The sequence below is a fragment of the Molossus molossus genome, unplaced genomic scaffold (genome assembly GCF_014108415.1).
Source record: "Molossus molossus isolate mMolMol1 unplaced genomic scaffold, mMolMol1.p scaffold_m16_p_11, whole genome shotgun sequence".
Taxonomy (NCBI): Eukaryota; Metazoa; Chordata; class Mammalia; order Chiroptera; family Molossidae; genus Molossus; species Molossus molossus.
This window is the reverse complement of record NW_023425346.1, coordinates 41904211-42192568: the sequence shown is the minus strand read 5'-3', so window position 1 is coordinate 42192568 and position 288358 is coordinate 41904211. Positions and strand designations below refer to the sequence as shown.

The 288358-nt window shown below is 41.7% G+C and overlaps 2 protein-coding genes and 2 pseudogenes across 4 annotated transcripts; 2 read left to right on the top strand and 2 right to left on the bottom strand.

Annotated features, from left to right (window-relative positions):
• Positions 1–2807: 2807 nt before the first annotated feature.
• RBMS1 (RNA binding motif single stranded interacting protein 1) lies at positions 2808–92533 on the top strand. Of its 2 annotated transcripts, XM_036254550.1 has the most exons (14): positions 2812–2978; positions 50265–50323; positions 56124–56215; positions 65420–65577; positions 67584–67663; positions 81175–81281; positions 82140–82189; positions 82316–82409; positions 84846–84893; positions 85807–85857; positions 88733–88843; positions 90197–90277; positions 91491–91575; positions 92367–92533. In XM_036254550.1, exons 1-13 carry the CDS (start codon positions 2827–2829, stop codon positions 91566–91568), a joined length of 1161 nt encoding a protein of 386 aa, XP_036110443.1. In that variant the 5' UTR covers positions 2812–2826; the 3' UTR covers positions 91569–91575; positions 92367–92533. The 2 variants fall into 2 exon arrangements, with proteins under 2 accessions (XP_036110444.1, XP_036110443.1); XM_036254551.1 differs by lacking the exon at positions 84846–84893 and having other exon boundaries at positions 2808–2978.
• Positions 92534–104432: 11899 nt separating this feature from the next.
• LOC118624982 lies at positions 104433–105024 on the bottom strand (annotated as a pseudogene).
• An 11328-nt stretch (positions 105025–116352) lies between these two features.
• ITGB6 (integrin subunit beta 6) lies at positions 116353–271195 on the top strand. Of its 2 annotated transcripts, none has more exons than XM_036253895.1 (16): positions 116353–116396; positions 197174–197249; positions 197970–198049; positions 200962–201166; positions 201770–202016; positions 212016–212181; positions 213411–213572; positions 217334–217429; positions 235653–235742; positions 243211–243345; positions 243562–243979; positions 249629–249851; positions 252579–252676; positions 257919–258038; positions 263136–263302; positions 269075–271195. In XM_036253895.1, the coding sequence occupies exons 2-16, from the start codon at positions 197189–197191 to the stop codon at positions 269171–269173; spliced, it is 2367 nt and encodes a 788-aa protein (XP_036109788.1). In that variant the 5' UTR covers positions 116353–116396; positions 197174–197188; the 3' UTR covers positions 269174–271195. The 2 variants fall into 2 exon arrangements, with proteins under 2 accessions (XP_036109788.1, XP_036109786.1); XM_036253893.1 differs by lacking the exon at positions 116353–116396 and adding an exon at positions 196957–197069.
• Positions 271196–273898: 2703 nt separating this feature from the next.
• Positions 273899–274748, bottom strand: LOC118624981 (annotated as a pseudogene).
• Between the last annotated feature and the right edge of the window lie 13610 nt (positions 274749–288358).

The following is a 288358-nucleotide window of genomic DNA, read 5'->3' as shown; positions in this document are numbered from 1 at the left end:
AGATATATTAAATCAGCTGTGCAAACTCTGAGATGTAAATCATGCTTCTACTTCTGCCAAAAATAAATACATGAATAAAAACCCACTACCTTTATGTCCAAATAATCTCCATATAAATCATACCCTTGAATATTTGTTTTAATCATGGAATCCCCACCTGGCTCTCCACTTTGTATCCCAGAGCAAAGCAGAGGTTAGGGCTGATCTGGACCAGGAACGCCACCTTTCACACGTGTGATGGTTCATTTGCCGTGTGTTGGTACAATTCCTCTGAGAGGTTGGGGTGGACCTGATCCACAGCGTCTTTCAGAATTCTCCAGGTCTTATCAGGTGACCACATTTCATCCTTTACCAGCTGCACAAAACATACCGGACCCTGCCATGAAGAACAGTATGATTTGTGGCAAGGACAGGTTCTTAGACATGGATCAAAGATGATTTAAGAAAAAAATTCAGCCCTGACCAGCATAGCTGAGTGGTTAAGAGTATCAGACCTCGCACCACAGGGTCTCAGGCTCGATTTCTGGTCAAGGGTATGTACCTGGGTGGTAGGTTCCATCTCTGGCCCCTGTCGGGGCACGTGGGAGGTAACCAATTGATGTGTCTCCCACACTGATGTGTGTCTCTCTCTTCTCCCCCTCCCTCGCCCCTCCACTCACTCTAAAAAGATGAATGGGAAAAAATATCCTCTAGTGAAGATTAACAAAAAATAAAAATAAATAACAAATAAAAAAAATTAAAATTCAGTCTCACCTAGCTTGTCTGTAGTTACAAGTTCTTGTGTAAAACACAGGCTCGGGGCAGTGGCGAGGCACCTGTCTTCACTGAGGTGGGAAATAGGGCATGCCTGGCTAATTCCAGGTGGCGGCTAGCAGATGTATTGAGGGACTTTGGAGAAGAAACAGGCCTGTGTGTGGCATGGCTGGGTGCTGGGGGGCTGAGGTGCCCTGTGGCAGAGCAAGGGACAGGGCCTATTCTTAGATTTTACATCTAGAAAACCAGATTCCTTATCCCTTAGAGAAAAACCAGGGATGAGAGGAAAGGATGTGAGTTCACCTACTTATTAAGGGCATAAATCAAAGACATGATAGGATATGATCTCAGGCAGGTTTTGTCTTGGATTAAGCGATACTGATGTTCCCAGTTCAAGTCCATCCTTTATGTTTACACTGACTGTAGTTAACCCTTCTTGCTACTTTCTTTTCAAGAGAATCCCGTGAGGGAAATGGTATTTGGACTCAGTGATCTTAGCAAGGGTCCTGGGCAGTGAGAAGTAGTGTGGGACATAAAGAAATGGTTACATGTCAGGTTAATGAGGATCCCAGTGCGCTGAGATGCCAGGGAGCTGGGCGGTCCTGGTGGAAGCTGGGTGCTGAGCCACTGTCCACCATGGGTAGTTGCGACGACTGACTAGGTACGCAGGGTGACGTTGATTGCAGGGGGTCTGCTTTTTGAACTTTCCAAACTGAATTGTGTCTTAGAGATGCCTCATTTTCTAGTTTGTGGTAGTGAACATCAATTTAGAATTAAGATTAAGAAACTTAGATGAAGATACACAGACTTAATCTAAGGGCTGTGCTTGGGTTAGTAGGCGTGTTACGTAGAAGGGGTGAGGTGGAAACATTTCTGTCCTGCTGTGAGGACACTTTGGGGTGTGCTCCCCTCCATCTCAAACTGAACCATTTAACTTCCTCAGAAGGCATGTGTGTGGCCTAGGGACAGAGGCTGTGGTTGCTCTCGATTGGTTAACAGAGAATTATCTGGTGGGAGCACAGTTTCAGACTTTCTTCCTAGGTGGCTGCTCACTGTGAAACCACACTGAGCCCTGGGTTGCAAGCTTTACAAAAGATGTTGCTTGCTGCAAGGCCTGAGAGGTTTCCAAAGACTTCACCATGCTCACAGGGTGGCTTAAATTTCACAAGGCGAGCCAGAGCAGGCCAGCCAGCCAGTAAACCTTACCCGGCCGTCTCCATGAAGCTGTACGCCTGTCCCAGAACCAGGTGACGTGTTCATTTGAGCATCTTGACTGAGCTTTCTTACACTCGGAGAGTAATGGTTTTCTTCCCCAATCTTTTAGTAAAAGTATCAGCAACTTTCAGTCAAATGTTCTTCAGAGTTTGAAAACCTTTCCAGAAGTCTAGTGATTTCTAAATTACTGTGTATTAAAATATCACTATATAACTTCATGCAGGTTCATTTTTAGTCTCAGATATGTTCTTTAAATTGTGTGAATAAGTTAATCTTTCGTAAATTTAGTTATACTTACGGTGTATATATACACAGAATAGTCTACTAAGTAAAATCCTATTATTAATTTCCTATTGAAGGGGAGACGATTGTTGTGTTTGTTTGTTTGTTTTGTAGAACGTACCGATATTTCTTTCTTTTTTTTTTTTTTATCCTCACCTGAGGAAATTTTTTCATTTTTTCTTTAGATAGAGTGGGAGGGAGAGAGAGGAAGAGAGAGAGAAACATCAACGTGAAAGGGACACATCGAGTTGCCTCCTGCACTACCCAGCCAGGGCCGGGGACAAACTGCAACCGAGCTACGTGCCCTTAATGGGAACCAAACCCGGGTCTCTCTGGACCGCAGGCCGACGGTCTAACCGCTGAGCCAAACTGGCCAGGGCACATATAGATCTTTCTTAAGGTGTAAATTAAAATTTATATATTAAAGTAGCTTATGAAAGTCTGTATTTATGTCTTGGAGACCTCATTTTATTTTGCAGATCAAACAGCTTCTGAATGATGCGAAATGCCTTCCATCTGAGGGGTTTTCTAATGCTCATCTTTGTTTTCCAGCAGTCTCTGGTCCCAGCCCACCCCATGGCCCCTCCCAGCCCCAGCACCACCAGCAGTAATAACAACAGTAGCAGCAGTAGCAACTCAGGATGGGATCAGCTAAGCAAAACGAATCTCTATATCCGAGGACTGCCTCCCAACACCACAGACCAGGACCTGGTGAAACTGTGTCAGCCGTAAGTAGAGTGGTTCTTACTGTCTTTAACTGCTGAGTATTTCCTTGATCACGTTGTAGAGTGATAACAATTGTGGTATAAGAGAGGTTCAATCCAAGACGAATCTAAATCCTCATTATCGACACGGACAGAGTTTTAAGTCCTTGGGCACATATTCAGTCAGCATTAACATCACCACAATGCCCAATGTAACAAAATAAATTGGAGCATTTTCTCAGTAGGATTTGACTTTGTTGGCATAGGAGAAGTACTTTATGAATTATTTAAAAACGTATGGCTAGATCCTTTTGAAGAGTGCTCTTTTTTTCGTGGAAGCACATCTAGGGGGCCAATCGGTGCCATAATAATAGAAACTGTAGTTGTCACTGTTTGTCAGAAAGGTAGTTAGCGTCAACCCTTATCCTAAATGTGTGTAAAACTCTTAATTCCAGCCAGGAAATGGCAGTCTGTCTTCATTGGGCACCTGGACTTTTGTGGTGGGGTCGTTCCCGCTCATCTCTTTGGGAATTGTTATTCCCCACATTCCTGGATCCATTTCCACTGCCACCCTGTTTGAGTCTTCTGAAGAGACATGCACGTGTGTGTAACGTTCCGAAGTAAATTTGCATTTTGTGCTGATGTTATCGATAGAATATAAAGACGCTACTTGGCTACTTGGCGGCAATTACATGAACACACTGAGTAAGAAAGCACTAGTTTAAACCAAGAAGCTGGAAGCACTGTGCGTGCAAGGGTTGTGGTAGGAGGACTTGAAAGCCTCTTGTCACTCTGAGCTGTAAAAGCCTACACATATAACAGCATCGTTGATTTATCCAAAGACAAGAGCGGTCCATGACAAAAGGGATTTTACAAAACTAGAGAAGACGACATCCACTAATGAATGTTTCCTGTTTCTTGAAAATATATTCCCAGTTCTAAACATCTGATCGATAGCATTACATGTCTGTTGTCCTGGGTAAAATAATTAGACTTATTACTTCTTATTTTAAGGGGAAAAAAATGGTTTCAAAACTTACTTGGGCAGTATTTCCAAGCCGGAACTAAAGTAACTTCTGGCCTTCCATCAGGGGGCGGTGGTGGTGGGTTTGCTCACTTTGATTTTAGAGAGGAGGGGGGGACGGACAGTGGCTGATGGTTCTTTAGGATCTGAAGAGCTTTGCACACGTCACCCTGAGCACCCTCCCTGTGCTTTGCTTCTGTTACTCTTTTGATCATCCCTCTTGGACTTTGACTGCCACCCTTTGCTTCTAGGACAGTGAAATAATGTCCTGTGCTAGGGACTGTTCTGAAAGCAAGTCTGGCTCTTAGGGTTTGTCATGCCTGGCCCCAGAGTCAGAGGGAGCTTTGCCAGGCACGCCCTTCGCTACTGCAGCTGTTCAAGACCACAAATAGGCCTTCTGCTATCTTGTCTGCTGCTGGCCTTTACTGGCGTCGCCTTCTGCTTTTGCAGCATAATTACAGGTAGATAGAGCGCCACAGAGTCTAAGGAGCTAAAAATATAACTTTGTTGGAAACAGAGGAACGAAGCTGCCCCTCCAATCCTTGAGGTGTAAGAGAAGGAAAAAGAATTTCACATGACAAATTACTCCTCACCTAGTTTTGAATCATGTAAGGTGAATGTTAACATCAAGGAGAATAGAGTTCAATAACCATAAAATGATAGCGTAACGTCATGGTTTATATACAGTGCGTATGTATTTGAAAATTGAACCAGCAAGTTTTTTATTGAATCAAATCGTACTCCAAATGCAGTAGAAGAGCATTTTATCATTCCTCTTAGGAAATGCATTTCTTATTAGTTGTTGGTCTCTTTGATGTACGTGGATTTTCTTAATGTGGATAAACATCACTCTTTGCTGTTAGCAGTGGCTGTCTCACTCTCTCCGATCATTTGCAAAACCCCAGGCTTGATGTTTAACTCCAGTGAGAGCTTCCCTCGTATGTGTTACTAGAGTCCAGACGTACAGAAGAGAGGACTCTGTCAATACCTGCTGAAACATCATTCCGTTTAACACAGCATCGCATAAGTACCAGATGTGACTTGCTGACAGTTTTGTGTCTTAGAATGGAGAGAGAGCAAAAACAATGGCATTCTCGTTTCGGACTTAATTGTTTTCAGTAAAGAATAGCGAGTTGGTGGCATGGAAATGACAAGGACCTTATGGGAAAGTGACTAATTCTAGAGCTTTAAAACACCCAGTGGACATAATTAGAGATTTTAGAAAAGTGAGTATCAGAAACTTCTCAGAAAAGATCGGTATAAATTCAGAGCTCTAAAAAGGAAAAAAAAATGTTTTAGAAATAAAATTAAGCAATTACAAATTAACCTGAGTGGGGGTATGGATTGCTGGTCAACAGTTGGAATAAGTAATTGGGGTCTCTAGGGGGTTTGGATATTTTAGAGGCTTGTCTAACAGAGAGATGGCACTAGATACCTAAGAATGTGTATGCTAGTGACCTGATTCCATACCAACAATACATGAAGTCTAAAAGGCAAGAATGGCATAAAGACTGAAAACTGGAGAGGAAAACAAAACATATTTTAAAAATATATTTTCTTTATTGATTATTTTAGAGAGAGAGGAAGGGAGAGGGAGAGATAGAAACATCGATGATAGAGAACATCAATTGCCGCCTCCTGCATGCCCCCCAACTGGGTATTTGGCCCACAACCTGGGCCTGTGCTCTGACCAGGAATCGAACCGGTGACCTCTTGGTGCATGGGTCAATACTCAACCACTGGGCCACACTAGCCGGGCAACAAAAAATATTTTTAAAAAGCAGGTGAATACCATGTTTGGAGAGATGGCAGTGAAGAAGCTGATGTGGAAATGACAAGTTAAAACGCGATGACAGTAGGAAAGCACCCTCACCCCATGTCAGAGAGACTTGTGACACTGGGAAGTGTTTTTCTGCTTCGTTAAGTTAGAAGAGGGTGGGACTTCAGTTTTAGGAAATGGAAGGAGGTAGCAGCAAGGATCAGACAGGGACCTGACAGTGGTTATGGTAAGGTGATATGGGTTGAAAGGAGATACCTTTTTTTTTTAAGTATACTTTTCTTTAAATCCTCATCTGAGGATATGTTTTTTTTGTTTTTTTAATTGATTTTAGAGAAGAAGGGGGAGAAGAGAGAGAGAGAAAGATCAAGATTGATAGGTTTTCTCCCATACAAACCCTCACTAGGAATTGAACTCAAAACCTAGGTATGTGCCCTGATCAGGGATTGAACCTGCAGCCTGGGTATGTGCCCTGATGGGCCCACGACCTTTTGTTGCATGGGACGATGTTCTACCGACTAAGCTACCACGGCCAGGGTGAAAGAGATACATTTTCTAGCCGCATTTATGGAAAAAAAGCTGACCAGCTCTAGTTAACTTCTCAATTGTGAAATGTGTATGAGAAATCTTGTTGGGACCTCATGACTACTCTGGGCTGCTGCAACTTCGCTTCCTGTTTCTAAAAAGTTTTCTGCTCAAAAAGAGGACATCAGTGCAGTTCAGCACGTTCAGGAAAAGGAATCATCTGGGCAACACAAAGGATTGGATTGCTCTGTTGCCCCTTGACCTTCAGACATTTTTAACTCTCTCCCTTCTATAAAATCAAAGAAATATTTACTTGAGTCTGTTACCATCTTATTTCTCTCACTTAAACTTCTCAGGTGAATTTTCTGGAGAAACGAGTTGAGGGCTCATTGCTTCCATTTTCTTGCCACTTTACCCTTTGCCTTCACGTTCTCAATGGAAACTGTGGGGCATCTTCCGGCTCCCTTATTTGCTCTAGCTGTTTAGTCATCCACTTTTCCTCCTCAGCTCTTGGCTCTTTTATTATTATTATTTTTATTTTTTATAATTTTTATATGTTTTTATTGATTTATTTATTTTTAGAGAGAGAGGAAGGGAGAGAGAAACATCAATGTGAAAAAGAAACATCGATTGGCCGCCTTTGGGGATCGAGCCCACAACCCAGGCATGTGCCCCGACGGGGATCAAACCAGGACGGCTCAGTCCATGGGACGGCTCAGTCCACTGAGCCACACTGGCTGGGCCAGCTCTCGGCTCTGTGGAGATCAGTTTGCTCGGCCTGTTCCTCTGCAGCCTCATCCTGTCAGGCTTATTCTCTCTCCTGCTGCCACTTCAAATTCAACATTACCTTCTTCCTCTCTGAGCTGTCAATTTCCCGGATTCACTTTACTCAGCTTGAAACTGTGGAGTAGTCGTTGACTATTTCCGGTTGTCCTCTTAGTCACCAAATTCTGTAGCTTCCTCTTAGGCCTTCCTTCTCCCTTCTCAGTGCCAGAAGAATTGGGTGGTTCCTCCCTCCTTCCCTGCCTCCCTCCAGCGTGACAGGTGGGCACCCTTTCCCCCTGCTGCTGCCCCACCTCAGGTGCTGCTCCATGACCCTCTCTTGACTCTTCAAGGCCAAGTCCGAGCTCACCCGGCCTCCTTCATGCTTGGACCACACTCAGCTCTGCTTATTTCTTACGTGTCGCAGCGAGCATCTTATTTCCAATGAACTCTGGTCTCCTGGTGCCCGCGCGTTGTTTCGCAGCCTGTCTGGGATGCTGACTGTAAAATCATGCTGGTCAGCATGGCAGGTGTTTGATACCCCAGAGTTACCTCCCACATTGCTAGGCACATACCTAATTCTCAGTCAAGAGCCTATAAAATGGGTAAAATAATGCTTATATCATAAGGTTGTGAGTAGGATTAAATCAAGTTATGTAAAAAAAGGAAATTTGTCCGCTGCCTAGAATAGTCAACACTGACCACATATTAGTTTCCTCGTGCCTGTGCCTTTGCTCTTCAAAATCCTGGCTACTCGATTAAGTTAAATTGTACATAATCCCCCATGTAAAACTAAGGACAAAAACATCTAACCTGTTCTGCTCTTGAAAGCCAGGAAAGCTAGGGACGTAGGTTATGTTAACATAACCGCCAGTCTTCTCTTTCGGGCTTTCTTTTGGCTCCTTGCAAAAGATTAATTTCAGCCTCCCGAGGCCCATCCCTAATCTATTTCTTGTCATAACAATGACGACTCCATGTAAAATCTTTCATTGTATCCAAACTCTTTTCTGAAGATTCAAAACCATATCTGTGTGCAAGGTTTGGTTCCTAGTTCTTCTTGTGTACAGTGGGGAGAGATGTGGTGGTCTCTGTGGTCTTGGTCAGGAAGCTCAGCAGTTACTGTTCCGTTGACATCACACTGTTCCATTGACATCACATGAAAGGTCTAAATAACTCAGTGTATCAACAACTTATTTTAAAAGAAAAACAATCTATTGACAGTAAAACAAAATGAGGTAGTTCTGCTCCTCCCACTTTATACAGCCTCTCTCTCATTTCCACACCATCCTAGGTTACCCATTTCCCCCCGTCATTCAGTAGCTATCTCATTTATTTCTAAGTGCAATAAGTTCAATATAACTTACCATATTATAGCCTGTTATTAATTAAAAGAAAATATTTTTGAAATGTATGCTCTGGTTGTATATCCAATACATTTTTGTTTTCTATCCCTTTGTTTCCTGTTCTCTGCAAGTTTCTTTATTCGTTTGAATACAGTACCGCTCTTAAAAAGACAAAACAGGAATGCAAGACAGGTCAGCAGAGGTAGACCTAAAAAAACCAACCATAAATTAGGACAGAATAAAGGAAATGTTATAATCAGTGAGAGGTCAGAGGAAGGCTTTGTTAATCTTGATGCCAGGGGTTGGGGAGCTTTCGGTGAGGAGATGGCATCTTGACCTTAAAGAACAGAGAAAATTTCGTGCAGGGTGGAAATAATTATGTCCTCCAGGCCTCAGAAAGAGCCCAAGAGACGCGAGAGAGCTGGGGTGTCTACGAAGCACAAAGAACATTTCTTGCTCCAGTAGCTGTCCTTCAGCAGTTGTTAGTTGGCCAGGGCTCCTGCTGGCCAGAGTGGAGAGGATGGGTTTAAGGGAAATGTGGCTGCAGGTTGGGGTACAGCTTGGGGCCATATCGTTAGCACCTTGAGTAACAAGCTAAAAAGTTTGGAGTTTTTCCTTCATTTACAGAGCAATTAGCTCTTGGAATGGAAGAGAAGCATTTTTCTCTTTCTCTCTTTTAGAATGATAATTCTGACAAAAGTAGGAATGTTGGCTTGAAGAAGGAGACTCATAACAAGAAATGATGTGACCCTGACCCAGGGCAGTGATGGAAATGGGAAGGGGAAAGAGCCCTGGGGACATGGGGGGAGGGGGTCATGGAGATAGAAACATCCAGACTTGAGCATGATTAAAAATGACTAAGGCTTTAGCTCTGAATGAAGGAAAAACTTGAGTTGCAGTAACTGAGAGAGTACAGGAATAAAATTAAGGCAACTATCAGAAAAATGGATAACTTGAAATGATTATATTCCTTCTCTGTACATCTCCATTTATCTCTGTAACTTTACCATTTCTTAAGCAGTCTATCTGTTGAAAGTCGTTTTCCTCTGCCCTGGAATTAAATGATCATCCATTCTATTCCAGAATGATTAGGCTACTTTTAGGGTAAAATTCGAAAGTGAAGGCATTCTAGTAAGAAGAATATTAATCAACTTTTAACCAAGCAAGAAGTTAACCTCAGTATTTATTCTGAGAAATAACATTACATTCAAAACAAAACAGTGATCCTGTGATGAAGTAGGAAAAAAACACCCAAAAGAGATTTGCTTCTCACTTTCAAATTGGAGAGAGAATTTAATTTAGAACCAGGCGACTCAAGCTTATCTAAGTATTCCCGAGTGACTCAGTCCAAGAAGCCTGAATGTACCCAGAGTTACTACATTTATTTTAGAAAAGAAACACACACATACATACATACCCAACATGGACTCTACCCTGGGTTACTCAGGTAGCTGCAGAGACATGAAAGATCAGACCAAAGATTTTATTGCCTACATTCAGCATCCTTCTAAAGTCAGTCTGTGAGTCTTACAAGCTGAAATCTCTTGATGTAGGGTTGAATTAAACGCTGATAAAAGGAGAGGATCTCTCCTAAAGGTATAATTTACCCTTCAGGTACTGTCTTCCAGGCAAGTTGAAGTGTAGTGTCTTAGTGTGATGGTGGTGGTGTGTTTAACTCAATGAAAGAAGGATCATTTCTACTTTAGTATTGACTGCATTTCAGATCATTGAGATTTGGCCTTATTGAACTGTATTGTATTCCAAAGCCATCTAAGATTTTAGGATTAAAAAAAATATTTTTAATTGATTTTAGAGAGAGGAGGGGAGAGGGAGAGAAAGAAACATCATCCTACTGTGAATCGAATCCTCCACTTTTGGTGTATGGGATGACGCTCCCACCAACTGAGCCACACCGGCCAGGGCAAGAATTTAGGATTTTTTAAATTGTATTTTATAAGAGTACCGAAAACTGTATCTGTTGAATTTTTCTCAGATTCCTTTGAAAGACAGGGAAAGAAAAAGAAAGGTTATCAGAAATATAGAATAGTGGAAAATATTTCTTCTCTTATTTAAAAAAAAAAAAATATATATATATATTGACTGGCATACTTTTTTTAATCCTCCCAAAAAGTGAAACTGAGTTAAGATGGTGCATTTTCCACTATTAATCGTAGAAAATGAATACCATTTTTGTTTCTTTAACTATTATATAGCTTCTTGCCCATATACAGATTTTATTTATATTACCAGTTACAGGATTTCTTTTTAAGTTCCACGTGTTTTTCTTCTGTAAAATAGCTAATGTTTTATCCTTTAGGAGTTCTTTCTTCATTGATCTAGAAGATTCACAAAATACTGGTAGCAACAGTTTCTGGGACTTAGCTTTTCCTGATATTGCTGACATAATAGAATGACACATAATAAATAACTCAATGAGAACTTAGACAAAGGACCTTGGGCATTTTGCTGAAAAGTGTGATATAAGATGTGAAAATTTCCAGACGTTTATAAAGGCATGCCAATCTAGGAAGTCCGAATGTTGAGTGCCTCTTTGTGATTTCTCTCCCTTCCTGTGCAGTATTCCGGTGAGGTTCGAATCAGTCAAAGGGGAGAACGGGATGCACTGGAGAGAGCAAAACCCATCATCTTTGTGCTCTTTTTTCCTCATGTGCAAGTCAGAGAAAGTTTGAGAGTTTAGGAGCAACAGTGTATTTCACTACATCTTCTTCCCAGTCCTCTTTTGGATAAACCACATAGAATCATTTTCTTGATCATGCTGATTGCTCCGTTTCCCTTCTTGGTTTGAAAGAATTTGGGCATGTTAGAAAGTGGATGTACAGGAGATCGTCGACATACCAAGATATAGTCTGAAAACTTGGAAATCCCAGAATTTTACAAAAATAATTTTAGCATCAAAAAAATTCTCCACAAGTACCCAGTTTCCCATAGAGAACCACCTCTTTCTTGGACCTCTCTTTACTCTGTCTTCACGTGTATCATTAGAACTATCTGTTGGCTTTTATTTGGGCATTTATCAAAAATTACTGCAATATTTAAACCCTTCTTGAGAGTTACTGATACACATTAGAGCAAAACTTTCTTGAAATAAGGACCTCGGATGATGGGCTGAGCTTCTTTACTGGCTGCCCAACTCTCCGCCCTCTGCCTAAGAGCGCTCAGGATTGCAGTACAAGCTGCAGCAAAATTTAACATCAACTGTAGGTCGGTACTTTCAGTGTCATGAGTAGCTGAAGTCTCAAGTCCTTACTGCGGGTGTGTATTTGGTATTTTGGCGGGCAATCTCAGTTATGTCTATTTCCCAATTTCTCCTCAGGGTAACATCTGCTGGTAAGCATGGATACGGAGAGATTTCGCCAAGCCTCCTTATTGCCAGTTGCCCTTTTTCTTGAGGATGTTGTTGTTGTTGTTGTTCCTAGGCACGATTAAGAGTTCTCCTCCCCAGTGTTGCCGAAATACTGCACAAGCTGTTGGCAAACCAGTTTTAATATTCGTGTTCACAAAAGTTCATTGGGAAGTTAGCCCTGAAGATAATGGCTATAACCACAAGAATTTTTTTTTAAAGAGCATCCTCTGCTTCTCTGTGAGAGCAGATGGAATTTATTTTATGTCCACTCCATGTTCTTTCCTATGAACCTTTGATTTCTGCAGCATCAGCTTGGGGGTGCTTAACCATTATATGAAGGGGAAGGTAGTATCAGGAATAAAAGCCTCTAAAATTTTTATTTGGCAATTGTGTTTGATTTGGCTTGGAATTTCTGTATTGGGTTACTGTGACTCCTAGCATCTTACAACCTCTTTCTTTTTCCCCATCTTTATTCAGTAATCAATGTGAAAAAAATAATAACGTGTGTAAACACCTGAATAATGCTAGCAGTTAACCTTTGTCGGCTGCTTGCTATGTGCCGGTAACTGTGCCAAGTGCTTTATTATTGAATTCTAAGAACAACTTGATGAGCAGCAGTATTATCCCTGTTTTCAAAATGAAGTTGGAATTGGTTTCTTAATGCTCAGGATAATACAACTGATGATGGTGGAGCCAGGACGAGCTCAGACAGGCTGACTCCAGGGCCCGTACTCGGAACCACTGTACTTTCTGCCTCCCCAAATATACTCGGAATGCCAGTTCATTATCCTCATCCTCCCCTCATCAGCACCTCCATTTATCACAAGCTAAAAAAAAGACGCGTTTACCCAGCACCCTAAAAGAGACATTTAGACATGGTAGATTGAACAAGATTTTGTTAGAAAAATCAGCTTTCCTTCAGTCCTCTTGAATGGCCATCAGGATCGAAAGCTCCAAGTAAAGGCAGGAGGATCAAGGAGGAACTCGGCTTTCCTGACTTCTAACAGAGTAATCCCTTTTAACGTAGCTGGTTGTACAAAACTCAGCTCCTGGTTAGCTGTCTAGTGTGCAGCTCCCCAAGATTACACAGCATAGAGAAAGTGCACAATGTGTCACTTGCTTGACGCTTGAGGGGGTTAGTGCGTGTACAAAAGGGAACGTTCTTTTAGGAATCATACTCCTAACAAATCCAGACAACATTACTTTAGAAAGCAGCGGACACAAAGTAGCATTACAGTTTTACTCTGACTATAAACCAGATTAAAACATAAGACCACCTTTGCAGAGAAATTAAACAAGGAGAAGTGAGTGGCGAATTCCATTCTTTATTAAGCATCATGCCTCTGATTTTGCTAGACACTGCACCAGACACATTTCCTGACCTCAAGGGAGGTTCTTGTCCTATGTGGAAAACAAACTTCACACTTCACGTAGACCAGAATGCCATGTCATATGAGAGAACGTTCCACAGAGGTCACAAAGTAAGGAGTGATTGAGGGTGTCAGGGAAAGCTTGACATTTGAATGAGTGTTCAGGTGGGTAAGTAGCTCAAGGTCAGGTTTGAAGCCAGGATGGACCTGGCTACCTGCCCTGTCTGGTACTCAGAAGGAGCAAATCATGGGGGATTTTAACACCAGAGGAAAGTTTGTACTTCACTGGAAGGTAGGTGATACATCTACTGCCTCATGATTTGCCCTTGATGGAATGTGAAAAAGAGGGTGGATCCAAGGAGGACGATGATTCAAAGATGAGTGTAAGCTTCTGAGTCTAGGAAACTGCGAGTTTGGTACCATTAGCAGATATGGGAATTAGGAGGAAACACTTATTTTTATTCTTGCCTGGAAATTCTCACCCTCTCTCAGGAAACTTCAGATTACTGCTTGTTTGTTTTTTGAGTTTGTGTGCTTTTGGTGTGGTTATTGAAAGAAAGAAAGAATGCATCCATTTCTGATTGATCTTTAGCACAGACGAGAGACTGCTAATTAAACATGTCTGTTAGCTGGAATGCTGTGCATTAGAAACGTTCAGTTTCTAATGACAAGATCTGCATATTCCTCCAACATGCAATTATTTTCTTAAATTTTCATAGTTCAGTTTTAAACTTTTTAAAAAGTTGCTTTTTGTTTAATAGATTGCTTTGCAATTCCCTCGGTGGGATCATTTGGCTTCAGACTGGAGACTTTTGAGAAGAGATTTTGTAAGAGAGCCATGGGACTGAGTGGGAGGAGAGGAGGACAAGTTTCCCTAAATTGGGTGTCTAGAATTAGCGAGGAAGTACACTCATAACACAAACAAGCTTGACCAAGTTCATGGCTCTGCCAGGGAACATGGACTCTTTCTTCTCCTGGCCATCGGTGTACTCATTGACCTCTGGCCATATCAGGCTTAAACATGTCTAAATTGTCTATAGGATCAGGATCAATTGTCTTCCTCGTTTTCTCTTTATGGCATAGCATCTGCCTGCCTCTACGTGTCAAATGTCAATGAAGGGGGCTGCATGAAAACCAACATTTTTTGGTTTGAAAGCCCTATTTTAAAAGATGGCTTTTTATTTTTAAAAAAATGTGTTATTGATTTTTTTAGAGAGAGAGGAAGGGAGAGATAGAAACATCAATGTGAGAGAGAAACATTAATCTGCTGCCTCCTGCATGCTCCCTACTGGGGATCGAGCCCGCAACCCGGGCATGTGCTCGGATCGTGAATCGAATCAGGACCTCTCAGTCCATGGGACGGCACTCAGTCCATTGAGCTACGCCAGCCAGGCCGAGTATCAGCAATTTGAAGCATAGTTTTAGATTTCCAACTTTTACGAAGGCCGCTTTCTGAAAGCATAAGGACTGTTTCTTTAAAGATGAAACAAAGAGGCAGTCATCTGTGATTCTAGAAACAAATTAGGCTGCTAGCCCATTTGGACATGAGCATGGATTCTTTCCAAGATTCTTTCCAAAATGCTTCATCTCCACCCCTAAATCTAAGCCATAAATTATGAAACTCGTATTGCCCCTTTATAGACAAAGCTTTTGCTCCAATACTTGATCTATTTAAGTGGCCTTGTTCAGTCTTTTTACTTAGCTGGCTAGGTAACATTTTGTTTCTTACATTTTTCCTATATCTTTACTTGCTATCTTTTTTTTTTGGTTGATATCATGCCGTTGGCTGTTAAAAGCCAAACTCATTTAATTTTGACTCCGGTTTTTCAGGCAAAAGAATTTTGAGTTATTTAATTTAAAAGTTTATTGCACTTTTTTCATCCTCAGTCTGAATCCCAGAACTTGACATCCCTTCTGGTCCAGTGGTGTTAACAAGGAGTACTCACCAGAATAAAAGTTTGCGTGCCCAGGCCCTTCGGTAGATTCCGAATCAGAAGATTCAGAGAGATGCGTATGGAGAGAGGCAAAGTAACGTGACATCGCACTAAAGAGCCCACAGGCTCAGCAGCCTTCCACCTGCTCTGCTGCTTGCTCGGGCACACTTCTCAACCTCTCTGTGCCCCAGTGTGCTCGCCTATAAAATCGGAACTATACCACTACCTATGACACAGAGTTCCTTGGACGTTTCCTGGCATATGTGCATGTCACTGCCGTCGTTGTGTGTTTTTTTAAGCTTCCTGGAGGTTCTGATGTTCGATCCCAGTTAAAAACTTCTGGTTTAGTCCCTTCGTTTTATAATTGAGAAAGCTGAGGCTCAGAAGGTTAAACGATTAAACGACCTTCCTGGAGTCAAAATTAGGAGTTGGCAGGCCTGGGAATAGACCCCATTGTCTCCTGAAACACCCACCTAGCTTGATTTGCCTCTTTACTTTTCATGCACAAGTGTAAACTCTGCCCTCAATTCTGCCCTTGATCATGAGTATGAAATATCTGTTCTTCAGTTTTTTGCCAAAGAATTTAACTTTGCCCTCTCCACTGCCAGCACTTGTCAGAGCTGTTGGAAGGAATCAGATTTATGAAGAGTTGCCTGAAGGATTTATAGTGCCTTTGTTCATCAGGGAGCTCCCCACCTTGTCACGTAGAAGAGGGTGATGTTTGCCTGAGATTGCCTTGGGATTAGATTAGATTGGTATGTCATCAGTTGGCAAGGCTGCTCAGGGCTGGAAGTGACGAGGCCCACCCAGTCTCCAGGGGTTCTTGGGATCAATAACTTCACATTTGTAATAAAATGACCTTAGCAGCGGTATTTTAGAAATTTTTTAGTGGAAAAGCCCTTAGTCAAATGAAATCTTCAAAAGAAATGCATGTACAAATATTTCAGAGTAGTACTTTTAATATATATTTTATAAATACAAATGTGTAACATAGAATTCCTTGGGGAGAAGAGGGAGGCAGTTTTGATGGACATGAAAATTTGAGATTAGGACATCTGGATTTCAGTATCAATACAGCATCAACAACTAAACAGATCTAGGTATTTCTGTATTCCACTTTAGTTGTACTGTAGTAGGAAAAATACCTACTGTCATCCATAGGTCGTTGCAAAAGGTAACAATTTTTTAACACTTATTTTATCTTCTCAGTAACTTGAAATAATCTGATCCAGAAGCTAGAAAAGATTGGGAACTTTTTGTTTGAACATTGAATCTCAAATAATACAGCTGTTCACAAGATTCATGATAGATAGAAAATTCAGACCAGGAGCACCTAAAGCAGAGACTCAGTACCAGTCTTAATGTCACTTCATCCTGATTCAGCGTGGTAGGTAGCTTATTATTATACAGCTGGCTATCAGGTCACGATGAGGATGTACGCCAACTAGTTGTACCTGCTCTTGGCCTATGACTTACTTGAGTGTGATGTGTGTGTAGGTCGTTTGTACAGTTTTATATGAATGGACATGTACAGACTTGAATCTCCAGAATACCAGCATAGAGTTATAGCTTTCCTAATCAGTGACTCATTTTTAAGAAGTTAAAATGTACCTGACGGATGGCAGGGACACATTTATCCAGCGTCTGCACTTGAAGTGACTTAATCTGAAGGTGGTTACAAGCGTGTTGAAGGTGTGGTACACTGCATTTGCTCGCGTCCCCTGTGTGTTGGTTTGGTTTTGTATTTGAGCGTTGTTAAAGGACCTCTCCGGGACCTGGCTTGCTAAGCACTGTTCCAGGAAGTGTGGATTTTATCAAAGTTGCTCGCTTGGGAATGCTGGTGTTTTCCAGTATCTAATGGTATTTCCATTGCAAAGGAAAATCTGGTCCCTTCTCTTCACGGCCCCGTAAAGACATAAGTGGATATACAAATGTCCTCGATGATCAATAGACATTAAAATCAGCAAATATGCAAATTGATGATTTTCATGAACTCTTAGCCTGATCGACACCTCTGATAGATTTATTTTCCCTTCACCTTGAACTCCATATATATTTCTGTCCTCTGATGTTGCTTGTATTGTTGCCAGCAGTCTCAAACGTTTTTGGAAAGAGGTATGAACAAATGTTTCTCGTGCACTCTATTTGACCACCCCATTCCCACCTGGAATTCACTTTGGCCTTGAACTAATAATGTCCCTCTTTTTAATGTAGGAAGATGACACATTCATCAACTTGCCTGAATATCTGTTTTAACTATAAAAGTTTGTTTCACCTGTGTTTTGGTGGCTTAATAAATCACAATTTAAATATTTGGTTCTAGCTTCTAAATCTTCTGTGAGCTATACATCTGTTCTCTGTCTCCAGTGAGTTCTTGATAAATTCCCAGACTTGAACTTGAAGGAACATTCTTCTGGAAGTAGGTCATCATAGCACAGTTGTTAGTTTCTTTTTCTCCTCTGCTTTCCTCTCTTTGTGGATGTCTGTTCCAATAGCACCACCCTTGCTGGGCTTGTATAGACAGTAATGATTTATTGGTTCTGGGTTTTTCAGCATTGGCCCTACTTCTTTATAGGGTTCATTCATACCCCAGTCTTATTATTATATGGCTTTAATGGTTTTCTGGCTTCTGCTTCTGCTAGACCTTGGTTTCCTCTGTGGGTTTGCCACTAACCAGTGTCCGACAGGAAGAATTTTAATACCCCATTGGTGAGAAATGAGGGGATGACACTTCATAAGTAATCTCAGACTGCAGCAAATTTGAGTCACCCTTCATCTCTCTGTTTGTATTGCTGTTTCTTGCTGAACCTCCCCAGCAGCACAATCTTAAGGGGAGCTACAGCCACACTCACACAGGTGTCAGGATGTGTCCCAATCTGAGCAGGTCTTTTCATGTTATGGACTAATAGGAGCCATAAAGATGCACATTTCTGGGTGTGTGCCTAAAGTCTGTGCTCCCTGCTGCTCCCCCATCTACACACAATGTGCAGGCAGGCCCTGTCTCCACATCCAGGCAGACTCAGTTGTCCTGGCTCACTGACCTCAAGTGGCTCTTCATTTTACATGTCATTCTTGAATCTTAGGATGGCGGCCAGACCCTATGTAATCTGCTTCTTGTCCCCTTGGGTTTTCTGATCTATCTCCCTTCATTCTCTTCGACCACCCACTCCAGCTTGGAGGGGTCCTGTCCGGGCTGTTTCTCAAGCCCACCAGGCCTTCCAGCCCTGCAGTAATTTTTTTCCTCCTTTACCTGCATTGCCCCCCATCCTCCTGACTCAGTCCCTCACCTCGTTCAGGATAGCCCAGAGGTTGCCTTCTCAACAACTCCGACTCCGTCTGCCTCCGCGCCATCTGGGCATTCTTCATCTCACTCCCCCTTTCCTTGAGCTACTTACTTGTCATAACTGCCACCCTCTAACATACTGTGTCATTTGCTTGGTTTTGCTTATTTCTTGTAAGCAAATGTCAATAAATGTTTTTGAGTGAAATCTAAGAAGAAAGGGTAAATAACCAACCACTCCGAGGCTTCAGCTCCTCCTGGATAACATCAGCACATGGAACGGAGACGAGGAATCAACATGGAAGTAGCAGCGTCCCGCCTCATTTCCTCCCCCCTGGCAGAATTGCTGATAAATAAATGAGAGCACTCTTTCCTGCTGGGCCTGGGCCTCAGAATCCTTCCCTACACAGCACAACCACTGGCACCTCATCAGAGTTGGCATGTAACATGAAAGCTATTTGAAACCCTTGGCAGATTTCTTCCAGCTCTGTAATCTAAGGAACGGGAGAAATAAAGGGTTATTCTTCGTCTTTCTAGGGAACTGAAACCTGGCTTGTTTCAGTGTTTTGGTATTTCATGTCTCTGCATAAAGCACATTAACAAACCAGGGGTTTGTATGTCTCCAAGTAACCAATAACTGGGCTATTTTTTTCAGTTTAGAAATAGCTTATATCAATTCTGTTTTCTGATTATATAGAGTTCTGCCTTAGATGGATAGTTTATAGGCATTGCCAATTTTCAAGGCAGTAGGATACAATAGAATTCATTTTCTATCGTGTTCAGGTTACACTTAACACTTGCATTTCAGAGTCATCAGTAGGACCAGTTATCAGTCAACTGTGCTTGTGATGAAGAGCTGCTTATGTTTGATTTCTTGTCAATCAGGTGCTTGATCTCCAGGTCATTTGCTATGTTTGATCAGTGCTAGTTGATAGTCATAGACAAGCTCTTCTGGCTCAACCATCAATGAAAAGTTAGGCACTTGAAACAGGTGACCTTTGTCAGTAAAGCCATTTTGTTCCTGCCTTCTTTGCCCCTTGCCCGATCTGCCTTTGATTTTTGCCTTTATTTTGTCACTGAGGTATGCCTTTTAATAAGCTACCCTAAGTCCTTTCTAGGACAGGACAGGCCATACATATATATATCCATACATGCGTAAGTACATATATGTATAAATGTTTATATATACACATACATGCACACAAGGTTATATGCTTGAATGCATACACAGATGGATAAATATCATTTTTACTTATATGAGTAAAACAGTGAAAAAATATTCACGTGAAATCTTTTCATTTGTTTGGTAAGAGGATTTTTTAAGGGGACACCTTTTGAAATTCTTGTAGGAAAAATTTGGAGGGTCAAATGTGTACACTTTTTTAAAAAAAACAAAAAACAGAACATACCCAATTTTGATTTCGGGTAGATTTATATAATGATTTCCTTTCACATTACATTTTAAGTAGAATAGATGGCATTCTTTAATTGGATCACAATTAGGAAAACCTGTTTAAAGTAATACAATTAGAGATAATGACTGTGCGGGCTGTTGTTCTGTTCTTACGGTCAAAGCTCAGAAATGCTGCCCCTGACCATTCTCCACGCAGTGGACAGTGTCTCATTTGTTACCATTTGTGGTAGCCTTCTTTCTCAATCATGAACTCTAAATTAAAACTGAGATAATGAATGTGAAAGAACTTTGTAAAGGATAAAACAATCAATACAAACAAGATCAAAGATATCAGGGCCTCTGTTGCTGTGCTATTGGGCTAGGTTTGAGGTATTGCCCATGAAATGCAGCAAAATCACCCAGGCTGATTTGGCTCAGCGGTTAGAGCGTGGGCCCGCAGACCAGAGAATCCTGAGTTCAGTTCCCGCTAAGGGCACGTACCTCGGTTGTAGTTTGTCCCCAGCCCTGGTTGGGGTTGTGTGGGTGGCAGCCAGTCGATGTGTCTCTCACATTGATGTTTCTCTCTTCTCTTCCTCCCTCTCTCCCTTATGCTCTATCTGAAGATGCATGCAAAAATATCCTCGGATGAGGATGAGGATAAAAAAATAAATTAGCCCTGCGCTTCAGCCCGCACGCTCGCAGCTTCTCGCTCTCGCCCGCTCTCCTGCCCTTGCTTTTGCTCGCACCGTCGCCAGTCCTCGCCAAGCGAAGGGGTTCTCGCCACAGTCTGTGGCTAGGGAGGGAGACCCAGGCGGTGGCCCAAGGGACCAAGGCTGCAGTGGTGGTGGGAAGATGTTGGGCGAGGATGAGCAGCAGCAGCAAACTATCGCTGAGGACCTGGTCGTGACCAAGGCGGGGCGGGGGGGGGGGGGGGCGACATCGCTAACCGGGTACTTCGGTGTTTGGTGGAAGCATCCTGCTCAGGTGTGTCGGTACTGAGCCTGTGTGAGAAAGGTGATGCCGTGATTATGGAAGAGACAGGGAAGATTTTCAAGAAAGAAAAAGAAATGAAGACAGGTATTGCCTTTCCCACCAGTATTTCAGTAAATAACTGTGTATGTCACTTCTCCCCTTTGAAGAGCGATCAGGACTATATTCTCAAGGAAGGTGACTTGGTAAAAATTGACCTTGGGGTCCATGCGGATGGCTTCATCGCTGATGTAGCTCACACTTTTGTGGTTGATGTAGCTCAGGGGACCCAAGTAACAGGGAGAATATCAGATGTCATTAAGGTAGCCAGGCTTCCCAGCTAAGGAAGACTACTTTAACTAGAAACAAGAAATTGAATAAAATCAGGAGTCAAAAAATTAATTAATTAATTAAAAAATAAAATCAATTTAAAAAGAAATGCAGCAAAATCCCCTAGCTTAGCAATGCTGTGATTCATGTGATAATATATGTGAAAGTGTTTTTATGTATTAGAAATATAACTCTCAAAATTGCATATTCCGTGGATGAAAATGTGTACAGCCCTTCCAAGGTAGTTGTACCCCTAATATTCAGGGTTGGTCATTTATGCCAGTACTTCATGACCTCCAGTGTGAAACTGAGTAGTCTGCTACTGTCTTGTCTTCACCGCCATTCTACTCAAATAATTTTCCAGTTCCACAGTCTTGCTTGGTCTCTTGCATCAGCAAAATCCATTATTATAACTTTCCTCTTTTACCACTAGATACCACATGGATGCTATCATTGGAAATAAAAATAAGGTTTTAAAATGCTATTTAAATAAAGAAGCACAGCATGGTATTATATCCATTACATGAAAAAAGTATTGTTCGAGAATCTTATGTGTTTGCAGGGTTGTGTTCACTTTGGTGTTGATGTGATTTAAAGTGTCTGTGAGCAATATTCTGCGTTTTTCATTGAATCATTAAACCATTTGAATTATTGTGAACTACAGAGCCAACAGAATATTGCTTCAACTTTCTAAGCAATTAACTGCTGGACCTTAGACGGGAAAAGGCACGCATGGTTCCTTGTCTGCGTTCATGCTGAAAGCAGTTGTATCCTTTAGTTCAAAGTCACTCACTCTTTCTCTGCAGTCATTACTTACATGATTTAAGTTCAATGAGAACACTCTCTGACAATGGGTTTACTCTTATTTTTTCATTGGTGATAAGAAAAGACCTCTTTTTATGAATTTTCTTTTGTAATGATTCTTTTACAAAGTTTGCTTTAAAAAATAACTTCTCCCTAATAATTACATTTAGTTTAAATTGATAACAGACCTAAATGAAATATAAAAGTTCTCTGTGATGTTTTCTTTTGTTTTTGTTTTTTTGGACGGTAGCTTTAAGAAATTTTGTTCGTAACTCTGTAGTGTTAAGAGGATTTTGTTATTGGACACGAGACCACTAACTTCTGTTCTTTCCTTCTTCCATTGCCCTTGAAGTCTTTTATGAATGGCTTAAAACAAAGAAAGGTTCAGTCATAACCTTAGTCATTGAAAGAGTTAATGTGTAGCATCTCCTGCTTGCCGGCTGTTTCTAACCTAACCCCATTCCTGTGTTGGTTAACATGTCTTTAGGAGGAAGGGACAGAGAACAGAAACTCAGGCCAGTTGTACAACATGGCAATTCAGGTCAACTCAGGTTAAATTTAGGCTATAAAGGAGATGTGAATGTTTTCTGTGATTTGTCTGTATTTTAAGGATAGGCTCTGATTACTATTTCATATAATTTTGGTAAATAAAATTTGCATCTTGGGCAAACAGGAAAGCAGGTCATTACTCTGAAGGAATGATGAGGCTGGCTCAGGGCCTGCACTCAGCACCTGGGGGGGTGCTGCAGTGCATTCTGATCGCGTGGTGCCTGTCACCCTCAGTGCAGTATTCTCAGTATCCTGTCTGGGCTGGCACATCTGAATTCAAGAGTACATTCTGATGGTGAATAGTATTATAGTTCATCTCTGGTAAGGACTGTGAAGACTCACCAGAAGAGGTCAAGAGCTGAAGCTCTAATTAAATGTTTCTTTTAGAGTGAATGGGCAGGCATGGGAGGATATCCCATGATTAAGGTGACCCGGAAGGCTGGAGAAGTCTTCCCAGATATGGGAAAAAATTGTTTACCAACTAATTCTGCAAATATCTATTGAGAGTGCCTACTGTACTAGGTGCTGGTGATTCAAGGTAAAGTTAATAACAGTCCTTTACTCTGAACAACCACTGTCTGCTTAAGATACTAATTTTGATACCGTGCTTGACATAGCCTAGGCCGTTAAGGTGATGTCCGGCCTTCTTAAAGTTTTAAACAGGGCATTATGAGGGAGTATTATTGCTACCGCTTACCATCTCCTTCCAGAGTGACAGTCAAAATAGTTAACAGTCAGAACAGACTTGAACCAATCAAAATAAGCACTGGCAGACCATTTCTTCTCATTCTGCCTGCCCATGGGGGAACTCCCCTAATTTTCTAAAGGGACTTAAAGGCATGAAGTTTAGCTGGGCTGTCTTTCCAGAGCAAAAGTAAAAGATAGTGCGTACAATTGGAGTCGGTTTAGATGCAAAAGACCTGATTTCAGGCCTTGAACCTACCTACCCATTACAAGGGTTGGTTATAAGCCGCCCGTCTGGTATACACTAAGTATTTAAGTTTCAGTTTCTTCATCTTTAAAATGGAAGTGATGTTATATAGAATGTGAACTTCTGCCCCTCGGAAGTGGGCAGTCTCAGACCCCCTGAAGAACTCACTGTGCCCCCGGTAGTGGTTACCAGCCTCTCTGTGTGGGCTATTCTTAGTGTTGAATGTCGATAACTCCCTCTCCCATATTTTCCAGTGCGCTATATAAACTAATATCTGGGATGAAAATGTCTGGTATATCCTTCTCTTCTGAGCTGCTTGCTGTCTTACGTTTTTGTCTGCTAGTCTATAGGACCTAACATTCTGCAGATAACTAAGCTTAGCATTGTGGGTTTTACAATGGGCAGAGAAAGCATTCTCCTTTCTTTGTCATTCTACTCAAGTTATTGTGTAATCTTGGACAAATTTGCCTGGAACTTAGTCTCATTTTTAGTAAAATAGGAGTAGAATACTAACATTCTAAGATTTTTTTTGTTTTTTTTTTTAAGACAGAGACATATCTTAGCTGTCATTTTCACCACTAAACCCTATTGGCACTCACAGATGGATGTTTCTGTTGTCATCTTTTGTTTGTTTGTTTGTTAATTCTCACCTGAGGATATTTTTCCATTGATTTTTAGAAAGAAACACTTATGTGAGAGAAACATGATTGGTTGCCTCTCACAGAACCCCGGCCAGGGATCGAACCCGAGACCTTTTGGTCCATGGGCCAACGCCTTCACTACTGAGCCAGACTGGCAAGGGCCATTGTCATAATTTTTTCAGTGAAGGTTTAATGATGCATCACCAGTCTAGTCTGGGGAGTCATTGTATACTGGGTTCAGTGTAATAAACTTTTATTTGGTCATCTGGTATGTGTCAGACACTGTACTGAATGATGGCAGACTGAGGCGATGCTAATAAGCTGAACAAGTAGAAACCCCTGCAGCCCATCACACCTAACACGTACCCACCTGTTATATACTGTAATACCAAGTTTTCTTTGCAGTCCTCTTTAGTCTAGCATCTAGACTGAGTATTAGCACATAGTAGGCACTCAGGAAATAGTTGTGAAATGTCATAGCTGTGAAATGTTTTGCCATTCCATACATTTGCCTCTTGAAAATTAAAATCTGACCTCTTCCTTTGAGTAGCTTATTTGTATCTTAATAGAACTTAATGTTTCCATATATTGTCAGAGTCATAAATGAAAATGCTCATCAAGGCAGGTAAAACATCATAGATATGGAAAGCAATGCAAAATATAGCTATCCAGGTTTGACCTTTGAGCAAAAGCTACGCTGAAAGTATCTCAGTAAAATAAGTGTTTGATCTTAGGTTAGCATTTCTAGAGGGTTGAATTGTTGCCTTTGTAGTAATATCTGTTGTCCCACCCAGCATTGCTTCTCACAAGTTATCTATTTTACCTACTTTACTAACTGTTCAGAAGACTATGTGAGATAATTACTAATTAAAATATCAGAAATAGGTCAGTTTTATGAGTTTCATGTTGACTTTTAAGAAATAAAACTTTAGTCTGGCCAGTGTGGCTCAGCGGTTGAGCATTGACCCATGCACCAAGAGGTCGCTCGTTCGATTCCCGATCAGGACACATGCCCAGGTTGTGGGCTCGATCCCCAGTGGGGGGCATGCAGGAGGCAGCCAATCGATGTTTTCTCTCATCAATGTTTCTATCTCTCCCTTTCACTTCCTCTCTCTCTAGAATCAATAAAGGGAAAAAAAATTAAAAAAATAAATAAAACTTTAGGTTAGAAAAAGTCCATTAAATGCTAAGAACTATTCTTTTATTTCCAAGTTGTTCAGAGCACTTGGCAACAAAGGATAGGATGGGAAATAATACATAGTTTTAAAACATACATTATGTCCAGCTGGTGTGGCTCAATGGATTGAGCGTCATACCATGGACCGAGAGGTCCCAGTTTGATTCCCAGTCAGGACACATGCCCAGATTGTGGACTTGGTCCCCAGTGGGGGGCATGCAGGAGGCAGCTGATTGATGTTTCTCACATCAATGTTTCTATCTCTCCCTTCCTCTCACTCTAAAATAAATAAATAAAAACTATTTTTTAAAAAATAAAACATACGTTGCAAGTCCTGCAACATTATTTATTTATTTTTAAGTTTTTAAATTAATTTTAGAGAAAGGAAGGGAGAAACATTGCTTTGTTGCTGCACTTATTTATGAACTCATTGGTTGATTCTTATATGTGCCCTGATTAGGGCTTGAACCCGCAGCCTTGGCCTATAGGGACAATGCTCTAACCAACTGAGCTACCTGGCCAAGGTCCTACAGCACTTTTAAATGTCACTCTAATTTCAGTCAGTAAATTCAGTTTTTGGTAGCTCATTCTTGTACTATTATAAGGATACTATATAAAGGATTTGCAGAACTAATAGCGCACATGACAATGAAAACAGATACACTGTGGTCTCTCCTCAGGAATGAATTATTTGTAGGTTTTAGAAAGGGATCTAGTTGTAATTATTTTAATTTCAAAGCGAAAATTATAAAACAGTATTTTACAAGCACAGATGCCTCACGAGAAGCCATTTTATGTCATCTCTACTATTTTCTGCGGTTGATAATTAAATTTTACTCCAGGTGACTCACAGCAGAGGTCACAACTTCCAGAATGGCAGTAACGCACAATCATAACTGTGTGGTCGCCAGTAACACAGCCCTTAATTAGAACCAGTAATCCGATAGGTTTCATAATGAAACAGGAGGCCCAGTCGAAGTTGTTCAATTTCCACTTGCAGACTGAGGACCGGGTCACTGCTATGATTGGGCTACAAGGAGACAACTAGATGTGGCTCATGCCAAAATGCTCAGTAAAAATTCAGTGTGTCCTTTTCCTGTGGATTTTACCTTTTTTAGTTTTTCTTTTTTTAATCTGTGGCATTCAAAGAAAATTTCTGAAATACTGAAATAGATCATCTTGATTTTGCTTTTAGGAGTATTCACTGGAAACCAGGTTCTGTCTTGTCCAAGTTTCCACGAAAAGAGGACTTCCTAAGCCTATGAGAGCTGTGCTTTGCTCCTCCTCGGATGTTACATTTGATTGAAATGAACATTTTTAACCCAGGCAGGGGCCTTCCGGACGTGGCCTCTAATGACAAAATTGCCTGGAACTGTAGCTTAGTTTCATCACTAAGTTTCATGGTTCTTTATTCCAGTTCTTGGGAGATAATCATTTTTTCATATATCACTTGACGACCCCTAGTTTGGATTGCCGTGGGGTGATGACAGTGTAAAACTTTTCTTAAAAATATTTTTTTTCCTTCTCTACTAACTTGATACATGCCTTTTAAGGACTCTGATATGAGCGATGATGTGGACGCTTTAGAGTAGAAAGAGTACCTGACCCCGAAGAATATGTGCTATTTCTGCTATAATGCTGATTTAACAATCTTAAGAGGAGATTTTACTGTATGAACCTTCAAATAAGTAGGCAGCTGGCCCTATTAACAAATGAATGTAATGTCTATATATATTTTTTTCTCCTTTATTAATTTTAGAGAGAGAGGAAGGGAGAGGGAGAGAGAGATAGAAACATCGATGAGAGAGAACATCAGCTGGCCGCCTCGTTCATGCCCCCCACTGGGGATCGGGCCTACAACCCCGGCATGTGTCCTGGCTGGGAATCAAACCAGTGCATGGGTCGACGCTCAACCACTGAGCCACACTGCCCGTACTATAATGTCTTTAAAATATAATCTCTGGTTGGGTTCTTTGCATTACACATTTTGTATCTTTCAACAACTGCAAGAGACACTAGTGATGTCTATATGTTTAAACATATATAGGATATATCTCTAGTTGACATATAACATTATAGTTGTTTTAGGTGTACAGCATGATTTGATTTATGTATATGTTGTGAAATGATCACCGTAAGTTTAGTTAACGTTGATCACCGGCACAGTTACAAATTTTTCTTGTGATGAGAACTTCAAGTTTACTTTCTTAGCAACTTTCAAATATATAGTACAGTGGAGTTAACTGTAATCACCATGCAGTACATTACATCCCCAGGACCTATTTTATAACTGGAAGTGTGTGTCTTGTAACCACTCTAAGATGACTACCTCTCAGAGTTTCATAATACTATGCCAAGCATTAATAGAAGCCATTTTCTTCAGGGAGAAAGAATCAGATATTTAAGGCAAATTTCTGTAAATGACATTAATAAAACAGTGGCTCAGAACTCAGGGCATCTTAATTAGCCCTTTGAACAACGTGTTGCTGTCATTGGATTTCACAGGCAATTTTACCAGCTTTTAAGAGCAAACGTTAAGATTTGAAATGAAACATACCATTGCTGGATAAAAACAAATGGTTTAAGAAAGGTCTCACCAGGTTTAGTGAACTTTTGAGAGAGTACGTTTTTTATTGCGTTTTCTCAATGTTATTAGCGGACCTCAGGAAGCATTTCAATTTAGTTGTAAATGTTTGAAAACATATAGCTACCTTGGAGGTAAAAGTTCCACTTTAGATCTTGCTCACATTCATCTACTCAAATATCTATTTGAGATTTGGAATGGAAGGGAATTTGAGATGTGAGATAAAATTATTTGGACATTTTAATGTACCTTGCTGGTTCGATTTAAAACAGAAAACAGATGGTAGTATAGCTCAGCTGTCTTCTTTCTCTGTGTTTAGGGACACCTGTTTCTAGGTACCCCTAAGAACGGGAAAAATGTTCTCAAGTATCAGCTAATTAATATGTCTCTTTTTGGGGTAATGCAACTAGATTTATGGTTTGTTTCTCAGTTCTGATTTCTCCCTGGACCCTTAACTTTCCCCTCCTCATGGTGAACATGGATTCCCTCATCCCTTTTGAGGTGTCAGAGGGAGACTTTCTGTCCTTGACAAGCTTCATGTCAGCACTGGGCTCAGAGTGCAGTGCTGGGCAGAGGGAAGGTAGTCACAGGGCTGAAGATACCAGTAAAAGGATGCTTATCTCAGTACCATTGTAACATTAAACAACTGGGAACAACCTAAATGTTCAGAAGTAATTAGTGAATTTATAATGTGCCCAATAAAACATGTTATCATCATTACAGATCTTGTTTTTGAAGAATGTTTAATGCCATTCAAAAAAATTCTCAATATATTATTAAGTGAAAAAGATTCACTACTTGTATTCAGCCTTATCCCAATTTTGTTAAAAATTTTATTTGTTCACCCACTCACATACATACAGTTTTAAAACTCTAAGAAAATTAATGTATCCAATTTTATAATTTTTTAAAAAATGAATATTTCACAAAAGGGGAGAAGTAATAACAAAAATGAGAGTAAAATGTGAAACTATTCCTAATCATTGGATAAAGGGTCATTATTTAGGGTACGACATTGTAATGTTTGGGTTTTTAAGTTGGCTTGAAGGTATGCTGCGCTTCTAAGATGGACATGTGTTTTAGAGTAGCAAGTTAAAAAAAAAATCTATACCTTTACTGACATACCTGTGAATGTCCCAGTTTTCTTTTCTTTTTTTTCATCCTCGCCCAAGGACATTTTTTCATTTTTTGTTCAGATAGAGTAGGAGGGAGAAGGAAAGGGAGAGAGAGAAACATTGACATGAAAGGGACACATCGAGTGGCTGCCACTCGTACGACCAACCAGGGCCGGGGACACACTGCAACCAAGGCACGTGCCCTTAGCAGGAACCGAACCCGGGTCTCTCTGGACCACAGGCCGACACTCTAACCGCTGAGCCAAATTGGCCAGGGAAGTCCCAGTTATCTAAAAGATGAAATTGGAAGTTTCACTTGTTCATTGAGGGATGGACACATAATACTAATTTCTTTAGCTCTTACTTTAAAGTTTGGGTATTTGTTTTTTCTAGATGGTGGCAGTTTGCCTATCTTTATAACTTAGCCTATCTTTATAACTTGGGTATCAGAAAATTCTGGTTATCTACATTTCTTTATTGTTGAATTTGCACTTGCTTTAGATCTTTGCTAAATGTTGTTGATTCCTCACATTCTCGAGTCTCCTGTAATTTCTACCATTGTTTCTTTAGAGGTCTTTTCTTTCCTCTTTTCCCCTATGTGCCCAGGTCAGCTGGTGTGTTTCTGCTGTTACTAGATTACTCCTTAGGGAACCAGAAGGCGGTGTTGGGCCTCCTGGATGTACATTTTGAGAAATTCTTACTTCTGTTGTCTTCCAGAATCTCATATTCACTGTAACAACATAGCCCAAAGATGTCCCTTAAAGCTGTCAGTGGGCTTTGACAGAAATAGAGATGTTTCAGAGTTAAAGATGTTCTCATATGACTGTTTCGATATTTTGGCTACCGTTCTTTAAATAGTGTTGATTCATTCATAAATTACAGCAAAGGGAATTGTATGTTTTAATATGTTTTCTAAAAGTAATGTATGCCCATAAAAAAATATGAAAGAAAATACAGAAATTTAAAGAAGATACTAAGAATCCAAAGTAATCCCATTGCTAAAGAACCCTCTCCACAGTTTATTTGTCGATGCTTAAAATATGTCTATTCGGTTACCCTTACCTAATTCATAAGGTCAACAAAACGCAGCATCAACATTATGAGAGACAGAGACAAGAAAGAGAGAGAGTGATTGATTGAGAGATGAGCACCCAAGCAGTCCAGGATTCTGAAGGACAAGGACATGAGTGACATAGCTCTCTGAATAGTGTGAACATTTAATGAGCACTCGTGATGGTTCAAACATCACAAATCCAAAGATGAAATAAATGCCTTTGCATATAGTTCTGTGTAATAAGAAAAAACCCATAAACTAAGAACTAGTCTAACTTTTACTAACTATATATCTTACTGCAGTTTACTTTAGTCACAAAGGCTGTTAACTACACACACACATATTTTTGTTCCACACAAATATTTTTAATTGCATCGCACACATGCATACGTGTGTATAAGGATGTGTGTATACACTGGGCATATATATATTCACTTTGCTGTTTGTACACTTTACTAAGAACCTTATTTTAGAACAGTTCATAATGAGTAATAAATACACCCTTGAGTTTCAGTTCCTGGCACTTTAGGAAAATTAATTTACAACTGTTACCAGAACTTTTAGATCACCACAAATAATTTTAGATCATCAGCATAGCTTTGTCATCTGTTTCTTTCCAGCTACATCAGAAACCAGAAAAAACAATGGGTCAAAACCATTGTTACCATAAACTTCAGAGGCTTAAAATAATTTGTTTTCCTGGAATTTTATATTGAATGTTATTAAAATAACTTGGTCATCAATTTAGAGTTTATGTTCAGATTGTAATGTTACTCATAATGAAAATAAACTTGCTTCAGTAAAACAGTGAGATTTGTGACAGGTGAAGGAAAAAGAAAGATGACTATTTGAATAGTGTGTAACACAATTTTCCTCCAGGGTCTGTACAGGTGGCACCTTGGCTTTTTCCTTAACTGCTTCTACCCCGAGAGCTGAGGGCACAAGGGAGAGGGACATGATTTGTGCAGGCAGGCCTCCTTCCATTCTGCCTCCCTGGATGATCCTGGTCGCGTGGCTCTACCTTTCTGGTTCAGTGTTCTCAGTCATAAAGTGCAGGGATTACGTGATACAACGTGTGCCAAGTTCCTCCATAGGTGCTTGACCCAAGGAGGGCACGGAGCAAATACGGCTCCTCTCTTCCCTTTCCCTCGCCTTCCATCCTGTAACTCTCCGTGGTTATTGGATATTCCTCCGTGCTCACCCTCTTGTCTGTGCCTTATGGCCACCGTCTTTCCTCTTCTTTTCAGTTTAACTCTTTAAATCAATCCGTTCTGCCGCCATTTATTGAGCGCCTATTATGTAAAAGGCATTGTGGTAGAAAGTATAAGACATGGTTTCTGTCCTTAACAGGATTATATTATATATGAGAAGAAAGAAGATATAGATAGATAGATAGATAGATAGATAGATAGATAGATAGATAGATAGATAGATATAAGCAAGATAGACTGCTTTCCCATTGCAGAAGGAATATCAGATTTGGTTGGGAAGATGAATTTGGCTTGAAGTTACTGTGCACTTTCATTTAGACTCTATTTAAATGGACAGTAGAATGTCCTGGGATGTTTCCTGCAGCACACATGTAAAATTGAGTTTACTATTCTATATTCTGTTACAGTCTAGTTATTATAGCAAAGGAAGAATGAAAAAGCATGTGGTCAGTAAGCTCCAGCTTTTCCAGTTGAATCATTAGATGGACTCTGTCAGAATCATTTATTATGATCTTATAAAGATTTATAAATGTTATAAAGATGTATGGGAAGCATTTTTATTAAATTTGTCATCTGTTCATTCATACTAAGAACTGCCTTAACTTTGCAAACTTTCAGTTCCAACTTATAACAGCAGTTTTACTTTTCTGGGTTTCTGAACCTTATTTTCTGCCTCACCTGTCCCTAAGTGTGGGCTGTCACCATTTTGCAATATTTAATAAGGATCACATTCTTGGTACCTACATTTCTAGTTCATTACTCTCCAGAGCTTGTTCCCTATGTCTGCTATTGTATACCAGCTGGGAAATTGTTCCCTGGACCCCATGTACAATTGGGGACATTGTCACCCACACAAGAAATGCCTGGCCCAGGAGGTGTTTGGGGCTGACGTCCATCTCACACTCAGTCACCAAGTCCTGTGCCTGATTTCCTCCTCTCACAGAGAGAACCTTTTTCTTATCTACAAGAAACAAGCCTTAAATGCTAGTGGTGGCCCTGGTTGCTCCCCTAACATTGTGTCGTAGCATTGGATAGAATACGATGTCTGAGCCAAGCAGAGGTCTCCGATCCACAAGGCCAGCTGGCTTCAGATGTGGAAGCCAGCGAATAAATATGTACCTACCCCACCCCTATTTTTTTTGTTGACAGCGAATAAATATGTACCTACCCCACCCCTATTTTTTTTCTTGAAATGAAGCTCATCAAAGATATATCCCATACTGACATGCCATCCTGAGTCATATGTGTTATTCCTTCCACCCAAAGTAGATGATTGAAGCTCATTCAAAGCCCCAAGAATAGGATTGATGAGTGAAGAATTGTAGAATGTTCTGCTGTGTGCCACAGACTTAATGTTTACTATGAGAGTAACCATAACATCTGACCAAGTAAATGAAAGGGGAAATGCTGCTAGAACTTTTTAAGTATATCTTGCTGTTCAGATTTTCTCAAAAACTAGTCACAAAAAGAGAATTGATCATTATCTCCTTTACAGCCGAGTTTAGAATAATTACTTCAGAAGTGCAAAGTTGGGACATTGTCCTAACTTGTGCCCACTCTGCGCTGTCCGAAGTAGCAGCTTCCACCTGTGTAGCCATGATTTAAATGGTGCCAGGCTGCTGTTTCCCCTGGCAAGAGAAATGTTGAACTATGGATAAGGCAGCAGCCCATGTGTGTCCAGATCTGTGCAAACCACGTGGTGCCACCATCCATGCGTGGTAGTGGAGCGCTTCACATGTGACTGCAGTCCAAACTGAGATGTACTGGAAGTGTAGACTCCACATTGGACTTCAGGTACTTAGTAGAGGAAAATGTTCAGCGTCTCATTCTTTTTATATTGGCTCCATGTTGAGATGATACTGTTGTGCATATATCGGGTTAAAATATTAAAATCCATTTGTGTTTCCTTTTACTTTTCAATGTGGTTACTACAAAATGTAAAATTACATATGTGGGTCGCATTTGTGGTTTGCATTCTGTTTCTATTGGACAGAGCTGGTCGAGGTATTTCAAGGAAGAAGGAGGGGTTGGAATGTGTGTGTGGTTTCTGCACAGTCGGTGTCTCGTGAACTACAACAACATGTGCCCTTGATGCTGGAGACCAGCGCTGTCTCCCCACTTCACCAAGGACACACAGTGTCATTGATGACATGGTCTTTCCATTCCATGGCTGCTCTGTAGTTTACTTAGTGTTTAGATTGCTTACATTTCTACATAATCTTTGCCAATGAATCTTTGTACACAATGTGAATAATTTTCTTAGGAGAAATAGTTTTATGCTACTGCTCCAAATTGCCCCCCAACTGTGACCAGCAAACAGGGGTGTTTGCTTCTTTTGCCATTTTCTTTGCACCTGGGTTTTTTCACTTTTGTTGTTGTTATCATCTTACCCAACTGGATAGTGTGTCATCTCTATTAGAAAAGGAAAAACAACTACATTTGACACTCTGACATGAGCTGCTCAGTGTAAAATAACAGAAAAGGTGAAGGATAGCTTATTCCAACCCACTTTGTTCAGAGGTTTGAATTGACTTGTAGACTGTGCAGAAGTATGGCAGACTTAGTGACCATTCCACATTATCTTTTTAACAAACGTCTCATCCTCATTGCCAGCCATGAAGATCCTAAGGAATAAACGATTTAAAATGCATGGAATACCTGTCAGGATGGATTTTGTGGGAACCAACCCATACAGTGCCCTAGAAGTGAAAGGAAACCAAGAACGATTAACAACATTACATGTAGTCTTAGAAGCGCATAATGAAGACCCTGGGGGAAGAGTCCTCCTTGACTGGGAAGTTTTTAATTGGCATAGCTACCTGGGATACGGTTGCGTCAGAATTGCAAGGCCGGCTCGCCAGGAGTTTACGAAAATCTGTTCTGTGCCTTCTGCACTTGGAGAGAACAAATGAAAAGAAACCCCCAACACATGTTAGCTTCCCTTCTTTAATTTAGCGAGAGTTAGGAACTGGTTCGTGTCAAGAAATTGATCGTCGCTGTTGTCTCCACCACATTAACATCTCTCACACACAACAATGTGAACAGTTCCCTGGGAGGTTGCTGTCCTGTAATTGTCATGTCGCAGGTTTGCTCTGCGGTTGTAACAATGAGAGAGGCTCAGCCAGGTGATGAATTGGTTGCTCCTAGACATTTGTGCTGCCTCCTTCTTCATGCCGCTCTGTCTTCCAAGTAGGGCCTGATGGTACTGCTAATCCTTACACCTTTGCACCTTTTTATTCGTTTGATAATAAAATAAATACATTGACAAAAATGTGTTGCCCCAAAATAATGTCTTATGCATTGTCTTATCCCCTTTCCAGGTGATGGATAGGTCACGTGCCATTTCTCCAGAAAACCATTTCTTTTTGCTGAGCTTATGTGTTTAAACCATATTCTTTAGATTCTAGACATTTCTTCCTTTCTCTCCTACACGTAGGTGATAGATTTTAATCTTCATTACTTTGCTTTTCTGTTATGTGATTAGCTGAAGGGCTTTCGCCTTTACTTTCTGAGATAAATACCCCTCTCCCCATTTCAGGATAAAGTCTTAGGGGATACATTATAGCTTTTTTGTTTGGTTCAATGATTATAGTTTGGGGATTTTTTTCCCTTGATTGGTCTCGAGCCTCCACTTTTATCACTATGAACTTAAAAACCTTGTGCTTTAAACCTCACCTGAAATGGTGACTAAAGAGATGCATTTGGGGTTTAAATGTTTTAGTTTCATTTTCCTAAAGAAGTGGGTTGTGTTGCAGTATTTCCTTGGCCCAGCACACTCTTCGGGGCACAGGTCCAGCCTTGGCTCTAGTAACGATCTCTTCCCATTGTAGCCAACAGTTTCCTTAACACACACTATCACTGGAAGTGGCTCCTCAATAAACCTCGGGAGGAACCTGACTCATGCCCATTCTTCGTACTGAGCCCCCACTGGCTTGCCCTTTCTGACTCCCCTGCTGCTGCAGTGCAGAGGAAAGACGACTCACTCTTCCCCTCGGTCTTGCTTTCCTTTCTCTTTAGAACAGGACGAATGTCCTTTTTTGGGTTACCGTGGGGCTGGGAGGAGAAACCTGTGTGAAATGTCAGATGTGACAGTTCTTTAAAAAGTTTATCACAGAAACTAAACACTTGTTAGAGCTTCTCCCCTGGTTCTTACGTTAACTGCCCACATGTTCATTGTACACTCATTAGACAGACAAATTCCCCATTCGTTAGCTCATTTGTTTACTCAAAAATATTTTGTTGAGGACCTAAAGTGCATGACTACATCTTCTTGATGTCTGCAAAATCTCCTCATGTAATGTCTTGCCAGAGAAAAGGAAATCTTCAGGTACTGTCGATATATGGAGGATTCTACATTGAGAAGAAAGAAAATATTTGTGGAATGAATGCTCAAAGTGACCGTCATTGCCAAAACGGAATTTCAGTGCCAGCATCTCGTTGCACGTGGAATTAGAGTGGGTGCTGTACCTCTCAAGTTCCCACCTGTTTTAAATGAATACAGTTTATATCCCTGTTTTCCTTACTGTTCACCATCCATACTCAAGGGTTGCATGGTTTCATCTCTCTGAAATATTTGTTGATTTTAACGACACTGGTTTGTTATCATCTGCTGAACTTCCATTACAGCTTCTCTCAGCTTCTTCTGTGACCGCATATAACTTGTATTTAATGCCCAGTCACTAGAAGGAAATTTAACTTGTCATTTACTGGACCTAAAAGTGCTTATTCCTGTCCACCTCCAGCCCCCGCGTCACTTGCCCTTCATTCCTTCCCTGTCACCTGTGAGGTGCACAGCTTGGGAGGGCTTGGAGTCTGGTCTAGGGTACGAGTTGCAGCTGAGGGCCATTCCCTGCTTTCCTTCTGAGTTGAGGTGTTTGTTACAGGAAACAAGCGGGTCTGGAGTGATTAGTGTGCCCAGAGTAGGTCTGGGTATTAAGGGGACAATTATCACCTTCCCTGGATAGTTTGGAACAGACACTGGCCTGATGGGGCAGACCCAGATAAAAGCAAAACAAATATTTTGATAAGCTAATCTCTGAACGGTTAACTAGTGTCTTTTATCTACATTCTAAAATAGATATCATGTTGCACTGGCTGGTTTGACTCCGTGGTTAGAGAGTCCACCGTCTGAGGACTGAAGAGTCGCAGGTTTGATTCCCTGTCAAGGGCATGTACCTCTGTTGCAGGTTCAACCCCCAGCTCTAGTTGCTCAGGGTCTTGCAGGAGGCAACCAACTGCTATGTCTCTCTCACGTAGATGTCTCTCTCCCTCCCGCCCTCTCTCCCTCTCTCCCCCTTCCTTCCTCCCACTGTGTCTGGAAAAGATCAATGGAAAAAGTATCCTCGGGTGAGAATTAGAAAAAAAAAAAATAGATACCATGTTCCTTACAAGACAGTGGGAGTTAATTATTAGGATTGTACTATAGATTATATATCATATGTACTTAGCAAATAAGCACAGGAAAGATAACCATCCCATATTTCTACTTTCCACTCTCAACTCAAGCTCAGAGAAAGCCCACCTGTCCTCCCCCCGCCCCCACCCCAGTGCCTGGGTATCTAGGAAAAGTTCATTCACTTCCACCCAGGCTACCTTATAGTTGAATCCCATTTTAGTGCCAGAGATGTTACATTTACTCTATAAAGTACAAAGCACTTTACACTTACCTGAAAAGAATTATATATGTGTGTGTGTGTGCGTGCGCACAAAAAACTGTTGTGTAACGAAGCTTTTTACTTCCTTTGACATCATGTCTTCAGTGATCAGTGATTTTCTAGAACTTCCAGGATCTTGGCTCCCTTTTGAGGATCCTCTTTTTTCAGGTTCTACAGGGCCTTTCTAAGGGCCTATAAAATGCCACCTTTACGTTCAGTTTTAGCTTGACTGTTAACGCATGCAAGGTGAAGGGACAAAGCAGCACGTTTGGGGAGCTGAGGGTTGTATCCTGCTGATGGAACAGGACAGATGCGGGAAGTGTGAGCAGGCATCCTTGCTGATCCAGAGAGAGAGCCAGAGGGAAGAAAGCGAGTAAGAAGCCTTCTCCCTGTTCTCTTTATTTTTTTTATGTTTATTTTCATATACAATTTTATAGGGCTGTTTTTGTCTCAGTTTTTAACTTGAAATTAAGATAAATGCAGTGTTGTGAGGTATAATTTCTTTGTTTAGGCTGTTTGCACCATTAGCCTTTTACCCAGTCATTCTGTCCACGCCACCAGTATTCTTCTTGACGTTAATCCTATTGATCATCCAGTCCAGTCCTCCTGTCAAAGCAGGGATCCCAACCTGCTCCCTACGAACCCATCATGGTTTAATCATTCCCAGATTTTTGGATTCTAAGGACAAGTACACTAAACAAATAGACTTAGGGATCTAGTCTCAAGATTTTATTTTGTCAAAAAGGATACAAACTAAAACAACCATCATCTTTCATCATTATTTCATAAAAAGGCCATTTTAATAAATAGCAAACATGTGAGAAGTACATAATCTTAGAATGAACTTAACTTTTTGAAAAACGCCCTACACTCATTTTCCTGTCGACCGCTCACGGACTGGCGACCGCCTCCTTCGAAGCTAGTTTTGTGAGACGCTTCTCAGCGATGAGAGGAGCCAGCCCCAGGGGCGGCTGTGCCGAGCACCAGCGGCTCCATCAGAGCTCCCTTCCTCAGAGGGGCAGTCTCTCGTGCTCGTCCCTGGTGCTCACTCTCTTCTGGAAGCGCTCAGACTAGGCATTTAGAACCAATGCGTTCATTGTAGAAAGCACTCCACGTTAGTCATTTATTTATCCCTCCACCCTTTCTTCTGAATTTTGACAATTTATTGGTAGGCACTGTGCTGATAGGCGGAGAGGAGAGCAGTCCTAGGCTAGACACTGTGGGGACGCAGACGTGCAGTTGTTGAGGTTGCACCCGAGTCCTGGGGCGCGCTGCCCTGGGCACGGTGCAGAGGCAGCACCCAGCCCTGCCAGGGAAGATCAGGACAGGCCAGGGAAGCATCGTTCGGCTGGGTCTTGCAGCATGACCCTGAATGCCCAGGTGAAGTGACATCTGAAAGGTCAGGGCATTAAGGTGGCACAGGTACGTGGGGATGGTATGAGGACGTATGGGCAAGCTGGAGTTCTGTGTCGTCAGGCTGCAATAACACTGCCACCCGCTAGGAGGCTTAAAGCAACAGAGATGCACCATGTCACCGCTCTGGAGGCTCGGAGTCCAGAACGCAGGTGGCAGCAGAGCCATGCGTCCTCTGAAACCTGTAGGGGAGAATCCTTGCTGGCCTCTTCCAAGCATCTGGTGATTGGCCAGCAGTCCTCAACATTCTGGCTCGCATCTGAATCCTTCCGCCTCAGTCATCATGTCGTGTCTCTTGTAAGGACATCTGTCTCCATTGGATCAGGGCCTACTCTCATAGCCTCCATCCTAACTTGGTTATATGTGGAAAGACCCTATTTTATAAGATCACATTCTCGGGTACTGGATGGATCTTTTTTTTTTTTTTTTTTTTTATCATCATCCTCACCTGAGGACATTTTTCCATTTTTTTGTTCAGGTAGAGTGGGAGGGAGAGAGAGGAACAGAGAGAGAGAGAGAAACATCGATGTGAAAGGGACGCATCGAGTGGTTGCCACCCGCACAACCAACCAGGGCTGGGGACAAACTGCAACCGAGGTACATGCCCTTAGCGGGAACTGAACCCGGGTCTCTCCGGACCGCAGGCCGATGCTCTAACCGCTGAGCCAAACCGGCCAGGGCCTGGATGGATCTTTTGAGGGACGCAGGCCCATCATGGTCGATGTCGAGAATGTTGAGCAAAGACACCCAAGAGCACAATTTATTCTTCAGAGAACTTGTTCCTAATCAAAACACCAGGTATTTTCATGTGAATAAGCCAAGGCTTTCCCTAAATTTGTAGAATTGCCCCCCCCCCCATCCTTGGAAAATATATGTAAGACACGTTTTCTCTATTGTGTTGGCTCTGGCCAAGTATTCATGCTAGCCTGTTAAAATAATTTAAAAGTATTAATTCTGACATCTTACATTTGCCATCCACTATAGCTTTGGGGCATTTATATATTTAACAAGGGTGCTCTCAATGACATGATTTATGTCATTGTTTAAATATTGAAAAGTGCTGGCCAAGAACAGAGCTTTATGGTGTGTCCCTAGAGGCTTTCGTCCATGCTGACTGGGACCACGCTGACCAGCAGACCTCAGCTCAGTCACTTGTCTAACCAGTTACCTGCTCATCCAAACCAAATGTCCTCTTCCCGTGACCAAATGATGATTTTGATTGAACTCAAATCAAATCTCTTGTGCAGCATTCCCAAGCAGCCTGTCTTCCTCACCTGACTAGGTCAAGTAAATAAGAAGCGTGTTTAGCCCTGCCCTCCCTTCACGGCCACCCTATTTGCAGAAGAGAACGAGAATACCCAGAAAACAATGAATTCAAGCTTGCTTGGGAGGGAGGCACACTACTTTCCTTGGGGATATTGTAATTTTGCAAAACTGATACAAAGTAACTTCCCGCATTTGGTTGTCTTTCGTGCTGATCTTACACATAACGATAATTCCCCTCTGATTTGCTTAAGTGTTAAGATGATAAGTTTTTAGAGCTGCACTACTCTGTCTTTGAAGTGATTGCTTATCTTTATCTAAGGTCAGTCTTATTCAGAGGCAAACCAGTAGGAAGGCAACCTAGGAGCCCTATTTCTGTTCCATCAGATCCATTCTTAGAGCCGTGACCATTGTCACGAGTGACCCTTGAACAAAATATCTAAGTTTAGAAACATCAACGGCACTGGCAGGCTACCTTAGCATTCTCTTGCTTATATAGTCAATCCAAGGGTATTTTTTTAACTAGTGATGCATTTACATGATAGCCCCAGATTTCTTAGAGCTGAAGTGACTAAAATAGATATTTCCCTTTCCAATCTGTTCAGACTGGCTTTTCAAGGTCGTGGGGCCGTCAGGATTTATTACTTTAGAAAAGGGTGGACTGACTGCATTTGGAAATCAATACCCTGGTGCTGTGTTTTGGATCAAAGCCAGCATGAGTGTTCAGTCTAGGAAATGTCCAATTTGACTCCTGCCTTTTTAGCTTGTGGTAGAATCAAGAGACATTTCTAGGTAATTTGCACACTCTGTTTTAATAGTTTCAGATCACTCTGTTTTGCTTCAGAGAGCATGTTTACTTTTACCCTCTGTCACGCTGTTCTTGTTTTGAATGAAGCAGTCATTTATGGTTTTCATGGAGTTTATGCGTTCAGTTTCTACAGACTCCGACAGTCTCTGGTCGCGCGCGCACGCATGCACGCGTGTGTGTGTGTGTGTGTGTGTGTGTGTAAAAGACTTCCAGTTTTGATTTGTTTTAAAAGGAGCAACAAAATTAGAGATATTTGAAAACAATCTAGGAACAAATAGGAACAAAAATTATTTTACGTTTTTTTGCCCCCCCCCCCTTTATAGTTTTCTTATTGGTACCAATTTTAATTCCATGTTAAACTCTTAAATTACCTTGGTCCCCTCATGTGTTTTGATAACTAAATTGGGATAAAGTACAAGGCCATGTTCGTTTTCCAAGGCAACATGTGTTTCCCTTCTCCCTGTCACCTCCAGCCTCTCTTAGTCCTCCACACCAAACATGTTTAGGGGAAAAATTATTTTACATGTTTGTTTCATTCATTTGATTGCTATATATTGAGTGATTGCAATATACAAAGAACTGTGCAGAAAAGTAACCATAAAATGGTACCTCTGCCTTTTCTTAACATTTTGTAACCTATGGCCATGTCCATATTTAGGTAGAGAGGTGGTCTAGTTTAGTGCACTCATGGGGTAAGAATAAGAGGGTCCATGATTCGGAGGGGTGTGCAAAGCAGGATAACATTGATCAGTTATTGAATATCTGTTACGTGTCGAGCACTGTGCTAGCCTCTTAACAGTAGTCCTGTGAGGCAGATGTTGTCACGCTGCTTTACAGAATGGGTGACAAGGTCAGACAACTATGCCAAGGTCAAAGAGCTGGTCATTGGCCAAATGGCACTTGAGGACAGGTCTTTGGTTGCAAGTCTATCTTCTTTCCAATATACCATTGTCTCCCTTATGAACAGTAAGTGAAGTGCTATAGAAACATGAAGGTGAGATTATCAAAGCGAAGAAAATATACTACAGGTTTTGGTGGGGGAGGAAGATAATTTAAGAAATGTTCAATCATTGTCAGTTCATAAATTCAGAAATAAAAGACCACTTTCTATAATCAAATTGCTTTCATTTTAAAAGTTAGACTTTCATCAGTGTTTGAGACTTTTAGGGATTCATTTTTGTGATAGATAATCTACGTTTTTACTTGCAAACTTCTGGGTTCCACTTTCAGGGTGTTATTTTCCCCTGGCCTATGAGTACTTGGGGGCCTAGTTTGAGTCTGGCCCTCTGACTGCATCCGTAAGTGCCGCAGAAGAGTGACTTGTGGCAAAAATAGTGTCGGAAGATGATGTAAATGACCCTTTGTGCTGTGGGCTTTTAGAAGATCATAAAATAGTGTAAAGCTCCTTTACTTTGATTGCAGACCATAATAGACCCGATACTGAACTATAATAGCAAATCTGTGTAATAAATCAAACGCTTTACAGAGTGCTTTGTATTTAGAAGAGAGGTGTACGTTTTTCATAGAACATGGTAAAACTGCATCTTAGCCATTTTAATAGGGCAGTTGTCATGTACTTTCCATATGAATTATTTAGTTCAAGGCATATATGCAATAAACAGCATCAATTATTACTTTTGTGTAGCATTTATAATGGATTAGCTATGCCACCCAGAAATGTTGAGAAGGCAGATTAGCAGGAATGGTTTCTAAATTGAGTCAGAAGAGGGTTATTAATCCCAAAATCTGGGTGCAAATGACCAATTTTATTTGTATTCTGAAAGGATCTGTTTATCTTAAAATTTTAATGTTATGCAAAATCAGATAGGTAGACATAGAGATTTTCTCTCGAAAAATGTGACACTTTGTCCCAAAATGTCTGTCATCTCTTCTTCATCGGTTTACATGCAGTAAGGCAACCAGTCTCAATGAGGGTTCAACTGCTTGAGGATGGGCTGAGCTTCTGCTCAGTCAGCTCTCGTCTGCTAGCTCTAGGTCTGTAATTGGGCTGCAACTCACTGTCCTTCCCAGGACATTTCAGAAAAGTGAGCCCCAGGTGGTTCCTGTCCTGCATCTTCTCTGCACCCACGGAGACAGGCCGCTGGCTTTTCATAGCACAGACTGTTTTTTTCAGAAGTCAAGTTAAGCACGTTAGGCTACTTCAAAGAAGGCCTCTGTCTTCAAAAAAAAAAAAAAATCTGTCCTTTAGAATTTTTCCATTTATCTCCTAAGCTCTTCTCATTTCTTCTTTTTAATTTCTTAAACTTGAGTGTCACAGCTTGAGTCAAACATCAAAAAAAATACAATAACATAAAATGTGACACCTCTCTCTCTCTGCTAATCCTAGCCATGAGATTTTCATTAGTCCTACTAGAATCTTGGTTTCATCATTATACTGCAGTTGCAAAACCTCTGCCACATTCTGTTTCTCTCGTGTGTTTTTTCCCTGGAACCCAAGGTCCCATAAGGACCTTCAGACTCCACTTCCCACTGCTCCTCCCATACACCGGTGGCATTAGACAGATTCTTCTGTTTGTCATCCTCCGTAGCCCACCGGAATCTCCATTTTCCCCAGTCTTTCTTGCTGCACTTGACCTTTATCCTATGTTTTTGCCCCCTTTATTTGGCACGCACCACACAAAATCACAATATTCTTCGTTATTTTTTTAATTAAAAATGTCTTACAATCCCCCCAAAAGATTGTCCCCCTTGATGGCAGAAATGGCATCATATATATTTTTCATAGGCCTGGTGTGGTGAAGGGCATGCTGGGAACATGCTGTAAGTACTGGTGGGCTGATTCCTCGGGTTGATCTCTTTCTTGACTATACTTGTGTTTCTGCGCTTCGTTCACCTTCAGCGCCAACGTTGTCTCTGACCTTTAGGGCTGTGGCAGCCTTTCCTGCCCAACGTCTTCCTCCTGCAGACCCTGGCTGCACTTCCAGCTGCAAAAGATGTGTCCCGTTCTGTCCCAGATATCAGGCCTCACTGACTCACCGACGCACCCAGCTAGGTAACGCAGGTGCAACAGGCAGCTACCAAATGGAAGAATTAAGCCAAAACTACCGGGATGGAAAACGGAATATCTTTGTATACCTTTAATATTTAGTCTTAGAGAAACATTGGAAACCTTCAGGTTCAAAAAAGATAATAAAGCTTTTCAAAATCTGTTTGCTGTTGATTGCCTAATTTTAAAATTTACATGTCTTGTATCTCATCTTCAAATGTTTGCCACCTCCTGTACCAAGGAAGTAAAGTAAATATAACCAGCAGAATTATTCAAGCTGGTGAGGATGCAGAACAAAAGGGTAAATGACTTTTTCTAATTTTTTTTTTTGTTCTCCAACAAACTTGACTGTTAGCAAAACAAATGTACGTAATTTGTACTTTTTCTCCTTCCCAATTGAATCACTGTTAGAAGAGCTAAAGCAAATTTTAGGAAATCCTCTTTTCCTGGGAGGCCATTTAAAAAATAAAGCGGCAGAAAAAGCAAGTCAGAAAATTACATATACATTATCATCTTTATGTGCGTGTATATGTATGTGTATTTTTTTTTTCTTTTCTCCCAACAAGTCTAAAATAACAAGAGGGTTTTTGGCTTCAAGTCCCCAAATCCATTCCCAGCAAATAGGTACTTGGGTCACTCCTTTTAAGCTTGAAAGGCATCCGTGCCTCTTCCTCCCTGATTCTGTTTATATGTTCTGTTGGGGGGTTCTTATTCTGAATAGAACAGTGTTGTCTACCTAGAAAGTCAGGTAACTTCTTTCTCAGTGGTATTACCACTTGTCCTAGAGACTGTAGCAGCTCGAGTCTGCCCTCAGACTCTCACTAGTTTGGAACTGTGCAGATTCAAGATGGAAATTGCTTTGAACCTTTAGAACAATCTGTGTTTGGTGACCAAAGTTTCTGCAGCTGTCAGTCAGCAATGTTGGCCAAAGCACACTCCCTGCTTCCTGTCTTTGCTGCTTTAGTAGGTCCCACACTCACTGTGCTCCTCAGTTTCTCATCTGCAGAGTGGGAGTCCCACTGTACCTACTAGAACAATCACATAAAAGCTGTACAAATGTAAGCTGTTACTTTTATTTATTTTTTAATGTTTTTATTGATTTTTAGAAAGAGAGGAAGGGAGAGGGATAGGGAGAAACGTCGATGAGAAAGAAACATCGATCAGCTGCCTCCTGCATGCCCCCCTTCTGGGGACTGAGCCCAAAACCCGGGCATATGCCCTGATGGGGAATCGAACCAGTGACCTCCTGGTGCATGGGATGAAGCTCAACCAACTGAGCCACCCTGGCCGGGCGTAAGCTGTTACTTTTATTATTCCTCTGAATTAACTCACTCGGTCATGCATGGGCTTTCCAGTGTTGATGCTGATCCAATAGCCACATATTCAGAAGTTTGTTGGTTTCTTTTTCTCATTTCAATCCCATCTCTCCTTCTTGCTATTGTCATTTTCACCGGTACAGCATCTCTCACAGGATTGTGACTCCCTCTTTGTCCTTCAGAGACAATTCAGCTATTAAAACAAACAAAACCAATCCTCTATGCATGAGCAGGATCCTACCCTTTCCCAAACTTAAAATCTTTTTTTGTTTATATTATAAGTATACTGTTGTTTTCCACACACTTAATGCTTTTTCAGGTTGGATAATGTTCCTAAAATATTCTAACACGAACACAAATACTACAGATGACTCCATGGTGCCTTAAATGAATTTACCACTGGAATGACCAATATGAAAATAACTTGCCAACCATCATCGCCATCTATTGGTGGTGGGTGGAGTAGACGGCACTCTCCAGAGCCTTGGCTTTGTACTGGGAATGTTCAAATGCTGCAGCTTCCCTAGTAGAGGAATGTGTATGTGTGTACCCGCGCATGCACACACACATATACTCACATTGGACAAAATCAATAACAGTTTGCATCAATATGTTTAACGTTCATATCCAGGGCTTCAGGTATTTTTAATATTTCTACCTACGTGTCTGTGTCTTCTAATTGTAATAAGTATGCATTTCTTTTGTAATTAAGGTACATTAACAAAAAGGTAGAATTTAGGAGGAACTAAATGATGGGGTAGAGGAGAAAATTAAGCTTTACTTACTAAATGCAAACTAAAATATACTTAAATTTTATATTACAGCCGATGAAAGAAGAGCTATAAATGGAAAGGAAGAGATGACTTAAGCTGTAGCGCAAACAAAAGAAATTTTGGTAAATTCATAGCAAAAGGTTTTATCAGCTGAGTTCACTTGGGCCAGTAGGTTTAAAGGTGTTTTTTCACTTGTTATCCTCTCCCTTTGTAGTCACATCATCTCTGAGTTACTCTTTATCCCTTTACTGTCAGAGCTTTCTCTGGAGTGGATTATCTACTCTTAGCAAAGAATATTATGTTCTAGGTAGTCGGGGCTGTGGTCTGAGCCTCATTACTTTGAAGCTAGATAAAGCCCAAAGAATCTTTATGTTCACATCTTTCCCCATAAAATTCTACAGCTTGCTTTCTAGGATGTGCATCTCCTCGGTGTCTTAGAGTGAATTCTTCCAGCAGGAGGCCTATTTCTCTCAGGACATTGTATGTCCCTGTTACTTAAAAATCCTGTTTGGGTTGTGTGTGTGTGTGTGTGTGTGTGTGGTTTTTTTTTGTTTTTTGTTGTTGTTGTTTTTTGTACAAATTAAGCAGTGAAGAGGAGCAAGGGGAAGTGAAAATCTAGTTGCTTTATGAATTTGTACCCAGATAGCGGCTCCTCTCACAGGCATTGATGATCAAGGATAGAATTAAAGTGGGTGCTAGCCATCTGTAATGGCTCCTCCTGTCCCACATTCTTAAATCTCGGCACTGAAATTGGGGGAGGGAGATGGTGACCTCTCTGAACCCTGCCACCTCTTTTCCACCCTTGAGGTGCCCCTTGATGGGCAGCTCTTCTCTGTGTTCTAGATCTTTTCTCATGTCATCAAAACTACTTGTTCTGTACTCCATTCCCTCCGGCTGAGGAGCCAACGTAGGCAGAGTCTGAGCCGTTTCACGTTTTACGTCTTCCAGAAGTCTGTATTTTAATGAGAGCCTGTTGGACTGTGAGTGGTGTAACTGAGCGGACAGCACAAAAAAGCAGACGTTTAGAAGAGGGAGGCCTTTCAGTACCCCTTGGTAACTGCCGATAAGCATCTTCCTGGTCCATTAGATTTCAGGGAGGCCGGTGCGCGATAGTTTCACAGAGCGAAAACTGTTTTCTGACTTTCTGGGAAGTCATGGTCTTTCAGTCTTAACCCACAAATCATGATGCAAACCGCAGGAGAAAGTAAAACTGATGCATTTCAGAACTGTCTCTTCGCCTGTACTCTCCTCCACCCCTACATTTGTCCCTCTTTCAACCATGAACTGCATGTTTCTTTTTCGTACTTAAAACAAAAATAACTTGAAAAATAAATCCATTCCAGTACTGTAAGAGAAGGAGTCTTCCATTGGTGCCTCTGCTTTCATACTCTTAAGTGTCTAAAGGAGACGTTGTTTTCAGAATTACTTTAGAGATGAATTGCAGTGAGAACTTAAAACACAATTGGTTTTTTAGTTTGAGGGCTGGGTTCGGCCAGATCTTCGATTCAAAACATCCTGTTGTTTCCCTGTTTGCAAAAATGGGAATAACAGCACCTACCTCATAAGATTGTTGTGAAGTTAATGGAATAAGATCATACATGCAAAGTGCCTGGCATGGTGCCTAGAACTTGGAACTGAGTAAATGTAAGCCCTTTTCTGGTTTCCTGTAAAATAGGCAACTAAGTGGTTGAGGAGATTAGGGATGATTTCATGGAAAGGTAATGTTTGAACCGGTTCTTCAACTGTAAGCAAGGGTAGGATGAAGGACGTGTTTAAAGTAAATGAATGCAGCAGACAGGACTGGACGGACCAGAGGCTGGCTGGAGGCAAGAACAACTGTGCGCTGTGTCTAGTTCCCAGGCACAGCGGAGGGAAGGAGGGAATGTTAGACGCATGTCGGAAACAAAGCCCGGAGGAGTTATTGACTGACTGGGTTCAGGGGTGGCTGATTGATGATGTCTCCAGACCCCACACTGGTGGAAAAGATTTGGGGTGCAGCAGTACTACCCAATGAAAAAGACATGAAAGGGGGAGGGAGGAAAAGATGTGTTTGGGGTTCTTTGGGATGGGATTTAGAAAATACGGATGATATTCAAGTAGATATTTAAGTATCTTAATAAGGTAATGGGATATTTAGGTTAAAAGAGGAAGACACAAAACTAAAACTGGGATTTTTTCTTCTTTTTAAAATATGGAACGTTCACGAATATGCCTGTCATCCTTGCGCAAGGCCGTACTGATCTCTGTCGTTCCAGTTTTAGTGGGCGTGCTGCTGAAGCGGGCACAGACCTTCGGGGATGGGGGGGGCAGGAAGGAGAAGTGGGCATCATCCACAAGATGTGTTCATGACAGCCATGTCACTGGGTGAATTTGCAAGGATTGGGAAGGGTTGAGGACTGATCATTAAACGTGACGAAAGTACTTGGTTAAGGAGGGAGAAGAGGAAGCCGGATGGGCCAGAAACCACTGAAAGAGTGCCCAGAGGTGGGTGAGGTCCCAGAGAGGGCAGAGGCAGAGCGGGCTGGCCACTGAGGTGTGGCAGTGAAGAGCAATGTCAGATGTAGCGAGACATCCGAGAACCCAAACCAGAAGGGAGTGGCATGGATTGAGCCTCAGTGCTACCCAAGGGCCTTTTCTCTTTCCTGCCTCCCACCTCTCCCTCTCTCCGGGTCTTCCTCTTTCCCATCATTAACATGGAGAGCAGAACCAGAAGGTAGAAGGCCAGCCTTCTCTAAATTTCCTTTTTTCTGTTTGGTTTGCAAAAAACTATGAATTTCCGCGACCTCAGACAGTCTCTTCCTCTCTGTGACTCCCAATCGCCTTGTCCTAAATTTGAGTTAACCAACTTTCTTTCTTTCTTTTGGAAAGGTATGGGGCAAGGAAAACCATCTGAATGCATTTCAGCTAAAACTTGTACGAATGATAGAGTGTTGGTAGATATCAAGCATGTAATAACCTAGGTAGAGAAAGGGTTGCTAAAAGGTGGTCTCTAAATCATGTGGGGTTTTTTCTGGTTTGCAGATTTAAAAAAAAATTTTTTTTTCCCTGTAAATTAAGTAACCTTTGTTAATGTTGTTATTAGTATTCAGAATCTCCATGGGGAATTAACGGTGTTTGCACAGCCATTATGCCTCTGGCATGTAATTGTCATTTGAACCTTAAATTATCTTTACTGTGATGCCTACTTAGTAATCGTTTGATAACATGATTACACAGAAATTTAACTGAGGGACACAGGTGGCCCTAGCCACTTGTTTCATCTAGATAAATACGTTTCAACTTCTTCAATGAAATAGAAACCTGCAGTACTCAAAATGGTTTAAAATGCTGCACAGATACTTTTCATTTTCTAAAATGTTTATGACTCTTTTTAGTCTTCAAAATCAATCACGAAAAAGCAGTATTAGAGAAATTATGAAATTTAAAATAGATATATGTAAAATTTTGGAACGTACCCTGTATAAATGAGGGAGTAAGTCTCGGATGCATGAAGTAACATTTCCTAAAGTCCCAATAATTTTTAAGAGTAACTTGTAAGCCTCGTTGCTGTGGCTCAGTGGTTGAGTGTTGTCCCATGGACTGAGAGGTCCCTGTTTGGTTCCCGGTCTGGGCACATGCCTGGGTTGTGGGCTTGATCCCCAGTAGGGGACGTGCAGGAGGCAGCCGATCAGTGTTTTTCACATCTACGTTTCTATCTCCCTTCCTCTTTCTCTCTAAAAAATCAATCAAAACATATTTTTTAGAAAAAGAATAACTTTTTAAAGCTTTTTTCCCTCAGTTTCTAGAAGACAAACAGATAGCGATGCTTTATGTTGTGGTCTGGTCACTGAAAGAGTATGGAGCTAGTACCTATATTTAAAGAATACTGCCATTTTCAATAGCAGTGGACTGCATTTTAAGGTTCTGAAGTTTTTTCTTCTTTCCCCCAACTTCCACTGTACATTAAGGAATTTGAATACATTTGTCATAAAAACAACAACAACAACCCTTGTTAAAAAACAAACAAACAAAAAAAACCCTTGTAACATTATTGCTGAGTTGCTTGGTCATTGTCTTCTATTCTTGATTGTCCATTTCTGGCACACGTGCACACATGCACCTTAGCGACTGTACTGTTACTGCTGAGTTAAAAGAAGTGTGAATAAACATGAAAAGTTATCAAAATCTCAGGTGTAGAAAAAGCTGTTTTAAATTCATCAAATGTGTTAAACATAACACACACCACACACACACACACACCACACACACACCACACACACACACACACACCCCTTTCTCACCGTCCTGGAGCCATGCAGTGCTGTCCACAGAACCAAAATGAACGGATACAGTGTAGGCATTTTTCCCCTTCGTGGTCAGTTTTAAAGGCTGTGTTGATTGTAGTACTTTCCTTTACTAATGCTGTAGCCTTGCGTTAGGTTTGTATTTGACCACAGACATAATATTACTAGAAGAAATTATTTTTTTATCTTTTATTAATTTTATTGATTTTAGAGAGAGGGGAAGAGAGAGAAAGAAACATCAATTTGTTGCCTCCTTTACGTGCCCCAACCGAGGATCGAACTTGCAACCTGGGAATTGCCCTGACTGGGAATTGAACCTGCAACTCTTTGGTGTACTGGCTGAGTCAGCCGGCTAGGGCAGAAATTATTTTTTATAGAGCTCACCTTCTACTTTTTTTGGTCTCAGGATTGTCAAGTAAGTACCTCACTCCTCAAAGCTAAACATCAAACTATAATCCAAAGATTTCAATGGGAAGATTAGCCATTCCCTTTTTTTAACTTCCGTTTTGAGTTTAGAATTCTCATTTCCTGCCCCCTAGTAAAGAACATTTTGTACTTTAAAGTTGACAGATGTTTCAGAAAGATGTGTGTTCTCTGCACATTAATAAGGGTTCCTTGCTTATAACTTTTTTTTTTTGGTCCTTTTTGTCTTGTAGATACGGGAAAATAGTCTCCACGAAGGCAATTTTGGATAAGACAACGAACAAATGCAAAGGTATGTTTCCATGGCTGATGATTTGCTAGATCATAGCTTTAGAAAAAATGATGGAACTTTAAAGCTGATCTTTAGTTTCATAACTACTCCATTTGATTAAAAACCAAGTCTTACGTGTCACCCAGTTTCTGTCTTGCACAACGTCAGCATCTTGCTTACGTGTGTCCCTGGTCAAGTTTTGGCTGGAAATCCAGCAGCAGCTAGCAGTTTGCCAGAATCCCAGATTTGACGCCAGTGGAGTTAACTTGCAAAATACTGGTTGGCATTTAGCCCCTGCTCTTAAAAGGAGAGTAGAGTTAGAAAATAGCTTTTCTTTGCTGAGCCTGAGGAGATTAGAGCAGCTTACTGAAGCCCACTGGACTGGACTAAAGAACTGAAAAGATTACATATTGTGCAAATTGGCTCTATTAATTAGAATAGAGTAGTTTTAAGCAGTACTTAATTACATGTTTCAATACTCCCGATTGTTCTCTGCTGAATGCCTGTTGACAATATTGGCAGCAAGGAGGAGAGAACCATTTTCACTGACCAAATTGTAATAAGGAGGGGAGGTCATACACTCCTTTGAAATATGCTGCTGCATTAATTTGATGCACTGACCTTCAGTTTTCCATGTAATTAGGATGAGCTCATCCAGCCTCATGAGCTGGAAGAAGAGGCATCTACAGTAGGCAGCCCTGATGCTCCATGGGTCTGACTTTTAATGATCCAGCATCTTAACAATAGGCATGTGATTTCTAGGAAAGGGGAAGAATGGAGTCAGCTGACTTTGAGTCTAACTACTGACCCCATGAATTGAAATAAAGTTGACAGGAACAGGCAGAGAAGGCAAGGCAAATCTCCTCGTTAATTAGACCCCAGTTTTTTAAGTAGGGGTGACGGCTGTGGCTTAGCACAGTCTGCAAAAGCAAAGAACGTAAATGAACCCTATGGTAGGGCCTCGCCTTAGAAGCCAGCCATTTCCTTTAATCTGGACTTGAAGTGGTTCATTGTATTTCTATCTCTTCTTCAAAGCTCCTAAATTTAAAGGAGCTGTTGTCACAAGTATCTAAACCCATGTTTAATCAACATGGCTCATGAAGGCGGCTTTGCCCTGGGACAGTGAATAGAACAGCTTTCTGTAGAGTGGTACTCAATAAATACTTTAAAATTTAAAGTTTAAATGAATTAAACAAGAGAGTTGCATTCCAGACAGAAATGTTTATACTTGGTGGTCAAAATTAGTCTTATTTAACATATTTGTAAATGATTTGGGAGAGCAAGGATACAGAAAAAAATCTTTGGATTTTATAAAGAAAAATGGACAGTTGCAGGTAAAACAGGAAGCTGATCTGGAAAATGAGTTTCAAACCAAGAGAGCAGTCACAGTAGACAAGTGGTTTTAGAGCCTTTCATAGCCTTATCCTACCTTACCACCCCATCCAAAAAAATAAAATGGAAGAAAGAAAGAAGTCTTACTGTGTGTTAAAAGCAGAGCTGCCCTAGATAAATGAGGGAGAGGACCCAGGGGCCTCCCTGACTGAGACCTTCAGCCCTACACTAAAGACTACTACTGTACACTCTTACCAATGGGAACCTCATCCCTAGCAAACAAAATTCCCAAAATGCTCAACACAGTCTAGAAAAGGTACAACTCAAAAAATACTAGTGCTAAATCTAACATATTGTCACAGTACAAATCCGTAGCACTTGAAAAGGGTCCAAGGAAAGTGGAGAGATTTGTGGGGATTGGGTGTAAGGGTAGGGATAATTCAGAACTGATTTTCTGTACAACATAATTGAAACCTTTGAGATAATGCCTTCTTGTGGGGGAGGGGGTGATAGAAACCTTCAGGACCTTGCCCCACACAAACCTCATGAATAGATGTCAACAGATATCTGGTGGATTCATGGGTCAGTGAGTGAGGAGAGTAAGCAAAAATGGATTTATAAAATCTTGGAAGCAAGAATGAAAGAGCTCCTGAAAAAACAATTTAGAACAAATGAGAAAAAAATAACACAACATAGCCCTGGCCGGTTTGGCTCAGCGGTTGGAGCGTCGGCCTGCGGTACAGAGAGACCCGGGTTCGGTTCCCGCTAAGGGCGCATGCCTCGGTTGCAATTTGACCCGGCCCTGGTTGGTCGTGCGGGTGGCAGCCACTCGATGTGTCCTTTCACATCAATGTTTCTCTCTCTCTCTCTTCCTCACTCTCCCTCCCGCTCTATCTGAACAAAAAATGGAAAAATGTCCTCTGGTGAGGATAAAAAAATAAAATAAAAAAATAACACAACATATAGCTCGTGTTGAAGATAGAGTGATTCAGTTCTGCAATTCAGTTTTTAGCCAACAAAAAGTATTTAAAGGTTTTCAACACTGGTACAGTAAGTAGTACCCTTATCCATGGGGGATGAGTTTCAAGACCCCTAGTGGATTCCTAAAACTGAGGATAGTACTGAACTCTATATGTACTATGTTTTTCCTATACATACATACCTTTGATTAATTTATAAACGAGACCCAGTAATAGATTAACAGGAACTAATAATAAAATAAACATTTATAACAATATAATGTAATAAAAGTTATGCGAATGTGTTCTCTCTCTTTCCCTCTCTGATAATCAGTGTAATAACTGAGACCGCTAGGTAGTATATACACCACGGATACACTAGACAAAGGGATGATTTATGTCCCGGGCAGGATGGAGCAGGACAGCATGAGATTTTGTCATGCTCCTTGGAACACCTTGTGGTTTAAAACTTAACGATTGTTTATTTCTGAAGTTTTACATGTAATGTTTTTGGACCACAGTTGACTCTGTGTGACTGCAACGAAGAAAGCAAAACTTCAGATTAAGGGAGATTACTGTATATAAGACACATTCAGGACCCCCAACCCCAGAAAACCTACGAAAGATTGATTGTGACACTGACTGATGATTAATGCTTACAGAGTTGCATCTGGGGCCAGAACACACACACCCAAGTAAAAATGGCTGAAGATAAATCAGACCAAAGGGGAAGTAGGGGTAAGAGGAGGAAACTTAAAGTGACTACAGAAACGGCCCTTATATCAAAGCAAAAACAGAAAACATAGCTATTCCCGTGATTCAGTCACCGCAGTGGGGAGGAGAGTCCAGGAAGCAGGAGTTACCTCAACTGTTCCTGGTCCTGAGACCTGAAGAGAATCCTCTGGGGGACCCAGAGAGAGGGTGTTCTATTATTAGGAGAGTCCCACCTTCAAAGATATCTTTATACATATTTATTTATATAATGAAACCCATAGAACCTGTGTAAATCAAAGTTACGTACTCTTATGTGTACTTGAAAGTAATGTAAGAGAGAATGAAAGAGCACAAGGTTGCATGCTTACCTTTTATATTTGTTTTCAGCATATATTTATTGGAATGTGATTGGGAATACCAAAAAGGGATGTAAACAATGAACTAGAATGCAGCCATTATGAATTTTTCCTAATAGGAAAAATAGCAGATAAAGTAGTGCTAATAGTACCTGAGTGGATAATAACTTCAACTACAATAACATCAAACTTGAGATCTTCTGTTTATTGTAATTTATCGACAAGAGCAAAATAGGGGGAAAGCTTAAGTATCCATCAAGAGGAGTTACACATTTCAGTGGGGTGTTCATTTATGACCTGCTGAAATTGTGTTTGATAATAAAATTTATGCACGAGTTAGGGAGTGAGTGAGTGTGTGCCTCTGTGTGTCTCCAGAGAGGGTTGCACTAACAGCAGATTTCTAAAAAAACACTTAAAATATATTTAACCTAATTTCTAACTGGGCAGTTGGGTAGCATTCTGCTTTTACCTGGATCAGCCTCTTTCTTTCCAGCCTGGCTGTTTCTCCACTGTCTAAATCAAATCAAGCCTTATTTCAATCCAATTCCAAGTAATAGAAGGAGGCTGCTTGTTGTTTCAGCTTTAACACTCATCTCTCCTAAAACATTTATTTCTGTAATAGATAGTCTCCTTCCTTTCATTACAACTTATGTGGTTACCAGGCAATGTTTTTGGTACTAACATTGCATGCACACTGACCTTCGAACTATTCCTGAGCCTTCTGTCTGGGCTTGTTGCTATGTCTGTCTGTTTTGACACGAGTCCCTTACACTCTAAATTACTGTATCTTTGTAATATCTATAAATAAATGATATGGCTGGCCGTCTTCTATGCAACCTCCAAACAGTGCTTCCCCCCCCCGCCCCCAAAATATTCTTATCATTTAAAATTAATTTAAACCCTGGCCAGGTAGTTCTGTTGGTAGAGCAGTCAGGGAACATACAAGAATCAACAGGATTAGATCCCCAGTCAGGGGACATACTCATACAATGAATGTGTAAATAAGTGGAACCAAAAAATCAGTGTTTCTCTCTGTCTCTCTCTGTCTCTGTCTCTCTATGTCTCTCTCTCTCTCTCTCTCTCTCTCTCTCTCTCTCTCTCTCTCTCTCTCTCTGTTTTTTTACATCCTCACCCGAGGATATTTTTGCATTTACCTTCAGATTGAGTGGGAGGGGGGGAGAGAGAGAGAGAAAAACATCGATGTGAGAGAGACACATCGACTGGTTGCCACCCACCCAACCCCAACCGGGGCCGGGGACGAACTACAACTGAGGTACGTACCTCTAGCGGGAACGGAACCCCGGACTCCCCGGTCCTCAGGCTGACACTAACTGCTGAGCCAAACTGGCCAGGGCTCTCTCTCTTTTAAAAAAAATTATTTAATAATAGGTTTAGGTTTCTAGAAAATCTCCGTTGGTATTTTCGCCTGGTATCCTGATCTTTTAAACAGTATGCTAAATATAATTTAACCTTTTCTCAATAACTTAATAGTTATCGCAGTGAAAAATCAGTGATTTGCCTCTTTCAGTACAATGATGCTCCTGGGACCCGTTGATTCAGGAACTGTTGCTCTTAAGTAGCATCAGTCCTGTTTTTGTCTAGTTTTTCTCTTTTATTGCTTGTTACTAGTTTTCACTGATAGATCCATCCATGTGCTTATTTTATAGCAGTCCTGCCCTCCACCCAACCCTTTTTCCTTCAGTTTCCTGGTTTTGATGCGTTGTGGCCAGGGGAAGTAGCTGACCAGCTTGTTAAAGGTGTTTGTAAAGCTTTGGATAAATAAACTTTGAACCAGGGCCTTTCTTAGGAGAGTATCTGATTATTTGTTTGTTTTGTTATATTTTGTTTTGAGACTTGAGGACATGAACCACGGAAACAGCTATTTTGGGTATGTAGAGGCATTTTTTCCTCCCTTTATTTTGCAGGGAGATCACAAATGAGCTGTATTTTAGATAAATAAGTAATGATCTTTTTAACCAAGTACTAAAATTTAGATTATTTTACATTTGGGATATCTAATGGCTATACTTCATTTATTTGAAAAATAAAGCCTTAGTCTACAGAATAAACAATTTATTTCTGTCATTTGTAAGCTCCATAGGTTGGCTTCATCTTTCTTACCAAATCATTAAAAATGCCATTTCTCTGACGTTGATCTTTTTGTTTTCTTTCTTTTAACCTTGGTTGGTAACAGATGTCATTTTTGTCAGTAAATACACAACACTTGAGAAAATGATCTGGGGGGGGGGGGGAGCTGGGTCTTGACTTTGAGGGGAAGCGCAGCTAGCCCGCGACGGAGACGGGGACAGGAAGGGGCTCCCAGGCCTGAGGGCCAGAAACCCGCAGTCGGCAGGGTTTTCGGTTTTTTGACACCTGCATCAGAAACCAAATGGAGTCATTCTTTCCCCCTTTATATAATGGAGCAATCATGGCTTACAAACAGTGTGTTTTGCATTTCAGGTTATGGTTTTGTCGACTTTGACAGTCCTGCAGCTGCTCAGAAAGCTGTGTCTGCCCTGAAGGCTAGTGGGGTTCAAGCTCAGATGGCAAAGGTGAGTTGAGAACCTGGTCCCAACTTACTAAGTTCTGAAGCCTGACTTACTGCTTTTCCTCTGACCACTTCACCCCTCCATCCCAACTAGCAGAGGCTACCCCTGGACACTTATCCCTTCACTCCACACCCTCAGTAGTAGTTTCAATGTCGTGTAAGCAGTAGTTGCTATTTAAATCTGTACAAAAGTCAGACATTTTTAGACATTGGTAATTTATGACATATAAACCTACTCTTATCTATATGAGGAATATCACTGAAGTGATGTTTATTCCCCAGTCTTTATCGCCTCAATGTAAGCTTGGGTTACATCATCCCTAGCACCTATATTGCACTTATTAAGACATTCATTTAATTAAGGAGATACTGTTTTTCCATTTGTGGTCCTGGAATTGCTGTGGAAAATATTTTTAAGTCTGCAGCTCAGCAGTTTGATGTTTTGTGCATTCTTTTCTGAAGGCCAATAATTTTATATTATCTGGCTTCTTGAAGTACGGAGGGAAGGATGCCGCGCTGCCCTCTGCTGCTGCTGAGTAATGGCACGTGCTCAGTGCCCGAGGGGCCGTCCGTGGCCGTAAGCAACGAGGATTTATGGAAGTTCGGGGACTCTGGTAAAGAGATAAGTTACTGCTAAGAACTAAAGGATCCTGAAGGATATGGAGGCAGCTTCCAGGATGGAGCTTTACATTGGCTAAAGGAAGCAATATAAATAAAGATTTTAGGAATTGATGAAAGGTACCACCTTTTTTAAAGTAGTCCTTGGTGATTAATATTTTTAAAGGTTTAGATTGAGTTGGATTTATTTTGGATTTTCTTGCACTCAGGAGTAAGTAGTGGAAATAAACAGAAACTGTAAATATTAAGCACCGTGATTTTCAGATTATTTGTCCATAACACAGAGCAGTTTCGAAAGTTGGTTGTTGAAAGATGGTGATTATAAGGTTTTAAATCATTTAATTGTGAAGATGCAGTACCTGTATTGTATAATGACTTACAGAATGTTTAACTTTTACTCCATTCATTTTAGCTCACACTGGGAAGCTCCTGTTTCCTTCTCTCACAGATAAAGTCCAGGGCAGGTCCCGTTACATTTCTGGCCACTGTCATGATTTTAAAAAGTCCCTTCAGTTGTTTCATTCATTTCAGGTCTTCCTGATTATTTTATTTTATTTGGTAGAATGATTTTTGGTATTTCATATTCAAACTTCATGGAAAATGGTTATCTTTCAATACATTCTAAATACGGTTTGTAAAGTGCCAAGAACATGTGTAGATGTTTTGAAACTGCTGAGTCAGCAAAGGAGATGTTTGCTCCGGCTCTAAAAGAAATCACAGTTTACAAAGCAGTTGTCTGCCAACAACCATATTGATTATTCGCTAATCAGGAAGCAATGTTTTAAAGTTTTACATCCCAACACAACCATTTATCTTGTGTGTATACACACTCAAGAAACAGAGGTGTAACAAACGTCATTAGTTGCATTTTAGGAAATAGAAAAACAGAAAAATAAAATTTTATTTTAGGAAACTGGGGGTTGTGATTAATGTGTTATACATTATAAGTCTTTTCCTATTTGAAATAATGTGATACAGGCATATAGTTAACATTTTGACGCTGGATGTCTGATTTCCAAGAACACATTGCTGATGTTAAAGGTGTGCTGCCTGTAATTTAAATGTCCAATCCTGTTTATCTGACAAAATCTGGAGTATCATACCATGGTAAAGCATCTCCCTTCCCCTAGCTAAGGTCTGCTCTAAGGAGTAAGCCTATAGTGCGACAGGAGTGTGGTTAGTTTCTTTCCTATTTCCCAGACTTGTGTTTTTCCCAGACTTCCATTAGCTCACTAGCTGTGGTTTAATATATGGCAATGTGAATTTTCAAAACTTTATAGTGTCCTGACTAATTCGCCAGAGGGCAGTGGACAGTGACGGGTCCCTCATCCCCTCCAGGGTGGAGCCGTATTAAGGATGAGCAAGCTTCCTGACCTGACAGTGATGTAATCGGGTGTTGATTTCTCTGGCCAGAGAGCCTCCCGGAGCATCCCACCCTCACAGGATGCTTTGGGCGTTCTTCCGAGCTCTCTTACCACCGTCACCATCCCAACTGATCTCATCCCAACTGAGTCCCTTGCAGCCTCAGCTCCTGATAAGCTAAGGGTTTGCTTTAGCCTTTTTCTACTGGGACCTCCTTGCCCTTCATACAGCCTTCTTGGGAGGATCTAACACAACCCTGGGCCAACTCTGCCTGCGTGCCCACATCTGACCGACATTTTGCCAACTATCCATAGAACAGGAGTTACCTCCCAACATTTATTAGGACCCTTCAACCAACCTTTTAGCTTCCTCAGGTCAAGTGAGACATTGATTCATGCCCCACAGAACACAGGTCAAACCTCCTGAGTGGCCTGTTGAAGCCCCTCTTACTTGAATGGTGGTGACAGGGAAGCAGCCCCCATGGCGAGACGCAGACCGTCTCCGTGTTTCTCTCCACAGCCAGGTGTTCTCAGCCTCTCCAGTCTCAGAGACAGACAGGAGGTGGGTGGTCATCCGAACGTCGCAAGCCAGTACTCAGCCAGCTCCTGTGCACTCTTTTTAGGTGGTCTGTTTTCTCACCGAATGTGGGAGTGCCTGACAGTTTTGTGTCCTCTGCTGAAACAGAAAGAGGCCTGTTTGAACCAGCTACAAATATAGAGGCCTTATTGAGACTGGTGCTGTGTGTACTTGCCTAGGCATCTTGTCAGTGTCTGTGCTATGGAGCAGCATTGTTTGTTAAATATGCTCTGTTTTGAAGTCTTTATCGAGCCTTTAGTCAAAACTGGTCTGGATGCAGACTGGCGGTGGTATATGTCGTGTCCACCGTGTACTTTGAATACCAGCTTTGTCGTGAGTTGATCATGAGCACTGTTCAAAGATCTTAGGAGGCTTGGTACTGTAACTAGGCTAGAAAAAGTGTCCTTTCCTACGTCATCTGTAGGGAAGGAACAGTACACAGGGTCAGAGACGCTGGCGGCCTGCCAATGTTCTGCACCTTATGAATTTCTCCAGGTCTTTGTAGGATGACTGAGTTTCCTGGATCTGATTTTTCTGGTATTACATCATTGGAGTTACAGAAGGTATTTTAAGTGCTAGAGCCCATTGTTCTTTACCATTGAACCACGATTGGAGTATGTGGAGTTGACGTAGCCCTTCCACGTAGCCTGGGTAAAGGAACGCCTGGCATGTACTTTCTTGGAGACAATTTATTTTTTATTTTTTTAATTTATTTTAGAGAAAGAAGAAGGGAGAGGGAGAGAGAGAAACATCGATGAGAGACAACATCAGTTGGCCGCCTCCTGCATGCCCCCTACCAGGGATCAAGCCAGATATCTGGACCTCTCAGACCATGCAATGATGCTGAATCCATTGAGCCACACAGGCCGGATTGGAGACAATTTTTAAAAGAAGTTTAGGTTTGGTTCCATGGTTGGGTAATAAGGGACCCATCACCTACTGCCCACTTTCCTCTAGGGAATTTATCAGGATACTGTGAGGTTTTGAAAATTCATAGTGCCATGTACTAAAGGCTTGCTTTCTGATGTAATCAGAAAAAGAATTAAGGACCTTGCACTAGAGAAGCCCAGGGGGTGGGGAGAATACACTGCCACACTGGCTGTCTGGGCTGTGCGCGGACTATGCACACACTCCAAACTGAACTGCAAAACTGCCGGTGGAGAGCCCTGGACAACAATGATTGTTTTTATTCGTGTTTTAATTTCCAGTGCCTTGCTTGGTACCTGGCATATGGTAGCTATTGAATGTTTGTTATGTGAATAATCAAAGAAGCCAATTAAGTGAGAGAAACATTTTCTTCCCAGCATGAGCAGATACTGAGAATTAAGAATGGGACATTTGAAAATATTCTTTGAGCTCTGTCCATCAAGTACCTGATGAAACTTATCAAAAGGTTTTCCTAAAGTCTCAAGGCCAATCCTGTATATGTTACACTTGGCATTTGTTTCAGATGTGAGCATTTTTTAAATCAAAGACTCTGGCCCTGGCCAGTGCCGCTCAATTGGTTGAGCTTTGTCCTGTGTACCGAGAAGTTGCCGGTTAGATTCCCAGTCAGGGCACATGCCTGGGTTCTGGGCTAGATCCCCAGTAGGGGGCGTGCAGGGGGCAACCAACTGATGTTTCTGTCTCTCTCCCTTCCTCTCTCTCTAAAATCAGTTTTTAAAGATATTTTAAAATAAATGAAATAAAGGACTCAGAATCTATGAAAAGAAGAGAAAAAAGATAACAAGCTAAAAAGACATAAAACTCAAATCAGCGTTAGTGACGTCTGTTACTAGAGGGACGTGTGTAAGCCTTCTAGCAGTGCCTGGTAAGGCGTACTGGGGGTCAGCAGGTCATCGTATGTAATTCGGCTGGTGGTCAGCTTGCACTTTGTTTCAGTAAGTAGGCAGTTCCAGGAGCAGGAATTGAAGTCCCCTTCCTCAGAGAGGCCTACCCTGCTTCGGGCACTTGCACTCAAGCCCTGCAGCCAGCAATCTGCTGGTTGGTGAACCTATTCAGTACAAGAGAAAACAGATGTCTGCTCTTCCTGCCAAGTCCCCTTCTTGCATTTTAGGACCCATTCCACACGCACAGGGAGGTTTTTGTTAATTTCTTTCAGATGATGACTGAGTGCCTTACACCAGGCAGGACGTCCGAGACCCGCTTTTCTACTCAAATGAACATTAGCAGCCATTTATCTCTCTCACAGCCAATGTGGGATCTAGTTTTCTACTTGTTAGGAAGCCATTGAACCCTTTCCATGGATACAAAGAGGCCTCTTGCCCCCATTTTTATATTTGGCCACCCGTAATTTACAGAAGAATTGTTTTTTCAGACATAGCATTGTATGTAATAAAATAGTTATGGTTGTCACTGATTTTAAGGAAACTAATTTGCCCTCATTCAGGAACCACCCCCCACTTGCTACAAGTATGATATATTTTGTTCCTATGAATGGATGGTAATTAGAATGCATGGACACTTTGCGGGCTAGATATTTCTGTGGCCAAAGCTGCCAGCTTGGAGTTTTTCAGTTTTTGTTTTTAATTGTTGCAACTGGGTGGATGGTGTCTGCAGAGTAGGTTGACCGTTTGAAAAGAAAAATAACATGAGTTGTAGGGTCATCCCAAGAGAAGAAAACTAATTGAATTATTGTTATTGAAAACAAATGCATTAAAATCAGAGAAAATATTTACTTGTATTTAGTGTACTCTTATCTCACTATAAAAAATGCATTGGTAAACTTTCAGGTTGAATCAAGACTTTTAAAAATATATTTTTGCCTTGGCCAGTTTGGCTCAGCGGTTGGAGTGTCAAACTGCGGACCAGAGAGTCCCGGGTTTGGTTCCTGCTAGGGGCATATGCAAAAAATATATACATATATATAATATTTTTATTAATATCTTAATAATAGAAGCGACTCTAAAACAGATTTAGAAAGTAGTTGGTACCTACATTGTCAACCCTTTTAACAGTACTTCCCATATGACAAATTCTCCTATAAAATTCTTAAATTTTAGCCATTTAGATTTTTATAATTGTAACTTAAAATGAAAGCCTACAATATTTATGATATGTTGTTTACATAACATTTCTTATGCCATATCTTTGCCCAGGGAATGTTCTAATTCTCTTTAAGTATGGGGTTCCCAGCTGTATTCTGAATCTGATTAAGCATAGTTAAGAAATCTTTCTAATAGGATTTTTCTTTTTTATCCTCACCTGAGGACATTTTTCCATTTTTTGTTCAGATAGAGTGGGAGGGGGAGAGAGGGAGAAAGAGAGAGAAAGAAACATCGATGTGAAAGGGACACATCGAGTGGTTGCTTCCTGCACACACAACCCAACCAGGTCCAGGGACAAACTGCAACCGAGTTACGTGCTCTTAGCGAGAACCAAACCCAGGTCTCTCTGGACCACAGGCCCACGCTCTAACCGCTGAGCCAGACTGGCCAGGGCTAATAAGATAGATTTAACCATATTGTTCTATGTCTCCAAAAGCTCCCCGTTTTTCAGGGTGTGGCTTTCTAGCTGCAGTATGAGGACAGAGTTCCTCCTTCCTCCTACTCCCTCTCACCCTTCAGAGTACATGAAATCACAGGATGAACATGGCTTATCTCCCTGGAGTATGAGTAGTACTTGAAAGTATTAAGACAGAAATATTGTTTGTATATTAAAACAGCCCAGCCAATGTGGCTCAGTGAATTTGAGCATCATCCCATGGACTGAGAGTTCCCAGTTCAATTCCTGGTCAGGCACATGGCCTGGGTTGTGGGCTTGATCCCTAGTAGGGGGCGTGCAGGAGGCAGTTGATCAATGTTCTCTCTCACATCAATGTTTCTATCTCTCCCTCCCTCCCTCTACCTTCTTTTCTCTAAAATTAATCAAGACATATTTTTAAAAAACCAAAACCCAAACTTGAATCATTAGGGATAGATTGCAAAATGGACCACCCTCCCAACCTTCTTTTTTTTTTTTTTAAGGTGAAGCACAAGGCTTCAAGAAAATTTTGCAGTTCTTGCGAAACTACTTTGACCTTTGCCTATAGACTCCATGATACATAGTCATTCTCCCATAGTCATTGCTTCAGTGGACAAGTTTAAGTAGCAATAACTGACAAAATAAAATCAAACTCCTTAGGTAGCCTTTCACAGTCTGGTTCAGCCTTGTGACTTCTGCCTAGTTCTCAAATTTCAACTCAAAGCCATGCCCCCTGAAAAGTCTTCCGTGATCTTCCCAAGACAAGTTCCCCGGTCTGCCCACACCGTCGTTTGTACACATCGATAGCATAACATTCATGACATGTGTTCTTATGCCCCCACCTAACTGCTGGGAGACAGGACTGGAGTCATGGATCCTGAGGAGTCTGGGATGTGCTAGACGCCCTGTCGAGGTCAGTTAGCTGTATTAGGCTACAGGCGCCGAAATACCCGCCTTCAGACAAAAAGGACCCGTCCATCTGTGTTGACCAGTTAGGGAACAGACTTCCACCAGAACAAATGCCATCTTTGGCACTGCAGGAAAGTTTGGGGATTTGGGAGGTTAGCGCCCCCATGAAATGGCTAATCAGGGAGCTTTGTGATTAATTGGGTAAAGTCGGTGGAGGTAATGAGTGAAGTAGAAATAGGATTTTACCTCTCATCTCATTCATCTCAGAGGAATTTGAGAACTTTACTGCCTAAAGACCGTTTTCCTTCTCCCTATATTTTGAAATATTTTATCTATTACTCTCATGCACTTGTTAAACAAATCACTTTCAATTTTTATACATTAAAGCTACACTTGTCCAGCCGGTGTGGCTCAGTGGTCGAGCATCAACCCATGCACCAAGAGGTCGCCAGTTCGATTCCCGGTCAGGACACATGCCCAGGTTGTGGCCCAATCCCCAGTGGGGGGCATGCAGGAGGCAGCCAGTCAGTGGTCTCGCTCATCGATGTTTCTTTCTCCCTAAAATCAATAAAGGGGAAACAATTTTTTTTAAAGATACATTTTATGTTATTGTCATTAGGAGGTTTTGCTCAGCATAAGATAATGAATTTATCTAATTTCAGTTAAAAGCAAAGATGGTTGCCATTTTGTTTAGTCTGTGGAAGGGTGAACGAGGGTAACTATTCACCTTACTGTTGAGCATTTGAAAATGTTGACTGTTTCCTTGGACACAGCCCTGAGAGTGGGGCACGCACCTTTGGAACCAACCTGGTTTCTTGCTGCCTTCTGTCAGCACTAGGAAGTCAGAGGGACAGTACTTTCTGTCCATAGTTTCTCAGCCTTTCATAACTAATTCTTGGGAACACCAGGGTATCTGTCAGTTTCTAGGATACCAGATTTTTATTTTAAATCTTACCAGAAAAACTAGTGTTCACTTTTACTTGAAGATTATGGAAAAGGAGAAGTTTCACTTCAGGTTTCATTAGTGCTAGGATACCTTCGAAAGTAGAGACTTTGTACAAATTCAAATATGCATATGCTTCACAAAGATTTATAAAGCACTGTGCATTTTGGAAATCTAAAATGTAAGGTGTGTGCTATTGTGTTGCCTAAAGCTAAAACTAATAGTGCTTATTAAAGAAATATTATTAGCTTGCATAGTTCAATATGTAAAGATGCAATTGGTTAATAAGATCAACTGGTTTCAAATAAAGCCTGATTAAAAATTAAGACTATCCTAATCTCACAATTGCAAAGGTGAATTTTGACTTGGTCAGAAAATATTCCAGTAGTCATATAGGTTTTTCCCCAGATGATTTGAACACCTGTACTCTTAGTAAATGTAAATAACGGTTACTGGTTCTCAGAAAATTCTACTGTATATCTTCGGTTTTAGCTGATTCTACCTCAGCAAAGGAAAGATGAGTTGGAAATGACCTAATTATTGCTTCTTGAACTTTCATATGCAAAAGAGTCACCTCAAAATCTTGTTAAAAATGCAGCTTTTGATCCTGTAGGTCTGGGATGGGGCCTGAGATTCCGCGTTTCTAATATGCACACAGGTACTTCCATCATTGCTGACTCTGGATCACTCTTTGAGTAGCAAGAATCTAGCAAAACTCTCCTCCCCATCTGTTCTGGAGATTGACTTTACCCAGATTCTAAAATTTGTTCTGCCTAGAGTTTATCATTTTGTATGGTGTTGAGTTTTCTTGTTAATTGAGGGGCTCTCCTTTTCCCAGTGGTGATCACAACTCAAAATAGTAAGGACTGTGCCACAGAACAGAGGAGGGGACTTGGGGCAGAGCCCCACTGGGATTTAGATGACTTGGTCCAGAATCCCACACGTGTCTCTGGATTGAATTATTCGCAGTAATTGCCTTCTGCGCAATAGTGCGCCTGAAATGGACTCCTAAATATAGTAGTAGAGGAGAGGTTGGTTATTTTGGGAACACTGCAAACAGCTGAGAGTTGCGGTTCCATGAAGGGATCCTCTCCAACTCAGCGGTCCCTGCCAGCAGTTCCTCTTCCAGATCTGCTAAGAAAGGCTCGGTCGGATCATGTCTGACCTGCGCAGATTGTCCAAGCTTCAGATCCTGTTTTCAGGTGTCCAAGGTGACTTGGGTGTTCTGTAGTCCCCATGATCTTACCTGAGCCGAGAGAGGGACTAAATAGAAGTAGGTGTGTTAACATATCTCACCTTCTATTGGAAATTAATGGCCAGTTCTCTTTTCTGTTCTAGCAACAAGAACAAGATCCTACCAACCTGTATATTTCTAATTTGCCACTGTCCATGGATGAGCAAGAACTTGAAAATATGCTCAAACCATTTGGACAAGTCATCTCTACAAGGATACTACGTGATTCCAGTGGTACAAGTCGTGGTGTTGGCTTTGCTAGGTAAGCACGCTTTCCTGTCCTTACTGTGCCTACAGCACTAGTTCTGCTAAGCTTCCCGGGAAACAAATATTGAGCAAGAAGAGACTCTAAGCCAGGATCGTGGGAACTAGTTACACCATCATGAACCTACATTATGTGTAAATGTTGCTTTGCATTTTTGCAAATCCTTTGGGTGGTCATTAGTATTTTTTAACTTGAGGATACTAATATTTAGTGACCCGGGGCAAGGAAATATTACATGAAGAGTAGTTCGGAAAGTGTATGCCCTTAATATTTTTATTGATTAGATCAGGATGCCTATAACTTCTTCAAAATAACAATCTCCAACTCCTAAATTTCATACAGAAATGAGCATGATTTTTCTCATTTGATGGACATTTGATTCGTCAAAAAAGTCAATGGCATTATTAGATTTTTTAAATAAAATATTTCAAACTTTCAGAAAAGTAAGACAGTGTCATTATCTGTCTAACCACCAATTATTACACCAATGGTAACATTTTACAATTTTGCTTCAGATTATTTTCTTCGGCAGTAACACGTTACAGATAGGCCTACTTGCCATCACTCCTTTAGTCTTAATTCTGTCCCTTCCTCGCAAGGACACATCAGTATAGTGGTTAGCTGGGTTTCTAAAGGAAAAATCTTAATTAGAAGGTGCTTGGATTTGTTACGTAGTTCTAATCTGAGAGCCCATGTACAAAAATTTATTTTACATGGCGCATTATTTAGGAACCTGTTAGTGCTATGAAGGACCAGATAACGTCTCCATGTCTTACGGTACTGATTTTGATTTTGGAGGGGAAATAGCAGACCTTGTGTTTTATGTGCATTATCCTATTTGATGTCAATCACATGCTCTGCCACACACCTGTGAGATACCAGAGCAAGCATCGGTTACTATTTTACAGATAAGAAAATCGAGGCAACAGAAGGGACTTTTATGTTGTCACCAGGCTGCCAAGTCTTCAAATGACAAGGTCTTCTGGCTTGTAGTCCATTGCCCTTTCTGTTAGGCCAGATCATTTCATAATAAAACTAAAATGTCCTTCAGTCCAGAGTCACCACGGCTAGCTTCTCCGCGTGCACTTGGTTGATTAACAGAACCCCAGGGAGACAGAAAAGAGCTGGTGCACCTGAACCTGCCCCCTCTGCGCGTGCTCTTCTGAAAGCAGATCGAGTAGTTGTATTTCTGTATCCAGAGGTGGAATCCAAATCAGCTCTCCTGCTTTTTAAAATGATTGTTGTCCATTAAAACCTATGTGTAACTCTGGGTAGTCCAGGAGTGGTAGCGCATTTTGAATAGATAATTTCGTGTTTCTTCCATTAAAGAAAATAAGTCAAAATAATTTAATTCCCCAGAAATGTTTCTTAGAATGTTTTTAGCCCCCTGCCGATGACATAGAATAAGTTGTAAAGTTAGACTTCCATCCTTTAATTACTCCTCCAAAGCCAAGATTAAAAGGAAGGTACATAATTGACTTATTTAATTTTAAACTTGAAGCAAATATAAGAACCATATAAGGTATTCCATCCTCTGATTGACACTAGTTCGTATTGCAACTTTTGAGTCTTTCATTTTGTGACCATGGAAACAAAAAACCATCTTTAAAATATTCTAACAAACAATAAGTACACTAGTGTTTTAAACTACTTTTTGTGTTTCATTCACTATCATGACTAACAAAGCTATTGTGTACTAATTGTCAGTTTTCCAACAAGTATATAAAAATTATACATTTGGTATGCTTGGTCTTAAACACTCTAGATATAATTTATTTCTTTTGTGATTCAGAGTATACTCGTTAACAGTTACTTTACTATAGAAGTATACATACCACAGTAAAAGATAAAATAAACCCACTTTTTTTTACTCAAACCTAGAATTTTTGCTGGGTTTCCTTTGTATTCACTAAACCTGTAAGAATGTATTTACATGCCCAGAACAAAATGAAAACTTAAGAGATCTCTAAATATTTATGTATTTTATTTTTATATAAATACAGGATGGAATCAACAGAAAAGTGTGAAGCCGTTATTGGTCATTTTAACGGGAAATTCATTAAGACACCACCCGGAGTCTCTGGTATGTTGTCTAAAATTTTATCAGTTGCCTTTTTTGTAATACAAGTATAATTTTAACATACAATGTCTCATATCAAAGAACCAATAGAGCCCAGCTGGTGTGGCTCAGTGGTTGAATGTCAACCCATGCACCAAGAGGTCGCCTGTTCAATTCCCAGTCAGGACACGTGCCCAGGTTGTGGGCCCCATCCCCAGTAGGGGGCATGCAGGAGGCGGCCAATCAATGTTCTCTCTCATCGGCGATGTTACTGTCTCTCTCTCTCCCTCTCTTTCTAAAATCAATAAAGAAAAAAAAAGAACCAATAGAAACTTCATTTAGCTCTTCAAAGTTTATTTTTTTGGATCTACACATAGGACTTAGAAATTCAGCTCTGCAGGCATTGGTTGTTTAACTGTGGATGGAAACTGACCCAGCGATGAGGATCTGAGTGTAAAGCCTTAAGAAACCTCTCTGTCTTTTTGATGCAGAAGCCGCCCTCTGATCCACCTTATCACCACCCTCAACAAATCTGTCGTTCACTCACATCGTTGAGGACTGTGGTACTTTCCACCCCAGCTCCTGCCTTTGTTACCCCTGCCCGCTGTGTCCGGAGCTCAGCTCCTATGGCCTTCCTGGGCACTTCCTCCCAGCGCTCTGCCTCGTGTTGTCATGACCAAGAACACTCTACCTTTGTAGCCTTTCGTTCCAGCATCACATTCTGACTCCCACTAAGCTTGATCTGAAATACAAAGGGATTCTTCCATTTCCTCTTTTTGTTGGTCTTTCGTTCTCATCCCATCTGGTCTCCCTTTTTGAACACTAAAACCATTTCCTTATCGGTATCCTCCGTTTCCTTGTACTCCATCCTGCGGTCACGCTGGCTTGGCAGAATGCTGAATTAATCCTACAGCGATCCACCCTTACTGCTCCTGGTGCATCCGGGCAGGGAGAGGCTGTCTCCAGCTTGACGCCCTCAGCGTCCCTGGTCCTCACAGCTTCTTCACCCCTCCTGGAAGCAGTTTTTGTCCTGTTCAGTCCCCTCCCCACCTCACCCCATCCCACTCTAAGCAGGTGACTTCACTTCCTATTTGTTGCAGAAAATTGAAATCACCCATGAGGAACACCGTCATCTCTTTCCTGCTTCCTCCCAATAAGGAGGCCTATGCCCACACCCAGTGTGCCTTCCCCCACTCCCAAAGTCCCAAGGGCCAGGTGTCCTCGGGCCCTTCCTATCAGGACCTCGCTCTGCTAGTTCTCCTCTTCCTATCATTTCAGTCTGTCTTTTGCTATTATTCTGTTTTTTTCAACAAAACCGAAAACCTTTATTTTTAACTAATAACAGATCTCTGGCAAAACTGGTTGGTGGAGAAATGGGAGAAAGATGCACAAATAATACTAGGAACAAAAATTGTGAACATCACCACAGTAGACATTTTTCAAAGCACAAAACTGAGAACTGTTTTATGCAAATACATTTTGATAAATAATTTTCTGGAAAAATCTGTCCATTCGTGTTTGAGATTGTTCAGGTCTCCGTGCTCTTGAAACTGAATAAACTGAGCACTCTCTAGCGCCTTCTCTCATAAACCTTATAAAAATGTCTTCCTCCTCCTCGCTTCTCATGCCCACCTCAACCCTCTCCAACCTGGCTTCTTCGCCTCATGTGCAACGGAAATTCCTTGCGGTGAACGTACCGTGTTCCTCTGCCAGGGCTGCTGTGACAAAGTGCCGCAGACCGGCTGGCCTGGACAGTAGAACTGTGTGGTCTCAGAGTTCTGGAGGCTGGCAGTCCACCGTCAAGGTGTTAGCGGGGCTGGTTCCTTCTGAGAGCTGGGAGGGAAAATCTGCTCCGGCCCTGCTCCTGCGCTTGTGACGGCTGTCTCCTCCTCTGTCTCTTCACCCCGTCTCCTCTCTGTGCATGTCTGTCTCCGTCCAGATTCCCCCTTTTTATAAGGACACCAGTCATTGGATTGAGGCTCACCCTAATGACCTCATGTTAACTTTAAAGACTATGTCTAAGGTGGGTGGTGGTGTAGAAGAGGGTAAAGGGGGGGTAAAGGGTGATGGAAGGAGACTTGACTTGGGGTGGTGAACATAACATAATGTACAGATGAAGTAGAATTGTACACCTGTTAACCTGTGTAAGTTTATTGACCGGTATCAACCTAGTAAATTCAATAAACATAAATAAATACACATTAAAAAAAGATTCTGTGTCTAAATAAGGTCACATTCGGAGGTGTGGGGAGTTAGGACCCAGCTTTTTTGTGTATGTGGAGAGGGGACGCGCTCCAGTCCTAACACTTACCTCCCGGTGAGCAGATCTGGAGGCCGCCCTGTTTTGGCTGAACCCACCTGCTGTTCCCTCACTCGCCTTCAGACGTGTCCTCTGACTGCTGTTTTAGCTGTCCCTCCAGTTTCTTTCCATCTGGTAATCCCTTCTCTTTTGTGGGCTTGTTTTCTTCTGTCTGCCCCTTCATTATTACTGTTTCCCTGCATTCCATGTTTGGCTCACGAGTCTGCTAGATTTCGTCCGCTCTCAAGCTCTCCACCACTACTGCCATGCTGAGGACTCTCCGACAGCCATCCCTTGCCCTGGCTGTCCCCGGAGCTCCGGCTGCCCACCTCAGTCACCTTGCATTCATCTACTTCAAAATTCAACTCGTCCCACCTCCCATCTCATCCTGCCCCGCGTCCTGTTTTCCTTACCTCTGAGTGTCACCAGTATCCGCCCAGGCGCCCAAACCCGAAACCAGGACTGGCTGTCCTGGGCTCCCCCATGCCCTCCATTTATTATCTTTCACATACAAAATCAGTCCTTACATTTTCTCCCTGATCATTTCTAGAATCTACCATCTCTCCTCTATCCCTCCTACCACTGTCTAGTTTAACCCCTTATCTCTCGCTGAGGCCACAGGGCCCCGCTTGTCTGCCGTTTCCAGCACTGCCTCTCAGAGGCCGTCCCTGACTGTAGCCAGAGGGACTGAGATAAAATGTAGGCCTTTGGGCCACTTTAAAGCTAAAAGTCCTTCCTGCCCCCCACAAGCCGCTGGCAGGAAGACCCAGGATTCCCAGAAGGACATTGCTCATTCTTCAGCTCCGCCTCCCTGTCCCCAGCCTTACTGTCCCCCCCCCCCCAACACTGAGCTGCAGATGGTATTCCAGATAAACACCACACTGCCTCATTTCTCTTACCTGGTTTCCAGTCTCTCGGACCCCTTTGGTTCCTTTAACCAGGCTGTCCCTTCACCCTTCAAGACTGTTCAAGGCTTATATCCCCGTGGGAGGGCCTCCTCTGGGCCAGCTGGGTTACAATATGGGTTACCCTCTGTTTGCATGGCATCCCAAGGTCACCACCTGTACGATCATGATTAACATGTTTACATTAAACTGGAAGGTCTTCTAAGGCAGAGACTGTTTTCTCATCTTTCTATTTTCATGCCCAGCAGAGTACTTAGACCATACTAAGCAATAGTAGATGTCTGTTGGTTTTGTATAAATTTCACTGCACTATTCACTAAGACAGTTCTGCCTGTTTACAAGCTCGCATGCTCGTGGCTGACCACAAACCAGAAGTTTAGCTAGCGTCAGTATTTATTCTGCTATAGCTCCGAAGTTCCATCTTTAACTGACGGCTGATGATTGTGATTAGGGGTTCACTGTTATTTTCCGTATCCAGTTGAGTCTCACTTCATAGAACACCTGTCTGTAAGTACATGTGATACCAACGTGACATTCATCTCGTCGCCCTAAAGCCTAACAGCACACAGGTCGCATGGCTTTATGTGAACTTGAACTGCCTACAGGTACAAGTTTGGAGCAGAAAATATAAGACGTGGAAGTAAAGTATTCCAAGGAACTTAACCTTGTGAAAAAGATTCCCTTCTGTTTTTGTTTGCTTGTTTTAATTTTTTACATTTATTTTAGAGAGAGAGGAAGGGGTGGAGAGAGAGAGAAACATTGATTTGTTGTTACACTTATTTATGCATTCATTGGTTGATTCTTGTATGTGCCCTGACCGGGGATCAAACTCGCAACCTTGGTGTATAAAGACAATACCAAATGAGCTACCGGGTCAGGGCTCCCTTCTGCAAACCCTGCCCTATGGGGCTTCCGCATTAATCCTGCACACAGCTGACCCCTCATGCCTTCCTCACATCCGCGTCATCATTTCCTCGGTCAGGGCCACAGAGTGTCAGTTCTTTTGACCGGTTCCTTATCCACCCACCTCAGACCTCTTACGGGAAAGTTTGAGAAGAGAACCATCCCAGCCCAGGGCGGTTTTTGATGTTGTTATCAGTCTGAGATAAGATCTCAGTTCCCTGAGTGAAACAGATTTCAGTGTCCTGGGTGGAGGTTGGACAGTTTCCTTTTTTCTCAGAAGGACTGCTTGGTTGTATCATTTAACCGTTTTCTTTGAAGTGGGTTTGAAGATTAGTGGTCACACCCATTCAAAGAAAGAAAAAGACCTGGATTTCCAAACCACATGTAAATGATTGTAGGATTCTCTGTACCTTGCAACTCATAGAAAATAGTTTCTTCCAAGTTGTGCCTAGTGTCAAACGAGGCACAAAAAGCAGACAATTCCTTTCAGAGGAGAGCATCCCTGCGGGGCGGGGCGGGGCAGGGCACAATGCCGCATTTGAGCTATTCTCTCTGTTCTGGATCAGAACTTCATTTTAGTGGATTTTTTTTGTGTGTGGGGGGGTGGTACGTGCCCCTAGTGGGAACCAAACCCGGGACTCTGGTACACAGGCCGACGCTCCAACCGCTGAGCCAAACCGGCCAGGGCAACTTCATTTTAGACCATTTCCTAATGTCTAATGATCTTTCCTTGTGTTAGTCTTGGTTCCCAACTAGATGGCAAGTTCCTTGGCTGCAGGGGCTGTGTTTTATTTTTAATTCTGTGCTACACCCCTGTAGCAGTGTAGGTCACCAAGTGGGTTCTGAGCATTTTTCTCATGAAGCTCATCACAATAATTATGGCTCTTTTGAGGGCCTTTCGGGATGCCTTTCGGCATCTAAACTAAGTTGAACTACCTTTAGGCAGAGGTTTGACATGGACACTGTGGTACTTGGAAGCACACTGTCCCAATGAACTCTGTTTTCCCCTGAAACAAGTCCCCAGTGGATTTGAGAACCCACAACAGAACTGGAACGTTTCACTTTCTCGGGACCTCCCCCTCTTCTTTGTATACATAACATGAGAGCTCTCGTCGACGCCGTCTGCTGATGAGGTGCCGCTGTCCCTGTGGCATGGGCTTCTCCATGGAGGGCGTATGATTCTTTTCAGCAGAGCCAGCTGCAAACAGAAATATCATCAGGCAAGGGTACTTGAGTGAGCCTCCACTTCAGTGTTTAAATAATGCAGGCTCATTGCTGGGCAGACATAACATGTCGTAAGTACAGTCCGAGGATGGTTTATTTAGTGATGCAGGTTGTTCAGCCGGTGGAAGCAGAACTATCTGGGATGGTTTCTGTCGGAGGACCCAGAATCCTGCTCCACTTGTCATTCGCCTGTGACGTTGGCGCCAAAAACAAAAAAGAAACCCATGTTAGACACAGTCCCCAAAAGACACTTTGTGAACATTAACAAACCATGCTGCGGACTCGTCTTAACCGTGACGCTCTTTAAGAAGTGTGTAGATGGCTAAGCAGGAGGTCAACCATGTACATGAGCTGTCACATCTCATCTGCCACCCAGCCTTCTGCCGGTGCACTCTTCATGCCAGAGGGGCGCACTGGGTGCCCCGTGCCAGGCATACCCCGCCCTGGCCCGGGGCATGCTGCAGAACGTATTTCAGGCTCATCGTTCTGTAAAAATCCACGCCACAGCTTTAATGCAATCTGTATTCTGAAATTGCTTTTTTAAACTCTTGTGCTTTTGTGTCCGATGTTACCACATGTTCAAAGAGGCTTTATCTTTTTTTATAGCGAGTTCTTCTTTAAATGTACACTACAGTTTCTGTTAGGAAAAAATAATGGCTCATAAGGCCTTTTCTTCTATCCTTCCCCACCCAATCTCTCATTTTCCCCCGAACATGTGGAAGTGTCATTCTTCATTTGGATTCACCTTGGTATTGAGTGCTCTCTAGCTTCCAGGAAATCAGATTTGCTTAGAAGGTCCCAGCCAGGGTTAAATAACCAGTGACTTCTTTATGAGAAAATCTAGGTAAATTCTGTGGAGGTTTAAAATAACTAGTGAATATTTACTTGATAAAAATTCCATCATGGAGAATTAGCATGGTGGTGGTTTCCCACAGAGTGAGTGTTGGAAACAAGGGATGGGAAGTTTTAGTTGGGTAGAACTGATGTCCAAATTCGGAGACATTCCCAAGGCAAAACCACTGTCACTTGTGGCCATGATTCAGAGATATTTCTAAAAACTCCTCCCCCGGTACCTTCCTAGAAGAAAGCACAGCCTCTGAGAAGACTGATACTCATGCCGTGTTAGCTGGAGCTGTCCTGGAGCTGCCTGCCCTGTGCCTGTTGTTTTTGTCTCTGCAGGACACACACACACACGCATGCACGCGTGTGTTCGGTGCTGCAGGAGGCAGTGTGATCACCCATCTCTCTTTCTGGACCTTGTTGTGACATTAATGGAGTCTGAATAAGTTCCTGTGCACTAAGGGCACAAAGTTTTTAAAAAGTGTGTGTGTCGTCCCCGGATGTGTGAGTGCTTGTCAGTGTCAGCGCCGTCCGGGCAGCACCCAGGCTTCGTCTGCGCCCGGAGCAGCTCCGGGGAAGTGCGTGTGACGGCCCGCCGGCTCCATCCAGAGCTCCGCTGGCTTTACACCTGCTCTCTGTTCCTCTGACTTTGTGCCCAGCAGGCCTTGAAAACGGCTCTGACCGCATTTTATCACTCAGTGTATGTAGGTGATAGCATTAGGGCAGTGTCCTAGGCCAGGAGGCAGAAAAAGTGATGTTTAGAAGAAAAAGTATGGCTCTAGTAAAAAGACTGGATGTCTGTCAAGGGTTTTTATTGCCCATTTTGTTTCCTGGGTGTCGTAAGCATTGTGACCCTGTGAAAACGAGGTTTGGACAGCTGTCGGACAAAGGAAGACTGGAAGACATGCGCGATGCTGCTGGTACTTGGGGGGCAGTGTGGTCATACCTTTGGGACTGGGATCCGCCCGGTCTCCCTTGCCCCGTGTGCACAGCCGAGCAGAGTTCCCCCGCCCGCACTGGGAGACGTGCCCCCCTGCGCTGCATGCCAATGCGCCGGCACTGGCACAAAGCTGCCGTGCTGAGCCACCCTGAGCGGCCGGGGCTGAGGGCTCTGCTGCACACCTAAACCCCCACGGAGGAGAGTCTAGTTTCTAAAAAGTGTCAAGGGACCACAACTGGAACCGTACCGGTGTTTTAGCTGAAGGTGCTTTGAGTACCATGCCAGGCTTGGATGGGCTGCTGTCGGTTTGCCCTCACCATCGACCACACCCAGCCTGTGGCAGACTCCTCGAGTCAGTTTGCACTTTTTCCCCATCGGGCTCTCCTAGGGAGGAACAACAAATAGTAGAGGAAAATTTTATTAAAGCAGAAGGATCTTGGGTGGAAGTGGAGGTGTTGTCATGCCACAGTTTTCTAAAGGGCGTTTGCCAGTTACTTCGTCCTTAACTGCAGCTTGAGCATGTCTCCATTCTGCGGGAGCCGAGGCAGCAGCCCTCACTGCTTGCTCCGTCCCAGAGAATGAACTCTCCTGGAAAACAGGCCAGTTTATAGCTTCTGAGCCCAAGTGCCTCTCCTGAGAATTTATCTAAGAAATGCAAAGGCAACAGGAGGAACCGTAATTAAAATTTGAGCCTCCCCTGTCCCCCGTTACCACGGTAGTAAAAATAATAGCTAATACTCATTGAGCTGTCGAAGCACTTTATATGTTCATCGTTACAATCTTTGGAAGCAAGTACTATTTGTATTCCCATTTCACAGATTATGAAACAGGAAATATTAAGTAACTTGCCCAGAGTCATTAGCTAGTAAATGGCAAAGCCAAATTTCAGACCCAGGGAGACTAATCTAGAGCCAGTGCTCTAACCACTGTGCAGTCTGACCACCAATATGGCCGTCGGCCCTGAGCTTGGGGAGATCAATTATATACACACACAGATGTTTGCACAGTGTTACAATAACAGAGAAACTATATGTGATCCCTTTTCAAATAGAACGCTATGTAACCATTTATTAATGATTCTATGAAAAGGTAGGGAAAGGTCCACAATGTAAATGGTGGAAGAAAAGGACCTAACATTGCACGTTATGCAGACTTAGAAAAGTGGCAAACAGAGTAAGAAAATATCCATGTTAGAGTGATGGGGAAGGATTGCGTTTTTTGTTGTTTATTTAGCCTGACTTTAATATTGTTGAATCATTATTTTGCTGAGAGGTAAAGCTGAGTGGGGGGTTAAAGCACTCTGCACTGTGTAAGGAGAGATGGGAGCCTACGGAGAGGTTTGGAGGGCTGGGCACCTGGGGAGCGCTGGAGCGGAGTCACGGCTGAGTGGGACAACAGCACCTGGCTAGAACGGGGCTAAAGTAGGAAGAAATGTCACACGCCGGGAAAAAAAAAATCATTTTTATGGGCTCCTTGGGCTGAATTTTTAAAAAGAAGAGCCCCAGAGAGTTCCTTGGGTATTGTTAGCTGAGGAATTTTGAAAGTGGGCAGCATTATCAGAAAAAAAGCAAATTACAATTGATGAGTGGACCGGTTTCCCACAACCGATGCAAAGCTTCGATCACGGGCAGTTTGCGTTTTGTAGAATGTTCATGGGGATTTTTAAAATATATGTAGCTAGAAGAATGGGAGTTTGGATGTGGCCATTTCTCTGGCAGTAGGAACACAGAGAGGAAAAGGTACATTCTGTTTCAAACCACAGAGGACTCGATTAGCCACTTGATTAGACAGGTGAGATAGCGTAAGCTTAGTGCTTAGTCAAAGCGGGCGTTCTAGAAGTGGTTTTTGGTGTCAGTACCAAGGGAAAATGTTTGAGCATTAATCACTGCAGAGTTTGAACTTTAGAAGATACATAAGGAAACCACTTGGTGGAAATGTTTACTGAGTCATCATGGGGATCACCCAGGAGGCTCACAGTTTTTTAGGGGAGGCATGGTCCGTGCCACAGAGACAGGCCTTTGTAGTTCACCCCACTTACAAAGCCCTGTTGAGGGCATCTTGGAGAATCCCATAATGTAGTTACCCTCGATGGCTCTTCAGAAGTACCAGAAAAGATCAGATCGGTGCCTGCGTTTGTAGCGTTGCCTGCAAAACAGTATGTGACAGTAGTTAAGCTTTTGGGGGTCCATGTTCCTGTTGGTTCTGATGAACAAGAAAATAACGTTTCTGTCTTAGATAATAAGAAGAGAATCTTACCTGAAAGGTCACACACACACACACAGGATAATATTTTTTGGATCCTTAGGTTGGATTTTTTTAAAGGAAGAGCTCTAGTTATTGCCTTGTGTGTTGTTTGTTGGGGAATTCTGAAAGTAGTTCATGTTATCAGAAAGAAAGCTAGTACAGTTGTTGAGTGGGTTAGTTTTCCCCACTGATGGAAAAGCTGCTGTCGAGGGCAGTTTACATTTTATAGAATGTTGATTGGGGTTAAATCTGAGGCACACCCTTCACAACCCGAAAGACTCATTAATGAAGGGGAAATTCAGCTTAGAATATTCTGCATGTTTGGTAAAATAAATTGATTAGGGGTAACTTCATGTGAATTTTATACCACTTTAACACAGGAATATATCTTAAATCATAAATCACTTGTTAGAATTCCTGCAGTTGTTTTGTGCAGCAAGGTAAAGAGTTGCTAATCTAGAAAAATGACCGTATAGAAATTGTAGATTTACGGTTCGTGCTAATTTTTTCAACTGAATTGACGCAAACTTACCTGTGCATCATAGTCATGTACTAGCATTCATGGCACTTCCTTTTGTGCATGTCAGCCCCTCAGGAGTCGCCAGGGAGGCCAGCTGCAGCACTGGTCTGAAGAACCAGCTGACACTATGTAGCATGTCCCAGTCTTCAACCTGGAACCTGTGTGTTAGGCTCCAGAACAAAAACTAGAGACTCTTCTCTGGTTTGGAATAAGCCACAGAATATGCCAGTCAAATAGGAATCTCTCATTTTGTAACAAGCTTACACACTTAACAACAGGTGGGCCAGCCCCGGCTGGGTGGCTCAGTTGGTTGGAATGTTGTCCCGTACACCAAAAGGTTGCAGGTTTGATTCCCAGTCAGGGCACATACCTAGGTTGCGGGTTCGATCTCTGGTCAGGGTGCATACGGGAGGCAACCAGTCATTTCTCTCTCACATCAGTGTTTCTTTCTCTCTCTCTCTCTCTCTCTCTCTCTCTCTCTCTCTCTCTCTCTCTCTCTCCCCCCCCTCCCCTTCACCCCACTTCCTCTCTCAAAAAAAAAAAAATCAATAAACATATCTTTAGGTAAAGATTAAAAAATAATTTTAAAAAGAAAGGAAACAAGTGAACCATGATAGATCTGGGTGTTTGTTTTTCTGCTAAAATCTAGCTGAAATCACCTAACCCTTGGTCAGCTTCATGGTAACATATGTGCCTTAAACAAATTTTCACATAGTTGCTTTGCTTCCTAGAGCACATGGTAAAATCTTTGTAATGAATAAAGATATCAAGGACTTACAGGGTTAAGCTGTTTCTCATAATATCATCCAAGCGCATGGAGCAGCAGTTGATTCTGAAGTGTTTCGCTTCCGGGTGGCATTTTTATTAAAAATAAACATCTGTGAAAATAATGCTCTGTCCTAGGTGAATGGGTTTCCATAAGGTTGGGTACACTGTCGTCCCCATTAGACTATAAGCCTATTTTATCTATACCTGTATGCCTAGGTCTTAACATTGTATCCTAAACATAGTAGGCACTCAGAAAAAAATTCAGCTGCTAAATAGACCAGAGGCAAGTTCCACAGAGGAAAGAAGCTGTTAAAATTTGATTTGGTGTTGCCTCCGTGGAACGCTGGGGCACGCCTGTATGTTTTTGGCAGATTTGATTGTTGCCTGAGATTGTATTTTCTTTGACAGGGAGTAGTCTAGACGAGTGGAAATGTGTTGGGAGCGCCTTACCCTACATAGGGACACTTGGCCTTTCTACAAATGCGGCGCTTCAGCGCTCGCCAGGGTTGCTACCAACCATTCTCATTCACATCTACCTGTTTGGGTGGCCTGCAGTGGGCTTCCGGAATGAGGCCAACCTGGTCACCTTGCTTCTCTGAAAGAAAACACACTAATGAGAGAAAACGGTTCATTTGCACTGCTGTCCATGCCAGTAACCTCTTTTTTTTTTTTTTTTTTTTTAAGTTAAATTTCAGCCCAGGAGCTAGTCTTTACAATGCCTCTAGATAAAAGCATCCCCTTAAAATGAAGTCGCACAAAGTGCCAGCACCACAGAATTTATTCTCTCTCTCGCTCCACAAGGTTATGGGGAAAGCAGAATCCTAAAATGTTTCTCAGATGTCATTGGGGAAAACATTTAGTGCCTTAAGGACCTTTCTGGATCTGTGGAGAGTGAGATCTTGCTTCCTTTTGTTTGAGTTCTCAACTTGTCCTTAGAAGTCAGGGTGAGACATCTGAGGTCCCAGACCATAGACACTCTCCTTGTCCCAGCAGGGTTTGCTTTTTGTCCCTCCTGTGCTTTGAGGTCTGTATTCTCTTGGCCCAGGTAGTTTCCATCTGTCCCCAAGGGGCCCAGGTGTAGAATTAAAAGCATCCTCAGTGATCAGAAAGCTCTCTTGCTTCATTGCATCCATTTACCTGACCTTCTGTGATTGTTGGTAGGGGTAGAAATTTCCAAAAGCCAATATTTTTTTTGTTCTTGTTTGTAAAAGACAAAAGAGAGTAGCTCATCTGCTGTCTAGGACTTGGCCCTGGCTCCTTCTTCCGTCACATCGCTTTTGCCTTAAATGGTAGTTCCGTGTTCAGATAAGCCTGGAGCATGGGGTGTGGCTGGAGTCGAAAGGAACCAAAGGACCCCGTTGTGAAAGGTACGGCCAAGCCTCCCTGAATTGCCACCAGCCGCCCCTGGTTTTCCTCTCACCTCCTAGCACCCACAGCACAGTTGTCATTCAAATCCCGTGTCCCCTCTGCAGTGGGTCACCCCAGGAAGAGGAGAGTGTGCCAAACAACAGCCTAGACAGCCGCTGAGAAGGAATTACAGTTGGATTTCGTGTTGTGTTTTGTTTTTTGGCAGAGAAGTGTTGAGAGACACTATTGCTCGCACCCTGTCATTAGTGGGTGGGTAATCGTGATATAAAATAAGAGATGAATTAGGATAATAAGAGGCAAAGGAGAAAGGAGTAAATTTTCCACAAGTAATATTTTTCTCTTCATGGTTATTTAACTTTGAGACAGAACTTGAAAGTAGTAATCACAGTTCTGTAGTAGACAAAGGACAGAATGTGAGAACCAGACAGGAAGGTGTGATTGCCTTTATTGCATTAACTAGGAACATACAGAAACACGCACCATTTTCAGGAATACACTGCTGTTTCCATTATAGAGAGGCAAAGATAGGTCGCGGGTGGCCTACTCCGCCATTACCTTGGTTTTTTGTTTTGCTTTGTTTTGTTTTTTTTCTATTTCTCCCTCCCTCCCTTCCTATCTTTTTAGCTAATGTGTATGTATCCCTGTGAGAGTGTCTCTGCATTTTTGCTTTCCTGTGTTTTCTGGAGCTGTTCTTTGGATCATCTTATGATGGGGACATAGAGTAAAGCAACACTGGGTGGGATGATTAAAGGCACAGAAAAACCTTTAAATGGGGTGTGCACACGTTTCCAGCGTCCTCGCCACAGCTGTCTTCAGTGCTGTATCCCGAAAATAAGCAAAGGAGACCTATTTGACTCACTCGTTGATTGAACCAAGATGCAGTAAGCGCCTGCAGCATGCCACACCCCGAGGCACTGGGGATACAGGGATGAGCAGAACAGAGGTCACTGCCCCCTTGGAGCTCACAGGCTGCAGGGGAACAGACACCGAACAAACCAGTGCTCGCCAGTTGTTACCGAAGCAGGGAATAAAAGCGCACGTGAGGGGAATAAAGGGGAGCTCGTTGCTTCTGGGGAAGTGAAGGCCTCTCGGAGGGATTATATGGAAGCTATGGGAGCACTTTTGAGTTGGGGGGAGGAGAGGATGACATAACCATACTTACATTTGAAGATTTATAGAGGTGGAATTAGAGAGGGCTCAGAATTATTTTTAGAAAGGGTGTCTGCACTTTTTAGAAAGGGTGTCTGACATCACATGTTCACTCAGAAGTGAGTGAAAAGATTCCTCTGCGTCCTAGGAATAGCTCTTGAAATATTTCCATTGCACTCTGGTTTGAAAATAATAATTTATTTTGCACCAGTGGATAATCTTACAGGGGTCTGAGTAAACAGTTGCCTTGACGTGTTCTATGGTTCCCCTTATAGGACTGGCGTTGCTGCTGTTGAAGAAGAAATTCGTTTACGTTTTGTCATTTTGTATACACGTATAATGTTGGTTTCACATTGTTTCTTCCTGTTTATTCAGCTCCGACAGAACCTTTATTGTGTAAATTTGCGGATGGAGGACAGAAGAAGAGACAGAACCCAAACAAATACATCCCCAATGGAAGACCGTGGCATAGAGAAGGAGAGGTGAGACTTGTAAGTTCTGTCTTGAAACTTGAGTGTGGCTTATGATTGTGAAAGCCTTTGTGACACAAGTCATCTGAACTTGGCCACCACGCTTCTGGAACAGGGGCCACATGGTAGCTATAATTCAGATAATGTCCAATTAAAACTCTTCCCAGTGGATATGGCGCCGATTCACCAAATGGACAGATACATGGTGGAAACAGCTATGTTCACCAGTTAACTACACATAAAGTAAATGAGCACTTCAAGTGTCATGGATTCTTAGGTTTACATTTGTAATGATTCAGAAATTATTCTAAATAATAGTATTAAAATAAATAGTGTATCTGTCATTGAAGGTTTTGGGTTTTTTTTTTTTTTTTGCCTAATCCTTTTGAACAATATTCTTTTTTTTTTTTAACAAAATAAGAGAAAGCTCAATTTCTTAATAAAAATGTTGGACCTCCATTTCCCCATGTTTATTTTCAATGAATCATTTGTATTTTTAAAGTAACATGCTGATGCAAGACTATCTAGGGAAGTGCTATCCAGTAGAAATGTTCTGGAATATAACCAATGATAGCTACTAGCCGTATGTGGCTACTTAAACACTTGAAAGGTAGCTTGGATGCTGGAAGGACTCAAATTGTTATTTAATTTTAAATAATGATTAATAATGTGACTAATGATTACTATATGGGACAGTGCCGATCAAGAGTTTAATCCTCATGTTCAGTTTATAACTGTTTGTCTTAACAAAAACTCCTAATTGTATCAAATGCTACTAAGCCATCACTGTTTTACATTGCCATGACTCTAAGAAATGGAATTTTTTAATCGTGCCTTTGCAGATGTTTCTCTCTCTTTTCATTCCCATAGGCTGGAATGACACTTACTTATGACCCAACCACAGCTGCTATACAGAACGGGTATGTCATTAAGATAAATACATAGTAGCTTGAGGGAAAATGTGAAGGTAGAAAATGTCAGACGTTTGTTCCATGAAATATTCTCTTTAAAGGATTACTTAATAAAGGCTTTTGTGTTTATTCTAGATTTTACCCTTCACCATACAGTATTGCTACAAACCGAATGATCACTCAAACTTCTATTACACCCTATATTGCGTCTCCTGTATCTGCCTACCAGGTTTGTACCGTTAGGATTCATCGAGATACGACAACTTGCTACATTTTTATGTGTCTTAAACTTTTGAGCATTTATTAATGCAATTTAAGTCAAATGTTATGCAGCTTGGATACCCGATTTAGAATAAGCTGCTTTTTATTTGACAGAGTGAGTTTTTATGTATCAGAGAATGTAAAACAGGAGGAAATGGTTGTCAGTTGTCAGTCCTTGAAATCATAGCATTTTGGAATTGGGATGAACCTCAGTACTTCCTCCACAATGAGCCCTGCTGTTGGACATCACACGTCCCAGAAAGTGAAACTTGAACAGCATTGCCATCAGGTGAAATACAGAATAGGTGTGCACACTTGCCTTTGTTTCTTCATCAGCAGGAACTAACAGATGAGCAAGTAAATATGCCAATAAATAAAGATGTGTTTCTATTAGGTGACATTAAATGAGCAATACAGTGAGATTTTAGGCGAGAGAGAGAGAGAGATCACTCCCTATTTAAGTTACTTTTATGAGGAACCTTTATCTTAAATTCCCAACTTAGAACCTTGATCTCATTAAGCAGCTGGTATAGTGCTGATTGGGTTTGATTTCCCGTTTAGCTCCTGTTCTTCACAAACCCGTGGTGCACACGAGTTTCTCTTCCTTTAGTGGACTGCCTGGCAGGGCTGCTGCGTGGCCCAGACAGCAGCCTTATAAAGAGCTCGGTTACAGACATGTGGGAACATAGTTCTTTTTGGTTAACTTTTGAGATCCTGTGTGACTAAACTAAACATTTGTGTATTCTTATTTTTAAAACAGTTGAGTTACATGTTGTAGCCCTGATTTCTGGGGTTAGGGGTTGCAGTATCTAATAACTATTTATTTTGTTTCTATAAGTCTCACTTTCCTCATCTTTAAAATGGGGATAATAATAGTGTCTATCTCATAAGCTTGTTATGAGACTATATATAGAGCTTGACACATTATCCTGGCATATCATTAGCACTCAATAAATGCTAGCTACGATTATTATTATTACTAATGACAGGATTAGCTGACTGATGAGAATATATTTTTTTTAAATAATGGATTGGTCAACATAAGCAATATCATAAAGGTGGTTTTGTTTAAAAACCTAAAAGTAGCTTTGAATAACAAAGACTAGTGATGAAATGCACTGAAACTGAAGTTTTAAAACAGCATTCACAGCCTCCCTCAGCTTTTAGGTTCTTTTTTCTCCTCCTCCTGAATTGTCTCTTATTTTTTCTTTTATCTCTCTGGGTTGTTATGTTACTTACGCTGGTGTTTCGATCTGCTGGACATAATATTCACTCATTCAATGCCTCTAATTATTTTGGACTTAAGATTTTTTGTGTTTTCTTTGCCTGTGTAGAACTGAGGTCTGCTCACTGCATTTTCCCTAACTAACAGTTCCGATATCTGATGTTGAAAGGTAGTCTTCTTTCTTAAAGACCTGAACTGGGAACCCTTTGCCATTTATGGATATCACTAAAAATAGGTACAAGTAAGCTTATTCTCAGGCAAATTAAAAATTGTGCATATATGAACTTTAATGTATGCTGCTATAGTTATATTATAGCTATTCATGCATCTCCCCACCACCTCTTTTCTATAAAAGCAATAAACATTTTGCCCACAGAAATGCTTCATAGAATTTTAAAAAATAGGAGAATAGTGTTGGTAATAGGTTTGATATACCTAACTGGAAACATTTTATTTTAAAGGCCTAATTTTTCTCTCCTAGGCTTTCTGTGTTTCCCTAAGATACATGTGGATTGTTTTCCTTTGCCTTACACTCAGTGCCATAACCTCAAAGACTGATTCTTAACCCCATAAGTTAAGGGACCTAGTAGGGTCAGAAAATGAGCTATAAGTGGTCTTTCTGTGGTTCCCTTAAATTGTCTGCAAAATGTTGCTTATGGGAGTGCAGTTAGTTGTGCGGGAAGGTATGTTTCTTTCATCAGGTTCTCAGTGGGCTCTATGACCCAAAGGTAAAGAATCAGTGGTAAAAAAATAAAAATAAAAAATTCTAGAACATAGATTATTATTCCCATTTTATAGTTAGGGGAAAATGAGGACTAGTCATTGGCAGCAGCTGATTTGCTGCTTAAAAAAGAAAACTGGGTTAAATGTCATAGCTTCCCTAACCCCATAATGCTGTATTAGATTATTAAAACCACTAAAGCAGACACAATTAATGGGAGCATCTGGCCCAAACTGGGGTCTCTAGGGAGCTGCTCGCCTCCCCGCAATTTATTCCGCAAAGGCCTTGTACTTGTGTGAAGAGTGGGCTTTTCTCCACTGAACCACCCTATGCTTATACAATTGGATTTACGAAATTGGCACCTGCAAGGAACCACCAATACCCCAATGGGGAAAGGCTGCAGTCCAGATAACTGAAATGTTAACGAGGCAGAAGCACTTAACTTTGGTCTGCCTTAGGTGGCAAAGGAAACCAGAGAAAACAAGTATCGGGGCTCTGCTATCAAGGTAAATCACAATACATTCTTCCCCATGACTCTCCCCCATGTCCTTTCTATAGACCCTTTGAAGTTAACAGTAGGAGATAAGACACAGGAGCATTTTGTTGTTAAGAATTAGAGACGGAAACTTACTCTGAATATTCCATAGTCTCAGGAAAGCTCTGGGCATCAAGAAATGGGCTGTTTTTTGGGTTTTTGTTCTTTTTCTCTTGAATGGCAGACTGCTTTCTTTCCTGCCACAGAATCTGACTCTCACGTCTTATTTCTCAATCCAGAGGGTCTACTGTGTGGATGCCCTATTGACTGTAGACGTCAAGATCTAGTTACTGCAGTTCCATTTTCTAAATCTGAATTTCTTCAGATTTTTGTTTTCCATGCTAGCTAGAAATTGTTGACCACCAAACAAGATTTCTAAAATTAATGAATGTCCTGGGTATCAAAGAGGGATTACATTTGATTATTCTTTTAAAATAAGCACATACTTCATGAATTAGTTTCTAATAAGATGTGCTGGAACGAATTTTTGTTCATCTGTATTCCTGAGCACCTAGTTCATACCTTGATGATAACACTTTTCACTATTGATTGGGGTTGTTTACTGGTTTATCTCCCTTGCTTAGACAGTCAATTTCTTGAAGGTGGGGCCCCTGTCTTATTCACCTTTTTCTTTTTTGGTGCCTGATACTCAGTAAATACTTCGTAAGTGGGCCAAAGGAATTTTGTTTTAAATAATCATTTCATCCTATTCAGAGTGACCAGTTTGCCAAGAATGCTAACTGCCTTAATAATCTCTTTAATCATTGATAGTATTGTTTCCTCATTTTCCTTCTGTAGATTTTAACATGATTAAAAGAGTTCTAGAGCAATCGGTAGCATTCCAATGGAAATAATGTTTCTTTCTAATTCCTCCCTTTTCCCAGGTGCAAAGTCCTTCTTGGATGCAACCTCAACCATATATCCTACAGCACCCTGTAAGTTTTCATCTTAATGGCTTTGTGCTGTGCAAATAAACCATGCATATGTTAAAATTATTCTTTGGGTTAAAACCATTTGCCAAAGATGGTATAGGATTTGGGAAGTTTTAAGCATGTAGTATGAGAGTGTACAAGCTCATTATAGAACACTCACTCACCTTTGTCTTAAAGCAAATTGGTAGTTGACAATAAGTTAAATTTGCAATCTGTTGGAACTTAAAACACATCATGTTGGAGATGGACACCATTTTCTTCCTCATACCAGTTCTGTAGGAGATCATGAAATTGAGTTTTTTACTTTAAAAAATTTTTTAATTATAAGGTTTTTTCTTAATTGCTCATTTTTAACGGTACTTGGGGTGAAACCTCTTGTTTTTTACTTTATGTTTAATGCAAATATAAAGTGTTCAAAATTGATCTAGAGATTTTTATGAGGGTGACTTAGCCTCTCCACAGAAGTATTAACATTTTATTTGGTAAATAAGTGTGCTTTCTTTAGTCACGTGTGTTTTTTTAATTGAATTACACTTCACCTTGTTAGCATTTTAATGTTTTTCAAAATGCATAAAATCCTATTTGTTGAATTAAAACATGGGTTTTAAAAGTTGAAAAAATAAAGATGGAGAACAAAATCACACAAAAAAAGGCTAAGACGGTGACCTACATGCTTGCCATGAGAAGGCCACACTTTTGGCCCCAGGCTTTCTAGTAACTAATGCAAAGTAGGAACCTTAATAAGCAATACAGTTCCCAGTACTTATAAAATAAAAACAGATCAGTTGCTTGGGAAAAGCACACTATTTTTGGCCTTAAGATGAGACAGGAATTTCCCTCAGGACCCCTACAGAGGACACCGTGTAATGTAAGATCCTGTGTATGAAATGGCAGCCCAGGGACAAGTGCTGAACAGAAAGGTGTTCAGATGACTTTGAAGAAGCAAATAAAACATGTTCAGTTGGTAGCACAGACCAGAGCTCTGTGCTGTGTATCTGTATAAACACACACACACGTATTTCTGTAGGCACACGTACATCCACAAACACACATGCCTGCTCACGTATGCACGTTTACTCCCTCACGTCCACGAAGACTCATGGCTGTCTGTCCCTGGCACTTCATGCTGTCCCATTGTGAAATGCTGGAAATGCACTCTCTCTCCATTTGGGGTTTCCTCACTTGGTAGTTTCTGCAGAGGAATGAGAAAAGGGAGCAGGAAACTCCTTCCGTGTACTGTGGGCTTCTAAGTCATTTCCATGTTACTTCACACTTTTTATGATGCACATTAAACCTTTAAAAAGAAAGACTCGTGAATGAAATGTATTAGCAACCAACTTTTTCTGACACCATCTGTATTTTCTTGGTTCCTTTTAGAGACAAAACTGCCCATTTCTCAGTTTACCGTTGTAAGGAGACCATAGTGTGGGAAGGTTCCTGAGGACTCATTTCCTTCCCCACCAGCCCCAGACTCCTACAGCCAGAATCCAGTGCTTGCACATCAGTCTGTGCCCTCAGCACAGTATTTAATCCCAGTAAATAACAGTGCATTTAAGGGATAAGTCCGACACAGTGATACCGAAACCATAACATTAATTTTGTAGTGTTAGAATAATTGTATTCTCAGGTAATTGGGTGATTGCAAAAGTGAGAGGAATGGTATGATCCATAAGAATATTATATGGGATAAATTAGAGAAAATGGCCCTGGCTGGTTTTGCTCAGCGGTTAGAGCGTTGGCCTGCGGTCTGGAGAGACCCAGGTTCAGTTCTCGCTAAGGGCACATACCTCGGTTGCGTTTGTCCCCGGCCCTGGTTGGGTCGTGTGGGTGGCAACCACTCGATGTGTCTCTTTCACATCGATGTTTCTCTCTCTCTCCCTCCCACTCTATCTGAACAAAATATCAAAAAATGTCCTCGGGTAAAAAAAAAAAATTAGAGAAAATGTAAAAATCCAGAAATAGAATTAATTAAATTCTGGTTTGTGCAATTAATGTACCATTATGTAATCACTAAAAATGATGATAATGACAGTTATACAGTAGGTTAGGTAAATATTTATAATGGAATGTTAAGATAAAGCAGAAACCCCAAAAATGAAATTGTTAGTGTACCCTCGTGGCAACTCTGTACAAACATGCCAAGGCTAGGATCTGGGCAGCAGCCTGGCTGTGCTGGTAGTGATGTATTAGAGAGAGAGGCTGGGTGATGGGTGATTTTTTTTTTTTAACCTCTCCTCTGTTTTTGTTTTTGTTTTTTTAACTATATTTTACTTTTAATGACCAGGACTTTTTAAAATGAAATCAAAGAATCTGAACTTGGTTTATTCATTATATCTGAATTGGTTTCCCTGTCTTGGCCCCAAATTATAGTTGAAAGTGCTGAGAAACAATGAAGGAAGAATGTGATCTTGATCTTAACAGCCTGATCTTGAATCAAATGACTATCTATATAGAACATTTTGGGAACAAAATACTGTATTTGTAATATTCAATATATTATATTATTTTGTGGGCGCATAAAACAGCCATTGGTATTTATTTATAAAAATAATTAAGCCTTTTGTAACACCAGTCAGCCAAAAGTAGTTACAGCTCCTCCTGCAGGACTGGCTTGCTTTACCGTGAAATGACGGTAAGGCGAGCGAGGTGTTTAATATGGGGTTTCTGTCAAGCGAGTACTCCTTAAAGAGTCTCAGGACGCACCTCCAGAAGAGTTTAAGGAAGTAATCTATTATACCATTTACAAGTTTGAGGGGAGGTTATTTTTGCTTCACATTCCTCAACAAACAGGCATTACATTTGCAAAAGGTAATTACAGAATCTTAACTCTTTCCCTCTTACGTTTTATCTTTCGTTGCTCTTGTCTCCCCCTTCCCAGGGTGCCGTGTTAACTCCCTCGATGGAGCATACCATGTCACTACAGCCTGCTTCTATGATCAACCCTCTGGCCCAGCAGATGAGTCATCTGTCAATAGGCAACACCGGAACAGTAGGTGGCAAGTTAATTGCAACTGTTTAGGCAGACAGAGGGGTGAAAATGAATGCAGCCTATGCCTTCCCTTTCAGTCGCTGGCCCTGGGATGTCGACAATATGTCTGACCTGCCGACACCACCCATATTGCCTTCCTTATAGTAAACACTCAGACATTTCTTAATTGATGAACTAAGAGTTGATCCCCTGGGTATCGCTTCATTACCAGAGTATAGCACCTATATGTGACTGTAACCAGCCCCAATAACCAGTGTCATTCATTCACTCTGGCAGACCTGGTCTTGTGAATCAAAAGATGAGGGTGATGGTTGGTGGTAAAGTCAAGGGATTTTTCCTCACTTATTTCATTTGTGGAATTTGGGGCCAGTAAATCATGATCTTTGTACTGAATTATTTCCCCAGAGTCCAGGGGACATAGCTGGGTATTGAGATTGAGCTGATACCACAACCACACCAGATTAACTTCCAGGGTTGATATGGTAGCGTTCGGGTAATACAATCAAAGGCTTTTAATTCAGACCATATCTATGGTGGCTTAAAAGAACACAGGGTATGCCCAGCCAGTGTGGCTCAGTGGTTGAGCGTCAACCCATGCACTAAGAGGTCGCCAGTTCAATTCCCAGTCAGGGCACATGCCCAGGTTGTGGGCCCGATCCCCAGGGTGGGGCACGCAGGAGGCGGCCAGTCGATGTTCTCTCTCATCAATGTTTCTATCTCTTTCTCTCTCTCCCTAATCAATAAAGAAAAAAAATTTAAAAAAAAACCAAAACACAGGGTAGTATGTTTTCCCCACTTACATCGCACACTAGCAGCAGGTTCTTGTGAATGCCGAACCAGGGCCACACACATCCACTGAGATTGACTGGAAAGCTCCCCTGCCTTTGGGAAAGGGTGCCTGTCAACACCAGGGAGCAAGAGTCTACTTCCTACTCTGCAGCGGATCTGTTAAAGATCTAATAAGGAATCTACCCCTTGGGTCTCCCTTTACAACAATTCTGGATACTAGCTCAGGGGGCAGCTGGGAAATAATGAGGCCCTTTGAGGAGAGAGCTTCTAAAATAGCACATTAATGATGTTGAATTATTGAGGATGAGAAACCTTAATGATCTTCACCCTTGTGCTTCTTTGTTAGGAGATTCAAAGAAAGGTGGGATTTTTTTTCTTTGACAAATTCAAAAAGTACAAAGCATTCACTTTGCCTTTCATACGATACATTGCCGTATACTAATTAAATTTTGAGCCCATTTAAACTTCTACTTTGAGGCTTGTCAACCCATCTCAAAATTCCCCGAGTGTTCAGAATTTTGCATGGCTTGTCCTGGCCCATCCTGACCATATTCTTCTTTTCAGTACATGCCTGCAACATCAGCTATGCAAGGAGCCTACTTGCCACAGTACACACATGTGCAGACGACGGCGGTTCCTGTTGAGGTTGGTACAGACCATCTGGCAATGAACCATTTCAGAAATGGGTAAATTAGGTGGAACTCATAGAAAAAGCAATCAGAAGTCAAGCGTTAGCATCAGGATTTCAGTTGAAAGGGAGTATATACCTAGAGTTATCTTTAACTATGAATTATAATTCTCTGCATACAAATTAGTGTAGTGACATCCAGGCCACACCCCAAGACTCCCAGAAACATTTTCCAAGCTTATAACACATTTCATTACCCCTTGAAGGCCCCTTTTTGTCTCCTGTGCAATGCTGCTTACAGGCAAATTAAGATAAAGCTGAGTCTGTAGTCCTTGTACCAAAGATGATATCAATAATAATAATTACAAAAAGGAATCAGCTATAGTTAAGATACTTGAAAAAAACTGGTATTCAAAACTTTTACAGGGATGAGGAAAAAAATCATACTTGTTTTTATAGAGGCTGTTTGTATAGCTTAATAACTCCTAGTTCTTGTTATGGAAGATACTAATATAATGATATGAAAGAAGTCTAACATTTGAATAAAGATTTGAATGAAGCTTGTACAGAATAGCATTTTCCAGCATAGTACCCCTAAAAATCCAAGGAAATTCATCACCCACACAATCTCACCCTCCAAGCTGATCCCGTAGGTTCCAGTTGGGGGAAGGTAGTAAAGGGGAAGTTATTGTCTTGATTGCTTCTGGTTGATTTAAATTTGTGATTATTGACAGTCATAGTTATCAGAACCCAAAATCTCTTATCTGTAGTTCTGAAACACACAAAAAAGTAAAATAAAATGAAGATTCTCTTTGTAACTACTTTAGCAAAAAAACTTGACTCTCTGGATGTGATTGATTATGAGGTACAGCCCTAAACCAATGGGTATATTCAGTGAGATACTGTATTTGCACACCATAGTTCAAATCTGAAAATATTGAACTCCCAAGTCACATCTGGCCCCAACGGATAAGAGATTTGCTTGATCAATTGTAGCTTCGTTTGAAGAGACAGCTCATAAATGTTGGGGTGGGAAGTTTTTTGGGTCTATCAGATATTTGAACTTAGGGAAATAATTCACCTTGAAAGCTCTGTGTGGCCTTAAAAAAAATCTTTTTAAAAAATATCCCTTTTAAAAAGTACTTGCTTCGAAAGTGTTGGACTCAGTTGGAACTGAGGAGCTGAGTTTGGATCTCATTGCTTATGTGTCTCATCTGTCCTTTGTTGTAGGAGGCGAGCGGTCAGCAGCAGGCGGCTGTGGAGACGTCTAATGACCATTCTCCATATACCTTTCACCCCAATAAGTAACTGTGAGGTATGAGGGAGCGGTCTCCATAACTGTAAGGTGCAGGTCAAGAAAAGGGTATGGTTCTTTTATCACAATGGCACTTAGAATAACTCCAGCTTTCTCACTCTGCTGTAATCATGGCCAAGGAGTCCAGTGTTATTGATATGTTAAAATCAGAGATTTTGTGGATTTGTAGATTAAGTGTTCTAAAAGGGGCTGATATTGAAGTCGAATGTGTATTTACTCTCTCCCCCTCCATAACTCTGCTCAAAAATCTGTAACATTAGAAAACACCAGGTACCAAATTTGTCCTACAGTACATGTATTTTATATTGATCTTACTTTAATGTTCACAGACTCAAGGAAATATAGCATAAGAGTTTGCAGAGTCGAGCATTGCAAGGTTAGCAGTATCTTAGGAGTTTAGTGTCAGTATCCTTAGATGGAGAGGTTTCATTCCAATCCACTTGGACCACAAACCTCAAAACGTTTTTACTTTACCATGCAGACTGCAGTAAAATAGCTGTGTGGGACTGGGGTTTCTCATTACCCTGGTGAAAAGTACGTAGCAGGTCCCAGATTTTCAGGGTGGACTCGTAGCGTAGAAAGTGACCCTCAGGTCCCAGATTTCCAGGGTGGACTCGTAGCGTACAAAGTGACCCTCAGTTCCAGAGTTTGCTTTTATTGGTCTCACAGCAGTGAGGAGCACAGACTTTTTAAAATACCTTGCTCTTTAAACTGAGAAAGAGATTACAAAGCTCTGTGGTATGTATTATAGCAAATGTGCAAAAGCAGTGTCTTTTATTTTTCTCTTCCAGATGTACAGAAGGGTGTTCTTACATGAAGAAGGGTGTGAAGGCTGAACAATCATGGATTTTTCTGATCAATTGTGCTTTAGGAAATTATTGACAGTTTTGCACAGGTTCTTGAAAACGTTATTTATAATGAAATCAACTAAAACTATTTTTGCTATAAGTTCTATAAGGTGCATAAAACCCTTAAATTCATCTAGTAGCTGTTCCCCTGAACAGGTTTATTTTAGTAAAAAACAAAAACAAAAAAAAAAACAAAAACAAAAAAAAACAAACAAAAAAACAAAACAAAAGATTTTTATCAAATGTTACAATGCAAAAGAAAAAAAAAGAAAAAAAGGAAAGAAAAAAACAGGACAAAAAAAGAAAAGAAAACTTCAATTTTCTGGGTATGCACAAAGACCATGAAGACTTATCCAAGTGCATGACCGGATTTTTGTGGTTTTGTTCATTTTGTGTTTAATGTGTGTTTTCTCAGCTGTATGAAACGGGCTTTCTGACGTCTCGCTAGTCCGACGCCCCCGGTGTCCCGTGCTTGCCCTACGAGTGTCGCTGTAATTCAGTCTTGCCGTCCGTGTCTCTCTCCTTCGCTTTCCGTTTTCCTTTCAACGTAGTGTGAAGTGTCTTATCCTTTTCTATGAATTCCAATTTGCCTTAACTCTTTTGATGCTGTAGCTGTTTCAGTAAAAGTTAGTTCAAACTAATGATGTAGAATGCTTTGACCAAATGAGCTGGTCTGTTATGCCTTGTAAAACAGCAGCATAGGGCTTTTAAAAGGTAGTCAATAAAAGTTGCTGAAATTTTGGCTTTTTTTAAATATGTAGTAGGTGTTTTTAATGATTTTTCACATAATGTGTAAGGTAGTGAAATGCAAGAAGGGAAAAATGTTTTGTGTGAAACACATTTTCTGACTGGGGAACTTTTAATAGGGTAAATTGTTTGTAAGGCTGTCTGCCTACAGTTTCCTCTGATAGTTTGACTGATTTAGGGAATCTGCTGTATGATGCAATGTAAAGTCTTTTTTGCCTTTTTTCAGGAGAAAAAATAAAATAAAAACCTAACTTGATGTTCTAGATTTAGTGTAGGTAGTGTTGGGACTGGGGGTGGGGGGCGGGGGAGGGGAGTCCCTGAATGTTTTGTCCTTCCTTTATACTAATGATAGTGCTTTAGAATGCGAATTAGACCTGAGATCTGGCTAATGGAAAAATGTTGCTATTGCAACTAAATGGCAAAAGCTAAAAGTAAGGATTTATCTTCAAACATGAGCTGAGATACGGATAGAAGCAAAACGATTGGCTACTAGCTCTCTCTCTCTCTCTCTTTCTCTCTCTCTCTCTCTCTCTCTCTCTCTTACGTAAATTTGAGAAATAAAAATTACTTGGCACTTTTAAAGGTAACTTCACCAAAGACCGAAGAGCCAGTAACCAGTAGCTCCAACTTGTCTCAGCATTACATCTTCTGTGCTCTTTATTTTTTGCCGGACCAGTTTGCGGTTAGGAGAATGTGCCTTTTTTGTACCTTTGCATTTAGGTTTTATAATTTTAATTGATGTATGGACACACACAAACAAAAAAGCATGAAGGAAGATTTGGATCCAAGCAGTGCCACACTTTTCATCATCACTACAAGTGTTAAGTGTAAAGAAAAACCAATTTTGAAACTATGAAATTCCTGATTCATAAATACAGTTATTTCTACTTTAGTACATATAAGATGATTCACTGTTATTAAAGCTCTTTTATTAAGATAATTGCATACGTTTGAAAAGCAACGGTAAATTAAGTTGTCTTCCAAAACTGTGTACTTGTCTGGTCAACTGTGTGTGATCAGTTATCTACCTCAGAGTCTATTTTCTTTTGTGCTGGGACAGGTTGCTGGCCCTCCCTGTCTCCACAGACCAAATCCTCCTAGCTCAGGAGCTAGGGCTAAGCAGTTATTTCTTTCGACTATTTTTTAGTTCTTAAATTATGCTTGTATTTGATTATAGATGTCAGTGACATTTCATAGTTTCAAAAGTCCTTGCTGCTCTGAGAAGTGTAGATTCTATTGAAAATTACGTAGTCATAAGAGAAATGTGTTTTTGTTTTTGTTTTTTTTGTTTCCTTTTTTAAAGTTGTGGTATTATTGGTTCTATGCTCCCTGGAATATTACTGCTTTGTGAAAGTCCAGACCGATCGCAGCGCCCTCCATGTACCTAGTACATTTGTAAACCTGGGTCTCTCACTACTTGATATTTTTGCATTAGTTAAGACAGAAATTTGATAGTTCAGTTAGAGGGGAGGGCAAATCTGCTGCTAGAAATGTCTGAACTAAGTGCCATACTCGTCTGGGTAAGATTTGGGAAACATAACCTCTGTACATAAAAAAAAAAAAAAAAAGAAAAAAGAAAAAAAAAAAGTCAGTTAAACATCACATAGTAGACAGCCATTAAATTATAAAAAAAAATTAATTTATGAAGAAAGACCTTTTGTACAGATTGAAAAAAAAAGATTTTCATAGAGATATCTATATGATCAAGAGAGTTAATTTTTTATTTTGTTTTACTAGTGCCACAAACTTGCCAGTGGTAACTTATTTGTCCGGTTCAAGATAACTCTGTAGTTTTCTTGCTGTTAATCGCCAAAAGACATTTTTGAACTGTACATTTGATCAGATTGTTAGCTTTTTCTGTTTTATTTCTTTTGAGAACCTTTGAATAAAAAACATCTGAAATTTTATTTTTCCTGTCAATTTTTTAAGTAGATTAAATGTGTGTCACAATTTTACCTGACCTTTCCTGAGCTCAGTAGATTGGTTTGAAAGTGAGTTGAGCCCTGGTTGGTTTGGCTCGCTGGTTAGAGTGTAGGCCCTTGGATCGAAGGGTTGTGGGTTCCATTCTGGTCAAGGGCACATACCTAGGTTGCACGTTCAATCCCCAGCCTGGTGGGGATCATGCAGTAGGCAACCAATCGATGTTTCTATCTCTCTCCTCTCTCTTTCTCCCTCCCTCCCGTCCACTCTATCCAAAAAAAAAAAAAAAATCAATGGAAAAATATCCTTGGGTGAGGATTAACAAAAAAATAAAAATAAGTTGAAAGTTATTTTAGATTCCATATGTACCTGAAATACATTTTCTTCAGAAGAATTGAAAAAACCTTTCCATGCCTTTCTTTTTGCTTATTTAAATCTGTGTAAAGGGCCCTGGCCAGTGTGGCCCGGTTGGTTGTGCGTGGCCCCATGCACTAAGAGGTTGCCAGTTCAAGTCCTGGTCAGGGCACATGCCCAGATTGCAGGTTTAATCCCCAGTAGGGGGCGTGCGGGAGGCAGTCGATCAGTGTTACACTTTCAGATTGACTTTTCTCTTATTCTCTCTCTTCCCCTTCCTCACTCTCTAAGAATCAATAAAAAAAAAATTTTAAAATAATAAATCTGTGTACAGAGACCAGAGACGTCAACCATTAGCTCACTCCATTTCATCTCAGCAAAAGTAGACCTTTGGTCTGTTCTTAAAGAGCTGTCTCCCTCCTCCTTCCCACTACCCTTTGACTGTGGCACTGTTTGTCATTGCCCAGCAAGGAGGACCATAAAAACTGTGTCCCATCAAGCCAACACACAGGTAAGGATTTCAAGATGATCTTATCGATGCCTTGATGACCATGGGCCTCCTTCGTGACCTCATTTGGCCGTTCCCAGTGGGAGGCTGTGGTGCAGCATTCATGGGTGAGAGAGCTCTTTCCCATGCTCCTGTTTTATGGGAGGCAGTTGGTACAGGAAAGTGACTCCTTTTACCCAAAGCGGATGCAGTGTGTTAGCGTAGCTGTACAGTGTTCTCTTCCCTGTCCAGTGACTCAGTCATGGTGGTGAAGGCAGTGGGCAAGGGAAATATCCGTCCCTTATTTCTGTGCTTCCCTGCAATGCAGATGGTGTGGGATGTGAACTCGAGGGCTTCGCTTGCCTGAGCCAAGAAGCATGTACTCGGTGGATTGCTCGGGAAAGGACAGTCACCTGATGACAACCAGTGCTTCAGAGGGGAAGATGTGGGGGCAGAAAGGAAGTGTGGCCTCGTTTTCTGCCCCAACCTCAGGCCCAGTGCTTCTTCCTGTGACCAACAACCAAAGCACCTTTGGTCTTATTTACCTTATTTTTGTGCTCATATTTTAAGAAGGCTTTCTGTCACTGGGGTCCAGGGACATCCAGTGGCTGCCTCTCCATAGAATCTGATAAATACTTTTTTAAGATCATCTTTCTATCCAAAGAGATGAGCAAATCAAAGTGAGATGGTTCATAAAGAGCAATCACTCACATAAAAGGAGGAACTGCAGTGCTTTGGGGGATAAACACCTTGCAAAAGGCCACGGCTATTCGAGTCATCATCAGGGGCCGGGACTTCCATGTGTCTGAGATGGGCTGGGACCAGCCTCTGAGGTGGAGTCGGTTTGGAAGGGAGGGGAGAAGCTCTGGCTGTTGCTCCTTGGCACCCATGCCTCCCTCTATGGACTAGAACAAGGGGGGACAGTGGATGAATGGGGGAGCCCCATTTTCTCCCCACCATCCATGCCCTTCATGGCATTGGTGCCAGGCAAGTCCACTGGAGCCTGAATTTCACAAATACTGATTAAATGCCCACTAGGAGACAGGCGGTGCCTCCCAGGCTGAGGGCCGCTCGAAAATGTTCAGGTTTGATGGATGATGTTCTCATTGCACTAGAAGAGCCAAAAGGGAAGAGGTACAGCTCCCTTGGGGTGAGGCCATGGATCTGTCACCAGCACCACTTTTCACCACCAAAAAGCTTCAGAAGATGGAAAATAGGTGTGGAGGGAGGAAACTCCAAGCTGGGGATTTAAGAGAAGCCACGCGGTTTCTTCCCCTCAAACAGTAATGTGATGAGAGAACCACCCCTCGGTCATCAGGGAGCATGCTGGCGCCCCCACCGGCGGCCGTGCCACATGGCAGTGGGGAGTAAGGGCTGCAAGGTGAGCACCCGGTGCCCCAGCGAGGAGTTCCTGGCACAGCTAAGAGGCAGTGCCCGGTGCCCATCTCTCCGCGAGGGATAAACTCCAGGCAGTGGGATTACAATCCTGTTGAAATGGCTCCCGAGTGTCTCGAGTCTTTGCAGGGCCAGAGGGTGTTTTAGCTTGAGCCACTAGAGGGAGGATTTTGTTTTCCTCACAAACAAATGTTAGCTCTAAGGCAGGAGCTCAGGCAGCCTTGGAGGGGGCACTGCTGGTGGAGATTGTGTGCAAGCACATATACCACTGGGGAGCTCAGGGATCTTGAATTGGGTGCTAATTGTAAGAACTGATGCACAGGGAATTACCATTGTCCAATGCAGGCAGCTTTCTCATGAAGAGCATTGTTGCTCATACCGGAGAGTAACTTAAATGTGATTTTAAGGCACAAGAAAGCCAAAAGTCTTGCCAGACCTCGTGACTTGAAGGCGCAAGAAAGCATTGGCAGGTCTCTGAGTTGCTCAGAATTGAAAACAGGTGGCTTTAGATTAAACAAACTTCGATGCACATTTTTTTAAAATATGACTCTGAGAGACAGATCTGATCTAGTTATTCCATTGTTCATTTACACAAGGCACAAATGATAAACCATACTGTGCAGGTGTCTCCTACCTTCTAGTATCCCTGACGCCACTTTCTCTGCGTGAACCTCCGGTGACAGGGCACTTCCCATCCCTCCTGGCATTCTGTATCTTTTTGGAACAGCTCTCAAACTTGCTTAAGGAAGGAGTCAAAATTGTGTGCTGTGTAGCCCTGGCCGGTGTGGCTCTCAGTTGGTTGAGCGTTGTCCCCACACACGGAAAGTTTGCCGGTTCAATTCCAGGTCAAGTCACATGCCTGAGTTTCAGGCTCAATCCCCAATAGGGGGCGTGATGGAGGCAGCTGATCAATGTTTACCTTTCACATCGATGGTTCTCTTTCCCTCTAAAAAATTAATAAAAAGCATTTTTTTTTTAAAAAAAAGTATGTCTGTAATTTCTACTTAGCAGCCTTACTTCTTCCAACTGAGATGCTTCGGAGTAAGTCGGTCATTCCCATTCTTTAAGACAGGAAACGTATCAGTGACTGCCAGGAGTTAAAGGGGTGGGAGGACGTGACCATAAAGGGATAGCACAAGGGAGTTTTGGGAGTCACGAAACTATTCTATGTCCTAATTGTGATTACACAATATATGTGCTAAAATTCATGGAGCTGTGCACCAAAAAGTCTATTTTAATGTATGACCATTTATAGAATAAAAATTATTTTAATGAGACAAGTCAGTCGTTTCTCAAACGTGGAGAACTGCAAGCTCCACCTATCTCAGGGTTGAACATTCCTTGTGGCCCGAACTGCTGCACCTCAGCTCTGGCTCCACGCTCCACGCCTCCAGCTCACCCTCCGGGGGCACCGCAGGTGTCTGAGGATAAAACTCCAGGAATAGCCGAGTCTTCACCTCTCTCCCCAGCTCGGCCCATCCTTCTGTTACAGGTAAATGATTGCCTTGTTAACTTCTTGGACACGCCACAGTTCTTAAAACTTGCAGCCAATTAAAATCCCTATGTTTTCTCTCTTGTCATGATCGATGATAGTAAAGACACACAATGAAATAGGTAATGATTTTATTTATTTATTTTATTTTATTTTTTTATCCTCACCCAAAGACATTTTTCTATTTTTTTCTTCAGATAGAGTGGGAGGGAGAGAGAATAAGAGAGAGAGAGAGAGAGAGACATCGACGTGAAAGGGACACATTGAGTGGCTGCCACCTGCACGACCAACCAGGGCTGGGGACAAACTGCAACCAAGGTACGTGCCCTTAGCGGGAAACGACCCGGGTCTCTCTGGACCACAGGCCGACGCTCCAACCACTGAGCCAAACCGGCCAGGGCAAGGTAATGATTTTAAATAAAAAACATCAATGCATGAAAAATACTCAGGATATAAAGTGATTGGAAAATGCTGGGTACAGAACAGTAGGTGCAGCATGCTCATGACTATGAAATGATATTTAAATATATAGACGATGAGAAGGTTCTTTGGAATGCTTAGCTGTAACCCTGGAGCATCGTCCTGCACACCAAAAGCTAGCAGGTTTGATTCCCTGTCAGGGCACATATGGAAGGCAACCAATCAATGTTTGTCCTCTCACACTCTCTCTCTAAACCAATGAAAACATACCCTGAGGTTAACTATATAGGTGGAAGGATTGTGGGAAGTTTGTATTTTCTCATTTTATACTTTTCCATATTTTTCCCAGTTTTCTACAATGAAAACATTTTATAATCAGGAAAAACATGTTTAACAAAGTATGTTGTCAGGTCGTCCTGAAATTATGCACGTTGGTATGTTATGGTCCCATTCAGCATGTTTGACTCGTGTGTGTGTTTAAAAGATAATGCACCAGACATTGAAGACACGAAGATGACATTCTGTGGGAGACACAATATGTAAGCAGCAATGCTGTAAAGAAAAGTAACAAAAGTATGATCTAAAGAAAGAGCTTCGGGAGTTCTGTGAGGGCCGAGACAACACTGACCCTCCAGAGGGTCTTCCCCATCACCAGGCAGCTCCCTTTCACTGACCAGGAGTCTCTCCGAAGCAGACACTTTTGCTCCCTGGTTCTCTGCCTTCTGAGAAAAGATACTGTCAGGCAGACAAAGGACGTATTGCCAGGATGAGACTCGGAACAGATGTCCAAGGAGTCGATGTTCCTTTGTCATTACTGCTCTGGAAATCATGTGTATCGCCTGCTTTGTTTCACTCAAGCAGGGTGCAGGAGACTTTCCAAATGTCACTTTGACTTCTTTTACCTTCGGTCAAGTGTTCTCCACATGGCGGAGTGTGGATCTGCATACACCTGTGTAGTTTTCTGACACGCTCCACTGTATCTTAAAAACTCACAGTCACTGCTTTCTTTACAGAAGTCTCAGCAGGAATCCTGTCCTATCCGCCTTGTTACACACTGTGCTTTGACACATGCCCGAGACCATGAATATTGTTCCTGGACAATTTGTCTCTTACCTTCTCTGAAATACAGAGGGAACTTTCTTGGCATTCTTGTTATAGGCATGACTTTCTGCCTAACATTTAGATTCGTTGTATAGAGAAGGTTTTGTTTCTCTCAGCTTTCACTTTTCCAATAATCTTTATTTATTTTACAAAGTTTTGAAGCAACTTACAGGAAACACAATAAAACAAATTTTAAAAATCAGGGCTTGGGAGGTTAACAGTGAAGAGAGGTAAGGAGAGCACAGATTGTAGCTCTGTAAGCCAGAAGACCTCCCCCATCCCTATGGTCAAACCTCAATAATTGTGAGTTTCCTGGCAGCCAAGGTGAAAGGGGAGAAAAGTCCGCACATCTGTAGCTCTTATTATCAAAGGGAGCCAAGCTAACCAGATCCCCCGGAGAAGAATAGTATTTACTAGCTTTGTATAGGGACCCCTACAGGGCAGTGTTCGGCACATTACCCTGCCAATATGACGATGCTTTCCCCAGGGCGTTTCAGCTAGGGACCTTCAATGAAAGCCAAGGACAGCACACCAAAGCAGCACAGAAGTGATCTGGAAGCAGATTAATGGACATTTCCAGTTAAGTCTCTGCTCAAATGTTTCTATGCGATGTACTTGATCCCTGTCACCAAGCCCTTTGCTCTGATTCAGAAGGACAAGGTCTGTCCTGCAACATCACAAACATTTCAGATGCTCCATTCACTTCCACATTCAGCCCCTCAAATAAGATAAAAGATGCACACCGCACGTCATCCTGCCACTTCAGATGCTGCCTCAGACACTCCAGTTTCCCAGTCCACTGGCGGCGGCGTGCCGTCGAGTCGACGGGCTGGCTGATTCGGGCAGGCACTCGCTCCTCCGTGGCAAGGTCTGTGAGTTCAGAATTGGGGTCGAGGCACTACCAACCACTGCAGCTTTCTAAGGGCTCCCAGAAATAATTACCCTTCCTTCAAAGGATTCTTAAGAGCTGAGGAGAAATCAGGAACTCCAGGAATGTTGGGCGATCGCTCTGTGTGAGTCACCATAAACACAAAACGTCTTACTTCTCCTCAATGAATGGGAATGTTGTGTTTAACCTTATATCTTTCTCTTTTTTTTTCAAGGTGGTTGCCATGTTATTTATTTCTTCATTTTATACAAATGAAACACAAGTTGCAAGTACAATAGAAAGAACTTTCATACTGATTTATTTGAGAGCAAATTATCGACCCATTGCTGCATTATCCCCTTCCAGCAAGGACATTCTCCTACATGACCACAATACAACCATCAAAATCAAGAAAAGATGTCGATACATTACTGCCATCTAATCCTCAGACACCCATCGAGTTTCACCAGTTATTTCAGAAGTGTCCTTTGTCGTAAAAAGCTCCAGTTCAAAATCATGCATTGCATTTCGTTGTGTCTCATTCCCTTTGTTCTGAAATAACGCCTTAGTCTTTATTTCATTTTCATGACTCGAACACAATCGAAGATTCCAGGCCAGACATGTAGCAGCGTGTGCTCAGACGGGTGTGTGGGAAGTTTCCGTTGTTCCTGAACCTTCGGCAAGAATATCACCAAAGTGAAGCTCATTCTCCTTGCTGCATTGCATCAGGAGGTGAATGGTGGCCACGGGTCTCTCTACGATGGGGTTCCCTTTGCTGACTTCATTAAGGGGGTGCCTGCCTGGCATTCCACTATGAAGTCTCTCTTTCCCACTTTGCAGTTAAGTATTTTGTGGAGAGGTGCTTTGCGACCACATAAATACCCTGAACTTCCTCAAACTTGGAATTTATTCATTTACTTGTTTATATGAGCATGATTTCCTATGTTATTTAATGGGTTGTAATCTGTTACAATTATGATTTGCTTTATCCCCAATTTGGCCAGTGGAAGCCCCTTACAAGCCAACTTCTGTGTATTGTTTTTAATCTTCACCCGAGGATATGTTTTTATTGACTTTTAGAGAGAGAGAGAAACATCGATGTGAGTGAGATACATCGATCAGTTGCCCCCATATGCGCCGTGATCGGGAATCAAACCCACAACCTTTTGGTGTATGGGACAACGCTCCATCCAACTGAGCCACCCAGCCAGGGCACTTCTATGTATTTTTAAGACATGTTTCCATTATTCTTCAAGCACTTCCTTACTTTCTGGCACCACCAAAGTTTGCAAGCTCATCTTGAACTTTCCCTGTCCCCGTTCTGGACCCAGCCATTTCTCCGAAGGGTCTGTGTCCTCCTAATAAAGGATGGCATCTAGACGGGAAGATCTGGGCATTGGGTGTGCTTTTTGTATTGACACGTCACTGTTTCCAAGCCCTGTCCGTGAACAGGGTCAAGGAATGTGTTTATGGGTGCAGGTGTGCACACACATTTACATCGATATTTTCTACATTATCTATAAATATTGAGAAACACATTTTTGCACATCCACACCTCCGATTTCAGCCCACCACCACAGAGTCCATTATTCCTTTCCACGTGTGTCGTTATTTTTTTCTGACAGCAAGACACCCGGCTCAGATAGCCTTGATATATTTACTATTTGGTTGTCCCTGTAGTACCAACCTCCCACCTCTGACGTCACCGCCTTGGCCGTACAGGTGCCCCTGCTCAGGCTTCATGGGTGTGGGCGTCTGGGGGTGGTGAGGAAGTTGGTTCCCTCTCACTCTGCCCATGAGGAAGCGGGAACCGTGTGTCAAGGAACAGGAGTAATTCTGCCATAACAGGGCAAGGGCTCTCCAAGGGAAGGGGCCGCTGGTGATGCCACTGATTTGCCACATGGAGTCTGCTTAGCTCTCACTTTCACATGGACCATGGTCAAAGGTTTGAAGCGGAGAGCTGATGAGCAGGGATGATGTGGAAGTAGAGAATCCGGAAAGGAGATATAAAGAAAAGACGTGAGCAGCTGGAAGAAGAAGAGAGGGAACAGAGGTAGAAAAGAAGGACTTAGAAATGAAGACAAGTAGGAAAGCAAATGGAAGAACGTTCAAGTGGAGGAGAAAAAGAAGGTAACATGAACTCTGTTGACTGACATCACCCACCCAAAGCTGTCCCCTGAGTGTCTGGTGAACATGCTGATCTCTGGGCTCTCAGCCACCAACTTTGGTGTGCGTTCAATTAGGGAGCAGAGATGCTTCTGACATGTCAGCAGAGACTCCCATCTCTGAGGCCACAAATGCAGCATCCTGGAGAAAGCACATCAGCCAGCCTCCTGATAGTCCCAGGTATTTCTCCAGGACCTCGCAGAGGATGGAGATTCAGCCTCTTTTCCAGTTAAACCATATCTGTACCCACGAGTTAATGCTGAAGTCTGAGAAAAATGCCCTTGAATTTTTGAGAAGGAAAAGAGCTACAACCTTGGATGATGGGGAAATAGTGAATTCACCCATCTAACCCATCTGATTTGCCTCTTCCTCAAGTTGACCCTCTCCGACGCATTCGTTTAACCCTAAAGCGATGGTGCAATAAGCAATATATATATATTTTTTTAAATGACAACAAAGGTTAACTTCCTACAGGGCCAACAGACAAGATCTGTGCAGTGCAGCAATTAACCTTCACATACTGGGGTCTGGTTTAAAAGGCAACAAAAACTCAGATTGTTGAAGATCCGCAAATGTCACCAACAAAAGGAATGTTGATTAGACAGAGTCCGAGAACTTCCCAAGGGCTGCCTTCTCCGGAGGAAGTTCAGACTAGCACAGGCCGGCTGAGTTCAATCTCACCGATGGCTCCGTTAGAGAATGACAATGCCCTCCTCAGTGCTGATTTAAAATGGAAAACACTGAGAGGAGAAAACAATCTAATGTTTCCTAACATATAATATATGGCGTAGCACCCAGAGGAAGCGTCTGCCCCCCAAAAGAGACTTTCTACCTAGGGTTAAGGTTCATGAAATGAGGTGTAACCTTCCATTTTCGGGCTATGTCTTTTCTTGCAAGACTGCAGAAGGTCCACTGGGATTTGAACACACATCTCTGTGAGCTCAGCTTCCCCAAAACATACACCGGCCGGGTTCTAGGTTCTCCCTTGCCAGTGACCAGACTCACTACCTCACTGCCACCAGAATCGCACATACACTGCTCACATGATGACAAGCCCAGCTACTGCTGCAAGGTTGGCATCAGTGGGCCGCGGGTCCAAGCAGTCTCATTCTGGCGGTACTTCTCGGACAGACTGGACGAACTGTTAGCCCTTGAATCCAATGCTGAGCGTGCTTCTTGCCGTAACATCAGCAGTGGCCACCACCAGCTCTGCACACCCTGCAGGTCAGTGCCGAAGGGGCCGGGTTTCTCCGCGCACCACTGTGGGTGTAGAGCGTCCTGGTTTTCTGAATGGAGGTCTCAACCTCAGTAACGCCATAGGGTCTAGACACAGTGGGCGCCTTCTTTCCATCCTGTTCACCAATCTCTCAGTGTAAGTCTTCTAGGGAGGCAAAGCCAACTTCCTAGGGAAGGTAGCTTCACACAAAACCAAATTAACACTCCCCCTGCTCAGTAACGAAGTGAAAACTCGTGCTGTCAGCTTCCAAGTTCCATCTGGTAGGGAACTGTTCATTCAGCGTTTGAAAGAGCTGCTTAGCCTGACTCTGGTGCTTTTGAAGGTCCCACAAAGCCTGTTCTCCTCCTGTATCGAGGGGGCCAGAGGGAGCCTGCCCACCACTCGGACGACCATCAGGAGCAACACCACCTCCATGGGTTGCAGGAACCCCACACTGGGTGCAGGGCTGCGGGGATCCTTCTGATTTCCTCCGCGGCCACAGCAGTTAAAATATGTTCTCCTAAAACCTAGAGTTCACTTTTGCCTATATTTAAACTGTATATAAACAGAATCCTGCATTACATTTTTCGTGCTCTCTGGCTTCTTCTGCTCAGTATTTTATCTTTAATCGTGTGATTTTGTGTAGCTGTAACATTTATTTTTTATTATTGTATAGTATTTCATGGTATAAATATATCAAAATGTGTTCATTTTATTTATTATTTTTAAAATTTGTTTTCCTTTATTGATTTTAGAGAGAGAGGAAGGGAGACGGAAAGAGAGATAAAAACATCTATGAGAGAACATCAATTGGCCGCCTCCTGCATGCCCCCCACTGGGGATCGGGCCCACAACCGGGGCATGTGCCCTGACCGGGAATCGAACTGGCGACCTCTTGATGCATGGGTCAACGCTCAACCACTGAGCCACACTGACTGGACTGTTCATTTTATTGTTGATAGACATGGGAGCTCTTTCTAATTTGGGGCTATTATGAACATGCTGTGATGAAAATGCTTGTATGCATCACTTGGTGCCTAAGTGCATGTACTCCTGCAGGGTATATGCTCAGGGGGAATACAGGGTCTTGGCGTAGGCTTACCTTTAGTTTGACAAGATAATGCCAAATGTTTCCAAAGTGGTCATCACAGACCCTAAGGTTAGTTAAAATAACTGTCTGTTCTTGCAAAGAATATCTCTTCTTGAGATTTACAAAAACAAAAAACAAACCAACCCCCCCCCACACACACACACACACACACACAACAACAAATGCACAGCACTTGGAGCCCAGGGGGTGAAAAGGTGAGCAGTGAGTGCTGACAAAGATCAGTGAGAAGGAGGAACCGCAGCTGAGGGGGGCTGGCCCTCACGGGAGGGGAAGGTACCGGGCCAGAGGTGCCGTATAAGTGGCTTCCCGCTCTGAACACTGAAAAAGAGCTCCCCTCTTTCCTCCTGGCAAAGGGAACTAGCTTGTCTAATCGAGGATGCAGTTCACTGTTAGGGTCTCTGGTATTTGGGATGTTGGTGTGCTGGCTTCCATGGACACGCAGCAGCTGTGGAACAGACCAGGCTGCTCTGGGCCAGCCCTGCTTACCAGCCACCAGCCCCCCGGCTTCCATCCCTCCACTTGAGGCCTGGCAGAGGCTGTCACGGGTCTCACACAGTCCTGATCCTTCCAGCCCAAAGAATAGCCGGTAGCCTTATGTTTGTCACCGCCTGTGTGGGGTATAGAACGTCTCCTTCTGAGTCTTCTACTCCTCATTCACCAACAGAACCTGAGAGGGTGGGGCAGGTGAAGGGGGTACACCTGGGCATTATTCTGAAGCTGAGGCTGAGGGGCACCTACGTGTCCTCCTCTTCACTGGAGAGAAGTTGGGACCATGTCTTAGTCTTCACTGGGTCCTTCCCTTTCCCCAGCCTCACTCCAGTACCGAGCAGAGTTCCTCACACACATGGGTGCCTAACCTGCCACTTATCCAAAAGTCAACGTTATAGCAACTGGGGACAAAGGAGGTACCTGTTCTTACGACTCTATACTGCCATCTGCCAAGAATGTGAGAACAATGATACAGATGTGCAATGGCCAAGCAGCTGTGTGGAGCGTAGCTTTCCCACCGTGAGGTGTAATCTGTCTGATGGATAAATAACATCTGATACTTCTCCTCAAATCTCGTGTTTGCCCATAAATGAGGTTACCAGAAGTGCTAACAAGAAACAACTATCTAAATGAACATTAATTACTCCTTTTAGGTGAAGAGCCACCAAAAAAAGTTATTCAAGTTTAGGTAGCCAGCCAGTGTATCTTGATTGTTTTAATAAAAGCCGAATTGATTTTTTAAAAATAGATTTGAAGTTTGCCGTAGCTTAATGATTTTTTTCTTTGTGGAACTAGAAAGCCACCAGTTGGCAAAGGACAGCAGACCCAGCATCAAAAGGTGTCCTTCCAGCTGACCACGGTGGGGGCCGGAGAGGGCCGGTGGTGTGTGGGCTATGAATCTAGTCCCTGCTAAGGGTTCTGCAGGGTGTGTTGGCTGAGGGGAGCACCCAAAGCTAGGCCCCGAAAGGACTGCGTGCCCAGTGGAAGTCTCCTCTTTCATCTGCCCACGGGGGTATCTCTTTCCAGTTCTCACAAGGATTAGTCCTGTGCAAGGTATTCAGACTGTTTCCCCAAAGCTGAGCCTGGTAACAGCAACACTCTGAAACTAGCATCTCAAGGGAAATCCACAAAGCCCAACACCCTGCCTTGTCTGATCATGACTTCTTTCTATGTTAAATTGTTTATAGTCCTATAGGTCAATGAAACCTCTGTATTCTAAGCTCAGCACCATAACTTTATTAGCTGGCTATTTTCTGTTGGCTCCTCCAGATTGCTCTTTTTAACTCTCTGTGTTCCAGGAGACTTAACTTCAGGGGCAGCATCAAACCAGTTCCCTCAGCTCTGGTTTCCACGGAGGTGTGGCCAGTGCGAGGCACCTGCTGACCACGCAGCTGGAGGGAGGAGCAAATGGGCTTATAGGCCGTGCTCCCTCCCCGTGGGCCACAGATGGGCAGTGCCCCGGTCATGTATTGACGAGTGTGTCCCCCAATATTCATATGTTGAAGTCCTCATCCCCAGTACCTCGCAATGTGCCTGTGTTTGGAAATAGGGCCTATAAATAGCTAATTAAGTTAAAATGAGGTCATGAGGGGGAACTCTTATCAAATATGACCGGTGTCCTTATAAGAAAAGAAAACTTGGACAAAGATACAGGCATCAAAAGAAGACCACCTGAAGACACAGGGAGAAGACAGCCATTTGCAAGCCAACAAGAGCGTCTTCAGAAGAAATCAATCCTGTCTGCCCCTGGATCTCGAACTTCTAGTCTCTCAAGTTGTGAGAAAATAAATTTCTGTTATTTAAACCACCCAGTCATGGTACTTTGTTAGGGCGTTCTGAGCAAACTAACAGTCCCTCTGCCAAAAATCACCAGTGCCGACCGGCCATGCTCCCTCTCCTGGAGCTGCCCTCTCCCGGGCTTGGGTGGCTGCTCGCCCCGCCCCCTCCCGGACCCTGGACCCCGGAAAGGAAGAGAGGACCCCTGCTGTTGCTGCCCTACCACGCTGGTTTCCCTTTGCTGTAACTGCCTTTAAAACAAACCCGAATGTTCACTGGGTGAGAGGAATCCTTCTACCATCTTACTGTGTAAAAAAATTTTTTCTGGCCCTGGCCGGTTTGGCTCAGCGGTTAGAACGTCCTAATAGACCCGGGTTCGGTTCCCGCTAAGGGCATGTACCTTGGTTGCAGTTTGTCCCCGGCCCTGGTTGGTCGTGCGAGTGGCAACCACTCGATGTGTTCCTTTCACGTCGATGTTTCTCTCTCTCTCTCTCTTCCTCCCCTCTACCTGAACAAAAAATGGAAAAATGTCCTCGGATGAGGATGATAAAAAAAAAAAAAAAATTCTGAAATTCTCTGTGGTGACAAGAAGCTATTGGAATATACAACCTAATGGTGAGCCCTGCAGAAACAGACACCAAGCCCGTCCCGCCAAGGTCACGCTGACGTTGTACTAATGGGTGAGCGACTGCTTTAAAAAGAATGTCATGGCTACGGCGAGAACTCTTTGAAAATGGAAATTTGGAATTGTGTCCACCATTGTATAAATTTGTTTCCGAAAACAATGTTTTCTCTGTTAAAAATTCTGATATGTACACGGTTTAAAAACTGGGAAGTGGCATCTTTCTAAACGATTTAAAAATCTTTCAAATGCATAATTTCAGAGAACTTTGAACGTTTATCACCCATCTCTTTATCTGTCCTCCTGTATACTATCTACCTCTCTGTAAAAATGGTACATCAACCGGGCTTCCTTGCCTCTGACTTTCTCTGGGTTTGGCGAAAGGGAAACACATTTTGATTCGATTAGAAGAACAATTGATTGATTATAAGGAAGATGGAAATGTATTAGTAAACTTCGAACAAAATTTTTTCATAGCTGGTGGATGTGGCCAATAGCATGAGTCACAATAGAGATGACAGACAACAGTGCCCTTCCTGTATTATCTTTGTACCACGATAGTCACTAAAACCAGTATCAAAATAAACTATGCTGCCTGGCCATTGTGGCTCAGTGGTTGAGCGTCGGTCCATGCACCCAGAGGTCGCCGATTCGATTCCTGGTCAGGACACATGCCCAGGTTGTGGGCCCGATCCCCAGTGGGGGACATACAGGAGACGGCCTATCGATGTTCTCACTCATTGATGTTTCTATCTCTCTCTCCCTCTCCCTTCCTCTCTCTCTCTAAAATCAATAAAATAAATAAGTAAACTGTGCTGAGAATCAGACTTTAGAATCACATCAGAACGTGGTAAAGAAGGCTTTTCAAGTGAAGCGTCTTTAGTTCAGTCACATATAAATATAAAATGACCATACAACATTAGTAACATAGTAAAGGCAAAAAGGGTTGTAGTACCATTGAGAAAATAAACAACTTGATACTGTTTCACCTTTCAAATTTTTCTCTCTCTGTTTTGAACCAACATATTAGTTCAACAGCATGTATATTTATAAATCAACAAGTATTGAAAGTATCTGCTTAAAATCTTTTACTGATTTTCATGAGCCATCCAGAAAGCCAGGAGACCACCAATGATTAAAGCATAAAGGTTGCAAAAAAACCATTATATATATATATATATATATCTCCACTGTATCCAGAACCTCAGAACTTCAGTCACAGCCGGTGTTGTTCAGACTGGCTCCCGAGGCGACAGCGGGGAGCAGGAAGGGATGCTGTGGCTGAGGGACTGCGCCCCACCGCCCGCCCCACAGCCCGCCCCACGAATCAGGAGAGCATGCTCCTTCCACTGAACCGCTACATATCTCAGAAAGTTTTAGAACTATGTGGAATGTAGTGGGAGGCCCCAAGGACCACCCAGTAGTAAAAACCCAAAGGAAAACCTCCCCAAAACAACAGGGGGCAAAATGAGGGTCAACTCCTCCCCAGCTGCTCTCCTGGCCAGGCCGGGCAGGAGGGCTCAGCCATCCTATCCAACCCTGCTCGCATCTTACAGCGTTCCTGAGAGTCAGAGGACGCGAGCCTCGGAAATCATGCTAGCGCAGTGTTTGGAGGGGACAGAAAACACACTAGTTGTATCACAGAGAACAGCCGTTTAGGCCAGATCAGGAGAAAATGCCCCAGCTCAGCTCAGCAGGCCCCCTCTCCAATGCCCCCAGCAAAACAGCAGCCTGCTCCAGGCAGCTCTGGACAGTTTGCATATTTATTGCTGGGCCTTTCAGGCAAAGGCTATAAAAATACGCTGGTGCAGGGGAGACTGAATGGATTTTGAAATCAAAGCTGCTGCTTCCAATCTGTTTTCTGTTATTGTTTTTTTTTTTTTTTTTCAGGATTCCTCACTGGTTATAAAATTAAAATCTGGTCACAAAACAGGGGACCTGGAGAGACATTTGTTTCTCTACATCTCCACAGATACAACCTGCTGCTTCCAGCTTTTCTCCTTTGTCAGAAAAACAAAATTCAATGGAATAAACCTGAAGATCTAATTGGCTTTAGTACGTGATTCATGAATCGGGCAGCATCCCATCTGGCAGCTAGAAGGGCGCTCCGAGAGGTTGTGGGGAAGGGAAGGTTTCCCTAGGAGGAAGGGTGGGTGTGTGCAGGAGTGATCAGCAAAAGAAAAAAGAATTCTCTTCACACCAGGACATCTTTTGGGGTTTGGTGGGCACACGCATTGACTCTCCTTCCCATTGGTGGTGGTGGTAAGGGGGTGGACGGAGAGGGCCCCATGACATACTACCTCATCGGTGTTAACCAGAAAATTCCCCACGGGGGGATTAGATTACATTTCTGGCGATGGAGGTGGAAACTTTGATCAGGTCAAGTATTCAGTCTAGATTTGGAATGGGCCTTAGCACAAGTGACACCATTTTGAGCCTGTGGTTTTGTCTTTAACACCGTAGAGGCAGGGTAAATCTAAACCGCCTCTCAGCACTGAAGAACGCACCAAAGCAGCTTCATCTCCCCACAGAAGCCTCTAGAGATGAGCTGCATGCTGGAAGAAGCCAGCCTTCCTGGCGATTATCTAAAAGGAGTCATCAGCCCGGCTGAGCATCAACCCAGGCACCAAGAGGTCACCAGTTCGATTCCTGGTCAGGTCAGGGCACACGCGCAGGTTGTGGGCCTGATCCCCAGTGGGGGGCATGCAGGAGGCGGCCAATTGAAGTTCTCTCTCATCAATGTTTCTATCTCTCTCTCCCTCTTCCTTCCTCTCTCTCTAAAATCATTAAATAAAAAATAAAAGGAGTCATCTGCTGATGTTAACAAAACATCCTTTCTGCGACCCACATTCACAGTCATTTCTTCGTGAAATAAATACCAGTGGTTTGTTGTTGCTTTGTTTTTAATGTCCATTGAATGGTGGTCTGATTAGAGATGAAGGGGATTTTGTAATCTAGGTGAGGTAAACCCATCCCTAAATTTTGCTAAACACCATCATTCAGCCTCTGCTCAGCTCCCAGGGGACCTTCTACACCCCAAGGACCCCAGGTGAATGGAAACATGACTTCGCTGCCTGAGCCACACTCGGGGGAGCCAGGGCTGGAAGGCGCTGCCGTTTTACATGGCTGTGACCTCCAAACTGGGTTTTCCTTCTTTTCACTCCTGCAAAGAATAAGGTCACGTGCTCCCAAATCACGTGCCCAAGATGACCTTCCAAAGAGAAGATGGCATCCAAACACTCTCCAGCTGGGAGGAATTATAACTGCAGAACCAGGTCAAAATGGTCCACGGTCCTCTCCTGTTTAATGAGATATTGGGTTGTTTTTCAGAGACAACAGACCAAGACGGAAAGTTACGCAGCTGGGGCATGCACAGAGAGAACCTCGGCCTCCGGCTAGACCCAGAACCAAAGTCTCGCCACCTCCCGCCCCGCCACCACCAAGGAACCAAACCAAAGGACCAGGATGTAACTTGATTTTCAACACTGGAACCCTTCCAGAAGCCGAGGGTCCATTGTTCAAGAAGATTCAGTGTTGACGGCCCTTTACCATAAATGGCCAAGTTCCAAGGTCTTTCAGCTGAAACTTGCCCCACCAGCCCTTGCGTGTACGTGTTCCCTCTAGTCCATCAGAACCCCTGGCCTTACCCCAAGCTGACGTTGGAGTTTTGGCCTTTCAAGGCATCAGGCACACAGACTTTGGTAGCAGCACTTGTCATTTACTCCACACCACACTCCGCAAAACCAGACCTCTCGCTGTAAAAGTGAAGCACACGTTTGAATCCATTTGGCTTTTTGAAAACTGAAGGCAAGGCCTTGATTTACTGAGGTTTGCCTACCCTGCTCTACAACGCCAGCAGATCACTGGGCCAGGGCAGCCTTGTACCCCATGTTTGGCGTCGGCGCCATTCCCATCTTGGCTGGAGAGCTAAGAGCGGAATTTTGACTATGAATTTCCTTGTGTTTGATGGGCTAAGTCAAGGCCACATTCTGCATCGGATCTGCTTGAACAACTGCCACTGGAATTAGTCATGTGTATCTGAGTTCAGTTAAAATACTCCAACACCCAGGCATTATTAAATAACATTCTTAACTTTTTAAAAATATTTTATTAAAAAAAGTTTTTTTCTTTATTGATTTTAGAGAGCGAGGAAGGAAGAGGGAGCGAGAGAAACATTGATGAGAGGAAACATCAGTTGGCCGCCTCCTGCATGCCCCACACTGGGGATTGGGCCCACAACCTGGGCATGTGCCCTGACCAGGAATCAAACCAGCAATCTCTTGGTGCATGGGTCAGTGCTCAACCTCTCGAACCACACTGGCCGGGCAAATAACATCCTTTTAAAACAATCTTTTTAATGTGCATGTGGGAGGGTAAAGCAGCATGTGTAGACTAATCAAAAGTGCACTCATTTTGAGAAAATTTACGTATTTAAGGGCACAAATTTGGACAGTCTCGCTCATCAATTCCATCTTTATACATACCAACCCCCGAGCTTCTCAAAGCTTATCTTGGAGGCCTCATCAGCTTAGACCCACCTGGTTATTTGAGGGGCAGCTGTGGCGGAGTGGAGCATACAGCAGGCCCGAACCCAGAAGGAGCAAGATCAAGTTCCAGCTCTGATAATAGTTGTATCGATTTAGGCGAGTCACTTAATCTTTCCCGGTATCGATTCATCCGTAAACTGTCGACTTTGCAAGGTTATTGTGTGAATTCAATAGATAATGGGTGTTAATTTTGTATTTTGCCTGTCATTGAAGCAAAAAATGTAAACAAACAAACAAAAGCCCACTAATATTGGAGAAACTTATAGTCAAACAATGGTAGTTCGAGTGTTAATTGGTATAACTTCTTTGGAAAGCAATTGTAACTCATACTGATAACAAAGAGTATTTAAAATTGTCTTCTTTGAGCGTCGGCCTGCGGTCTGGAGAGACCCGGGTTCGGTTCCCGCTAGGGGCACGTACCTCGGTTGCAGTTTGTCCCCGGCCCTGGTTGGTCGTGCGGGTGGCAGCCACTCGATGTGTCCCTTCACGTCGATGTTTCTCTCCTCTCTCTCTGTTCCTCTCTCTCCCTCCCACTCTACCTGAACAAAAAATGGAAAAATGTCCTCGGGTGAGGATAAAAAAAAAAAAAAAAATTGTCTTCTTTGACTTAATTCCACATATGAGAACTTCTCATAGGAAATACAAAATAATAGTAAAGGAAACCTCTCTGGGTAGTGAGTTCATTCATACCATTGTTTTGTCATGGAAAAACAAGCGGGGAACAACCTAAATTTTAAGCAAATAAGGAAATGTTTAAGTACATTATTACATGCTTAGATGATGCTTAGATTATATTCTCATAATGTTAAATAAGTAAAACTTGGTTCAAATACATATTCTATATGATTGTATCTTTGTACCAAAAAAAACAAAAAACACATAAGCATCAAAAAGAATTGAAGGAATAGAACAAAATTTTCCACTTTAAAGGGTAGAAGAAAAGAGGAAGATTCTTTGGATAAAAGCACTGTATGAACTTTTGCCCCTCTTTGCATTCCTGATGCCGTATACATAAATGACAGTTAGCATACAGTAAATGAATATTTTTTAAGTGTTATACTTTAGTTCCTAATTAACTAGAACATTCTTTTCAACTAACCTTCCAACTAATTAAGGCTTTACCTTCAGTAACCCTACAAAATAGTTTTGAGATATTTTTTCCAGGGGTTTATTCTTATTGTTTCATCCGACTATCTGTAAGATCACAGACATTCAGAAACTAGCACATTTGGCATTTGGTCAAATAGCAAAAGCTTGGATTTAGCCATTGCGGGTCACAAGGCGCAACATCAAAGGAATTTTCCAACGTTGCTCCCTGAATACAGCCTGGCCCAAGTCACTTGATCCTCAAGAATGTTGAAGAGTGAGCAGCAGCGGCTGATGAATGCCCATGGCAGAAGAGCCAATGTATACATTTCCATCAACAGGAGAATGGGTGCAAGCCAAACCAGTGAGGGGTGGCACGCTTTAAGTGTAGACAGCAGTTTTGAGGGAAAACTTGCCAGCATATTGTAGTGAATTGTACATAAGAAAGGGGTTACAATGACTAAAACCTCATTAATTTACAGAAATAGAACAAAGCATCCAAAATAGGCAACTACGTGGATAGTTGATTCTCCGACCCATGAGAAGCAACTTTTATTGCCTTCAGATGAAAGCTAACTTTCGTGGTTTCCTTTTGTGCAAATATAAAATGTCATCCTGTATTTCTAGCATGTACTACAGGCCTCGCTGTAGCTCACTTATGAGCAGAGCACCACACTCAGCACACAACGGAGGGGTCCACCTGGGAAATAGAAGAGAGTCTGTGTCGTGGCAGCCCACAGAGGAAATGCACTTTTCAGAAAAGGAATAATATCTCTATGGCAGAAATGATGTCAGTTTTTGAATTCCACATAGAAGTGCTTCCTCGGGTCTGAGTTCACTTAAAGAGCAAAAGCAACCATGTATCACAATGGCAGGGCATTAAAAGCCCCTTGAGGGTTTTGAGAATTACAGGTTAGAAATGAAAGGTGGTTTAAAAATCTCCTAATACTTTACCACACACAGGACACACATTCTTTGTAGACAAGGAGACTGTTCAGAGAGGCTAGGAATGTTTCTGATGTCACACAGCCCGTAAGAGTTAGAGTCAGGATTCAGACCCAGGCCTCCTGGCTTCTTGCTCTTGCTTCCATACTATTCAAATACCACAGAGCTTGTAAGCTGCCCAACCTCCACCAGTACTGTTCGTCAGACATTCTCAAGAAGCCGTGTAGCATGACCTTGGACAAGTCAACGAATCTCTCTGAACATCAGGCTCATCTCTAAGATCATGCACCCCTCTCCGCAACGTGGTGGTAAGAATTACAGGAGACAAGCTCCTCACGTGCTATCGCACTACGTCCCTGAAAGCAGCTGAAATTCCCGATCCTTCAGACTCAGCTTGGACAGAAGAGTGTGATCCAAACACCTCATACTTCTTCACAAAAGCTGCGTGGATGTCTCTGTCCTCCACTGCGCCCAATCAAATCCAGTCGGGACCATTTAGTGCGTGGCACCATTTTTAACACTAATCTCATCAGTTTTTACTTTCATTTTCTAGTTTATTCAAACCATGTTAACAGGCTAGTGACTTTCAACCCATGCTGCCAATAAAATAGACTTATCTTGACAACACCAGGGTCCTTCTGAAGGAATGTAAATATAAACACACATGATACAGAAAAATTTGATAGGAGTTTAGTCATTGACTTGGGTGCCAGCTCAACTTTAAACTTGCCCAGTACTATTTTGGGGTTATTAAAATCTATACATGCTTAATATCCCAGCCACCCTGCCATCCATTAGGTTTGAATGTCCTTTATGGAATGAACTTGATCCTCCCGCCTTACTTTTGGTCTCTCTCCAGAGAAGCTAATGCGCTGGCATAGTTCTGCCATTTGTCAGCCAGAAGTCTGGTTACACATTTGCTCGTCAATCTAAACCCAACCTATTCTCATACGAGCACTTGGGGTTGCGTGTAAATCAACCAGACGTTCTGTCATTCACCGGCAATATCTCTCTGTAGTATTCTGCACCCATGTGCCTTCATGAAATATTTCAGTATGTTTGTGGAAGGAGCATGCAAATGAATGTGCTTTTTCAGGAATGGTGACACCAGAATGTTATAAATCTGTCCATTATCACAACAAGGATAAATGGTATTTCTGCCAAAGACTTTTGATAGCCGGTACAGTAATGAATCTCAGCACTTTCTGAAATTAAAGGTCTGCCCTGAGAGGTAAGTAGGATAATGCATGACTAACAAAACGCAAACCCAAATTTCGGATCTGAGCTTCCCTGTCAGTGTATTGATTGTTTCCGACGGACACTGCCTCAGGAAGTTCATAATGTTATTTCTACTCTCTTGATACTGACCTCCAGGTGAGGCTGACCCCGCCGCTCGTAAAAGGAGAAATGCTTATTAACTTGGCATGTTTCACTGTGATGTTTCTTACATTTGAATTCACACATGCTTATAACAGTTATACTTTAAATGTCTGCTGTGGTTTAAGGATAATATTTCATAGAATTATTAGTTCATCTTTCAGTGAAATATTTTAACATTCAGTTGGAGAGTCTCTTAAGAAGCTTTTTAATATATTTCTTTCTGATTATAGTGATTAATTGTTGAATGTTTTTTAGGTAGGCGATTTGACTCTAGCCTTCACTAGCTCTCTGGGCATTTTGAAGAGGCGTAAAGCAACTAAGGAATTGGGAATTTAAACAAGAAAACTAAATATCAGTTCTTATGGACATGTGCATGACATTGGGCCAGTTAACTTCAGGGTTTCTGGCTTGTAAATGGTATTTTCATGTAGAGCTAATTCATGACAACTGTGGAAAAGATGAAGAGGGCGGGTTTCCCACCTAACATCTACGAAGAGTACATTTTATTCTTACATGTGTCTGAAGATGCCTGGTGTCAGTACTGTTCACTTGGAGCACTGGAAGGATGACTATAAGTGCTGTAAAAAAAAAAAAAAAAATCCAATATCTGTCAAAGGTTATTAATCTAAATACTGTGTCCTCTAAAATTAAAGACTCAAAATGCCTAGAATGGACCGAATATAGATTCTGGTTAGAGAGTAATGGTTCTGAATTCTGAACAGGCTCAGCAGATCACGGTTGAAGTCTTCTGGTACTGTGTTTCAAACGCAGAGTCGCTTGGTCAGAGCAGAAAGACAGTGCTTACTTACGTAAAATTCCGTGCCTTGGTGAAAGGCAGAAATGCTTTTCTCCACTTCATTCCTGTTCGTTCTCATGGTACCCTTTTTCCTCTATCTGACTTACTCCCTCTAGTGTTTCCTGGGTGAATCACAGGAATTAAAGCTCAGTTTCCAAACAAAAAACATTACCATCTCTCAACGTTCTCCCCAGTTACCCTACGCTAAAGCAAGCTTACCACTAGATGTTTTGACAGGACCTCTGAGTGACTGCAATAATTTTTTTATCTGAGAGTCTCTAAGTTAGATTTTTGTATTCCAACTTCAAGTCCCAAAAGGGGTCATCGACTTCTACTCTGTTAGGGTTCAATTCCTTCTCTGCCTTGAATCCTTATATTCTACTTGCTTTCATTGTGATCACCAGAAGGGGCAAAGATTCTCTAAGGAACTAAAGCATGAAGGCAGACATTGCTTTGACCTGTAGTCCAGGGGTAGAACTTATACTTTGATTCTTCTAAGTTGGTGACCTGAGAGGTTCGTGATAATTTGACTCAAAAGAAAAACAATTCACTTTTTTAGTAGCCTTACAAAAACTGCTGATATTTTTCACCACAGAAGTCCTTGTCAAACCAGGAAGAACAGCTTCTTGGGACATGTATTGCTTTATGGGCACATCCTTACGAGAAAAAAATATATATACTTCCAAATTTGTCAGCTGCCATCGCTGCTGCTTTGGAAACCAGCCACAGCTGATTGTGAAAGCTAACTATAGGCCAAGGTCATCTGAGGATCCAGGCAGCCAGCTCACAAGAATGGCACCCACACCTTGGCAGAGCACAAGGACCTGCCATTCCAGCCACTCCAGCCCAGACTGCTATTTTCAGTTGGAGTCCCCACAAGAAGGCCCTTGACGGTCCTTTATGCTGCTGGCCTTCAGTTTTACACTTAACCATTCTGAACCAGAATTTTCCTTGTGCTCTGACCACCTCCTACCTTTCTGAGACCCCCCATAGGAGGCTGATAGATGTCAAATTATTATATGAAAGCGGATCTTTTACTTGACAACATAGAGCTCACCCACATGTACAGCTCTACTACCTCAAATCACTCAGTCCAGTGCCTGAGCAGGAAACCTCAGGCTTAGTTAGCTTCTTCCTCAGTACAGTCATCCCCCAACCTCCGGTCTTTGCCAGGCCTTGTCCACTCAGATGCCGGAGCACCTGGTGCTGACCCTCTCCACTTCCGTGTCCACTGTCATTGCAGTTCACCCACTTTCACCTAGATTGCTGTCATTACCTCCCAGCCAACCTCCCTACCTCCAAGTCACCAACATTCTGCCATCAGTTATCTTTCAAAGTTACAAATCAGAATGTGTCACTCTTCTGTTTCAAATCCTTCCCTGATTCCCCACCACCTCTAAGATAAATTGCAAACTCCCTATACTGGTAGTCAAGGTTCTTCAAGATCCGGAGATGCCTGCCTATTTTTCCAGGCTCATCTCTTATTATTTCCTTCAGGACATCTTTCTATCCCTCTCTTCATTTCATAAATACACACTATACTTTGGTCAAACTAAGTGTTCTTCCCCAAACGCATCATGCTCTTCTTCCATGTCTCTAGATCTGCCTAGTGATCAGTTGAAGCATCACTACCTAATGGAGCTTCTCCTGACACTCTTCCAAAGCTCCCCACACAACTTACACACACACGCACACGCACACGCACACGCGCGCGCGCGCGCGCACATACATTTTGGACTCTCCCATTAGGCTATGAGACTTTCAATGTAGGAACCTTATATTATTGATTTTGTGTTCCCAACATTGAGCCATACTTAAATTAAAGCAGTAAATAAATTTCATTGTATTAATTAATAAGAATAGAAATCTCATAAACAAAGCAGCCACTTGTACCCAAGAAAGTGTATTTTAATCCAAGTCCTGTCTTGACCTATGCCCTTTGCCAGATAGAACCTGATTTATCAGATTCCTAACTGGGTTGCTGTCTAAGAATTCATGTCTGCATTTCAGGAAAATGGATGCTTCTGCCAACAGATGAACTAGAAAAGTTTTGAGGACCAGGGAGTTCAGTCAGAGAAAGAGTCAGGAGCACAGTCCAACTTGGAGGACTTCAGAACCAAAGGCGCTGTTAAATTTGAGGCAGATGCCGTGCTCAGCTCATACATGGTGGGCCTCCCAGCTGCCTCTTCTCTCACTGGTATCGCTATACTCTCTGTTCATCTGTGCGACTCCCAGCTTGGATCCAGGCTTAACCTGGTAACCTTGACTTCCTCTCATTTATCAGCCCAGTTCCCATCTTTGCCTTTCCAGGTTAGATAGTTCCCCTGTGAAGTTTTCTCTCTAGACAAATACTTCTTTTAGAGGCTGGGGAAGTTTAACTAATCTATGCTTACCTTACGTGACATTTGGGAGCCAAAGTTCATGACCCATAGTCTTCTCTGCATTTCCTCATCACACCAAGTATCAACTCTGCTTAAGTTCTGCTCAAAGCTCAGACACATGTGGACCCTTCACCAGCAGTGACAAATTGACTCCCAGAAAAATATTTTGACTAGAAAACTCTTATCAAATCTGACTAGCCTCCATATCTAAACATCTCTTACTTTTCATCTGTACACACTCTCCATTTTTTCATTATCTCATTTTAAAAAGTAGTTGCTGAGCATTTATGTGCCACATGGGATGGAGGCATTGAACAAGACAAATGCAGTCCCCCCAAAACTGGCAGTCTAGCTGGTTTTTTTTGTTGTTGTTGTTGTCCCTTGAATCTTACCAATATATAGGAATATGTCTGTAGTGTCAAAAATACTTCCACCTGCCATTTCTCTGGGCCTTTCATAATTCATAATTCATTAAGACTTCATGTAAGTCTTCCTACTTGTGCCTGGTGGTGTCTCTCTGACAGCAGGCTGGACTATGAACTAGCTAAAGGATCATGTCTAGCCCTGGCCCATTTGGCTCAGCCATTAGAGTGTCGGCCCGTGGACCAGAGAGTCCCGGCTTTGGTTCCCATTAAGAGCACGTACCTTGGTTGCAGTTTGTCCTCGGCCCTGGTTGGGTCATGTGGATGGCAATCACTCAATGTGTTTCTCTCACATCGATGGTTCTCTCTCTCTTCTTCCCTCTCTCCTTCCTGCTCTATCTGAAGATAAATACAAAAATGTCTTTGGGTGACAATTTTAAAAAAGGATCCTATCTAAAGGTGCTGCATAGAGAACCAGAGTTGATCTTTTTTTTTTTCTTTTTTCTTTTAAAATAATATCTTTTTATAAAAATTTTAAAATTAATTAATTTATTTTTGTTACAGATGTTTCTCCTTTTACCCCCACTGATTCCCTCCTCCCCCTCCCTCCCCACCCTGTCCCCAGCTTTGTTGTTCATGTCCACTGTTCACACATACATGCATATAAGTTCTGTGGTTTATCTCCCCCCAACCCCTTCTCCTGGGGATCATCAGTCTGTACCCCACTTCCACCTCTCTGGGACTATCCCATTCCTCAGACTGTTATGTTCATTATATTACACAAATAAGTGAGATCGTGTGATATTTGTCTTTCTCTCCTTGGCTTGTTTTGCTTAGGATAATACTTTCCAGGTCCCTCCATGTCGTCGCAAAGGATAAGAGATCTTTCTTTCTTACAGCTGCATAGTACTCCATTGTGTATATATACCACTGCTTTTTTATCCATTCGTCTACTGATGGACATTTGGGCTGTTTCCAGATCTTAGCTATTGTAAATAGAGCTGCTACAAACATGGGGGTACATATATTCTTTCTGATTGGTGTTTCGGGCTTCTTAGGGTATATTCCTAGAAGTGGGATCACTGGGTCAAATGGCAGTTCAATTTTTAATTTTTAGAGGTAACACCATAGTGTTTTCCATAGTGGCTGCACCAGTCTGCATTCCCACCAGCAGTGTACTAGAGTCCCCTTTTCTCCACACCCTTGCCAACACTTGTTGTTTAATGATTTGTTGATGGCAGCCATTCTGACATTTGTATGTCTTGTTGGGACAGGTGTCTATTTAGTTCCTCTGCCCATTTTTTTTTTTTTTTAATCCTCACCCGAGGACATTCCTCCATTTTCTGTCCAGGTAGAGTGGGAGGGAGAGAGAAGAACAGAGAGAGAGAGAGAAACATCGATGTGAAAGGAACACATAGAGTGGCTGCCACCCGCACAACCAACCAGGGTTGGGGCAAACTGCAACCGAGGTACGTGCCCTTAGCGGGAACCGAACCCGGGTCTCTCAGGACCGCCGGCTGACACTCTAACCGCCGAACCAAACTGGCCAGGGCCCTCTGCCCATTTTTTAATTGGGTTCTTTGTCTTCCTTTGGTTGAGTTGTATGAGCACTTTATATATATATTGGAAATTAACTCCTTATCTGATATATCATTGACAGTTATGTTCTCTCCTGCAGTGGGTAGTCTTTCCATTTTGATGATTGTATCTTTTGCTGTGCAGAAGCTTTTGAATTTGATGTAGCCCCATGTGTTCATTTTCTCCTTTGTTTCTGTTGCCTTAGGTGATGTATCAGTGAAAATTCTGCTGCGTATAATGCCTGAAATTTTGTTGCCTACCGTTTCTTCTAGGATTTTTATGGATTCATGAGTCACATTTAAGTCTTTTATCCATTTTGAGTTTATTCTTGTGTAATAAGTTGATGGTGTAGTTTCATTTTTTTGCATGTAGCTGTCCAGTTTTCCCAACACCATTTATTAAAGAGGCTCTCTTTACTCCACTGTATGCTCTTGCCACCTTTGTCAAATATCAATTGAGCATATTGCCTTGGGTCCATTTCTGGGTTCTCTGTTCTGTTCCACTGGTCTATATGTCTGTTCTTGTGCCAGTAGCAGGCTGTTTTGATTACAGGGCTATGTAGTATAACCTGAAATCTGGTAATGTGATTCCTCCAGCTTTGTTCTTTTTTTTTTCAAGATTGCTGTGGCTATTCGAGGTCTTTTTTGGTTTTATATGAACTTTTGAAGTATTTGTTCTAGTTCTGTGAAGTATGTGTTGGTATTTTGATGGGGACTGCATTGAATCTATAGATTGCTTTGGGTAATATGGACATTTTAATGATGTTGATTCTTCCAAACCATGAACAAGGTATGTGCTTCCACTTTTTTATATCTTCCTCTATTTCTTTTTTCAATGACCTGTTGTTTTCTGCAAATAGGTCCTTTATTTCTTTGGTTAAGTTTATTTCTAAGTATCTTAATTTTTTTGCTGTGATGGTAAATGGAATTTTTTTTAGTTTCTCTTTCTGTGAATTCATCACTGGTGTATAAGAATGTCATTGATTTCTTGACATTAATTTTGTATCCTGCTACTTTGCCAAATTCATTTATTAAGTCTAGTAAATTTTTGATGGAATCTTTGGGGTTTTCTACTTATAGTATCATGTCATCTGCGAATAATGACAGTTTCACTTCCTCCTTTCCCATGAGGATCTCTTTTATTTTTACCTCCTGCTGTGACTAAGACTTCCAGTACTGTGTTAAATAATAGTGGCGAAAGTGGGCCTTGTTCCTGTTCTTAAGGGAAAAGCTTTTAGTTTTTGCCCATTGAGTATGATGTTGGCTGTAGGTCTTTCATATAAGGCCTTTATTATGTTGAGATATGATCCCTCTATTCCCACATTGCTGAGTGTTTTTATCAGAAATGGGTGCTGGATTTTGTCAAATGCTTTATCAGTGTCTATTGATATGATCATAAGATTTTTATCCTTTATTTTGTTTATGTGGTGTATCATATTTATTGATTTCAGAATATTGTACCAGCCTTGCATTTCTGGGATGAATCCCACTTGGTCATGGTGAATAATTTTTTTGATGTATTGCTGGATTTGATTTGCTAGTATTTTGTTCAGGATTTTGGCATCTATGTTCATCAGGGATATTGGTCTGTAGTTTTCTTTCTGTGTAGTGTCTTTTTCTGGTTTTGGAATTAGAATTATCCTGGCCTCATAAAATGAGTTTGGAAGTCTTCCTTCTTCTTGAATTTTTTGAAATAGTTTGAGGAGAATGGGTATTAGTTCTTCTTTGAATGTTCGGTAAAATTCCCCCGTGAAGCCGTCCGGGCCTGGGCTTTTGTTTGCCAGGAGAGTCTTGACTACATCTTCAATTTCTTTTGTTGTTATTGGTCTGTTCAAGTTTTCTATCTCTTTCCGTTTCAGTTTTGGGAGACTATGTGTTTCTAGAAATTGGTTCATTTAGTTTAGATTGTCGAATTTGTTGCCATATAATTGTTTATAACATTTGTTAACAATTCTTTGTATTTCTGTAGTGTCAGTTATTATTTCTCCTCTTTCATTTCTGATTTTGTATATTTGGGTTATCTTTCTTTGTTTCTTGGTGAGTCTAGCTAAGGGTCCATCAATCTTGTTTATCTTTTCAAAGGACCAGCTCTTTGTTTCATTGATGTCTTTGAATTGTTTTTTATGTCATTTATTTCTGCTCTGATCTTCACTATTTCCTTCCTGCTACTTGCTCTGGGGTTTTCTTTTTGTTTGCTTTCTAGTTCTTTAAGTTGTGAGGTTAGATAGCCTAATAGAAATTTTTCTTTTTTCTTGAGGTAGGCCTGTAGTGCTATGAACTTCCCTCTCAGAACTGCTTTCACTGCATCCCATAGATTTTGTGTTGTTGTGTGTTCAATTTCATGAACATTGGTTTCATGATCATTGGTTTCCAGGAAGTTTTTAATTTCTTCCTTGATCTCCATGGTAACCCATTCATTGTTCAATAACATGCTATTTAGCTTCCATGTTTTCAAATGTCTTTGCATGTTCTTGTTGCAGTTGATTTCTAGTTCCATGCCATTGTGATCTGAGAAGATGCTGATATGATTTCAATCTTCTTGAACTTGTAGAAACTTAGTTTGTGTCCTAACATGTGGTCTATCTTTGAGAATGTCCCATATGCACTTGAGAAGAATGTAAATTCTGCAGTTTTGGTGTGTAATTCTCTGTAGATATCTATTAAATCCATTTGGTCTAGTGCTTCATTTAGAGTCTCTGTTTCCTTGCTAATTTTTTGTCTAGAGGATCTATCCAGTAATGTCAGCGGGGCATTGAAGTCCTCTGCTATGATTGTATTGCTGTCAATTTCTCCTTTGAAGTCCTGCAAAAGATTTTTAATATATGTTGGTGCTCCTATATTGGGTGCATATATGCTTACCAAGGTTATATCTTCCTGTTGGATAGATCCTTTCAATATTATGTAGTGGCCTTCTTTGTCTCTAGTTATGGTGTTCATTTTGAAATCTACTTTATCAGATATGAGTATTGCTACCCCAACTTCTTTTTGCTTTTCGTTTGCTTAAAAGATTTTTTTCCATCCCTTCACTTTCAACCTATGTGAGTCTTTTGTTGTGAGGTGGGTCTCTTATAAACAACATATATGTGAGTCATGCTTTCTTATCCAGTCAGCTACTCTGTGTCTTGTTATCGGAACATTCAAACCATTCACATTTAAGGTGATAATTTATATGTACTTATTTATTGCCATATTTGTTTAGTGTGGTTCTATTTTTCTTCCTATTTCTTCTACTAATTACAGCAGTCCTTTGAGCATATCTTGCAGTGCTGGTTTGGTGTTAATATATTCCCTTAGCCTTTTTTTTTTTTTTTGTCTGGAAAGTTCTTTATTTGACCTTCTATTTTTAATGATAACCTTGCTGAATAGAGTAGTCTTGGATTCAGATCCTTGTTTTTTATGACCTGGATTACCTCATGCCACTTCTTTCTGGCCTGTAGTGTTTCTGTTGGAAGTCAGTTGAGAGCCTTATGGGGTTTCCCTTGTAGGTAACCTGTTGCTTATCTCTTACTGCCTTTAGGATTCTCTCTTTGTCTTTAATTTTTGGCATTTTAATTACTATGTGTCTTGGTGTGGGCCTGTTTGGGTTCTTCTTACTTGGGGATCTCTGTGCTTCTTGAACTTGAATGCCTTCTTCCTTCACCAAGGTAGGAAAGTTTTCTGTCATTATTTCTTCAAATATATTCTCTAACCCTTGCCCATTTTCTTCCTCTTTGGGGACTTCTATGTTGTGAATATTATTACATTTCCAGTTGTCCCATAGTTCTCTTAAGCTGTGTTCCTGTTTTTTAATCATTTTTTGGTTTTCTGATTGGTTGATTTTTTTCTACCCTGTTTTCTAATTCACTGATCCGGTCCTCAGTTTCCTCTGCTCTGCTGTTTAGACCTTCCAATGTGTTCCTAATTTCTGCTATGTCATTCTTCATTTCCACTTGGTTTGTTTTCAATGTTTCTATATCTTTACTCATGGTGCTGATGTCCTTACTCATACTGTTGAGCTTCCTCAAGATCATGGCTTTAAACTCTACCTCTGATAATTTGCTTAGCTGCATTTCATTAATCTCATCTTCAATAGAGTTCTCTTGTTCTTTCATTTGGGATTTGTTTTTTTGTTTCACCATTTTGGCTCTCTCAGTGGGTTTTGGAGCCTGCCAAATTTTCCCTGTGGGTATTGGTGTTCTGCTGTTTGTGGCTTCCTCTACTGGGTTCGAATGAGCCTAGGTGGGCCCACATTAAATACCACTGTCAAGTCTTACTTTCCTGGGTAGATTTGCAAGCCCAGGAAAGGTTCAGTTATCCTCTAGCTTTTTCCTGGTGGCTAGTAGTCTCAGTACTCAGTGCCTTGGAATGTAGCCCTGGTGTTCTGCCTAAGAGGATTTCCAGAGGGGGGGTAGATGCTGGTTGTTAATGAGCCTCAATTTTTATTTCTTTGCCTCACCTGGAAAAGTCTGAATCTCTGAGTGGGGGGCTGCTTCTTTTCCACACAGCTCGGGGAAGAAGCATACTGACCACCTTCCTTTGTGGCTGCAACTCAGCAAAAACTCTGAGTGCCCTTCAAATCCTGGGTGTCCCCACAGAGTTCCAGCCCAGTCTGCCCTCCCTCTGCCATAGCCCCCAGGTGAGTGGCTGTGGCTATTTTAGTGCTCTGTCCTGGCTCTCTGGGCTTTGGAGCGGGGTTGGTCTTTATTCCCCAAGGGCACTGCTCACATCTAAGACTGCTGTGGTCCGTGGGCTCCCAGCCTGCCACCCTCTCATGCCTCTGCAGATCCTACCAGTGTCCGTGGTTATATCGTCCTGTCCTGCTGCTTCTCTGTGGCTTTTTTCTGAGGATTTGCCTTTATTTTAGTTGTAATTCCCATTTGGTCCTGGGAGATTGTCTGCGTGGCTTCTTTTCACTCCGCCTCCTTTTTCACATCCTCTAAGCCTATCTTGTGTGCAGCTGGGTCGCACAGGCCTTTCTGGTGCCCCCGCACCCTGCAGGTCCCATGGGTAACTGGATGGCACAGTCCCTGCTGGGTCGTGCAGGCCTCTCTGGTGCTTCAGCATCCCACACACCCCTTGGATAACTAGATTGCGCAGTCCCTGCTGGGTCACACAGGCCCCTCTGGTGCTTCAGCACCCCAAAGGTCCAGAGGGTAACTGGATGGCACAGTCCCTGCTGGGTCTCACAGGCTTCTCTGGTACCCCTGCACCCTGCAGTTCCTGTGGGCAGGCAGATGGATTGCACCAGTCTCTCTGGGGCTTTGGCTTCCCACTGCACTTGTGAGCTATTGGACCCCACAGGCCTCTGTGGAGCCCCAGGTCCTGCTGCTGGTGGCTGGGGAGTGCTGTTGCCCCGTGGGGCTCAACTTCTGCTCAGCTTTTGCTGTAGATTTTTGGGGATGGGTCTCAGCTGCTGGTCTGTGCTTCTGTTGCCTGGGGATGGATGTCTGCTCCCCTGCCTCTGTTGCTGGGGGTATATTTGGACTCTGATAAGGCTGCTACTGTGGGGGATAGTGCTGGGCTCCAAGCTTCCGCAACTGGCACCTTGGGAGCTCCACTACTGTGCACTGGTCTGTGTTGACACAGAGTGTCCACTGGTCCAATGGTGCCAGGTGTGCTGGTGGGCTCAGGTCGCTGGGCCCTAGCTGCTCCCACTGCCTCCTCCCAGGGAAGACCCAGGATCTTCCAAAATGATGGGACCTCCCTGCAGCACAGGGAGAAGCGCTCTGAAGGCCCACTTACCACGGTAGCCGGCTGCTCCATCCACAGCACAGTAATCTTCTGCTCCGAGTCTCTGCACTTCAGGGGTTTGATCATCCACTTTCATGTCCACTCACTCTCTCACTCTCTTACACACTCACCCTTCCTCTAGTCCTGCCCACCGCCATCTTACGATCTTAAGAAGACTTATAGTAGTATTCCTAAGGGCTCTGTCATACCTATAATTTGTATCAATTGGAGGTTTTGATAAACACAGAAAGGGCATGCTTACTCCTCGTGTGAGCAACATGGAGCTGGATGGGTAATAAAGATACCCACAGAATCGTCATGTATTCATTATCTCTTGCTACATAGCAAATCACACCAAAACTGAGTGGTTTAAAACAATAAGCATTTATTATCTCTCTGTTTCATTGGTTCAGAAAATCAGAAGCCGCTTAGCTGGGTGTTTCTAGCTCAGTGTTTTGTGTAGATAGTTAGGATGTGGGTCAGGACTGCAGTCATCCAAAGGCTTGACTGGGGCTGGTGGATCCACTTCCAGTCTGGCTCATTCACAAGGCTGTGGGCAGGAGGGCTCAGTTCCCCACCACAGGAGCCTGTCCACAGGCTGCAAGACATGGCAGCAACTTTCCCCCAGAGAAAGCACTCCAAGATAGAGAAGAAACCACAGTGCCTCTTCTGACCTAGTCTCTGAAGTCACATACCATCACTTCTACTTTGTTCCATTTGTTTGAAGCAAGTCATTAGGTCCAGTCTATACTCAATAGAGGGAAATTAAGAGTTTCAAAATTTTTGTGAACATATTTTAATATAACCACTGAAGCCCTGGTTGATTTGGCTCAGTGGTTAAAAACATCAACCTGCAGACTGAAGTGTCACAGGTTCAATTCCCACTCAGGGGCATGTACCTGGGTTGCAGAGTCATGGTCATGTGTGAGGCAACCAATCAATGTGTCTCTTGCACATTGATGTTTCTCTCTCTCTCTCTCTCTCTCTCTCTCTCTCTCTCTCTCTTTCTCTTTCTCTGTCTCTCCCTTATTTCTACTTTATCTAAAAATCAATGGAAAAATATCCTCATGTGAGAATTAACAACAACAAAAAAATTTTTAGATATAACCATTAAAGCTGCTAAATAATTGGAAGATTGGAGCTCTGTCCTAAATCCAGGATGTCAAAGATATAATTTTACAGTAGTCTGAATAAAAATTCTTAGACGTTTTAGTCAACTGAAACGTCACCATGGACCTGCTGCAAACGTCACCATGATCCTAGGCTACAGGAAGGAGCAGGTGTCATCTGCGGTGAGGAAGTGAGTCATGTTTGTTTTTCTTTGTCAGCGTCAGACCACAGTGGAGAACTGTGTTCAGTTTGGAGCACCACATGGAGGGACCCACTGGGAAGGACACCCAAGTAGAGGACAGAAAATAGGGTGGTCAAGAAATCTGAAATATGTCCCTTGAATCTTACCAACAAAAAGTTGTTGAAGGAAAAATAGAAGTTTAGACCAAAGAAGACTTAGGGATGCTGTGGTCATTATCTTCAAGAATGGGAAGGACTTGTTCTGCTTTTCTTGTGTTGCATCCAGACCAATGGGTTGAAGTCACAGGTGGAACTCTTCGAGTCAATGTCAAGGAGACAGTTCTAGGAGTCAAAGCTGACCTAATATAAAAGCAGCTGCCTTCTCAGGCCACTTCTTGTTCTCAGAGGCATTCTGTCAGAGGGTTGACTTGGGCTGTAGGAGGAGGGAACTAGTATGGTAGCTTTGCACAGAGTTTCTGTGTTCTCATCTCATAAGCACTTTTCCCATGTAGCTCTGTAGTCACCATTACCTCCACATAGAGCAAGTTGATAGCAGTGGGCAGAATCTGGTCTTCAGTTCAACTGACTAGCATGACATGATCATATTTATTAGTTCACATTTCTGTGGTTGGAGATTTGGGCTAGGCTCAGCTGGTTGGTTCTTCTTTAAGTCTCATCTGGGCCAGATAGTTGGTCTAGGATGAGCCCCACTCACATATCTGGTGATTAACAGATTGTTTTCTGGGGCTTTGAGCTTATTTTCATGGTGGTCTCATGGATCCAGTGCACCAAGAGTTAGTATACTTCAATGCCAGTGCTTTACAAGTCTCTACTTGTATCACATTTGCTAATATTGCAATGGTCAAAACAAGTTGCGTAGTCAAACCCAGAATCAAGGAGTAAAGAAATAGACTTCTTGATGGGGAGAGTGGCAAAGGCACAAGGAAGAGAGGTATTTGTGGTCATTTTGCAAACTACCACAGACATTTTCAAACTTACCTGAATTACACCTGGATGTCACTTTGAAGGTCCTTCCAGTTTAATCAAATCTCATGCATCATGCATTACTCTACATAATTTTGACCAGACCACAGTGAGGGGATCCTCTCTGTTATGGAGAGCCCAGCAATGATGTGGAGTAATCACTGTCCAGTTACCATGTGCAAAGAGCTCAGTCTATCCCTGTGAACAATGAGGAAAACCCTCAGCCTTCACTGAGGAGCCTCCCATCCACTTGGGGGAAAGAGAAGAACAAGACAAACCTAAAGATAACTAAGAGGCTAAAATGGCAACAAATTCCATGACATGTTTGAGGAAGAATAGTGCTTCAGGAGAATTTGAAGATATATACTGGGCCCCTATTTTCACTCGGCAAAAAAGCAACAGGGCACTTAGTGAGCATCTGCTCCCTTGTGATAATTGCAAGATCTCTTACTGAACAGTCCCCACACTTCCTTGTCACACTTCCACTGTCTCTTGACACCAAACCCTGCTCTCGGTTGCCATTTGAATCAGCACTTACCCTATTGTTGTCTTATTGGAGAATTCAAGAAGATACTCTGGTCTCTATTAAAAATGTGAAAACTGCCCTGGCCGGTTTGGCTCAGTGGTTAGAGCGTCGACCTGCGGTCCTGAGAGACCCGGGTTCGGTTCCCACTAAGGGCACGTACCTCGGTTGCAGTTTGTCCCCGGCCCTGGTTGGTCGTGCGGGTGGCAGCCACTCGATGTGTTCCTTTCACATCGATGTTTCTCTCTCTCTCTCTGTTCTTCTCTCTCCCTCCCACTCTACCTGAACAAAAAAAATGGGAAATGTCCTCGGGTGAGGATAAAAAAAAATTAATTAATTAAAAAAAATAAAATAAAAATGTGAAAACTGAAGACAGACCTGTAGGGCTATGATTTTGTAGAAGAAAGAATATTCCTGTGTATTAAATATGCAGCAGGTCCTTGAATAATGTCATTTTTTTCAACATCATTCTGTTATAATGTTGATGAAACGCTGTAGCTACTTAACTCTTGTTTATATCAATTAGCCTGTGGTAAAATTGGTTTCATTTTACATTGTTTTGCCCAATTCCAAGAACCTATGGATGACATTAAGTGAGGACTTCCTGTACAAGGAAAAGGCATCTGTGTAAAAAAAAAAAAAAAATGTATCTTAAGATGTTATTATGAAATGGCTTCATTTGTTCACTCATTCATTCAAGTTGCCCACCTGGCCTATGTAGCCATTTGAGTTTTCTACTCCTCAAGTACAAATAACTCGCCTCATTTTCCAAGCTAAGTCTTTAATAAAGCTTCACTTCTCTCTGTACCCCTTGCTTCGTGCAAAATGGGTTGCAGAGTGTTGTCAATAAATATGTGATTGACTAATTGATAACATGGGTCAAATGTCTGGGAGAGAATAAATATGAGGGAAAAGGACCTCCTTCCTCATTTAGTTAATATTTTGCCAACCCCAAATGGTTGATTCACATCTAATCATTGTATTTTAAGCAAAGACAGCTGGAGCTCACTGCATGCATTCTGCCCAGTCTTTATTCCTTCAATAAAGGCAGGAAACAGCAGGGCTCTGCACACAGCAGTCACAGAACCTCATCAAAGACAAACCACTGACATGAACGTAACCAGAAAGGCTTGCAGGCCCAGCGTTGGCTTTGGGGAGCCATACGCAGGCCCACACCAAGCAGCATAGTAAGCAGCCTTCTGCCCTCATCCTTTGGGGGCGGGGGTCAAGAAACAAGGCTTCCTCAGTTTTCTAACGAATGACCTATTTCAGTGAAATAAAGAAGGGAGGGCAGCCGTGCAGTCAGTCAGTCAGTTATATGCCAAGTTGTAGCGATGTTAGTATTTCATGCCAGTAATTCTGTCTAACAGAAAGTCATCTGGCTTTTTTCCATTCCTTTTATCAAGATTGCAGTTGTAAATCAGCAGGAGTGTCCTGGAGGCAGCTTCAGGTTGGTTGTCGGGAGCAGTCTGGGGGGAAGAATCTTCGGAATAATTTAGAAGATGAGTCTGAGAGGGAAGGTCAGTTTTGCTCTTTAGAACCGGAGCACTATGCCAAATTGGGCTTTGAAGGGATGCTTGAATGTCAGCCTTGGAATTCGGGTTTAGAATATCTAAAAAACACAATAATTCATACTTCGACCCCTGAGACTTAGCTCAGGTTTTCAGCTCTGACCTCTGGCCATCCTCTAAATTGAGGAGACCACTTTAATAATAATCCATTTTGGATTGGTAAAATCCCTCATTGCTCACAAGAACAGTTCTATTTGTAGCTCCAAGAGGAAAATGGAGAGGGTGTCATTCTGATTAGAAGGGCACTGTGGACAGAAGCTGGATGTGCAGGGAAAGCTCGGGTCCTGGCCCTGTTTCTCTCTCTCTCTCTCTCTCTCTCTCTCTCTCTCTCTCTTTCTCTCTCTCTCTCTCTCTCTCCGCAATTTCTCCCTATTTCACCCACCCTCCAGCCCCTGGCAACCACTTTTTTACTCTGTGTTTATGAGTTCAACTCTTTTTTTTTTAGAATCCATATGTAGGTGATACTACGCAGTATTTATTTTTCTCTGTCTGGCTCTTTTCACTTAGTAAATGCCCTTAAGTCCCATTCATGTTGTTGCCAACAACAGGATTTCCTTATTTTTCATGGCTAAATAGTATTCCGTTGTGTGTGTGTGTGTGCGCACCACATCTTTACCATTTGTTCTTCAACAGCGGAGTGGTTGTTTCCATATTTTGCATATTGTGAATAATATCGCAATGAACATGTATATCGCTTTGATATCCTGCTTTCATTTCCTTTGGATAAATACCCCAAAGTGGGATTCCTGGATCATATAGTAGTTCTATTTTTAAGGTTTTTTTTGTCTCACCTCTTAAAAACAGTGTGACCTTGACCTCTTTGGGCCTTTCCTTCTTTATCTCTAAAATTAAGAGACAGAACTATTCAGAGGAATAAATGGGGAAGAATGTTGTAAAGTATTAAGAAGGTTGTTAGAAACTATGGTGCAGGGAGATAAATGGCCAAAGTCACTCAACCAGCAGCTGCACAATCAGGGTTAGAACCTGTTTCATGACTCAGCACCTTGCCCAGCACAGCTGGCTTGTTAACTGAAAGCATGGCTCTTTTTCTCTGAGGTCAGCACCTCTAAGGTAGAACCGCATTGATATGAGACACAAATTAAGTAGAGTGTGAAAGGTTGGTTCTATTCACTTCCCAGGGCTCTGATCTGTCTATACCACAACCTCTACCAGATTTACCTAAACCCCCAGCAAGTCACAGACACAAGCAAGACTCGGCTGGCATTCTTTGGTGGAAAGAATCTCGTGCAGGAATCTATTATGCCCCATTGTTGGGAAGCATGAGTGCGAAGGGCACAAGAGGCTTTGGACACAATCCATAGAGATGGCAGCAATCCATAGCTGTGGACTTCACTCCAATCCTTGCCTGAAGCTCTCTGCTCTGGCCCTGGCCCTGGCCCTGTAGCCTCAGCAGATTTGTCTCTTCCTTGGGTGCCTATGAATGCTTCCCCTCCGTAAGGTCACTGTTGAGTTACACCAAGGACACCTCTTCCCCAACCACGATTTCTGCTGTGCAAAATCTCTGAAGACCTCCTACACTCTGTGGACTAAAAGAGGGAAAACAGATGTGCTTGGGGATCTAAATCAACCCTCCTCATATAAAAGCATTATTTTTGGACAGTTCCACACTAGCTTCTTCTATCAGAAGCCATTGGGAAAGAAAGAAACACCTCAAGTAATATTTAACTCTGATCACACTGTTTGCTTTAATTATTAACATTTGGCAGCCAAAGGCAACAACAGTACTTCATCCAGCTACTTGAGAAAGAAAAAGGAATAGCTCATACCCCAACCTTCATAAGATGTTTGAGCAGTCACTTTGAATGGGCACACGCAGTCTTCACACATACCAGCAAACACTCCAAAGTATGATGACTGATTCATTCCTTCTACAAATATTTATTGAACTGGCACAGTTCTAAGTGTGGAAAATATACCAGTGAACAGACAAGAATCCCTGTGCCTATGGAGGTTAGATTCTAGTGGGAGGTAGAAGAGGCAAATATTAAAAAATAAACATAATAAATAAGTAAAGTATATGGTAGGTTAGTAGGTATGAGAGAAATATAGTAGGGTAAGAGGAATGGGGAGCGCTAGGGGTAGGGGCAGGTCTCATTTTACATGGTAGAGTCATTAAGAAAGTGACATTTTAGCCGAGTCCTGAAGGAAAAGAAGAAAGGAACCAAATGGATATCTGAAAAGTAGTACTACAAACAGAATAGCCAGTGCAAAGGTCCTGAGGTAGGAGCATGCTTAGAGTGCTGATTAAACATCCAGGAAGCTAGTGTGTCTGGAATGGAGTGGTGAGGAGAAAAGTAGAGGAAATGAGGTTAAAGAGGAAACAGTGCCCTGATGGGTAGGACCCTGTGGGCTGATGTATAAACTTTGCTTCTTTAAGAGGGATGGCGCCATTGGAGCAGATGAGTGACATGATCTGACTTAGCATCCTTTTAAAAGGATCACACTCTGGCTTCTATGTGGTGGTTCCACTATATGCTCAGATAAGGCCACAGGGATAGGCTGTTTGCCCACTTCCACTTATTTCCTCCAAGACGTTCAGAGTTGGCAGGCTTCCAGGCCGACACGCCAGCATCCCCAAGTGAACTGAATTCTTCTGTGGCCTCCATCATGCCTCCCTTCCCGCCTGAAGTCACATCTTCTTCCCTCCCAGCATCACATGGAGATGGGCAGAGAAAGGGAAGAATCTCTTCTTTCCCTCTGCAGACTTCCCAGTAATTCTGGCTCCACCTAGCACAATCCATTAGAGCTAATTAACGACCCTCCTTTCAGGAGGTGTCTCTTCACAATGATTAATTCTGGGTCAGAGACAGAAAGCTCGTTCCATTATGGTTCTTTTAAAAAAATTATTATTATTCAGGCTTCTAATGCTGGCATGAACGGCAGGTGAATTTCTGAAGTCATGTTACTTAGCTGTCACAACTAGTAATAGAAAAATTCAATTTATAAAGAACGAGGAGAGGCAGGAGAGGCATGCTCTCCGGTTCAGAACAAAGGAGATCAATCCTGACACAATGGCAGCATGACATTCGAGGACTTTGAAGATTCCAGGCTTCCTCTTCATTAATTAGAGAGGATCAAGAGTTCTGGTGGTTAATTATTTGCAGAAATTGTGTTCTGCAAAAGCAGCTGCCAACTCACTCCAGCCCCCTCCAGCTGCAGCTCCGCATGATAATGAAACCGTGTCCACCCTCAGCTCGATCTGGGCTGGCAAATAAACACGCCAGTGGCCACTGCCACCCACCGCCCACCCCTTGGGTGTAGGCGGGTCATGAGACTTTCTCGCACCAGGACCCCAGGAAGCCAACATTGTTCCGAAAGGATGACCCTGGGTAGGCAGTGTTTTAAAAATCCACATCAAGAAACAAAATCAAAGTCACCTACAACCTACCCTAGAAAGTGTAGGTTTGGTGGGGTTGAGAGTATTTCACGACAGGGCGGTCTCATGTTGCTGCTGTCACAGTTGTCGTTATCACAGGGTTAAGTAATCGAGTCTCTTAAAAAACCACTTTAATTATTTTTAACGTTTCTTAATGACAACAGTAAAACATAGCCTGCGTATCAATTGTAAGCGATGTAGAAGAGTAGAAATGAGGGCTCCTCGGTGCCCCTGCCAACCCGGCCCTCCAGGCTGTGGCCGCGCTTCAGGCTGTGGCCTTTGCTTTTCCGCCCAGCCAGAGCCTGGTGTCCTGACAGGACAGCTGCGCGCCCCTGCTGCTCTCGGTGCTCACGAGACCCTCTCCTGGCCTGGGTGGCAGGTGCGACACGGGCCGCCCCGCTGGGGGAGTCTTGCCGCCGCGCTGGGGTGAACGGCGGGGCTGGCGCAGGACGCAGGGTGACCGCGATTGTACAATTGTACAATCTTAGCGTTTGCGTGCAGAGACAAGAGGTCGATCCGACAACCCCGTCGTGGTGTTAGCGATGCATCTGCACGAACCGCGGTCCACCCCGTCTTTAATTTGGCTGCAGACCGGCTGGGAAGGAGACCGTGCGCGGGAGGAAAGCCGGACCGCTGCTGAGGTCCCCAGTCGCCGGTCTGTGGCACCTTCCCGGGGAAGGGGAGCAGACAGCGCCGCTCCTCCGGGAACAGGAGGGTGTCCAGGGCCCCGCTTCCCTAGGCAAGGCCACACAGGAGTCCCATGTCCAGCCTGCCCTCCCGGGGGTCGATTTCGTGGGGGGACTTATCCAGAGGACTTCAGATCTCAAGCTGAGCGAGGCCGGGGTGACTGGCTGGCCTGCAGGGAAAGCCGAGGGCAGCGAACAAGAATGGCTGCCTGGCCCAGCTTTCCCCAAATTCCCTTCTTGCCTTGGGTGTTTAGACATTTGCTGGCAGTAAGACCCTTTGGCCGTTTCACAGTCCATTTATTTCAGGTATTTCAAACTCTGTCTACCCAGCAGCTAAGGTTGTAATATTAACCTGGCTGACATCAGACCCTCTCTCCGGTTACCAAGGTCATTCTGACCACTTAGAGGTTACCCTACTCTAAACAGTAGTAAGCACGTTTTGTCCACATCTTGATAATAGCAATTTTTTTACACCCATTTGTAATTATCTGTCTATGACGCTATCTTCCCCTAGAGAGCTGTCTCCTCCAGGGCAGTGGACATGCTCGGTATCTTGGTGCCACCAGCTCCTGGCTAGAACTGGGGGACAGGTTTTAGGCTGACTCTGTTTTACTGGGCTTTTGTTAGGTAGTGTTTGCTGGTTCGGTGGCAGGTTTTTTTGGTGGTGGTTGTTTTCATGAACATAATTTGATAAGGAATGGGATGGTGAGTATGACATGTCAACGATAGTACCCAGTTCAGTTATTTAAACAAACACTGTTTCTGTGAAGGTATTTTGTAGATGTGATTGATTATTATCCAATTAGTTGAAGGCCTTAATGATAAAAACTGAGGTTTCCTGGAGAAGAAATTCTGACTTAAGACTGCAGCATCAACTCCTGCCTGTTTCCAAGCTGCCGGACAGCCCCCCAGATTTGCCAGCCCCAAAACTGTATGAGCCAATTCCTTTAAAAATCTTTGTATATATAATCTCCTATTGGTTCTGTTTCTCTGGGGAACCCCCACTGATATACTTAAATCCATGTAAAACACCATCCATTCATTCATTCTTTCATTCGGTTCACTCAACAAATATTTTGTGGGTGACTACCATGCCCCAGGCTTTGTGCTAGTGCTAGAAATAATTATGGGAGGAGGCAGTTCCTGTTCTCAAAGAGTGGCTAGTTTAAGGCAAGTCCAGGGCAGTGAATTTGCAGGAACTAGACTCAGACGGTGAGTCACCTGCAGCTGCTTTGGCCTGGAGAAGAACAGCCTGGACTGGTACAGAGCCAAGAGGGAATAAAACATATTTGCTCAAACATCCAGGACACCCAGGCTTCTTGGTGCCAAAAGGAAAAGACACACAGCTTGGGGGAGGGAGAGACAGGGTGGTTTTTTCTTTTTCCCAAAGCAGGCAACCTTGAGGGTGAAAAAACTTTCCTCCTGGCAGGAACCAACTCCCAAGAATTCCCCTTGCCGATGTGATGGAGTGACCTCGTTGTGACTTCACTTCCTTTCCAAGAGTCCTGGGGATTTCTTGTCAGCCCAGATTCTTCAGGGACGGCTGCCTTGGGCTCTGTCACTGAACCTTAAATAGTTTGGCCTGGAAAACTGGCTGATGGGAAAAGCAGGAAGAGTTTTGCTCTTTGCAGAGTCTCCAGAAGTGGCAACTTTTCAATTAAATTGTAAAGGAATATGTCATCCTGATGTTTGTAAGTCTCTGTGGAAAAATTATAAGTATACAACCCTATTTTCTGTGCCTACAACCCGTTCCCAGGAGGGGCCTTTCCCTTCAGCCCTTCCCCAGGCTTCTGGAAAGAGTTGCTGCGAAGGAGTAGCATGTGGAAGCCTAGCGGGGGCTGGGAGAGTGCTGGTGCCTCCCAGCACCGGGTTCGAGCAGCATTGCCACTGGGAAGGCAACATGAGGGGGAAGTGCCCACCAACTGGGCAGCTCGAGATGTCGACCACAATTCCTGGTTTGTAAGGTTACTGAGAACTTGAAATGATATACACAAAGGGCTTGATGCACAGTGGGTGCAGAATGAGCATTGGTTTTCTGCTCTTGGAAAAGCGTCACATAAACCGAGCTACAGAGAGGCCCACGCGGCGTGCAGCACCAGCGTGGCTGGCTGAAAGCAGACTCCTGGACAGACCCCTGGGCTTGCAGCACTCATCCACCATGTAAAATCTGTGTGAATTGAACTTCTCTGGGGCTTGTTTCCCCGCCTGTAAAATGGGCCCGATGGGCCCTGGCCGGTTTGGCTCAGCGGTTAGATCACCGGCCTGCGGTCCCGAGAGACCCCGGTTCAGTTCCCGCTAAGGGCATGTACCTCGGTTGCAGTTTGTCCCCAGCCCTGGTTGGGTTGTGTGGGTGGCAATCACTCGATGTGTCCCTTTCACATCGATGTTTCTCTCTCTCTCTCTCCCTCCCACTCTATCTGAACAAAATATCAAAAAAAAAAAAAAAAAAAATGTCCTCGGGTGAGGATAAAAAAAATAAAAAATAAAAAAAATGGGGCCGATGGTAATAGTGCGTTCCTCACAGGAGTTTTTGTGAGGATTAGGTGAATTCTAGAGCAGCACCGGGAACATACACATATGTTGGCTGTTATTATACTATGTGATTAAGCTTCTGATCATTATTTTATTTCTGCACATGCACGAGTTGCAATGTCATCCTCAATTCATTTCTTAGTTTGTTTTACAAATATTCGTGCACACCTATGTCGTCTAGAATACCATTGTACAATGATGTCATGCAAAATTAGTAGGTGCTTTATGGAAAAAAAGTAATAGTTCAGTAGTCAAAGAAATAGGAGGTCTTTGGCTTAATGGCGCTAAACTGGTATTACTGCAGGACTACAAAAACCACTTAACATGCTGAACACACTCTAGGCAGAAGCCTCTTCCCCCATAGTGCCCTCCCTTCCAGAAGTGGGGTCACCAGGACACCCTTTGGGCTGTGCTGGCCTACGATCAGATAAAAAGTAATTTTGATACAAGTCAACGAGACTGACTGATCACAGAAGCATGTGAGCACATGAAAGGATGGCGGGGGCATATGGAAGGTGCTGTATCAGAAAGCAGATGCCTCAGGAAAAGCCAAGCTGGGAAGGCCTTGACAGAATTTGCCTGGGAAGGACAAAAGTTACAATACTGTGAGATAACAGCACCAAAAGATAAACCAGACTGTAGCTGAGAACAACTAGAAAAATAAAAGTAAGGACAAGGAGGCTGTGTCGGCTATCACCCAATACATTTTTCCCCTAGCTCTGAAACCCCCTTTTTATTGAGCACATACTATACTCCACACACGATCCTAGATGTGGAATGCCCTATGTGCCAGGAGCCCCTGGCTCACAGATGGAGCCAGGCAGATAGGGAAATGGGCTCTATGGAAAGAGCAGAGAACAAACAGCTACAGGAACCGGAGTTGAAAACATGCTTCGGGTTGGGCTGGGGAAAACCTAGAAAAGAGTGTTTGCCGAGCTAGTCATGAAAAACACATATTATGTAAGGAGAGATGAAAGGAAGGGCCCTTCGGCATAAGGGCAAAAGTGGACATAAGAGAAAGAATACCGGAGATGGGGTGGGTGAACAATGGATTTGGTTAGGGTGTTTGGGGTTCGGGTAGGGACAGCCACGAGTTAGGACTGGAGACTGTTGCCCTGACACGAGTTGGAGAGCTTTGAAGGTCATGCTTATATGCTTTAATCACTTATTTATTCAACAAATATTTAGTGAGCACCTGCTGTGTGCCAGACACTATACAAAATGCTTGCGGATAGAACAGTGACAAAAGAAAGCTCCTGGTTTTATTGAGTTCATAATCCTGGTGTAGAAAGAAAAGTAAACAAATGAAAAACCATATAATGCAACATCAGGTAACAATAGATGCTATAAGACAAAATAAAGTGCGGTTGGGCAATGGAGAATAAATGGGGTACTATATTAGATGGGTGGCCAGGGGTGGCTAAAAGGAGATGATACTTAAGCAGGACCCTGACTGAATTCCTGAATGAAGTGAAGGGGACAGTCAAGCAAATCTGAGAAGAATTATGTTCCTGGCAGAAGGAACAGTCAGCACAGAAGCCTGAGCTGGTAGTGTACTGGAGGGTCCTGGAGCTAGTGGCTGGAGTGGGCTGAGTGCGGGGCACAGAGGAGGGAAGGAAGTCAGAGCGGCCCCGAGGGGCCAGACTGTGCCATGCCTTATGGGCCACTGTAAGAACTTCGCATTTCATTCGAGATGTAATGGGAGCTTGGGCTTTATTTCACAGGCAAAGGAGTGTTGAGGTTTTGGGGGCAAGAGAGTGACAGAGCAATATGATGTGAGCTGTTTTGTAGGTCAGCGGTTTTGCAATTTGGGAATCACAAAGAAGTCTTACATAGAAGCATGATACTTAATTCCGATACACAAGGGATGCTCTGGCTGATGTGGGGATGGGAGTTCAGAGCCCCAAACGTTGCCTCCTTCTCTTGGCTTCCCCAGGAGCCCGTGGGACCCTCAGAGCTCTTGGCATTAGGGAGGTGTCTGGGCCAGGTGTGCAGGATGGCTACGAGCTACAGACACTGGAGGTAGGACAAGGGCTCTCTCAAGGCTTCTCTGTAAGCCAGAGGAGAAATGCTGGAACCTTAGGCTGGGACGAGGGGAGTGAAATGGAGCACAAGTGATGAAACAAATCGAGTCTGCTCTACCTATCCTTCTGAGCTGGCCTATGCCTGTGTTGTGCACAACCAGTAAAAAGTAAAAAGTAAGAATATGCCATGAAATATGCCAAAGAGATGGTCATCTTTGGGATTTGTTTTTTTCCTGATGGGTAATCTGGAGATGAGAACAGCTATAGAGTAGTTTCTACTTGATGGGAGAATATTATCAGATGGTTGGACTAGACTTGCTTCCTCTCTCCACATAGGGCCCATATTAAATGTTACCTCTCGTTGTTGAAGGGTCTTCTTGAAGAAGAAGAGCCAAAATATGAAAAATAAAATGGCAATAAATACATATCTATCAACAATTGAATCTACAAACAAAATGAACAAGCAGGACAGAAACAGACTCATAGATACAGAGAACTTTTGGTTGGTTGCCAGATAGGAGGAGGATTGGGGGGATGGAGAAAAAGGTGAAGAGATTGAGAAGTACAAATTGGTTGTTAGGCTGATGAACCTCAAAGGGAAAGGGGGAGGAGGGAGGGAAGAGATAAACCAAAGAACTTCTATGCATATATGTATAACCACTGGACACAGACAATAGTGTGGGGAAGGCAGGAGAGGGGCAGGAGCGGGAAGGAAGGGGTCAATATGCGGGAAAGGGGTAGACATCTGTAATACATTGGACAATAAAGATAAGTTTAAAAATAAATGTTACCTCTCAGGCTTTGTAACCAACTTTTTCTCCTCACTCTGTTGGCTTCTTTGGCCTCCTCCCTTTTCCTTGACTACACTGAAATTGTTCCTGCCTCAGGCCCTTTGCACCTGTTATTCCCTCTGCCATATGGCTGATTCTTCGCTGCCTTCAGTTCTTTGCTCAAATGCTAGCTTCTAGGAAGGGCTTCTGGAGCTGTCTACCTCCTTGACAGTCCCTGGCTTCCTTCCCTGCTGTTTTCTTTTCTCCTTAGCACTTTTTATTATCTTTTGCACTATATATTATACTGTAAAAATATTGTTTATTGTCTCTCTTCTCCACTTCAGAACATAAGCTCTATGAGAGCAGAGACTTCTGCCTGCCTATCTCATATCTCCAAGGCCTGCAACAGTACTTGACATAATGGGGGTCCCATAGAGATTTATGGAATGAAGAAAGGAGTTCCCTTGTATAAGCAACTGTCACAGGGTCTAGTGCAAATTAAATAATTTATCACAGATGATTTGTTACATTTATTTTTAAAGCAGAAAAGCACATTTATGGTGGGCCATATGGTGATGTGAAAATAAGTACTGTATTCCTTGTTAAAAATATAAAAACATAGGCTAAACAAGGGGTATATTAGTCCACATGAGAATGCGAGACTTCTGTTGACAAATGTCTCTGTAGAAGCTCCCAGTAGCCTGTAACGTGCTAGGCACTGGGATGCAGTGTTGAGCGAATCAGGGAAACACTGAATTCCAATGGTCCTTCCCACTTTCTTGAAGCGATTCTAAGGTGCTTAACCTACCCCTGCAGCTCACTCCCGCAGTGCCACCGTACTTACAGAGAGCCCCCAAGTGACAAACAGGTTGCACTCCTAAGACTAATTTTTAATTTAACTGATGGAACTTGGAACACGCCGTCTTACAGAACCCTTATGATAAGTGGGTGAGAGTTTCTTAGGCAGGGCCACAAAAGCACATTTAAAAATAACGCAGTTGGCATACCATAAGTTCAAGATGAAAATCTGTAGACTATCGCTGGATTACGAATATCAAACAACAAAATATAGATCGAGTCAGAAAATGTGTTGTTAGGTTCCTTGGGTGACCATGCTTGAGAAAAAGCATTTAAATATGTTGAGAGGGTCTTTGGCTTTCTCAGGGGGAATTGGAAACCTGAGTTTAGCTTAGTGACCTCACATTTGGTGGCCCATCCTGGGACAGCGGCCTGGCCCTGCAGCCTTCCCTCTCTTTGCCGTCTCCTCTCCCTTTTGCCCCTCGTATACTTCTTCTTCTACCCCTGCCTGCCTTCCTTAATAGTTAATGTCTCCCTCACCTCTTTTTTAAGCACTATAGTCCTTGCAAAATTTTCTCCCATCTTTCCTCTTTTTTTGCTTAAACTAGAAGAGGGGACATGGGTAGAGAGTCTGTCAAGACCCCCTATTTGGCCATTACTTTTTGGAGGCGTGTGGTCTCTTGTCTGGATTTCTATAGACAGAGGGAAAACTTTTCTATGTCACTCAAGGCTCTCAGGAACTGTGGCAAATTCAATACTCTTGTATCTTTTGTTTGTTTGATTTTTAAAAAAATTATGTTGTAAATAATCTTTATGACTCAGAGGGACCAATATGAGTATGAAGGTTTATATCCATTCTTGCTTTGCTCACAGAATATCTGAAGCAATGTAGTCAAGTGCTATGTTTAATGGGTTCAACTCTTCCCAGCTAAACATGGCTTCAGTCCTTACGGTTTCAGAGCTAATTGGAAGAAACCTACATGGGACCAGGAGACACCTGGCCCTGTCATTATCTGGGTGAGTCACAGCGTCAGTCCCTCAGGACACCATTTCCTCATCTGTAAAGTATCGACAGTGAGTCTATTCTTCCAATCTCATTAGACTCTTTACAGAAACAAATAGGACAGTAGAAATAAAACTGCTCTGAGTAATTTCAACACTTCTGTCTTAATACCTGGGACTTTCCTGGGTGAGGTAAGAGGACTGAACTTTTCAAATCACCAAGGTTATGATAGGAGTACAGAGATGACCAGAGTTAACTTTCTGATAATTTTTAATGCTATAGTTTCTAGGGCTTTTAAGTCTTAAGAGCAATTTCAGTTCAAGATCCTTTCTCAAAGGCGAACTTTGGGCAGACAGAAGACACTGTCTGTTGTTTTAAGGCATCAGTGGACAGAGAATTGGGAACCTCACACTCTTATCCTCACAGTGTAACTGTGGGTGAGCCACCTAGACTCTCTGGACCTCAGTATCGCGTTTATAAAGAGAGAGACACTTCCAGCTCTACAAATGTCAAGACGCAAAACCAATGTTGTAAGCACTACCTGTCCAGTTTACCACACACTGGGTGGGCCTTTTATACAGGTAAATAAAGAGGTAAAAAAACTGAGGTCAAGTGAGCCAAATAGAGCCCTAAGGCATATTTTATTTACTTTTATAAACAATATTTTTAAAATATGTTTTTACTGATTTTAGGGAAAGGAAGGGAGAGGGAGAGAGAGAGAGAAACATTGATGAGAGAGAGAAACATGGATTGGCTGCCTCCTGCACGCCCCCTACTGAGGATCAAGCCTGAAACCCAGGCATATGTCCCGACAAGAAATCAACCAGCAACCTCCTGGTGCATGGGACGTCACTCAACCAACTGAGCCACACCGGCTGGGCCCCTAAGACAGATTTTATAGACCCTTTACAATGCTTGTTAAAAGTTTTTATTTCATTGCAAATTTGTGAAATTTGGGAGGCATCACATAAGAATCATAAGAATCTAGATTTATGGCTGTTGGATTATATTCATTCATTCTCTAGTTAGCGAGAGCGAGCAAGTGAGAGAATGAATCTTATCTTTCACTTTCTAAGACACTTTAGTGCTTTAAAGATGAATACACTGGGGCTTTGTAATTATGTCCAGGATCACACATGGCAAATTAATGGTTCTGATAATTTTAGAATTGGACAATCTCTAGAGATATCATTCTGCTTTTAGGTCAATTGACCCCTCTGAGCCAAAAGAATTCCCAATTATTGAGATTATTGTTTAACTTCAAAAATGAAGAGCTAATCCCTGTGAGGTCAGGTCTCATCAATGGAAGAAACGAATGCATAGGACTGGTAGGGAAACTTGTTACTATTTGGTGGTTTTGCACCTTCTTTGCTCAAATGACTTCAGTAAGTACTTTAGTAAGTATTAGTCCATCCCAACTCTTCCTACTTCTTGGGAAGTGAGTTCCTTTAATGAGATGATCTATTATCGACTTGTCTAGCTCCAGCCTGATTTTTGCAAATATAAGTAAGAAAAATTATTTGTGACTAAGTCCCTCCACAATTGCACATAGCTCAGTGTGACTTGAAGCATTATTGTCTCCCAAAGGATATAGTTTCTATCACAGCAAGTGACAAGATTTGTGTCAGTCTACTTTTTTTTCAACGAGTCCCCACCAAACCTTCTCACCAGGCAGACTCCCCTCTCGGCATGCACACCCGAATCCCTCCCAATGTAGCACCTTTGCACATGCTGTTCCCATTTCTCGGGGGGACCGCTCTCCCATCCAAGTCACCCCTGCCCTGCAAGGGTCATCAGCTGAGCTCAGGTGCCTGAGGATTTCAGCTGCATTGTTTCCACATCTCTGACTTCCAAACACATACTGTCTGCACCTCTCATGTTAGCCCACCTCACACTCCACCTTGTTTTGTCGATGAACTAGTTCCTGTGTGTGATATACACACAGGAATGAGATACAAGTGGCTTGAAGACAGGGCCCTGGTGTCTACAATATTCTACTTCAGCAGTGCTTAAAATATTTCATTTACTAACTGCTTGGATGGACTTATTCTGTGTAATGGGGCTGGGCTTCTAGTAGGTATGTATATCTATTGAATTAAATAAACTAGATTTGCAAATTGTCTACAGTAGTTCATCTAGAGGCCAGAAAGTGCTGCCATTGTTTTGGGGGTCTGCATTGTCTCCTCCTTTCCTCTGCCACATCTCTACACCGCAAATGTGAGCTACTAAACCTGCTGTATTTCAATTTTTTACATCTGTTTAAGAGAACTTTGATAATGCTACTCCCTACTTACAATATGTATTATTGATACCCTCGAGCAAAAGACTGAATTATCTTGCAAAGTATATGATCAGAGTAACGGGGAAAGCAATGAAATGAGTATGGATATAATAAAACCTTCCTCCAGGTGAAATTGAAAAACTAATTGAAAACTATGACTCAACCATCTACATTTTTTCTGGTTTAACAAAGCAGCACAAAATGTACGATAGCCATGGATAAAATCTTTATGCCCTTCCAGGTAATGAGTAACGGTGTGTGACTAAGACAAATCAGAATGTGTCAGACTTCAGGGAACAAATTCCCGTAACTGGCTGGTCCTGGCTACTCCCAGTCTGGGAAAGACTAGCATGGCATAGGCCTGAGTGGCATCAGTGTTTTTATTTGTAAATAAGAACCTGTAAGGAGTAGTTTTTGTCTTTAATTAAAAAATAAGTACAGCCCTAGCTGGTTTGGCTCAGCAGTAGAGTGTCGGCTGGCAGACCAATGAGGTACGGGTTTGATTCCGGCCAAAGGCACGTACCTCGGTTGTGGTTCATCCTCGGCCCTGGTCAGGCGGGAAGCAACCAGTCAATGTGTCCCTCTCACATTGGTGTTTCTCTCTCTCTCTCCCTCCCTCTCCCTCTTACTCTGTCTGAAGATAAATTGAAAAATATCCTCGGGTGAGGATTAAAAAAAATAATAAGTACAGTGATAAATTCAGAGATCTGAAAATTCCTAGAGCTCCCAGAGGGTCCTTATTTCATACATGTACCCCCGTTGCCAGGTTTTCATATTTCCATCGAGATGTGTTTGTGAAGTCGGCAATGCCGAGGCACCAGCAACGCTGGCAATGCTGAATGTTCCTTTGGGGTCTGGGTTTTCAGGTCCTTGGAGAGTACACTGGGCAAGCAGTCTTCGTGAGAACAGGCACTCAGGTTTACCTTTAAGTAGAGCAAATTAAATTCCAGCGTGAAGACTGTTATCAGGAATCGCCGAGACCAGCCCAGCTCCTGCACTGCCCCGCCCGCCGCCGCGGGTATGTCACTGAGTAAACAGAACTGCTGGCCACTGCAGGGCACTCTGCCTGCCTTGGGTTATTTTAAAGTCATTTGACTTTCTAGCCTGTGCAATTGCTTATGGTTTGCTCTCAAAGCTTTTTTTAAAAATCTGAATCCAGTCGATTCCTCTAGAGGTTTTCTGTGTTTTTCCAGTACCTGTATATGGCTGGGGGCAGGGTGGGGCAGGGCCCATTCCCCCTTTCCCCTCTTGTAGAATAAAGCACCCTCCAGACATTTTGACAACCGCCCCAGTCCAGCCACCCACATCCCGAGCTGGTGAGGGCCTTTCGGTTTCCTCCGTTGCCAGTCTAGAAACCCTTCTGGAGCCCCATTTCCTCATTCTCTGCAGCCGATCAAAGAGCAAGCCCTCTCAGCTCTGCTTCCTAAGCCCCCCGTCTGTCTCTGTGTCTCTGCTCTCCAGGTCTGTCACAGTCACCTGACCCCCATCGTCTTCCATCTGTCCTGCCATATCAGACTACTGCCTGGACTCCCTGCTGCCCCTCTGGCTCCACTGGAGTTCGCTCCTCCCACAGCAGCCAAAGTCGTCTTTCTAGCACATAAATCAGATTACACGTCTCCCCTGTTTCAAATTCTAATTGCTTCCCCTTATGCTTAAAGCAAATCACAAATGTCTCTGCTGCTTGCCCAGTCCCTGTCATCTGGGCGCTCTCCCGCCCACCGCCCCTTCCCTAGAAGCCATGCATCCTTTCCACCACTCGGGCCCATGGCGCGCGCCCCAACCCCTTGCCTTGGCTGTTCTTCGGCCAGGAACCCTCTTGTCTCTGCTCTTCGCAGGATGAGTCCTCCTTCATTTTAATCTTAACTTGCAATCACCTACTCAGGGAGGCCTTCCTTGGAGTCCCAGTCCAGAGGAGACTCCTGGTTACCTTCTACCATCTCACCCTAGATCAGTTCTCTGCAGAGCATTTGTCACAGTCTGACATTTTCTCATTATTTTTCATTAATGTACTTAGCACTCATCTTTGCCCATTAGGTTATCACTCTCTTACCCCTACATCTCCAGTGTCTGGAATAGAGCCTGTCAAGGAGTAGGTGCTTCATAATATGTTTGAATGGATGACTAGATAAATACTAATAAATGTCATGGCCAACGGCCATTCAGTAATGGTCTAACCTTTTATTACACTGACATGATTAGTTTCCATTTAAGTATAACTTTCACCACATTATCTCTTATGATCCTTGTGGGAAGCAATGGGGAAAATCGAGGAGAAGGAATCGAAGAACCTGGCTGCCAAGAAGCTATAAGCTGCTTTCTGTTTGTTGCCAGAAAAAGGAATACGCATGTGCCCTGGCCGGCGTGGCTCAGCGGTTGGAGCACCGTCCCATGCACTGAAGGGTCATAGGTTCGATTCCCGGTCAGGGCACATACCCAGGTTGTGGGTTCCATCCCCAGTCAAGGCATGTACAGGAAGCAACCTATCAATGTTCCTCTCTCACATCGATGTTCCTCTTCGTCTCCCTCTCCCTTCTCCTCTCTCTAGAATCAGTGAAAACAAACATATCCTTGGTGGATACAAAAAGAAAAAATGTGCATGTTAGAGGCTCATTGCTTTCCTTGTAGCAAGGCCAGCGGAGCCCCAGCAGAGGTCAGACCCCGGAGACCGGGACCCACCCACAGTTTCTAAGTGTTCACTAGCGTGGTTGATCTGCAGCATCTTGTTTTTCAGCTGAAAGAGCTAGGAAGAGTGTAATGAGTGTGTGTGTGTGGGGGGGGGGCACAAGGAAAAATGGAAGGAGGGATGTTGTTCAGGACCCTGAATATAGGCCCAGCAAGACTTGATCCCTTAGGGGAGTGAATCTGAGCCAGCAGCTGAGGAGCTGTGTGCACAAGGCACAAGGCCCTGGCTGGTTTGGCTCAGTGGTTAGAGTGTCAGCCCACGGACTAAGGGCTCATGGGTTCGATTCCCGGTCAAGGGCTCATACCTGAATTGCAGGTTTAATCCCCACCCTGGTCAGGCACGTGCAGGAGGCAGTCATTTGATCTCTCTGTCTCTCTAACCTCTCCCTTTTCATTCTCTCTAAAAATCAATGGAAAAAAATATCTTCGGGTGAGGATTAACCAAAAATTTAAAAAAATACATAGCATAAGGTGAGGTGAGGGTGTTTTCCTTCCTCTGCAAGAAATGTGGTGCAGCCGCAGCACAAGGAGCAATGGCCAGAGACGCGCAGCTCTGTGACACTTTGCAGGTGGTGCAGGGGCCAAGGGACAGCTTTTCGGCACCAGAAGACAGGTCCCAAATGAGCAGAGACATGGGCCGCGTGCAGAGGTGGGCTCACACGGGCACGGGCAGAGCGGCACAGGCAAACGACCAAGAACCACGACTCTCCGAGAGCTGCCCATGGTTTCTGAGCATACTTGATACATCCTATGGACTCACCCCAAATAAGTAGAGAGACTTTGAGAAAGGAGGGGGCACGGAGGGCCAGAGTTATGCAGACGGAGTAATCAGCTAGCAAAATTTTAGTGAAAATGTCATCTAATTGGCCCCCACAGGCTGGTGAGGCCTGAAGACATTTGGTTACATCCCTGCCAAGGAGACTCAGTAAACAGGTTCAGACCTACTCAACTGGGAGGCAATTAAGTACTGATGCCAAGGGGGAGCCAAAGGCAACAATGGGCAGAACAGCGGCCCTATTGTGGCACCCAGCCCTCGTGGGCTTCTGGGTGGTGTTCCAAGCCTACCGGCTGCAATGCTTCTGCACTTAAATAGGCATAATTAATTAACAGGAGCTAATTGTAATCACTTCTGCCCCAGGGCCACGTTCTGCATAAGTTTACAAAATATGGAAAAGAGTTTCCTACCTTGCAATGACACTGTAACCCCAACAGAAAGGAGCCCCAGATTATAAAAAGATCCATAGCAAAAGGGTCCCATTAAGATTGGGTCTGTGCAATGATCTTAAGAAGTTAAATATGGAAGGGGGGGAGCATGGAAGAGAGGGTTCACTGAGAGAAAATAAGGAGGGACATCTGTAATATTTCCAACAATAAAGGTCAATGTTTTAAAAAAGAAGTTGAGTATAAATATATATAATTATCTTTCATATCACTAACAGAAAAATGTATCTTTGTTTATTAAGGGCAGAGACTGTACCTTATACATTCTCACATCCTCAGAGCCTCATTAGGACTTTGCACATAGTAAGTGCTTAGCATCTGTTGCATGAGAATCATGCTCCAAAGAGTCAAACTCCAAAGAGACAACTGTCCTGTCCGACTTGGGAGCTGGTCTTCAGCGGCGACACCTGGAGTGTGGTTTGAGGAAGGCACGTTCCCAATGACACGGAGAGAATCAGGTCCGTTCCCATGAACGCTCCCAGGCACATAGAGCTGCATGCAGGGTAAAGCAAGAAGGTAACGAAGCAATTCCACCTTTTGTGGCCGTCTAGCCACTCCCGCTGGAGAAAAGATGCACACATTTGGTTTCATCCTGTTGTTTGGAAAGCTCTGTGTGTGGGTGGATGCGGACTGTGGGATGTGTGCGCCCACGTGTGTTGATGTGCTGTGTGAACAAAAGGATGGAAATCTTCTGTCGACGACAACAACCATCATAGGTGAGCACTGCCAACGCCACTGCTAAGCAGCTCAGGAACAGCTTTTCAGTGGGCGGGACGGAGACTTCAAAGCTGACCTACAAGCAGCGGGCTATTACCAGCCTTGAGTTGCCCAGGAACCTCTGAAAGGCGGTAAAAGGAAGCCCTGGGACAGTGTGGAGTCAGGGGAGGCTGGTGTTGTGGCCAGAGGATGAGAATGTGCTCAGGGCAGGCCGATGTCTGCGGCAGCAGAGTGAGGAGCTCACGGCTCTCCCTCATTTATCCCTCCTCACACCGGCCTCCCCGGGGCTGCTCAGCAGCCCGGCCGGTCCCGCTGGTCCCACGTGGAATCTGGGCAGCATCACCACCAGCTCTGGGAATCTGCCTCTCCCAGAGTTGACTTCACACATGGATCTCCATGGGGTTTCCTAGAGAGCTCAGAAGGCTTTGAGATGGTGGCCTTTGAGCTATTTGGCAACTGTCATCATTACTGTTGTATCATTACAGCTACCGTGACCAGGAATGCACTGTATCCTTTAAGAATGTGTCAGTCCTGAAATGGTACCTATTCTTTTAGAGAACGCAGGCTGCCCCAAGGCTCTGACTTCGTATGACACTTGGCAGCCACCCCTCCAGGTTTCCTAGAGTACCCTCACCCTCAGATGTCCTGGCCCCTTGTCCCATGGGGACTTCACGTGAGCCGTGGTCAGGGCTTGGTGCTTGCTTTGGGCTGGGAGTATATCACTGCCGGGGTGATAGCAAAACTGAGGTTATTTTCATCAACTGTTGCTTCTGAAATGATGGTGACGCATCTGTCCCCACCACCTTCAGAGCTACGGGTGAGCCATTACAGAGGCAAGGAATTGCTGCCCAGACCCTGAGGGCCTGGGTTTAGGAACGAAAGGACCAAGTCAGACCTGACAGGAAAGAGCCAGAAGTCCTTCACCGTTCTCCCTGAGCTGAGACATGTTAAGCTTTAAATAAATTTAATCCAGTTTTCTCCCACCGCTTTTCATTTTTATTTATTACTACCCATTGAGCCAGAAGCAGAATGGTCAAAACATTTCCAGTGAAGCTGAATTGTCAGGGTATTCACAGTCGGCCCGGAAGCAGCGGGAAGTGGGATTTATAGATTTGTATTTTACCAGGCAGCCAATCTCCCACCTCAGCATTAGGTCTTGTTTTCCATTAAATACACGTGCAGGCTTTCATGGGACGAGACCTCTGGAACCCCAAGGGTCTCCCAATAAATTGGGATAAGATCCTTAACCCGAAGTTATTTGCATCCCCTAGAGAACACCGACAGGTGGGCGTTCCGGGCGTGGGAAGGATGAAGCAGAGGGAAACCAACCCCCGGGAGGTCAGCAAGGACTTGGCAGCGCGCAAGATGCTGTCACATCTGCTAGAGGAGAAGGTTCCTGCAGCACAATGAGCTGTTTCCGCAACGGCGAGGCAGCAGCCACCAGGGGTAGGAAGCATGGCTCCTTGTGCTTGGGTTTAAACCCCAGCTCCTGATCCACACTGGCTGACCTTAGAGAGGTTTCTAGAATTCTCTGAGCGAAGCATCCCTGCTTTTAGGTCAGGGATAGCAACAGTGCCTCTGACAGAGGTCGCCGCTAGCAAACCTCAGATGGCTGCTGGTTTAACGGCCTTCTCTGTATCCATCAAACTGCAAACCCACCAATGGCTCTGTTTCGGTTAGAGGAAGACAGGAGAGCTCTCTAGGACCCTCAGGCCCTGGTTCCCTGTTAGCTCTCTCACTCCGGCGCCCCCCCCCCCCAACCCCGTGCCCTCGGCTGAGCACTGTTTCAGCTTGAGGCGTTTGAACCTGTTCCCTCCTTCCGAAATGCCCCCTTCCCCATGTCAGGCTTCCCCTTTACAGTCATTTGAAAGACAATGTCACCTCCTCAGAGAGGACCACCCTGATAACACTAGATAAAATAGCCAGTGACACTTCCCCCAAAACTCCCTGAATATTTGATGAATGAAAAACAGCAGGCTTTCAGATTCCCCCCAGAGGTCAGCCATTGCCTGGTTGTCTCCAAAGTCTGAGGTTTGCAGCTATGCCCACAAAGACAGTTAGCGTCAGTGCCTCAGGGTGCCCTCTAGTCCGGACAGGGAGCCTCGGACAGGGAGCCTCTCTGCTGCCACGCTTCTTTGGGTGGGCGGGGTCCCACGTCAAGGGTGCAGCCGCCTGCACTCAAGGCCAGCGCCTCTCAGGGGCCGGAAGAGTCCCATGCAGACATGGAGAGAGCTCCTTTCCGGGGTCTTGCCCCTGGGCCGAGGCAGCTCACTGACCATGCCTCGCCTCCCAAGACTCATTGAGCAGTTTGCATCTGCTTTCGCCATCTGCTCCACCACCAGAGCTCGGAGTCCTCCAAGCTGGATGCAGAGTGAAGTTCACACCAGTCCCCCACCTTCCCTACTTTGTTCCCTCCTCCAGCAACCTCTTCCCCGATTCCCTCTCCAAAAGGAAGGAGAAGAGCTCCGGTGCATCTAGTGTGTACAGATACCTACAGATGCAAACCGACATCAAGAGCAGGGCCGTCCATGTGAGGAAGCGGGTGGTCCGGGTGGGCTAATAGTGCCATGCGGTGCCTTTATGCAAACTGGCAAAGAAGGTGCCCCTTCCTCAGGACACTTTCCCTTCATCTCCTAGAAAGTGTCATAATAAATAGAAAACCTACAATGTCCACGACGCAAGTTGGGTTTACCCAAGTGCCCTGCCGCGCGGATGATCAGAACGAAGCGAGCACCTTCGTCCCAACGCCGCCGGCACCAGAGGCAAACTTTGGCTCGTTTAACACCGTTTGTCAACATCAGGAGCTGAAGGAGCCACCTGGCCCTTCCCACAATTCCTAGTCATTTGCAGATCATTTATCTTCCCAGCCTCTCTCTCTTAATCTGTGACGTGGGAGCAAGGCCACTGTGACAGGAGGGTCCAGCCTGACTCCCAGTCACTCCCAGTCGCCCCCACGTGAAACGGATGGTCTCACCCAGAGCCAGTTGGGGTAAAAGGGAGGGACAGGAAGCGGAGGGCCGGCTGGGGCAGGCCGGTGCGAGGACTGGCACTTTCCTTCCCCTCCAGGCTCTGCTGAGAAGCCAGCAAGGAGGGTTTAGGTCTGGCTGCCTGGCAGCCAGAGGGAGCGCTGGCCCCAAGCTCACTCTCTCTCGTTCCACGAGGCCTGCCCCGCAGCACAAGCCACTTCGGGCCTGCAGGAGACTCCAGGTGGAAACTGGTGGCCAGAGAGGACAGTCAGTCGGTTTGCATTGTTCTGTTTGTTTTGTTTAAAGAAGGGCAGTCCAGTTATGGTGCTCAGCAAAACCACATTACCCTGGGATGAGTTTTTAACGGAGGACCAAGATCTAAAGCCTTCCTTCCTTCCTTCCCAGACAAATAAGCCAAACACTGAGCCCTCCAGGCAGATCCCGCTGCCTGCTCACTCCCGCCAGGCTTGCGCCTGTCCCAGCCGCCGCTGTCCCCACCCCGGTGCTCCGTTTCTCTCCGCCTGGAGCTGCCTGGAGACGCTGAGTAGAGGGAACGTCCAGCTGAGGCTTTAAAGTGGGTCCTGGGAGACCAAGCCCTGAACTCAGGACGGCAGAGGTGGGCAGCGGCAGCGGCTGAGCCCGCGCTCTGGTCCCAGGCTTGGTTCACTGCTGATGTCTCCACCCCCCACCTCCGGGCCTTCACCCTGCACCAGAGGGCGGGAGGGAAGCAGGCTGCCAAGTGAGGCGCACACCCAGACACACAGGAGAGAAGCCCTTGAGAGTGAACGAGACATGGCGACTCAAAATGAAGCCCAGCCGAGACCAGTTGTGACCAGGGCTCTGGAGTGAACAGAGGGTCTCAATCCTGACTGAACTCCAATTATTTATTTATTCATTTTTATTGATTTTAGAGTGAGAGGAAGGGAGAGGGAGAGAGAGATGGAATCATCGCTGAGAGAGAACATCGATTGGCCGCCTCCTGCATGCCCCTCACTGGGGATCGGGCCCACAACCCGGGCATGTGCCCTGACCGAGAATTGACCCTGCGACCTCTTGGTGCATGGGTTGATGCTCAACCACTGAGCCACACCAGCCGGGCTTAACTCCAATTATTATCAGCAGGCACTGGGCTAGTTATTCAATCTCTCTTAATATGAAGCATGAGTCATCTTATTTATGAAAAGGAAAGAATAATATTTACCTCACTGTCAGGATCCCAACAGAAGACAGAAATGACACCAGTTATTTCAACAGAAAGACTTAAATATGAAGGGTTGTTGACAGAGTACAAAGCTGTCAAGTAGGCAACTGAAAGTATAAGGTTTCGCTGAGGTAGCAACTGGGGAAGGTAGTACCACCCAGGGGGCTGGGAGAAAAAAAGGGGAAGCCTTAAGATGATTAAAATTTGGAAATGCAAGGCGAGTTCACACAGGGCTGGGACTCAGACTTCTGTCCAAGGAAGCGCACTCCTGGGCTGGCACCCGAGTCTCTGAATGGGCATGATGAGGCTGGTTCTGTGAGTGTTGAAAAACAGCAAACTGGATTTGACTCTGCGACTGGAATGAGCTGGACTGGCAGGGCGAGGAGGCGCTGCTGGGAGCCGGGGGACAGGGAGCAGACAAGAAGCTGCAAGTCCCTTCTCTCTCCCCCGGCCCTGCCGCCTGCTTCGATCGCCCCTGTTGGCAGAGCCAAACACAAACCATCTGGCAAAGCAGAAATGTGATCTGCGGAGTCTCCGTTTCAGCAGCACAAAGCAGGGTACAGAGGGCTGGGTCTGGAGCTCAGAGACATTAACTTAACAAATGGCCCAGTCACAGGATTAAATGGAAAAATGTGTGCAAAATGCTTAGCACAGGGCCAGGCACATAGTAGAGTCTAAATAAATATTATTATTATTGTTATTATTATTATCTTATTACTATCATCGTCATCACTATGAGAGATGAATGGGTTTGGCAGTTAGGTGGAGGATAAGGCAGGCTCTGTAATGGGTTGATTATGAGACTGGAGATTAATTTCTCGATTCCCTTTTGGAAGCTTCAGTGATTTCTGGTATAATGTAAAGGAGGAAAATGCCATCGAATAGTAGCAAGTTGGCAAATTAGTTACAAGAATTTGACCTCTAAAACATCCATCCCTCTTCATTCCCATGGCCCTGCGGTAGGTCAGATCCCCTTGACCTCTTGTCTACATTCATTCTCCCACCTCCATTCCCCCTGGATCCCGGCTACGAGTCCAGTCGTCATTCCCACTGACTGCTGTCATCTCATTAGACTCCCATCACCTACAAATTAAAAGCCAAACTCCTGTGATCGGCATTTGATACACTCAATGATCTGGTTTGGGAGCTGCAGAAATGCCCCTTTCCATGAATCTGGCAAATTAGGGTCAAATTAGAAAAATGAGTGAGGGAGGGAGGTCAGATTAGGCTCACCACCAAAGGAATCTCACTTTGGATGCCCTAATATCAGCTTTAATTCAGAATGTCAACAATAGTATGAATGACTCCCTAGCCTCCCACCTACCTCTAAACCTTTGATACGGTCCTCCTCACTGCTGCGGTGATGTCCTGATGCCCTGAGCCTACGAGGTGCCGCTCTCCTCTTCCTCAGAAATGCACAAAAGCTCCCTTCGCCCTCTTCATTTTCTTTAACAGAGTCTTCTTTCACAGTTGTCTGTACCAGTCAGCTAAGGCTAAAATCAGCTGTGGTAACAAGTTATTCCAAAACCTCAGTGGCTTACCATGACAATTTTTATTTCTATACGTGTGAGCATGGGCTCTGGGCCAAAGGCAGCTCAGCTCCACTCCCCTCCCCCCCCAGCAGCTGGCTGGTGGAGCCGCTCCTCTGAGGAGCACTACTAGTTTCATGGCGGAGGGAAAAGAGAGTATGGTGGGACCTCCCAGTGGCTCCTAAAGCTTCAGTTTGGAGATAGCATGGTTTATTTCCACTGTATTTTATTGGTCAAGGAAAACCTCATGGTTTCTTCTGAGTTCAGAAGGATGTGATATATGATATTCATTAGATTAAGGTAATTGCAAGTCACATGACCAAGCTTGACATCAGTGGTCTTGAATGCAAAAAATGAATATTTTGATCAATTAAACAACGTACCACACCATCTTGGTCAAGGATCCTATCACCTCACACCTGGATTATTAAATCCCAGAGGATGATGACTTCTAACCTAATCTGGCCTCAAAGCAAGTGTTTCCACAGATCCTTTGGGGCATCCCTGCCTCAAGTGTCTCTATATTGCATCCACAGTGGAGTAGCAACCATGAAGTTATTTCCTAAATGCTTTTATCATCTTGTCATTATGTTGCCCAGAACCTTTAGCAGCTTCCTATTGCCAGTCGTCTCAAACCTAGATTCAGCAGCCCAGTGTTCAAGGTTTCCATCCACTGGTCCTTCCTTTCAACTCCATCTGGTTTGGGAGCTGCAGTCTTAGCCCCAGCTCCTCAGATCCAGTCGGGGTCTGATGCTTGTCTTCATAACTACTCCAAGATTTTGATTGATACTCATCATTCCTTGTGTTTTTTCTTGGCCCTGGCTGCTCTCTATTGCAACCAGTTTATGCCCTCCATCTTCTTTATTTTTTCTGTTTAGTGATTTTAGAGAAAGAGAAGTGAGAGGGAGAGAGAGAAACATCAATGACAGAGAACATCAATTGGCAGCCTCCTGCATGCCCCACACTGGGGACCGGGCCCACAGCCTGGGCATGTGTCCTGACTGGGAATTGAACCAGCGACCTCTTGGTGCATGGGTTGACTCTCAACCACTGAGCTACACTGTCAGGACAACCTTCCATCTTCTTTAAGAATGGTCTCAAATCTCATCTTCAAAAATCGTCCTTGAATAACTTGCCTTTACTCTCTACACACTACAAAATTCAAAACTACAGTTCTATGCTTTTATTTTTATTTTCTGCTTCTAGAATTATGGTGCACTGCTGCGGAAAAAGGCCTTGGGGAGTTTATGCCACGCTCACCTTCTCCTTTGAATTTAAACATGAGGAAATTGAGACCTAAGGAAAAATATAAAAAGAAAAGTCCCTAATTTATGGAGAGGCTAAGTTGGGAGGGGAATTAAGTCTTCTAGCTCCTTGTTGTTATTCTTCCCCTGTATCAGTTTGCCTCTTTTAATTTATATCTATTACTCCAGGTAGATGATAATCTGCTTTATGATGGGGATGCTTCATTATATTGTTATATAAGACCCTTGACATGTAGCATTTATAATTCTAACAACAACCTTGCAAGGTAGCAATTATTCTTATTTTGCCAATGAGAAGACCAAGGGTTATATAAGTCAAGGAAACAAGACCAAATAATCCATAAATGGCAAGCCAGGGTTTATTGAATGCTTACTGTGTGCTTGAAACTGTGCTAGTTCTCACTTCAAAGAAATACAATTTACTTAAAAAATAAATACCACAACTTCCACATAGTTCATAATAAATACATAAAGAATATTATTTTCAGGGCTATGAAAGTTAATGTAGAACAGGTATTGTAGCCAAGGTACTGGGAAAGAGGTTGAGTTTGGCAATTAAGGCTGCACAGGATATGTATACTCTAAGCAGACATGGTGGGTGTAGGCATTTCCAACAAGGTTAAGGAAGTGAGCAAAAACTGATCAAATTGATCATTAGGAAATGGGGGAAATCTCATTGGGCAGAAGCCACAGTTTTTATAGGAGAACCATACGCAATAAATTGTAAGAGTAGATTAGAGCAATGTTATAGCAAGCTTTGAAAACCAGGGTAAGATATTTGGGACTTATGTCTGTAAGTTATACAGAATCACCAAAGATGACTCACCTGTAAAAGTAGTGTTTATGTAATATGTAAGTGGAGGATAAAGAACTGGGAGAGTAGAGACCACTTAAAAGACTAAAAAAGTGGGTTAAAGCTACTTTATTCACCTGTTGAACTGAGAAGTCTGGCATGAGGTGGGCATGCTTTGGGGGTGATGGAAATATTGGTACAAGAATAATTACTGTTGTTTGTGGAGGTGGGAGCTGGACAGTGAAATGTAAAATTGTTAACATTTCTAAAGTTTAGCAATTTTAGAAAGAGAGAGGGGAAGGGAGAGAGAGAAAAACATCAATTTGTTGTCCCACATATTTATGCATTCATTGGTTGATTCTTGTATATGCCATGTCAAGGGATCAAACCCGCAACCTTGGCATCTGGGGAGGATGCTCAAACCAACTGAGCTACCTGACCATGGCAGAAATGTAAATTTTTTTTTTATTATTCTCACCAAGGACATTTTTTCTTTTTTTGTTCAGATAGAGTGGGAGGGAGAGAAGAAAAGAGAGAGAGAGAAACATCGACGTAAAAGGGACATATCAAGTGGTTACCACCTGCATGACCCAACCACAACTGGCGACAAATTGCAACCGAGGTACATGCCCTTAGCGGGAACTGAACCCAGGTCTCTCTGGACCACAGTCTGACGCTCTAACCGCTGAGCCAAACTGGCCAGGGCAGAAATGTAAAGTTTTTAAGTTGCTTGTTCAAAAGCAGACAGTCCTGTTTTCCTGAACATATGTGTGGAAATAACGGTACAAAAGCTAATCAAAATTGAGATGAGGTGGTCCAGCCAGTGTGGCTCAGTGGTTGAGTGTTGACCCATGCACCAAGAGGTCGTTGGTTCAATTCCTGGTCAGGACACATGCACAGGTTCTGGGCTACATCCCCAGTGGAGGGCATGCAGGAGGCAGCCAATTGATGTTCTCTCTCATCGATGTTTCTATGCTTCTATATTTCTCTCTCCCTCTCCCTTTCTCTCTTTAAAATCAATAAAGGGGGAAAAAATTGAGATAAGGTGAGGGAGAGTCTGTTCCCAGAGAGTTAAAAAGCTTTATTCCCCCAATTCCATCCTACCCACCACATGGTCTTCAGTGGTATACTTCTAACATATGTTGTTTAATTTTGTTCTTTGTTTCAAAAGTAAATACTATACCTTATTCTGGAAACCCCAGGTCATGTTCATTTTACCTTTCATGGGCCAACTTGTATATTTATTTAATTGAGCCAGGAACAATTATGTGGCTACATCCATATGTTTAATGTCTTGATGTTTTAACCCATTTCATGGATAAAAGTATGAAGATGATTTCAATAGGTCTTGGAAGGTCTAGAAAAGGGTCTTCAGACTGCATGACTATTGTTCTTTTCTTACTCAGAGGTTCTGACATTTTTCGGTATGGCATGGACCCCTTTGGCAGTCTAATGATCCTATGATTCCTTTTTTCAGAAAAAAAATTTTTTTTTAATTCCTCAAGTAAAATACATATAATTAGAAAGAAAATTCATTAGATTGAAACATACTTAAAAGCATATTTATGTTATAATAATACAATATATCTCTTCATTAGCACTTTATTTTTTAAATTTTATTGACTTTATTGGGATGACATTGGTTAATAAATATTAATTATACATATTTCAAATGTACAATTTTATAATATATCATCTGTAAATTTTATTGTGTTTTCACCACCCCAAATCAAGTCTCCTTCCCTCACCATTTTCCCCCCTTTACCCTCTTCTTCCTCCCCCACCCCTCTTTCCCTCTGATAGTCACCATAATGTTGTCTGTGTCTATGAGGGTTTTTTTCCTTAATCCCTTCAACTTTTTCACCCAGCCCTCTCCATTGCAGACAGCTAGTCTCTGTATCTATGAGTCTGTTTGTTAGTTTATTTGTTTGTTACTTTAATTTATTATTTTTTTCATTAGGTTCCACATACAAGTGAAATCAATGGTATTTGTCTTTCTCTGACTGGCTTATTTCATTTAGCACAATACTCTCTAGGTCCATCCATGATGTCACAAGAGGTAAGACTTCTTCCTTTTTTATGGTCAAATAGTATTCCATTGCATAAATGTACCACAGCTTTTTTTTTTTAATCTTTATCCAAGAACATTTTTTTCCATTTTTTGTTCAGATAGAGTGGGAGGGAGAGAGAGGAAGAGAGAGAGAGAGAGAAACATCGACGTGAAAGGGACACATCGAGTGGCTGCCACCCGCACAACCAACCAGGGCCCAGGTCAAACTGCAACCAAGGTACACGCCCCTAGCGGGAACCGAACCCAGGTCTCTCTGGAACGCAGGCTGACACTCTAACCGCTGAGCCAAACTGGCCAGGGATACCACAGCTATCCATTCATCTATTGATGGGCATTTGGGCTGTTTCCAAATCTTGGCTATTGTAAATAATGCTGTAATGAACATAGTGGTGCATATATTCTTTCTAATTAGTTTTTTGGGATTCTTAGGATATATTTCCAGAAGTGGAATCGCTGACTTATAAAGCAGTTCCATTTTTAATTTTTTGAGGAAACTCCATATTGTTTTCCACAATGAATGCACCGATATGCTTCCCACAAACAGTGCACAAGGGTTACCTTTTTTTTTTTTTAATATCCTTGCTAACACTTGTTGTTTGTTGATTTATTGATGATAGCCATTCTGACAAGTGTGATATCTCATTGTGGTTTTATTTTGCATTTCTCTTATTAGTGGCATTGAGCATCTTTTCATATATCTATATGTCTATCAGCCATCTGTATGTTCTCTTTAGAGAATTGTCAAATTAGGTCTTTTGTCTATTTTTTAATTGGATTGTTTTGTTTTGTCTTTTTGTTTGGTGTTGACTTATATAAGTTCTTTATAAATTTTGGATATTAACCCCTTATCAGATGTATCATTGGTGAGTATGTTTTCTGATTTAGTGGGTTGTCTTTTCATTTTGTTAATGTTTTCCTTAGCTGTGCAAAATCTTTTTATTTGATGTAGTCTCATTTGTTTATTTTTTTCTTTTTTTCCTTTGCCCAAGAAGATACATCAGAAAAAAATATTGCTATGAGAAATGTCCAAGATTTTACTGCCTATGTTTTCTTCTAGAATTTTTATGGTTTTGAGTCTTATGTGTAAGTCTTAATCCATTTTAGTTTATTCTTATGTATGGTATGAGGTGGCCTAGTTTCATTTTTTGCATGTATTTGTACAATTTTCCCAACACCACTTACTAAATAGACTATCTTTACCCCATTGTATGTTCTTGCCTACTTTGTCAAGTATTAATTGATCCTAAAGGCGTGGGTTTATTTCTGGGCTCTGTATTATGTTTTACTGATCTATACGTGTGTTTTTTGCCAGCACCATGCTGTTTTAATTACTATGGACTTGTAGTATAGTTTGATATCAGGTAGTGTGATACCTCCAACTTTGTTCTTTATCAATATTGTTGTGGCTATTTGAGGTCTTCTGTGGTTCCATATAAATTTTTGAAATATTTGTTCTATTTCTGTGAACTACACCATTGGTATCTTGATAGGAATTGTGTTGAATCTACAGATTGCTTTGGGTATATGCACATTTTAATGATGTTAATTCTTTCTATCCATGAATATAGCATATGCTTCCACTTATTTGTAATTTCTTTTATTTTTTATTTTTTTATTTTATGAGTTTTTATTTATTTTTTTGTTACAGATATTTTACCTTTTTACCCCATTGGCACCCCCACCCCACACCCCTCCACCCCGTCCCTGGCTTAGTTGTCCATGTCCACTGGTCATGCATATGCATATAAGTTCTGTGGTTTGTCTCTTTTCACCCCCCACCCCCCCATCCCCTCTTCTGAGGAATGTCAGTCTGTGCCCTACTTCCATGTGTCTGGGTCTACTGTATTCCTCAGACTGTTATGTTCATTATATTCCGTATATAAGTGAGATCATGTGATATTTGTCTTTTTCTGCTTGGCTTCTTTCACTTAGGATAATACTTTCCAGGTCCCTCCATGTCGTCTCAAAGGATAAGAGATCTTTCTTTCTTACCGCTGCATAGTACTCCATTGTGTATATGTACCACTGCTTTTTTATCCATTCGTCTACTGGTGGACACTTGGGCTGTTTCCAGATCTTAGCTATTGTAAATAGTGCTGCTATGAACATGGGGGTACATATATTCTTCCTGATTGGTGTTTCAGGCTTCTTAGGGTATATTCCCAGCAGTGGGATCACTGGGTCAAATGGAAGTTCAATTTTTAATTTCTTGAGGTAGCACCATATTGTTTTCCATAGTGGCTGCACCAGTCTGCATTCCCACCAGCAGTGTATTAGAGTCCCCTTTTCTCCACATCCTCGCCAACACTTGTTGTTTGATTATTTGTTGATGGCGGCCATTCTGACAGGTGTGAGGTGATACCTCATTGTTGTTTTAATTTGCATCTCTCTGATGATTAGTGATGTTGAGCATTTCTTCATATGTCTCTTGGCCATTTGTATGTCCTGTTTGGAGAGGTGTCTATTCAGCTCCTCTGCCCATTTTTTAATTGGGTTCTTTGTCTTCCTTTTGTGGAGTTGTATGAGCACTCTATATATATTGGAAATTAACCCCTTATCTGATACATCATTGGCAATGATGTTCACCCATACAGTGGGTTGCCTTTCCATTTTGATGATTGTTTCTTTTGCTGTGCAGAAGCTTTTTAGTTTGATGTAGTCCCCTGTGTTCATTTTCTCCTTTATTTCTGTTACCTTAGGTGATGTATCAGTGAAAACTCTGCTCCGTATGATGTCCGAAATTATGTTGCCTACATTTTCTTCTAGAATTTTTATGGATTCACGGGTCACATTTAAGTCTTTTATCCATTTTGAGTTTATTTTTGTGAAAGGTGTAAGTTGATGGTCTAGTTTCATTTTTTTGCATGTAGCTGTCCAATTTTCCCAACACCATTTGTTAAAGAGTCTGTCTTTACTCCACCGTATGTTCTTGCCACCTTTGTCAAATATTAATTGAGCGTATTGCCTTGGGTCCATTTCTGGGTTTTCAGTTCTGTTCCACTGGTCTATATGCCTATTCTTGTGCCAGTACCAGGCTGTTTTGGTTACAGTTGCTTTGTAGTATAACCTGATATCTGGTATTGTGATCCCACCTACTTTGTTCTTCTTTTTCAAGATTGCTGTGGCTATTCGGGGTCTTTTTTAGTTCCATATGAACTTTTGAAGTATTTGTTCTAGTTCTATGAAATATGTCGTTGGTATTTTGATGGGGATTGCATTGAATCTATAGATTGCTTTGGGTAGTATGGACATTTTAATGATGTTAATTCTTCCAATCCATGAACAAGGTATGTGCTTCCACTTTTTTATATCTTCCTCTATTTCGTTTTTCAATGACCTGTAGTTTTCTGCAAATAGGTCCTTTACTTCTTTGGTTAAGTTTATTCCTAGGTATCGTAATTTTTTTGGCGCGATGGTAAATGGGATTGTTTTTTCAGTTCTCTTTCTGTGAGTTCATCATTGGTGTACAAGAATGCCATCGATTTCTTGACGTTAATTTTGTATCCTGCTACTTTGCCAAATTCATGTATTAAGTCTAATAGATTTTTGATGGAGTCTTTAGGGTTTTCTATGTATAATATCATGTCATCTGCAAATAATGACAGTTTCACTTCCTCCTTTCCAATTTGGATCCCTTTTATTTTTTCTTCATGTCTGATTGCTGTGGCTAAGACTTCCAGTACAATGTTAAATAAGAGTGGCGAAAGTGGACATCCCTGTCTTGTTCCTGTTCTTAATGGAAATGTTTTTAGTTTCTGTCCATTGAGTATGATGTTGGCTGTAGGTCTTTCATATATGGCCTTTATTATGTCAAGATATGATCCCTCTATTCCTACATTGCTGAGCGTTTTTATCAGAAATGGATGCTGGATTTTGTCAAATGCTTTTTCAGCATCTATTGATATGATCACGTGGTTTTTATTCTTCATTTTGTTTATGTGGTGTATCACGTTTATTGATTTGTGAGTATTGTACCAGCCTTGCATCCCTGGAATGAATCCCACTTGGTCATGGTGAATAATTTTTTTGATGTATTTCTGGATCCGATTTGCTAATATTTTGTTCAGGATTTTGGCGTCTATGTTCATCAGGGATATTGGCCTGTAGTTTTCTTTCTTTGTAGTGTCTTTTTCTGGTTTTGGAATTAGAATTATGCTGGCCTCATAGAACATGTTTGGAAGTCTTCCTTCTTCTTGAATTTTTTGAAATAGTTTGAGGAGAATGGGTGTTAGTTCTTTTTTGAATGTTCGGTAAAACTCCCCCGTGAAGCCATCTGGGCCTGGGCTTTTGTTTGCTGGGAGAGTCTGGATTACCTCTTCAATTTCCTTAGTTGTTATTGGTCTGTTCAAGTTTTCTATCTCTTCCGGGAATAGTTTTGGGAGACTGTGTGTTTCTAGAAATTTGTCCATTTCGCTTAGATTGTTGAATTTGTTGCCATATAGTTGTTTGTAGTAGTTGTTAACGATATTTTGTATTTTCATGGTGTTGGTTGTTACTTCTCCTCTTTCATTTCTGATTTTGTGTATTTGGGTTCTCTCTCTTTGTTTCTTGGTGAGTTTAGCTAAGGGTCCATCAATCTTGTTTATCTTTTCGAAAAACCAGCTCTTTGTTTCATTGATCCTTTGAATTGTTTTTTTGGTCTCTATGTCATTTATTTCTGCTCTGATCTTTACTATTTCCTTCCTTCTATTTGCTCTGGGGTTTTCTTTTTGTTTGCTTTCTAATTCTTTAAGTTGTGAGGTTAGACAGTCAATTAGAAATTTTTCTTGTTTTTTGAGGTAGGCCTGTAGTGCTATGAACTTCCCTCTCAGAACTGCTTTCGCTGCATCCCATAGATTTTGTGTTGTTGTGTCTTCATTTTCATTGGTTTCCAGGAAGTTTTTAATTTCTTCCTTGATCTCCTCGGTGACCCATTCATTGTTTAATAACATGCTATTTAGCCTCCATGTGTTGAAATGTCTTTGCATGTTCTTGTGCAATTGATTTCTAGTTTCATGCCATTGTGATCTGAGAAGATGCTTGATATGATTTCAATCTTCTTGAACTTGTAGAGACTTAGTTTGTCTCCTATCATGTGGTCTATCTTTGAGAATGTCCCATGTGCACTTGAGAAGAATGTGTATTCTGTAGTTTTGGGGTGTAATTCTCTGTAGATATCTATTAAATCCATTTGGTCTAGTGCTTCATTTAGAGTCTCTGTTTCCTTGCTAATTTTTTGCCTAGAGGATCTATCCAGTGCTGTCAACGGGGTGTTGAAGTCCCCTGCTATGATTGTATTGTTGTCGATTTCTCCTTGGAAGTCCTCCAGAAGATTTTTAATATATTTTGGTGCTCCTATATTGGGTGCATATATGTTTATCAAGGTTATATCTTCCTGTTGGATAGATCCTTTCAATATTATGTAGTGGCCGTCTTTGTCTCTAGTTATGGTCTTCATTATGAAATCTATTTTATCAGATATGAGAATTGCTACCCCAGCTTTTTTTTGCTCTCCATTTGCTTGGAAAGTTTTTTTCCATCCCTTCACTTTCAACCTATGTGAGTCTTTTGTTGAGAGATGGGTCTCTTGTAAACAACATATAGATGAGTCATGCTTTCTTATCCAATCAGCTACTCTGTGTCTTTTTATGGGAGCATTCAATCCATTTACGTTTAAGGTGATTATTGATATGTACTTATTTATTGCCATTTTTGTTTAGTGTGGTTCTATTTTTCTTCCCATTTCTACTGCTAATTACACCAGTCCTATTAACATTTCTTGCAGTGCTGGTTTGGTGCTAATGTATTCCCTTAGCCTTTTTTTTGTCTGGGAAGCTCTTTATTTGATTTTCTATTTTGAATGATAGCCTTGCTAGGTAGAGTAGTCTTGGATTCAGATTCTTGTTTTTCACTTTGATTACTTCATGCCATTCTCTTCTGGCCTGTAGTGTTTCTTGTGAGAAGTCAGCTGAGAGCCTTATGGGGTTCCCTTTGTAGGTAACCTGTTGCTTATCTCTTGCTGCTTTTAGGATTCTCTCTTTGTCTTTAATTTGTGGCATTTTAATTACTATGTGTCTTGGTGTGGGCCTGTTTGGGTTCTTCTTACTTGGGACTCTCTGTGCTTTTTGAACTTGAATGCCTTCTTTCTTCACCAAATTAGGGAAGTTTTCTCTCACTATTTTTTTGAATATATTCTCTATCCCTTGCTCATTTTCTTCTTCTTCGGGGACTCCTATGATGCGAATATTATTACGTTTCCAGTTGTCCCATAGTTCTCTTAAGCTGTCTTCCTGTTTTTTGTTTGTTTGTTTGTTTGTTTTTGTTTGTTTTTTTTATCCTCACCCGAGGATATTTTTCCATTTTTTGTACAGATAGAGTGGGAGGGAGAGAGAGGAAGGGAGAGAGAGAGAAACATCGATGTGAAGGGACACATCGAGTGGCTGCCACCCGCACCACCAACCAGGGCCGGGGACAAACTGCAACCGAAGTACGTGCCCTTAGCGGGAACCGAACCCGGGTCTCCCCGGATCGCAGGCCGATGCTCTAACCGCTGAGCCAAACTGGCCAGGGCTGTCTTCCTGTTTTTTAATAGTTTTTTCCTTTTGTTTTTCTGATTGGTTGATTTTTTCTACCCTGTCTTCTAATTCACTGATCCGGTCCTCAGCTTCCTCTACTCTGCTTTTTAAACCTTCCAATGTGTTTTTCATTTCTGATATGTCATTTTTTATCTCTTCTTGTTGGTTTTTAATTTCCAATTGGCTTATTTTCAGTGTCTCTATGTCCTTACTCATGCTGTTCAGCTTCCTCAAGATCATGGCTCTGAATTCTAGCTCTGTTAACATGCCTAATTGCTCCACATTGACCTCATCTTCGGTGGAGGTCTCTTGCTCTTTCATTTGGCTTCTGTTTCTGTGTTTCACCATTTTGGCTATCACTGTGGGCTTTGGAGCCTGTCAAGTTCTCCCTGTGGGTGTTGGTGTTCTGCTGTTTGTGGCTCCCTCTCCTGGGTTTAGATGAGCGAGGGAGGACCCACGTTGAACACCACTGTCAAGTCTTACTTTCCTGGTTAAAGTTACCAGCCCAGGAAAGGTACTGTTATCCTCTAGCTTTTTGCCTGGAGGCTAGCAGTCTAGTTTACTTGATGAGTTTTGGGTTGTCAGTTGATTGAAAAACTCCCTCTGGTGCTCAGCCAAGGGGCTTTCACGAGGGTGGGGCAGATGCTGGTCGTTAGTGAGCCTCAATTAGTACTTCAATGGCCCACAGGGTGGGGTTGGATCTCCGAGGGAGGGGCTGCTGCCTCTCCCCAGAGCCCTGGGAAGGAGCAATGTGGCCACCGTCCTGAGTGGCTGCACTCAGCCAAAGCTCTGAGCGCCCTCCAAACCTGAGTGTCCCGACACAGCTCCAGTCCAGTCTGCCCTCCCTCTGCCGGAGCCCAAGGTGAGTGGCTGTGGCTGTTTCAGCCTCTGTCCCGGCTGCGCTGTGGGGCCGCCTGGGAGTGTGACCCGAGGGCGCTGCTCCCAGCTGAGGCCGCTGCCGAGCTGCCGACCGTGGGCTCCCAGCCCCGTCTCGCGCCTTCGCAAGCCTACCGGGATGGAGTCAGTGTCCCTCGTTATATGGTCCTCCAAGCTGCTTTTCTGTTGGTTTTTCCCATCGATTTGTCTGTGTTATAGTTGTAATTCCAGTTTGGTTCTGGGAGACGGTCTGTGTAGCTCCGTTCACTCCGCCGCCATTTTTCTTTATTTGTAATTTCTTCAGTTTCTTTCTTCAGTGTCTAATAATTTTTCAAGTACAGGTCATTAACATCCTTGGTTAAAATTATTCCTAGGCATTTTTTAATGCAATTGTAAATAGTATTTTATTAGTTTCCCTTTCTGGTAGTTCATTATTGGTGTATACAAATGCAACTGATTTCTGCATATTTATTCTGTATCCTGATATTTTACTGAATTTATTTATTAGTTCTAGTAGTTATTTAGTGAAATCTTTAGGGTTTTCTATCTACACTATCATGTCACCTGCAAATAATCAGAGTTTTACTTCTTCTTTTCTAATTTAGATGCCTTTTATTTCTTCTTCTTATCTGATTTTTGTAACTAGGACTTCTAGTACTATATTGAATAAGAATGGTGAAACCAGACATCCCTGTCTTGTTTCTGTTCTTAAGGAAAACACTTTAAGTTTTGCCCATTGGGTTTGATGTTGGCTGTGGGTTTGTTACATGTGGCCTCCATTATATTGAGATATGGTCCTTCTATTTCCACTTTACTGAGATTTTTTTTTAATCATAAATGGGTGCTACATTTTATCAAATGCTTTTTCTGCATTTATTTATATGATCATGTGATGTGTTGTTGTTGTTAATCCTCACCCAAGGATATTTTTTCCATTGATTTTTAGAGAGGGTGGGAAGGAGGGAGAGCAGGGAAGAAAGAGAGAAACACCAATGTAAGAGAGACATATCAATTGGTTTCCTCTTGCGCGGGCAATGACTGGGGCCGAGGCTTGAACTTGTAATCCAGGTACATGCCCTTGACCAGGAACCAAACCCACAACCTTTTAGTGCTCTGGCCAATGCTCTAACCACAGAGCCACACTGGCCAGGGCATAATCAGTGTGATTTTTATCCTTCATTTTGTTTATGTGGTATCATATTTATTGATTTGTGGATATTGTATCAACCTTGCATCCCAGGAATAAATCCCACTTGATCATAGTATATGAAGTTTTTAATGTATTGCTGAATCTTCTTTGCTATTATTTTGTTGAGGATTTTAGCATCTATGTTCATCAGGGTTATTGGCCTATAATTTTCTTAATTTGTAATGTCTTTATCTGATTTTAGAATTAAGACAATGCTGGCCTTGTAAAATGAGCTTGGAAGTCTTCCCTCTGTTTGAATTTTCTGGAATATTTTGAGAAAGATACTTGTTACTTCTTCTTTGAATGTTTGGTTAAACTCACCTGTGAAGTCATCTGGTTCCTTAGGAGTTTTGTTCCTTAGGAGTATTTTTATTAGTGCCTCAATTTCATTAGTTGTAATCAGTCTATTCAGATTTTCTGATTTTTCCTGATTCAGTTTTGGAAGATTCTGTTTCTAGGAATGTATCCATTTCATCCAGATTGTCCAATTTATTGGCATATAGTAAATGCACAAATGTGCCAATAGCAATCAAGACTCAATTACAACATAAGGGCCTACATAACACACACAGTGGATATTCCTGAAGCACCCAGCTCAGGTGATCAAGGAGATTGCACCACTGGGTCCCACAGGAAACCTGCTACATAAGGCCACCCTACCAAGACTGAAGGTCATAGCAGAAACAGATACAAATACAAAGAGACAGCCAAAATGGGAAAGCAAAGAAACATGCCCCAAATGACAGAACAGGAGAAATCTCCAGAAAAAAAAAAAATAGGTAAATAAAATGGAAGAAAACAATTTACCAGATAGAGAGTTCAAAAAAATGGTTATAAAAATGCTCAAGGAGCCCTGGCCAGTTTGGCTCAGCGGTTAGAGTGTCGGCCTGCAGTCCAGAGAGACCTGGGTTCAGTTCTCGCTAAGGGCGTGTACCTCGGTTGCAGTTTGTCCCCGGCCCTGGTTGGTCGTGCGGGTGGCAACCACTTGATGTGTCCCTTTCACGTCGATGTTTCTCTCTCTCTCTCTCCCTCTCTCTCCCTCCCACACTATCTGTACAAAAAATGGAAAAAATGTCCTTGGGTGAGGATAAAGAAAAAGAAAAATGCTCAAGGAACTTAGTGAGAATTTCAAGAGCCTAAAAAGGACATAAATACCATAGAAATGAAGAATATAATATCAGAAATGAAGAATGCACTAGAAAAAAAATAAACAGTAGGTTGAATGAAGCAGAGGATCGAATTAGCAATTTGAAAGACACAGTAGGAAAAAATACTGAGTCAGAGCAGAAAAGAGAATTTTTAAAAATGAAGATAGATTAAGGGACCTTTGGAACAACATGAATAACATCTGTATCATAGAACTATCAGAAGGAGAAGGAATAGAGCAAGAACCTATTTAAAGAAAGAATGGCTGGCCCTGGCCAGGTGGCTCAATTGACTGGGGCTTCATCCTATGCACAAAATGCTGTGGGTTCAATTCCTTGTCAGGGCATATATCTAGGCTGTGGGTTCAATCTCTGGTCAGGAGGCAATTGGTTGTTTCTCATCTCTCTCTCTCTCTCTCTCTCTCTCTCTCTCTCCCCCTCTCTCTCTCTCCCTCTCTTCTTTCTTCTCTCTCCAAAAATCAATAAAACATACCCTCCAGTGAGGATATTTTTAAAGCTGTTTAAAAAAAGAAAAATAAAATAAGGTTGAAAACTTTCCCAACCTGGTAAAGGAAAAAGACAGAAGTCCAGGAAACACAAAGGATTGCAAACAGGATGAATTTAAAGAGGCCCATACAAGACACATTATACTTAAAATGCCAAAGGTTAAAGACAAAGAGAGAAACTTAAATGCAGTTAGTTACCTACAAGGGAGCTCCCATAAGACTGTCAGCTGAATTTTTAACAGAAACATTTCAGAGCAGAAGGGATTAGCATGAAATATTCAAATTGATGAAAAGCAAGAACCTGTAACCAAGACTACTTTACTTAGCATGGCTATCATTTAAAATTGAAGGAGAAATAAAGAGCTTCCCAGACAAGAAAAAGCTAAAGGAGCTCATTAACACCAAATCTGTATTACAATAAATGCTAAAGGATCTTTTTCAAAAAGAAGAAGAAGTAGGATTAGAAGAAACATAGTTGTAAAAAGTAAAATGAGAATAATGCATACCTATCAATAGCCACTTGAAAAGTAAATGGCCAAAATGCTCCAATAAAAAAAATATAGGGTAGCTGAATGGATAAGAAATCAAGATTACACACACACACACACACACACACACACACACACACACACATGCTATCTACAAGATACTCACCTCAGAACAAAAGATATACACAGATTAGAAGTAAAGGAATCGAAAAAGGTATTTTATGCAAATGGAAATTTAAAAAAAAGCTAGGGTAGCAACACTTATTCAGACAAATAGACTTCAAAACAAAGGCTATAATAAGAGACAAATAAGGACACTATGTAATGATAAAGGGAGCAACCCGACAAGAGGCTATAACCCTCGTAAACATATATGCACCCAACATAAGAACACTTAAATATGTAAAGTAAATCTTTATGGACATAAAGGGAGAGATCAATAATAATAAGGTCATGGTAGGAGATCTACCCCATTGACATTAATAGATAGATCTTCCAGACAGAAAATCAATAAGAAAATGGCAGACCTTAAATGACACACTAGATCAGATGGATGTAATTGATATATCTTCAGAGCATTTCACCCCAATGCAGCAGAATATACATTTTTTTGCAAGTGCACATGGAACATTTTCTAGGATAGTCACATGTTAGAACAAAAAACAAGTGTCAATAAATTTTAAAAGATTGAAATCGTATCAAGCATCTTCTCTGACCATAATGGTATGAAACTGGAAATCACACACACCAAAAAAAAAACAACAAAACAAAACAAAACAAAAAAACTGAAAAACAAAGACATAGAAGCTAAATAACATGTTACTAAACAATAAATGGGTTAGCAATGAGTTCAAGGAAGAAATCAAAAGATATTTTGAAACAAATTAAAATAAGAACGCAACAACCCAAAATTAATGGGACACAGTAAAAGCAGTCCTAAGAGAAAAATTTATAGCATTACAGGCCTACCTCGAGAAATAAGAAAAATCTCAAAACAACAATCTAACTTTACACTTAAAATTACGAGATAAAGCCTGGCCAGTGTGGCTCAGTGGCTGAGCATCATCTCATGCACCAAGAGGTTACTGATTCGATTCCCTGTGAGGGCACATGCCCTCAAGTTGTGGGCCTGGTCCCCAGTGGGGGGCATGCAGGAGGCAGCCAGTCAATGTTCTCTCTCATGGATGTTTCTATCTCTCTCTCTCTCTCTAAAATTCAATAAAGAAAAAAAAAAAAAGTACCAGAAAAAAATAGCAAGCAAAGCCCAAAGTGAGTAGAAGGAAGAAAATAATAAAGATCAGAGCAGAAATCAACAAAATAGAGTCTTAAAAAAATACAAAAGATCAATGAAACCAAGAACTGGTTCTTTGGAAAGATAAACAACATTGACAAACCTTTAACCAGCATCTGGTAAATTGCTTTCCTCCATTTCATTTAGCTCTTTTTTCTGGAGATTTCTTCTGTTCTGTCATTTGGGGCATGTCTCTTTGCTTTTCAATTTTGGCTGCCTCTTTGTGTTTGTTTCTGTTTCTCTTTCAGTCATGGTAGAGTGGCCTTATGTAGTAGATTTCCCATGGGACCCAGTGGCGCAGTCTCCTTGATCACCTCAGCTGAGTACTACAGGAATATCCATTACATGCGTTATGTGGGCCCTTATGTTGTAGTTGAGTCTTGATTGCTATTGGCCCATTTTTCTATGAGATCAATTATCGGACTGGCTGACTGCAAGAATCAGCCCTGACCACATTGTACGAGCTGCTGTGCAGTGCTGACCACACAAAGCAGAATTCGCCTCAGCAGAATCTGGTGCCTGCCATGATCTCCCTTCAGATATGCCACTCGTGAAACTAATTGGATCCTGCTCAGATGTTGTCTGAAGCTGGTCACTGGCTATGTCTATTCTGGGCCCTTTTGGGAGAGACTCTGGTGAAGGTCAGTGTCAGATTCTGCCTGTGACTGTCCTGGGCAACCTATTTGGAGCTACGAAGTGATTCACAATTTGTGGCTGCTTCTGCTGGGCCTTAATGTGCATTGGAAGGACCAAGCAGCACACCACTCTGGCTTCTACTAGCACTGAGCCCAGGGACAGTTCACTGAAAGACCCAAATGACCTGGAGATCCACCTCTGCCTGCCTCAACCTGTTGGCTGCCTGTTAGGCTCAGTCACTTAAAGAACCTCTGATGCTACTCAAGTTGCATGACGTAGGTTCTCACTGATCCACAAGGAAGGGGCAAGTGGTGTTCATCGGATTCATACAGGCTCAAACTCAGTGCCAGTGCTGGATCTGAGGCCACTCAGCAAATATCCTAGGGTATACCAAGTCTAGCTGCCACCTGCTTGGCACCCACAGACTTTGTGGTGGGGCAGGGTTTATCAAGCTCAAATAGACCGTGATGTGGCTATGTGAAGGGAAGGTTCTGCACCAGTCAGTCATGCAAGGGAAAAATGGCCCCCATTCTGAGTCACACAACTCAGTCTGGCCCACCTTCTGCCTGGAGCCCAAGCTCAGCAGGGTGGGACTGCCGGGACTCAGGTGGGTTGAGCTAGTGTATCTCCCATGAAGAGGAGGCACCGGCCAGGTTCACAGGAAAGTGAAGGGAATAGCCCCTGACCCCGAATCACACAAATCAGTCACTGACACCCCTTGAGTCTGCCTGGACCACTACACCCTGGCCCAGGTAGTTGACTCCGCAGCAGGGCATGAGCTCCTCAGGGTGGGGTGACAGGGAGTCCAGAGAGTGGGGCTATTGCATTCCCTCAGGCTTATGTTGTAAGGAGGGGATTGTTTCACCCAAGATAGATAATCATCTGTGCTGTGGGAGACAGACTTAGGACAGGGACCTGGTGACTGTTCCTTCAGCTCTCTCCCCAGAGTGACAATTCCTAGTCTCTCTTCACATGTCTCTAGTCTGCTCTACCCTCCATCCACCAGAGCCCAGGGTGAGTGTCTACAAATGAGGTTGGGGCGTTGGCCCTCTAAGAGGGTGCCTGTGTCTCTAGCAGGCTGCTATCTTTCCCTGGTGTACAGAATCCTTGCTGATTTTCACAACCAGATGTTATGTGGGTGCCTCTTCTCGACTCTGGCACTCTGAGCTGGGGAGCCCAGTATGGGCTTGTGAGGCCATACTCCACAGGGGGAACCTTAGGAGCTGAGCTATCCTTCCAGGGTCTCAGTCACTGCCCACGGGAGCAGGGCCAGCCCTCTCTGCATCTCCGCCCTTCCTGCCAGTCTCACTGTGGCTTCTTCTGTAAATCCTTGGTTGTAAGACTTCTGCTCCTCTAGTCTTTGGATGGTTATTCAGGTTCATTTTTCTATATTTTAATTGTAATTCCAGTTTGGTTCTGGGAAGAGGTGAGTGTACCTTCCACCTAGTCTGCCGCTATCTCGGATCGCCCAGAAATAACTTTTGTTTAAAAGCAAACATCCCTGAACAGACTGGTTCCACCCAGTGACTGAAGCTGGTTCTTTTAAGCCATCTCTCTTTTTAAAAAAAATCCTCACTCAACAATATTTTTTTATTTATCTTCAGATGTGGGATGGAGGGAGAGAGAGAGAGAAATATCGACGTGAGAGAGACACATCGATTGGCTTCCTCCCAAATGACCCCAACCAGGGCCGGGGACGAACCATAACCAAAGTACATGCTGGACTTGAACCCACAACTCTTTGATCTGGGGGCCAAAACTCTAACTGCTGAGCCAAACCTGCCAGAGCAAGCTATCTCTCTTTATTAGCACTTTAAATAACAAGCTCCAGTGGCAAGTCTAATGACTACTGTGATTTTGGTACAATGATAAATGTCGACAACATTTTGAGATATCTAACAACTATAAAATGATATTAAAAATACGTGTGATTTCTCATGGTGAGAGTTACAGGCACTGCTAATGTGATAATGGTTTATTGCCTACATTTATAATGGAAGGAAATGTTTGATTTTATTCTGGTATTAGTGCAAATGATGATGCAACATTTTCCCCTTCCAAGGTGACAGGCACTCCTTTCTCCTTCAGATTCTGTGAACAGACAGACCTCAGGTTAAGAACACATATATTGCAGAATTGTTTCTAAGTAAAACATAAGCTCTCAATGCTCATCAGAGATTATACAGACACCTACTCAGGCCGTGTGGAGGTGGAGGTGACCCAGCGTCACTCTGGGAAGCTGCCCATAAGGCTTGCTCACTACTGTAACTAGCACCCAGCAGCAGGCCTAATCGAGTGGATGTTCGGTGTATATCAGTTGGTCAACTCGTATGAAGAAAGAATTGGAAAGACAATGGAGTGGGTTTGGACTTGGCTCAGTAAAGACTCTTCCTGCTTCCCTTACGTTCTGAGGCTCAGTGGCTTTCTGATAAATGCAGAAGGAATTCGCTGAAGCCATTCAGTTTTGCGACCGCAAGGAAGAGACCACAGGAGACAGTGCAGGCAGGAGATGGAGCAGCCATGCAATGCAGTGTGTGTGTGTGTGTGGGGGGGGGCGGGGGGTCAAAGCTCAGCCCTGAATTGTAACTCTGTCTCTGAGAGAAAGTCCAGATCAGAAAATGGGGATGCTGCATCTGGTGACTACGGGGGGTAACCAAGGGACAGAGAAACAGCTGAGGCTGCCAGCTGTTTTTCCTGCTGTGTGTCTATCAGCGTGGGCAACTCATAAGAAATTCATTCTTCAGGACCCTGGCTCATAACGCTCTTGATGAGGAGATAATTTGTAAGCTCAAAGTCTTTTTGTGTTTCTGACAAGTGTCATTAGCTGAAAGTGTTGACTGGGGCTGTGTGCTCACCTCCACCACCTGAAGAAGGAATGAGAGAAACTGAATTCGCACAGCCTTGTGACGTTTCTGGCAGGACTAAGTGTTAGAAACTAAGACTATATTATAAAACAATTGTTATGTGAATAACAGTTGTATAAACTAGACGCAGATAAATACCTTTATCTCAATAGAGACATTTACCAAGTTAACCCTTTTGTATGGGGCGGGGAAACTCATGTTAAACAAAAAAGTAATAACAAAAATGACTGTCCATTTTTAAAGTTGCCTACTATGCATCAGGTACCTATTAATTTTATCTCATTTAATCTTCGCAATAACCTTGGGTGCATTACTAGCTCCTATCATGGGTTGAATGGTGTCCCACCAAAAGATATGTTCACTTGGAACATGTGAATGTGATCTTATTTAGAAAAGGGTCTTTGCAGATATAATTAAGTTAAGAATCTTGAGATGATATCATCCTGCTGGGTTATATGGGTGGGCCTTAAACACAATAACAGGTGCCCTAATGAGAAGAGGAGAAGACACAGACAGAAAAGAAGAAAACACAGAGGAGAATGCCATGTGAAGACAGAGCACTGGAGCAATATGTGTACAAATCAATGCCCTTAAACATATCTGAATATCAAGGATTGGCAGCCACCAGAAGCTAGGAGGGAGACACGGAAGGGATTTTCCCTCGAATCTTCAGAAGGAACCCACCCTGCTAATACCTTCATTTCAAACTTCTGGTATCCCGAACTGTAAAAGAATAAGTTTCTATTATTTTAAACCACCCAGTTCCCTCCAGGATCTACTCAAAGCTCTGAGAATCGGGGAGCTAGTGTTCTATGATTGAAAACTACCCATGTGACTATGGCCAGTCACTGACAGGGGTGCTGGGGGTGGGGGATAGGAACCTGGATTACATAAGCTCACTATTCCTGCTATTCTGCTACCTAAACTGACAAATAAGTAATTCAGCTTGAAATAATATTATTCAGGTAACAGTAATTTAGTATGACAGTTACCATATGCCTGGGATGAGACTTCAGGCCAACTTTCCCACATAGAGACCATAGGCAAGTTATTAAATCTCTCTCTCTGCTGCTCTTTCTTTCTTTTTCTTTTTATATTGGGGAGAATTAAAGAGGAGCCCAAGAAGATGTGACAATAAATGTAATGTGGTTTCCTAGATGGGATTCTTGAACAAAGAAAGGGCTTAGGTAAAAACTAAGAAAACTGATGTCCAGTCAAGGTGTTAGTGTAGGTAAATGCAGTACTTGAATCCTCCCACAACCACATCAAAAATACAACCAAACTACAGAATAACCATCATGCAGAATCACCTGAAATCTAGCTTAACAGAAGTCCTACAACTAAGAATAGAAAGAAGAAGCCACATCAAGACTGGTAGGAGGGGCATAGACATGGAACAGGCTGATACTATGTGGCAGATAGAAACTGGGAGGGATACTTTGGCTGCGGAGGTACCCCCTGAGAAATGAGGGGTCCCAACTCCACACCAGGCCCCCCAACCCAGGGTTCCAGTGCCAGGAAGAGAAGTCCCCAAAATTTCTGGCTGTAAAAATTGCAAGGATTGTGGCTGAGCGAGACAGAGGGTTTTTGGAGTCCTAGGCAGTTCCCCTTCAAGGGCTCATGTACGGACTTACTTGGACTCACTCACTCTGACTTCCAGTGATGAGGCAGTAGCTTGAAAGGCACCAGTGACATACAGGGAGAAACTGAAGTATCTAGCATCATGACAAGAGCTGGAGGAACAGCTTTCTTTCAGATGGAAGTTCTGGCAGGTGGGCACCATATTTCAGTTTCCATCAACCTGGTATCACTGTTTGCCCCACCCTGATGATTCTCTGAGACCTCACCCTACTAACTTGTGGGCTCACCCAAGCTGTTTCCAGTGGTTTTCCATATGAATTGCCTGTCTTAGCTCATGCTTCATAGTTTTCTAAAATCTCTCAGATAAGCAGCTTCTGGCCACAGCATGCCCCATACTTCTCATTAAGTGGCCTCAGACCCAGCACTAGCAGTAACCAGCCCTGGTTTGCAGCTTGGCCTTTCCTGTGTATCTCCAAGCCCAGCACAGGTAGCAGCCATCTGCTGATTGCTTTATAGCTCATGCCAGGTGGCCCTGAGCAAAAGACAAGTGACAGCTGACCTTGGACTTCACCTCCTGGGAAGCCCAAGAGCCAGTACACCCAGTGGACAGCTTCAGACTACATCAAAGCATCACCCAACCTCCTCCACAATGGGAGGACTCAGTGGGCACCAGAGCCCCACTGAAGTAAGTCCTGCTTCATGGGGTGGGCCTCTGCATAGCTGATCCTCCATGGTGGTTTCAGTCAATCCTTGCAGCAATTGACATGAGGTTAAATTCCTCCCATTGTTGTTCCAACAGCAAACAAAGTTCCACTACAATCAGGGGGTATACATAGCCCCTATGGAGAGGGGTATGCCAGTTCGAGTGACCAAGACCCTACAGGACACCTACAACATTAGGTCACTCAACCAAGCCTGGGTGACATAGCAGCTCTACCTAATACATAGAAACAAGCACAAGGAGGCTGCCAAAGTGAGGAGACAAAGAAACATGTCTCAAACAAAAGAACAGAACAAAACTCCAGAAAAAGAACTAAATAAAATGGACACAGGCAATCTATTAGATGCAGAGTTCAAAACACTGGTTATAAAAATGCTCAATGAACCCTGGCCAGATAGCTCACTTGGTTGGAGCATCATCTTGATATGCCAAGGTTGCAGGTTTGCCCCCAGGTCGAGGCACATACAAGAATCAACCAATGGATGCATAAATAAGTGGAATAGCAGATCATCATTTCTCTCCCTTTCTCTCTCTCTCTCTCTCTCAAATCAATAAATTTAAAAAAATATTTTAGATAATGCTCAATGAATTTAGGGGAAGAGTAGATGAACTAGAGAGAACTTCAACAGCATAATAAAGGACTTGGAAATCAGAAATAAAAGATACACATCAGAAATGAAGAATAATTTACAGGGAATCAACAATAAAGTAGATGAAGCCAAGAATCAAAACAGCAATTTGGAACATAAGAAAGCAAAAAACATCAATCAGAACAACAAAAAGAAAAAAGAATAAAAAAAAAAAAAAATGAGGATAGTGTAAAGAGCCTCTGGGACAACTTCAAGTTTACTAACATTCGCATCATGGAGATGCCAGAAGGAAAAGAAAGAGAGCAACAAATTTTAAACTTATTTTTAAAAGTGATGAAAAACTTCCCTAACTTGGTAAATGAAATAGATATACAAGTCCAAGAAGTGCAGAGAGTCCCTAACACTAAGAAACAACATAATTAAAATTCCAAAGGTTAAAGACAAAGAGAGAATCTTAAAAACAACAAGAGAAAAGCAGTTAGTTACCTACATGGGGAGCTCCCATAAGACTGTCAGCTGATTTCTCTACAGAAACTTTGCAGGCCAGAGGGATTGGCAAAAAATATTCAAAGTAATGAAAAGCAAGAACCTAAAACTAAGATTACTCTACACAGTAAAGCTATCATTTAGAATGGACAGACATGAAAAATTTCCCAGACAAGAAAAAGTGAAAGGAGTTCATCACCACCAAAGCAGTATGACATGAAATGTTAAATGGTCTTCTTTAAGAAAAAGAGGAAGAAAAGAAAATATAAAATATAAAAAATATGAACAAGTAAATGGCAATAAATACATATCTATCAACAATTGAACTAAAAAGCAAAATAAATGAACAAGCAGAACAGAAATAGACTCATAGATACACAGAACATTTTTTTCTTTTTTTAAATTGAATTTATTAGAGTGACATTCGTTAATAAAATTATATAGGTTTCAGAGGTTCAATTCTATAATACATCATCTGTATATTGTATTGTGTGTTCACCACCCCAAGTCAAGTCTCCTTCCATCACCATATTGCCCCTTTACCTTCTCCTACCTCCCCTACTTCCCTTTCCCCCTGGTAATCGCCATACTATTGTCTGTCTGTGAGTTTTATGTTGTTGTTGTTGCTTAATCCCTTTGCCCTTTTTCACCCAGTCCCCTAATCTCCCTTCTGAGAGTTGTCAGTCTGTTCTCTGTATTTATGAGTTTGTTTCTATTTTGTTTGTTAGTTTATTTTGTTCACTAGATTCCACATATAAGTGAAATCCTATGGTATTTGTCTTTCGATACAGAGAACATTTTGATGGTTGTCAGATGGGAGGGGTTTGGAGGGGTTGGGTGAAAAAAATGAAGGAATTAAGAAGTGCTATTTGGGCCCTGGCCAGTTTGGCTCAGCGGTTGAGTGTTGGCCTGCAGGCCAGAGAGTCCCGGGTTCAGTTCCTGCTTGGGGCACGTACCACAAAAAAAAAAAAAAAAAGTGCTATTTGGTAGTAACAGAATAGTCATGGGGATGTAAAACACATGATAGGATATATAGTCAGTAATATTCTAATAACTATGTATGGTGTCAAATGGGTACAAGATTCATTGGGATGATCACTTAGTAAGTTATATAATGTCTAACCAATGGGGTGTACACCTGAAACTAATATAATATTGTACGTCAACTATAATTAAAAGATTTAAAATGATTTAAAAAATACCAAAATACAAAAAAAAATGAGTCTATGTTTCCAATTACTATACTATACTACATCTGTCAAATAAAACAAAACAACATAAAAAAGTGTTTGCATTTTAAATACTTTACAACCAATGCATTTAAAAAATGTGTATATATTTATACTTCAGGAAACAGATTCAATAAGTTGCTCTCTATCCAGTCTGCTCTTTTTCCTTTAGACATTAACAAGAATAATATATTTATACACACATATATATATCATTTACGTATTGGTACACTAACGTTCTCACATTAAATATTCAAAAAATTAATCATGTATTGCTCAAAATGATACACTGTACAGTTGTACCTTGCACTAGACATGTGACTGCCATTCTGAAATAACTGCTGTATGAAAACATTATAATAGAATAAATGGATACCTACACATACACAAAAAACTAAGTAAATCTGAATAAAGTATGGAATTTAGATAATAACAATCTATCAAAACTTGTTTATTAATTATAACAAACATACCACATAATGTAAGGTATTATTAATGAGGAAGAATACAGAAGACTGCGTGTGGGCATATGGGAACTCTCTGTACTAATCTAAAAGTGTTCTTAAATATTAATTTAAATATTGTGTTTTTTAATGGGGGAAATAATCAGCACTTCACTTCACAGTGAGATAAAAATTTAGACCAGTGCTTGGCACATTGTAAGAGCCATTGTTCTCTGTTATTGTTTGAGGGCTAGCTATTAGCAGGACCAAGAAATTCATATTTGCAATGTTCCATGAAGCAGGCCAAATGATTTTTTTCAAAAGTAAGATGATGCTCTATTTGTAAAGTTGTAAGACATGTAATTGTAACTGTGGTTTTGTCTCACTCCAATGCTAGGTAAACCTAAACACGGTCCCTAAATATTTATTTATACCTCAGTATTTTTGGTTTTCAGATTTTCAAACTGATTTTTTTTATATTCATTCTACTACTTGCAAATGAGTAATCTAGCTTGTTTATCTCAGAAACATAGAAAAAATCTTGCAAATATAGTTTTGAAACAAATCTCATGTTTTTTGTTTATTTGCTAGTGGGTTTAATTAAACACACACACACACACACACACACACACACACACACAAAAATCCAAAACACACAAAAATACCCACCCGTATTATATTTCACCCTTTCTTTGGAAAATCAAGTAAAATTATTTAGTGACTCTTTCTTTACTATTTTGACACCCCACAAGGTAGACAAGTGACCTGTTTTTCCATATAGTCACTTAGATTCCCATGTCAGTTAAAGAATAACACTTTTATTGTTAGAAAATGACTTAAAACGGGTCATTGTAAGAAGTGAGGTTTTCAAGAGAAGAGATCCAGATTCAAGCAGACTGCTCTCGCCTCGCCTGAACCTGTGCTTCTGAAAGGCTTCAGAACACAGGAAAGAAAAAAGTTTGGAACAAAGTGTTGCACACTTTCTCACCTGAAGATATGCCTCCCACTCAGAGAAGAAAATCTGCTGTCCTAAGGCGACTATTCTAGATCTTCTGGAAGCAAGATGGGTTGACTGATGGACAGAGAGCTTGCACCAGTAAGGAACAGGCAGAGGGCGGACCAAGCAGCAGTGGAGTGGTCTGCCCAGGGGAGAGTGTGCCCAGCAATGTAAGCAGTGCCGGGAGTCCATTTCACAAGGGAAAGCAGCCGAAGTCATTCAGTACTAGTATCTGGGCTTTTTACGTAACCAAGGTCAAGGCATGGGTCTGAGTTTAGAGATTTATAATGAGTCATCAGTACCTCCAAGTGCTTCATCTGCACTGTCATCTAACAGAGCTGTCCTCCAGACTTCCCTTAGAAAAAGTATTTTCTACAGGAAAAATCCATCTTGAAAGATTTTTTAATTGGGTAATGCATTCAAAACGCATCAGGAAACAAATGAATTCACACTTGGATTTTCTTAGGAAATCTGGTTACAATTTTGAAATTTGATTCTTGGTCTCTTGGACCGCAGGCTAGGTAAAATCTCATGAAGCTTTCAGAGTATGTATCCTCTCTTGTAGCACTTCTGAAACTGTTAGGTGGAAATGGATTCAGAGGTGTTAATAAGTACATAAAGTAAAAAGGCTTTCCCTAAGCAAATACTTGCTTGTTTAATTATTAAACAAACGTACAAAATTGTCTTCACTGTGGGGTTTCTTAAAGTGTTTAATAGGTTAATGTGCATGGTGAATTTCTGATAGAGGAGATTAATAGTCTATAACTACACCATAGGAACATTTCATTATTAGGGCAAAGATTAACAGCTCTCTTCAGAATACAGTTTGGGAAACAGTATCGGTACCTTATTATTGTACTAATGTAATACTTTATTCAGTGCTCTTTCTCCAGTGACATACATAAAAATAAAGCATTCCATTGGTGGAGATAACATTTAAATCCTGTTGTCCTAATTCTGATTGTCTAAAGTTTAAGCCTGAAACCATTTAAAAATTAATTTACAGTAGGCAACAAATGTCCAATAATCCACCAAGGTCTGGACTGAGACCAGGGCTGACAATGGCATTTTCCATGCAATTAGACATTACTCTACTGATGACCAAGGTATTATAGTTTCATCAATGTAAAAAGGAATAGTTGCCTCCCCGCCCCCTCCCCCCCAAATTGCAACTAACAACATTTTTTTTCCTATCAAAAAATCTTCATTTTATATGTTTGGGTTGGAATTGTAATACTTTGAACTCCTTCATATGAAGAAAATGATTCACGAGTTTAGTGAACGTTGAAACTACTGTGGAGCCTTTGGCGGCACTGTGCGTTGGTCAAAGAAACCCTGTTACACTCTGCTCAGCGACCTGCGCTCGGGAGGGGTCCTCGCAAGCACAGCCTCACAGGAGTAGTTCTGGCGGACAGGCTGCAGGACGGCCAGGTGGTCTTCATACTCCCTCAAACAAGTCTCTCACATCTCACAGCTCACTGGAGCCTCTTTTTGTTTGACAGATATTATGCCCAACAATATTTAGATCTATTACCTCTGTTGTCTAAAAATCAAATATACCATCTTTAATTAGATGACATCTGAATATACTTTTTAAAAAATTCTCACCCGAAGATATTTTTTCCATTAACTTTTAGAGTAGAAGGGTGGGAGGGAGGGAGAGAGAGAGAGAAACATCAGTGTCAAAGAGACACATTGATTGGTTGCCTCCCGCATGCTACCAACAAGGGTGGGAATCAAACCTGCAACCCAGGTATGTGCCCTTGACTGAGAATCTAACCCAAGACCCTTCGGCGCAGTACCTCCAAGTGTTTCATCTGCACTGTCATCTAACAGAACTGTCCTCCAGACTTCCCTTAGAAAAAGTATTTTCTACAGGAAAAATCCATCTTGAAAGATTTTTAAATTGGGTAATGCATTCAAAACGCATCAGGAAACAAATGAATTCACACTTGGATTTTTAATCCCTGAGCTACACCGGCCAGGACTGAATACGCTTTCAAAGGCTTTTCTTCTTCCTCCTGTTCCAGTTCTTGAGACATCACCATAGGAATGACATTTGGTAAGAATAATTTATTGTTTATCCTTTTTAACAATTAGGGTGTTTGTACATCACGCTCAATCCTTTTCCCTGTTTGATTTTGTGTAAACTGAGTGATAGGATTCCGTGAGTGGGCATCAGCAGCAGTAAGAAAAGTCCATAAAATGGCAGTTGAAAGTAATTAATCCTCTACATATCTTCTCAAAGGTATTCCTCAGACATAATTATTGGCCACCATTTTCCCCAGTGTTTTATAGAATAACAACCTTCCCCTGGCTAGGTAGCTCAGTAGGTTAGAGCATGTCCCAATACACCAAGGTGGTGGGTTAGATCCCAGTCAGGGCACATACAAGAATCAACCAATGAATACATAAATAAGTGGAACAACAAATCAATGTTTCTTTCTCTCTCCTCTCTCCCTTTCTCTCTCTCTCTTTCTCTTTCCCTTCCTCTGTCTCGAAAAAATAAATAAATAAATAAATAAATAAATAAATAAATAAATAAATAAATATTTAGAAAATTTTAAAAAAGAATAACAACCTTCCCTATTATTATATTTTATTTTATTTTATTAATTAATTTATTTATTTTATTTATTTTTTGTTGATTAATTTTTGTTACAGATGATTCTCCTTTTTTACCCCACTGATTCCCCCCTCCCCCTCCCCTCCCTGCCCCTTCCCCAGATTGTTGTCCATGTCCACTGTTCATGCATACATGCGTATAAGTTCTGTGGTTCATCCCTCCCCCACCTCCCCACTCCTTAGGGGACTGTCAGTCTGTACCCCGCTTCCGCATCTCTGGGACTACCCCATTCCTCAAACTGTTATGTTCATTATATTCCACAAATCAGTGAGATCATATGAAATTTGTCTTTGTCTGTTTGGCTTGTTTCACTTAGGATGATACTTTCCAGGTCCCTCCATGTAGTCTCAAAGGACAAGAGATCTTTCTTTCTTACCGCTGCGTAGTACTCCATTGTGTATATGTACCACTGCTTTTTTATCCATTCGGGCACTTGGGCTGTTTCCAGATCTTAGCGATTGTAAATAGTGCTGCTACAAACATGGGGGTACATATATTCTTTCTTATTGGTGTTTTATGCTTCTTAGGGTATATTCCTAGAAGTGGGATCACTGGGTCAAATGGAAGATCAATTTTTAATTTTTTGAGGTGACACCATATTGTTTTCCATAGTGGCTGCACCAGTCTGCATTCCCACCAACAGTGTACTAGAGTCCCCTTTTCTCCACACCCTTGCCAACACTTGTTGTTTGATGATTTGTTGATGGCGGCCATTCTGACAGGTGTGAGGTGATACCTCATTGTTGTTTTGATTTGCATCTCTCTGATGATTAGTGATGATGAGCATTTCTTCATATGCCTCTTAGCCATTTGTATGTCCTGTTTGGAGAGGTGTCTATTTAGTTCCTCTGCCCATTTTTTAATTGGATTCTTTGTCTTCCTTTTGTGGAGTTGTATGAGCACTCTATATGTATTGGAAATTAACCCCTTATCTGATATATCATTGGCAATTATGCTCTCCCATACAGTGGGTAGCCTTTCCGTTTTGATGATTGTATCTTTTGCTGTGCAGAAGCTTTTTAGTTTGATGTAGTCACATGTGTTCATTTTCTCCTTTGTTTCTATTGCCTCAGGTGATGTGTCAGTAAAAATTCTGCTGCGTATGATGTCTGAGATTTTGTTGCCCACAGTCTCCTCTAGGATTTTTATGGATTCATGAGTTACATTTAAGTCTTTTATCCATTTTGAGTTTATTTTGGTATAGGGTGTAAGTTGATGGTTTAGTTTCATTTTTCGGCAAGTAGCTGTCCAATTTTCCCAGCACCATTTATTAAAGAGGCTGTCCTTACTCCACTGTATGCTCTTGCCACATTTGTCAAATATTAATTGAGCAAATTGCCTTGGGTCCATTTCTGGGTTCTCTATTCTGTTCTACTGGTCTATATACCTGTTCTTGTGCCAGTACCAGGCTGTTTTGATTATGGTGGCTTTGTAGTATAACCTGAAATCTGGTATTGTGATCCCTCCAACTTTGTTCTTCCTTTTCAAGATTGCTGTGGCTATTCGAGGCCTTTTTTGGTTCCATATGAACTTTTGAAGTAATTGTTCTAATTCTGTGAAGTATGCCGTTGGTATTTTGATGGGGATTGCGTTGAATCTATAGATTGCTTTGGGTAATATGGACATTTTAATGATGTTAATTCTCCCAATCCATGAACAGGGTGTGTGCTTCCACTTTTTTATGTCTTGCTCTATTTCTTTTTTCAAAGACATGTAGTTTTCTGCGAATAGGTCCTTTATTTCTTTGGTTAAGTTTATTCCTAGGTATCTTAATTTTTTTGCCGCAATGGTAAATGGGATTGTTTTCTTAGTTTCTCTTTCTGTGAGTTCATCATTGGTGTATAAGAATGCCATCGATTTCTTGATGTTAATTTTGTATCCTGCTACTTTGCCAAATTCATTTATTAAGTCTAGTAAGCTTTTGGTGGAGTCTTTGGGGTTTTCTATGTACAGTATCATGTCATCTGCAAATGATGACAATTTCACTTCCTCCTTTCCAATTTGGATCCCTTTTATTTTTTCTTCCTGTCTGATTGCTGTGGCTAAGACTTCCAGTACTATGTTAAATAGGAGTGGCGAAAGTGGGCATCCTTGCCTTGTTCCTGTTCTTAAGGGAAATGCTTTTAGTTTTTGCCCATTGAGTATGATGTTGGCTGTAGGTCTTTCATATATGGCTTTTATTATGTCTAGATATGATCCCTCTATTCCCACACTGCTGAGCGTTTTTATCAGAAATGGATGCTGGATTTTGTCAAAGGCTTTTTTTAGTGTCAAAAACAATATCTGAAATCCTTCCACTTTGCAATAATTTAAATATGTGTGTGTGTGTGTGTGTGTGTGTGTGTGTGTACATACCCACCTCTCCTGCCTTCTTACCAAGTGGCCTGATGAGATATACATTTTCAAAAAAAAAAATCTGTTAGAGGAGACCCTTTTGCTACTGAAACTGAACCAACAGTCTACCAGTGCAATAGAGAGAACCATAGGACCACGGGGATTTTCCATGTTTTCTTTTGCTCTCCAAATGCCAAGCCACAGAGAATTCTGAACAGAGATACCAGCTGGCTGGACTTTTACTGAACTGAAGGAATGTTAATGACATAAGCACGGAGACAGTCTCTCCGCAGAGCACATCCCCGCACAGTTCCGACCTTGCCCGTTCTGCACAGAACACCTTTTACAGTTATGACTCCACAGGTTGTTCAAGTTGACTGGAGCTCACTGTCATGCTCATGATGGACAGGTACTAGATGAGGTCTCTCTGACATGTCTGGAGAAACCTGTGAGTGATGGTGGGGTTATCAAGTAGGGGCCTCCATTACGCGGAGTCATTTCTGAGCCCTCAATTTCTCTTTCCCTGCCAGCAATCCATCTGTAGACCCTGTCTACATTAGACGGGTGTCCAGGATCCAACCACTTCTTGCTATCTTTCTTGTCCAAGCCTTTATCATCTCTGGCCTCAACTGTTGAAATAGCCTCTGATAGATCTACCAGTTTCTATTCTTGCCACTCAGAGTGATCCTTTCAAAACATAAGCTACAGCCCTGGCCGGTTTTGCTCAGTGGTTAGAATGTCGGCCTGTGGACCAGAGAGTCCAGGGTTCAGTTCCCGCTAGGGGTACGTACCTTGATTGCAGTTTGTCCCCGGCCCCAGTTGGGGTCATGTGGGTGGCAACCACTCGATGTGTCTCTCTCTCGTTGACGTTTCTCTCTCTCTCTCTCCCTCCCTCTCTTCCTTCCGCTCTATCTGAAGATAAATGCAAAAATGTCCTCAGGTGAGGATAAAAAATAATAATAATAATAAGCTATAGCATGTCCACCAAAACCCATAAAAGCTTCTCTTCTCAGAACACAAATCCAGAGGCCTGAACATGACCCAAAAGGCTCTCATTACAAGCTCTGTACCACCCTTTGCCTCTCTGGCCTATCCTCTGTTATCTTCTTGTGCCCACCCACACCCTCCACCAGTCTCACCAGCCACCTTGCTGGTCCCCAACACTCCCCCTGGGGGCCATTTGCTTATTCTTCCTCCAGAAAGCTATGTGACTTCCTCCCTTACTTCCCTAGGGTGCTGCCTAAGGCCGTCTTATCAGAGACCTCTCTGGCCACCTCATCTCAGTCACTCACTGACTTCTTACTATGCTTTTTTTTCTTAGCATTTATCATTTCCTGACATCTTTATTTGTTTGGGTGTTTTCTTTGTAGGTGTCTCTCCCATTCTGTTGTTGGTTTTTAAAATTTTTATTTGTTGATTTTTTTTTTTTTTAAGAGAGAGATTTGTTGTTCTACCTATTCATGTATTCATTGGCTGCATATTGTATGTGCCCTGACCAGGGACTGAACCCACAACCTTGGCATATCGGGACAACATTCTAACCAACTGAGCTACCCAGCCTGGCCAGACTTTGTTGGTTTTAATCAACATTCTGTTCCCAGAACGGTACCTGGGATATTGCTCAGTGAGTGAGTGAGTGAGTGAGTGAGTGAATAAATGATTCAGAGTCCATTTTTACTAGTAATACCACTGTCTAGTTCAGTCCCAGAAGTAAGAGATGGTGCTCATCAGAAAAACAAATATTTGCTTTAAAACAAGGAATCTTAACCCCTGGTTGGGTTGTCTGAATTATCTTTCTAAAAGAAAAGAGAAAATAATGCTTAGCAGTTTTGCAAGCTGTGAACAAGCAAATAAATCACTTTGCAATCACTATTCCCATTTGTTCCTATGGACCTCCTGCCGTGGCATACCATTTGCTTCTTAAACAGAAAAATAGGGACGTAAAGAGAGCATCTAGTTCTGAGAATCCAGTCTGAGGAAACTCTCATTCACTGGCATTTTATGGAAAAATGTCATCTTTGGATTTATTCCATAAACTAAAGGACAGAAGGAGCTCAGTTCTTGTAGACTTCAAGGTAATTTCTAAAACCTGAGGTCAGTGAGTTTCTCAAGCAGGCCTCACAGGCAAGATTTGCATCAGACTTGCAAGTGAGAACTGCCTTCCTTAAATGGGCAGTGTGACTAACTGCCGAGCTCCGAAGTGGGTGGAGGGCCAGGAGTTAATCTTGAGTCATCCATGGCCGCAGGAAATGTCTGTGACCGCCCTCTCCTGGACTCAACCCCAGGCCTGGCTCTTTGACCTGTGGTCTCCTGAAGGGCCGGGCCCCATGTTTTGTTTCAAGTTTGTTTGGAAGAGATATATATGTACCAGACTTAAATTAGAGCAGGAATAAAAAAGGATATTATGATCCAGGACTACATTTCTGTCTCATTTTTGGTGGTGAATGACCCACAGGATGAACAACAAACAAACCGAAAGGAGACAATTAGAGCTGGAGCTGGAACAAGGGGTCTAGAGGCTGAGAGGCAAATGCATTTAAAAGTTCCTTGGAGAATGTCATTTCTTGTTGACAGCTGCTTTATGATTGTACGAACAACCTTTATCCATCAGGAGGCAGTTTGCGCTGTAACGCGGAGTTCAGGTTGGAGGGAGGGATCTGTTTCCGGGGCTCTGCTGCCTGAGCTGCAGTGCGACCTTGGGCAGGTTAGGCAGCTTCTTGTGCCTCAGTTTCCTCATCTAGTAAATGGAGGTAAGGTATATACTTCATAGGCATATTGTGAGATTAAATAGGGCAGTGCTGGTACATATTTAACAGTACCTGGCACATGGAAAGTGCTGAATAAAATGAACTAGAATAAACAAGAATCCTGAAAAAAATCAGAGCTGGGATTTACCATGAAGCAGAGGGAGCCTAATTCAGTCCCCTAGTTTACACAGGTGCCTGTGAGTGGCTGGGAGCCCAGGTGGGGATTACCAGGTAGAATTACCAGGAAGGATTTCTAGGTAACCATTTGTAGTCAACTGCTTAAGGTGATAACAAATAGAAAGGGCATGGGATCGCCAGGCTTCAGTAATGTGTTGTCATGGATGTTTTTTCTTTCTCATTTAAAATAAATATACACTTTCATACCTAATTTATTTCCAATTTGCATTCCTTTTTTTAAAGTTTTTTTTTTTCTCTAATTTAAAATTTTTTTTCACCCTGGCCAGTTTGGCTCAGCAGTTGGAGCGTCAGCCTGCGAACCAGAGAGGCCCGGGTTCGGTTCCCACTAAGGGCACATACCTTGGTTGGGGTTGTGTGGGTGGCAACTACTCGATGTGTCTCTCTCACATCGATGTTTCTCTCTCTTTCTCCCTCTCTCCCTTTCACTCTATCTCAACATAAATGCAAAAATGTCCTCGGGTGAGGATAAAAAAAAATTTTTTTTTCAATTACAGGTTAGATTCAATATTATTTTATATTAGTTTCAGGTGTGCAGCATACTGGTTAGACAATCCTATACTTTATAAAGTGTTCACCGTAGTATTTCCAGTACCCAATTGGCACCATGCATATTTATTACACTGTTATTATCTGTATTTGCTATGCTGTACTTTATATTCTCATGACTATCTTATAATTACCAATCTATACTTCTCAATCTCTTTATCTTTTTCACTCATTCCCTCAACCCTCCTCCCCTCTGCCAATCTTCAGTCTGTTCCCTGTATCTATAGTCTGTTTCTGTTTTGTTTGTTCATTTATATTGTTCTTTAGATACTACATATAAGTGAAATCATGTGATATTTGTCTTTCTCTGACTGACTTATTTCACTTAGCATAATACCCTCTAGGTCCATCTATGCTGTCATTAGTGTAAGATTTCATTCTTTATTTATGGCCATTTATTATTCATATTTTTTTCTTTTTCTTAAAGAAGACCCTTTAACATTTGTTATAATACTCTTTTAGCTTTTGCTTGTCTAGGAAGCTCTTTCTGTGTCCTTCATTTCTAAATGATAGCTTTACTAGGTGGAGTAATCTTGGTAGTAGATCCTTGCTTTTCATCACTTTGAATATTTCTTGCCAATTCCTTCTGGCTGCAAAGTTTCTGGTCAGAAATCAGCTGACATTCTTATGGGAGCTCCCCAAGCAACTAACTGCTTTTCTCTTGCTGTTTTTAAGATTCTCTCTTTGTCTCTAAACTTTGGCATTTTAATTATGATGTTTCTTGGTGTGGGCCTCTTTGAGTTCATCTTGTTAGGAACTCTCTGTGCTCCCTGGACTTTATGTATATTTTCTGCATTCCTTTATTTAAAGAGTGCCCCCTAAATCATGTAATCTTCTGGTCTCACAAAATCTGGATATATCCCAGAATGGTATAATTAAATCTTCACCATAATCCTGAAAAGTGGATATTATCACTATTTCACAGTCTGGAAACTAAAGTGCTGGGAGATAAATGCTATCCCCACTGATATACAGTAGGACCTGGCAGGGCTACAATTTGAACCCAGGACTTCCCACATACAAAACCTAAATTCTTCCCACTACACCCAACTTCCTCCCATCATGGGTGTCATGGAGACTTTAAACAGTAAGCTCCAGACTCGAACAGATATTTGTACACCCATGTTCATAGCACATTATTCACAATAACCAAAAGGTGGAAAAACCCAAATAATCAATGATGGATGAATAAACAAAATGTGGTATATTCATACAATGGAATATTATTCAGCCTTAAAAAGGAATGAAATTCTGATGGATGCTACAATGTAGATGAACTTTGGAAACATTATGCTTAGTGAAATAAGCTAAACACAAAGGCTTTATTGTGTGATTCTAGTTATATGAGTTACCTAGAATTATCAAATTCATAGAGATAGAAAGAAGAATGAATAATGGTTACCAGGGGCCAAGGAAATAGAAAGTTATTGTTTAATGGATATAAAGTTTCATTTTGGGGTGATGAAAAGTTCTGGAGATGATAGTAATGAAAAGTGCATGGCTGTGTGAATATACTTGATGCCAATGAACTATACTTAAAAATGGTTTACAATAATATATTTTATGTTATGTATATTTTACCACAATAAAAGAAATAAACTCCAGACTAGAATGTGAGACTTAGGCCACAAAAAATTTCCCTAGCATTTAACACATTGTGGGTATTATACAACAAGATGAAAGAAAACTGTTACACACCCTTATTTATATATAGATATATATAGATAGATAGAAAGATGGATAGATACTTGTCTTGAGTGGGGGTAAATGATCAGTTTTCAGTAACATGAAAATGTCTCTAACTTTTTTTCATTACTGAAGGGTCATTTTTCTAGGTACACAATTCCTGACTGGCAGTTTCCTCCTCAGGAAACATGTAGAAGAATTTTTCTGAAGTTCTTGAAATGTGAAACAAGGTATCACTTCCAGATTTCGTGCTTCCCAAGTTACACCTGCAAGTCAGCCATAACATCTGCAAAGAGCCCTCTGTGCGGCCCATCACACACAAAGTCACATCTGGGCCATACCCAAACACGAAGCATCCATTTCCACTGTCTTCTTTTAGCTGCTCACTCTGAGACATTTTCATGGAAAGACAGAGGACAAGAGGTAGACTTGTCACCAATACTTGAAATAAAGCAGGTAAATACAGCAATACCATCCCAATACCTGGCAGTCATTACTAAGGTCACCGGGGTTTGAATTGGCTCCCAGCCAGGTTGAATCAGTATTTACTCTCCCAAGTGTGTTGTGGGGTGCCCTGGGGCTGGCCCAGCTGGGCCTTAGATTGTCATTCTCTGATGTAGATGAATGTCTGGGTCCTGGAAAGACCAAGTTGAAACGCAGTGAGTCAGAGGGGTTCATATGGCTTCCTGAAGTCAGGACTCCACTGAAGACAGCCCATTTCCAAATCTCAGAAGCGAAGGCCGGTTGAAGGGCAGAGCACGGTAGGTGCTGTTTCCCCAGATATGAAGCGCTCTGTGAGTCCACCTTCCCCAGCTCAGACCCTTTGAAAATTGTCAGACACTCAAATAGATGGTAGCATTGTATCCAATGGGCCTAAGGAGCCGGACTATCTGGCAATATAGATAGTGTGACTTAAAATCTCTTGATTTTAAAGAATATAGAGACCCTTTCAACCACTCACAAGTGATGGCAATTTGTTGTAAGAATACATGTTGCTCTAAAAGAGACAGGATGTTGGAGAAACCCAGGAAGAGCCAGGCCTCAGGGAGATCGGATCTGGAATGGCATTTGGGCCCCACGGCAGCTCTCGGCCTGGACCACGTTCTGTCCCGTCAATAGAGTAAGTTTGTGGATCTGACTTTAGTGTTCTTCAGTTCATGAGGCTCAGGCGCCCTTCCTCCTCTGCTGCTTTTACTGTTTACATGCTCCACCCACCACCCCATCTACTCATCATAGCTTTCCTCGGCCTGGGCTCCTGTCTCCTCGTAGCTGCTGATTCCTGCAAACACTGGCTCACTCATGAAGCATCATGTTTCCTGTAAGCTCATGTCCTCTCTTGGGCCAGCTTCAGCCCCTGTCACCAAACCCTGATTTTTGTCTGTATTTTTCTATTCAAGTTCCATATATACACAGAAACAGAGGTAATTAATCTGATTGGCTTGGTTAAGGGGACACAGTTTTTATTCAGATGCTTTATAGGGTGCTGGCCTGCTCATGGGACAGGGACAGGTACTTGCCAGGAGAGGGCACCAGGCATGGTGCCAAGAGGAAAACAGTGGGCGGAGGTTTAATTGTAGCGTTGTTGTACTTGATATCTTCTCTTAAATTCAGCTGCTTTTCTCTACCCTGCATTTTAAGCCTTTTCTCAGCTTTCATCACAACCCAAGTGGAAAACACCTTTTCTCTCTCCTAATTGCATTATGTACCTTCTAAAACCATCTATTCATTTAATCATCTATATACTTAATATTCATAGAGTACATGTTTTATAACAGGCAAAATAGTAGACAATGAAGACATAAAATTCATCCACTTACTTGATGAATATTAACTGAATATTTACAAAGTACCAAGTATTTTGCTGCTTGCTAGAATACATAGAAAACTAAGACAGTTCCTGCCTGATACCTAGTAAGAATTCAATAAATGCTTGTTGAATAAATAAATGCTTTAAAAGACCTCACAGCCTAGTAGGAGAGAGAGGCAAGGATTTAGACAATTACAAGAAAAGTGAAAAGGGCCATCTTGGAGGAAAGTCTCCTGGGAGAGAAGCCTGGAGAGACCATAGACTTCTTCATGTCAGAAGTTCAGTAATGTCTACACTGAGACCTGGATGGTGAGTTGAGTTAGCCAAGCGAAAGGAGTAAGAAGGCAAGGGCCTCCAGGCTGCACAAATGGTGGGTGCAAAGGCTTGGAAGTGGGGGGTGGAGAGCAAATAAAGCAGTGCACTTATTATTTAGGGACTGATAGAATGCTGTATATGGGATAGTGCAAGGTTCCCAATTTAAACATAGGGTCACATCGAGTGTCTGGAGTTCCCCAGGACCTTGTTGTTCCTGCCTGCATCCATTGGCAGAGGGGCACAGGGATGGCCTGACAGTGGTATATATCACTCCCACTCATATCCCACTGGCAAGAGTTCTTTTAACTGCAAGACAGGTTGGGAAAGGTGGTCAAACCATGTTCCCAGGAATAAGAGGTTTTGATGGCAGCTAGAACCTCAGATAAAAGTTTTTAGAGTGTGGGAAGATGGAGAGTTGTGCAGGAATCCCTAATCCCAGCTCATCTGCAGTGCATGATAGTAACTTCCAGGGAGGTTGGTGGGCAGAGAGACCGCTCAGGACCTGAGGAAACCTCTGGATCCCAGGGCAGCACTGTTCAAGGTACTTCAGGCAGTCTCCTGAGATGCAACTTCTTATCTTCCAAAATGAGATCAGAAAATTACATGTTCAGTCCATAGAAAAAGGGAGGTTACAAGTAGGAGATTGTTGAGAACTGTGAAGGGCTTGAGCACTTGTAAACCGACAAGTTAGATCAACACAGATTCCTAGATGCTGACAGAGACCTGAGATGCCTGGGTCAGAGATAAAAGATTGACAGTATCTGTGGCCAGAGAGTCAGCACTTTCCTTCATCAGTTTCCCAAGGCCAATTCCCACAGGGTGACCTACATGGGAAGAGGTGACACCTGCACCTGTGGCAGGTTGTGTTACAAGAGAGAAGCCCTGACTTTAGGGCAGCTGAATCTTTTATAATGGGCAGTAAACATGCCTGCTCCTGATTCTGGGGGATGGCACTTTATTTTCCCAAAATGTAAGCAAATCTGCCCCTTAATCTGAAGGGAGACATGATCTCTATCTTCAATGGCTTTTCACTTTACAAACATCCTTAAAAAGATAACCCAGAACAAAGACAGTCAGTGCCTTGCTTGCGAGATGTGCAGAAATGTGAGAGATACTTGGATAATTGTCTTCCAAGAAAGGCAGGCACTTTTCTTAACAAGAAGGAATGTTCTTTAGATAACAGCTTTCTTGACTTGATCCTTCTCTTCCTGACTTCTAGATATCGGCAGGCCCCAGGCTCAGTCCTCAGAGGCCATTCAATCCTTGACCATCTCATTCAGCCTCATATATTTAAATGCCATCAGCCTCATATCTTTAAACTCATGCTGATGATCCCAAATTTATACTTGACACTTCAACATACCCCACTTGCAGACTCAGATATCAAACTGCCCATGTGGCATCTTCATTTGATTATTTTCTAGATGTCTCAAAATTAACATATTCTTGAGCCCTGATCTCCACATCAAATCTGATTGTTTCCCAGGATGACTTCTCTCAAGAAAGAGTATCATACACTCGTTTGCTCAAGACAAAAATATTTTTCTTTCATATCCACAATCCAATCCATAAGCACACTCTGTTTTCAAATTATATCTTGTCTGACCACCTCTGTCTTTCTGCATCACTGACATCCTAGTCCCAACTACCAGTCTCTGTCCTAGACAACAGCCATAAATTCCTAATTGGTCTCCCACCTTCCAGTCTTGTCCCATACATTCTAACCTCAGTGGCAGCCAGAGTGATCATTGTTAAATGTAAATTAAATAATATCATTCCCCTGCTTTCAATCTTTCAATGACAGTCCAATACATTTAAAATAAAATTTAAGGTCAAGCCTACATACAATCTGACAACTGCCCCTCAGTCTGTCCACATTTGCGACTACCCTCTCTGTCTCTCGTCTTGCTCTCCACTGTCCTTGAAAATGCTTAGCATGAGGCTGTCTCAGGGCCTTTGCACATTGTTGTCCAAGTCATTTAGGGCTCTGTTAGATGTCAGTTGAGCAGAGAAATCCTCCCTGACTATCTTAAATAAAATAACACACCCTTCTTAGTCCTCTTTCCTTTTACCCAGCTTTATAATTTTCATAGCCCTTATCACTGCCCAATTTTAAGACTCTTGTCTCACTACTACTGCTCCCCCAGGCCAAGAATACATGTTTTATGTGTCAAGAGCTCGGCTTTGTTTACTGACATATTCTCTTCTTCTAGAACAATCCTTGGCACAAAGTAGATGTTTAATAAATATTTGTTGGATGAATCAATGAATGAAATCTGATACTAAATACAAAAAAGGAGACAATATCAGGGACACAGATAATTTGTGCATCAATCTTTTCTTCTTTTCAAGCTAAATCAACTTATGTCATATAATTATTTTTCTCCCAAAAGGCATACTTCCAACTCTTTAATAATTCTGTTTTCTCTCTACAGGATTCATGCCATGTTCTTCCCAGGTCCTGTGTATGATAGGGTTCAAAATTGAACATAGCCTTCTGAGAAGAACCTATAATTAGTGTTCCTCTCTTCACAGGATTTATATACTTGCTTAGAAATACACTTTTAAAAGATAATCTCCCAACCACAGAGAAGCCTAAATCCAGTTTGGAGAATAACAAAGTGAATATTTGATTCTTGCATGTTTGGAGGTGCTACAAATCCCAGAACATCCTCTTGAATACATTAGGAAAACATATGTAATCACTCTCATGAATTTAGTCATAGATTGTAGAGCCTTGAAATTTGTCACTCTTTTGTTCGACAAATAAATACCTTCTATATTCCAAGTGGTGAGCTAGAAGCTGGGACAGTACTCAAAAATAGAGCACTTGGTCCCTATCAGGAGGGACTCAGAATCTTGGGCATCAATGTTTCTGTTTCCAGTATTGTTGTTTTGAGTCCATTTGTGGTCTAATTTGATTTTAATATATTGTATTTATTTATAATATTGCTTACTTTTCTATACTTATAGAAAAATATCTTTCACCCAATTTGAAAAACAAGGAAGCACAATGTTTTGCTTTTACTAGCTTGCCTTGTAAATTGACTGTAAAATGGTTTATATTTTTCAGAGTTTATTTCAATTCTCTGCAAAGGATTTAAAATGGAATACAAAAATCTCAGGTATTTTTCTCTAGCTCATTTTTTGAAACCCTCCTTACCTATTTCTTATATATTTGTGTTTCACTTATCATCTTTACTATTTTCATTTAATTAAACTTAACTTTAAAACAACTTTAAATCATTTTAATTGCTCTTGTGACATTTCACTGATCAATATTTCACTAAAGGTATTGACTTTCTCTAGGATGCAGAGAGACTAATAGAATTTCCACACAAATATTCTACTGAATGAATTTCCCCACCTTCTTGGTGATTGTACACCTGCTTTCCTTATAAGGAGAACAAGGAAGTAAATCATGTTGAAGTTGCTTTTAAGCACAGCTTTTCTTCTTTACCTGTCCAGGTAGCCTCTGTTTTCATCTCAGTCTTAATGAAAACTTTTTTATTTACATCTCAAGTTTCTTTTCAAAGCAGTGTAAGTAGTATTTAAAATTTTACACTTCCAGAAAGAACTTTAACGATGTTCAGCTTTGGTCTTGTAATGTTGAAGGTAATTCATTTTTTAATCTGTCTGCACAGCGAGAACTGAAACGAATGGGGATTGAACTGCTTTGCCTGTTCTTTCTATTTCTAGGAAGGAATGGTCACGTACAAGGTAAGACCTGAGCTCGCCGATGTATTGCTTTCGTGGTATGCTTGACAAACCTGTCATTTGGCTCAGAAACTCGATCTGAAGTCATTTTTTATTTGATCTGTTTGATTGCTTTCTTGCCATTGAACGAACACTTTAACAAATTACAGGCAGACACAGGGCTGTTCCCACGGCATATGCTCTAGGCTTAAGGTAAATAAATACAAAGGTTGCACGGGCATTTTAATGAGGGGAATTAAACAGCATTACTACACAACAGGACTTCTTAATACATTTATGACAATCATTTTGATAACTCCACTAGGTATATTTTTGTACGAGAGTAATAACTTTGAGAGAGAACAGAGATTTATTTTAAAAATAAAAATATAGTACATTTAAGAGAGAAGCCTTTTAAATGGGTGCAAATAATTTTAGAAATTAAAGTGGATGATAATGAATGAGGACAAAATAATGGTTTTATATTTGTGAACACTGGAAGATTTTCATGTTTTTAGAATAAAGAGAATGATCATTTTTGGCTAATAAGACGTATATATATTTTCAATGCGGTGGATGCCAAATGTAAACTTTGCGAATTGCTAACATTTTGAGGACTGATCTTCGAAGACAAAAATAAACTTTGATATTGCTTTGTTCAACTACTTTAAGAGCCATAAGTCGTGAAAATGGAGTGACTGAGAATGTGCTGAATCCCTTGTGTCTTGCTGGGTTTAAACGCAGGTGGCTGTGCCACGGGAGCCGCAGAAACCTGTGAAGACTGCTTACTCATCGGACCTCAGTGTGCCTGGTGTTCTCAGGAGGTAAAACAAATGACCTCAAAGTGTTTGGAAAAGCCGCAGTTACGCTTATGTTAATTCCATCAGTGGTTGTTCCAATAGCGTCCTGCTTTCTATGGGGTTATAGGGGTGAGACGAATCTAGGAGGGAAAAACAGTGTGCATTAGGAGATCAAAGTAGTCATTAATATGATTACTTTCAAAAGTCATTTGCAGCGGGAGTGAATGTCAATTTATTCTGAAAAATATTTAACTCGGATCCTCTATTTAAACGGATCCCTTCTCTTATATTAAAGCCATTTCTAAGTGCTTACACCTCAAATGCCATCAGAGGTCATGGAGATGGTATTTTCTAAAGTGAAACATGTATTTGACTTCAGTACTGTAGTTATAATCCTTCTGGGAACCACAGTCCATCCTGGATCATTGCTAGGTTCTAAGAGAAGTGTTGTAGTTTTGGGGTAAACTTTACTGTTCAGACATTACCCAGTTCTTTTAAATATTACATTTTCATGAGCTGGGTGGTTGTTCCACAGTGACAAAGCCCAAAATAGCATTCCTTATCTGATCAAGCGGAAAAGCATGTGGAAGCAGACTAAGAAGGACTGGGGAATGTATTACAAGCCAGCCTGAGTCACCACCTCCTGTGTCACTAGACAGCAATCTGTAAAGTGTCCTTGGTAAGAAAAAGCAGCTTCGCTTTTTCTGGACTTAGAACACTTTTCTTCTGAATCTCATAAAGAGAATCTAAACACAAATCAAAGCGTACCAATGCCAGGTTCGGCAAGGGCTGGTAGCATGCTCAAGGGGAGCAAACCCGGCCGCCCAATTCAGAAGAGGCGGAACCGTTAAGCCCCGCCTCCCAAGCTGGACGTGTGTCCGCAGAGGCGGCCTCGCCAACCCCACAGCGGAAACCCAGCTCACTCCCCCTACTGTTTCCAATGAGGCACAAGTGTAGTACGAGGGAATTATGCTTTTCATTTTCTTCTTTTTATTCGATTTATTAGGGTGACATTTGTTAATAGAATTATATAAGTTTCAGGGGTACAATTTCATAATACATCATATACATATATTGTATTGTGTGTTCAACACCCCATGTCAAGTCTCCTTCCATCACCATTTATCCCTCTTTTACCCTCTCCTACCTTCCCTACACCCTCCTTTTCCTCTGCTGATCACCATACTGTTGTCTGTGTCTATAAGGGGTGTGTGTATGTCTGTGTCTATGAGGGGTGTGTGTGTGTGTGTGTGTGTGCACGCGCGTGCATGCTTAATCCCTTCATCTTTTTCACCCAGCCCCCAAAATTATGCCTTTTTGAGCTCATGTATGAAAAGTAGGTCTGAGAATATATAAAGAGAAAAAATCCCACATTTTTCTACATTGACTCCCTGAAAAAGACAATATTAGTTTCAGGCCGGAGACATAAAACAACAAATCAGTCTAACAAAATGTTCACTCTGAAATTTTTTGTTGCCATCTTTTTGTGTGTGTGATATGTGCCCCTAGTGGGAACTGAACCCAGGACTCTCTGGTCTGCAGGTCAACACTCAATCGCTGAGCCAAACTGGCCAGGGCATATTGCCATCTTTTAGCATTCATTCAAGAGAGCGTGCTAAGTTACTACTGATTGCTTTACTTGCGGATGACACCTGGTAATCAGTTATTGTCAAGTTTTAAGGCCAGATTATTCTGAAAGGTCACTCTAATGGTAGTAGATACATCAGTAGAGGCAGTTGGAGCAAAAAGTAGATCAGGCTTCTGCTTAGGGCAGATAGAAAAATAGCTTTATGATTAACACCAGCTCTAATCTTTGGGCAAAGATGGTCATGATAAGTGGTAACAATGACATGTTGAGAAGGATTCTGAGGCTTGTCCAGCCACTGTTGACCTTGGATACATCATGGAAGGTTAGTTTGCTACACCTAGTCTGGTGCTTCGAATGTGCACAGGCCTGACTGATATATAACAAATTATAGTCTCAGAAATCAATTTCAGAAGAAAATGTTGCTAGTTGGTGAAAACAGCAAGAGTGGCAAGGAATGAGAACAGCAATGTGAATGTTGGTTTGCCTCTTTCCAAGCATGAGAGTCCACGGACCTATGTCTGACTTTGCTTAGAGCCTCACCCACTCTAGCAGCCCTGGCTGTCAGTAAGCCAAGTACTCATGCCTCCCTTTGCCCTGGGACTCGCGGGGTTGCAGCGGCCACATCTCTGTGGAAACACTCACTTAGTGCCTCCTGCTACCCGGGTGGATCAGAAGGGGACTGGAAACCTCCCAAGTCTTACACAGAAAGCAGTCCCCTATGCATAATTCTCTTGTGTTTCCCCACTTCCAAGTCTCGAAGAAAGTTCTACAAGACCTTAAATCGAACACTTTAAGACACTGCACTTAAAGCCCCCAAAAGGTTAACATTAATGACATAATGCTGTAACAGGGATGATGCATCCATGAATTAAACCAGGACAGAGAGGGAGATGAGGAGACGCAGGAATCCACAGAACAGGCTCCTGATCACTGGATTTGGCAACAGACAATGGGAGGACTTGCACAGTCCTAGGATTTCACAAACCTGCAGGTCACCTGTGATAAATTCACAGCTGCTATCTGCTGTATTATTTGATTCATCTGTTTCAAGGTTCTGAACATAGCCCAGTAAATGCTTTAAAAAATAAGCATTTTTTTTAAAAGCCAAAAAAACAGGTAAATTCATTTGAATATAATAAAAAGAAAAATGCAATTTTACTCAGAATTTTAATGGCAGAATTCTCTGGTTATTCTGCTATAACTTAATTTTAGACATATAATCGGTGTAAGGGAATGCTATTCTAAGTAGGGCAAGATGCCTCACTAGCAAAGCAAGCAAAATACAATTTAATCTTATAAAGAAACACAAATTTGTCTACTTTTTCTTTTTATTGTTTTTGTTTTTTAGAATTTTACCCAGCTGTCTGGAGTCGGTGAAAGATGTGATACCCCAGCAAATCTTCTAGCTAAAGGATGTCAAGTCAACTTCATCGAAAACCCTGAATCCCAAGTAGAAATACTTACAAATAAGCCTCTCAGTGTAGGCAGACAGAAAAATAGTTCTGACATTGTTCAGATTGCACCTCAAAGCTTGATTCTTAAATTGAGACCAGGTACGTTATGATTTACATGAGCATTGGATCATGTAAATAAATCTAATGTCACATGGTAATATCACTGTTCTGCTAATATACCTTGTACCACATATTACGTCATTGATTATTATCACTCAGGTTTCCCATTCTTAAGGAAATAGAGAGTGGCTTTTCTTAATTCAGATTGGTTACTTGTACTCCAAATGTGTCACTAAAAAAGCGTTATCTACTAGTGACCATTTGAATTCTCAAATGTTGTTAAGGTCTACCTCACATTTCTTCAAGAGTTGTAATGTAGCTTTAAACTCCTTTTCATTTTGCTCTCCTTTTCTAAAACCACATACAAAAAAGTCAGCTTATCTCGCATCTAAATGGATGCTAGTTCTCCCAAGGAGATATAAAATATCCTAAATCTTACCTCCTTCAGTAGCTCTAAACACACAGCTGCAAGATTTTCATGGGCTCATTCGTTTATAAACTTTGCCGCACAGTTTATGAAATCTTTAGTATCTTCAGTAAATTCTTATTGAAATGAAATAGCCAGCTGGCTCAGTGATTGGCTAGTCACAAACAAGTCTCAATGCATATTTATGGGTTGCTTTCCTTGCGGGGTATTTGCAGGTGGTGAACAGACTCTGCAAGTGCAAGTCCGCCAGACCGAGGATTACCCTGTGGACTTGTATTACCTCATGGACCTCTCAGCCTCCATGGATGATGACCTCAACACAATCAAAGAGCTGGGTTCCCTGCTTTCCAAGGAGATGTCTAAATTAACTAGCAACTTTAGACTGGGCTTTGGCTCTTTTGTGGAAAAACCCGTCTCCCCTTTTGTGAAAACAACGCCAGATGAAATCGCCAACCCTTGCAGGTAAGTAAATGATTCCCTGGCATCTTAGAACACTGATTTTCTGTAGAGATAGCCCACTCTGAGCTGCACTTGGCAGCAGCTTGCTCACTCCCTGGCATTTCCCTCCTGTCTGGTTGGCTCTCAGCAGCTCTCTCAGTTGCCGGAGTTGTTCAGAACCAAGGGGAAGTCATCTTAATACATGGTTCTAGCCTTGGGTTCTTGCAGCATTGGTCTCCGTGTGTAGGTCGGGATACGGCACATTTGTCTCTGTGTGCTGCAGATGAGGGGGGTGGCAAGTCTTTTGCTATAGGTTCCACTCACCCATGCCCATCCCCGCCCCTTTGAGACCATCTATTCTAAATGATCACCACTTTCTGTGGCCATCTGACAGTAACCCACAGTTTCTCAGAGTATCTTTCTCCACTATGGTGACTTCTGTCAAAACAGCATGTTTTACAGCTTCCTCTGACATTCTTTGGGAAATATGTATTTCTCTTACTGTTTGGACAGACCTTTGCCGCCTTCACTTTCACCTAACCAGTACAAAATCAAGCAGTGGCTCCATTATAATATGCTGTAATCAGCTATTAAAATCATGCCTTATCTATGTGAAGACGGTTGAAGGCAAGTTGCTTTGGGATGGTTTTCCTGTAGAGTCAATGACATGTTCCACATAAAATTATTTAATATCCTTCTAATGAAAAAAAGCTATCATTTGGTTAGTGCCAGGCTCTATGCTGAAGGTTTTACATACATTACATCATTCAGTCTTCATAATAACAACAAGTCAAAGCAGATTCTGTTATCCCTATTCACAGGGGAAGTAATAGAGTCTCTGAGAGGTTAGAAATTTGCCCAAGGCCACATAATTAATCAGTGATCAGTACCAAGATCTGAGTTGGTCCAAAACTTAGCCCCTTAGTACTATACATCTGGTGTATATGAAATGACTTTTCTAACCTCTATTAACTTTTAATACTTGTATACACCCTAGGCATCAATCTCTGCAGACAAACAAGTTTTAAAATATCACTTTAAGATATTTCAGTGTGGTTCCCAATTAGAATCTGACATAACCAAAAATAATTTGACCATGAAGGGAACTCATCACTGATTGTAACTCACTGGAATTGTGTTTGCATACAATATCAGACATAGTGTCTGTCTCCCACTGTCTTTTTTTGAGGTATAAAAATGTGACATGTACTATAATGCACACATCAGAAATGTTCAGTTTGATGAATTTTGACAATTGAAGATATTAATGTAATCACCACCTAAAACACGATATAGAATATTTTTATCACCTCAGAAATTTTCCTTAGGCCTCATTACACTTACTTCTACTTCACCAGAGGCAGCCACTTTGTGGTTTCTATCATTTAGATAGGTTTTTGCTATTTTTGGATTTCATATAGAGTGGTAGTATATGCCTTCTGTGTTTGTCTTCTTCTGCTCAAAATAATGTTATTGAAATTCATCCATGATTTTATGTTTATCAGCATGTTGGTTCTTTTTGTTTTAAGTAATAGTCTATTACATGGATTTACTACACTTTGGTTATTCATTCTTCCACTGATGGACATTTGGATTGTTACTCATTTTTTTGACTATCATGAAAAGCGCTGTTATGATCATTTGCATATAAGTCTTTGTGTGGATAGATGGATTTTTTATTTCTCTTGGATAGATAGCTAGAATTGGAATTGCTGAATTGTATGTGTGGTTTTAATTTTTTAAGAAATTATCAAATTATTTTTCAAAGTGAAGGTGCCATTTGGCATTTCCATCAGCAATGTGCAAGGATTTTAGTTATTTAAAATCTTGGTATAGTCAGTCTCCTTCATTTTAGCCTTTCTAATAAGCATCTATCTCACTGTAGCTTTATTTTGTGTTTTCTTAACAACATATAATGCTGAACATCTTATCATGTGTTTATTTGCTATTTGTATATCTTATTTTGTGAAGTATCTTTTCAAATATTTTGCCCATTTTAAAAAAATGAGATTGTTTGTCTTCTTAATATTTTATTGTATGTGTTCTTTATATATTCTGAATAAAAGTTCTATGTCAAATATATGTTTTGCAAAAATTTTTATTCAGTCTGTGGATTGTATTTTTATTTTTCTAGCAAACTATTAGTTTGGATAAAGTTCAATTTATCAATTTTTAATGTAATGGTTAGTTCATTTTTGTCCTAAGATACCTTTGTGTACCCTAATGTTACAAAGATTCCTGCTATGTTTTCTTCTAGAAACTTTGTGGTTAAAGCTCTTGCAGTTATGACTAGGACTTCAAAATAGTTTTTTGTATTTGAATGAGGAAAAAGTTCTAGGTTCAACTTTTGTTTCCATGTAAATATCCAGCTTATTTGTTAAGCAAGATTTTTTTTTTCCCCCATTGAATTATCAAATTCACCTTTGAAAAAGCAATAGACTGAGTATGTGTGAGTCTAATTCTGGGCACTCTATTCTGTTCGATTGATATAGTCATGTAACCATAGTGCCTTAAACTCTTTATTACTGTACCTTTATAAAGTCTTGAAATCTAGTCATGTAACCATAGTGCCTTAAACTCTTTATTACTGTACCTTTATAAAGTCTTGAAATCTGGAGTGCAAGTCCAACTTTGTTGTTCTTTTGTTTTGGCTATCCTAGATCCTTTGCATTTCCATAGTAATTTTAGAATAGGGTCATCAATTTCTTAAAAAAATATGCTGAGATTTTTATTAGAATTGCATTGAAACCACAGATCAATTTGGGCAGAATGGCTGTCTTAAAACTATTGAATATTCCAATCATTGCACATGACATATATTTCCATTCATTTAGACCTTACCTCATTTCTCTCAGCAATGTTTTGCCATTTTCAGGGTAGATATCCTATGTACCCTTTGTTTGAGTTATTGCTATGGATTTTGAATGCTGCTGCTAATGTTATTTTAAATTTTATTTTCTAATTATTTGTTGATAACATATAGAAATATAATTGATTTTGCATATTCACTTTGTATCCTGAAACTCTGATAAATTTTCTCATTAGTTCTAGTCTGATTTTTTGTAGCTACCTTAGGACTTTCTATGTACACAATCATGTCATCTGTGAAAAACAACTTCTTTCTCTCCAATATTTGTTCCTCTGCTTTCTTTTGCTTGTCTTATCATGCTGGCTAGGATCTCTAGTACAATTTTAAACAGAAGTAGATAAAAGTTATTCTTTATCATGCTTGTGATTTTAGGAGGAAAGTTTCAATTTTTCACCAATTTTTCACCATTAAGTATGTTGTTAGCTAGTGGTGTTTTGGATTTCTTTTATCAGATCAGGGAAGTTTCCTTCTATTCCTTGTTTGGTAAGATTTTTTTAAAAATTATAAATAAATGTAGAATTTTATTTCCTCAATTTAAAGAGTTTTGCCAGAAAATTTACACAACTCCTTAAACGTGTGTCTCATTGGCCAGGACTTAGTAACATGGCCACAGCTAGCTGCAAAGGAAGCGCATCGCTACCCCAAATAAAATCAGGAGTTCTCAGTAGAGAAGAATAAAAAGAACAGTTACTGAGTGGCATCTATCAATTCCTGCAACACTTCACAGATTTCTAGAGAAATATAATGATTTATATTCTCAAAATTGCTGTATAATTATTAGTAAGTCATGATTTTTGTTGTCAATTGTTCGATTCACTTGTAAAAGGAAATAAGCTTGGTGCTAATAGCCTCCGAACTGCTTAATATAAAAGCATTTCTAATATGTTTGGCCTTTTTTTTTTTAAATCAGAGAATGTTGTTCCAGGATAAAATTTCTATATACTATGGCTTTCTCCTGCCACAAGCTTCAGTAGAGTCTAGTAGATCAATTCTATCTAGCATTACAAAGTACTACCTCTTCCCGAAAGGGTTTGTTTAAAATCATTCTTTCTGTCACCAGTCAGATAAGATGTAGTAACATAAAGTACAAAATGGACCCTGGGAAACAATGAGTATGTAATGTTACCAGAAACAAAAAATAATTAAAATTAACCAACTTGAATGGCTTAGCTAAGCTGGCAGTCCAGCATCTTGAACTAAAATAATACCGTCTTTAATCAGGCTTCTAGCGAAAGAAAGCAGTCAGGCTTTTTATAGCTCTGACTGCATTTCATTCATGCATTCATTTATTTATTCATCCATTCAACAAAAACCTACTGAGCTCCAACTATGTACCAAGTATTGTGCTAGGCATGCGGGAAGATCTCTGGGAAAAAAAGATCTGGGTCCAGTCTTCAAGGAGCTGACATTCTTTGGGGAGTAGGCACGTGGTATAGCATGATGGGCTTCGGAGTCAGCCCTGGAATAAAATAAGTCTTGATTTATCTACTCACTCCCAGAGTGACCTTAGGTGAATCATTTCACCTCTAAAAGCTTCAGCTTGGAATAACAGTACTGAACACACAGAGTGGTTTTAAGGATTGGGTGAAGTCATGCATGGAAGCATTTGGTACTGGGCTTGAACTTGAAGCTCTAAGTGGTAGCTACTGTCAACAATAGAGTACAGTAAATGAGGACCCAAAGCAGGATTATACATTTGATCTCTTGAAAGGTCAATATTTTCTGTTTTCTAAAGTGTTTCTTTTATTCTTATTGGCAAAATTACCATCAGTTAAATTTATATATAAAGTTGTTTTTTGTGTTTTTTTTTTTTTTTTTTGCTGCAACATTATATTTTTTCCTTTCCTGTTACATCCGTAATTCTCCCAGTTTCTTTGTCCAGATACACCCCCCCTTACATACACACACTAAGAACTCAAACACTAAACACAAAAGTCAGTCCTTTGATCAATCCAAACCTTGTAATTATGGAATAAAAATGTTATTTAGTAGAAAGGCAATAAGAAGTAAGAGGAAAGAGCATGGAGTTTTTCAAACCTGGGTTTAAATTATAACCTTGAACAAAAACTTACTGTCTTTGAACTCACTCTCTTCACCTTTAAATAGAGATAATAATATTCACCTTTTAGGGCAATAGTGAGAATTGAATACGCTCATAACATAACAAACATTCAGAACAAGTATTAATATTCTTCATCTCATCAATACTTAGTATCGTTGATTATTTTAATCTAGTGGTTCTCAAACTTTTAGATCTCAGGACTCTCTTACACTCTTAAAAATTAAGACCTTCTCCCCATCAATATCATCAGATAATTATTGATGTATTAGGTAGCTATTAATCTCATGGGTGGCAGAGGAAAGCTTTGCAAAATTCTAATTTTCTAGCTACCTCAAATGTTATCTTTGCAACAAATACCAATGATTGTTTTCCTTAAAGTGAGAGGCTCTCTTGCCTCATTTTTAAGAACATGTCTGTCAAATACCTAAGTTTGGATTAATAGTTTGACTGTCAAGCATTCTTTCAGGTGAAAATAGTATTCTATTAAAAAAAAAAAAGTTGGGAGGGGGAATTCAGCCCATACAGTCACACAAGTGCTTTTCCACCATAAACATTATACTTTGATGAGCAGCAGAAATGCTGTACGTGTGTTTCTGACGTGGTCATGCAAAAATCGTTTTAAAAAACATGTTTTCAAGGGTGTAGACTTAATAAAATTAATAACTTTTACTGCTCTGTCAAGGACAATTAAGTAAAACTTGCATTTTAAAAGTTATTATGGTAAATGCCTGTTGGTAAAAATGTAAGGACAAGTATGCAGTTTGTGTCTTTGTGCTAAGGCACTAGCAGTTTTGCTCACTATGGTTTTTGTATCATCAGTGGAGATGTCAGCACAGTGAAAAAGATATATAACATATTTTACTATTGTGAAAAGAATTTGACCTTAAGACCCTAAAAAAGTCTTAGGGACCTCTGAGAGTTTGTGTACTACACTTGTAAAACCTGTTTCAATTTCATCTGTAAAGCTCTTTGGAGTCTGTAAGATGTATGAAGAAGGATCACTACATTATTTAATTACAGACACATTTCTGAAATAAATTTTCAGGAATAGAGAGATGGTAAAAAAAAAACAAAACAAAACTGTGATACATCTTATAACCACTAAAATCTATGTTTTCATTTTCTTATTTACACTTTTATGTAAAACCCAAATTTTCTTCAGTGCACATGTATAATTATTTTAATCAGAAAAAGACCATGTGATTCTAGAGATATCATTAGCCAAATCTATGACCCATCCTCAGGTTTGTGCTAGACTCTGGGTGAAGTGATGTACGTAGGAAATGACACTAATATTTAGGAAACACTTGGAAGAGCTCATTGTGCTGTGTTTTCACATTGCACCTCATTGAATCCTCACCACTATTCTACTAGGTAGATACTATCTGTGCTCAATTCTTCAGAGTTTCAATGAAAACCCATGCAAAATATTAAAAACAAGAGAATAAGATTACCTTGTGAGAGCTAAAGTTAACATAATGAATATGAAAGGAAATATGAGAAGTGCCCTGGAAGAGACAGACTGGCTTCTGGCCCCACCAGACCAGGTGCCCTGCCATAGCTAATGGAGTGAACAGGCCTGGTAGGTGAGGGGAATGTGAAGAAACAGGGGTCACAGACACAAGTATGGGCCGCATTCACCCAAGGCCGTAGCCAAGGCACTTACAGTTTGTCTCATTGACTTTCTTTTTTTCTTTTTTTTTGCGGTGATAATAGATTTCTTTTATTTTTTTATTTAATTAATTTATTTATTTTTGTTACAGAAGTTTCTTCTTTTTCCCCCACTGATAGCCCCTTCCCCCTCCCTCCCCACCCTGTCCCTAGCTTTGTTGTCCATGTCCATTGTTCATACATACATGCGTATAAATTCTGTGGTTTACCTCCCCCTCACCCCCTCTCCTGGGGATTGTTAGTCTGTACCCCACTTCCACGTCTCTGGGACTACCCCATTCCTCAGACTTTTATGTTCATTATATTCCACAAATAAATAAGATCATGTGATATTTGTCTTTCTCTGCTTGGCTTGTTTCGCTTAGGACAATACTTTCCAGGTCCCTCCATGTTGTCTCAAAGGATAAGAGATCTTTCTTACAGCTGCATAGTATTCCATTGTGTATATGTACCACTGATTTTTTACCCATTTGTCTACTGATGAACATTTGGACTGTTTCCAGATCTTAGCTATTGTAAATAGTGCTGCTATGAACATGGGGGTACATATATTCTTTCTGATTGGTGTTTCAGGCTTCTTAGGGTATATTCCTAGAGGTGGGATCACTGGGTCAAATGGAAGTTCCATTTTTAATTTTTGGAGGTAACACCATATTGTTTTCCATAGTGGCTGCACAGTCTACATTCCCACCAGCAGTGTACTAGAGTCCCCTTTTCTCCACACCCTCGCCAACACTTGTTGTTTGGTGATTCGTTGACGGCCATTCTGACAGGTGTGAAGTGATACCTCATTGTTGTTTTAATTTGCATCTCTCTGATGATTAGTGATGTTGAGCATTTCTTCATATGTCTCTTGGCCATTTGTATGTCCTGTTTGGAGAGGTGTCTATTTAGTTCCTCTGCCCATTTTTTAATTGGCTTCTTTGTCTTCCTTTTGTTGAGCTGTATGAGCACTCTACATATATTGGAAATTAACCCCTTATCTGATATATCATTGGCAATTATGCTCTCCCATACAGTGGGTTGCCTTTCCATTTTGGTGGTTGTTTCTTTTGCAGTTTGAGTTTGATGTAGTCCCATGTGTTCATTTTCTTTTCTGTTTCTGTTGCCTTAGGTGATGTATCAGTGAAAATTCGGCTCTATATGATGTCTATAATTTTGTTGCCTACATTTTCTTCTAGGATTTTTATAGATTCATGAGTCACATTTAAGTCTTTTATCCATTTTGAGTTTATTCTTGTGTATGGTGTAAGTTGATGGTCTAGTTTCATTTTTTTTTTTTGCACGTAGCTGTCCAATTTTCCCAACACCATTTGTTAAAGAGGCTGTCTTTACTCCACTGTATGCTCTTGCCACCTTTGCCAAATATTAATTGAGCATATTGCCTTGGGTCCATTTCTGGGTTCTCTGTTCTGTTCCATTGATCTATTTGCCTGCTCTTGTGCCAGTGTCTCATTGACTTTCATAGCTTCTCAAACTTTTGTTAACTGACCACAGAAAGGGATAACCAGAAGCATTCATTCTGGAGATGGCTGTGTTGGGATATCTCAACTGTAACAGTCAGTGCTGGGATCTTCCAATGCCTCTTGTTTTGAACCCTGAGGATACATCAGAGTATGACCTGCTTCCCATGAAAGTTTATCTAAAGTAAGAAAATGACCACCCTTGCAGACAGCAGCATTCTGGTCCCAATAGAGCTTCATTACTCTGTGTGAATGAATCCATAGTCATTCTGATTTATACTTAGAGTTGATTCTCATTATTCACAAGAGTCTTGTTGTATAGTTTCCCTGAACACTGAATTAGCAAATGCTGAACCATTGCTCCTAGGGGAAACGGGGTTAGGTTCCTGTGAGCTTCTGGTCATGTTTTCACCAACTGATTAATTCATAATTTTGTTTTCTGTGTGTAACACCTTATTTAATATATATTGCTGATTCATTAACATTGAACTCACAACCAACAGCCACTCTAACTCATGCCATATCACAGCCTTCTTGCACTTAGGAACACTAGCAGCCCTTCGGCACCACACTTGAGGCCATTCTGAACAGCAACATCTCCAACAAAATGCACAAGAGGCAAAAACCATGGCACCAAAAAGGCCATGAATAGGGCACCTGTTTATAGTATGAAAGCTAAAGCAAGAAGGCAAAGCCTTGTTTGACCTCAGCTGGAAACATGTGTAGCCTCAATTTTTTTTCCACTCTGTGAATGATCAAGAAAGTACTGAGAATACTGATTTGGAGGTTACAAAGAAATTCTAGCAAGTAGGTGAGTTTGCAGATTTTGAATTATGAATAAGGAGGACTGACTGTAAACTCAGGCAGATAAACTTGGTGGACAGGATCCTGACCCTAAAAGATGCATTGGCTTGTTCTGGGTTGACAAGACAGACTTTTGAACCTGCAAAGCTACTCTTACAACAGTCAACCAGCTCTCCCCAGGCAGCATACCACAACCTCTTTGGGGGCTACACCTTTTGTCTCTACTCCTAAACCATTTTTCTCAAGCCTTTAGAACAAAGATTGCTGGGCCCACCCCAAACATTCCTAACTCAGCAGGTCTGGAGCAGTACCCCAGATCTTGCATTTATAACAAGTGGTGATCATGCTACTGATCCAGGGGCCTCACTTTGAGAACCTCTGCTCTGTACTGTTATCTCCACTCTATAAACAAAAACCTAAAGCTCAGAGAGTTGAGTAATTTGCCCCAAGTCTTATATATAGCTGCTAACTGGCTTTCAGAATAAGGTGTGGCTGAATTTATGATCAACTCTTTCTGTTCTACTGTAATATCTTGGGGGCAGATATCCTAACATGACATTTTCCCCATATGTAAACTGTATTAGTGATGATTTTATTTCTACACTGGTCCACAACAGTCTGTGTAGACATGGTAGAGTTGGGGTCCAGAACCGAGAGTCCTGCTCTGGTTTTGGGGCTGTTAGCAGGCAGGACTGGGCATGCAGGAGGGAATAGAGGAAGAAGAAAGGTTTTACCCTCAGTCTTGCTACAGGGTGACTCATACTTGATGACAGCTTAGGTCATCAAGTATGAGTCACCCTGTAGCAAGACTAAGAGTGATGGTGGAGTTTGTTTGAAAGGCAATAGGAGGTAATGATTACACACACACATAGGAGTGGGAGGTCTGATCACCTGATTATCTGTTATCTGAGCTTGAGCCAGTGTAAGACACAGTGAGCTCTAAGTGTTAGCTAATATGGCTAATTTGGAAGGATGGGTGGGAGATGATAACAACTTTACCAGTGAGACTCATAGCCAAGTTACAGAGTCAACTTCAAAATAAATGAAAATAAAAATTTACTTTTATTTAAGAAAATATTGCCAGACTATTAGATCTATTTATTGTGTATTATATCATATTTCATCAAGAATCTTTTCACACTTTACTTTTGCAGTAGTATTCCATACTTCTGCTTACCTACATTTGGATTCAAGCACATTTTGCCATTGACAAATGATGCTGAAAGATTCAATGAAATTGTGAAGAATCAGAAAATTTCTGCTAATATTGATACACCCGAAGGTGGATTTGATGCAATTATGCAAGCTGCTGTGTGTAAGGTATGCTGAGGGGAAGCATGTTTTACTCTGATAACACAAAGTTTATCTCTTATTAACACATAGACTTTGAAAAGCTTGGATAACTTTATCTTTCTTTAATTGCCATATTTCTACATTTGATATTTTTCTTAAAACAGAATTTCTGTAAAAATTTTAATTCAATCATGTTATAATGGGATGGTTTCATGCCTAATATTTGAATAACCTAATAATATTGTATAAGTATTTGGGAAATGTTACTATATCAAGTCATGTGTTATTAATTTTCAACGATTTAAATCAGATTAATTAGTTTTTGAGTTAATCATGGTACAAAAAAACAACTAAGGCAGAAATAATAATAAAAGTAAAAACACCCCGAATTAGTATAAATCTCTACATATGGTTACCCTTCTATTGTTCTGAACAAACAAAATAAGCACCCAAAGCCACACCAGTTCTACAGCAGTGTGGGAACACCACTCGCCCTTGACGATCAGATATGTATCCACAGGGATGATTTCCCTGACTTCAGATGACAGTTCTTTGTGGAAACTGTCAGGAAATGGACAGGCTGAAGCTTCTAGAAGGTGGAAGGGCCAAGGAATGCGGGACGGAAGGGGAAGGATAGGGTGGGATGGTGCGGCCAGGCTGAGCATTTGTCCATCTAGTCCCTGGACTAACGTTAACTTACAGGGAGAGCTCTGCTAGTAGTCAGCCAGAGACCATCTTACTTAGCAGGACCTTGGGGGGAGACTTTGTAAGCAATTCTTATCCTTCTATCATGTTTATACTTTTTGGATGATACAGCAGAAAAAGAAAGATGTGTCTAAAAGTTGGGTGACCATTGAATAAAACAGGCTTACTCAGAGTCTGTTTCATGCTGCATTCTGACTAGTTTTCTTCCGCTTGGATTTGGGATAACCTGTGACTTCCCTGCCCTGGTTTTCCTGACAAATTGAAACTAGACAGTAAACATAACTATGTGAAAGTAGAGATCAACTGGATACCAATTGTAGTGGAACTGTTTTTTTTTCTGAAGCCTAAATCATCTGAAAATGTTATCCAGAAAAAAAAAAAAAAGCACAAAACTTTATGTTTTTAATACATTAATGTTATCAACTCACAATAGATGAAAATTGACCAGCAGGAAAATTTTTATAATCTGGATATGTCCAATCCTAATTGATTCACTCCGATAGACGCCTGCCTCTACCCAATACAATCCAAATGTTTCTTTTTCCCTGTAGGAGAAAATCGGCTGGCGGAATGACTCCCTCCATCTCCTGGTCTTCGTGAGTGATGCAGATTCTCATTTCGGAATGGACAGCAAACTGGCAGGCATCGTCATTCCTAACGACGGGCTGTGTCACTTGGACAGCAAGAATGAATACTCCATGTCAACTGTCTTGGTGTGTGATCTGCATTCTACACTGTTTTCAGGGCTACAAGAAGGCGAACGAGGCAGTAATTGCTGCAGGGCATGGCAGAATAACCCACACGTGGTGCAAACAGTGTGTATTTTCTGATTTGAGATGAACAAACTGTCTTAATCCTCATCTCTCTTAGAGGTTCCCACAGGAGTACAGGTGGGTGATGGGGCTATGGGAGAAGTTTGGACCTGCTGTAGCACAGATGATCCCAGAACCTCCCAATTTTTTAAAGAGCTGGAGGCCAGCAAAAAGCAGTACGGTCAGCTCATTCTGTTCTCAGTCACAGCCCCATAGCCACACAGCCGCAGAAAGGGGTTGCAGACCAAAACGGCAATCACCTAGGAGTTGCTATGAATGATGGTCCCAGTGCATGCTCCCTAAAGAATGTCGTGCTTTCACAGACTACAGTGGCTCTGCAGGAAACAATCAGACAAGTGCTGCTTGGTTGGTGTGTATTAACATTTGGCGTATTAGCTGTTGTTTTTGTTAATCCTCACCCGAGGATATTTTTCCATTGATTTTTTTTTTTTTTTTTTTTTTTAGAGAGAAAGTGGAAAGGAGGGAGGGAGAAGGAGTGGGGGAGAAACATCAGTGTAAGAGAGACACTTCAGTTGGTTTTCTCCCACATGGCCCCAGGGCTGGGGACCGAACCTGTAACCCAGGTACATGCCCTTGACCGGAATCAAGCCCAAGACCCTTCAGTCTGTGGGCTGACACTCTAACCGCTGAGCCAAATCAGTCAGAGCAACATTTGGCATATTTTTTGTCATTTAGAAAATGTTGGTGATATGCAAGGGATAAAAAACACTTCACTTTTGTAAAACAAGGTAAAATTTTCAGAGCTTTTTTGATGTACATTATCTCATTTAATTCTCACCAGAATCCTATGTATCTCATTGCTTTCCTTGAGCAGACCGACAGTGAGGCTGCCATGGTTGTGCATATGTTATTCCCTCTGTCTGGAATGCCCTTCCCTCCTAGTCTGCTGGGAAACTCTCGATTTTTCTTTAGAACCCAGCTGAATCATGACTGCTCCCAGGGGGCCCTTTTTGACCTCCACTGGGCCAGGTAGTGATCACCTCTCCCCTTGCTCTTGTACACAGATGTCTTCCAGCCTACTGCTATATGGAAATGTCTTTGCACGTGTCTATCTCTAATGTGTGCCCCTCGGGGCCAGGAGTGCCTAGAACACAGTGGACACTGACTATTTTAAGAAACAGAATTGAATTATGAAGCAGCAACCTGAGAAGGTTATATTATCCCCATTTAATATCTGTGAAAACATAGTACAGAGAATTTAAGTGACCTCTTAAAATGACAAAGCTGTAGGAGTGTATGTAGGGAGAGAGAGGGAAGGAGGGTACGAGAAAGAGGAAGAGGAGGAGGAAGAGAAATAGAAGGAGAAAGAGGAAGTGAAAAAAAGAGAGAAAGAGGAGGAGGAGAAAGAGGAAGAAAGAAAGAGAGAGAGGGAGAGGAAGGGAAACAGAAAGAGAAAGACAAGGAGAGAGAGAGAGAGAAAGAGAAAGAAATAGAAAGAGGGGAGAGAAAGAGGAAGAAAGAAAGAGAAAGAGGGAGGAGAAGAGGAGGGGAAATATAAGGAGAAAGAGAAGGAGAGAGAAAGAGAAAGAAATAGAAAGAGGAAGAGAGGAAGAAAGAGAAAGAGGGAAAGGAAGAGGAGTGGAAAGAAAAAGAGAGAGAGAGGCCCTGGCTGGTGTGGCTCAGTGGACTGAGCATCACCCCATGCATGGAGAGGTCACTGGTTTGATTCCCAGTCAGGGCACATGCCGGGTTTTGGGCTCGATCCCCAGTAGGGAACATGAAGAAGGCAGCCAATAGATCACATCGACGCTTTTCTCTCTAAAAAAAAAAAAAAATTAATAAAAGCATTTTTGGGGGGAGAGGGAGAAAGAAATCTAATTTCAGGTTGGAAAAAAAGACTAGTCTCCAAAAAAAAAGAATTCAGTGAGATAATGTATATAAATGCTTAATATACTGCTATCAGTTTTTAAAAATTTAACGGTTCTGCTACCATTCCTTGCCTACATATCTAAACTTCCACATGAATTTTACCCTAACTTTTGATCAATAGTGTTCCCCAAGCTTATATATCCTTTAATCATATAAACTGTCTTTCCATATTATAAGGTCAAAGACGGTAGCCACATTTTGTCTTTTAGCCAAGAAGGAACAAGAAATTGTGAGAAACGCATTCCTTTTCTTGTGCACTTATTCAAATGCTCCTTAATAGATATCTTGGCAAAAGCAGGACCGTAGAAGCAAACACTACCTGTTGCTTAAGATGACCTTCTCATCTAATAAATGTTTAGTTCATTCATGCTGACTTTCTACAAATGCACAGAAGCCATGAGCTGTTTCCGTGCCTGCCTGTAACTCAGGCCCCCGAGTCCTTTGAGCACTTCCTATGCCCTCAACACTGGGCCCGATTCTTGGGGCCACAAAATAATCACACATGGTCCCTGGCCTTGAGGAACTTACAAGATAATTGTGAGAACTAAACCAACTGATGTGGATCAAATAGGAAATCATATTTGCCCACCCATGAAGGGCTACATGGTACGATTCTAGCTACACACACACAGCTGTTGAAAGGTTTGAGAACACATGGAGATAAGGAGGGGCCAGCTCTGGAGGAATTCGCGCCTAAGGGTGAAGGATGCATAGTGTTTGGGCAGCTGAACAGCAAGGGAGACTGACAATGTCGGATTCAGGAAGATTTATATTATCTGGATTCTACCAATAGCTACTAATAAAAATCCAACTGGCGTGGAAAGCACATTTACACAGCCAGCTTTGCAGTGGGGTCATTTACCAGAAGAGCTGAGAATCTGTGAACACGCCACGCGAGTGCACAGTGACCCCTCAGTTTGGCTGGTTTCAGTCGTCGACAAATTCTTGGTTTAATTGTTTGCCGGCTACGCTTTCACTTGTGTTTCCTCTTTGCACATTATCCACATCTGGATTCATAGAAGAGGGAGATGTGCTGCTCGTTCTTCAACCTCGGAAAATAACGGCCATCCCCAGATCTGATAATGAATGACTTCTTTATTTTTTAAAGTATCCCTGTCACTTGGGAATGGTGTGTCAATGGAACAGAAATACAATGTGTTTCCAACTGTAAAAATACTGCAGGAGCTCATAAAACTGATTAGTGACATCAAAAAGGCAATAAGACCAAACTCTAGAACAGATGCAGGAATGTCTTGAATCAGATAGGCGTGGGGATTGTGGTGTGTCATTTCTCAGCAGGCTGTCCCTTCCTCAGCCCACCTCATCCAACTGCAGTACCAGTTTCAGAGCTACAAGAGTCGCCCAGTCATATCTGTCAGAGTCTAGCTACCTCCCTCCACTCTAACACTCCCCCTCACTTCAGCCTGTTGGTAAGTGGCTCTTAGAAGAGGAAACAGGAAAATATGGCCCATTACCAGTCATTCAATACATTTCCAGTGATCTTAGGAATAACAGACCATATATGCACCATACCCCACTGACAGGCAGGACTCTTAGCAATTAGTTGGATTTACAAGATTTAGGGAACAATTATTAAACCAATTAAGCAAATAATGCTAATTGTATATTTGTGTGCTTAGAGTGATAGACACAATAATGCCTACGAGCATTGAAATGTCAAATTCATTAAGATATCTTTGAAAGAAACATTCTTGTCTTTATTCTGCATGTTTTTGTTAAGATGATACTTAAAATCTGTATGTTAATTTTAGGAATATCCAACAATTGGACAACTCATTGATAAACTGGTGCAAAATAACGTGTTACTGATCTTTGCTGTAACCCAAGAACAAGTTCATTTGTATGAGGTAAGCAAGAGTAATTCGGGAAATTCCTTCGGGGAGATTATTCAACGGGTAGCTTCAACATTAACTCTGTGAGTTTACTGCATGGGATGCCATTAGAAAATCAACACGTGCCAACTATACCGGGCACTTGGCAAAGTGGACTCAGTTACTGTTTGCCATTTAAATTATAAACATGGAAGTTCGGAGAGGAGTGGGGGACAGATATGGTGAGACAAGGAAGGAAGAGTTGTGGAAATGCAAAGGTAAGTCGAAAGACAGTACCAATAAACATGGGACCACCTACTTAATGGAAAAGTAGTCCATCTTTCCTTGAACTGTTTCATCTGATAAGGAAGGAGTCAGCAGAAAGTGGAGAAAATAATGAGAATGGAAAGAGAATTGACTTTGAATTCTCTGACATTTGCAAATTAGATACATAAAAAATATATGAGTAGAGACACAATTCAAGCTATTGAGAAGTGAAAAGTTGAAAGAAAAACTTGTTAAATTGGGCCCAAAATATTCCCCCTTAAAGCAGCTGGATTTGCAGTTCAGGTTTTGAGATGGAAGCATCGACTGCAGAAAGAGAAAGGTTTCATTAGATGAAATAATGTTCGTAAACCAATGCATAAACTGTAAAATGCTTATGCAATCGCAAAAGATTTATGTGGTTTCTTTTCAGCCTAAGAAAAACAATGTGTCAAAATGTTATGAAATGGGATACTGGCAAATGATCTGTTCCTAATGAGCAATGTCACAGAGATGTAAGGAGTCTGTAGCCTGGGCCCTAGAAAATGTAGAGGAAATAGGGGTACATTAAATTGTCTCTGACTTCTATGCAGAAGCTTCAAATAAGCCTAAATTCAGAGTCTGATCTCCTATTCCCTTTGAAAGGACCTCTTAACAAGCTTGGTGACTTTACAGGGCTCGGGAAACTCTGAGATTATTTCACAGGGTCTTTGATTAAATGCCACATACTACTAAGGACGGCGCAGCCCATGAACTTGCATCGGGTTCTGTAGAAAGGATTCGGGAGGAGATCCTATCTTGTATTTTCATGAGAGGAGGGTATTGTACTCCAGGTGAGATTGCCTTCTGCTGAAAACCAAGCAAGTCCCTTGCAATCAGGCTGCATACTCGAGGCCTTTGTTCTACTCAGAGACCATGTGGGTTCACCTGATCTGGGCATTTTCTTAAGGGTCTTTAGTATGTGATACTTGTTTCCAGTGGTTTTAAGCAGTAGAGCTGCAATATACTGCAAACACAATAGTGAGTCTATTCTGCCTTTGATCCTTAAGGCTAGAGTGAGAGGACCTAGGGATCTCAACACCTGCTCCACAGCGGGGCTCCTGTTTAGCAGGGGGAGGGGCGGTACAGAGCTTTTCTTACAAAGAGAGTCAGGGAAGCACTACTGGTGATCATGAACATAAACACCTATAACTCATGTTGGTAATTGTCTTTAAGACTCACAACTCGTTTACACGCCTTCTCAAAATTGCTGCTAAAAAGACAGAGGAAGGTGAAAAATAACTACATGGCAAACCAGAGCCCATCGAATTTCAGCCAGTAGTATCCAGGTTCCCTGTTGCAAAGAAAACGGTCATTTCCATGGAAAACACCAGATTAGAGCCTGCCTCTAATGTAACAGCAGGACATTTATTTTGCCTGCCTACCAATCTCATTATGAGGCGGATTTATGATCTGTCATGATCTGTGGTCTTTACCATCCAGGTTCCGCTAAATTCAAAGGGACACTTTCAGGGAGCGAAGCCGCGGACTAGGTCAGCGGCCCACTCTGTGACTCCAGTCCTTTCATTATTTTATTTTTATTTTATTGGACTCACCATTCCATTTGCATTAGCGGGAGCAGGCAGCAGCCTGGTCTAAAGATAATGACAGTGCCATTGCACCCTGAAGGCTTCACACAGCATGAAAATGCTGATGTCTTGTTTCATTGATAATGAAAACGGAAAATACACCAATAATGGCTTGTGTTGCTTTTCCATTTAAATCTAAGAGATAGCTGTGATGGAGGAATATAACTACCAAAGAATCACTGAAAAATACAACCAGCGCTTGAATTAACAAATCAACTAAGTGGTTGCAGCCAGTGGAAATTCCAGGGGGCAGATTCCTTGCCCGGTGCTGTGTTAAGCATAGTTATGGGCGTACACCCCAGGCAGGGCATGGGTCAGGTTCAATGGCACCCCGTCCTGCAGCAAGTAAGATTTACGTGGCCCATTCATAGAATGCAGGGGAAAGGACTGTTTTCTCAGTAATTTTGGGAAGATGCTTCGGACTGCCCAGGTGTGTAGTGTTGCTGTACTTTGTGGTAACAACTATGAGAAAACAATGGAAAGGATGAAGTACGCAGTTTTGCCTCAGTTCAATATGACTGCAGTGTGTACCTCAGACTCCAGCAAACAGATGATTTTGAACAAACTTATTATTATGAATAGTTTCCTGTTTGTCCAATTACAGGGTTCAAAAGATAATGATAGATAATAGGCTGAGCAGTAGTTGTATATTACATTCTAGTGCTAAATACCATTTTGATTCAGGATTTAACTACCCAAGCTTTAAAAAAATGTTTTATCTCCTCTGTTGTTTTCAAATGTTTACTATTAATTTACATTAAGATAGTATCAGGCTACTAAACCCCAACTGTCTAATTTGACTAGTTTTTCCTTTCTAGTGAGATACCGAGATAAAAAGCAATTAAATCATTATTCTTCACTACATTGTGAAATCGTATTATTAATCACTTGGGGTTATTTGCAAGATTTTAAAATATCCTATATCTTTAAAATGTCTACATCTGCCTGGAAAATATGAGTTTTGTGAAGTTAATAACAATAATTATTTTATGACCTGGTATTTATGATGTAATGTTGAAACACAGCACTTAGAAAGTAAACAAACCTGGCTGGTGTGGCTCAGTGGAGTGTCGACCCATGCACCAAGACGTCGTTGGTTTTATTCCTGGTCAGGGCACATGCCCAGGTTGTGAGCCTGATCCCCAGTGGGGGGCATGCAGGAGGCAGCCAATCTATGTTTTCTCTCATCAGTGTTTTTCTATCTCTCTCTCCCTCTCGCTTCCTCTCTCTCTAAAATCCATAAAGAAAAAAATATTTTTTTAGTAAACAAGATATACTGGCAACAGACATGTCCAGCTTAGTCAGTAACATCTATGGCCATTAGTTGATGGGAAGACCTATGGTTACTAGGACAGAGTGATGTGTCTAAAGCATGGGGTCAGGGGACTCAAGCAGGTTTTTATACCCCATAGGTCCCTTCACCCTGGAGGTAAAAAGCCCTCGATTATCAGCTCTTTGAGGAGAATGGTGAGTCTTACTCATCTTTCTGTTTAGGCTAAGTCTCCATATACAATAGATTCTTAGTAAGTATGTGTTGAATGAATTCTTTTAAAATTGCAATGCAAGCACCTCAACTTTTCGCAAATTGAGTCGAAGTTTCTAAATAGGGACTTAGAGTTTTCAGTGACCAATATTTGTCAAGGTTGAGAAAATACACATATAAGAACGGGGGGGGCGGGGTGCCTGACCCATTGCTACAACCATCCCTGCAGCCTGGGCTGTACCAACCCCCCTCCCCTTCCACTTTGACCCAGATGCACCGGCGAGGAAAGAAGTACTCTGCCATCCATCTTAGGACCAAACTGTTGAAATAGCTTCAGAACCTTCTTACCAGGCCCTGAGAGGAAAACCCCTGAGCAGTTATCCTCCTGATGGTTATTATATCTACAAACAAGCATAAAGAGTAGCCACAACATGCTCCGAGCCTGATGTTTTCTCAGAGCTCATGAAAAGTGTTGACTATACACAAGTCTCAATTTTTCAAGAACCAATAACCCAGTTTTTACTTCACCCCTTATTTCTTTTTTTTGCTCATCTTTTGAGCTTTTCACTGCAGCAAGAAAGTTGAAAGCAGAGGATTTAGGGAGGAAGGTAAAACAAAAATTGGATCCTTTTGCTATTTGTTAGCTATTTTGTTATTGTTTTGTTTTATAATGTTCACTGATAGAAAAGATCAAAACGGTTTTGATGGGATGAAAATCCCTTTATCTCTGGCATCAGTTTTTACACAATACACACACACACACTCACACACACCGACCTCCGGCTTTAGTAGTCAATGACAGGCTGGAGAGGGAAATCACGAGGGATTCCAAAGATCTTCGCACAGAGAAGCATAGTTAGCTGTGATATAGCTCGTTTTAGAGCATGGTCTAGAACCTTGTTCTTTATCCTGTCAACCCCATCCTATAATGAGGGTTACCAAATTTATGCTTTTAGAAAAAATAAAATCATCTAAGAATATAGAGAAAATCTGTAGATTATGAGAAATATCCAAGGAGTTAATAAATTGTTTTTAATTCAGGGGTAATGAAAAAGGATTTTGATTTCTCTTTCATTAAGATATCTGGAAATAAAAACTGAAGAGAACCAGCTGCCTACACTTCTTTTATTAATAAAAACCCCTCAGAGAGGGAGGATTGGAAATAAAACTCATGTTCTCAGATTATCAAGGCAGTCTGATTAATAAATCACAATCAGGAAAAGTCATCAGTAGCTACCCCTTAGATTCCACAAAGTACTTTTCTTCTAAAGAACTCAAAGGCTCATAATTCAAACAATAAACAGAAAAAAAAAAAAAGATACAGATTTAAATTAGGGTCTTAATGAGATGCCCTATTAAGCCAATCCATGTGGAAATACAACATGGGATTGATTAATACAAAGCTTAAATATTTCGAGATTTACACAACACCCAGAATGGCTAGCATATGATTGAAACCAAGATGCTATTGATTGCATTCATTCGTTTATTTGTCCATTCATCAAACATTTCATGAGCTCTGCCCAAGAACCAGGGTTTCCGACTAGAGAGGAGAAGCCACAGTGCCTGCCTCAGTGAGTCTCATAGGCACGAATAGCCTTGTAGACCAATCATTTGCCTAAAGGATAAGATAAGGGCATTTTAGAAGTTGCATTCTGGAAAGAGACCCCAAGGCAAAGATTTTGCTGAGGGGCCAGAGTTTTCATATCTCTCAATATTTTTACTCTTTTCTATTTGCTAGAAGGGGCCGCAAATTTGTTGGCGATCATAAGCTACCCTGACGCTATCAGTCCCATAGTGTTGGACCAAACTCGTCACATAGAGCAGTGGAAACCAAGGGCTGGAGATGATAGGCAGCTACGATTAGGAGAATAGGGAAGGCTTGCTGAGGACGCATTAGGTGGCAGACTGAGGTTAAGTATTTTGACTCATTGTATCTTTCAATCTCTATTTTATGGCAAAAGAACCCCAAATAACAAAGCACGTTGCCTGGGAGAGGCAGGATTTGCACCCAGGCAGTTTGAGTCTATAGCTTCAACCACTGAGTTAAAGCGCAGTTGGTCCTAGACTGCTGCAGTGACAGAGGACCCTGATTTATAGTCACTGGAACACCTGAGAAGCAGCCTTTTAAAGTCGCTGACTGAGAGTCACTGAGCAGCGAAAGCCCAAAGCCTCAGGTCAGAGCAGAGCCGCCTGACCGATGAGCCGATAGGTGAATTCTTATAAATGGCCGTCCTCCAAGGCCAGTAAACACTGGGGTCCTCTGATGTTGCTGTTAATTCAGACGAATACAGCAATTTTTAAATATGTGAACTAGAAAAAAAGAGAGACATTTGGATTCTGCCTGGTGGGTTATTTAAGCTCTGACTGGTATCAAGAGGCTGGGGAGCATGATTTCCTTGGCCAACCATCTACAAGAGTCATTGTCTACGGTAATCACTCTCTGCAGCTCCAAGCAGAGTGGCGGGAAGGGGCACGTGGCCTGACAAAGGCTATAGGTTCATGATAGTTCAAGCACACAGAAACACAGAATGAACATCCATGTGCCTACTACCCAGATTTCTCAAATCTTAACATTTTGCCTCCCATACCTGCTTTAGATTTTTTTAAGAAATAAAGCATTTCAGATGCAGTTGCCTGCAGTCTAACTGCCTAGTTCTGTCCAACCCCACCTCCTCTCTCCTTCCATAGAAATAAGTTCAGTATCCTGAACTCAAGTGTTTAGTATTCCCATGTTTATTTTTTGTGCGATTGAAAATATATGGATATCCATAAATAATTACATAGTTTGGCTTTCATGTTATTTCATATAAAAATTGTCTTTTGCTCAGTGTTATGTTTAAGGCTTTTTTCTAATTATGGCAAAATATACATAACAAAATTTACCATTTTGTCCTTTTCTTTTTGGATGAATGGGGATCTCTAAAACAGTACTTTCTAATATGAAACCACTGGCTATATATGGTGACTGAGCACTTGAAATGTAGCTGTCTGAACTGAGGTATATGGACATAAGAATAAAATAGCTCATTAATAACTTTAATAATGATTACATGTTAAAATGATAATGTTTTAAGTATATTGGGTTATATAAAACATATTATTTAAATTTTTTAAATTACCATTTTAACCATGTTTAAGTATACAGTTTTGTGGCAGTAAGTACATTCACATTGCTGTACGCAGTGTTATGTTTCTGAGGCTCATCCATGGAGACATGCACAGCTCTTGTTTACTCTTTTCCATGGCCATGCATATTCCTGCAATGTGTATTCTGCAACTGAGGGCACGGGGTCTCTTCCAACTGTGCAGCATTACAACTGTTGCATCTGTGCACATCCTTGCACATATGTTCTCTATTGAGGGTCCATTTCTGAAAGGGAAGTCCCCAGGTCACAGGAGAATGGCATCCTCAGCTCTCCTGGGTGTGTCCAAGCTGCTCTCCAAAGTGCTTATATGGTTATATCAGTTACTCTCCTACCAACGACGTGGGACTGTGACTCCTCCCCTTTGCCCCCCCCAAAAGAAAACCAGCACACACTTTACTTTTTCTGATGATAAAATTAACACATTATTTGAAATTTAAAAAAAAGCGGGGATTCAGGGAAAGCACTAAGAACAAAATAAAAACCACTCAAAAGTCTCCACTCAGACATAGCTAACCATTCCTGGCATTGCAGAATAAGTCCTCTCTTTTCTCTTTGCATGTATTTACATATCTTAACATAATTGGAATCATATTGTACATATTAAGTATGTTCACATTTTTTGAATGAGTTTATATGTTTACAGTCTTACACAGGCATAAAAATTGCATTTAATTACATGTCAAATACTCACTTTCGTTGACAAGAATAACATTAAATGAAATCAAGGTCATCCTACCAAATTCCGAATCTGCGCTGGCTATACTTACAAGGTGTCTGCTTCAAAGTAAAAGCAAACTTGCTCTCCTCCCACCAGCAGCTCGAGAACATCACAATTACTACCTTTTTACTTTTCAGGTTACTTTTTTACATATTCCCATGAGACTTGGTTACTTTTTTTCTTTACAGCAATAACTTTGATAGAACCAACAAATTATTTCTAGGATATGTTTTCTTATACCTGAAAGTGCCCCCTTGGTGAGGACTCCAACATCTGTGGACAAACTCAGTTTCTCCAGAGGCTCCACTCCATACTGCAAAGTACTCAAAGCTGTACATTGACCCTCCTTTATGCTATCCCAGAGCCCACGGGATGCAGGCGCTCCTGTTTAATTCAGTTACCCACATACCCCCTGAAGCCTTCCTGTGGTTGCAGTCGGCCCTTCTGGCTGGCCCAAATTACAGCTATGCTTAAAGGAAGCTCACTTGGGCTGGGATTGCCATGCAGGAGTCTAATCACAATCAAGGGTCCTTCATGTGGCAGAGCTTATTAAACAGCTACATACAGCATCAAGGCATGAGGGCTAAGTTCGGGTGATAGCCCCCTGGACGTAAGAAGAGCTTGGGAGTATTATATATTTTAATTTTGTGCCTAATTATCTGAAAGAACCAGAAATATGCCACAAAGGGGCTAATATTCATTAATAGCTCAATGTTTTGTTGCCCCTGTACACTGAATGTTCAAAAAGTAAACAGAAAATTTTGGAAACAGAAAATATTGTTGAGCTTGAAATACTTCACTCATTACTTCAAAGTTGGCATTTCATTGTTCCTATAGGATTGCTAGATTTAGTGCATAAAAATGCAGGGTACTCAGTTAGATGTTAATTTCAAATAAACACCAAATACTTTTTTATTATAAGTATGTCCCATGTAATAGTTGAGACATATTTACACTAAAATTTTTAGGAAAAAAATTACTGAAAACTGGAAAAGAATAGTGTGCAAGAATGGAGAATAATGAAAGGAGAGATATTGAGATCTCACTTCAACAGCCTCTTTAGGGAAGACTCCTATCAGGAAGTGATTAGGTTGCTGGTTCATGGTTATGTGCCTGACCCTTCAACAGACAATATTCAATATGTCAGAGTTTGGAATAAGGAAAAGTTTATTGATTGAGAAGGCCCAACTCAAGAAGATGGGGGTACCTTATAGCTTCCATAAATCCATCTTCAGAGAGCCCAGAATTCAGGCTTCTTTTATGTCAAGGGAAGGGCAGGGGGAGGGGCAAGAGGTGTGTGACATCTAGGTGCCCACAGATCCAAGGAAGAGTGTAAAATCTCCAAATCTCTTTGTTCCCCAGTCCACTGACACCTGCTGATTTGAGTTTGGTCTGGAGGCTCCTGTAAATCTTTGATAAATTGTCATTATTTTGTACATATTTCCTGAATTCTTCTAGAAAGGCACTTTTTGGCAAGGGGCCATTCCTGTAAAAATTTAAGCCTCAAGCAGAATATCTCTAGCTAATTAGCATATCTACAACAGGAGCTATTGGCCTAACAGCCATGGAAGAAATGCAGGTGAGAATTAAGATAGAGTCAGAGAAAGCAAGCATTTCACTCTTATAATTATGAAGCAGCAACCTGCAAGTTGAGGAATTTTCAAGAGGAGACGGCATGTGCAAAGGCCCTGAAGCAGTAAAGGACTCAATGTTCAGTGTGTTTGAGAAACTGAAAAAAAGGCCAGTCAGTTGATGTGAGCTGTGGTAGAAGGAGAAGTGGGAGAAGTAGACTAAAACCAGACCCTCTGTCTTGAAGGCCAAGAGCAGTAAGCATGGTGCTCCTCTGTGAGCAACAGGCTTTCCAAAACACCACTTTTGTTGTTCAATAGAGACAGACATCTTAGGGGTCAACAAAATATTGAACTATATTAAAATTGAGAACACCTTCTGAATTAGGAGTATATAGGTTTAAAAACATAACACCTTTCTTTCCAAATTGCCACAGCCCTTCCTGGACATACCATGCTATACCAGCAATTCCTAAATTGTTGTGCTTTTTAGAATTGCTAAGGGGCTTTCTAAAAAGCCCAATGCCCAGGCTACACTCTGATTCAGTTAAATCAGCATCTCTGGGTCTGAGACCCGGGTATCAGTGTTTTTCAAAATCTCCCCTGTGTATCCGGTCACCTGTGGAGCTTGTTAAACTGCAGACTGATTTGGAAGATCTAGACTGGGGCCTGAGGGTCTGCATTTCTCACAAGACCCCAGATGATGCGGAAGCAGCTGCTGCTGGTCCACCCACCACACTGCATGAAGCGGGAGCCATTACCTCTTTAGCAGTCCTCATACATGCACCTGTTTTCTCTTTTCTGCTCCCCTTCATTGTGTTCCTAGCAGTCATCCTTCAAAGTTTTATTACCTGCCATTGGGTCTGCAAAGGAAAAAATCATGCTAATGAACCCAACTTCGCTTCCCATTTGAAAAGAGCTTCCTAAAGCTTTGGGATTTGCATTCACCCACAAAGGTCTGCGATTCCTCTCAAAAGGCAGCGTAATCTTATTAAGAGATGATCTGCGGTATCCTCAGTAACAAATACTCCATGTAGCCTCTTTGTTCTCCGAGTCCCCGTTCTCCAACGCCTCCCTGCACTTGTTTGTCTCACAACAGTCACGCACGGTGGGTCCATTCGTCTTGCCTTATCACTCTGTTACTGCTGCCGAGCACTCCTTCAGCTGCGTGCTACAGCTCCTTGGCTGACAAGATAATTACATTCGGGGGCAGACGGGGAGAAAGACAGGTAGTGCTCAAAAGTTCCGAAGCCGACGACCAGTCATTGCTGGTGCAGACTTCAAGATCAAGCACCTGATCTAATTAGCACCCTCCCACCCCACCGCCGCCTGCCTGCCTGCCCGTGGAATGCTGACAATTGAAAGCCTGAAGGCAAAGCAAATATCAGGCAACCCAGAGACAGACATTCACGCTACCTTGTGCCAGAAACAATTACATATTCTGTGTGGAATCTTGGGCGTCCTAGTAACACAGTGGAACCTGGGGGTAAACTTTTGCATAATACCGGGAGCCCTGCATTTACCGATAATGAACGTGAGAACCGGGCTAATGAAACCTCACAGGAATGAGAGACCTCACGGGAAGAAAGCCTCCTGAGTGCCTTCAGAAGGACTTACTAGCAAACCCACCCTGGCCCCGGCCCGGAGGAAGCACAGTGCCTGACAAAAGCAAGGCTTTACCAGCAAAGAGCTATTTTCCTTTGACCAGATAAATAGTACAATACAGTCCCCCAGGGAAAAGATTTTTTTTTTTTTTTAACTTCTGTGGTTTTGCTACTTCCTCCATTTCTTTGGAGGTAACCTTTCAGCTTGGAAGTGATTACAGGCACAGCCCTGTTTCTTCCTTTCCTTTTACTTTGGGTAAAAAAGTGCTGTGTCATCTCTAAGCCCCTACATAGAGATACAAGGCATTGTTGTAGTGACTTTCTAAGGAGACCCCCTTGGGGCTGGCGGCCTTTCCTGGCAGGGCCTGGGGGAGCAGCATGAGCCCAGCTTTGCACTGAGACGCACTTGTTAGCTCTGTGACTGGACAAGGTCCTCAGCTCACGCTCAGCGTTTCTAGGTTAAAAAGTCGAAAGAACTCAAGCAGAATGTCAGGGGTTGACCTGTGTTCCTCCGAAAGGTATCTTAAAGTCCTAAGTACCGCAGACCATGACCTTATCTGGAAATAGGAACTTCCGGTGTAATTAGTTAAGATGAGGTTATACTCGAGCAGGGTGGACCCTTCCTCCAAAAGGACTGTGTGCTTAGAAGAAGAGAGGAGACGCGGAGACAGACCCAGGAGGGGGAACTCCGCGTGCCTGTGGTGGCAGAGATTAGAGGGAAGCACAGTCCAGATTGTCCCCTCCGGGCTTCAGAGGGAGCATGGCCCTGCCGACCGACACCTTAATCTCAGACGTCTGGCCTCCAGCACTGAGACAGTCGTTTCTGTTGTTTTAAGCGACCCACTTTGTGGTACTTAGTTATGGCAGCCCTCAGAAACGAATACATCCAGTTTACTTAGGCTTACTCATTAACCGCTCGCAGGCTCACCTATGACATCACCAGACCACAACAGCCATTGCCCATGCTGAGCATCTCCCATCAGTGGCCTGGTTAAGCCATCTGGCTCGAGGCCATGACAGGTGGGTCCGGCTCTGTTACTTCCTGGCTGGATGACCACAAGCAAGTTAAATAAATTCCCTGGGCTTCAGTTTCTTGGCAGTAAAATAAGGATAATAAGGATAACAAAATAATAGAGCTTCTTTGAAGAACAAAAGAGATGACACTTCTAATAGCGAGTGTTAGCTCTACTTATCCTTTCCCAGGCGACGGTGAGAGGAGAGCTCTGGGCACCTTCAGCCCTGTCTGCAGCATGGGCTCCTGGCGCCAGAACAGCGTGCTACGTGGAATCGAGGAGATAAAGAGCAATGTGGTCCCTTCCTGGGCATCCCTGCTACTTCCCCAAGGCTGTCTGTGAGTCCCCATGACAACATATCCTCTAGGAGCTTGGGTTTCTGAGGATGTGTCCAAAGGCAGGAGGCTTGTGAGGACCTCTGCATCCTGTTGGAAGGCTCTCTCAGTTAGTAGCTGCAGCTCTTGAGGACTTGGCCCCGGACCAGCTCCTGAGGAAGGAGAGAGCTTCAGAAGGAGGCGGGCTCTGCTGTGAGTGCTGAGGAGGTGGCCTAGCATATGCTTCTTTGGGGTCCATCCCCGGTAGAAGGAAACCAGGTAAAAACTGAGGACTCTTTGTGGCCAAACACCTGAAAAATCTGAGACTCTTTAAGAATTATCTGCACCCTGGCCGGTTTTCTTGGTGGTTAGAGCATCCGCCTGTGGAGCAAATGAGTCGTGGGTTCGATTCCGGTCAAGGGCACGTACCTTGTTGTGATTCGTCTCTGGCCCTGGCTGGGGTCGTGCAGGAGGCTCGATGTGTCCCTTTCACGTCGATGTTTCTCTTTCTCTCTCTCTCTCCCTTTCTCTTCCTCCCACTCTATCTGAACAAAAGTGAAAAAATATCTTTGGGTGAGGATTTAAAAAAAAAGAATGGCCTGTACTTTCTATGATGTAGGTAACATCTTGATTACCCAGAAGCATCTCTTGACAAGGAGAATGAATGCCCCTCTTTGCATCTGTGGGCTCCTTTCTGTTGTGTGGATACTCCTGGCGTGGGACTGCAGGTCCCAAGGTGTGCTCATGTTCAGCCTTAGCCGCTAACACCAGGCTCCAAAGAAGCTGTCCCAATTTCGGCTCCCACAGGAAGTGTGTGAGAGCATTGTCGGTTTTCAATATTTAGGCCATTCTAGTGGGTTCATACCGGCATCTTCCTGTGGTATTAATTTATATTTCTCGAATGATTAATCATTTTAAATATTTTTCACATCCCCTTTTGCCACTTGTATATCTATTTTTATCAAGATGGCGTTTCCTGGCTGATATGTAGAAGTTGTTCATTCCAGTACCGAATCAAATACGCGTGTTACACACATTATCTCCCACTCAGTCGGTCTTTCTCACTCTCTTAAAGGCATCCTTTCAGAACAGAAATTCTTAATTTTACGTCCTATGGATCAATCTTTTCCTTTATAGGTAGTGCTTTCGGTGTCCTACTAAACCCATTTTTCTTTTTTAATCCTCACCCGAGGACATTTTTCCATTTTTTGTTCAGATAGAGCAGGAGGGAGAGAGAGAGAGAGAGAGAAACATCAACGTGAAAGGGACACATCGAGTGGCTGTGACCCGCACGACCAACCAGGGCCGGGGATAAACTGCAACCGAGGTACATGCCCTTAGCGGGAACTGAACCCAGCTCTCTCCAGACCACAGGCCGACGCTCTAACCGCTGAGCAAAACCATCCAGGCCTAGAGTCTCTTCTTGCTCAATATTTGTTTCCCGGGAAGCTTAGCAGAACTAGTGCTGTAGGCACAGTAAGGACAGGAAAGCGTGCTTACCTAGCAAAGCCAACACAACGACTTGTACCACTGGAATCACGTAGTATCCTCGTAGAGATGACTTGTCCAAATGGTTTGAGCATATTTTCAAGTTCTTGCTCATCCATGGACAGTGGCAAATTAGAAATATACAGGTTGTTCTTGTTGCTAAAACAGAAAAGAGAACTGGACCACCAGCTGATGCTCCAACCGCTGAGCCAAACCGGCCATGGCTAAACCCATTTTTGTTTCCCCTCAGACAACAAAGATTTTCCCCCTGACTTCTATAGTGATAAACGTCAAGACAATGGCAAGGCTTTTAAGGAAGGGACAATGACAGGAGGCAGTGACCCTGGAAGGAAAGGAGGATTCCAGGATGCGTATTATGCTGTATTTCTTGATCTTGGTGTTGGCGAAATGTGCGTGCTTACTTTCCAGTATTCATTGGACTGTGTACCTATACTTTCGCTGCTGCACATGTGCTGTAGACTACCGTTAAAGTAAGAGAGAGATTCTCAAACAGGAGATGCCAGGTAATGACAAAAAAATAATTTGAGAGATTAGAGGAATATTTGTCAACAGATTATTTAGTATCATACGTTCTCAATCTCAACAAGTCAACCTTTTAATAAATGTATTTTAGCAAAATGCCTTTAGTAAGTCTAGTTTAAGACCAGAGCACTGATGTCGGGTAATGACTAACACTGACAATCAACCGGGCTGAGCATAATCAACTCCCTCGATATCAGCAAGGCTCTACGGAAAGAGTTAAGCAAGCACACAGCCTACAGAGAAGTAGCCGATTGCTTTACATGTTTGGTTTTACAAGTTCTCGATTAAAATGTGGCTAGCAGAGGTATGGCAAGCCCAGTTCTGTGTCCCACCCTCTGATGAGGGGCCTGAGTAGCACAGTCTGTATAAAATGGTGGCTAGTGAGCCTGAGGTGGTGAGGGGTCTTTGAGACAATAGCAGCAATGTCACAAGAGTAGGACATAAAGGTCCAGCAGTCACCATCCAAGGCAGAAACCCAATCTAAATGCTCAGCAAAGATACAGTTGATTCTAAACTATGTCCCTGAACACAGCCAGGCTCTGTACCTGAAGACGAGAGTTCACCCAGCAGGAAGGGCCATCAAAGCAGGAAGGTCACTGTGAGGAGCTAGCCCTTCTATGGGCCAGAGCACTAAGATAGCACCAAAAGCAGCCAGGGTTTGCCAAGGTCCTCAGCCTGAGTCTTTCTGAAGAGCAAGCAAAGCAACAGCCTGTCCGTGGCTGGCTGGGGCAGCGGGTGTGTCTGCGTGGACGTTCCGGCAGCCAGACGCTGGGAGACACTGAACTGGGAGACAGTCTCCGAGAGGAGCTGGGAGTGTGCAGGTGTGAATTCAGTCACTTTCTTCTGTATCCTTTGATGCCTGCCCGCGAAATGACCCCCTTTCTATTTATGATCCTCTGTCCTTGACAGAAGATTTCCAGGGAGCAAATGCAGACTTTTGGACAAAAAAGAAATCTTTTTTGAGATGGGGGCAGAGTGGACAAATAAATAGGGCTTGACAAAGGGAGTTAAGAAAACTAAGGCAATCAGGAAAAATACCTGCAAACACGGATGAGAAAAGCAACCTCAGGAACTCCTGGGTGGCATGGAGGGGGAAGGGGAGAAAATCCATAATTAGGATAATCCATGGGCAAATAACAGGGAATTAATTCAAGCCCAAGAAGTTCAAGCCCAAGCATAGGAGTTTGCATTTCTCATCAGCTCATGTAACATCGTGTTCTCAGAGTTCACCATTTTTAATATCCAACAGTCATCTTTTATAGTTACAGTGCTATAATTTATCACATCCAGACATGCAAAAGCATCCTTTTTCTAACATTAAACATGTTTAATCAGGACAATTTATAATAGCACTTTAGGGATTTAATGAAAGAAAGGCATTTGACACATGATATTTACAGTAATCATAACACTACAAGATTTAAAGTATAATTTTTTACAGTGTTAGATCAGGAAGCCAAATTGTCCATGTTTCTAGTTAGTTATTTGCAGCGCTTTGGGGGTAAAATCAGTATCCAGAAATTAATTAATAGCTTTCCTCTGCACAATAGTCAGTGTTATCGCTGGGTACGGCCGCTGGCTGCCAACTCCTTTCCACCCTGTCCGTCAGTGGCAATCAGCGAACACAATTCATGCGAAACCACTGTCCTGATAGCCAAATGGCAAATGTCATGCCACATGCGGGATCATAATTACGCTTTAGGAAGTAGATGGGTTTGGCTTTGTTAACCAAGAATTAACCCAAAATCTGGAGGCCACTTGAATTAGTGCTTGTGGGAAGTACCTACTATACTTCAGCCTCGGGGATACCAGGACATTTTTTCATGGAAGGCAGTTTTATGCAAAGCTAAGAGCCTTGAAATTCTTTTGCAAAAGGATCTAAACCTCTCCTTGTCATGCTCTAAAGATCCCCTCTGCCTTCTCTTTGGGGACCAGTCAAATTTACACACATTCCAGCTCCACGTGAGTGAAATTCAAGTTCCTGTTTAGGTATTTGCTGTTAACCACAGGCCTCATGCTTCAAGGACCTTTTGACATGTGTTTATTTGAAAAGGCAAGTTGATAAACTGGTGCCTTTCCCACACTTGACAAGTTCTACCTGGCTCAGGGAAGCACAGTGGGGCCCACCTTTGAGGGGCAGCGGCACGGGGCACAGAGTAATGGGGAGAATGTACCTGGCCTACTGCCCACAGCCCCTTCAGTAATAAAGCACAGAGTCCAGGCAGAGTGACAACGGACACCTTCAAGGGTTCAGATTTCCATCAAATTCATACTGAAACACAATCATGGACATTACAAAATCCATAGATTAAAACCAAAGCACTTTTCAGTTTTTTATGTAAGCATAGAAAGCTTGGACTTAACCCAGGTGCCCACCTCTAGCAAGTGTGCAGAACTTGGTAGAACATGCCAGTGTTCTAACACCACCCTGGCTTCATGTGTTCCTCCCAGTGGTTCTCCTTGTCCAGATTTAATTAGTACCACAACTATAATGAATGATCATTACTAATTCTAAATTCAGTTTGTGTATTTCCTAAGCGACTTAAATCTTCGGGGAATAAGATAGGCTATTACATTTGATCTACAGGAGGTACCCTAAATCCGTCACTCAAAGCTCATTTCTTTTTCTATGTACAATTGTAATAAATTCAGCCATCCGATTTCACAACACAACGCAACTCAGAAGGCCGCAGCTGACAAAAAGAGTGATTGTCTCTTCTTGATGTCGCACAGCATAGTAAGCCTACCTAATAGATGCTGTTGATGCAAGAATAAATGAGTAAAGTGGTAGGCAAGTGAAACCTTAGGGCTTAACAGGAACATAGAAACTACTTAAAAACAAATAAAAGAAGCAAAAGCATAGCAGTTGGGGCCCACCTGGTATGGCCACGATCTATCACGGACTTCAGAAGCCTTTGATGATTTATAGAGCTACAGGTGATATTGATAAGTATGACTCTATTTCTTCAAAAAAGGTCAAAGCACACTTTGGAGTCTTTATTTAAGAAGGCAGGGGCGTGGACACTACACTTAAGAAAACTTTCTGTTTGAAAATAACTTGTTTTTGTTTTTGTTTTTATCCTCACCCGAGGACATTTTTGCGTCTATTTTCAGTTAGAGTGGGAAGGAGAGAGGGAGAAAGAGAGAGAGGGAGGGAGAGAGAGAGAGAAACATCGACGTGAAAGAGACACATGGAGTGGTTGCCACCCACTCCTGGGGACAAACTGCAACTGAGGTACACGCCCTTAGTGGGAACCAAACCAGGGTCTCTGTGGACCACAGGCTGATGCTCTAACCGCTGAGCCAAACCGGCCAGGGCTGAAAATAGTTTTAAACAGAAAACTTAAGAGAGGAGTAATTTTCAGCTGCCTGGGAAATTCCCTTCTTTGCAATGCCTTCTTCCCTGGCCATGTTCAATACCTGCAGTGTTGAAGAAATCCTGTGAGTTCTACTCAGGTGGGAACCACATCTCAGGAGAGGCAGTGTAGGTGGAGAATGCAGGCCGTTTAAAGCAAGGTTCTAGGGGGAGGGGGGAATCAGTGGGGGGAAAAGGAGAAACATCTGTAACAAAAATAAATTAATAAAAAAATAAATAAAGATATTCCAGGAGTAAAAATATCAATAAAATAAAACAAGGTTCTAGCCTTGGCCAATTTGGCTCAGTGACTAGAGCATCGGCCTGCAGACCAGAGAGTCCCAGGTTTGGTTCCCGCTAAGGGCACGTACCTCAGTAGCAGTTTGTCTCTGGCCCCGGTTGGGATCGTGTGGGTGGCAGCTAGTCTATGTGTCTCTCTCACGTTGATGTCTCTCTCTCTTCTTCCCACTCTCCCTCCCACTCTATCTGAAGATAAATGCAAAAATGTCCCCTGGTAAAGATAAAAGAAATAATAATAATAATAATAATAATAAAGCAAGGCTTTGACTCACTCAGTGGTGGAGATCCGTATTGACATCCCTAAAGCACTCCCTGCAGCTAGGAAGGGGGAGTTAACAGAAAGCAGCCAATAATTCACTCCTCTTCTCCACCAAGCGATTGAAATGAACACTCCTAGACTGAGTGACCTACAAACCCACCTAACAGCGGTGAGGGGCCCATGTGTACCAAACCCTGTTTCCTGCAATGTTACCAAAAGAGAGAAGTTAGTTCCTGGTAGTATGCTCAGAATTTTTTGGACAACAGACACCCCATGAATGGAGGATGTTACATAAGTGTTACTATTATTTGAGACTTGACTCCTGTCATGATATAAATCCCAGCCCTAGACTAACAGTCACTGATGCTAGGTTTCCCCAGCGGCGAATAGTCCACTTCCCACGGGGTGCAGGCAGGGCAGGGACTCGTCTCAGGAGCAACGCCTGTTTATTACCGGGAGCCTACTGCCCCAGTTGGTTAAATAAAGGCGATCTCAACCAGCAGGCGGAACCCCACACTTGACATTTCTTTGTTACAGAGAGCAAAGATTGACTTATTCTTTTTTTGTTTACAGAATTATGCAAAACTCATTCCTGGAGCTACAGTTGGGCTACTTCAGAAAGACTCTGGAAATATTCTCCAGTTGATCATCTCCGCTTACGAAGTATGGTATTTCACACTTAGTTTGTTTTTTTGTTTTTTGCTGTAGTTGTATTTTTTGGTATTCAGAAACAGACATGTGTTTTGGGCAGTTTATTGCACTTCCATTTGTTGTTGGGGAGAGTGCTTTTTCAGAGAAAAATTTCCCTGCACAAATGCAGCCAAAATATAAATTCTGTTAATTCTATATGCAGATATTTTTCCTGAGAGGTAGGGCCAAAGGTAGAAAAATCATGCGCCTGATTATAAAGTTGAGGTTGGTTTTATAATGATAACCTACAGCAACTTTTTAATTCCACTGAAAAGGGTCAATGAGTCATTCAATTAAACTCCCCTGTTCTCTGCCTGAAAAAACAAAAAACCAAACAACAAAAAAGAACACCAAAGTTAAAACCCCAGTTCCACAGGTTTAATGAGACTACATTATAGCTCAGAACATACAAAGCACACCAGGAGCAACGGCACTTTGTAGATTCCTTGCTTTTGGGAAGAGCTACATATTTTGAAAATATTCCCCAATAATTTTGATATTGCCCCACCAATTTTGAAACTCATCTAAGTGGGAAAAGCAAAGTATTCCTTCTCAAATACATGTTCTCAGAGAATAAATTATAGTTATGTTCATTAAAATTATAGGATGGTGTTTTTTTGTTTTGTTTTTTTTCACTCATATTCTCAGAAACTTTAGTTTTCTTAGCTCTCATCAAAAATTAATCACCACGTTAACTCATGCTTGAAATTCTTCCAGACAGGGAAGCTTGCCAACAAAATACTGAAAAACCTGCCTTGCCTTTATGCTGTAATTAAAAGTTTTAATGCGTAGAATCAAATAAAATTACACAGTAATCCTTCACCGAATTAGAACACATGATTTTCTTTGACCTAGCACTCTCAAAAGTGTTGACCACTAACATCTTCAAAGGAGTTAAATAAATGAAAAAACAGTGTCAAAAATATTTCCCCTCCTGTCTGACTGGAGGCTGTGTCTCATTTATGGTCCCAAACTACTCACCTAACTAACAGGGTAGTTGAAATCAAGGCATCACACATGGAAAGTGAATCTCCTGTCCTTATTTTACTGTCTCAAGAATACGAAGGGGTGTCTATTATTCTTCCACCAGACAACCTTGCTTTTGGGTTGTTGCTGAAACTATGATTCACTGGATCCAGTATGCAACAGATCTTGGCACTAGTTCAAATTATTTTTCTATTCTGCTATTTTTAAATGAATTTTGAAAGGACTTTAAAATGTGAGGATCCATAGACTGGATTTCCTTTCAGTCTATAAAGAAAAAGAGAAGGAATGAGAATATATTGATTGAGAGAAAACAGGAAACGCTTCTGTCTGACTCCTAGCGGAGCAGAGGCAGACAATTTGTGTTCATAGCTCGTGATTACAAACTTCAGCTCAATATTTTACAGTGCCATATTGACATGAAAACCCTTCAATACCAGATGTGTGTTCATCTGACTATCATTTGCTAACTTCCTTCCTTCCCCAACCCCATAGTAAAAGCTGCTGAAATATTAATGCTCCCAGAGCTAAGTTCACCTGCGGGCATTTAAGCTCCAGAGAGAAGTGACTTGGTTTGTTTTGTTTTGCCTGGTTCATAGTAGATGCTCAATAAATGAATGAAGAATATGATAAAATATACAAAAAAAATTTATGTCCTTTCTTTGGGAAATTCACATTAAAATATTTCTGGCGAAATTTGCAATATGATATTTCAATGCCAAGAATTCCTTCATTTTGGTCAGATTATGTCACCCACCCCTCCTAATTGCTGTCATCTACAGACTTTCAGGTCCTATCTCTCATCTCTCATTTATGCCTGACTCCCTGTGCCACTCACTGTCTTTAGCTCTACTCCTGCTCCTGTATTTTTATTTTTATTCATTGGTTTTTAGAGAGGGGGAGAAAGGGAGAAATATCGATCTGTTTTTCCCCCATTTAGGCAGTCATAGGGGCCCTGTGTGGGCCCCAGCTGGGGATCATACACACAACCCTGGCACATGGGGACAATGTTCCAACCAACTGAGCTACTCAGCCAGGGTGCTCCTATCTTAAGTCTTGATGATTTTAGTGTGTGTGTGTGTGTGCGCGTGCGCGCGTAGAAATCTTTCCCATACGTGGCCTCTCAGTTTCTTAAACTCTGTCCCAACAATGATCTTGTCCTCTTACCACTTAATTACATTCGGGTACCTTCACTTTTTGTACGACCTTAAACCTTGTCATTGCCAATAAACTCCATAATCTCAACGACACGCAACTCATTCCCTGATCACCACTTTTTATCTTTTCAACTCACTCCTGCTAATTCCCTTAATATTTCTTTCAACCCATCAGATTCTCCAATTAACTGGCCTTCTGCCCTCTCTTTACAGATCTTCATCTGCTTGATGTTCTCTCTTGTCAGGAACCCCACCTTAAATTCAATCATTCTGATCACTCCTTAGACATACCCTCAACTCCCCTGTTCCTATTGCTCCTTGAGGTAGCTTGGCCAAATCTGGTCCACTCACTCTGCACAGCTGAATGAGAAAGCAGGAAACATACAATCATGTTGACCAGTCTCACTTCAAATTCATGATTATAATGGACCTCAAGCAGGTTGTAGTTCTGTAGTATAGATCCAAGTAGAGGTGTCTAGGAGTCAGTTGATATGTTAGTGAACAGTTCAGGAGAATAATCTAAACTCTCCCAAACATACTTCACTAATACTTTTCTCCTTCTAAATCTTTAATAATTCCAAACTTCCACTTGCTAGATCATTCCAAAAGCTTGAAATGATCCTTGACGCCCTCTTTCTCTTACACTGCAAATTTCATCCGTCAGAAAATCATGTTGGCCTTATCTTCAGAACGATTTAGGATTTGATCCAGTAGCTGCTCCACAGCCCTCATCCTGGCCAGGGGCTGCACCTGCACCTGAATCATTACCAAACCTCCTAAATGCTACCTCCCAGTTCCACTTTTTTTATTATTTTCTTTTCTTTTTATTGATTTTAGAGAGAGAGAAAGGGAGAAGGAGAGGGAGATAGAAACATCAATGAGAGAGAACATTGGCCGCCTCCTGCACGCCCCTCACTGGGGATCGGGCCCACAACCTGGGCAGGTGCCCTGACCGGGAATCAAACCAGCAACATCTTGGTGCATGGGTCGATGCTAACCACTGAGCCACACTGGCTGGGCCCAGTTTCACCTTTTGTTTCCTACATTCTGTTTTCAACAAAACAGCTAGAATTTTCTTTTAAAGTTATACAGTCAAATCATATCCCTCTTCTGTACATAATCCTAACTGTTTTCTCATTTTACACAGAAAGAAAAATGGAATTCTTTATAACGCCCTACTAGGACCCTACCAGACCTGTTCCCTTCCCCTTCACTACCTCTCTGACTTCGCCTTCTGTTACTCTCCTCTAACCCTCTCTGCTCCAGTTCAGAAACCAACTCTTCTTGCTGGTCTGTCCCCAGAGCAAACCACACATACTCGTGTCTTGGGGTCTTTGCATTGACTGTACCCCTTTTCTGGAACACTCTTTCTAAATCTGAATGGCTAATTTCTCCACACTTCCTTGAAATGTCACCTTCTTAATGAATCCTACCCTAACTACTTTTTAAGAATTGCAACCTATAACCCCTGCACACACCCTCTTAATCTTTATTACCCCACTTTAACTTTTTTCTGTGGCATTTATCACCTTCTAATGTGCTGTATAATTTTCTTATTGATTATGCTTTTTTCTTTTTCTGTCTTCCCACACTGGGATATAAACTACAAAAGATCAGCTGTTTTAATAGTTTGTTTTTGTTTTTTTTTTCCAGGCACCTAAATCAGTGTCTGGCACATAGTAGGCACTCAATAAATATTTTCTGAATGAATAAACATCAGCTGTAACTAGTTGAAATGAAACAGATTTAAAGAATAAATTTTAACGCTAACTTGGCAGAATTTAAACTCTTAAGACATGATAGGAATAATCTTTAGGACTGAGAAATGACACATGAATCTCTGTGCACATTCTGAAAAGTTAGCATATGTCTATCTACTGAAAGAGTGACTATGAGGGGAAAATAAAAAGGTAGGGAATAGGAGTGACTTAGAATCATAGTCAGTAATTCAGAATTTGGAGGAAGACAAGGTCATCTTACTATGCAGGTGGCAAAATTGCACTTAAGGAAAATTTGAAGCTGAATACACTTTTGAAATCCCAGCACTGATGTGGGTATAAGAATTTCAACCCTTTTAGATGAACTCAAGTATAACTTAATTCATAATATTTTACAACTTATATTGTTTTATTTTTATTTTCAGCAATTGGACTTTGTCCTCCAAACACAGACTTTTATCTTTTTTTAATTAAAAAATAATTTTTTAACTACAGTTGACATTTAATATTATATTAGTTTCAGGTGTACAGCCTAGTGGTTAGACATTTATGTAACTTATGAGTGATTCCTCCAGTAAGTCTACTTACCCACCTGACATCATACATAGTTATTGCAATATTATTGATTATATTCCCAATGCTATACTTTACATTCTCATGACTATTTTGTAATTGCCAGTGTGCACTCCTTGATCCTTTTTACCCAACCCCATAACCCTCCTTCCATCTGGGGACCACCAGTTAGTTCTCTGTATCTATGAGGCTCCTTCCATTTTGTTTGTTCACTTATTTTGTCTTTTTAGATTCCACATACAAGTGAAATCATATGGTATTTGTCTTTGTCTGACTTATTTCACTGAACACAATACTCTCTAGGTCCATCCATGTTGCCACAAATGGTAAGATTTCATTCTTTTTTTTTTATGACCAAGTAATATTCCATTGTAAATATGCACCACTTCTTCTTTCTTCATTCATTTATTAGCAGACAATTAGGTGCGTCCATATCTTGGCTCTTGTAAAGAATGCTGCAGTAAACATAGGGATGCATATATCTTTTCAAATTAGTGTTTTGAATTTCTTCAGATTAATACCCAGAAGTGGAATTTCTGGGTTATAGGTAGTTGTATTTTTAATTATCTGAGGAACCTTCATACTGATTTCCACAGTGGCTGCATCACTATGCAATTCCACCAGCAGTGCACAAGGGCCCCTTTTCTCCACATCCTCACCAGCACTTGGGGTTTGTTGATTTATTGGTGATAACCATTCTGACAGATGTGAGGTGATATTTCATTGTGTTTTTAATTTGCATTTGTATAAATATTAGTGATGTTGAGCATCTTTTTATATGTCTATTGGCCATCTGTTTGTCCTCTTTAGAGAAATGTCTATTCAGGTCCACTGCTCATTTTTTTAATTAAATTGCATGAGGGAGTTTTGGGTGTTAAATTGCATGAGTTCTTTATATATTTTGGATGTTAACCCTTATGAGATGTATCATCGGTAAACATCTTCTCTCATTTGGAAGACTGCCTTTTATTTTGTTGAGGGTTTATTTTGTCGTGCAAAAACTTTTTAGTTTGTTGTTGTCCTATTTGTTTATTTTTATTTTTCTTCCCTTGCCCAAGGAGATAGATCCAAAAAATATTACTAAGAGCAATGTTAATACTTTTATTTTGTAAAAAAAAGAAAAGAGAAGAAAAAAGAGGAACAGAGGAAGTCTGAATAGTAACACCAACTTTCTCCAAACAGCTCTCCCTCCACCTTCTTTGACATTCTCCCTCCCGAAAAACTATGCCTTTATCTCCCCCTCTGCTCTAACCTATATGCCTCACAGTTAGTCTTCCTCCTTTAATCTGTATCATGGGAATACCAACCAGCCCCAGTTCTTGACCCTCTTGCCTCGGGCCAGGATGAAAGCAACAACATCCCAGCTTTCCTGCCTCAAGCCTTCCAGCCCCTCCACTGGTCTGCTCTGCACATGCCTTCAGGACAACTGCCTTGCAGCTATATTTTGTGTAGATCGAGCCCCCACTTAACAGCTGCCAGTAGTGCTTCCCACGGGTCTAAACTCATCTCGCCAAACTGTAGGGCTCTTTGTTGTCTGGTGTCTCCCAGAACAGATGGAGTTGCCTTGGTCTAAGCCCCCTTGTCTTCATTCTATTCCACTCCTGGCACTGAGCTTTCTCTTTTCTTTTCTTTATTTATTTTTTAATCATTACCCAAGAATATATTTTCTAATTGATTTTTTAGAGAGAGAGGAAAGAGAGAGAGAGAGAAACATTGATGTACGCCTTCCAACCAGGGATCGAACCTGCAACCTTATGGTGTACGGAGCGGTGCTCCAACCAACTGAGCCACCCAGCCAGGGCTGAGCTTTCTCTTTCCTGATGCCCTAACCTGGGATACCATTGGCATCCCCTCCAAACATCTAAATTTAACACAGCCATTAAGGACTAGTCTTCTAATACTTCAGCCTTCACAGATCACCCTCTTTTTTGAACTGTCCCAAACTCTCATCTGTATTATGCAATTTTTAAAAAGTAAATGTACATGGACTGGCACTGTATGTTAACTGCTTCGCTTGGTCCCGCCTTGTATTTGTGTGTGTGTGTGTGTGTGTGTGTGTGTGTGTGTGTGTGTGTGTGGTCGGTAAGATGATAACCATCCTGAGGGTAGAAATCTGGACTTACACTCATTCCCCGAGACCTCACTCTACACTAAATGTAAAATAGGTACTTGATAAATTCCAATACTGATTTCAAGGCACAGTCTCTCCCACACTTTAATATCTCTGACATTGGGGTACATTTTATAATTAATGGTGTCTCACATCTGCTGTCAGCCGGGCAGAAGTCACACGGTAGTTTTCATCTCCTCCACGTGTGCACTTGGCCATAACTGTATATATTGTTACTTCAATTTGTTAAGGGCACTCTTTGAACTATAAATGTTGAGGATAATTGCCATTTTAGAATATCTTCAAAAGTATGCACTATGATTTGATATTAAAATGAAAAGTTATTATATATGCAGAAATGTACCAAAACAGAGCTGCAGGGTATAAATTTGATGTCAGGGAAGCAAACATTCATTGTTGGAGGAATGATTCCTTGCAAAGCTACAACCAGCTGCTTTATGGGACCTGAGAAATGATGATAACTTATAAGAAAGGGAAGCTGTTGTTACATTTTGTTGCTGAGTACAAGCAAAAGAATTGCCTCTTCCATGCCAAACAATGCAACTCAGGCCTGGAGAATCTGCCAGATCCCTCAGAACGGATCAGATAATTTTCAAAGCGGTGATGATGGCATTAATTCATATGTTGTGCAGAATGTTGCTGAGGTATCTTGTCATAGTTTGTTATAAAATAATGGCATATTTTATAATTAATAGTGTTTTAGATCTGATCAAATACAGTTGTGTGTGTGTATCTGCTTAATTGATGATATTGCAAATTTCTTTTATACACAGTTTAATTTTATTAATTTGTAGTTTAATAAACATGATTCTCAGACCCTTCTTCTGGCTGTGTTATCTTGTTGGGACTTCATTTATCTCTTTATGCCTCCATGAAAGGAACTACGGTCTGAGGTGGAACTGGAAGTATTAGGAGACACAGAAGGACTCAACCTGTCATTCACGGCTGTCTGTAGCAACAGGACCTTCTTCCCCCACCAGAAAAAATGCTCTCACATGAAGGTGGGAGACACGGTGAGTACATGGCCAATAGATGGTCCGAAAAAATATTCAGATAAGTCAGGAGTTACCTTAATGCACTGAAGCTGGACTTCGCCTTTCACGAATTTTCAAAGCGACTTTCAAAGATTTTTCAATAAATGCTTTTGGCAAAGCTGATCCCCATGCGGCTTTGTTTCCTCCCATGCCTTTGGGTGGATAGAAAAAGATAATTAGTGTTTTCTTTTCCAGGCTTCATTCAACGTGACTGTGAGTATACCAAACTGCGAGAAAAGAAGCCGGCACATCATCATCAAGCCCGTGGGGTTAGGGGATGCCCTAGAAATACTTGTTACTCCCGAATGCAACTGTGACTGTCAGAAAGAGGTGGAAGTCAACAGCTCCAAATGCCACCACGGGAACGGCTCCTTCCAGTGTGGGGTGTGTGCCTGCAACCCCGGCCACATGGGGCCTCGCTGCGAGTGCGGGGAGGACGTGCTGAACACGGATTCCTGCAAGGAGGCCCCGGCCCACCCCTCGTGCAGTGGAAGAGGCGACTGCTACTGTGGGCAGTGCGTCTGCCACTTGTCTCCCTATGGAAACATTTACGGGCCTTACTGCCAGTGCGACAACTTCTCCTGCGTGAGACACAAAGGGCTGCTCTGCGGAGGTAGGCTATGTCTCAGTCCCCTGCCCCGAGGAGGTAGGCTATGTCTCAGTCCCCTGCCCCGAGGAGGTAGGCTATGTCTCAGTCCCCTGCCCCACGGGGAGGAGGCTGGGTCTCAGTGCCCTGCCCCGTGGCTGAGCCAGAGTCAGAAGGGCTCTTCATCCTTTGAACCTTCCACAGTTTCCTGGGCATAGTAGGTGCTCAATGGATGTTTGCTGATCAACTGAGTAGGTTCATCTTTAGACCTAAGGTACTAATCTTTTCATGGGTTTTCTCTGGCTCTCTCGTTCGTTAGGACTGAGACCCCTGCCAACTAATTTGCATCTCTATTGTTATTTCCCAAGAGGACGTAGGTAAAATATAGAAATGCCTTCTCTTTGGTTATTACGCAAACTCCACAAAACTGCATGTAATTTGAATTCCATTATCATCCAGACTTTTCTGGGCCATTTTCTGTTTAAAACAGCAGAAACATTTATGTTTTCATATTCTTTGTAGATGTAAAATCACTTTACTTCAAGAATATAGTGTACAGTATATCACGCGACTATCTTGTAATCATAAATATTTGCTGGAATCATTCTGACATATATACATATATTTAAGTAGAATGTATTAAGACAAGAATTGCAAAGGTGTTAATATACTTTAAAACGATAAAATCCGTGCTGCAGTTGAACAGTAACTGTTGACTTTAAGTTCTCATGTCTCCCTCTTTCAGACTGTCTGAGCAGGCAGCTCTTCAAAACAGAAAGTCTTATCTTTAGAGAAAACTACGCAAGTTATGTTTCCAAAACCACGGTGTCAGGAACATATAAAAGAGACTGATTTTCAGGAGAAAAGGCCCAAGAAAAGAAGTCCAAGCTCTTTGAAAACCATTTGATACCCTTCAAAGTAGGCCTACGTTTCATTTCTTCGCTGCTGCTGCTGCTGCCAGCAATGGTTTCTCTGAGGCTGCCGTCTTTCTTCCCCAGAGAGCGAACAACTTCGGGTCTGTCTACATTGAGACACATTTCTCTCTTTTCATTGAAAGGTGTATTTCCGTATTTACTGGGTGTGTTTCCAAACCCACATCAGTCTTCTCTCACAAGGTGTACACAGGGCACAGTCTAAAGCCAAAAACCATCACCACATCTTAGAAAGGGTATTTTTAGCAGAACCCCAGATTGCATTTCTAATAGCAAACTTTTGACAAAATAAGTGCTCAAAACACTTGAAATTACCTTTCAAAAAATCATTAAGTGTAATCTAATACAGTATAATAGCAATACTAACCCCACCTGTATTTCACCCTTTAAATCTTGGATGGAAGAGACCTAGGGCAGTTTCCGTGGCTGAACCACGTTCAGCAACACAGTTCTTCCCGTTTCGTGCTGGTCTTTCGTTTTGCGTTGTATCATGCATGCAAACAGAAATTTGACTCTGTCTGTGAGTGACAGTTCACAAGGTCTGACAATAGTACTCTTTTTGTATCAGATACAGTGATTGCTAAAGAAATTCTATGTAGAAATTTACAATTATGTCTTCAGTTGGACTCAGAGAACCTCACCAATGCCAATTGCCTTCATACTTCGGGGTAATTTACAATACCCAACCATTACTGTTTCTCAAAAGCTATTTTGTTTTTTAGTAACATCGCAAACGATGTTACTCTATTAGAAGAAATTTCCCTTATAAAAGGTTTAATAACATTAAGTACAATTATTCAAATCCAACAAATAGTTATGGAATACCTACGATGTGCCCAGCCTTGTGAACCGACACTCTGTTGTTGGCAACAGAGTCCTGACTATGCTGCAGCTTCTCTTCCTGTGTAGCCCTCACCCACCTGACAACCTGTGTGCTCTGCAGTGAGCCGCCCCTCTGAAGGCCTATTATCACAGTGTTCTCTTCCCAGCCCCTTTTTCATTCGTCTGTAAGCACTCACAGGGACAGAACTCCGTTGATTTTTTCCTTCCCCAAATTCCACTTGTCTTTCATATTTTGATTCTAAGAGATTGGAAACTTTAAATGCTATTACAGTAAAAAAAAAAAAAGTCCTGCCATTACGTACTTACAGTTATAGGTTAACAGCATTCCAGAAAGATCCACCCCTCTGAAGAGACTGATATTTTTCCCTTGAGTTTTGGTTACTATCTTGCTTCTACATGAAACCATTATAAAGGTTTTGTTGTGATTGTGGTATGAACAGGTATTTAAGATAATTAGTTGTTGATGGATGTCAATTAGCAACTTCTGTGACTAGGCTGATGGATGTGGAAGGCCCGCAGAAAGGAGGGCTTCTCCATTCTGAACAGAGGTCTTGAAAGCTTTTCTAAATCTCTGCCAACTGATTCTTCCACGTGATGACACGCTCGGGCATCCCCAAAGCATTGGAGACGCACATTTCATTTGATAATATTTATAAATCGTATTAATTTTTCTGGATAAAATTCAGTATAGAAATTCTCTCCCTATCATGAGAGTAGATTTCCTCTTTTGCTGAGGAAGAAACAAACAGTAAGTACAGTTTAGAGGATAACTTACATAAAAAAATTAAACTAATGGTTTGGTCTAAATCACCTAACTATTCTTAGCTTTAAATTAATTAGTTAAATTATGAATTATATAGATTATAAAAATGTAGTTGGAATATATCTAATGCATGGATCCAGATAAATTTCAACTCTTAATCTTTCATTAGAGAACTATATGTATTTTTAGAATGTGTGTGTGTGTATACGAATATATATATATATATATGCTAATATATATTATATATATAAATTTCAACTCATCTTCCATTAGAGAGGTATGTGTCTTTTTAGTGTGTACATACATTTATGTGTACATCAGAATCCAACTTCGAAATCTTTGTGGCTATCTCCTTTGTTCTTTAAGTTCCCACTTCATATCTCTAAAGCTTAAGGCCAGGTCATAAAGACAGAAAAGTCACCACCTACTAGACAAAAGTTTACAGGAGAAAACCCAGAATTATTCTTTCTACAGTGAACATAGAGTGTCTCCTATAAGTGGAAACCTATCTCACTTGTGATTTATTTTACATCTCTTTGGTTTTCAGTACAGTTACAGAAGTTTTCATGCTGATGAATAATTTTGCTTTCAACGTCTTCCTATTGCATAGTTTTAAGGAATAATGATAATAACTTACACTTTTTCACTGCTTTTCTGGGCCTGGAACTATTCCAAACACTGTTATATATCATCTCAGGTAATCTTAATAATAATCCTAAAATGTAGCTATGAATAATTCCTCCTTACTAGTGAGGGCACTAAGGCACAGAAAGGGTAAGTAATGTCCCCAAGTTCACTTAGTTGAGAAGTACTGGAGCCAGGAGCCAGACCCATGCTGTCTGGCTCGGGATCTGTGCGGCCAAGAGCAAACCTGATGAGGCAATGCCTGGTACACAGTATTTTTTTTCCTGAAAAAAAGTATCAGTTATAAAATGTGTAACTAAATGTTACTAGTTTAGAATAGCAAAAGCCTATTTTAGTATCTTGGGCATGGTAGGCACCAAAAAAAAAAAAATGCTATGAAAAGAATACAAGCTCATTCTATTAAACACTTTATCATTTCATAGTATTTCGTACAGCATTAGGTGGCCAGGTGCAAAAGGAGATTTCAGCAGCGAGTCTCCGGCCTCCTTCTTCGAGCTGCCTCTGGCCTAGGTTTCTGCAACATCCTCTCATTCCCCTCCTACCTCCAGTCCCTTCTGAAAGGATCCTTTTCTCTGATTGCATTTTAAATGTTGATGCTCTCCAGGGGTATCTCACTCTCACTGCATCCCCTCGATGACCTGATTCACGACAACGTCAACTGCCATCTATCTTTAGTGGATCCCAGACCGCAAGCTTCTGGTCCATATTTGACCCTTAAACAACACCTGCTTGAACTGCACGGGTCCACCTCTATGCGGATTCTTTTTTCAAGAAATTCTCTTTCTTAGGATTTCATTAATAACATGTCATTTTCTCTAGCTTATTCTATTGTGTGAACACAATATATCATACATATAACATGCACAGCATGTGTTGATCGACTGCTATCAGTAAGGTTTCTTTCTAGTCAACAGCAGACAATTAGTAGTTAATGTGGGGGAGTCAAAAGTTATATGCAGATTTTCGACTGTGTGTGGAGGGGTCAACACCACACCTCACCCCCGTGTTGTTCAAAGGTTAACTGTATTCAACTGCCTACTGTATTCAACTGCCTCCTAGGATGTCCCACAGGTCCCTTGAACTCAACAGAACCAAAACTGAATTCATTTGTGTCCCCACTCAAAGCTTCTCTTCCTCCTCTGCTTCGGAAAAATCTATTCATTCAATAACGAAGCACGACTGCGCCAGGCACTAGGGAGAAGACAGAGCATGAGCAGTCTCCCTTCAGGTCGGTGAGAAGCCGCACCAGCCAGCCAGCAGCTCAGTCTGGTCACCTGGGGAGGATTCTCTCTCTCTATCTCCTTTCCCCTTCCACCCAGCACTGATCGCACCCACGCCCTGAGCAACCCGTCCCCGACTGCATGCCCTTCCCTCCACATTCCTGAAGATGCAGGGTCTCGTCTCTTCCTAACTCATCTTTCTGTCTCTAGTGTGACCCTCTCTATGGATGCTAGGATATTTCTAGACACATATCTATCTGTTCAAGTCTCTCCCCTACTCAAAATTCCATAACTTTCAAGACAAAAGTTCTTACTTTAGTCTGTCTATAAAGCTTTTCATGATGTGGTTTCTGACTTTTGAAGACCTTTCCCTGCCCCTCCTGCCACACTCTATCCATAGGAAACTACCGTGGGTATTGAGCAGGTCGCATGATTACACACTTCTGGTGTTAACCTATGCTTTTCTTTTTCTCTGCTTAGAATGCATGTAATCCTCTTCTCTCTTCCTTCTATCTTTATCTTCCAAACTCAGCTCCAGCATCACTTCCTCTGGAAACTTCCCCAAATCTCTAGTCTAATTTGGGAACTCTTCCCCCGTGAGTGTAACAATGATCACGTTGTATGGGATTTACTAGTAGCAGTATTTATTTGCCTATTTCCTAACAGTAGACTATAAGCTCAGTGATCTTGTCTTATTTAATTTTATATATTCATGCCTAATACAATCTTTGGCACATGATATAGGCTCAATTAAAGTTTGTGAAATGAATGGATTTGTTGAACACTCACTATATGTCTGTGGGACATCTAATGAGTGACTGCAGAGCCAGGAGAATGACACATTGCTTTACTGAGCACAACCATTAGAAGTAGATCTTATCCTTTCTATTTTATAGATGGGGTTTTCACGATCATTGAGCTTGAGTGTGGTAGAGATGCGGTATTACCCAGGTTTGTCTTGTATCTCTATCCTATGGCAGCTTAATCGAAAGCAAAACATTATAAAAGCAATTATCTCCTTTCATCTGGCTGTGAATTCTCTTTGATATAACAAATTCTCTTTGATTATGAAACCTGATCAATAAATATATACAGTTAGCAAAATATATTTCATAAAATATTTCTAACACTCCTTTCCCTCCCCCCACACACACTTTTTTTTCCCCATTTTATTCTTCAGTCTTTTTGAAGGCATTTCAAGGTAAACAGAAAAGATGTTTCTAAAAATCTGAAAGTGGTTTTGACTCTAAGAAACAGAGCATTTGTTTTCCAGATAACGGCGACTGTGACTGTGGCGAATGCGTGTGCAGGAGCGGCTGGACCGGCGAGTACTGTAACTGCACCACCAGCACGGACTCATGCATCTCGGAAGACGGGGTGCTCTGCAGCGGGCGAGGGGACTGCGTTTGTGGCAAGTGTGTTTGCATGCACCCCGGAGCCTCGGGACCGACCTGTGAACGTTGTCCTACCTGCGGCGATCTCTGTAACTCTAAACGGTAACGTCTCTACTTTTTCAGTCCTCTTTGTCCATGTATTTCTGGATGATCAAAGTCAGAGTAACATTGATAAACTCAGACCTCAGATTGTTTTGCTGGGCTTGGTCTCCTAGTATCCATTGAAACACACAAACAGGAAGGGCCCTGTGATCGTCAGCCTGGAACGCCGTCCTTCACTTGCCCGTTTCTCAGTCCTCATTACCCAGGACCACAATGTCACAATTCTGCTAGAGACTAGCAGGGGAAGCTGAGCTGATGTCCCACACTGATAACATCAGCTCACCGCTCAGTTACAATACAAGCCACACATAAGGAATGCACACCCACATTCAGTACTTTTTCAGGGGAAACAGATAAGCTTCTTTCTTATCTACAAGTTCACAGCCTGACCTTACTGATTCATTCCTACCTATAGACCCATGGAGGCAAACAGGTAGAAACACAACCTTGACTTTCAATTTCTTCTTCTCCCTTCCCATGCATGCTCTTTGGCCCTTTCCTTTGCTTATCATTCTGCATGACTAATGGATACTGTATTTTCTTTTATAATATATGAACAACAACAAAAACAAAACACATTTTCTTATTTTCCAGTAAAGAAACTATTTCTCTGATTGGCAGCTAACTTTTTTTTTTTTTTTAGATAGAGGGAGAGAGAGAGAGAAACATTGATGTGCAAGCAAAACATAATTTGGCCACCCCCTGCATGCCCCCCACCAGGGATCAGGCCCACAACCTGGGCATATGCCCTGACCAGGAATCCAACCAGCAACAGGATGATACCCAACCAACTGAGCCTCACCAGCCAGGGCTGGCAGCTAACTTTATAATGGAAGTGGGACATTTGTAGGTTAAGTGAAACAAGTCTCCAAATTGACTGCTATGACATTGCAGTGCATGACATGTTCTACAGCAGACATGCTTAAACAGCTCACGTTTTCATTCACCCTGGTCCCCTAAATGGTGGCAGGTGTATTTCCAAGGTAAACAGAGTAAGAAAGTCAATATTCACTCAGTGGTTACTCACCATTCAGATGTTAAAACTTCTCTGTCGCTGTGCCTGGACATATGCCAAGACAAGGATGGGGACATAGACTTATCTGAATAGACTTTAAAGCAAAATGTCCTTTTAAGATGTGTCTTCTAGGATAAGAAATTTATAGTCAAAGTAGATTAAACTTGAGGAATCAGGTAGAGTAATCATTTTGATCTTACATTAGTCTTAAGACTAGTCTATTCTTCCATGCATTCATGCATTCTACATAGGTATTAAGTATCTACTCTGTGCTAGAAATCAGGTTAGGCCATGGGCATGCAGTGATGACTGAAACTGTTGTAGTTCCTACCATTGCAGGTGCTGAGAATCTAGTGGGAAAGACATATTTTTAAAAGTAATGCTGTTGAAGGGACTGTAAATATCAGGGGGAACACTTTGTAGAAGTATATGATTGTCTAATCATTATGCTGTATACCTAAAACTAGCACAAAATAATATTGTGTGTAAACTGTAATTAAAAAAAGAAACAAAAGTAATTAGGATGCTATCTGGGCTGACAGTTATAATAGGAGATAGCAAGGTGTTATATGACAAGAACTAGATGTATAGCAGGTGACGGGGCCACCAGACGAGCTGGGGCAGCCAGCAGTGAGATGCACAAAGGGGGAGAGGTTCTAAGGGCCGCCACAGTCTCCAGCAGCCCCCTGAAAAGCCACTCCACATAAATATATAACGTAGAGAAAGGCAATTCGAGGAAACGTTCAGACTTCTATCCCCACTCCCACACAGATCACTGCTCTTAAGCCCTTCCTCCAGAGAAACTCAGAGGCTTCTGCTGAAGAGAACTCACTGGCGAGGGTCAAGGAAGACTTGCCTAAGGAAGGGAGGTTTCAGCTGAGAAATGACAAGGGGTGGGGGCGGGGAGTGCTTCCAGCATGTGAAAGAGCGTACATTTCCACGCCCAGGGGAGGCGAGAGGCACCATGATGTGTGCCCACAGCGAGAAAAGGTTTGCCGTTTTGGGGTTCCTGCAAACACAATCTGTTTATAGTGATTTTCAGCACAAGATAAAATCAGGGTCTAAGTTTTACTTTGCTATGTAGACATCATTACAGTAGTTTAATCTGGGCTGTGCTTTCGGAAATACACTTTACATAAGTAGCAATCTTTTATTTAAAAGCTTGCATTAATGAGAAACTGGTCTGTAGTCCTTACCTTTTAAACATATCCCTATCGAGGCTTGAATTCATTCAAAAGGGTTACAGAAAAGTGAATCTTTAAAATAGCCATTCATGACATATATAAATTATTGTTAAAATACAGAACATTTCTGTTAAGAAATTCAAACTTTGTCTACTCTCTAATTATATTTTAGTAGCATAAACCCTTCCCAGGAAAATGTAACATGAAAATGTAGCTAAATTGACTACCAAAATAATTAAGGTGTTTTGTTGTTGTTGTTAGCTTTTTTTTTTTTTTTTTAACTTAAGCAATCATTAGAGATAAATGAGGATAGAAGCTATCATCAAGGCTGGCTCAGGAAACATTGATTACCGAGTGGGATTCAGAATAAAGCAGTTTCCTCTTGGTCATCACCTTCCTCTATTCTGAGAGTAACAAAGGCACCGTCCTTAAGGAGACACTCCTATAGCACGAACTATGGGAATAGCATTAGCGCAACATCCCGGCTGACAACACAAACTGATCAATTCTGTTGAATAATGTTCACAGGAGCTGCATTGAATGCCACCTGTCTGCGGATGACCAGGCCCAAGAAGAATGTGTTGACAAATGCAAACTAGCTGGTGTGACCATCAATGAAGAAGAAGGTTCAACTTGTCTTAAATTGCTTTCCTTTTCTTTGCATAGTTCTTGAGAGGCAGAAACTCTGGGACGGGCTTTCTAGTAGCTTGGCTTCATCTGTACCAGGGCATTAGCTCCCTCATACTAGTTATTAAGGGGAAATGCATTCCGTCAGGCTGAAACCCTGATGGCTGGGGTTACAAGGAATTTAAAGTCATGGCTATTCTAGTTGACTTCAGCTCTGTCGGCAAGTTCACCTCTGCTTAACAAATGCAACTGTAGAGAATTTCAGAGTGCTGTATTGTTTGAATTAGAAAGAAGAAAATTGAAGGACTATCTAAATGTTAACTCCCACATCTGACATTGTCCTCTATCATCTGACTGCCTTATTTCAAAATGGAACAAAGCAAAGTATAATATGGGTTTCCTGATAGCACCTCTCAGACACCGGCCCGTTTCCGGTTACTGGCCCCCTGTCCTCCCCTCCCCTCTGCATGCTTTCACTCGCAACTTCCCAGACACGGGCGTTCCAGGACCGTCGTAATTCCCCATTGTCTCACTCTCAAAACATGAGAAGGGCCTGTTGCCTTTAACTGTTCTTGCTTTCACGTGTCATGTTTCAAGGTAATTGCTTAAAATTAGATTTTTCCTAACAACACATTGGCATCGCAAATATCTAAGTGGGTTTTATCTTAGCTGGGAAAGCCATTGACAAAATAATTTGTGAACATTCCAACAAAGGAGATGATTGACTCCCCGTCACCCACCCTCTGCCTTACCGGGCTGCTCAGGGAGGACAGCTGCCCTGCTCGCTTTAGAGACGCCACCAAGATGTATCCCAGGCAAAATGGCATCATCAAGACAGTAATTCATGACACTCTAGGATATGTGTCTCAAATAGACGGAATTAGAATACCTCAATGAATCCATTTCCGAGGAGGAATAAGTTAGTGGCATTTATATTCTTTTGAAAATGACCTACATTGTTTCAAAACTGATATTTCTGACAGTGCACAGTTGAATAACGCTATATGGAGCGGCATGTTTAGTGCTTACAAAACGCCTCCTCTGTGTTTTTGTTTTTGTTTTTTTTTCTGGTAACTAAAGAAAAATATGCCAAATAGCCTTAACCTGGACAAAATGCATGCGCCTCCCACCAGTACCAAAGGTAAGAGGCCAGAGCAGCACTGAGTAATGCGGCCCTTGCGGACCGTCCATGTTACTACAAAGTCTCAGCACATCCTTCTGGCTTCATTTCACGGTGAACATCTGGGATATTTACCAGGTGTTTCCAAGAAATGAGTCAAAATTGCAGAAAATTCCCTGCAAATTGCTGGAACCCAATTCAGTAGCAGCACGGGAAATCTAATGTGCTGACGGAAAACCGTGAGCGAACCTTGCAAACACGGAGACTGTGAACAGGGAGTCACCATATTTAAATGCAGTTTTCTAAGTACATTATCGTAAATGCTTGGATGTGAGAGGAAGACGAGGTCTCAAGTGGCATTTAAAATATTTGCGTTATTGTTTTTTGTGTAGTTGACTAAATTATCATCAAAAGAGGAAAACGCAACTCTTTCTAACTCAGAAATTAAAAATATTAATCGGATTACTCATAGCACTTAAAAGCACTCGTCTCGATGAATTTGAGAAAAATATATATTTGTGAGCTTGTGAATTAAGAGGTCACTTTTCTGATGAGCCTGTTTATAAGTCCTATTTCGAGATCCTTGCCTAGTGATGTTATGGATCATATCATCTTGAAATGATCACAACCTATTTGCTCTTCCACAGGGTCTTTTATCAGCCCACCCTTCCCCCAAAAGGACATGGAAAGTAAAATAAGTATAGCTTTATAATCCAAATTGTTCCCCAACTGTGCTGTGGGGACTTGTGTGAGCATTTCTAAGGACAGTTGGTGTAACTCTACTGGATCCATTTTACTGAAAGAGACATTGTTCATTTACCCCAACATTCTCATACTCAGAGTGTTGTTGCTCAAACCGTGTTCCATGGGACACTGGTTCTAAATGTGTTCAATGGAACGAAAGCACCCGTGGTCATATAACTTTTGGAAATGGGAAGCGAAGCCTGTTGTTCCCTTTAAGGACTCCTGAGAGCTCCTGAGCACATGAAGTTAAATGTGCACCTCAAATTTTCTGGAGATGCAAAGTGAAGTCGCTATATTTAAATACACCGTTTTCTAAGTACTCACACTTATTTGACCACAGAACCCTTTTTTTTTTCTCCTTGGGACACTGTTTTCTCTGAGAACTACTGACTTGGCCTCAGAGCAGAGGCCTTAAACACATAAGTTATCTTGATTCAGTGGTGCGGACGGTTTATATTTTCCACGTTCTCCTGGACCTTCCTAGACCCCGACCTCTTCACCCCCATTCTCGCGTTTCTTCCTCTTCTAAGTATGATTTCGTGGACTGCTTGAGATCTTATTTTCATTGTATTATCCTCGCACAGCCCTGCTGGCACTCATAAAGGTGGGTAAAAAAAGAAAGGTCCATTTCTTATGAACAACAAAAGAAAACCTTAGCAGCTAATTATGCAAATCTCCAGCCCAGGCTGGACCCTTTCATTGCACCTTCAATAATACCATTTTAATACCCAAACACTGTAAAACAGGCCAAGTCTGGAGTCATAACCGCCATGAAAAGGAGTGGCGAAGTAATTAAAGCAAGGAGGGAGTCATGACTCAAAGGTCATATTAGCAGTTCCATTAAAACTTAAATAATCCTGGCCAAGTAAATTAAGCCTCCCTGTGCTTCAGTGTAGCTATTTAAAAGGGGAAAAAAAAAAAAGTAGGATTAATATTACTGAAAGGAATATTATAAACTATCCACATATTTTCTACCTGAGAATAAAACGTTCCATTAAGTAAGCTTGGGAGGAACAGAATGGTGTACGCTGTCTGGGTGCAGAGGGAGGGAAGGGAAAAACAGTCCAACAGGAAAGGGCATATTCCCCACGACTGGAGGGACCTAGTTCACTGCAGTGGTGTGGCAGTGGGACCTGTGTCGATGGCCATCTAAAAATAACCAAAGTATGAATTATGTATATGCGGTTCCATTGCTATTGAACATGCGAAGTAACGAAAATTTCATTAATCAAGTGTTGCCCGGAGGTTCCCAAACCTCTTAATCAGAACCACCTTATTAAAAACACTATTAAGCAACTCACTAACATACAAACGCCTGTGCATACTGCTGACCTCCCAAATCAGAATGCCCAGGGGTGGGTCCCTAAAATCCGTGTATTTTCAAAACTCCCAGGTGATTTAGGTTATCGTAAACATTTGGGAATGACCAAATGAGAATGGTTTGTAATTAGGTTTCTTAATATTCCTATGGATATATAGGGTGTCCCCCAAAAATGTATTCATAAGTTTCAATAATTATTAAGCCAGTGTTTATTAAAATACATTTCATTTTCAAAATGTAATGAAATCTACAGACACCCTGTCTACATTTTGGGGAGAGACCTTGTAGAAGCTTCTAATGGATTACAAAACAATTAAACCTATCGCTGAAAATCTTATTGAAAATACTAAAGTTGTCTGGCTTGTGTGGCTCAGTGGCCGACCCATGCACTAAGACATTGCTAGTTCAATTCCCGGTCAGGGCACATGCCCAGGTTGTGGATTCAATCCCCAATGGGGGGCATGCAGGAGGTGGTCAGTAGATGTTCTCTCTTATCGATGTCTCTATCTCTCTCCCTCTCCTCTCCCTTCCTTTCTCTCTAAAATCAATAAAGAAAAATTATTTTTAAAATAATAATAATAATAATGAAAGTTTTACTACTTCCCGTTTTCATAGATAATATGGGCATACTTCTCACAGACCCTGACATGAGGTTTGTAGCTTAGAGATTCAATGCAAAACAATTTAGTATTTCTGTCTTTCTATGGCTATGGTATTGTTGAACCAAAAATAGCCTACTAATTTTTCTTTGTTCAAGTCAGAGCCACACATATAGATTTTGTCTTTTTTTTTTTAATCCTCACTGGAAGACATTTTTCCATTTTTTAGTTCAGATAGAGTGGGAGGAAGAGCGAGGAAGAGAGAGAGAGAGAAACATCGATGTGAAAGGGACACATCAAGCGGCTGCCACCCGCACGACCCAACCAGGACCTGGGACAAACCGCAACCGAGGTACATGCCCTTAGCGGGAACCGAACCCGGGTCTCTCAGAACCACAGGCCGACACTCTAACCACTGAGCCAAACTGGCCAGGGCATAGATTTTTGTCTATTAAACCTTTTTTAATTTAAGCTAATGAGCAAGAGCATGTCCAAGGTTATCTGGGACTGTCCCAGTTTTAATATCCAGACACACTGTATTAGGTTAATAACAGTCATTCTATTTATAGGTTTCTGCAAAAGTGTTTGTAACTGCATCATTAAAAAGTCTCTAACTTATAAGACAGGAGCACTTTAAGCAAGTTGTTTATTAATTAGGAAAATGTTACCGAGTTTCAAACCACTAGAATCTCTGATAACTAGTATTAACATCTCAGATTGACCATTTTACTGTATTTTTTATTTCTGATATAACATTCATCTTCTGCTTCTTGAATAAGCTCAAGAAATTAACTTCTATTTGGAAAAGATTTAAAGAAAACTGGATTTTTTTAAAAAAATTAAGATAGGGTCTATGCTGAATGGTTAGGCGAACAATCATTCTGGGTTCCTTTCATCTGGGGTTTACCTTTATCCTGCTGGTCGCTGAGCTACATAACACTTCAGTCCCCGTTTTATATTAATTTATAGTTAGAGTTGTGACGAGCCATAGCCAGCCATTTTGACTATGGCATTGTGGGAAAGACTCCCCTTAGAAGTATCAGTATCAGTTTGGACTGTGTAGTCTCTTTCTGAAATGTAATCTCGTCTTCCTACCAGGTGCTCGCAGCCAAGAAGAACATATAGCCCCCTCATTACCATAATCAGAGCCATTCTATTCCCGAGACAGCTAGGCATACCTGCCTTGAAGTGCTTTTACTCCATTGAAATCCTGCCCCCATCAGTTTGATAGGTGCATTTGATGGTCAGTCCTGATTGACTACACCTGGAACTGTTCTTCTGGAACATGAGTAGAAACTAAAACCTCAGTTAGTGGGAAAAATCTTATGTCTTTTCTATTCTTATTCTGCAATGTTAAAATTTCCTATTTGCATATTAAAACTGAATTCTACTTTACTTTAAAAATCAATCTCTTTTGGAAACTGATTTAACCTAACAAATGACTCCTTTGTCTGTAGATTTCTCAAAGGATAGTTCTTTTTCCTGTTCTCTACAAGGAGAAAATGAATGTCTTATTACATTCCTAATAACGACAGATAACGAAGGAAAAACCATCATTCACAGCATCAACGAGAAAGGTGAGTGGCATGCCTCCCATTACCAGGGGTAAATGATGCTACGTAGGAAAGGAGAAAACAACCAGAAAGGCACTTGGGATAGCTTGGCAGGAAAGACATTTCCAAATTTTTGATGAAGTGCCTCTACTTTCCCAATAAGTGAAAGGTTTGATATGTTCCAATATCTCTTATAAGATCAGATAACATGATGAGTGTATATGTACCAATCATGCTCTCCCAGAAAGCCGGCTGATGAATTATAGAAAGGTTCGATGTGAGGTAAGCAAAAGGTGTATCTTTAGGAAAGACTAACAGGAAGGAGCATAACAGTCTATAAGACTGAGTTTTGAATCAGGCAAACCTTGGCTCAAATCCTGCTCCACCACTGAAAGATTCTTGCTTCTGTGAGTCTCTATTTCCCCATCTGTAAAATGGGAAAAATAATAATACTTTCTTGTGAGGACTGACTCAGGGATTAAATGGAATGATGCATATAAAACATGTACCAGTTCATAACCTACCACCATGGGTCATTAAATGACAGCGCTGAATCCAAGAAGACATGAAGCAGAATGCGAGGAAGGAGGTTATCTGAGTCCAAACCAGCTCCTGGAGTCGGCTTGGGACTCTGGGAGCACTCAGGTAAAAAGCACATCTTGCCCTGGCCAGTTTGGCTCAGCGGTGGAGCGTCGGCCTACGGTCCAGAGAGACCCGGGTTCGGTTCCTGCTGGGGGCACGTGCCTCGGTTGCGGTTTGTCCCCAGCCCTGGTTGGGTTGTGCAGGTCGTGGCCACTTGATGTGTCCCTTTCGCATCGATGTTTCTCTCTCTCTCTCTCCCTCCCTCCCCACTGTATCTGAACAACAAGAACAAAAAAGCACATCTTCAGTGAAGAGGAGAGAGAAATTTGTATTAGAAGTTTATAGAGAGAAAATAGACTGGTGAGGAAAAGTACTTTTGCTGAGAAGTTCTTGAACATCAGTGAATATCAGACTCACCTGGGGGGCATGTTAAAGTGCCTGCATCCTGAATCAGTGACCCCACATGTGACCAGGCCACTCTGACAGAGCTGGCTTTGAGCCTCCCTGAGCAACCCTGCCCCAACAGCCTGGCCACATTCTTAGATGCTCACCGGTGCCTCACCTTTTCTGTCTTCAATTAAGAATGTGTCCCAAAACCTTTCCGGCACAGATGACAGCTGCATTAAATCAGACCTTTCCAGACCTGAGCAGCAACCTCCTCCTCCTCCCCCACAAAGCTTAGAGCCGAAGGTCTGCCCCAGACAGCAGCAGCGAGCGCAGGCTTGAAGGCGCGTGTTTTGTTGTGCGTGCTTGCTCGCTCATCAGTGTGCTGACAAAAGACAAAGTCCTGAATTTGAAACCAAGACTATCAAACTGCCATCACTTCAGAGTGTAGAAACCAAAGCAATACCAAAGTAACAAAAAAGTAAGTTTAAGATATTGTAAACCAACCAAGAGAAAGTGATTAGAAAAATATCACATTGCAGTGCGAAGGGTCAGGGAGAGGGGGAGGGGGCACTGTGCAAAATGCAAGGCTATGGCTGTGACCGCGACCTTGAAGCTCAAGTGGGCAGAGTGCACCTGGAGACTTGTTCTTGAGAGTTTCATGTAAATCAGCTTCTTTGAAATGAATATATAAAACGAATCACAGAGGCCATTAGTTAGGGAAGGTTAAGGTGAATCCTGTTTTACAGGAAGAATTACTTTATAGTACAAAAATTCTTCAACTAGACCCTCAACCCTCTATTTGTGACTTTAGCAAGTTTTTCTGAAGTCAAAACCATCCCTTATAATATTAATTCCATTGGGAAAACAAGTTCCAAACAACAAAAACAAACTTTAAAATAGGGTCTGTTTTTCATTTGCATATAGTTGGTTTGATTTTAATTTAATTTATGCGCGTGCGCATTTGTGTGTGTGTGTGTGTGTGTGTGTGTGTTTGTGTTTGTGAAGAGAGAGAGAGAGAGACGCCTTTGGCTGATAAATGCCTCCTCATTACTGAACTGTTGGGTTTTTTCCTTTTTTTCTCCCACACAATGAGTGGCGCATCAACATGCCATCTTTCCAAGAGCACTTAGATGCCCTGATGCCTTTTTAGTATGGCTGTTTATTCTTCTATGCTTTTGTAATAGGGAAAGTGACCTCCCTGAGCTTAACGGGAGTCACCTGACAGCTCCAAGGAGGCTGCTTCCCTGGCAAATGTTGACCTTCCTAGACAGGCCAGAGCTCCCGGGCCCTGAGGGGAGAGCCTGTCCCCAGGATCCGTAGTCCCCAGGATCCGTAGTCCCCAGGATCCGTAGTCCCCTCTCACTCTAAGACCAGAGACACCCAAGGGCAGCTGGTGGGAGGCCTGGCTAGAAAAGAGGAAAAACAGGAAAGGAGGAGATGGAGCTTAAGAATTCCAAACAAATTGAAAAAGACCAAGTGACATGTCATCATCAGGGGATGGTGAATGCAGGGAGAGCTTTGCTCATCTTTTTTTCCTACATCTGGAAAAACGTTCAGAGAGTAAGAGCCACAATCATAAGGGACCAGTCAAGAATGATAGTTGAAGAGCTTTCCTGGCAGAAACGTGGGTATGGGTGTTACACCCATGGCTTCCGACTTGGAGGTTCCAAGCCCTGGAGGTCTTGAGAATATCAATATTGTAGTAGTAGTAGTAGTAGTTGTAGTAGTAGTAGTAATGATAGCTCATTTATTAAGCCCTTACTAATAGTATATGCCAGGTATTATTCTAGATGCTTTACAAATATTAATTCCTTTAATACCCTCAGTAGCCATTTAGAGCAGGCATTGTTATTATTTCTGTTTTACAGATAATGAAATCGAGGCATAGAGAATTTAAATAATTTGCTGGTTTTGCAGCAATTTTGTACCAGCACTGGTTGTGGAACTGGAGGTCTGGTTTAGAGTTCATGCTCTTAATTACTGTGCTATACTGCCTCCCACTGGCTGTATGATCATAATAAATATCTGAATCCCCAAAATATGTCCAACAGAAATATTAATGCAAACCACGTGTACAATTTTACATTTTCTAGTAATCACCTAAAAATTTTTTAAAAGGTGAAATACATTTTAATAATTCTTTATTTAATTCACTATATCCAAAATATTATCATTTCAATGTGTAATCAATATAAAAAGTTTAGTAAATGAAATCATTTACATTCTTTTTCATACTAAGTCTTCAAAATTATGTGTATTTTGCAGTTGTCGCACAAGCTAATTCAGAAAAGTCACATTTCTAGTGTTCAGCAGCCACATAAGGCAGACCTACCAGATTGGCAGCATTAGAAATTCAGGACCTTAGAATTAGCTGCCGCACTGAGCTGGATTTTCTATTGTGTAATATCTGCTTTGGTACTTGGGTCAAGATCTTGTCTTGAAAAATGTGTAATTCCCAATGATTCTAAATTCTTAAAATAATCTCTCTGCCAAGCCATGCTTGTTCCTCCTTTTTTTTTTATCTCCTAGTGGAGATCCCTCTTAATTCATGTTCTGGCTGCAGGGTCTAGCAAACTTCCTCTTGCTATGCCCCACCCCAGATAGTTTGTAGTCAATTATGTAGCCAGTATATATTCTTACTGACAGGAGCTGCCACTAGTAGTGTTGCTAACCTACTAGAAGCAGCCATGGTTCGTTTGCTATGCTAGAAACAGTCTCTAGATATTCATACGGTAGTTGCTATTTCATTAGCTCCTTTACTTATTTTTGCATAATTTCCTTACATGCTGTTTTGGCCAAAGAACAAAGATGTGTGAGGCCAGGCATCACCCTATTAGGGGATCATTAGTCCTGTTCAAATTCAGATCAGCTGTAGATCCTTACCTTAAAAGTAGCATGTGTAGTCCTGGGTGTATAACTCTTCTTATTAAATATTTAAAAGAACTAAGAGTTAAAATAAACTAAGCATGATTCATTTTTTCCCCAGATACCATGGATTTGCCTCACTTCTTGCAGAGAGAGGCAGATATTTAATGATAATTTTTATATGGAATTTTTTTCCCTGTGAAAGCAAGGGGAGAGCTTAATTATAATGTTTCATTAAGAAATGTATCATCTCCCAGGCATATTGCAAGGATTATTAGTTATTCTGCTATCAATGATGGAAGGTACCATATAATTACAAAATTACATTAATATCAATAGTCAAAATAACGTTTCATAGAATATTCAAGTTAAAAGGATTTTACAAAACATCTAATTTCCCAAACATCCCTGAAGATAACAATCACTTGGGACATTTTAATAACAAAAAGTCTGTGGCTGCATCGGAGACCCACTGAATCAGAATCTCAGGGGAGAGGTCTAGGAAGAGCTGGGTTTAATCAGCATGAGTCACTGCGCTTAAACTTATGGTCAGGGAAGGGACGGGAACACTGAAGTCCCTCACGTTTGTTTACAGAAGAGGGTCCTGGGGCCACAGAGAGACCAAAGGAGTTGATGGGTTTAGACAGCAACTGTACTTTAGATGGGAATTGAACCCACCTCTCCTGATCCCAGCCCAAGAACTTTTCAGGACAGCAGGCATTAAAAATAAAATAAAACTGGAAGCTGTGATTCTCCTCTGTCCATTAAAAAGAATTTAAAACATAAAAAAGCAGCAGCAGTAAGTAGTAAACTTTTCAGGCGGTAGATTTTATATAATTTTGAATATAATCTTTTAGTTCAAAAAATCCACTGAAAAAGTAATTATGTGTATGTGTACGTACACACACTTATTCCATTTCTACTTTATTATATACCCAGAAGAGACTACCTTTAATGATTAAACTGTAGTCTTATTTATGGTCCTTTAAATATGCCATATAGGTTAATTTTCACTTTTTTGGATTCTAACTCTGAGTCAGTCTTTCAAGTACATAATATCCATTTGCTTTGAATAACCAAACTCCTGCTTTATCTTCTGTTCCACTTTGAAGGAACAGGGTTAGCCTTCAGCAAGTAACTCATTTAAAAATTTTTTTCAGCAAAACAAAAGGTGTTGCTACTTTGCCTCTACTGAAGAAGAACTATGGTTGGAAAACTTAATGACAAATGGTTTATCAGAATGTTAATTGTACCATCTTCTTAATAGAATTTTCTTTGTTTCCACAGACTGTCCAAAACCTCCAAACATTCTCATGATCATGTTGGGGGTCTCACTGGCTATTCTTCTCATTGGGGTTGTCCTACTGTGCATTTGGAAGCTGCTTGTGTCATTTCATGATCGCAAAGAAGTTGCCAAATTCGAAGCAGAAAGGTCAAAGGCCAAGTGGCAAACGGTACGTGAACACTTAGGGACTACTCCTTGTCTAGGGGACAAGTGCCCTGCGGAAGAAAAGGGGAGTCCGTAATGTCCTGTCCTTTCTCTACCTTCTTACCGTGTCCCTAACAGCTTTGATTTCTGTTCTGTGTTGAAGACAAGGACCCTCTCTGTCCATTAACTGGGTCCCCGGTGGTCCCTCATAGCATACCTTTGTCTCTCAGTGCTGTGGGGGGATTTCCCCCACTCTAAAGAGTCACAGGAAACTCCTTGTTAAGCCACTTCCGGACATCAAGGACATATATTTTATTTCTCACCACCAGGAGGACCCCTCAGGCCCCATTTGATAAAGCACAGGAGCGGTATCTAAACATTTCCATAAATGTTTATGTTATAGCTAATGGAATAAGGTTCATAAATACTAGATAGTCCATGCCAATTGCCATGGAAATACACATTACTCATAATAGATTACAAAACAAATTTGAGAAGAGATTTTAAACACCATCCAGTTCTGAATAACATAAATTTTAAACAGCTGACTGAAAAAAAAAAAAATCCAGAGTATTAACCTTTAAGTATATGTACTCAATAGATATAACTGATGTGTCTCCTCTTTAAAGTAAGCAAACACAAAACAGGACTCCAATTTTCTGTGTTTCTTTTCCACAAGAGAGATAATTACATTTCCAGAGGCTCATGGAAACAATTTCATGACTTTAATTTCATCTCTCTGTCTCTGATGGTGCGTCCAACTATCTAATAACAATTATCTTACATTGCTGATGCTAAAAACAGTAATATCACAGGAGAAAATACAAGCAAACACAATGCTCGTTTGGGTTCATCTGCCCAAATAAATTTGTGTTAATACTTTTTTCTTTGAGTCTTTAGTGATATCTTCAATTCCTCAAACAGATGAAATTTTCTGTTTTGGATAAATTTATCTTGATAAGGGATGTTTCTATCTTACACAGTTATTTTGAAATAATCGTGATATATGGTGCAGAACAAAAGACAATAGAGTATTTCATCTACTTTACTTCCCATTAAAGCTGCCTTTAGACACAACAACCAAATGAAATGTATGGATCTTCTTTTGATCCTGATTTGAATAGCCAAAAAAAAAAAAAAACAACAACATTTTTTTGACAACTGGAAAATGGTTAATGTAGACTAGGTATTAAAATGATAGCCATGTACTGTGATTAATTGAATTAGGTATGATAATGGCTTGATGATTTTGCTAAAAAAAATAATCCAGATTTGGAGGTGAAAGAAAATGAAGACTGGGTTTGGAATCATTCAGCCAAAGGAGGGAGAGATATAGTTGAAGCAAGTGTGGCAAAATAATAATTGTTGAATCTGGGCTATGAATCTACAGAGGTTCATTAAACAGCTTTTCTCTTCTTTTGTGTATGTATCAATTTTTCATAATGAAAACAAAAATTATTTAGGAAAGTAAATTGTGGATTTGCATTTAGTATATAATTTATCCATCCTTAACAAGGTCAGTGTAACCTGACAGGTTAGTTTGGCCAAAGTGTGGGGGCAGTTCATTTCACCTGATTCCCTGGCCAGAGCTGTTTAACTCTCACCAACTGTCAAGCAAATGTCTGGCAATGGTCAGAAGACCCACCAGGCAAAAGAATGTGGTTAATTTGGCCTAAAACAACAATAGCCGCAGTGTGTTGATCAACCACCAGCCCCGTGAGGTCATCTTGATCTACCCAATTTGAATGTCAGGAAACTGAGGCTCAGAGGTTAAGAGAGTTCCCAAATTGTTGACCATGGTGGAGCTGAAATCCCAACTGGAGCGTCTTCTTCCAAGCACAGCCTGGAGCCTCCTACAAATAATCAACCAATGTTCCACAAACAAGCACTAGGGCAATTATGTGATGTGTACCTACCAACCAGCACAGTTCAATGTTCTCATACAAAAGCATGATTACAGACAAATGATTAATATCTTTAAAATAACATTTTAATTAACAGTTAATTTCCCCAAAACATGAATTGTTTTCCCGCAGGACATAGAACGTGACTGAAATTCAAATGCTACATTTTTGTCCTTTCTACATCTAAAATGGAACAAAAATATGCATTAAACAGATAAAGGCATGAATGAAAAATGTTATTCCCTTGTTAAACTGAGTTTCTTTGAATAACCAATGTTTGATGTTCCTGACTAGATAATGACTGGGTAATAATTATTCATTTGGATGCAAAAAGGGTTTGACTCAAATAATTCAATTCCAATTTCATTAATATGCCTTATTGGGGGGGGGGAATGTTGCTCTGTGCATCCATTTTGGGGTCTTTGATTTGATTCTGTATTTATCTAAAATCTATTTCTTCTTAAAGAACTGAATTTGACTGGTCTTCAAAACCCAGGGGACCTCCAGAGATTTACAGGTAGTTGGGTCTCCTGACTCCAAAGGTGACAAAGCTGAGAATGAAAACAAGTGTCGTTCTTGCCTCCTGAGACATGTCATCATAGCCATAATGAACAATTACCTTTTACTACTTCTAAAGCTACCCCCCATCCACAGTCCTTATAAAAACAGAAAGGGAAGGTATTTAAATTCATCTGTGATTAGATATTTGGGGGGGATGACAAGTCATTAACCAGAGGCAAAAAAAAAATGTTCAGTCTGACATTTCTAGCAGTCATGGATTGATTTTGTCCTGTGCTGAGCAAATCAGGTCTGCATTTGTCAGTTAGGCAATCATTACGAGAGCTGTGGGTCATGACAGAGAGCTTTCTTATTACCCCTTTTCCAAGCTCTAAAAATGTGCCATTGCATTTGCAGAATCCATGGCCTAAATTAGTACTCCCAGATGCCTGGGGGAATTAGCCTGGTCACCCCAGATGGATGGGGGAAACCCCGCCTTGTCTAAACAGGGAAGGAATGCAGACTCACCTGAAATGGAGCCAAACACAAGCCTGTGTTTCAGCTGAAAGTCCTATGTGGGAGGCTGTCACTGGCCTGGCACTAGAAGAGGCAGCATCGGACAGCATCACCCTTCCCACTGTGAACGAAAGCCAGGCTGAACTCATTCTGCTGAGCTCTGATCATTAGCTGAGGGCAGGAAACACTTCTACCCACCCCCTCTCAATATATGCTTTCTGTTTCTCCACTTTTAAACTGCCACCTTATTCTCCTACTATAGTGGAGTCTGTTTTATCCATCACCTCCTGTTAGCATGCCCTGGCCCTATACCTAGCTTTGCTAGAAACCCCCCAAATACTGTAAGCCTGAATAAATGAAGTCACTTCAAAATACAAAATGAAATCCATACAATCAAAATTAAACATTCAACTAACTGTCTATAAAATAACACTGTGTAGTCAATCAATCAATTGCAACTTAAATCACCTCCTTTAGAGTGCATATAAATGACATTCAGAATGGAATGCAGTGCATTTTTTTTTTTTTATCCTCACCCGAGGACATTTTTCCATTTTTTATTCAGATAGAGTGGGAAGGAGAGAGAGGAAGAGAGAGAAACATCGATGTGAAAGGGACACATCGAGTGGCCGCCACCCACACGACCCAACCAGGGCCAGGGACAAACTGCAGCCAAGGTACATGCCCTTAGCAGGAACCAAACCCAGGTCTCTGTGGACTGCAGGCTGACGCTCTAACCGCTGAGCCAAACTGGCCAGGGCAAGCAGTGCATTTTAATATGTTTGACGTGACATGGGATGGGGCCCCCGAAAGAATTCCTAGCCCTATGAAGATCTAAGCTGGCCCTTCTCACAGCCATTTACTGCACTCTGAATTTCAGATGGCCTTGTCCATTCCCTAAGCCACCTCATTCCTCCAGGACTGTGTCTCTACTCATTACCTTCACCCTGAACTTCTTATTTTTTCCATCTTTCCTCTTAGTTTCTTATTCTTCTGTAACCAACTTAAACTTAATGACATATAGTCTCTTAAACTTAATAGAATTCCATATGTGTTTTTGTTTGCAAATAATACTACCTACATCTAAGAACACATCAGTATGCCCTTCACCCTCCAAATCCAAGTTCTATGGCAGCAGGACTCAGGAAGGACTGGGGGGCCCTCAGAATTATCCAGGCTGACCTCAGGCATAGAGGCGATACGGTGACTCGGCCTTCATTCATCACCCACCACCAAGGAGCCTCATTTCTGTTTGCCCTCGTTGCTGAGATAGCATCTTTCTCCAAAGGCACTTGAGCAAAGGTAACATGTTACTCAGTCGAAGGTCAGGACACTGGCTCTGAGCAACACAGAAACAGGGGCAGATGCCATTTCTCCGAATGAAGACATTGTGGTGAATCCAAGGCCAACAGGTGGGAGAGGCCAGGGAATATTTTTCATTTTATTCAGGTCTTTTGAGAGCTGAGAGAAATGTACTGAGAAAGCCAATATGGCTGTGATTTTCCTGATCTGTGCCTGGAAATTGCTTCCATCTCTACAATTCATGGAATAAGGAGACCAAAGTATAAGATGTAGTAATTTGGAGGGTCTGAGGTGATACGTAGACTGCATACATACACAGAAACGGGCTTAGAAATGTTAAGAGTACAAAACTCTGGCAGAAAATATCTTAATTATACTCTCCAGGACATAAAAAAAAAAGTTACAAATATGAAGAAGAGCTATAAGAGCTCATGAGAAGAGGCAGCAGCATTTACTGAGACCTTACTACGTGCCAGGCACTGTGCTGAAGTACATTACCTCTTAGACAAGGTAGGCACTTGGGCAATCTCTCTTATAGAGAAGGATATCAATGTTTGGAGTTGCTTAAGTAAGGACATTGTGCTGCTGGGTTTGAACCCAGGCAGTCTGACACCAAAGCCTGTGTGGTCAACCTTGGAAAGAGAGAGAAAAGAAACTATCTCTTACCCAAATGTCTTGTGCCTGCCAGGAACAGTTAAACCAAGGAGAAATAGAGGGAACAAGCTTGGCATTTCTTCAAACACGTAGAGAGCGCTGGTCCTTCTGGTCTGGTGAGGGCAACTTGGGAACACATCCACAGCCGGGACAGCACCGCTGAGTTACCCAGGCATCGGCCCACAACCTCTGCACTGCCTCGAGGGTATAGCCATCTTGCCCAACCTGCCTCAGACCTGTGCTCCTTCAATAGCCCAGTGCTGCAAACACCAGTCTCTTGTGACTCCAATTCACACACTAGTAAGCACATGCCACCTAGTTCCTGTACTATCCTCAGCAGGGTCACTGTCCTGGGAATCTTTCCCTGCTTCTCCCAAGCAGCTAGTCACTCCTCTGTCTGCATTTTGATTTCATTTTAGCAAGATTATTTGTGCCCTTGTTTGATGCTTCTCACCAGAAACATGTTTCTTAAAGGCAGTAAGTACTACTGTGTCATCCATCTTTGTGTGCTTCTACGAGTTCACTTTTCCCATTTTTTACTTCACACTTTACCTTTGAGTCACCTACTGGTTCATTCTATTCACTCAATAAATAACCAGTGCCTGCTATGGGCTCAGTACAGTTTTCAGTGCTGGTGAAATAACAGTGAATAAAACAGGTAAGTCTTGTGCACTTCCAAAAAGGGTAATATTTTTAGAACAAACATCAGGAACAAGTTTAGCATATTAAAAAATAAAATGAAGATGTCTAAAATTTAAAATACTAAAAGTGTGATGTCAACCTGATCAAAATTATTCAAATGGCTTTCAGGCTTGAGACTGACTCTCTTCTTCCAATTGGTACAATGACATTTTTTAGATATATTAATACGGTATAATAACAAAATATACATTCTGTCATTTGCACCTTTTTGTTTTTTTCAGGGAACCAATCCACTGTACAGAGGCTCCACCAGCACCTTTAAAAATGTAACCTACAAACACAGGGAAAAACAAAAGGTGGACCTCTCCACGGATGGATAGAACTACTTTATGCACGGGAAATGTCTGTTTCACTGATATGAATTGTTAATGCACTATTTAATTTTTCTTTCTTTGTTGCTTCAGAGTGAGGTTGTTTAAGGTAATAATAGGTCATCTGGAAATCAGTCATTCTCTGTATGAAGGTTAAAGACTATGTTGGCAGGTTCAAAATAATCAGGAAGAGAAACACCTTAGCAAAGGGGTGACTTTGGGGATCATTTGAGGAATACTAACTCTGTTGCATTAATGCCTCAAAAAATCATCAAAATGATTTATGGGGGCCTGATTTGCATTTGAAAAGTGTTTGAAATTAGAATCTCATTTGTTTCCAGAATACAGCTACCTTTGCCTCAGCAAAGTCACAAAGTCCATATGCTCACATTACGTATGCACACTTGCCACTGTATTCCAAACTTTTAGTAACTATGCCCTTTCCTAAAGGAAGATTTGTAATAGTCTATGAGAAATGAGGTTCTGATTTTACTTTAGCTAAAAGAATGCAATTTTCTAAAGATGTCCCAAATGTAAGAATGAAAATTAAGGGTTAATTTCTGTGGATTTGTCTAAACTAAAAGTCAGGTATACAAATAAGTGTTTTATTTGTTTTACAGATGAGGAAGAAGTAATTTATACATTAGTAGGTCACCAGTAACAAAACAAAAATAACAAGCATATCATTTAGATGGTTTTCAATTACCCCAAAATAAACGTCTATATTCAGTTATCCTCCTGATTCTGAGTTTTCAAACTATTGCTTCTCCCGTGTTTCTCAACCCATTTTACTCAGTTTTACAGTCTTCTAACCCCTGTAATTGTCATATGAAAGTTTTAATTTCTTGTTAAAGAATTACTTTAAATTGTTAGTTTATTCAACAAGAGCTTTTAATATTACAAAAGGAACAAAATTTTAAGTGGTTTTACATGATGCACATAGAAAGTACAGAAGTCCCTCATGAGTAATGGGCTTTTTGATCTATATTCTTTTCCCATTTGCATAAACTAACTTGACATTTCAGCTGCACATGGTAAATATGCATCATATATTTACTTTAAAAAGTAAGATTTTACTTGCAAAATGCATGTGGATAATTAGGGATCCATAGATTGACTGAAGAAATGGACACTGTAGAATAATATTTCTTATAGTAAATACTACTTTATAAAGCACTTTCTTCTCCTTTGATCCTTGTGAGAAAACAAAGGTACAGAGAGTAAGTAGAACTGGTCCAGAATCTAAATCTTCTAGCTCCAAACCATTTCTTCTTTGCACAGCATAAGGCTTACTCTTTTGTTAGTGGAATGATAGAAAGGTCTTGTGAGTTAAGCAGTAACTGTCCTTTGCTTGACTGAACATACAGCATTTAGACTACTGGAATGCAGGTGAAGTCTTGTACTTTCGTGCCATGTTTTTTACCTTTGAGTGAATTGTAATGTGAAGTCTTTTACTACGTAAAGAGCTCATTCTGTAATGGAGACTTCATGATTATCCGCTGAGTTGACACGGAGTAATCTATGGTGAGTTCCATCAGTCTTACAGGTAGATCTGCACACATTGATTACTTGGAGCCTTTTTTCTTCTGGTTTCTAAATAACTCAGGTAATTCCGACACTTGTGGAGTACACAGCTATGTTAAAAGGATTACCAGGAAATCACCTTGGAAATCTGATGTACCTCCTACTTCTTGACTGAAGCCCAAGGTCTGGCGAAAATCTAGAGCAACAAGGAAATCGCAATTATGAACACACAACTGTAGCTTTCACCTCAAAGTGTGACGTTTTTGTATTATTACTGGAATAGGATTTTAGAAAATATAAGTTTTCCTCTTGTGTGTATATAGAGAAGAATTTGCTATTTGTCTGAATACTGTTTTGACCCAAGGCTGGACCTTGAAAAGGCCAAAACATTAACAGTAGTACTTCTGTTCACTGAAGAGTTATGTTACATGAAGGTAAAATGGGTTTTGTAAGTTGTTTTATTGTATTTTGTGTTGACATAAATAAACATGGTAATTTAAACAATGAGCCTTAGATGAATGATAATCCTTTTTATTCCTTGATACAAAACGCTCTTCTTGGATTTCTGGATCCCTGAGTGACCCGCTCTGACTGCCTTGCTGGTCTCAGTCTGGGGCCGAGGAGAAGAGCAAAACAGAGGCAGCCACAGAATGCAAGAGACGGTGGAAAATGGGCTGTGATTTGCTGCATGTAACGTTACAATACCCACATTACAAGGCCTTTTAAAACAGGCCTGGACGTGACCCCATATTTTGTGAAAACAGGGTTAGTGTTATGGTTCGAATTGTGGTTCCCACCCTAGAATTCATGCACTGAAGTCCTAACCCCCAGTCCCTCAGAATGTAACTGCATTTGGAGGTAAGGTATTTAAAGAGGTAATTCAGTTAAAATGAGGTCATTAGGTTGGGCCCTAATCCATTATGATTGGTATTTTCATGAGTAGAAGAGATTAGGACACAAACATGGACAGAGGGAAGCCCATCTACAAGCCAAGAAGAAAGGCCTCAGCAGAAGCCAACTCTGCTGATTCTTTGACCTCAGACTTCCAGCCTTCAGAACCTTGAGAAACTAAGTCTCTGTTGTTTAAGCCATCCAGTCTGTGGTACTTTGCATGGCAGCCCTAGGGAACGAATACGCTCAGGTAGTGCTATTTTGGGGGGCATCCATTTGGCAGATTCCATGGTGCCATGCTCATTTTCCAAATCAGGAAAGAAAAGAAAAAAGGCAGAGAGAGACCCAATACTATCAAAAAAGTCAGCCAAAAAAAGGTCGTGACTTAGAAAGGCCCATTGCTTACCAAAGGGAAGAGAAAGTCAGGTCAGAGTAATTTTTGCTGAAACCTACTAAGGCCAGAAGTCAGGAAATCCACAAACCACCCCCATTTTGAAGAACACCGAGAACGTTGCTTTTCTCCTTTATTTTTCCATCTGTAAGATGGTGCCAATGCCTGTCTCTTTTAGGACCTCCAATGATCCCTGACACACAGCAGGGACTCAATAAATGTATTCACTCTGTATTTTTAACTATCTAGTACATGACAGACTGTATTCTTTGACTTGTGGACACAGCAATGAACAAAAAAAGCAACTCCCGTGCTCCTAAATAGAGGAGAAGATAATAACAATTATGTATATAATACTGGCGCACAGGGTCCAGTTTATCCACATCCCCGATCCACCTGGCCCTAAGCTGGGTGTCACCACAGCACGGAGTCACACAGCCCCCTTGGCAGGAAAGCCCCAGACTCCACCTAATCCCCAGGGTTGGTGAGTCATAGCAAGCCCTATGCCCACGTCTAGTGTTGGCAGCTCATCTGGGTTGTAACAAAACATGAATTTTGAAAGAAGATGCAAGGTTACGTGGATCTGATCAGTAAAACATTAAGCCAGTTGGGTGAGGGTGGGGGTAGGGGGAGAAACAAAGAGCTTACCTGGCTGGGCTCAGGGGAGAGCCAGGAAAGACGGCAAAATTTGGGAAGGAGGAAGAAAAAGTCTTTGGGGCAAAAACCATGTATGGGTGTTACTGAGAGTAAGTTATATGGGGTGGGTCTGGTTGGCTGTTCAAGTGTCCTCATCCTTTTGGGCCTGTAGCCCGAGGGCTTTAAGATGAGTGAGAGGCCAGGCTCCATGGGGGTTACATCTGGGAGTGCATGTGGTAGATTTAATTTGGTCCAGATTCCCCTTTAAGACTCTTCAACACCAGAAACAATTGTGCCCTGAAATACTCCCATGAAACCCTTCAAATTGCAGACCCCAAATCCACCCAGAGTCCTCCACTTTGCTCTCTCCTTCACCTCTCTATACCCATTCCTTCTAATACTTCTTGAAGGGACATGATACTAGAGAAGCAATCTCACAAGTACTATGCTTTCACTACAGGAGGAAGCCGACCTCTCGAAAGAGCACATTTATGTATTTATTTATTTATGTATTTATTTATTTATATGTCCAAGTATTCCATATTTGGGGGAAAAACATTTTTAAGTAAACTGTTAAGAATTTTTAAAACTAAAGTTCGCATTTTCAATTCAATAAGTCCATGGGTTAGTTTGCGTTTCAGTTTATTTGTTGGTTTGGGGGTGAGGGTAGGGACTAAAACCAAAATACATTATTTCCAAGGCAGGCTATATATATATATTGTATAATAAAAGTCAGTCTTCAAATTCCAGATTTGCTGTTTTTCAGCAATGCCTTCATTTTGTTAACAAAACTGGCCTCCTGAATGTTTCTATCAAGTCCATTGAGAGCACATTCAGCACGGAGGAATGATCATTTCCACCAGCTCAGCTGGGCCGGGGGCGAGCATCATGTGGAGCTCAGAGTAACCCTGTCCCATGGTGTGCGAGTTAAGTTTCTCTTCTCACTCACACCTTCTCTCAATGTCACCTCCCCGAATATAGTACGATTTCATTCATAATTTGGATTTTTCAACCCAAAAGTTTTATGGTCAATCCAAAGTAACCCAAAGAACTTGCTGAAGTTATACCAATAAACAGCTTTTCATTGAAGGACTGAAAGAATTAAATACAAGGCACAGGAGCACTGTAACGCTTCTCAGATCATAACACTCTTTTTGTATGGATGTGTGAAACCCAAACTTTCTGTTTAAAATGTCTGCTGAATAATTCGAAAATCCTTACTTGTCACCTTATCCTGTCGTTTTTCTGGATACAGTCGTCCCTGGTTTATGGCGGTTAATCAGTTCCAGACTCTACCGCGATGAATGAGTTTCCGCGAAGTGGGATTCTTTATTGTGTACAGTCGTCCCTCGCCACTTCCCACCTCGAAAGCCCAATCGCGAAGTGGCGAGGGACGGCTGTACCATCTCTCGAACACTGGCCAGGATCTTGTTTTCTCTCTTTCGTCTCTCTTTTTGGGTAAAAGATGCAAGAGCTCTCTTCTCGTCAGCACTAGAGATCTGGTTCTCCGTAGTCACACAGCCTCCTGTGGGCGATGCCAGCTATCACTCAGTAGGTAACCCGAGCCTTCGAGTGATGCAATTTCATCACTTGGCAAACCAAGCTCACCTCTTCGTGGGATGCGTTCTCCGGCTTTTACATATTCAGCCATAGCTGCAGCTTCGCTGGGAAACAGAGCATGGCCATAGTTCAGAGGTTTATCATCTTGAGAGGCAAGTGTTTTTGGAGCCTCTGGGCCAATTAAATCTGAGGGTTCTTCAGGCTTTGATCGATCCTTCCAGGGAGTCTCCAGAAACTCTTCTTGGGAATCTTTAGAGCTTGAATCACTGGAATCTTTTCTGTTCTTCTTAGACTTCTTTTTTTGTATTTCTTCGATCTGTGTTTATTCTTCTTTTTTCCCTTTTCTTGGCTTTCTTTGATTTCCTTTTTGTATCTTCACTGGATTCTGTTTCCGAATCAGAATCACTGTGGCTGTCGTCAGAATACTTGTGTTTTCTTTTAGATGACTTTTTCTTTCTCCTTTTCTTGGACCTTGCTTTGAATGACTGGACTTATTTTCTTCTTCTGAAGTAGGAGCTGAGTGGTGCTTCTCTCTGGCTCTTCATCCTCTACTGGTGTATGTTCATCAGAGTCTGGTTCAAGAGAAAATTTATTTAAGTGTTCATGATTTGTAATGATTTTGTATCATCCTCACCTTATGAGGATCTAAGTGAGAAAAACATTCCTTATTCAGAGGGAATGAGAAACAGGGATTGAATGAAATGTGATAAATAGAAATTCTCCCTTCTGTTAAATTTTATTATACTGCAACAGTCTCAAGTCAACACAGCAAAAAGGCAAAAAAAAGTAAGTGTTCAGAGCTTCAGGGTAGCTCTTTTAAGAGGTCAGGAAATTGGATTTTGGACTAGATGCCTGGAGTCCTGGATGAGGCTTCTGCACCCAGGAGGGTGACACACACTTGGGCCAAGACATTAATTCTTTGGGCTGTGGACCCTGGGGCATTAAACACTGCTTCTCTGTGCTTTGGAGACATCTGAACATGGAACCCTCCCCTTTCCCCCTGCCACCAGCCAAAGCAAAACTTGATCTGTTCTCCCCACTTGACTACACAACCAACCAAGAGAGAGCATCATAGGTACCCCAGAAGTTTTTCATCATGTAAGCTTGTCCTGGAGCAAGGTCCTAGGAGAAATCGGGCCCTGGAAGGCACAGATTCGACCCACCCACGTTATCTGGTGTGATTAACAACTTTATGACTTTACAAGTGGTTCTCATTCAGTTCGAAATTTCAATCTGACCTTTGTAATTTCTAAGTACATGTTTTATGTAGAAACTTACTGCTCAAATAGTATTTTTTCTTTTAGCCAGAAATGTACTTACATTCATGGTCCTTGCATAGCAGCCGGTCCTGTTCCAGGTCAACTTCTAAAGATAGTGCATCATAACACTTCATTGTTTGTCAACACAAACTGGGTAAAAGTCTCTATGTTCATTCTTTCATCCAATTGGCTTTGCTATACTCAGATAGGTATGTGTGAGCACACACACACAAATATTTCTTATTTTAACATATTTATCTTATTAGATTTCTTGATATCTATTACTTGTTACTTATATCTATTACTATGAAATAAATGTATCTTACTATGCACAAGTATTGTTTCTTATTTTACTGGCATTAAATAGCTTGCATTGTTAGTAAAAATAGGTAACACCTATTTTCCAAGTGCTTTATAAAATCTAACTCATTCAGCCCTGCTGCTGTGGCTCAGTGGTTGAGCATTGACCCATGCACCAAGAGGTTGCTGGTTTGATTCCCGGTCAGGGCACATGCCCAGATTGTGGGCCAAATTCCTGGTGGAGGTCATGCAGGAAGCGGCCAATTGATCTTCTCTCTCATTGATGTTTCCATCTCTCTCTACCTCTCTCTCTAAAATTAATAAAGAAAATAAATTTTAAGAAAATTTAAAATCTAACTCATTCAGAGCTCACAACCATGCTACAGAGAGGCATTATTATCTCCTCTTTTACAGATGAGAAAACTGAGGTACAGAGATGCTAAGTAACTTGTCCAGATCACACACCTGGATACCTTTGAAGCCAGGATTTGAACCCAAGCAATCTGGATCTGAAATCCATGCTCTTAACCATTATGCTACACTGTTTTATAAATCATAAAGACTTAACAATGATAAAAGCCATCATTTATTGAGTATTGGCTATGAGCACGTCTCCCTCCAAAGCCCTCACTCGGTTTTAGCCATTTTGCTATACTGAACGTCTCTGACTGAGTCCACCTTCTGCTCTGCCCCTTCCTCTGTATGCAAAGGAAGATGCTACTTACTCATCTGCCCCTGGTAGAACATGTCTTAGAGTTGTTTTCCCAGATGTAGGAATGGATTAGTACTGAACCATGAAGGCTTAACTGCAGGATTATGATAAAATCTGGCCTTAAAAAAAGGCCCTTTCAGGGTATTGGACTCTAACCAACCTAGCTAGTGAGCTGGAGAATCAACCTGGTACATGTCTGGCTCAGTTCTCATTCCATAGCCCTGCCTGTCACCCGTTAGGTCAGATGCCTCCAAAGGCTGCCTCTGTGCCCACAGGAGTGAGTTCGACACCATCAGTTCTGGGGGGAAGTTTGGTGTGTTTTGGAGTAGGGGTCTTAGCATGTCAAGGAATCTCCTCTTGGCAGGAAAGACTTCCACCACCATACTGGCATTTTCCGGAAACCCTGCTGTTTTATGTGAAATGGGTGGAAGTGGTTGTCTGACCGGAGAGACTCCCACTTTCTACAATGTCCTCACTGAGGGCGCACACGGCTCTCGTCATCACTGCCCTGCTCCCTTCGGGGCTGGGACCAAGGGAATAAGCACTGTGGCCTTCATGCCGCACCGGAGGGGCCCCGCCAGCTTGGCAAGACAGGGAACTTATAGGGGAAGGTGGACTAATGCCCCCCTTTGATAGGGGATTAACTAGAAGGAACAGACAGGGGTGGGGATGGGGTGCTGATGGCAGGGGAGGCCCTCCGGGATGCGTGATTCGGACCCCATGGTTCTTGGTTTTGGTTTGGTTTGGTTTTGAAATAAGCTAGTGAATACAAGTTGTGAATAGTCTTTTAAAATTAAAGATAATGATCACCATTTACTTAAGATTTATTTTAAAAGTCTTAGGCTACATTGTAGAAAATGCCCTGAGTTCAAGTTATCACCTTTATGAAGTGTCTTTTAAAAAACATACATTGTAATGCTTCTATGAAACTTAACAGTTGTTTCATAATTTTTGCGTTTGATTAATAACTTTTGTTTCATACTTCGTATTTAAACAAAAACCATGTCTCTTTGTTTATTCATTTCCTTTTATAATAAATGGCTATGTTCTACTACATTCTCTACCAAATACTATTGGTTTTATAAACACTGCAGTGGAATCATGAAAACTTAAATTAAGGAGACTAGTTGTTAAATGTAGTTTTTGTATATTAAATGTCTATTTCATTGATTTCAAGAAGTATATCAGATTTTGGAAAGAATTTTACTAAGAAGATGGAATTGGAGAAGAAAAATATAAATAAATGGAAGTTGAAAACATTGGTCATAATAAAAGATATACATTAGTCATAAAGGCAAAAAAAATATGCTCTGTTTTTCTCTGAGGCTTTGTTGGTCATGGTCCCTCACTGTTTGCTCTAATCAAATCTGCTATTCATTTAAAGAGATTACCAACCCATGCTTTAATAAAATTCTATGATTCATTAAAAAACCTGAAAATGGTTTCAGTTCCAGATGGACAGAGGAAAGCACATGGTTATCATGTTTATACCATAGTTGCAGAGCAACTTTCTCAGTACACAAAGGTACTATTTACCATCCCATGGTTAGCCCGGCTGGTGTGGCTCAGCGGACTGAGCACTGTCCCATGGACTGAGAGGTTCCGGTTCGATTCGCAGTCAGGGCACGTGCCCGGGTTGTAGCCCGATCCCCAATAGGGGGCGTGCAGGAGGCAGCCGATGGATGTCTCTCTCTACCATCAATGTTTCTATCTCTCTCTCTCTAAAAAATCAATAAAAAATATATTTTTAGAAATCCCCAGAGAATAATTTTAATATCCTAGTGTTATATGTCGTAGTAACAGGATGTGAATATTTAATTGGGCCTTAACTCCACACATGAGAATTTCACCGGGAAGAGAACAGTGTGATTGACACTTTTGTCCTCCAGCTGGTTCTGTGTTGTATCACTATTGCACATTAGTCCCCTTATTTCATAGGGTTTTGGTGTGACTTAATAAAGTAATATATTAAAACATTTAACATCTATGCTCAGTAAATGGTAGCTGTTTTCATTAACTGAGTACCTCCAGTAAGCACCTTCTTGGATAAAGAGCAGAGTGTCCAAGGTTGGAGTCTCGGTATGAATGATGAACTAGGGAAATGTAGGGGTAAAACGGAAGATGGTTTTAAATAAAAGACCATGAAGTGCATGAAAAAGAATAGCATAGAAAGGTCTCTGAAACCATGAGTTAGATAACTCAGAGCAAGGGTCAAGTTGGAAGAGGAGAATGCTGGTTCTGAGTAAAGGTGGTGACAATTTCTTAAACCAGCTCTTAAAAGAATTCTACATAAACTGAAGTCTAACTTATTAAATTCTTGGGGCCCAAACAATTCTATTGTGGGGCCCCTTTGGAAAGAATGGAACACAGAAGAGAAGAGCTGCTTCCCCATGGCCAGAGAAATAGGGGCTCTGTTGGTTCAGAAGGCAGGGCATCGTGCTGAGGGGGAAGGGAACGGCAGCAGTAGAGAAGTTACCTGTGAGGGCTGCAGGCTGGACAGAAGCCTAGAGCCAGGGAACACAGTGGGTGGCTGGAACCTCAGGTGGGACCTGGAGGCAGGTACTCAGCTCAGGCAGTGGAGCCCGAAGCAGCCTCTGGGCCAGGCATGGTGCTGCGGAGGCAGCAGCCTCAGAGCACCAACAAGGTGCCGGGGCCGCGCGCAGTGATCCGTGAGGATTCCCAGAAACTAGAGGGGAGTGTGAACCTCAGAAGGGGTCCCTTAGTCTGCCAGGTGCCATGGTGAGGAATACAGGCAACAATTCAGGTCTGAAGGCTATGAAGACTTTATTCATACCCACTGGGTACTGACACTTAGAAAGGTTTGGGATTCAAAGGATAAGTTCATTTGATGTGGGTGTAGACAAAGAAAAAATAATTTAAAGCAACATTCCTCAAATTAGCATGTGTAGCCCCTTAAAGGTCATTGTTTAGTTGTAAGAATAATTTCACAATAATATGTCTCACTCAGCCCTTTTCCTTCCTAGTCCTCCCAGAGAGACAGCCCATAAAACAAATCGCAGACTTGTCTGAGAAATAGGAAGGTAGTGGGAAAACTGGGGACGAGGAGAGGAGGAATAATGTAGGTCATGAGGACCTACAGGCAAAATTAAGATTACTGATGGGAAAACAAGGCCATAACTATTTATGCTAAATAACAAACACAAGTGACAGATTTCAGATTGCAATTTTTAAGGAACTTGAGCCAACAAGCCAAGACTAGTTCAGATTTGGGTTTAGCCTTTCTTGAAAATAATTGCTTTTACTAAACAACAGGCATTTGCCTGAATAACAAGTGCAAGTCAAAACAGAAAGATCTAGTGAAGAGATACACAGATTTTCTGTTGCTCTCAGAGGTGAGTCACACATCCCCGCTCAGGGAATACAATGAAGGCAGAGGACCAGGGAGAAATGCAGAGGCAGGATTGCACCCCAAGCGGGGAGGGGGACGTGGAATGCTGTGCTCCCTGGGTGGTTTGGTTCCAGCTCAGCACACCTGTATCCAGCCCACAGAGGTGGGGAAATGAAATCACTCTAGAAATGGAACTCGTGGCAAGTGGAGATGATTGACCCCTGTAGAACCCAAGAGGCCTTCTTTGAATAATGGTTTGGGAAGATTTGGATATCCAAAAATAAAGTATGGCGACTAGAAGGGACTGGAATGGGACTCGTGTAAGAAAACCACAGACAGTTGATGGTAGTTTCTACTATACGGTCTGAGGAAAGACCGTGCTAATGGAAGGCAAATGGTCTTCGTGGAGCCTGGAAAAAGACAGGGAAGACCTGGTCCGTGATTTCCCGCCCTGCCTCAGGGGAACAGGAAGCTTCGGAAAGGGGTAGCTGCTGGCCTGCGGGGACCACTCAGCAGGCTTCTCAGGGTGGATGCCTAGTGCCTCCCCTTCCAATACTGTTCCCTCCAGTATCATTTTGGCAAAATGGGATTAACGCCTGATATTCCATTTTTAGACTCATTCATAATATAAGAGTGTGGGTCTGACGTATTCCCTTTAAATAAAACACAGATATTTTAGCCCAGAGACTTCAGTAACATGCTTCTAAGATTTTACATCTAGTTTAGCTGCTCAGATGTTGTTTGTTTTTTAAGTTTACTCATAGGTTCTGAAATATGTTATAGATGAGTATGGAATGCATTCAGATATTAACACTACACACACACACACACACACACACACACACACACCACTCCTTGGGAAAAACCAAGCAGTCATGAGCCATTTAGAAAAATGTGATAGCACAGATTTCTAGAGTTCCTTATGCTACTCTTAATCTTCTGCCTCCTCCTCTTCTTTATCTAAAACTAGTTTGGAGGTCAAATGCAGATATGAAGAAAAAATATCTCTTAAAAAGGAATGAGATTTCTGCTTCCAAAAATGATGGAGTAACAGAGACCAGATTTACCTTCCCATCTGTAATAACAGCAACAAACAAAATACATGAAGCAATGGTTTTCAAGACACTGGACATCAGGCATTCAAGGACAGTGATCCCTGAGAGGCAGGAAACAAGGTGAGCCCTGCGGTAGTCCCAGCTTACCTAACTGACATCTGTAGAACCCAACCCAACAGCAGCTGTAGACATAACCTTCGTAAGCACACGTGACATGTTCAGGAAAACAGACCATACTCCAACCCACACCAAAAATCTCAATAAATTAAAAAAAAAAAAAACTGAAGTCATACAAAGTATGTTCTTTGACCATAATGGAATTTTATGAGAAATCAATAGGATGTATAAAGACATCTTGAAATTCAGTAAATAAGAAAATAATCAAAATTTTTTAAATGGGCAAAAGATTTAAACAAATACTCTACCAAAGATGACATATGAATGTCAAACAAGCACATAAAAGACTTGCAGCATTGTTAGTCATTATAGAAATGCAAGTTTGTTTTTCTTTATTTAAGTAAGTTGATGAATAAAACTGTATATATTAAAATTGTAAACATGGTTTGATAATATGTATATTGTAAGGTGATTACCACAATATAGTTCATTAATATATCACCTCACACTGTTACTTTTTTTTGTTTGGTGAGAACATTTAAAATCTACTCTCAGCGAATTTTGAGTGTACAATATGTACTTGTTCACTATAGTCACCGTGCTGTATGAGAAATGCACATTTACAGCACAGTGACATACTGCCGTATTCTATTACAATGGCTGCAATCTAAAAGACTGGCCATACTACATATTGGCAGGTATATTAGCTTTCTAGGGTTCCCACAACCAAATACCACAAATTAGTTGGCTTAAACAACAGAAATTTCTTGGTTCACAGTTTGGGAGGTTAGAAGTCCGAAATCCATGTTGGAAGGCTTGGCTCCTTCACCGTTCCATGCTTCTCTCTCAGCCGCTAGTGGTTTGCTGGACATTTCTCGGCCTACAGACACAGCACCCCAATCTCCACCATCACTGCACGTGGTGTTCTCCCCTATGTGCATGCGGGACCCTGTGCCCAAGTGTCCACCTTTCATAAAGACACCAGTCATGATGACCTTATCTTAACTTGATCCCCTGGAAAGATCTTTCTTCCAAATAAGGTCACATCCCCAAGTACTGGGGGTTCGGACTTCAAGAACTTTTGGGAAAATACATTTCAACCCATAACAGGGTATAGAGGAATCAGAACTCTCACATACTACCAGTGGGAATGTAAAATGGTACAGACACTTTGGAAAACACTTTGGTAGTTTCTTAAAAAGTTAAACATATAAATACAATATCATCCATTTATTCTACTCTTAGGTATTTACCCTAGAAAAATTAAAAGATATATTCACACAAAAATTTGTACATAAATATTCATAGCAACTTTATTTGTAATAGCACAAAACTGGTAATAACTCAAACACATATCCTTCAACAGTCATACAATGAGATATTACTTGGCAATTTTAAAAATGAACTGTTAATGCATGCAACAACATGGCTGTTCTTCAAAACAATTATTCTGAGTGAAAGAAGCCAGATTTTTTAAAAAGAGTTATACTGTATGATTTCATTTATGTAAAAATCTGTAGTGACAGAAAGCAGATCAATAGTTGACTAGGGTCTGAGATGGGATGGATAGGAGCGAGGACTACCAAGGAACACCACAAAATTTATAGTGATGATGGATATGCTCATTATCTTGATTATAGTAATGGTTCCATGGATGTATACATATGTCAAAATTTTTCAAATTGTACATTTTAAGTTTGTGCAATTGCTTGTTTGTCATTTTATCTCAATAAAGCTACAACACAGGCCTTATATAATTTTATGATTCACTGTATTCACAGGAATATATTTTAAATGTTATTTAAGCTATTGATCTGAGTTTAAAAGGCTATGGTTTCTGGCTTTATATTACTCAGTGGCTTTTTTTCTAGTAACAAAATAGAAATAAAGACATTATGGAAGAACAACACTACATATTGATTTATAAATATAATGCAGGAAAAAATTAAGTTATACTAATAAATTCCTGGTCATTTAGCCATCCATGTCTTCCCCTTTTCCAAAATAACACTGTGATTCCTGTCTTAACCTAGGAAAAAAGTTGCACTATCAAAAAGCTAAGCAGCATGCCCTGGGTGATCACTAGCAGGACTAGCAATATAAAACAGGTTCACAGTTTTTAGCACTCTATTCGCTGAGCTTTGCAGACCTTCTCAGAAAGCTACACTGAACTCTAATATTGAATGAGTATAATGTAAAGAGTGCAGGTGAAACCTTTATAAGTTTCTTTTTATAGCCTTATGACTATCTCATGTCTAATCCCCATTATCTCTTCTACCCTGAGTTTTAGAATTTTGAGCTGGCTTAAAAATAAAACTTGCGTGATAAGACAAGTATGAACACAGCAGAGGCTCATTGTCCCTGATCCCTTAGGGTCGTTTCCCTCCCCGAGAATGGCTGTGGCTGGACCCCTGGAGGCCCTGCTTGTGGCTGGCATTTGGCTCGCATTTTTTCTTGGCTTACAATGATCCTGCAAGGTCAGATTTTATTGTCTCACATGTAGAGAGGAAACTCAGCAAGATTATGAAATTGGACCAAAGTCACATAGCTAAGAAATGATGGAAGAAAGCTTTTTTAACTCATCAGATCTACCCTGTTCTCTCTCTTCTCTTCCTTCTCCCCTTCGTATAGAGCTACTCCTTCCAAAGGCAAACACACCCACAGACTCTGCTTGGATTCATTGGATTGTCTCTGGATGAAAATCAAACGGTGCAGAGACCCCTCTATTTTGTTTTTGTTTTCACTTAAAAGGCACATTGGTGATTCCAAAAACTATTTTGTACACTTTTCTGAATAGTATATGGAATAAAATATCTAAATTGCCAGAAAATGATTAACAGGAGTTAAAAAAATATAGATCACTCCCCAGCCTTTCCATGCGAGAGTTCTGGCCCACAGGGTGACAGACAGAGAATCAAGGCCTGAGAAGGTGTCCACTGGTTCCCAAATGGGGGCTCCTGGATCAGGCAGCAACTTCTCCCCCGACAGCCACGCCTCATCTGCTACAGCTTCCCTCTGCTTGCTTCTCCCTCCCTTTGTAATTTTACAACCAATTGGAAATTTTACTTTTAAAATTAGCTTCCTTTCCCCTAAAAGGGAGGTTCATTGCAGATTTCATTTTCTTTATGTATCCCAAACATTACCTCCTGTCCTCATCTATTCAGAACCTAACATGGGTTCCAAGCACAGACCCAGAAGTTCTCTCCCTTAGCTGCACCTTACAGTGACCTTGGGAGCTTAAAAACGAGGCTGATGCCCAGGTCGCACCCCGGACCACTTGAAGCAGAACCTCTGGGGATACGAGCCTGCGTGTTGGTTTTTAAAAAGCTCTCTCAGGGACTCTCGCCGTAGTGAGGGCTGAGCATCCCTGGCCCAGCTGCATGTCAGAGGTCATGTGCTGCTTGGTAGACATTCTCTGCGGAGAGTCTGTTCTTTCTTTGGCGGCTGCCTGGCCCTTGGCCTGCTTCCTCCGGCACCTCAACAAGGCTGCACAGGGGAAGCAGAAGGAGAGCATGAGCCGCACAAATCAGGCCACACACTGTCGATCCCGTCACGGTTTTGTAGCTACCAATCTGTACTCCTCAATCACTTCACCTTCCTCACCCATCCCCCAAGCCCCTCCCGTCTGACAGGGCAGACTTCAGACACCTCATAGACCCAATCAAGACAGAGGCTCAACTGAAACTTCCAAGTGAGTGGGACTTTTTTTCTGGCCAAACACCACACGGCGAAAGCCATTCATTAAATTAAATTGATATAAATTGCTGTTTGGACTAAGGTGAGAAAGTAGTCCATTGACTCATTGCTGAAATTGGCCCTTGACCCAATGAATGTTCACTTGTTTTCACCCCTTAGTCCTCCAGCCACTGTGGGTGTTATTAGTTAAAATACCTTGGTAAAGTACTATTTTGAACACATCCAGAAGTGTTTAATTAATGGCTGGGGAAAGCTGCTAAAAATACATATTAAATAGGTTAGAAAACTCATGTCTTGTATAAACCGATATTCTTTTTTTATCTATGGTACAGTTTCCTCTTAATGAGATAGCTAGTTACATAAAATTAATGGGTAGCTCAGGGTAGGGCTTTAACAATAAATCACTTAAATTCAGTGTCCTCATAGGTAGACAATGACTGAAATACCTACTTCATGGAGTAACTGTTGTGGGTATTATCTAACAGTGTAGTTATATTTCACAAGTACTCATTATTTTCCAGGTTATGGGTGCTTTCCATGTGTTATGTTATAGGGTGAACAACCTTTTTTTAATTTTATTTTTCAATTACACTTTACATTCAATATTATTTTGTATTAGTTTCAGGTGTACAACATAGTGGTTGGACAATAATATACTTTACAGAGTGTTTCCCCCGTTGTTTTCAGTACCCACCTGCCATCATACATAGTTATTACAATATTATTGACTATATTTTGTATGCTGTACTTTACATACCCGTAACTATTCTGTAACTTTTTTACCCAGTCCCCCCAACCCCTCTCCCCGCTGGCAAACATCAGTCTGTTCTCTACGTCTATAAGTCTGTTTCTATTTTGTTTGTTTTATTCTTTGGATTCTGTGTATAAGTGAAATCATACGCTATTGACGTTCTTTGATTTATTTCACTTAGCATAAAACCCTGTAAGCCATCCATGCTGTTACAAATGGTCAGATTTCATTCTTTTTAATGACCAAGTAGTATTCCATTGTATATATATTCCACAACTATTTTATCCATGCATCTATTGATGAGCATTTGGGTTGCTTCCATAACTTGGCTATTGAAAATAATGTTGCAAGATGGGGTGACATTCTTATTACTTCATTTTACAGAAAGAAAACTGAGGCTGGCTGGGGTGCAGTGACTTGGCATAGTCACAGAGAAGATTCCCACCCAGGCAGTCTTACGCTCTTACTCACTACAGCGGGAGGAAAGCCTGGCACATAGCAAGCACTTTGTAAATGGCAGTTACTAAAAAGAAACGGGACAAGAATATGGCTTTCCTCTCCACCCAGCAAGAAACCAAATCAATACTCTTCTTTGTTTGCCCCCAAAATATCTTTTATTTGTTTTAAGCAATAACAATTAATAATGAAAACTACCTTTGCTGAGTACTGTCAGTGACTATTCCAAACACAACTAGTGAGTGACAAAGCCAGGATCTGAAACTGACAGTCTGGCGGGATTCCTCTCTGCACACCCTCACTTGTCCATTCGATTTTTTTCAGACCTCTTTCCTTCTCTAATTATCAACCACACACACCTCCAAATCTCTACTCCCATCCTGTTTCTGCGATCGATATCCATACATTCTCATTGAATGGAGCCACTAGATTGGCTTTGCCTGAACTGGGACATCATTTTTGACAACTCCTCTCTTTCTCCCCAACACGCTCAGTCGGACACTAATTCTTGATGATCTTTCCTCTTAAACAATGTGTAGTCACTTCTCCAAATCCTCCCCTGTCTCCTTTCTAGTCCAGATAAGGTCCATCTCTTTATCTAGACTCCTGCAGAGGACTCCTAACACTTATGAATTGTTTCCCTCCAACCTGTTCTCTGTACTACAGCAGGAATGTTCTCTTTACAATGTAACATACAGCTCTGGCTGGCATTGCTCAGTGGTTAGAGCATCGGCCTACAGACCAGAGGGTCTCAGGTTTGATTCCTGATCAATAGCACGTACCTGGATTGCAGGCTTGATCCCCACTCTGGACAGGGTATGTACGGGAGGCAAACAATTGATGTGTCTCTTTTACATCAGTCTCTCTCTCTCTCTCTCTCTCTCTCTCTCTCTCTCTCTTACTCTCTCTCCCCCATTCCTTCTAAACTTCCTGAAAATCACTAGAAAAAATATCTTTGGATGAGGTATTAAAAAAATAAAATGTAACATAAAAATCTGGTCACAATGACAGACCTTAATTGCTTCCTGTTGGCTTTAGCATGAAGATTTTTAACATGATTTTGGACCTACCCAAGGGATCCATTTAACTTCAATGCTCCCAGAATTTCCTACCTCACTATGCAATCTCTCTGCTGCAAGAGTCTCTCAAATACCTTGTGTCCAATCCTGCCCCTCTTCCCTCTGTCTGGAGCATGTGTCCAATCCTTCTTAGCTAAGTCTTCCTCCTCCCACTATCCCCCATTCCCATTCCCGTTACAGGCAACCACTAATCCACTTTTCATTACCATAGATTTTTTATATTTTCCAGAATTTTATACAAATGGATCCTAAAGTATATTCTCTTTTCTTTTGGTCTGGCTTCTTTCACTCAGCATCATTTCAAGATGCAGCCGTGTTGCCACATGCATTCGTGGGGCACTGGTTTTCATTACTGAGTAGTACTGTGTTGTATGAATATACCTAAGGCTATCCATGCATCCCCTGACAAGCATCTGAGTTGTTTGCAATTTTGGCTATCACAAATAAAGCTACTGTGAACATTTGTGTACAAATCTCTATGGACTATGCTTGCATTTTTCTTAGGTGAATACCTAGAAGTGGAATGGTTGGATCATATGGTCATTATACTGGATTGAGTAGTGTCCCTAAAAATTCATGTCCACCCAAACCTCAGAATGTGATTTATTTGGAAATAGGGTCTATTGGGATGTAACTGGTTACGATGAAGTCGTAACCTAACCTGTGTTAGGGTGGGTCCTAAATCCAGTGACTAATGTCCTAATAAGAAGGCCATGTGAAGACACAGAGAGATATACAGGGAAGAAGGCCATGTGGCATAGAGGCAGAGATTGTAGTGATGCAGCTATGAGCCAAGTAATGCCAGGGATTGCCAGCAACCACCAGAAACCAGGGGAGAGGCATGGAACAGATTCCCCCTCGGAGCCTCAAGAACGGACGGATCCTGCTGACCCCTTGATTTTGAACTTCTGGCCTACAAAATTGTGAGAGAATAAATTTCTGTTGTTTTAAGCCATCCAGTTGTGGTACTTTGCTATGGCAGCTCTAGCAAACAAAATAGTCATATATTTGTTTGTTTTTAACTTTCTTAAAGACTGCCTAACTGTTGCCAAAGTGATTGCACCATTTTAGGTTCCTGTCAGCAGTGTTTCATTTTCTCCTTCATCCTTGCTGATTGTATGGTCAGCCTTTTCCATTTTAACCATTATAATAAGTGTCTAGTAGTATATCACTGTGGTTTAAATCTCTATTTTTCTAATGCCTAGTGGTCTTGAAAATCATTTTATGTTTTTTTGTTTGTTTGTTTGTTTGTTTTTGTCATCTGTTTATCTTTTTTTTTGTAAAGGGCCTATTCAAATCTCCCATTTGTTTTTGGGGGGTTGTTTGTTTTCTTTCTATTGAGTCTGAGAGTTCTTTATATGTTCTAGATATAAGTTATTTATCAGATATATGATTTGCACATATTTTGTCCCAGTTAG

Coding starts and splice junctions, on each gene's coding strand:
- ITGB6 (XM_036253893.1), top strand. CDS start 197,025: ATGAAAACTTTTTTATTTACATCTCAAGTTTCTTTTCAAAGCAGT. Junction 243,346..243,561: donor ACATGAAGGTGGGAGACACG/GTGAGTACATGG, acceptor TTTCTTTTCCAG/GCTTCATTCAACGTGACTGT. Junction 243,980..249,628: donor CAAAGGGCTGCTCTGCGGAG/GTAGGCTATGTC, acceptor TTTGTTTTCCAG/ATAACGGCGACTGTGACTGT.
- RBMS1 (XM_036254550.1), top strand. CDS start 2,827: ATGGCCCCTCCCAGCCCCAGCACCACCAGCAGTAATAACAACAGTAGC. Junction 81,282..82,139: donor CGTGGCATAGAGAAGGAGAG/GTGAGACTTGTA, acceptor TCATTCCCATAG/GCTGGAATGACACTTACTTA. Junction 90,278..91,490: donor CGACGGCGGTTCCTGTTGAG/GTTGGTACAGAC, acceptor CCTTTGTTGTAG/GAGGCGAGCGGTCAGCAGCA.